The following is a 288,358-nucleotide window of genomic DNA, read 5'->3' as shown; positions in this document are numbered from 1 at the left end:
TGCAGATCGGGTGAAATGGGAGTTAACCCTTTCACCCGATCTGCAGGGACGCGATCTTTCCATGACGCCACATAGGCGTCATGGGTCGGATTGGCACCGACTTTCATGACGCCTACGTGGCGTCAAAGGTCGGGAAGGGGTTAAAGCAATATGTCTCCAAAACAGGAAATGCACAACAAAACAAATGAGGAATGAATGGGAGGAAACTGGAGTCAACGTCTGTGACCGAACTGTAAGAAACCGCCTAAAGGAAATGGGATTTACATACAGAAAAGCTAAGTGAAAGCCATCATTAACACCTAAACAGAAAAAACAAGGTTACAATGGGCTCAGGAAAAGCAATCGTGGACTGTGGATGACTGGATGAAAGTCATATTCAGTGATGAATCGCGAATCTGCATTGGGCAAGGTGATGATGCTGGAACTTTTGTTTGGTGCCGTTCCAATGAGATTCATACAGATGACTGCCTCAAGAGAACATGCAAATTTCCACAGTCATTGATGATATGGGGCTGCATGTCAGGTAAAGGCACTGGGGAGATGGCTGTCATTACATCTTAGTTTATGTTGATATTTTGGACACTTTTCTTATCCCATCAATTGAACGGATGTTTGGGGATGATGAAATTATTTTTCAAGATGATAATGCATCCTGCCATAGAGCAAAAACTGTGAAAACATTCCTTGAAAAAGACACATAAGGTCAATGTCATGGCTGCAAATAGTCCGGATCTCAATCCAACTGAAAATCTTTGAAGGAAGTTGAAGAAAATGGTCCATGAGAAGGCTCCAACCTGCAAAGCTGATCTGGCAACAGCAATCAGAGAAAGTTGGAGGCAGATTTATGAAGAGGACTGTCTACACTCATTAAGTCCAGGCCTCAGAGACTGCAAGCTGTTATAAAAACCATAGGTGGTGCAATAAAATACTAGTGATGTGTTGGAGGGTTTTTTGTTTGTTTTTCATGATTCCATAATTTTTTCCTCAGAATTAAGTGATTCCATAATTTTTTCCTCAGAATTAAGTGATTCCATAATTTTTCCCCCTATGCTTGGTTTAAAAAAAGTAACCATTACTGACTACCACATTTTTTGTTCTTGATTTCTTTTAGTGTTTCTTAAAGCCAGAAAGTTGCCATTTGAAATGACTTTAGATTTGTGCCATGTCTGTGATCGGCTTTTTTTCTACAAAATCAAGTAACTGAATGAACATCCTCCAAGTCCGGTGATTCCATCATTTTTGCCAGGGGTTGTATGTGTTGTATTGTCAAGTTCTGTTTAATGTCATGTATTGTCACAGCACGTTGTATTTCATCATGTTGTATTAGGTTATATTGTGTCGCATTATTACGCTGTGTTCTGTTTTAGGTCAGCTTGTACTGTAATATTGTAATAAGTAACACTCTGCTGATTTGTAAAGGTTCTATCTATCCTGTTATTGCCTCTACATATGTACAGTGAAAAAACTATGGTCCCTTCAAGGAAGAAACCACTATACACGTGTAAGAAGAAGCGGTCGATCCATTACAGAAAAATAAGTCTTCATATGTCGTCTTTTAGGTATTTCTTTTCTGAAAAAGGTGATTTTTCGTTCTGTTTTAGCATGTTGGCTCAGTGGATATAAATGTGATAAAATAGGTTTCATAGTGACCATCTCAATGAAGCTTATATGTCCTCCCAGTACTTAATTTAACCCTGATATGTGCGGCATTATGATTAGATTGTAATCTCCTGGGGAAGGAACTAATTAGATTAAATGTATTATGACCCCCTCATTTAACAGATGTACAGTTAGGTCCATATATATTTGGACAGAGACAACATTTTTCTAATTTTGGTTATAGACATTACCACAATGAATTTTAAACAAAACAATTCAGGTGCAGTTGAAGTTCAGACTTTCAGCTTTCATTTGAGGGTATCCACATTAAAATTGGATGAAGGGTTTAGGAGTTTCAGAACCTTAACATGTGCTACCCTGTTTTTTAAGGGACCAAAAGTAATTGGACAGATTCAATAATTTTAAAGAAAATGTTCATTTTTAGTGCTTGGTTGAAAACCCTTTGTTGGCAATGACTGCCTGAAGTCTTGAACTCATGGACATCACCAGACGCTGTGTTTCCTCCTTTTTGATGCTCGGTCAGGTCTTCACTGCGGTAGTTTTCAGTCGTTGTTTGTTTGTGGCCTTTATGTCTGAAGTTTAGTCTTTAACAAGTGAAATGCTGCTCAATTGGGTTGAGATCAGGTGACTGACTTGGCCATTCTAGAATATTCCACTTCTTTGCTTTAATAAACTCCTGGGTTGCTTTGGCTTTATGTTTTGGGTCCTTGTCCATCTGTAGTATGAAACGACGACCAATCAGTTTGGCTGCATTTGGCTGGATCTGAGCACACAGTATGGCGGCTCTGAAGACCTCAGAATTCATTCTTCTGTCCTGTGTCACATCATCAATAAACACTAGTGACCCAGTGCCACTGGCAGCCATGCATGCCCGCGCCATCACACTGCTTCTGCCATGTTTTACAGATAATGTGGTGCTTTGGATCATGAGCTGTACCGCGCCTTCACCATACTTTTCTCTTTCCATCATTCTGGTAGAGGTTGATCTTGGTTTCATCTGTCCATAGAATGTTCTTCCAGAACTGTGCGGCTTTTTTAGATGTTTTTTAGCCTTTTTATTCTTGATGCTTATGAGTGGCTTGCACCGTGCAGTGAACCCTCCGTAGTTACTTTCATGCAGTCTTCTCTTTATGGTAGATTTGGATATTGATACGCCGACCTCCTGGAGAGTGTTGGTCACTTGGTCGGCTGTTGTGAATGAGTTTCTCTTCACCATGGAGATTATTCTGCGATCATCCACCACTGTTGTCTTCCGTGGGCGCCCAGGTCTTTTTGCATTGATGAGTTCACCAGTGCTTTCTTTCTTTCTCAGGATGTACCAAACTGTAGATTTTGCCACTCCTAATATTGTAGCAATTTCTCGGATGGTTTTTTTCTGTTTTTGCAGCTTAAGGATGGCTTGTTTCACCTGCATAGAGAGCTCCTTTGACCGCATGTTTACTTCACAGCAAAACCTTCCAAATGCAGCACCACACCTCAAATCAACTCCAGGCCTTTTATCTGGTTAATTGAGAATGACGTAACGAAGGGATTGCCCACACCTGTCCATGAAATAGCCTTGCAGTCAATTGTCCAATTACTTTTGGTCCCTTTAAAAACAGGGTGGCACATGTTAAGGAGCTGAAACTCCTAAACCCTTCATCCAATTTTAATATGGAGACCCTCAAATGAAAGCTGAAAGTCTGAACTTCAACTGCATCTGAATTGTTTTGTTTAAAATTCATTGTGGTAATGTCTATAACCAAAATTAGAAAAATGTTGTCTCTGTCCAAATATATATGGACCTAACTGTATGGCTAACCCTATACTTTTGCAGACATTTATTCATTTCTATGCTGCAGCTGCTTTTTACTAAGTGTCTTCGTGCTGGATTCACAGCTGGTCTGCTCAGTAGTGCTGTGCATTATGAATATATTGTAATTTCCTGGGGAAGGGACTGAGACTGAATGTATTATGACCCCCTCATCTAGCAGTTGTATGGCCAGCTCTATACTTTGCAGTTATGTATTCAGTTCTATGCTGCAGCTGCTTTTTAGTAGGTGTTTTATCTCACTTCAGTGCTGGATTCACAGTTACTCTGCTCAGTAGTGCTGTACATTATGTTTAGATCATTATCTCCTGGGGAAGATACCAATGAGACTGAATGTGTTATTACCCCCTCATCCAGCAGTTGTATGGCCAACTCTATACTTTGCAGGCATTGATTCATTTCTATGCTGCAGTGGCTTTTTAGTAAGTGTTTAATCTCACCTCAGTGCTGGATTCACAGCTACTCTGCTCAGTAGTCCTGTGCATTATGATTAGATCATAATCTCCTGGGGAAGGGACTAATGAGATTAAATGTATTATGACCTCTTTACCTGACAGCTGTATAACAACTCTATACTTTTGCAGGCATTGAGTCATTTCTATGCTGCAGCTGCTTTTTAGTAAGTGTTTTATCTCACCTCAGTGCTGGATTCACAACTACTCTGCTCAGTAGTGCTGTGCATTATAATTAGATTGTAATCTCCTGGAGATGGGACTAATTAGGCTAAATGTATTATGACCACCTCATCTAGCAGTTGTATGGCCAAACTCTATACTTTGCAGTCATGTATTCAGTTCTATGCTGCAGCTGCTTTTTAGTAAGTGTTTTATCTCACCTCATTGCTGGATTCACAGTTACTCTGCTCAGTAGTGCTGTACATTATGTTTAGATCATTATCTCCTGGGGAAGATACTAATGAGACTTAATGTATTATTACCCCCTCATCTAGCAGTTGTATGGCCAACTCTATACTTTGCAGGCATTGATTCATTTCTATGCTGCAGCTGCTTTTTAGTAAGTGTTTAATCTCACCTCAGTGCTGGATTCACAGCTGCTCTGCTCAGTAGTCCTGTGCATTATGATTAGATCATAATCTCCTGGGGAAGGGACTAATGAGACTAAATGTATTATGACCTCCTTATCTGACAGCTGTATAACAACTCTATACTTTTGCAGGCATTGAGTCATTTCTATGCTGCAGCTGCTTTTTAGTAAGTGTTTTATCTCACTTCAGTGCTGGATTCACAACTACTCTGCTCAGTAGTGCTGTGCATTATAATTAGATTGTAATCTCCTGGAGATGGGACTAATTAGGCTGACTGTATTATGACCCCCTCATCTGCCAGCTGTATGGCCAACTCAATACTTTGCAGGCATTGATTCATTTATATGCTGCAGCTGCTTTTTAGTAAGTGTTTTTTTAATCTCGCTTCAGTGCTTGATTCACAGCTACTCTGCTCAGTAGTGCTGTATAATGTCCTCCATACTGCTGCCACTTCTGAACATGTCCCACATAGAGAGGAGAGCAGGAATCCCCTACGTTTTTGTGTTCTGAGTATTTGAAGCATCATAGTGGACATACTTTGTTCACTACCTCATAGACAACTGGAAATCAGAGATTAGAAAAAATTAGTTAAAAATATAGAAGAAAGGTCATATAATGGCCATAAATGGTTATCACTCATGTATACACAGCAGTGCACTATGAACGGTCACCTGAAATGACAGGTACACAGTAAATGTGAATGACCCCTGTGATTCCATATATACTATATCCTGAGCAGAGGTATATAGAGCCTGCAGTGTGGAAGGATCTGGCGTGTATATTTTTATGTTTGCCTGCTTTTTATATTCCTTTTTGTTGTGCCTGGTAAAGGGGGAAATGTTCTGAATTAATCATCATTGTAATAGTTTGAGACTCCTGTAGACTCGGGATATTAATATTCCAGCCCCTGGTGCATATATTTTCATATTTATCTGTACGTCGTCCTTGTTTACACGGAGAATGTGAGATTCCGATGATTTGCTGTTCTGCCAGCGACAGTTATTGTTGCTGCTATTTGCACCTCATTGACTGGAAGCTGCGCGGAGTCATCAGAAGACGCAGTTATTACTGATGCTCCACGATAAATCACTGCTCCCATCTTACATTACATCCCGAGGGCCGGTCAGGAGCAGATCCTCAGCGACTTCACAATCTCCATCAAGTGAGTGAAACAAGATGAACACGTTTCCCTGATCCTTCTCGTATGACAAAGGACGGGATCTCCAGAAACACTTATCCTTTGCGTAAGATGCCTGAAGAACCTCGCAGCAACGTTCAAATACGTCATTAGTGTATACAGCTCATAAAATATTCAGTCATTGCAGGACGCCGGAGAAAAATGACCTTTATAATCAGTTATGGCTCCAAAGTCTCAAAAACGGGTATATACACTGGTGTGAAAAAATGTTCACCCCCTTCCTGATTTCCTATTCTTTTCCATGTTTAGCACACTTAAATGTTTCCGATCAACAAACAAATATAAATATTACAGAAACATATAAATTAGACCTGGCCTATTCAAATGACTCTTCCCAAGATGAAAAAAACAAAAAAGAGCAGCGGAAGCAAGTGTCATAGGTATCCAAAAACAGCAAAATTTTATTAACCCCTTTACCCCCAAGGGTGGTTTGCACGTTAATGACCGGGCCAATTTTTACAATTCTGACCACTGTCCCTTTATGAGGTTATAACTCTGGAACGCTTCAACGGATCCCAGTGATTCTGATATTATTTTCTCGTGACATATTGTACTTCATGATAGTGGTAAAAGTTCTTTGATATTACCTGCGTTTATTTGTGAAAAAAACGGAAATTTGGCAAAAATTTTGAAAATTTTCCAACTTTGAATTTTTATGCAATTAAATCACAGAGATATGTCACACAAAATACTTAATAAGTAACATTTCCCACATGTCTACTTTACATCAGCACAATTTTGGAACCAAAATTTTTTTTTGTTAGGGAGTTATAAGGGTTAAAAGTTGACCAGCAATTTCTCATTTTTACAACACCATTTTTTTTAGGGACCACATCTCATTTGAAGTCATTTTGAGGGGTCTATATGATAGTAAATACCCAAGTGTGATACCATTCTAAAAACTGCACCCCTCAAGGTGCTCAAAACCATATTCAAGAAGTTTATTAACCCTTCTGGTGCTTCACAGGAATTTTTGGAATGTTTAAATAAAAATGAACATTTAACTTTTTTTCACAAAAAATTTATTTCAGCTCCAATTTGTTTTATTTTACCAAGGGTAACAGGAGAAAGTGGACCCCAAAAGTTGTTGTACAATTTGTCCTGAGTACACAGATACCCCATATGTGGGGATAAACCACTGTTTGGGCGCATGACAGAGCTCGGAAGCGAAGGATCGCCATTTGACTTTTTAATGCAAAATTGACTGGAATCGAGATGGGACACCATGTTGCGTTTGGAGAGCCCCTGATGTGCCCAAACATTGAAATCCCCCACAAGTGACACCATTTTGGAAAGTAGACCCCCTAAGGAAGTTATCTAGAGGTGTGGTGAGCACTTTGACCCACCAAGTGCTTTACAGAAGTTTATAATGCAGAACCGTAAAAATAAAAAATCATATTTTTTCACAAAAATTATCTTTTCGCCCCCAATTTTTTATTTTCCCAAGAGTAAGAGAAGAAATTGGACCCCAAAAGTTGTTGTACAATTTGTCCTGAGTACGCTGATACCCCATATGTGGGGGTAAAACACTGTTTGGGCGCATGGGAGAGCTCGGAAGGGAAGGAGCGCCGTTTGACTTTTCAATGCAAAATTGACAGGAATTGAGATGGGACGCCATGTTGCGTTTGGAGAGTCACTGATGTGCCTAAACATTGAAACCCCCCACAAATGACACCATTTTGGAAAGTAGACCCCCTAAGGAACTTATCTAGAGGTGTGGTGAGCACTTTGACCCACCAAGTGCTTCACAGAAGTTTATAATGCAGAACCGTAAAAATAAAAAATCATATTTTTTCACAAAAAATATCTTTTCGCCCCGAAATTTTTTATTTTCCCAAGGGTAAGAGAAGAAATTAGACCACAAAAGATGTTGTACAATTTGTCCTGAGTACGCTGATACCCCATATGTGGGGGTAAACCACTGTTTGGGCGCATGGGAGAGCTCGGAAGGGAAGGAGTGTCATTTGACTTTTCAATGCAAAATTGACAGGATTTGAGATGGGACGCCATGTTGCGTTTGCAGAGCCCCTAATGTACCTAAACAGTAGAAACCTCCCACAAGTGACACCATTTTGGAAAGTAGACCCCCTAAGGAACTTATCTAGATGTCTGGTGAGCGCTTTGGCCCACCAAGGGCTTCACAGAAGTATATAATGCAGAGCCGTAAAAATAAAACAAAAATTTTTTCCCACAAAAATTATTTTTTAGCCCCCAGTTTTGTATTTTCCCGAGGGTAACAGGAGAAATTGGACCACAAAATTTGTTGTCCAATTTGTCCTGAGTGCGCTGATACCCCATATGTGGGGGGAACCACTGTTTGGGCGCATAGGAGGGCTCGGAAGGGAAGGAGCGCCATTTGGAATGCAGACTTAGATGGAATGGTCTGCAGGCATCACATTGCGTTTGCAGAGCCCCTAATGTACCTAAACAGTAGAAACTCCCCACAAGTGACACCATTTTGGAAATTAGACCCCCTAAGGAACTGATCTAGATGTGTTGTGAGAGCTTTGAACCCCCAAGTGTTTCACTACAGTTTAAAACGCAGAGCCGTGAAAATAAAAAAAAAACTTCCCCCCCCCAATTTTTTTTTAACCCCCAGTTTTGTATTTTCCTGAGGGTAAGAGGAGAGATTCGACCCCAAAAGTTGTTGTCCAATTTGTCCTGAGTACGCTGATACCCCATATGTGGGGGGGAACCACCGTTTGGGTGCACGGGAGGGCTCGGAAGGGAAGGAGCGCCATTTGGAATGCAGACTTAGATGGAATGGTCTCCAGGCGTCACATTGCGTTTGCGTTCGCTAGGCCCTAATGTACCTAAACAGTAGAAACCCCCCACAAGTGACCCCATATTGGAAACTAGACCCCCCATGGAACTTATCTAGATGTGTTGTGAGAACTTTGAGCCCCCAAGTGTTTCACTACAGTTTATAACGCAGAGCCGTGAAAATAAAAAATCTTTTTTTCCCACAAAAATTATATTTTAGCCCCCAGTTTTGAATTTTCCCAAGGGTAACAGGAGAAATTGGACCCCAGAAGTTGTTGTCCTATTTGACCTTAGTACGCTGATACCCCATATGTTGGGGTAAACCCCTGTTTGGGCACACGGGAGAGCTCGGAAGGGAAGGAGCACTATTTTACTTTTTCAACGCAGAATTGGCTGGAATTGAGATCGGACGCCATGTCGGGTTTGGAGAGCCCCTGATGTGCCTAAACAGTGGAAACTCCCCAAATTATAACTGAAACCCTAATCCAAACACACCCCTAACCCTAATCCCAACAGTAACCCTAACCACACCTCTAACCCAGACACACCCCTAACCCTAATCCCAACCCTATTCCCAACCGTAAATGTAATCTAAACCCTAACCGTAATTTTAGCCCCAACCCGAACCCTAACTTTAGCCCCACCCTAACTGTAGCCTCAACCCTAGCCCCAACCCAAACTGTAGCCTTAACCCTAGCCCCAACCCAAACCCTAGCCCTAACCCGAGCCCTAACCCTAGCCCTAACCCTAGCCCTAACCCTAACCCTAGCCCTAACCCTAGCCCTAACCCTAGCCCTAGCCCTAACCCTAGCCCTAACCCTAGCCCTAACCCTAGCCCTAACCCTAGCCCTAACCCTAGCCCTAACCCTTACCCTAGCCCTAATGGGAAAATGGAAATAAATACATTTTTTTAATTTTTCCTTAACTAAGGGGGTGATGAAGGGGGGTTTGATTTACTTTTATAGCAGGTTTTTTTGCGGATTTTTATGATTGGCAGCCGTCACACACTGAAAGACGCTTTTTGTTGCAAAAAATATTTTTTGCATTACCACATTTTGAGAGCTATAATTTTTCCATATTTTGGTCTACAGAGTCATGTGAGGTCTTGTTTTTTGTGGGACGAGTTGACGTTTTTATTGGTAACATTTTCGGGCATGTGACATTTTTTGATCGCTTTTTATTCCGATTTTTGCGAGGCAGAATGACTAAAAACCAGCTATTTATGAATTTCTTTTGGGGGAGGCGTTTATACCATTCCGTGTTTGGTAAAATTGATAAAGCAGTTTTATTCTTCGGGTCAGTACGATTACAGCGACACCTCATTTATATCATTTTTTTATGGTTTGGCGCTTTTATACGATAAAAACTATTTTATAGAAAAAATAATTATTTTTGCATCGCTTTATTCTCAGGACTATAACTTTTCTATTTTTTTGCTGATGATGCTGTATGGCAGCTCGTTATTTGCGGGATAAGATGACGTTTTCAGCGGTATCATGGTTATTTATATCCGTCTTTTTGATCGCGTGTTATTCCACTTTTTGTTCGGCAGTATGATAATAAAGCGTTGTTTTTTGCCTCGTTTTATTTTTCTTACGGTGTTTACTGAAGGGGTTAACTAGTGGGCCAGTTTTATAGGTCGGGTCGTTACGGACGCAGCGATACTAAATATGTGTACTTTTATTGTTTTTTTTTTATTTAGATAAAGAAATGTATTTATGGGAATAATATATATATATTTTTTTTCATTATTTAGGATTTTTTTTTTATATTTTTTTACACACTTGGAAATTTTTTTTAAACTTTTTTACTTTGTCCCGGGGGGGGGGGGGGGGACATCACAGATCGATGATCTGACAGTTTGCATAGCGCTCTGTCAGATCACCGATCTGACTTAGAGCACTGCAACATTACCAAGTGTCAGCTCTGAGCAGGCTCTGTGAAGCCACCTCCCTCCCTGCAAGACCCGGATGCCGCAGCCATCTTGGATCCGGGCCTGGAGCAGGGAGGGAGGTGAGGAGACCCTCGCAGCAACGCGATCACATCGCATTGCTGCGGGGGGGGCTCAGGGAAGCACGCAGGGAGCCCCCTCCCTGCGCAATGCTTCCCTATACTGCCGGCACACCGCGATCATGTTTGATCGCGGTGTGCCAGGGGTTAATGTGCCGGGGGCGGTACGTGACCGCTCCTGGCTCATAGTGCCGGAAGTCAGCTGCGATAGGCAGCTGACACCCGGCCGCGATCGGCCGCGCTCCCCCCGTGACCGCGGCAGATCGTATATGACGTACTATCCCGTTGGTGGTCAAACGGGCACAACCCACCTCGACGGCATAGTACGTCTGTCAGAAAGGGGTTAAATACTAATAAAAATCAACTTTCTTTTTTATATATAAAACATATTCTATACCGTCCTCTGGGAGATACACATGCAATATATAACCGCAGGCGCAAGGCCATGTACAACAACCATACCATATGTTTAGAAAGTCAATATGCACAGACACAACTATTACACAGTAAATTAATGGGCAGAGTAATGTATATTCAAGATCAATCCAGACTAATTAGTATATGTCTCTTATTTGTGGGGGTCACTATCCCCTTATAATATGCATGGACCGATACCAGAAAAAAAGTAAACATTAATTAAAGTGCTTAGTGCTCTGTAAACCAGTTAACATTACTGCCACTAAATAGTTAATTGTAATCATAGAAATGCTGTGCATAAGGGGCTGGTAACCACACCATGCCCCATACTTAGCGCATATCAAAGATAAGGAACATGGATGCAATACATAACCTGCACGTGCAGTCCTGAAGGCCCCAACGCGCGTTTCGTGTCTTGCTTCTTCCGGGGGAATTGTATGATGGTATAGAATATGTTTTATATATCAAAAAAGAAAGTTGTTTTTTATTAGTATTTAATAAAATGTTGCTGTTTTTGGATACCTATGACACTTGCTTTCGCTGCTCTTTTTTGTTTTTTTTAAATATAAATATTAGGCAAAGATAATACAAGTAATCACAAAATGCAGTTTATAAATGAAGATCTTTACTATTAATGGAAAAAGAAATCCAAACCTACAGGGTCCTGTGTGAAAATGTGATTGTCCCCTAAACCTAATAACTGGTTGGACCACCCATAGCAGCAACAACGTTTAACGCGACCCCCTTTATATCACATTGCGTTAGCGCAATCCGCTAGCGCTAGGCGCTAAACGGATTGCACTAACACAATCTGAACCTAGCCTTACAGCGCTCTGGAGGGATTTTGGCTGCACATCTTTGCAAAATTGTTGTAATTCAGTCACATTGGAGGTTTCTGAGGTGAACCGCCTTTTTAAGGTCATTACAGCATCTCAATCGGATTAACTTTGACTAGGTATATGGATTCCATATACCTATACATCTATACATTCCTGAACATGGCCATATCCATAGTATATTCTAGTACATAGGGGCAGTATTATAGTAGTTATATTCTTGTACATAGGGGGCAGTATTATAGTAGTTATATTCTTGTATATAGGGGGCAGTATTATAGTAGTTATATTCTTGTACATAGGAGCAGTGTTATAGTAGTTATATTCTTATACATAGGAGCAGTATTATAGTAGTTATATTCTTGTACATAGGGGCAGTATTATAGTAGTTATATTCTGGTACATAGGAGCAGTATTATAGTAGTTATATCCTTGTACATAGGAGCAGAGTTATAGTAGTTATATTCTTGTACATAGGAGCAGTATTATAGTAGTTATATTCTTGTACATAGGGGCAGTATTATAGTAGTTATATTCTGGTACATAGGAGCAGTATTATAGTAGTTATATCCTTGTACATAGGAGCAGAGTTATAGTAGTTATATTCTTGTACATAGGAGCAGTATTATAGTAGTTATATTCTTGTACATAGGGGTAGTAGTATAGTAGTTATATTCTTGTACATAGGAGCAGTATTATAGTAGTTATATTCTTGTACATAGGGGCAGTATTATAGTAGTTATATTCTGGTACATAGGAGCAGTATTATAGTAGTTATATCCTTGTACATAGGAGCAGAGTTATAGTAGTTATATTCTTGTACATAGGAGCAGTATTATAGTAGTTATATTCTTGTACATAGGGACAGTATTATAGTAGTTATATTCTTGTACATAGGAGCAGTGTTATAGTAGTTATATTCTTGTACATAGGAGCAGTATTATAGTAGTTATATTCTTATACATAGGGGTAGTAGTATAGTAGTTATATTCTTGTACATAGGAGCAGTATTATAGTAGTTATATTCTTGTACATAGGGGCAGTATTATAGTAGTTATATTCTTGCACATAGGGGGCAGTATTATAGTATTATATTCTTGTACATAGGAGCAGTATTACAGTAGTTATATTCTTGTACATAGGAGCAGTATTATAGTAGTTATATTCTTGTACATAGGAGCAGTATTATAGTAGTTATATTCTTATACATAGGGGTAGTAGTATAGTAGTTATATTCTTGTACATAGGAGCAGTATTATAGTAGTTATATTCTTGCACATAGGGGGCAGTATTATAGTATTATATTCTTGTACATAGGAGCAGTATTACAGTAGTTATATTCTTGTACATAGGAGCAGTATTATAGTAGTTATATTCTTGTACATAGGAGCAGTATTATAGTAGTTATATTCTTATACATAGGGGTAGTAGTATAGTAGTTATATTCTTGTACATAGGAGCAGTATTATAGTAGTTATATTCTTGTACATAGGGGCAGTATTATAGTAGTTATATTCTGGTACATAGGAGCAGTATTATAGTAGTTATATCCTTGTACATAGGAGCAGAGTTATAGTAGTTATATTCTTGTACATAGGAGCAGTATTATAGTAGTTATATTCTTGTACATAGGGGTAGTAGTATAGTAGTTATATTCTTGTACATAGGAGCAGTATTATAGTAGTTATATTCTTGTACATAGGGGCAGTATTATAGTAGTTATATTCTGGTACATAGGAGCAGTATTATAGTAGTTATATCCTTGTACATAGGAGCAGAGTTATAGTAGTTATATTCTTGTACATAGGAGCAGTATTATAGTAGTTATATTCTTGTACATAGGGACAGTATTATAGTAGTTATATTCTTGTACATAGGAGCAGTGTTATAGTAGTTATATTCTTGCACATAGGGGGCAGTATTATAGTATTATATTCTTGTACATAGGAGCAGTATTATAGTAGTTATATTCTTGTACATAGGAGCAGTATTATAGTAGTTATATTCTTGTACATAGGAGCAGTATTATAGTAGTTATATTCTTGTACATAGGGGTAGTATTATAGTAGTTATATTCTTGTACATAGGAGCAGTATTATAGTAGTTATATTCTTGTACATAGGGGCAGTATTATAGTAGTTATATTCTGGTACATAGGGGCAGTATTATAGTAGTTATATTCTTGTACATAGGAGCAGTATTATAGTAGTTATATTCTTGTACATAGGGGCAGTATTATAGTAGTTATATTCTTGTACATAGGGGCAGTATTATAGTAGTTATATTCTTGAACATAGGAGCAGTATTATAGTAGTTATGTTCTTGTACATAGGGGCAGTATTATAGTAGTTATATTCTTGTACATAGGAGCAGTATTATAGTAGTTATATTCTTGTACATAGGGGCAGTATTATAGTAGTTATATTCTTGTACATAGGGAGCAGTACTATAGTAGTTATATTCTTGTACATAGGGGCAGTATTATAGTAGTTATATTCTTGTACATAGGAGCAGAGTTATAGTAGTTATATTCTTGTACATAGGAGCAGTATTATAGTAGTTATATTCTTGTACATAGGGGCAGTATTATAGTAGTTATATTCTGGTACATAGGGGCAGTATTATAGTAGTTATATTCTTGTACATAGGGGCAGTATTATAGTAGTTATATTCCTGTACATAGGGGCAGTATTATAGTAGTTATATTCTTGTACATAGGAGCAGTATTATAGTAGTTATATTCTTGTACATAGGAGCAGTATTATAGTAGTTATATTCTTGTACATAGGGGCAGTATTATAGTAGTTATATTCTTGTACATAGGGGCAGTATTATAGTAGTCATATTCTTGTACATAGGAGCAGTATTATAGTAGTTATATTCTTGTACATAGGGGCAGTATTATAGTAGTTATATTCTTGTACATAGGGGCAGTATTATAGTAGTTATATTCTTGTAGATATTGACAGTATTATAGTAGTTATATTCTTGTACATAGGGACAGTATTATACTTGTACATTGAGAGGGGGCTTCCCTGGCTCGTAGGTGAATGGACACTGCATCTCATTATGATTGTTTGTTAGCAGACTATTCTTGGAGTGACACCACCTTTATGCAGTCTGGAATGTGATATTATGGAGATTCTTTAGACTAACCTACCTGGCCGGAATCACAACACAATTCATCATTTTGCAACCACAACAAACACCGCAGCTGTAAGGCTATATTCACACTTAGCGGTTTTTACCGCGGAACCGCCGCGATTTTGATGCTGCGGGTCCGCAGCAGTTTCCATAGCGTTTACAGTAACATGTAAACCCTATGGAAACCGCAAACCGCTGTGCACATGCTGCGGGAAAAACCGCGCGGGAACGCAGCGGTTTACAACCCGCAGCATGTCACTTCTTTGTGCAGAATCGCTGCGATTCTGCACCCATAGGAATACATTGAACCGCTTACTTCCCGCATGGGGCTGTGCCCACGTTGCGGGAAGTAAGCGGATAATGTGCGGGTGGTACCCGGGGTGGAGGAGAGGAGACTCTCCTCCATGCCCTGGGAACCATATTTGGGGTTAAAAAATAAAAAATCTGGTTATACTCACCCTCTGATGTCCGGAGCTCCTGGGCGCTGCACGCGGCTGTCCGGTCAGAGTTGCTGTGCGACCAGGACCTTCGGTGACGTCGCGGTCACATGACCGTGACGTCACGAAGGGTCCTTCTCGCACAGCATCTCTGGAACCGGACCGCCGGGTGCAGCGCCGAGGGATCGGGACGTCAGAGGGTGAGTATAACCAATTTTTATTATTTTTAACATTACTATTGATGCTGCATATTGCTGCATATGCAGCATCAATAGTATAGGCGGAAACCCGCAGCGGAAACCGCGGAACAAACCGCGATAAATCTGCAGGGAGAACCGCAGTTGTTTTGCCCTGCAGATTTATCAAATCCGCTGCGGGAGAACCCGCAGAGGGACGCCGCAAGGTGTGAACATAGCCTAACTGTAACCAGTGACCTGATATAAAAGTTGTTTTTTCTTATGGTAACTGTGAACAGCAACCTTAAATCTTTTTTCTTATCTGATTTCATTACAATTTTGTGTGTGGATTAACTTTTTAATAACATGCCAGGTGTTGGCAATGATGCTCATGTTCGTTTCATGCAGATCTAGAAGACATAAATTCTTTTATATAAAAAAGAGGGCAATCACATAGAATACACGTAACAGACAAGATAATTAATAAAAAAGACTTAGGTAATAATGTGAGGAGTCAACACTTACATCTAGAGACACATAGAGTCGGTAAGATGCTATGTAAACGTGTATCTAAAAGAAATGGGGGCGGGACTTTGTGTATCTACAAGAAATGGGGGCGGGACTTTGTGTATTTACAAGAAGTGAGGGCGGGACTTTGTGTATCTAGAAGAAATGGGGGCGGGACTTTGTGTATTTACAAGAAGTGAGGGCGGGATTTTGTGCATCTACAAGAAGTGGGGGCAGGACTTTGTGCATCTACAAGAAGTGAGGGCAGGACTTTGTATATTTACAAGAAGTGGGGGCAGGACTTTGTATATTTACAAGAAGTGGGGGCGGGACTTTGTGTATCTACAAGAATTGGGTGCGGGACTTTGTGCATCTACAAGAAGTGGGGGCAGGACTTTGTGTATCTATAAGTAGTGAGGGCAGGACTTTGTGTATCCACAAGAATTGGGTGCGGGACTTTGTGCATCTACAAGAAGTGGGGGCGGGACTTTGTGTATCTACAAGATGTGGGGGCAGGACTTTGTGCATCCACAAGAAGTGGGGGCAGGACTTTGTATATTTACAAGAAGTGGGGGCAGGACTTTGTATATTTACAAGAAGTGGGGGCGGGACTTTGTGTATCTACAAGAAGTGGGGGCAGGACTTTGTGTATCTACAAGAAGTGGGGGCGGGACTTTGTGTATCTACAAGAAGTGAGGGCAGGACTTTCTGTATCTATAAGTAGTGAGGGCAGGACTTTGTGTATCCACAAGAAGTGGGGGCAGGACTTTGTGTATCTATAAGTAGTGAGGGCAGGACTTTGTGTATCCACAAGAAGTGGGGGCAGGACTTTGTGTATCTACAAGAAGTGGGGGCAGGACTTTGTGTATCTATAAGTAGTGAGGGCAGGACTTTGTGTATCCACAAGAAGTGGGGGCAGGACTTTGTGTATCTATAAGTAGTGAGGGCAGGACTTTGTGTATCCACAAGAAGTGGGGGCAGGACTTTGTGTATCTATAAGTAGTGAGGGCAGGACTTTGTGTATCCACAAGAAGTGGGGGCGGGACTTTGTGTATCCACAAGAAGTGGGGGCAGGACTTTGTGTATCTACAAGAAGTGGGGGCGGGACTTTGTGTATCTACAAGAAGTGGGGGCAGGACTTTGTGTATCTATAAGTAGTGAGGGCAGGACTTTGTGTATTTACAAGAAGTGGGGGCAGGACTTTGTGTATTTACAAGAAGCGGGGGCAGGACTTTGTGCATCTAGAAGAAGTGGGGGCAGGACTTTGTATATTTACAAGAAGTGGGGGCGGGACTTTGTGTATCTACAAGATGTGGGGGCGGGACTTTGTGTATTTACAAGAAGTGGGGGCAGGACTTTGTGTATTTACAAGAAGCGGGGGCAGGACTTTGTGTATTTACAAGAAGTGGGGGCAGGACTTTGTGTATTTACAAGAAGAGGGGGCAGGACTTTGTGTATCTACAAGAAGCGGGGGCAGGACTTTGTGTATTTACAAGAAGTGGGGGCAGGACTTTGTGTATTTACAAGAAGCGGGGGCAGGACTTTGTGCATCTAGAAGAAGTGGGGGCAGGACTTTGTGCATCTACAAGAAGTGGGGGCAGGACTTTGTGTATCTACAAGAAGTGGGGGCAGGACTTCGTGCATCCACAAGAAGTGGGGGCAGGACTTCGTGCATCCACAAGAAGTGGGGGCAGGACTTTGTATATTTACAAGAAGTGGGGGCGGGACTTTGTGTATCTACAAGAAGTGGGGGCAGGACTTTGTGCATCCACAAGAAGTGGGGGCAGGACTTTGTATATTTACAAGAAGTGGGGGCAGGACTTTGTGCATCTACAAGAAGTGGGGGCGGGACTTTGTGTATCTACAAGAAGTGGGGGCAGAACTTTGTGTATCTACAAGAAGTGGGGGCAGGACTTTGTGTATCTAGAAGAAGTGGGGGCAGGACTTTGTGCATCCACAAGAAGTGGGGGCAGGACTTTGTATATTTACAAGAAGTGGGGGCGGGACTTTGTGTATCTACAAGAAGTGGGGGCGGGACTTTGTGTATCTACAAGATGTGGGGGCGGGACTTTGTGTATTTACAAGAAGTGGGGGCAGGACTTTGTGTATTTACAAGAAGTGGGGGCAGGACTTTGTATATTTACAAGAAGTGGGGGCGGGACTTTGTGTATCTACAAGAAGTGGGGGCAGGACTTTGTGTATTTACAAGAAGTGGGGGCGGGACTTTGTGTATTTACAAGAAGTGGGGGCGGGATTTTGTGTATTTACAAGAAGTGGGGGCGGGACTTTGTATATTTACAAGAAGTGGGGGCGGGACTTTGTGTATCTACAAGAAGTGGGGGCAGGACTTTGTATATTTACAAGAAGTGGGGGCAGGACTTTGTGCATCTAGAAGAAATGGGGCAGGACTTTGTGTATCTACAAGAAGTGAGGGCAGGACTTTGTGTATCCACAAGAAGTGGGGGCAGGACTTTGTGCATCTACAAGAAGTGGGGGCAGGACTTTGTGTATGTACAAGAAGTGGGGGCAGGACTTTGTGCATCTACAAGAAGTGGGGGCAGGACTTTGTGCATCTACAAGAAGTGGGGGCGGGATTTTGTGCATCTACAAGAAGTGGGGGCAGGACTTTGTGCATCTACAAGAAGTGAGGGCAGGACTTTGTGTATCCACAAGAATTGGGTGCGGGACTTTGTGCATCTACAAGAAGTGGGGGCGGGACTTTGTGTATCTACAAGATGTGGGGGCAGGACTTTGTGTATCTACAAGAAGTGGGGGCAGGATTTTGTGTATCTACAAGAAGTGGGGGCAGGACTTTGTGCATCCACAAGAAGTGGGGGCAGGACTTTGTATATTTACAAGAAGTGGGGGCAGGACTTTGTATATTTACAAGAAGTGGGGGCGGGACTTTGTGTATCTACAAGAAGTGGGGGCAGGACTTTGTGTATCTACAAGAAGTGGGGGCGGGACTTTGTGTATCTACAAGAAGTGGGGGCAGGACTTTGTGTATCTATAAGTAGTGAGGGCAGGACTTTGTGTATCCACAAGAAGTGGGGGCAGGACTTTGTGCATCTACAAGAAGTGGGGGCAGGACTTTGTGTATCTATAAGTAGTGAGGGCAGGACTTTGTGTATCCACAAGAAGTGGGGGCAGGACTTTGTGTATTTACAAGAAGTGGGGGCAGGACTTTGTGTATGTACAAGAAGTGGGGGCAGGACTTTGTGTATCCACAAGAAGCGGGGGCAGGACTTTGTGTATTTACAAGAAGTGGGGGCAGGACTTTGTGTATTTACAAGAAGTGGGGGCAGGACTTTGTGTATTTACAAGAAGTGGGGGCAGGACTTTGTGCATCTACAAGAAGTGGGGGCAGGACTTTGTGTATCTATAAGTAGTAAGGGCAGGACTTTGTGTATCCACAAGAAGTGGGGGCAGGACTTTGTGTATGTACAAGAAGCGGGGGCAGGACTTTGTGTATCTGCAAGAAGCGGGGGCAGGACTTTGTGTATCCACAAGAAGTGGGGGCAGGACTTTGTGTATTTACAAGAAGTGGGGGCAGGACTTTGTGTATTTACAAGAAGCGGGGGCAGGACTTTGTGTATTTACAAGAAGTGGGGGCAGGACTTTGTGTATTTACAAGAAGCGGGGGCAGGACTTTGTGTATTTACAAGAAGCGGGGCAGGACTTTGTGTATTTACAAGAAGTGGGGGCAGGACTTTGTGTATCTACAAGAAGCGGGGGCAGGACTTTGTGTATTTACAAGAAGTGGGGGCAGGACTTTGTGTATTTACAAGAAGTGGGGGCAGGACTTTGTGTATTTACAAGAAGTGGGGGCAGGACTTTGTGTATTTACAAGAAGCGGGGGCAGGACTTTGTGTATTTACAAGAAGTGGGGGCAGGACTTTGTGTATTTACAAGAAGAGGGGGCAGGACTTTGTGTATCTACAAGAAGCGGGGGCAGGACTTTGTGTATTTACAAGAGGTGGGGGCAGGACTTTGTGTATTTACAAGAAGTGGGGGCAGGACTTTGTGTATCTACAAGAAGTGGGGGCAGGACTTTGTGTATTTACAAGAAGTGGGGGCAGGACTTTGTGCATCTACAAGAAGTGAGGGCACGACTTTGTGTATCTACAAGAAGTGGGGGCAGGACTTTGTGTATCTGCAAGAAGTGAGGGCAGGACTTTGTGTATCTATAAGAAGTGGGGGCAGGACTTTGTATATTTACAAGAAGTGGGGGCAGGACTTTGTGTATCTACAAGAAGTGGGGGCAGGACTTTGTGTATTTACAAGAAGTGGGGGCAGGACTTTGTGTATCTACAAGAAGTGGGGGCAGGACTTTGTGTATTTACAAGACGTGGGGGCGGGACTTTGTGTATCTGCAAGAAGTGGGGGCAGGACTTTGTGTATCTACAAGAAGTGGGGGCAGGACTTTGTGTATTTACAAGAAGTGGGGGCGGTACTTTGTGTATCTGCAAGAAGTGGGGGCAGGACTTTGTGTATCTACAAGAAGTGGGGGCAGGACTTTGTGTATCTGCAAGAAGTGGGGGCAGGACTTTGTGTATCTATAAGAAGTGGGGGCAGGACTTTGTATATTTACAAGAAGTGGGGGCAGGACTTTGTGTATTTACAAGAAGTGGGGGCGGTACTTTGTGTATCTACAAGAAGTGGGGGCGGGAGTTTGTGTATTTACAAGAAGTGGGGGCGGGACTTTGTGTATCTGCAAGAAGTGGGGGCGGGACTTTGTGTATCTACAAGAAGTGGGGGCAGGACTTTGTATATTTACAAGAAGTGGGGGCAGGACTTTGTGTATCTACAAGAAGTGGGGGCAGGACTTTGTGTATTTACAAGAAGTGGGGGCGGGACTTTGTGTATTTACAAGAAGTGGGGGCAGGACTTTGTGTATCTGCAAGAAGTGGGGGCGGGACTTTGTGTATCTATAAGAAGTGGGGGCAGGACTTTGTATATTTACAAGAAGTGGGGGCAGGACTTTGTGTATCTATAAGAAGTGGGGGCAGGACTTTGTATATTTATAAGAAGTGAGGGCAGGACTTTGTGTATCTACAAGAAGTGGGGGCAGGACTTTGTGTATTTACAAGAAGTGGGGGCAGGACTTTGTGTATCTACAAGAAGTGGGGGCAGGACTTTGTGTATCTACAAGAAGTGGGGGCAGGACTTTGTGTATTTACAAGAAGTGGGGGCAGGACTTTGTATATCTAGAAGAAGTGGGGGCAGGACTTTGTGTATCTGCAAGAAGTGAGGGCGGGACTTTGTGTATCTATAAGAAGTGGGGGCAGGACTTTGTATATTTACAAGAAGTGGGGGCAGGACTTTGTATATTTACAAGAAGTGAGGGCAGGACTTTGTGTATCTACAAGAAGTGGGGGCGGGACTTTGTGTATTTACAAGAAGTGGGGGCAGGACTTTGTATATTTACAAGAAGTGGGGGCAGGACTTTGTGCATCTACAAGAAGTGGGGGCGGGACTTTGTGTATTTACAAGAAGTGGGGGCGGGACTTTGTGTATCTGCAAGAAGTGGGGGCGGGACTTTGTGTATCTACAAGAAGTGGGGGCAGGACTTTGTATATTTACAAGAAGTGGGGGCAGGACTTTGTGTATCTATAAGAAGTGGGGGCAGGACTTTGTATATTTACAAGAAGTGAGGGCAGGACTTTGTGTATCTACAAGAAGTGGGGGCAGGACTTTGTGTATTTACAAGAAGTGGGGGCAGGACTTTGTGTATCTACAAGAAGTGGGGGCAGGACTTTGTGTATCTACAAGAAGTGGGGGCAGGACTTTGTGTATTTACAAGAAGTGGGGGCAGGACTTTGTGTATTTACAAGAAGTGGGGGCAGGACTTTGTGTATCTACAAGAAGTGGGGGCAGGACTTTGTGTATCTACAAGAAGTGGGGGCAGGACTTTGTGTATTTACAAGAAGTGGGGGCAGGACTTTGTATATCTAGAAGAAGTGGGGGCAGGACTTTGTGTATCTGCAAGAAGTGAGGGCAGGACTTTGTGTATTTACAAGAAGTGGGGGCAGGACTTTGTGTATTTACAAGAAGTGGGGGCAGGACTTTGTATATCTAGAAGAAGTGGGGGCAGGACTTTGTGTATCTGCAAGAAGTGGGGGCGGGACTTTGTGTATCTACAAGAAGTGGGGGCAGGACTTTGTATATTTACAAGAAGTGGGGGCAGGACTTTGTGTATCTATAAGAAGTGGGGGCAGGACTTTGTATATTTACAAGAAGTGGGGGCAGGACTTTGTGTATCTACAAGAAGTGGGGGCAGTACTTTGTGTATTTACAAGAAGTGGGGGCAGGACTTTGTGTATTTACAAGAAGTGAGGGCAGGACTTTGTGTATCTATAAGAAGTGGGGGCAGGACTTTGTGTATTTACAAGAAGTGGGGGCGGGACTTTGTGTATTTACAAGAAGTGAGGGCGGGACTTTGTGTATCTATAAGAAGTGGGGGCGGGACTTTGTATATTTACAAGAAGTGAGGGCAGGACTTTGTGTATCTGCAAGAAGTGGGGGCGGGACTTTGTGTATTTACAAGAAGTGGGGGCAGGACTTTGTATATTTACAAGAAGTGGGGGCAGGACTTTGTATATTTACAAGAAGTGAGGGCAGGACTTTGTGTATCTACAAGAAGTGGGGGCGGGACTTTGTGTATTTACAAGAAGTGGGGGCAGGACTTTGTATATTTACAAGAAGTGGGGGCAGGACTTTGTATATTTACAAGAAGTGAGGGCAGGACTTTGTGTATTTACAAGAAGTGGGGGCGGGACTTTGTGTATTTACAAGAAGTGGGGGCAGGACTTTGTATATCTAGAAGAAGTGGGGGCAGGACTTTGTATATTTACAAGAAGTGGGGGCAGGACTTTGTGTATCTACAAGAAGTGGGGGCATGACTTTGTGTATTTACAAGAAGTGGGGGCAGGACTTTGTGTATTTACAAGAAGTGAGGGCAGGACTTTGTGTATTTACAAGAAGTGGGGGCGGGACTTTGTGTATTTACAAGAAGTGGGGGCAGGACTTTGTATATCTAGAAGAAGTGGGGGCAGGACTTTGTATATTTACAAGAAGTGGGGGCAGGACTTTGTGTATCTACAAGAAGTGGGGGCAGGACTTTGTGTATTTACAAGAAGTGGGGGCAGGACTTTGTGTATTTACAAGAAGTGGGGGCAGGACTTTGTATATTTACAAGAAGTGGGGGCAGGACTTTGTATATCTACAAGAAGTGGGGGCAGGACTTTGTATATTTACAAGAAGTGGGGGCAGGACTTTGTGTATTTACAAGAAGTGGGGGCAGGACTTTGTATATCTAGAAGAAGTGGGGGCAGGACTTTGTATATTTACAAGAAGTGGGGGCAGGACTTTGTGTATCTACAAGAAGTGGGGGCAGGACTTTGTGTATTTACAAGAAGTGGGGGCAGGACTTTGTGTATTTACAAGAAGTGGGGGCAGGACTTTGTATATTTACAAGAATTGGGGGCAGGACTTTGTATATCTACAAGAAGTGGGGGCAGGACTTTGTATATTTACAAGAAGTGGGGGCAGGACTTTGTGTATCTACAAGAAGTGGGGGCAGGACTTTGTGTATTTACAAGAAGTGGGGGCAGGACTTTGTGTATTTACAAGAAGTGGGGGCAGGACTTTGTATATTTACAAGAATTGGGGGCAGGACTTTGTATATCTACAAGAAGTGGGGGCAGGACTTTGTATATTTACAAGAAGTGGGGGCAGGACTTTGTGTATTTACAAGAAGTGGGGGCAGGACTTTGTATATTTACAAGAAGTGAGGGCAGGACTTTGTGTATCTGCAAGAAGTGAGGGCGGGACTTTGTGTATTTACAAGAAGTGGGGGCAGGACTTTGTGTATCTACAAGAAGTGGGGGCAGGACTTTGTATATTTACAAGAAGTGGGGGCAGGACTTTGTGTATCTATAAGAAGTGGGGGCGGGACTTTGTATATTTACAAGAAGTGGGGGCGGGACTTTGTGTATCTGCAAGAAGTGGGGGCAGGACTTTGTGTATCTATAAGAAGTGGGGGCAGGACTTTGTATATTTACAAGAAGTGGGGGCGGGACTTTGTGTATTTACAAGAAGTGGGGGCAGGACTTTGTGTATCTACAAGAAGTGAGGGCAGGACTTTGTGTATCTGCAAGAAGTGGGGGCGGGACTCTGTGTATTTACAAGAAGTGGGGGCAGGACTTTGTATATCTAGAAGAAGCAGGGGCAGGACTTTGTGTATCTGCAAGAAGTGGGGGCAGGACTTTGTGTATCTATAAGAAGTGGGGGCAGGACTTTGTGTATCTGCAAGAAGTGGGGGCAGGACTTTGTATATTTACAAGAAGTGGGGGCAGGACTTTGTGTATCTATAAGAAGTGGGGGCAGGACTTTGTGTATCTATAAGAAGTGGGGGCGGGACTTTGTATATTTACAAGAAGTGGGGGCGGGACTTTGTGTATCTGCAAGAAGTGGGGGCAGGACTTTGTGTATCTATAAGAAGTGGGGGCAGGACTTTGTATATTTACAAGAAGTGAGGGCAGGACTTTGTGTATCTGCAAGAAGTGGGGGCGGGACTCTGTGTATTTACAAGAAGTGGGGGCAGGACTTTGTATATCTAGAAGAAGCAGGGGCAGGACTTTGTGTATCTGCAAGAAGTGGGGGCAGGACTTTGTGTATCTATAAGAAGTGGGGGCAGGACTTTGTGTATCTGCAAGAAGTGGGGGCAGGACTTTGTATATTTACAAGAAGTGGGGGCAGGACATTTTGTATCTACAATAAGTGGGGGCGGCACTTTGTGTATCCACTTTGAATGTCACACAATTAATATTTCCAACAAAATGTTTAGAAACTGAACATTTCATATAGAATTTCTTATATCAAATGACAGGTTGGTCAGAAGTTTACATACACCACGCTGACTGTGCCTTTAAATACTGGGGCTGATCTGCAGCAGCCACCAAACAGCTGAGCTGTGCGGTTCACCTATGAAATTATTTATATCCGGCCACCACGGGTGCGGAGAACAGCTGTTCGGTGGGGTTGCCAGGTGTCCGACCACCACTAATCTGATATTGATGACCTATCCTTGAGAAGGGTCATCAGTATCAATGTACTGAATTATCACTTTAATAACTTAGGGTTCCCTAGCCAGTCAGGGATATAACTGAAAGGGTTCCTTACAGTTAGAGCTGTAAGAGTTAAAAAAAAAGGAGAAGGTCTATTATGATTAGTGATGAGTGAATGTGCTGAGATAACGTCTTATTCGAGCACCCTTGGGTGTTCTCTGAGTATCTGGGCGTGCTCGTATATTATGTTCATGTCCCTGCTTCTGCATGATTCGTGGCTGTTAGACAGCAGCAACACATGTTTGTTAGACAATCCCCACTTGTGTTGCTGCTGTCTAACAGCCACAAAACATGCAGCCGCAGGGACTTGAACATAACATACGAGCACGCCCAAAAAACTCGGATGACACCCGAGGGTGCTTGGATAAGACGTTATCTCAGCACATTCGCTCATCACTAATTATGATGCAATGACTGATGTATTATTCATTCCGCAAATTATCTATTCTGCTAGAACTGAGAAAAAGCTACATTTTGAGGACACTTTTTGAGCCTATGTCTGGGGCTGTTTACATAGTTTGTTCCCCTCTTATAAAGCAATTGACATTTTAGAAGAGTTTGTGCGTCTACGTTTTTATTCCACAACCAAAGGCAAGATCCGAAAAGAATAATTTTTCAGAAATAGCTGGAAAATGATCGTCAGCCCTGTGACCCGACATCCTCCAAAGCACCTGATGCCCCAGTGGCTTATTGGACATAAATTCTCAAAGTCAAGACCCAAAATCTGGGGGAAATTTTTCCTAGAAGAGAGTTGTTATAACAGCCAAGAAAGGGGCTGGCGCCATCCTGAAATGTATTGTTCAACAAGCACAAATATGTTTGGGGTTCTCACACTTTTATAGGTAGGGACATTTTATTAATTTAAGGTTCCATCTTGGAAAAATATAATTTAGAGAAAAAAGTTATTAATTTAGCCTTTTAAAAAAAAAAATGTTAGACTATTTTTAACCTTTATGGTGGGATATTGAATGTTATGGGCTCAACTTGTCATGTGGATCCGCTAAGCCATAAGTTAAGGTGAGCAACACGGACCGGAGGAATTGATATAGCAGAGCTGGACTTGCCAGACAATACATGGAACAGTGGAATAATAGAGCTGGATATTCAAGCTAGTATGAAGAACAGCAGAGCTGGAAGTGCTAGTTGCAGCAGAGCCAAAAATGGAACAGCAGAGTTGTGTAGGCAATCTAGCATTTCATTGCAGGAGTGTAGTAACACACAGGAATAGCAGAGCTGGGTAAGCATTATGGTACTTTGTTACAGGAGTACGGTGGCACACAGGAATAGCAGAGTTGTGTAGGCAATCTAGCATTTCATTGCAGGAGTGTAGTAACACACAGGAATAGCAGAGCTGGGTAAGCGTTCTGGCACTTTGTTACAGGAGTACGGTGGCACACAGGAATAGCAGAGTTGGTTGGGCATTCTGGAACCAAGTTGCAGGAATGCCTTAGCACACAGGAACAGCAGAGCTGGGTAAGCATTCTGGTACTTCTATTGCAGGAGTGCGGTGGCACACAGGAATAGCACAGCTGGGTAGGCATTCTTCCACCAAGTTGTAGGAGTGCCTTAGCATACAGGGATAGCAGAGTTGGGTGGACATTCTGCCACCAAGTTGCAGGAGTGCCTTAGCACACGGGAATAGCAGAGTTGGGTGGACATTCTGCCACTAAATTGCAGGAATGCCTTAGAACACAGGAATAGCAGAACTGGATAAGCATTCTGGCACTTTGTTGCAGGAGTGAGGTGGCACACAGGAATAGCAGTGCTGGGTAAGCATTTTGGCACTTTGTTACAGGAGTGGCACACAGGAATAGCAGAGTTATGAGTGCAAACATCACCAGGATTGCAGAGATGAGATGGTTACCAGGTAACTTGGCGTAGCAGAGTAGAAAGTGCAGACTGCACCAGTAACAGTATGACTGAGTCTGGATGCTGGATGGCAGTCAGAAGCAGCTGAGAAGATTAGTAGCCACCTAGCTGGATCACAGCCAAGAGAAAGGTAAAACGTGACCCCTGGAAAGCACTGAGCACTACCACCTGAATACTCAGGCAGCACACAGCCGCCCGAGCAGGCCTTGGATGATGACATGAAAGGTGCATTACAGTAGTAACCCAGCACAGACTGAGGAGCACGGAGCTGACTGTAGGGGAAGGAAGCAGAGCCTGGATAGAAGAGAAACACTGGTGCTAGTAAAATAAACATATTATATGGGATTAGCACATGGGACACCCCACTATAGGGCAGGGATATGAGTAGTAGGGCCTCCTATGTGTCCATATCGCTACAGAAGCAAAAATGGTATTTCATTATTTTTACAGTAGAAAAAAAGTAGAAAACAAAAATAAAAGTAATTACACAACAGCCTCCAATCTTTATGCCGTGCTCTAAAATGTCAATTTTTGCAATGAATCCGGACCCCGGAAGTAGCCCATCACCCTTTGGCTTTCTACTTTCATTTTAAATAAAGGGAGCCCATACAGTACCGTCCATAGGTCGCCCTGACAGCAGGGCTACCCCTGAAGTATACTGCCAGGTACTGACGCTTTCAGGATGCCGCCTTTTGGCTCTACGTTCATCCCTGACTGTAAGGATATGTTCACACGATGCATAACTGCAGCATTTTTGGTGTATACCATATGCATCATTTTACGGTACCAGCAAAACAACTGAAACTTCACGCTCGTCCTGTTTTTTTTTTTAATTTCCTTGCAGATTTGACCCATCAATGCGTTTTCTCAAATCCGCACGTTTCGGCTGGAGGTGCAGCCAAAACGTGCGTAGGGGTGGTGGCACCACAGGTCAGAGGTAACTATCTACTACACTCATGTTCTTTTTGCCCTTAGATCTCTCCACTATCCTTCGGCTACGGTTACCAGTGGTTCTAGTTCTTTTTCATATAGATCTGATTCTCACCTGATACACGGACGATTTCATGTGATTACAAAGAGGCATTTTGAACTCACTCTTTCCTCTGACCTGCGGTCTCACTCTGGTTGATTTCATTGTCTAATCACCCTTTGTTTTGACTTTATTATGGTTGTATACTTTTTTATATATATTTTTTCAATAATATATTAGTTTTAGCTACTTTTGGTTCTTTTATGTGCAATGACAACATGTGTGAACACACCCACACAGCAGAATGTTCTTATTAACCCCTTCGCGACATGCGCCGTACTAGTACTGCGCTGCCGGCACTGCATTAGTGCCAGCAGCAGTACTAGTACGGCGCACCGATCACCGCGGTCTCGCGCTGAGCGCCGCGGTGATCGGGTGCGGGGGTCAGCTGTATATGACAGCTGACACCCCGCAGCAATGCCCACGATCGGCGCTATCACCGATCGCGGGCATTTAACCCCTATGATGCCGCTGTCAGTAGTGACAGCGGCATAGAGGGGGATCGCGCAGGGACGGGGGCTCCCTGCGCTCTCCCACCGGAGCAACGCAATGAGATCGCGTTGCTCCGGTGACCCGGAAGGAGTCCCCGGATCCAAGATGGCCGCCGGACTCCTTCCGGGTCATGAAGTGACCTGGCTAGCCGGCGCCTGCTGAGAGCAGGCGCTGGAGAGCCAGCTAAGCTGCCTGTCAGATCGTTGATCTGACAGTGTGCTATGCACAGTGTCAGATCAACGATCTGATCTAATACAGAGATGTCCCACCCTGGGACAATGTTAGAAAGTAAAAAAAAAAAAAAATAGAATGTGTAAAAAAAAATAAAAAAAAATCCCCAAATAAAAAAAAAAAACATTTCCCAATAAATCCATTTATTTATGTAAAAAAAAAAAAACAATAAATGTACACATATTTGGTATCGCCGCGTCCGTAACGACCCGCTCTATAAAACTATCCCACTAGTTAACCCCTTCAGTGAACACCGCAAAACAAACAAAAAAAAAAACAAGGCAAAAAACAACGCTTTATTATCATACAGGCGAACAAAAAGTGGAATAACACGCGATCAAAACGACGGATATAAATACCCATGGTACCGCTGAAAACGTCATCTTGTCCCGCAAAAAAAAAGCCGCCATACAGCATCATCAGCAGAAAAATAAAAAAGTTATAGCTCTCAGAATAATGCGATGCAAAAACAATTATTTTTTTATATAAAATAGTTTTTATTGTGTAAAAGCGCCAAAACATAAAAAAATTACATAAATGAGGTATCGCTGTAATCGTACTGACCCGAAGAATAAAACTGCTTTATCCATTTTACCACACGTGGAACGGTATAAACGCCCCCCCTAAAAGAAATTCAGGAATTGCTGGTTTTTGTTCATTCCGCCTCCCAAAAATCGGAATAAAAAGCGATCAAAAAATGTCATCTGCCCGAAAATGTTACCAATAAAAACGTCAACTCGTCCTGCAAAAAACAAGACCTCATATGACTCTGTGGGCCAAAATATGGATAAATTATAGCTCTCAAAATGTGGTGATGCAAAAACTATTTTTTGCAATAAAAAGCGTCTTTTAGTGTGTGACAGTTGCCAATCATAAAAATCCGCCAAAAAAACGCTATAAAAGTAAATCAAACCCCCCTTCATCACCCCCTTAGTTAGGGAAAAATAATAAAATGTAAAAAAATGTATTTATTTCCATTTTCCCATTAGTGCTAGGGTTAGGGCTAGGGTTAAGGTTAGGGCTAGGGCTAGGGTTAGGGCTAGGGCTAGGGTTAGGGCTAGGGCTAGGGTTAGGGCTAGGGTTAGGGCTAGGGTTAGGGCTAGGGTTAGGGCTAGGGTTAGGGTTAGGGCTAGGGTTAGGGTTGGGGTTAGGGTTTCAGTTATAATTGGGGGTTTCCACTGTTTAGGCACATCAGGGGCTCTCCAAACGCGACATGGCGTCCGATCTCAATTCCAGCCAATTCTGCTTTGAAAAAGTAAAACAGTGCTCCTTCCCTTCCGAGTTCTCCTGTGTGCCCAAACAGTGGTTCCCCCCAACATATGGGGTATCAGCGTTCTCAGGACAAGTTGGACAAAAACTTTTGGGGTCCAATTTGTCCTGTTACCCTTGGGAAAATAAAAACATAGGGGATAAAATATCATTTTCGTGGAAAAAAAAATATTTTTTATTTTCACGGCTCTGCGTTATAAACTGTAGTGAAACACTTGTTGGTTCAAAGCTCTCACAACACATCTAGATAAGTTCCTTGGGGGGTCTAGTTTCCAATATGGGGTCACTTGTGGTGGGTTTCTACTGTTTAGGTACATCAGGGGCTCTGCAAATGCAACATGACACCTGCAGTCCATTCCATCTAAGTCTGCATTTCAAACGGTGCTCCTTCCCTTCCGAGCTCTGCCATGCACTCAAACGGTGGTTCCCCCCCACATGTGGGGTATCAGCGTACTCAGGACAAATTGGACAATAACATTTGTGGTCCAATTTCTCTAGTTACCCTTGGGAAAAAAAAATTGCGGGCTAAAACATAATTTTGTGGAAAGAAATAATGATTTTTTAATTTTCACAATGCTACATTCTAAACTTTAGTGAAACAATTGGGGGTTAAAAGTGCTCACCACACATCTAGATAAGTTCCTTAGGGGGTCTTCTTTCCAAAATGGGGTCACTTGTGGGGGGTTTCCACTGTTAAGGCACGTCAGGGGCTCTCCAAATGCGACATGGCGTCCCATCTCAATTCCAGCCAATTTTGCATTGAAAAGTCAAATGGCGCTCCTTCCCTTCCGAGCTCTGCCATGCGCTCAAACAGTGGTTTATCCCCATATATGAAGTATCGACGTACTCAGGACAAATTGCACAACAACTTTTGGGGTCCAATTTATCCTTTTACCCTTGGGAAAATAAAAAATTTGGGCCAAAAAGATCATTTTTTGTGAAAATTAATAAAAATTTTTTTTTTACGGCTCTACATTATAAACTTCTGTGAAGCAATTGGAGGTTCAAAGTGCTCACCACACATCTAGATTAGTTCCTTAGGGGGTCTACTTTCCAAAATGGTGTCACTTGTGGGGGTTTCCACTGTTTAGGCACATCAGGGGCTCTCCAATCGTGACATGGGCTCCGATCTCAATTCCAGCAAATCTTGCATTGAAAAGTCAAATGGCGCTCCTTCCCTTCCGAGCTCTGCCATGTGCCCAAACAGTGGTTTACCCCCACATATGGGGTATCGGCGTACTCAGGACAAATTGTACAACGACTTTTGTGGTCCAATTTCTCCTGTTACCCTTGGTAAAATGAAACAAATTGGACCTGAAGTAAAAATTTTGTGAAAAAAAAGTTAAATGTTCAATTTTTTTAAACATTCAAAAAATTCCTGTGAAGCACCTGAAGGGTTAATAAACTTTTTGAATGTGGTTTTGAGTACCTTGAGGGGTGCAGTTTTTAGAATGGTGTCACTTTTGGGCATTTTCTGTCATATAGACCCCTCAAAGTCACTTCAAGTGTGAGGTGGTCCGTAAAAAAATGGTTTTGCAAATTTTGTTGCAAAAATGAGAAATCGCTGGTCAACTTTTAACCCTTATAACGTCCTAACAAAAAAAAGTTATGTTTCCAAAATTGTGCTGATGTAAAGCAGACATGTGGGAAATGTTGTTTATTAACTATATTATGTGATATAACTCTCTAATTTAAGGGCATAAAAACTAAGAGTTTGAAAATTGCTAAATTTTCATAATTTCCGACAAATTTTTGTTTTTTTCACAAATAAATGCAAGTCATATCGAAGAAGTTTTACCACTATCACGAAGTACAATATGTCACGAGAAAACAATGTCAGAATCACCATGATCCGTTGAAGCGTTTCAGAGTTATGACCTCATAAAGTGACAGTGGTCAGAATTGTAAAAATTGGCCCTGTCACTTAGGTGAAAACAGGCTTTGGGGTGAAGGGGTTAATTATTGAATTGTTTGTAAGCGATTGTTCACACAAGCAGGGGGCAGAAATAAGTCTAATCCTCCATCGTATCATTCCACGGGGTACAGTAGCCACAATTATGGCCTCAGTAGCCCGGATGGTGGCTGTTTCACAACATGCAGTGTGTGGATGTAACTTTGTATCAGAGTTAGTAAACACAAGAAACTTGTTACATATTTTTAGCCCAGAACAAGCAGGGGGTGACTGATGTCTGACAACAGAGTGACGGGCGTGGAGGTGAAGGACAGCTCCGCACTATCATTAAATGGCCGCTCAGCAGATTTCCTGCGGCACTCACTCATTACACCGTAAATATAACACAGACACCCACACACCGCACGATGGGCTCCGCAGGGTGTCCCGGCTCCAGCGCATGGATAAAAGAGAAAACGGCAAACGTTAGATATCAAGTCAACTAATCGGAGTCAGCGGAGGACGCCGTCACCCTGCCGCGCTTGTGGCACCCCCATCGTGTCATGTTATAAAGAAAAAGGAATAACAATATGTATCAGCTGTTTAAAATAAAATCAGCACACAAACCTGGACAGATAAGGAGCAGCTAGGCCACCAGGGATAATATTAACATACTGGGCACCAGATATTTGCCAGTCGCTCTTCTGCTATGTTGAGGAGGGTGCATTGGGAACTATTGTGCACCATAGCATACTTGGAAGATGGAGTGCCTACTGCCTGCAGAGATAAAACACCACTAGGCCACCAGGGATAATATTAGTAACATACTGAGCACCAGATATATTCTAGACCTTCCTTTCATAAGCTGATAAGTGACGGTAAGACTCAGTGTAATATAGTGGAGGATGGAGTTTCTGGTGTCTGCAGAGATAAGACACCACTAGGCCACCAGGGATAATATTATTAACATTCTGAGCACCAGATATTTGCCAGTCCCTCTGCTGCTAAGTTGAGGAGGGTGCAATGGGAAGAATTGGCATAGCACGGCCATTGCACACTTGGAGGATGGAGTTCCTAATGCCAGCAGAGATAAGAAACCACTAGGCCACCAGGGATAATATTATTAAAGGGAACCTGTCACCTGAATTTGGCGGGACTGGTTTTGGGTCATATGGGCGGAGTTTTCGGGTGTTTGATTCACCCTTTCCTTACCCGCTGGCTGCATGCTGGCTGCAATATTGGATTGAAGTTCATTCTCTGTCCTCTATAGTACACGCCTGCACAAGGCAAGATTGCTTTGCGCAGGCGTGTACTATGGAGGACAGAGAATGAACTTCAATCCAATATTGCAGCCAGCATGCAGCCAGCGGGTAAGGAAAGGGTGAATCAAACACCCGAAAACTCAGCCCATATGACCCAAAACCAGTCCCGCCAAATTCAGGTGACAGAGTCCCTTTAACATACTGAGCACCAGATATTTGCCAGTCGCTCTTTTGCTAAGTTGAGGAGGGTGCAATGGGAAGAATCGGCATAGCACGGCCATTGCAAATTTGGAAGATGGAGTGCCTACTGCCTGCAGAGATAAGACACCACTAGGCCACCAGGGATAATATTAGTAACATACTGAGCACCAGATACATTCCAGGCCTTACTTTTTTCCTGAGAAGGTGAAATGTCATGGTAAGACTCAGTGTAACGTAGCAGAGGAAGGAGTTCCCGATATCTAAAGAGATAAAGTGCCACGAGGCCACCAGGGATAATATTAACATACTGAGCACCAGATATTTGGCAGTCCCTCTTTTGACAAGTTGAGGAGGGTGCAATGGGAAGAATTGGTATAGTGCAGCCATTGCATACTTGGAAGATAAAGCTCCTACTGCCTGCAGAGATAAGACACCACTAGGCCACCAGGGATAATATTAACATACTGAGCACCAGAAATTTCACAGGCCCTCTTTTGACAAGTTGAGAGTGCAATGGGAAGAATTGGTATAGTGCAGCCATTGCATACTTGGAAGATGGAGTTCCTACTGCCTGCAGAGATAAGACACCACTAGGCCACCAGGGATAATACTAGTAACATACTGAATACCAGTTACATGCCAGGCCTTCCTTTCGTAAGGTGATAAGTGATGGTAAGACTCAGTGTAATATAGCGGAGGAAGGAATTTCTGGTGTCTGCAGAGATAAAGTGCCACTAGGCCACCAGGGATAATATTATTACATACTGAGCACCAGATATTTGTCACTCCCTCTTCTGCTAAGTTAAGAAGGGTGCAGTGGGAACTATCAGTATAGCACGGCCATGGCACACTTGGAGGATGGAGTTCCTAGTGCCTGCAGAGATACTGCACCACTAGGCCACCAGGGATAATATTAGTAACATACTGAGCACCAGTTAGATGCCAGGCCTTCCTTTCTGAAGAAGGTGAGATGTGATATAAAAAAGCAGCATAAAATAGCAGAAGAATGAGTTCCTGGTGCAGAGATAAGGAGCCACTAGGACGACATAGATAATATTTTTTAAAGATCATCAGTTATTTGACTTGCCATCCTTTGCTAAGATGGTGGTTTGCACTTGCAAGAATTAGTATAGCATAGCAAGGGCACACTATGGCAGAAGGGGTTTCTAATGCCCGGACAGATAAGGGACCTCTAGACCACCAGGGATCATATTATTAACATAGTGAGGTCCAGATATGTGACAGGTCCTCATTTGTTAAGATGCTGGAGTCTGATGGAACGAATCAGTACAATGGAGCAGTGGCCAACTCTGGGGAACACATTTCTAGTACCTGATATGCTACCACTAGGGGGAGCTCATTGTATATGGGTTTATTAGATTAAGCGCCCCCTAGTGGTGCACTGCAGGCGGACAGAATTTTAGCATTTTACTCTATGGCTGTATGATGGGAATCAGGAGATCTGAAGCTCTGTAGTCACAAAACAGAACACTGCTTAATGGCCTCCTCATGAATATTTAGTGTTAACCCAGGTTACCACACATCCATAAGATTCATAAAATGGGAATTCCAACGTTTTAGGATCCCCTTTAAAACCGTATAATTGCCTTTCCTATGGTGTGTCCCTCTTCTGTATACATATTATTATTATACATTTTTACATTTACATTTTTGTTATACATACATAGGTTGTAGCAGTTGCTATGTACTCTGGGCGCAGTAACCTGACGGCTTCTATGGTCAGAAGCATATAGTAATAATACCGTATATGTGCCATCCGTCATAATACTCATCAAGCTTTATTTGCTATTGAGGAGGGGCAGCGATGGGAAAGTAAATATCCCTCCCGAATATAAGTCAAAAACTTCTGACTTTCTGAGAACAGATTGGTTGATGCAATGCTACCTTATCCGGCCTTCATGTGGCCATACTTTGGGCCTCGTTATCAGCTGTCCATCCTGCCAACAGACAGGACCAAGGTAGGTGAAGACAGTGAACCCTCAGTGTTGTAATCAGATGAACTGAACGGCTCGTTTTTTATTCTTGTACCCCTCCCAGAGGCGATTGCCATCTCAGAGAGTGTGAGCATGACCAGTCCCTATTTCAACTGGATGTACGTCTAAGGACGCACATCCAGCTGAAATGTATTGCAGACCAGAGACCTGCCGCTTCCCTGCACTGCAATACACGCCTCCAGATAGAGGACATTATTACCGGAAGGGGCCAGGATGGGGGACATTATACTAGGAAGGGTCTTAGGATGGGGAAATTATTACTGGAAGGGGCCAGGATTAGGGACACTATACAAGGAAGGGTCTCAGGATGGGGACATTATTACCGGAAGGCGCCAAGATGAGCGACATTAAACTAGGAAGGGTCTTAGGATGGAGAAATTATTACTGGAAGGGGCCAGGATGAGGGACATTATACTAGGAAGGGGCACAGGATGAGGGACATTATTTCTCAAAGGGGCCAGGATGAGGGACATCATAGCAGGAAGCGGACCAGGATAGGGGACATTGTTATAGGATGGAGCCAGGATGTGGGACATTATACTAGGAAGGGTCTCAGGATGGGGACATTATTACCGGAAGGGGCCAAGATGAGGGACATTATACTAGGGAGGGTCTTAGGATGGGGAAATTATTACTGGAAGGGGCCAGGATGAGGGACATTATACTAGGAAGGGGCACAGGATGAGGGACATTATTTCTCAAAGGGGCCAGGATGAGGGACATCATAGCAGGAAGCAGACCAGGATAGGGGAAATTGTTATAAAATGGAGCCAGGATGAGGACATTATACTAGAAAGGGGCTCAGGATGAAGGACATTGGTATAGGAGGGAGCCCAAGATGGGGGACATTATTAAATAAAGGGGTCAGGATGAGGAGGGAGCCCAGAATGGGGGACATTATTTAAAAAAGCATCTAGGACACTATTATGAAAAGAGTCCAGGATGCAGAAAGTTAATATAGGAAAGGTCCCATGGTGGGGGACATTATTAAATAAAGGAGCTTTCATTGAGGACATTATTACATGAAGGGGCCCAGTATTGGAGACATTATTATAGGAAGTAACCCATGATGAGAGACATTATTAAAGGTCCCAGGCTGGGGGACATTAGTACAGGAAGGGGCAATGGATGGGGACATTATTCATCGGGGCGGGTCAGACCCTAGTTACACCACTGACTCCTTCCCATATGAGGGGGTCTTAAGCATGCAGAGTCCACTGTACAGTAAGACGACAAGTGAGCAGCAAAGCTAAGTTCATCTTTGGTTTTGCACCCTTTTTCTGGAATCAGACAGCTGTTGGCCATTTTTTCTCATTTTGACAGATTTTTTATTTCACTTTATTTAGTTTTATCCTGTTTTTTTTTTCCACATTATGATTGTGGTTTCAGACATCCAGATGTTTTAAGCTAATTCATCAATTGTTAAGTTTTTCAAATTTTGCTAAATTTTACATGTTGTGCCCAAGTAAAGTCCAAAATCTGGTTAAACGTCGTTTTTACTCTATTAAGAACCGATGTGCGCGATTTTACCCCCAAAAAACACAAAGCTATAAAAAAAAATGAAATGGACCGCACATCCAAAAATTACCCCAAACTTGTGCAAAGTGAGCAAAAGAGCAAAGGAAAGGTATCTCTGAAATTCTGCAAATGTTGACAAACAACAAGCGCCATTTTTGTCAATTTGGTGCAATCTACTAAGTGACTGGGCAATATACCACGTGACTGGGCAATATACTACGTGACTGGGCAATATACTACGTGACTGGGCAATATACTACGTGACTGGGCAATATACTACGTGACTGGGAAATATACTACGTGACTGGGCAATATACTACGTGACTGGGCAATATACTACGTGACTGGGCAATATACTACGTGACTGGGCAATATACTACGTGGCTGGGCAATATACTACGTGGCTGGGCAATATACTACGTGACTGGGCAATATACTACGTGGCTGGGCAATATACTACGTGACTGGGCAATATACTACGTGACTGGGCAATATACTACGGGGCTGGGCAATATACTACGTGACTGGGCAATATACTACGTGACTGGGCAATATACTACGTGACTGGGCAATATACTACGTGGCTGGGCAATATACTACGTGACTGGGCAATATACTACGTGGCTGGGCAATATACTACGTGACTGGGCAATATACTACGTGACTGGGCAATATACTACGGGGCTGGGCAATATACTACGTGACTGGGCAATATACTACGTGACTGGGCAATATACTACGTGGCTGGGCAATATACTACGTGACTGGGCAATATACTACGTGACTGGGCAATATACTACGTGACTGGGCAATATACTACGTGGCTGGGCAATATACTACGTGACTGGGCAATATACTACGTGACTGGGCAATATACTACGTGACTGGGCAATATACTACGGGGCTGGGCAATATACTACGTGACTGGGCAATATACCACGTGACTGGGCAATATACTACGTGACTGGGCAATATACTACGTGACTGGGCAATATACTACGTGACTGGGCAATATACTATGTGGCTGGGCAATATACTACGTGACTGGGCAATATACTATGTGGCTGGGCAATATACTACGTGACTGGGCAATATACTACGTGGCTGGGATATATACTACGTGGCTGGACAATATACTATGTGGCTGGGCAATATACTACGTGACTGGGCAATATACTATGTGGCTGGGCAATATACTATGTGGCTGGGCAATATAGTACGTGGCTGGACAATATACTACGTGACTGGGCAATATACTACGTGGCTGGGCAATATACTACGTCACTGGGCAATATACTATGTGGCTGGGCAATATACTACCTGACTGGGAAATATACTACGTGGCTCTGTGCTGTATACTACGTCACTGGGCAATATACTACGTGGCTGGCCAATATACTATGTGGCTGGCCAATATACTATGTGACTGGGCAATATACTACGTGACTGGGCAATATACTACGTGGCTCTGTACTGTATACTACGTGGCTGGACAATATACTATGTGGCTGGATAATATACTACGTGGCTGTGAAATATACGTGGCTCTGTGCTGTATACTACGTCACTGTGCAATATACTACGTGGCTGGCCAATATACTACCTCACTGAGCAATATACTACGTGACTGGGCAATATACTATGTGGCTGGCCAATATACTACGTGACTGGGCAATATACTACGTGGCTCTGTACTGTATACTACGTGACGGGGCAATATACTACGTGGCTGGGCAATATACTACGTGGCTGGGCAATATACTACGTCACTGGGCAATATACTATGTGGCTGGTCAATATACTACATGGCTGGCCAATATACTACGTGACTGGGCAATATACTACGTGACTGGGCAATATACTATGTGACTGGGCAATATACTACGTCACTGGTCAATACACTACGTGGCTGGGCAATATGCTACATGGCTGGGCAATATACTACGTGGCTGGCCAATATACTACGTGGCTGGACAATATACTACGTGGCTGCGCAATATACTACGTCACTGGGCAATATGCTACATGGCTGCGCATGGCTGCGCAATATACTACGTCACTGGGCAATATACAATACTAAGGAGAGTAAAACTAATCCCAAACTGTTCTTCAACTATATCAATAGTAAAAGAATAAAAACTGAAAATGTAGGCCCCTTAAAAAATAGTGAGGAAAGAATGGTTGTAGATGACGAGGAAAAAGCTAACATATTAAACACCTTCTTCTCCACGGTATTCACGGTGGAAAATGAAATGCTAGGTGAAATCCCAAGAAACAATGAAAACCCTATATTAAGGGTCACCAATCTAACCCAAGAAGAGGTGCGAAACCGGCTAAATAAGATTAAAATAGATAAATCTCCGGGTCCGGATGGCATACACCCACGAGTACTAAGAGAACTAAGTAATGTAATAGATAAACCATTATTTCTTATTTTTAGGGACTCTATAGCGACAGGGTCTGTTCCGCAGGACTGGCGCATAGCAAATGTGGTGCCAATATTCAAAAAGGGCTCTAAAAGTGAACCTGGAAATTATAGGCCAGTAAGTCTAACCTCTATTGTTGGTAAAATATTTGAAGGGTTTCTGAGGGATGTTATTCTGGATTATCTCAATGAGAATAACTGTTTAACTCCATATCAGCATGGGTTTATGAGAAATCGCTCCTGTCAAACCAATCTAATCAGTTTTTATGAAGAGGTAAGCTATAGGCTGGACCACGGTGAGTCATTGGACGTGGTATATCTCGATTTTTCCAAAGCGTTTGATACCGTGCCGCACAAGAGGTTGGTACACAAAATGAGAATGCTTGGTCTGGGGGAAAATGTGTGTAAATGGGTTAGTAACTGGCTTAGTGATAGAAAGCAGAGGGTGGTTATAAATGGTATAGTCTCTAACTGGGTCGCTGTGACCAGTGGGGTACCGTAGGGGTCAGTATTGGGACCTGTTCTCTTCAACATATTCATTAATGATCTGGTAGAAGGTTTACACAGTAAAATATCGATATTTGCAGATGATACAAAACTATGTAAAGCAGTTAATACAAGAGAAGATAGTATTCTGCTACAGATGGATCTGGATAAGTTGGAAACTTGGGCTGAAAGGTGGCAGATGAGGTTTAACAATGATAAATGTAAGGTTATACACATGGGAAGAAGGAATCAATATCACCATTACACACTGAACGGGAAACCACTGGGTAAATCTGACAGGGAGAAGGACTTGGGGATCCTAGTTAATGATAAACTTACCTGGAGCAGCCAGTGCCAGGCAGCAGCTGCCAAGGCAAACAGGATCATGGGGTGCATTAAAAGAGGTCTGGATACACATGATGAGAGCATTATACTGCCTCTGTACAAATCCCTAGTTAGACCGCACATGGAGTACTGTGTCCAGTTTTGGGCACCGGTGCTCAGGAAGGATATAATGGAACTAGAGAGAGTACAAAGGAGGGCAACAAAATTAATAAAGGGGATGGGAGAACTACAATACCCAGATAGATTAGCGAAATTAGGATTATTTAGTCTAGAAAAAAGACGACTGAGGGGCGATCTAATAACCATGTATAAGTATATAAGGGGACAATACAAATATCTCGCTGAGGATCTGTTTATACCAAGGAAGGTGACGGGCACAAGGGGGCATTCTTTGCGTCTGGAGGAGAGAAGGTTTTTCCACCAACATAGAAGAGGATTCTTTACTGTTAGGGCAGTGAGAATCTGGAATTGCTTGCCTGAGGAGGTGGTGATGGCGAACTCAGTCGAGGGGTTCAAGAGAGGCCTGGATGTCTTCCTGGAGCAGAACAATATTGTATCATACAATTATTAGGTTCTGTAGAAGGACGTAGATCTGGGTATTTATTATGATGGAATATAGGCTGAACTGGATGGACAAATGTCTTTTTTCGGCCTTACTAACTATGTTACTATGTTACTATGTAATATACCACGTGACTGGGCAATATACTACGTGACTGGGCAATATACTACGTGGCTGGGCAATATACTACGTCACTGGGCAATATGCTACATGGCTGCGCATGGCTGCGCAATATACTACGTCACTGGGCAATATACTACGTGACTGGGCAATATACCACGTGACTGGGCAATATACTACGTGGCTGGGCAATATACAACGTGACTGGGAAATATACTACGTGGCTCTGTGCTGCATACTACATGACTGGGAAATATACTACGTGACTGGGCAATATACTATGTGGCTGGGCAATATACTACGTGACTGGGCAATATACTATGTGGCTGGGCAATATACTACGTGGCTGGGCAATATACTATGTGGCTGGGCAATATACTATGTGGCTGGGCAATATACTACGTGACTGGGCAATATACTATGTGGCTGGGCAATATACTACGTGACTGGGCAATATACTATGTGGCTGGGCAATATACTACCTGAATGGGAAATATACTACGTGGCTCTGTGCTGTATACTACGTCACTGGGCAATATACTACGTGGCTGGCCAATATACTACCTCACTGGGCAATATACTACGTGACTGGGCAATATACTATGTGGCTGGCCAATATACTACGTGACGGGGCAATATACTACGTGGCTGGGCAATATACTACGTGGCTGGGCAATATACTACGTCACTGGGCAATATACTATGTGGCTGGTCAATATACTACATGGCTGGGCAATATACTACGTGGCTGGCCAATATACTACGTGACTGGGCAATATACTATGTAGCTGGGCAATATACTACTTGGCTGCACAATATACTACGTGACTGGGCAATATACTATGTGACTGGGCAATATACTACGTCACTGGTCAATATACTACGTGGCTGGGCAATATGCTACATGGCTGGACAATATACTACGTGGCTGGGCAATATACTACGTGGCTGGCCAATATACTACGTGGCTGGACAATATACTACGTGGCTGGGCAATATACTACTTGGTTGCGCAATATACTACGTCACTGGGCAATATACTACGTGGCTGGGCAATATACTACGTCACTGGGCAATATACTACTTGGCTGCGCAATATACTACGTCACTGGGCAATATGCTACGTGACTGGGCAATATACTACGTGGCTGGGCAATATACTACATGGCTGGGCAATATACTACGTGGCTGGGCAATATACTACATGGCTGCGCAATATACTACGTCACTGGGCAATATGCTACATGGCTGCGCAATATACTACGTCACTGGGCAATATACTACATGGCTGCACAATATACTACATGGCTGCGCAATATACTACGTCACTGGGCAATATGCTACATGGCTGCGCAATATACGCAACCTGAAAACTCATCTCTTCAGGAAAGCCTACAGCCTGCACTGACACCGCTGCTGCCTCATCACTATCGAAGCTACCGCCTCACCAACACCGGAGCTACCGCCTCACCAACACCGGAGCTCCTGCAACCCTCAACCTACTGTCTCCTTCCCCATAATCCTGTAGAATGTAAGCCCGCAAGGGCAGGGTCGTCACCCATCTGTATCAGTCTGTCATTGTTAGTTTGTTTACTGTATGTGATATTTGTAACTTGTATGTAACCCCTTCTCATGTACAGCACCATGGAATCAATGGTGCTATATAAATAAATAATAATAATAATAATATACTACGTCACTGGGCAATATGCTACGTGACTGGCCAATATACTACGTGGCTGGACAATATACTACGTGGCTGGACAATATACTACTTGGCTGCGCAATATACTACGTCACTGGGCAATATACTACGTGGCTGGGCAATATACTACGTGGCTGGGCAATATACTACATGGCTGGGCAATATACTACATGGCTGGGCAATATACTACGTGGCTGGACAATATACTACTTGGCTGCGCAATATACTACGTCACTGGGCAATATACTATGTGACTGGGCAATATACTACGTCCCTGGGCAATATACTACGTGGCTGGTCAATATACTACGTGGCTGGGCAATATACTACGTCACTGGGCAATATACTACGTGACTGGGCAATATACTACGTGGCTGGGCAATATACTACGTGGCTGGGCAATATACTACGTGGCTGGGCAATATACTATGTGACTGGGCAATATACTATGTGACTGGGCAATATACTACGTGGCTGGGCAATATACTATGTGACTGGGCAATATACTACGTGGCTGGGCAATATACTACGTGGCTGGGCAATATAGTACGTGGCTGGGCAATATACTACGTGGCTGGGCAATATACTATGTGGCTGGGCAACATACTACGTGGCTGGGCAATATACTATGTGACTGGGCAATATACTATGTGACTGGGCAATATACTACGTGGCTGGGCAATATACTATGTGACTGGGCAATATACTACGTGGCTGGGCAATATACTACGTGGCTGGGCAATATAGTACGTGGCTGGGCAATATACTACGTGGCTGGGCAATATACTACGTGGCTGGGCAATATACTACATGGCTGGGCAATATACTATGTGACTGGGCAATATACCACGTCACTGGGCAATATACTACGTGGCTGGGCAATATACTACGTGGCTGGGCAATATACTACGTGGCTGGGCAATATACTATGTGACTGGGCAATATACTACGTGACTGGGCAATATACTACGTGGCTGGGTAATATACTACGTGGCTGGGCAATATTCTACGTGGCTGGGCAATATACTACATGACTGGGCAATATACTACGTGGCTGGGCAATATACTACGTAGCTGGGCCATATACTACGTGGCTGGGCAATATTCTACGTGACTGGGCAATATACTACATGACTGGGCAATATACTACGTGGCTGGGCAATATACTATGTGACTGGGCAATATACTACGTGGCTGGGCAATATACTATGTGACTGGGCAATATACTACGTGGCTGGGCAATATACTACGTGGCTGGGCAATATACTACGTGGCTGGGCAATATACTACGTGGCTGGGCAATATACTATGTGACTGGGCAATATACTATGTGACTGGGCAATATACTATGTGGCTGGGCAATATACTACGTGGCAGGGAAATATACTACGTGGCTGGGCAATATACTACGTGGACATGCATATTCTAGAATACCCGATGCGTTAGAATCGGGCCACCATCTAGTTATACTATATTCTGTTACTTTAGATGTTAGGTTATATATCATTAGATGACGTTACATTTTATTATTATGTTATAATATCTGATACTTTTTTTGTTTTCACTTACGACATTTAAAGAACATCCTTTTTTCTCATGAATTACATCAATATTTATTTTTTTTATGTGTTACTAAATTAAAATCTGGAAGTTGTGCCGAACTTCTTGGACTGTTATTGATGTGTAGGAAACATTGAGCAGCTTCATTACAAGTCAATATCAGAAATTAACACCGAGGCGAGAAACGAAGCGTCTGAGTCAATGTCTGAGGTTTCTTCTCGCCAGCCATTGACTGCGGCTCCGCTTGTCTATGACCGCAGCTCGGATATTACTAGATGTCCGAAAGAGGATACCCCACCATCCCCTAGTGGGCTTTACTTCTAATCTCAATTCCACCCCCTCCCCCCAAAAAAAAAAAAATTGTAGATTTGATTTACCCTCTTCCAGACCATTCAATCTACCGCTTTGCGTTCTCATTTTTTTCCCTCCCTTCTTTCGTAACACTTTTTTTTTTGTTGTCCCATTGACCAAACCATATAAGAGTTTTGCTTGTGTGAGACAAGTTATAATTTTGTACAGAAGCAAATTCCAAGTGGGATGAAATAGTGAAAAATAAAATTCTATTCAGATTTTTATGGTGTTTGTAAAATGGCCCAGGAACACAACTCTCCGGATCGGAACCATATATATTAGTGGTTAAAAAAAAAAAAACGCTGAACTTCGGAAAAAAAATAATCATGTGTCACCATTTACTGAGACCTATAGCTTCTCTACTTTTCTGTCGATGGGGCTGTGTGAGGGCTTGTTGTTTGCAAGGTGAGCTGTTGTTTTTATTGATACCATTTTGGGGTATATACAATACATGTATATATATCTACACTGTGTGCAGAATTATTAGGCAGTGCGTATTTTCACCATATCATCTAAGCAAGACACAGAACAAAAGGGGGCTTCTACTCAATACTGAGCAAAGGGTCTGAATATGTATGACCATGTGATATTTCAGTTTTTCGTTTTTAATACATTTGCAAAAATGTCTACATTTCTTGGGGGGTTTCAGTCAAGTTGGGGTGCAGAGTGTACATTAATGAGAAAAAAATGAACTTTTTTAATTTACCAAATGGCTGCAATGAAACAAAGAGTGAAAAATTTAAAGGGGTCTGATTACTTTCTGAACCCACTGTGTATCACCAGAACCACCATCAGTACATGAATACAGTAACAGAACCACCATCAGTTCAGGAATAAGTAATCAGGACCACCATTAGTACAGGGATATTTCACCAAAAACACTGTCAGTACATGAACATGGCAGCAGAACCAACATCATTACAGGAATATACAGTATCAACAAAACCATCATCAGTACATAAATACAGCACCACAACACCATCAGTGGAATAATACATCACCAGCACCAACATAAGTACATGAATACATCCCTAGAACCACAATCTCTACATGAATACATCACCAGAATCACCATCAGTACATGAGTACTGATCCTCAAGCTTAGTACAGTGATCAATTGAAATGTCAGGTCAGCCCATATTTAATTGTATCGCATGAGCCTACAATTTCCACTGTGTCTTCAACATTGGTAAGGAGATACTGGGAGTTGTTAACAGCCATCACTAGACTGGGGACCATAAAGAAACCACAGTTCTGATTATATATAGTCAATATCACAAGTAAACATCCAGGTACCTCATAGATGACCTCTTCTTTGATTTGTTCTCTTTATTTTCTTCTTCATCTTGTTCAAATGCCATCATGACTTTTCACATTCACAGCTCGTTTCTGCGGTGGCTTCCATCTTCTACAGTCTCCAGCAGCACATCCTGATACGGTGCACATAAAAATAATTGTGTCATTATAATTGCCCCAGGTTAAAAATACTGTGCCGCTGAGTAAGTAATTGGTAATTGCCTTTCACTGTGTTCTGTACAGAAAATAGTTTTCCCTCCCACACTGTACCTCTTACTGTACATGGCCTCCACGCTGTCCTCTCCTATAAAATATTACCTCCACACTTTCTGCTTTTATGAACTGCCACACTTTATAAACGTACTGTCCACCATTTTTAACTACAACTGCCACACCATCCTCCCTTATAAAGTATAACTCCCACACCATCCTCCCTCATAAACTATAACTGCCACAGCATCTTCCCTTATAAACTATAACTGACACACTAACCTCCTTTATGAACTACTAGCTGAAGAGCCCGGCGTTGCCTGGGCATAGTAAATATCTGTGGTTAGTTATAGCACCTCACTTCTCTTATTTTCCCATCACGCCTCTCATTTTCCCAATCACATCTTTCATTTTCCCCCTCACATCTCTCATTTTCTCCCTCACACCTCTCATTTTCTCCCTCACTCCTCTCATTCCCCCCTAACACTTGTCATTTCAACCTCACATCTGTCATTTTCTGATCACTCCACTATTTTTCCTCACTCCTCTCATTTTGCACTCACACCTTTTCATTTTCACCTCACACCTCTCATTTTCACCTCATCACCTCAGTATATACATGTTTGTCATCTCCCTTATATATAGTATACATCTGTATGTCATCTCCTGTATATAGTATATACCTGTATGTCATCTCCCCTGTATATAGTATATACCTGCTGTGTGTCATCTCCCCTATATATAATATATACCTGAATGTCATCTCCTTCTATATATAGTATATACCTGTATGTCATCTCCTCCTGTATATAGTATATACCTGTGTGTCATCTCCCCTGTATATAGTATATATCTGAGTGTCATCTCCTCCTGCATATAGTATATACCTGCATGTCATCTTCTATATATAGCATATACCTGTATGTCATCTCCTCCTGTATATAGTATATAACTGTATGTCATCTCCTCCTGTATATATATGTACCTATATGTCATCTCCTCCTCTATATAGTATATACCTGTGTGTCATCTCTCCTGTATATAGTATATATCTGTGTGTCATCTCCTCCTGTATTAGACCTCGTTCACACGTTATTTTCTCAGTATTTTTACCTCAGTATTTGTAAGCTAAATTGGCAGCCTGATAAATCCCCAGCCAACAGGAAGCCCTCCCCCTGGCAGTATATATTAGCTCACACATAATATACAGGTCATGTGACTGACAGCTGCCGTATTTCCTATATGGTGCAATTGTTGTAGTTTGTCTGCTTATTAATCAGATTTTTATTTTTGAAGGATAATACCAGACTTGTGTGTGTTTTAGGGCGAGTTTCGTTTGTCAAGTTGTGTGTGTTGAGTTGCGTGTGGCGACATGCATGTAGCGACTTTTGTGAGATGAGTTTTGTGTAGCAACATGCGTGTAGCAACTTTTTGTGTGTCGAGTTGCATGTGACAGGTTAGTGTAGCAAGTTGTGTGCAGCAAGTTTTGCGCATGACGAGTTTTGCGCGTTGCGAGTATTATGTGTGGTACCTTTTGAGTATGTGCAAGTTTTGTGTGAGGCAACTTTTGCATGTGTTGCAACTTTTGTGCATGTGGCAATTTTTCCGCGTGTGCAAGTTTTGCGTGTGGCGAGTTTTTCATGAGGAGAATTTTGCACTTGTGGCGAGTTTTGCAAGAGCCTAGTTTTTGCATGTGGCGAGTTTTGCACGTGGCGAGTTTTGAGCGGCGACTTTTGTGTTTTGACTTTTATGTGGCGAGGTTGGTGTATTTGTGGTGAAATGTGTGCTGAGGGTAATATGTGTTCAAGCACGTGGTAGTGTGTGGCGCATTTTGTGTGTGTTCATATCCCCGTGTGTGGTGAGTATCCCATGTCGAGGCCCCACCTTAGCAACTGTACGGTATATACTCTTTGGTGCCATCGCTCTCATTCTTTAAGTCCCCCTTGTTCACATCTGGCAGCTGTCAATTTGCCTCCTACACTTTTCCTTTCATTTTTTCCCATTATGTAGATAGGGGCAAAATTGGTGAATTGGAAAGCGTGGGGTTAAAATTTCACCTCACAACGTAGCCTATGACGCTCTCAGGGTCCAGACGTGTGACTGTGCAAAATTTTGTTGCTGTAGCTGCGACGCCTCCAACACTTTTCCTTTCACTTTTTCCCCATTATGTAGATAGGGGCAAAATTGTTTGGTGAATTGGAAAGCGCGGGGTTAATATTTCACCTCACAACATAGCCTATGACGCTCTCGGGGTCCAGACGTGTGACTGTGCAAAATTTTGTTTCTGTAGCTGCGACGCCTCCAACACTTTTCCTTTCACTTTTTTCCCCATTATGTAGATAGGGGCAAAATTGTTTGGTGAATTGGAAAGCGTGGGGTTAATATTTCACCTCACAACGTAGCCTATGACGCTCTCAGGGTCCATGTAGAGAAAAAAAGAGGGGCTGACAGCACTCACACAAACGGGCGCTCGTTCCTTGTCCAGGGAACCAACCTGGATATATCAAATAGTCCAAAAGAAGGGATGAACAGCGCTCCAGCCGGGTGTCGTGGTAACAAAAAGGTCTTTATTAATCCATGTAAAAGCGACGTTTCGACCAGTATCCTGATCTTTTTCAAGCATGAAAAAGATCAGGATACTGGTCGAAACGTCGCTTTTACATGGATTAATAAAGACCTTTTTGTTACCACGACACCCGGCTGGAGCGCTCTTCATCCCTTCTTTTGCTCTCAGGGTCCAGACGTGTGACTGTGCAAAATTTTGTGGCTGTAGCTGCGACGCTTCCAACACTTTTCCTTTCACTTTTTCCCCATTATGTAGATAGGGGCAAAATTGTTTGGTGAATTGGAACGCGCGGGGTTAAAATTTCGCCTCACAATATAGCCTATGACGCTCTCGGGGTCCAGACGTGTGACTGTGCAAAATTTTGTGGCTGTAGCTGCGACGGTGCAGATGCCAATCCCGGACATACACACACACACACATACACACACACACACATTCAGCTTTATATAGTAGATAACTGCCACACCATCTTCCCTTATAAACTAAATCTGCCACACCATCCTTCCTTATAAACTAAATCTGCCACACCATCCTTCCTTATAAACTATAACTGCCACACTATCCTCCCTTATAAACTATAACTGCCACGACATCTTCCTTTAGAAACTAAAACTGCCACACCATCCTTCCTTAGAAACTAAAACTGCCACACCATCCTCCCTTAGAAACTAAAACTGCCACACCATCCTCCCTTATAAATTATAACTGCTACACCATGCTCCCTTATAAACTATAACTGCCACAGCATCTTCCCTTATAAACTATAACTGCCACACTATCCTCCTTTATTAACTATAACTGCCACACCATCCTCCCTCAGAAACTAAAACTGCCACATCATCCTCCCTTATAAAATATAACTGCCACCCCATCCTCCCTTATAAACTATAACTGCCACACTATCCTCCCTTATAAAATATAACTGTCACACCATCCTTCCTTATAAACTATAACTGCCACTCCATCCTCCCTTATAAACTATAACTGCCACACTATCCTCCCTTATAAACTATAGCTGCCACGCCATCCTCCCTTATAAAATATAACTGCCACACCATCCTTCCTTATAAACTATAACTGCCACGCCATCCTCCCTTATAAACTAAAACTGCCACACCATCCTCCCTTATAAACTATAACTGCCACACCATCCTCGCTTATAAACTATAACTGCCACACCATTCTCCTGTAGAAACTATAATTGCCACACTATCCTCCCTTATAAACTATAACTGCCACACTATCTTCCCTTATAAACTATAACTGCCACACTATCCTCCCTTATAAACTATAACTGCCACACTATCCTCCCTTATAAACTATACCTGCCACACTATCCTCCCGTATAAACTATAACTGCTTCACCATCCTCCCTTAGAAACTAAACCTGCCACACCATCCTTCCTTATAAACTATAACTGCCACACCATCCTCGCTTATAAACTATAACTGCCACACCATTCTCCCGTAGAAACTATGACTGCCACAATATCCTCCCTTATAAACTATAACTGCCACACTATCTTTCCTTATAAACTATAACTGCTACACCATCCTCCCTTAGAAACTAAAACTGCCACACCATCCTTCCTTATAAACTATAACTGCCACACTATCTACCCTTATAAACTATAACTGCCACACCATCCTCTCTTATAAACTACTAGATTGTGGCCCGATTCTAATGCATCGGGTATTCTAGAATATTCGTTGCCATGGCAACCATTATGATATCTACGTCGATACTGTGTCGCTGAATCAGAAACGTGAGATTTCTACGTCCTTTATGACATCATCGTCGCCATGGCAACCATTATGACATCATCGTCGCTGTGCCCGTTGCTGATTGGTCGAGGCCTGGCGGCCTCGACCAATCAGAGAGCCGGGATTTCCAGGACAGACAGACAGACAGAAAGACAGACAGACAGACGGAAAAACCCTTAGGCAATTATATATATAGATAACTGCCACACCATTCTCCCTTATAAAATATATCTGGTACACTATTCTCCCTTATGAACCATAATTGTCTCATTGACTTCCCTTATGAGCCAAAACCGTCACACTGTCTGCCCTTACGAATTACAAGTGCCACACTGTCTGCTCTTATGAACCATAACTGCCACACTGTCTGCTCTTATGAACCATAACTACCACAATGTCCTCCTTTATTAATTATAACTGTCACACTGTGGGAATAAAAGGACTAGAAATAGGAAAAACCCAATGTGGCTAAACAAAGAAGTAAGACAGGCAATTAACAGTAAAAAGAAAGCATTTGCACTACTAAAGCAGGATGGCACCATTGAAGCTCTAAAAAACTATAGGGAGAAAAATACTTTATCTAAAAAACTAATTAAAGCTGCCAAAAAGGAAACAGAGAAGCACATTGCTAAGGAGAGTAAAACTAATCCCAAACTGTTCTTCAACTATATCAATAGTAAAAGAATAAAAACTGAAAATGTAGGCCCCTTAAAAAATAGTGAGGAAAGAATGGTTGTAGATGACGAGGAAAAAGCTAACATATTAAACACCTTCTTCTCCACGGTATTCACGGTGGAAAATGAAATGCTAGGTGAAATCCCAAGAAACAATGAAAACCCTATATTAAGGGTCACCAATCTAACCCAAGAAGAGGTGCGAAACCGGCTAAATAAGATTAAAATAGATAAATCTCCGGGTCCGGATGGCATACACCCACGAGTACTAAGAGAACTAAGTAATGTAATAGATAAACCATTATTTCTTATTTTTAGTGACTCTATAGCGACAGGGTCTGTTCCGCAGGACTGGCGCATAGCAAATGTGGTGCCAATATTCAAAAAGGGCTCTAAAAGTGAACCTGGAAATTATAGGCCAGTAAGTCTAACCTCTATTGTTGGTAAAATATTTGAAGGGTTTCTGAGGGATGTTATTCTGGATTATCTCAATGAGAATAACTGTTTAACTCCATATCAGCATGGGTTTATGAGAAATCGCTCCTGTCAAACCAATCTAATCAGTTTTTATGAAGAGGTAAGCTATAGACTGGACCACGGTGAGTCATTGGACGTGGTATATCTCGATTTTTCCAAAGCGTTTGATACCGTGCCGCACAAGAGGTTGGTACACAAAATGAGAATGCTTGGTCTGGGGGAAAATGTGTGTAAATGGGTTAGTAACTGGCTTAGTGATAGAAAGCAGAGGGTGGTTATAAATGGTATAGTCTCTAACTGGGTCGCTGTGACCAGTGGGGTACCGCAGGGGTCAGTATTGGGACCTGTTCTCTTCAACATATTCATTAATGATCTGGTAGAAGGTTTACACAGTAAAATATCGATATTTGCAGATGATACAAAACTATGTAAAGCAGTTAATACAAGAGAAGATAGTATTCTGCTACAGATGGATCTGGATAAGTTGGAAACTTGGGCTGAAAGGTGGCAGATGAGGTTTAACAATGATAAATGTAAGGTTATACACATGGGAAGAAGGAATCAATATCACCATTACACACTGAACGGGAAACCACTGGGTAAATCTGACAGGGAGAAGGACTTGGGGATCCTAGTTAATGATAAACTTACCTGGAGCAGCCAGTGCCAGGCAGCAGCTGCCAAGGCAAACAGGATCATGGGGTGCATTAAAAGAGGTCTGGATACACATGATGAGAGCATTATACTGCCTCTGTACAAATCCCTAGTTAGACCGCACATGGAGTACTGTGTCCAGTTTTGGGCACCGGTGCTCAGGAAGGATATAATGGAACTAGAGAGAGTACAAAGGAGGGCAACAAAATTAATAAAGGGGATGGGAGAACTACAATACCCAGATAGATTAGCGAAATTAGGATTATTTAGTCTAGAAAAAAGACGACTGAGGGGCGATCTAATAACCATGTATAAGTATATAAGGGGACAATACAAATATCTCGCTGAGGATCTGTTTATACCAAGGAAGGTGACGGGCACAAGGGGGCATTCTTTGCGTCTGGAGGAGAGAAGGTTTTTCCACCAACATAGAAGAGGATTCTTTACTGTTAGGGCAGTGAGAATCTGGAATTGCTTGCCTGAGGAGGTGGTGATGGCGAACTCAGTCGAGGGGTTCAAGAGAGGCCTGGATGTCTTCCTGGAGCAGAACAATATTGTATCATACAATTATTAGGTTCTGTAGAAGGACGTAGATCTGGGTATTTATTATGATGGAATATAGGCTGAACTGGATGGACAAATGTCTTTTTTCGGCCTTACTAACTATGTTACTATGTTACTATGTTACTGTCCCCACTCCACTGTTCCCTCATGCTGTTCCCATATCCACACTGCACCTTCTTCACACTGTCCCCTCACATTCTACCCCTTATTTCACACTACCTCTCAATACTGTATCCCCTCAGATACTTCCCCCCTGCATAATATACCCATCATACTTTACCACGCTCACATCTCCTCATGGCAGAAGAGTCCCTTCCTGTATCAGTCAAGCTTGTGGTGCCCTTACATGTAAAAAAAACAAAAACATTTTTCTGTGTAAGCATCTTTGGGCTTTTATTATTTCTCCAAAGGAAGAAATTCAACCAGGATTCCGAAGAGTTGGAACCCGACCGATCAGACAGCGATTGCCTATCCTAGTGCGCCATTTTACACTAAATTCCACTCCATCTGCACAATACCCGGTTTTGATCCTTCCCGGAAGGAATACAGCTTATCACAAATTAATGACAGCAATTCATCTGCAGGTAGAAAGTTTACTTTAACCTTGGCAAACAAAGGTGAAGGAAGTTCTTTCATCTATTAATAAAGCGATAATGTTATTTGAGATTCTGGTCATTAAAATCTGCAGGGAGGACGCTATATTAGGCAGATAACTGCACTAGACACATTTACTTCCATTGTTTTTAATTAAAAGGGAGTTAATGGATTTTTTTCATAAATGGACCTCTTTCCCATTCCTTATATCTGAAGTTGTAGGGCATTTTGAAATTTAAAGGCACAGTAACTTAAAAAAAGAAAAAGTATTGGGAAAAAAAAACAGAGATTTAGGTTTTTAGCATGTAAAGTACAGAAACAAACTAGATATTTCATAGAAACGTGAGGGATCCAATCCTACTTAATGCTCTTCATCTTTCCTTGTAGACTTTATGGGGAGTTGAGATTATTTAAAGGAGTTGGACTTATGTTTTTTTTTCATTAAAGGGGAACCTAAAAATACTGATGTGAAACTCTGCTTGAAATAAGTGATACAATTTCTGCCTGTGTCCTCCTCCTGGCAAATTGTCAACAACATGGCCAGTTTGGGTCTTGAATATGGCACCACCTAGGCCTCATGTTTCCACAGCAAAAACAAAATGCTTAAAGAGTTAATCTCATTGTCATAAATGGGTATTATCTGATAGGGTTTGTAAATACAAGCACTTTTTCCTGAGGGCCCCTTCTTCACTACTCATATGAGTCCTGAGGACCCCGTCCTCCATCACTTATATAACTCCTGAGAGAATTCCTCCACTATCACTCCTGAGAGTCCCCTCCCTCACCAACCATTATATCTTTCCTGAGGGCCCCTTCCCCCACTAGTCATATAACTCCTGAGGTCCCCCTCCCAGACAACCCATATTACTCCTCAGGTTCCCCCTCCCACAACCCATATCACTCCTGAGATGACCCTCCCTCACAACCCATATCACTCCTGAGATGACCCTCCCTCACAACCCATATCACTCCTGAGAATACCCTCCCTCACAACTCACATCACTCCTGAGGTTCCTCTCCACCACAACCCATATTGCTCCTGAGGTCCCCCTCCACCACAACCCATATCACTCCTGAGGTTCCCCTACCCACAACTCATATCACTCCTGAGGTCCCCCTCCCTCACAACCGATATCACTCCTGAGGTTCCCCTCCCCACAACTCATATCACTCCTGAGGTTGCTCTCCACTACAACCCATATCACTCCTGAGGTTCTCCACTCCTCAACCCATATCACTCCTGAGGTTGCCCTCCCCACAACTCATATCACTCCTGAGGTTCCCCTCCCCACAACTCATATCACTCCTGAGGTCCCCCTCCCTCACAACCGATATCACTCCTGAGGTTCCCCTCCCCACAACTCATATCACTCCTGAGGTTCCCCTCCCTCACAACCCATATCACTCCTGAGGTTCCTCTCCACTACAAGCCATATGACTCCTGAGGCCCCCTCCTCCACAACCCATATCACTCCTGAGGCCCCCTCCCCACAACCCATATCACTCCTGAGATTACCCTCCCCCACAACCCATATCACTCCTGAGGTTCCTCTCCACCACAACCCATATCACTCCTGAGGCCCCCTCCCCACAACCCATATCACTCCTGAGGTTCCTCTCCACTACAAGCCATATCACTCCTGAGGCCCCCTCCCCACAACCCATATCACTCCTGAGGCCCCCTCACCACAACCCATATCACTCCTGAGGTTCCCCTCCCCACAACTCATATCACTCCTGAGGTTCCCCTCCACCACAACCCATATCACTCCTGAGGTTCCTCTCCACTACAAGCCATATGACTCCTGAGGCCCCCTCCTCCACAACCCATATCACTCCTGAGGCCCCCTCCCCACAACCCATATCACTCCTGAGGTTCCCCTCCCCACAACTCATATCACTCCTGAGGTTCCCCTCCACCACAACCCATATCACTCCTGAGGTTCCTCTCCACCACAACCCATATCACTCCTGAGGTTCCTCTCCACCACAACCCATATCACTCCTGAGGCCCCCTCCCCACAACCCATATCACTCCTGAGGTTCCTCTCCACTACAAGCCATATCACTCCTGAGGCCCCCTCCCCACAACCCATATCACTACTGAGGCCCCCTCCCCACAACCCATATCACTCCTGAGGCCCCCTCCCCACAACTGCTATCACTCCTGAGGCCCCCTCCCCACAACCCATATCACTCCTGAGGTCCCCCTTCCCCACAACCCATATCACTCCTGAGGTTCCCCTCCCCACAACTCATATCACTCCTGAGATTACCCTCCACCACAACCCATATCACTCCTGAGGTTCCTCTCCACTACAAGCCATATGACTCCTGAGGCCCCCTTCTCCACAACCCATATCACTCCTGAGGCCCCCTCCCCACAACCCATATCACTCCTGAGATTACCCTCCCCCACAACCCATATCACTCCTGAGGTTCCCCTCCACCACAACCCATATCACTCCTGAGGTTCCTCTCCACCACAACCCATATCACTCCTGAGGTTCCTCTCCACCACAACCCATATCACTCCTGAGGCCCCCTCCCCACAACCCATATCACTCCTGAGGTTCCTCTCCACTACAAGCCATATCACTCCTGAGGCCCCCTCCCCACAACCCATATCACTCCTGAGGCCCCCTCCCCACAACCCATATCACTCCTGAGGCCCCCTCCCCACAACCCATATCACTCCTGAGGCCCCCTCCCCACAACCCATATCACTCCTGAGGTCCCCCTTCCCCACAACCCATATCACTCCTGAGGTCCCCCTTCCTCACAACCCATATCACTCCTGAGGTTTCCCAACCCTACAACCCATATCATTCCTGAGGCCACCATCTCCTGTGACTGTTTAGGGCCCCTCTCCCTCAGCACCCATATCCCCCCTAACTGGCTGAGGTTCCACCAACATATACGATATGAGGGTGGTGGTCCCTCAGTCACCTTATACTCTGTGCCACTGCAGACATCCGCCTCACAATTTCTAACATGTCAGCGGACAGACGCTTCTCCATGTGTGAGGAGAAGCTAAGGAAGGGGGTTCTTCAGAGGTCCCAGGGAACTTTATTAAGCAAGCTCTAGAAGCACATAATGCAGATACTATACTAATGCCTCCATTAGATCCTGCAAGAGGATGCATTCTACAACTTTGCCACTGACTAGGGTCCACCCGAGAATTCTCCGGTCATCCGGTGGGCCAGTCTGACACTGATGGCTAGGGTACCCTAAAACAATAGTGCAATGTCTATGCAACATTAAACCGCCTAGCTCCAATAAATAATACTGCCATATTGTGCCATAGAGTTTATTGAAAGACTTCTGTCCACCAACAGCCACCACTAGAGGGAGCACACTACATACATACATGACATCTCCCATTAAAGTCAATAGGAGCAGCTGCCAGCATCCTTTTCCCTTCTATCCACAGTGGTATAGCCCTTTAAATGAACATGATATTATCATTCCGTCACCAAACAGACTTGCTAGACAAGCGATTTTTAATCCTTCGCCTGCGATCCGGTAACATGTAAGGAGCGCTGCTCTGGGAGACATTATACCGCACCCTTCATGCTAATGGATCCGCTCATTAAATTGATGTATTTTCTGAGCTGAAATTCAGACATAAATGCCGTCTATAGAGCTAAAGTGCCGTCTCTGGGGGGGGGGATTGTTTATTTGCTAACACCCCTGGCTCTGTAATTGGATTTCTATTTCAGTTCTCCATCACGAGTGTCACTTCAGAGACGATTCTCTATATTTCCTGCGCTCCGTGTTCTGTTTCGATCCTTTTTTTATGTGGAAGAATTATTTTTATACCGTATATAACGTGCAGTCATGGAGCACATAGCGCTATACTATAGGATGAATGGAATGAGAGGTCACTTCATTGGAGAACAGCGCCCTGTATTGGCCGCTTTCTCGTGAAAAATAAGCCACAAATTAAAGCTTTTTTTTTTGTCCATGTAAATGGTAACCCAAAAAATGATTTCTAATTCCATGTTTATGCCAAAGTGGTGCTTGGCCTGAGATCTGTGGTACCTGTTTAGGAGTCCTGGACATATGCTCTACCAAATCAAATGTTAGTATCCATTTTTTTTCTTTACACATTTTGCACCCAATGGACAACCCACCCTGTGCCTCTTTTCTTTTTTTTTTTTTTTTACCCGTGCTGTGTTAAAGGGAACCTGTCACCTGAATTTGGCGGGACCAGTTTTGGGTCATATGGGCGGAGTTTTCAGGTGTTTGATTCACCCTTTCCTTACCCGCTGGCTGCATGCTGGCCGCAATATTGGATTGAAGTTCATTCTCTGTCCTCCGTAGTACACGCCTGTGCAAGGTAATCTTGCTTTGCGCAGGCGTGTACTACGGAGGACAGAGAATGAACTTCAATCCAATATTCCGGCCAGCATGCAGCCAGCGGGTAAGGAAAGGGTGAATCAAACACCTGAAAACTCCGCCCATATGACCCAAAACTGGTCCCGCCAAATTCAGGTGACAGGTTCCCTTTAAAGGATCTGTCTATCACTGGCTTAAAATACTATTGGGGGCGCTGTTTCATTTGTGTCCAAGTCTGCGGAAAAGAATAACTGACACAGTGGTGAAAAGCGGTACTGCAAGTCACAGCAAATCCAATGTACTCATGATTTGTTCAATTATATTATTTGCATCTAAAACTATAATAAACGGAATAATAAAATTATCTATGTTGACAATATTCATCCTTCAGAAGTCTAACGTTGTTATTTTTTATTGTCCCTCTAATAGAATGAAGGTGCTCATATTTTTCTTACTTAAAGGGAATGTGTCATCAGAAAGTGGCCTATTGTTTAAATCAAGTTTTTCTATCATTTATTAAAAAATGGAGGTGTTTTTTTTTAGATCGCTATCTCTATTTAAAAAAACCTTACTAATCCTGCAATTTCCACAATAGACAAGGGGGCTATTTCAGACTCATATATCCTGTAATTTCAGGAAGAGTTTACAGGAGTTTTCGTATCATTTTCATATCATCAGAGACAGGATTAGAATGACTGATAACACCTCTATGCAAAGCTGATAAGACAGAATCCACTAATCACAATAGGTGATATCAGAGCTCACCTCCTCCTCCTCCTGTACAATGACTGATAACACCTCATTATACAGTAGATAACACAGGATTCACCATTCACAATAGGTGATGTCACAGCTCACCTCCTCCTCCTCCTGTACAATGACTGATGACACCTCTATATACAGTAGATAACACAGGATTCACAATTCACAATAGGTGATGTCACAGCTCACCTCCTCCTCCTCCTGTACAATGACTGATAACACCTCTATACACAGTAGATAACACAGGATCCACCATTCACAATAGGTGATGTCACAGCTCACCTCCTCCTCCTGTACAATGACTGATAACACCTCTATATACAGCAGATAACACAAGATCCACCATTGACAATAGGTGATGTCACAGCTCACCTCCTCCTCCTGTGCAATGACTGATAACACCTCTATATACAGTAGATAACACAAGATCCACCATTCACAATAGGTGATGTCACAGCCCACCTCCTCCTCCTGTACAATGACTGATAACACCTCTATATACAGTAGATAACACAGGATCCACCATTCACAATAGGTGATGTCACAGCTCACCTCCTCCTCCTGTATAATGACTAATAACACCTCTATATACAGTAGATAACACAGGACCCACCATTCACAATAGGTGATATCACAGCTCACCTCCTCCTCCTGTATAATGACTAATAACACCTCTATATACAGTAGATAACACAGGACCCACCATTCACAATAGGCGATGTCACAGCTCACCTCCTCCTCCTGTACAATGACTGATAACACCTCTATATACAGCAGATAACACAGAATCCACTAATCACAATAGGTGATGTCACAGCTCACCTCCTCCTCCTGTACAATGACTGATAACAACTCTCTATACAGTAGATAACACAGGATCCACCATTCACAATAGGTGATGTCACAGCTCACCTCCTCCTCTTGTACAATGACTGATAACACCTCTATATACAGTAGATAACACAGGACCCACCATTCACAATAGGTGATGTCACAGCTCACCTCCTCCTCCTCCTGTACAATGACTGATAACACCTCTATATACAGTAGATAACACAGGATCCACCATTCACAATAGGTGATAACACAGCTCACCTCCTCCTCCTGTACAATGACTGATAACACCTCTATATACAGTAGATAACACAGGATCCACCATTCACAATAGGTGATGTCACAGCTCACCTCCTCCTCCTGTACAATGACTGATAACACCTCTATATACAGTAGATAACACAGGACCCACCATTCACAATAGGTGATGTCACAGCTCGCCTCCTCCTCCTCCTGTACAATGACTGATAACACCTCTATATACAGTAGATAACACAGGATCCACCATTCACAATAGGTGATAACACAGCTCACCTCCTCCTCCTGTACAATGACTGATAACACCTCTATATACAGTAGATAACACAGGACCCACCATTCACAATAGGTGATGTCACAGCTCACCTCCTCCTCCTCCTGTACAATGACTGATAACACCTCTATATACAGTAGATAACACAGGATCCACCATTCACAATAAGTGATATCACAGCTCACCTCCTCCTCCTGTACAATGACTGATAACACCTCTGTATACAGTAGATAACACAGGATCCACCATTCACAATAGGTGATATCACAGCTCACCTCCTCCTCCTGTACAATGCCTGATAACACCTCTATATACAGTAGATAGCACAGGATCCACCATTCACAATAGGTGATGTCACAGTTATAAAAGTTGAAGGAAAGATGAATGCAGCACATTACCAGCAAACACTGGACGTAAATTTGCACTCATGAACCCGGAAGCTGTGCATGGGACGTACTTCTACATTCCAACATGACAATGATCCAAAACACAAGGCCAAGTCGGCCTGTCATTGGCTACCGCAGAACAAAGTGAAGGTTCTGGAGTGGCCATCTCAGTCTCCTGACCTCAATATCATTGAGCCACTCTGGGGAGATCTCAAGCGCGCAGTTCATTCTAGACAGCCCAGGAATTTACAGGAACTGGAGGCTTTTTGCCAAGAGGTGTGGGCAGCTTTACCATCTGAGAAAATAAAGAACCTCATCCACAACTACCACAAAAGACTTCAATCTGTCATTGATGTTAGAGGAGACAATACACGGTATTAAGAAATGGGGTGTGTGAACTTTTGATCAGGGTCATTTGGATGTTTTGGGTTGTCATTATTGAGTTAAAAAGAGAAAACACAGTAGATTGACAACAAATGGCTTCACCCAACCACAACCATGAGTGGAGAAAAAGTTTTGGTGTTATCATTTATATTCTCTGAAAAAAGGCTAAGAAAGCAAAGATTCCGCCGGGGTATGTGAACTTTTGAGCACAACTGTATACATATATATATATATATATATATATATATGTATATATATATATATATATATATATATATATTTGTATGTCTCTTCCAGTGTCTTATTAGAAATCAAGCTGTAATGAAGTTTAGTATTTTGAGTGATTGTTGGGGTTAGTGTGAAGGTATATCGAGATTCCTTGACGATGAAACAAGAAGGATCGACTACAGAGGTGAAGAGGATTATGGAATGGTGGCCTCTTTACAGTTATGTGTCATTCAGACACAAAGGGGCGTATGTTGAAAGCCAACATGGACATTTTATGTATTATAAGAGCAATGAACATTCCATGATCTCTACATAACAGCTAAAACCTACATCAAAAGTGACTGACCATGAGCTGTAAATTGTGATTGCACAGGGTGAGGCAAGAAGGCAATTATGTCCTGGGGTTGTGAAGTCCTTTGTTCTTTTAATGGAATAAAAAGAATCTACATTGTAGATGAACATTGTGACTCCAACCTCTTGGAGGGTCCATAACTCCTGTGGTGTTTTGAGCTGTAAGATATGGGAAAATTATATTGAATTGATATCATTTTGATATCTGATGGAATTCCCTATCAGATACAGTTTGGCCCAAAATACTTGCTCCAAAACTCATCCCCCCACCTGGCATTCCCCCAGGTCAAAAGGGAACTCAAATACACATCAAACAATGGGACCTCATTATCCAGCAAAGGCACTTCCTTGGACATGGCAGACCAATGGCTTTTTCTAATTAGCTCAAGCAAAAAGGCCTTTGAAACTCTCCCCAGGGTGGTCCAAAAGACATAGACCATGTGTTCCCCAGCACCAAGTCCAGCAATTATCACAGGGGTGTGAACACTTGTGCAGTTATCAGCCAACTGGCTTCCTTTGTTGGACTCAGGCTGACACGCAGATACAGTGGGGCAAAAAAGTATTTAGTCAGTCAGCAATAGTGCAAGTTCCACCACTTTAAAAGATGAGAGGCGTCTGTAATTTACATCATAGGTAGACCTCAACTATGGGAGACAAACTGAGAAAAAAAAATCCAGAAAATCACATTGTCTGTTTTTTTAACAATTTATTTGCATATTATGGTGGAAAATAAGTATTTGGTCAGAAACAAAATTTCATCTCAATACTTTGTAATATATCCTTTGTTGGCAATGACAGAGGTCAAACGTTTTCTGTAAGTCTTCACAAGGTTGCCACACACTGTTGTTGGTATGTTGGCCCATTCCTCCATGCAGATCTCCTCTAGAGCAGTGATGTTTTTGGCTTTTCGCTTGGCAACACGGACTTTCAACTCCCTCCAAAGGTTTTCTATAGGGTTGAGATCTGGAGACTGGCTAGGCCACTCCAGGACCTTGAAATGCTTCTTACGAAGCCACTCCTTCGTTGCCCTGGCGGTGTGCTTTGGATCATTGTCATGTTGAAAGACCCAGCAACGTTTCATCTTCAATGCCCTTGCTGATGGAAGGAGGTTTGCACTCAAAATCTCACGATACATGGCCCCATTCATTCTTTCATGTACCCGGATCAGTCGTCCTGGCCCCTTTGCAGAGAAACAGCCCCAAAGCATGATGTTTCCACCACCATGCTTTACAGTAGGTATGGTGTTTGATGGATGCAACTCAGTATTCTTTTTCCTCCAAACACGACAAGTTGTGTTTCTACCAAACAGTTCCAGTTTGGTTTCATCAGACCATAGGACATTCTCCCAAAACTCCTCTGGATCATCCAAATGCTCTCTAGCAAACTTCAGACGGGCCCGGACATGTACTGGCTTAAGCAGTGGGACACGTCTGGCACTGCAGGATCTGAGTCCATGGTGGCGTAGTGTGTTACTTATGGTAGGCCTTGTTACATTGGTCCCAGCTCTCTGCAGTTCATTCACTAGGTCCCCCCGCGTGGTTCTGGGATTTTTGCTCACCGTTCTTGTGATCATTCTGACCCCACGGGGTGGGATTTTGCGTGGAGCCCCAGATCGAGGGAGATTATCAGTGGTCTTGTATGTCTTCCATTTTCTAATTATTGCTCCCACTGTTGATTTCTTCACTCCAAGCTGGTTGGCTATTGCAGATTCAGTCTTCCCAGCCTGGTGCAGGGCTACAATTTTGTTTCTGGTGTCCTTTGACAGCTCTTTGGTCTTCACCATAGTGGAGTTTGGAGTCAGACTGTTTGAGGGGGTGCACAGGTGTCTTTTTATACCGATAACAAGTTTAAACAGGTGCCATTACTACAGGTAATGAGTGGAGGAAAGAGGAGACTCTTAAAGAAGAAGTTACAGGTCTCTGAGAGCCAGAAATCTTGATTGTTTGTTTCTGACCAAATACTTATTTTCCACCATAATATGCAAATAAATTGTTAAAAAAACAGACAATGTGATTTTCTGGATTTTTTTTCCTCAGTTTGTCTCCCATAGTTGAGGTCTACCTATGATGTAAATTACAGACGCCTCTCATCTTTTTAAGTGGTGGAACTTGCACTATTGCTGACTGACTAAATACTTTTTTGCCCCACTGTATATTGGAACTGCAGAACACCCAGGCTCAACAGCACAAGGGTCTGAAATACTGAATTTGGAAAATGACCTATAATAAAAGAATGCAATATCTCTGAACCTAGCCAACAACATAATCAGAATCTGCATTCCTTTCCCCACAAGCCCATACCATGCAGCCACCTCTAGAACTCTGCTTTATTGAGTTATAAAGCATAGCTACGAGAAATTAAATACGGTAACCAGGTACGGACGGGGAATGAAATTCAGCCCTGGCATTTGAAATCACACAGGCCCATGTTGTCCTCGTCCCCAAGTACCAGATGGGGATATATTACTACTATTACCCTGGATGGAGGAAAGGAAGATTTACTACAACACCAATATTTCTATTTATACCCACGGCCTGCTGGGGTAAGTGATGGAGTGACCGGCTTTGTGCTCCATCACAACTGTTAACAGTATGAGTGTCTTGAGAACATTGATTCTGTTATAGCACACAAGGCAGTCCACAACCAGACCTGCCCTTCTGGCATTTTCCAGAATCGCCAAATGGCCAGTCCGGCTCTGACAGTAAGCGTATTTGGTCTCCCTGCAAAGATAAAATCCAGCAGAACCCAGTGGCGCCGTCGCCGACCCATTTAGAGCTTCGGTCAGAAAATTATGGGCATCCACTGTTCTGGCCAGAAAACCATGCACTCAGATATGGGAGGAGAGAGGCTGCACAGCACAGGGGTAGGCAGAGCATGTGGGAGGGAGCAGCCTAGGGGATAATAGGCAGCTCCTCATTTTGGACTGAGTTTTTTCTACTGGCAGGAGGCCCGTTAGCTGACGCGGCCAGAGAATCACATAACAAAGATTTGGACCTGTGATTCATCAGTATCTCCCTGTGGTCACATGCTACATTATTATTATTATTATTTATTTATATAGCACCATTGATTCCATGGTGCCGTACATGAGAAGGGGTTACATACAAGTTACAAATATCACATACAGTAAACAAACTAACAATGGCTGACTGATACAGAGGGGCGAGGACCCTGCCCTTGCGGGCTTACATTCTACATAACACGGTAATTGTAATCTATCCGTATCCTACCCTTGTACTATACTCCTGTCTACTTGTATATTGTGGTTGTATATATACAGTACAGACCAAAAGTTTGGGCACACCTTTTCATTTAAAGATTTTTCTGTATTTTCATGACTATGAAAATTGTAAATTCACACTGAAGACATCAAAATTATGAATTAACACATGTGGAATTACATACTTAACAAAAAAGTGTGAAACAACTGAAAATATGTCTTATATTCTAGGTTCTTCAAAGTAGCCACCTTTTGCTTTGAAGACTGCTTTGCACACTCTTGGCATTCTCTTGATGAGCTTTTTATTATTATTATTATTATTATTTATTTATATAGCACCATTAATTCCATGATGCTGTACATGAGAAGAGGTTACATCAAAATACAAATATCACTTACAGTAAACAAAACTAACAATGACAGACTGGTACAGAGGGAAGAGGACCCTGCCCTTGCGGGCTTACATTCTACAGGATTATGGGGAAGGAGACAGTAGGTCGAGGGTTGCTGTAGCTCCAATGGTGTTGAGGTGGCCGTGTGGTCTTTACAGGCTGTAGGCTTTCCTGAGGAGGTGGGTTTTCAGATTTCTTTTGAAGGATCCAAAAGTAGTGGATAACCGGATGTGTTGGGGCACTGAATTCCAGAGGATGGGGGATATTCGGGAGTAGTCTTGGAGGCGATTGAGTGAGGAGCGAATAAGCGTGGAGCAGAGGAGGTATTGGGATGACCGGAGATTACGTGAGAGAAGATATTGAGAGATTAGTGTGGAAATATACGGAGGAGAAAGGTTATGGATGGCTTTGTAGGTCAGTGTTAGTAGTTTAAACTGAGTACGCTGGGAAATTGGGAGCCAGTGAAGGGATTTGCAAAGAGGTGAAGCAGGAGTGTAGCGAGGAGAGAGATGAATTAGTCGGGCAGCAGAGTTAAGGACAGACTGGAGGGGTGCGAGAGTGTTAGAAGGTAGGTCAGAGAGGAGTATGTTGCAGTAGTCGAGGCGGGAGATGAATAGGGCATGCACAAGCATTTTGGTAGAGTGTGGGTTGAGGAAAGAACGGATTCTGGAAATATTTTTGAGCTGGAGGCGACAGGAGGTGGCAAGAGCTTGGATGTGCGGTTTGAAGGACAGGGCAGAGTCAAGGGTTACTCCGAGGCAGCGGATTTTGGGGACAGGGGAAAGTGTGATTTCATTTATTTTGATAGATAAATCAGGTAGGGAAGATGTGCGAGATGGAGGAAAGATAATGAGTTCAGATTTGTTCACATTGAGCTTGAGGAAGCGAGAGGAGAAGAAGGAGGATATGGCTGATAGGCACTCTGGGATTCTGGAGAGCAGAGAGGTGACATCTGGGCCAGAGAGGTAGATCTGAGTGTCATCGGCATATAGATGGTACTGGAAGCCATAGACCTTATGAGTTGTCCCAGGCCGAGTGTATAGATTGAGAAGAGTAAAGGTACTGTCACACTAGACGATATCGCTAGCGATCCGTGACGTTGCAGCGTTCTCGCTAGCGATATCGTCCAGTGTGACAGGCAGCAGCGATCAGGCCCCTGCTGGGAGATCGCTGGTCGGGGAAGAAAGTCCAGAACTTTATTTCGTCGCTGGACTCCCCGTAGACATCGCTGAATCGGCGTGTGTGACACCGATTCAGCGATGTCTTCACTGGTAACCAGGGTAAACATCGGGTAACTAAGCGCAGGGCCGCGCTTAGTAACCCGATGTTTACCCTGGTTACCAGCGTAAAAAAACAAACAGTACATACTTACATTCAGCTGTCTGTCCCTTGCCGTCTGGTTCCTGCACTGACTGCTGGCCATAAAGTGAAAGCAGAGCACAGCCACAGCGGTGAGTCACCGCTGTGTGACTCACCGCTGTGCTGTGCTTTCACTTTCACTTTACGGCCAGCAGTCAGTGCAGGAACCAGACGGCAAGGGACAGACAGCTGAATGTAAGTATGTACTGTTTGTTTTTTTACGCTGGTAACCAGGGTAAACATCGGGTTACTAAGCGCGGCCCTGCGCTTAGTTACCCGATGTTTACCCTGGTTACCGGGGACCTCGGGATCGTTGGTCGCTGGAGAGCTGTCTGTGTGACAGCTCTCCAGCGACCAAACAGCGACGCTGCAGCGATCCGGATCGTTGTCGGTATCGCTGCAGCGTCGCTAAGTGTGACGGTACCTTTAGGGTCCTAGGACAGAGCCTTGGAGGACTCCAACAGAGAGGGGGAGAGATGAAGAGGTAGTATGGGAGTAGGAAATGCTAAATGTGCGGTTGGTGAGGTATGAGGAGATCCAAGATAGGGCGAGGTCTTTGACCCCAAAGGAAAAGAGGATAATAATAATAATAATAATTTGTATTTATATAGCGCCAACATATTCCGCAGCACTTTACAATTAAGCGGGGACATGTACAGACAATAAATTCAGTATAAGTTAAGACAATTTAAACAGTGACATTAGGGGTGAGGTCCCTGCTCGCAAGCTTACAATCTACAAGGAAATGAGGGGACACAATAGGTGAAAAGTGCTTGTTATTTCAGGTCTGGCAATTATAGTAAATAGGGATTTTCATATAAAGCTGCATGATCCGGTCATCAGCCCGTGTGTTTAAGTGCAATAGTCAAGTATCAAGTGCAGTTATCATGTGCATGGAGGGTGTGGAGACAGATGAATAGTAGGGTGCAGATTCACATGCAGATAATATTTGGAAGGAGAGAACAGGACAAAGTTAGTTTACTGAGTAGTAGATGTGGTAGGCTTGTTTGAAGAGATGGGTTTTTAAAGCGCGCTTGAATAGGTCGGGGCTAGGTATCAGTCTGATCGTCTGGGGAAGTGCATTCCAGAGAGCTGGCGCAGCACGAGAGAAGTCTTGGAGACGGAGGTGCGAGGTTCGGATTACGGGGGATGTTAGTCTTAGGTCATTTGTAGAATGGAGGGCACGTGTAGGGCGATAGACGGAGATGAGAGAGGAAATATAAGGCGGTGCAGAACAGGAGGATCTGTAGTAGGAGGCTGTGACAACGATGGAGACGCAAGAATGAACGAAGGGGTGGACCCACTGGACCGTGACAACGATCCTCCCACGGGCGAGCTGACCAGAAGGACCGCCCCCTATACAGGGAGCGTTAGGGGCAGACCCGTGAGAGACTATCGCCACGGCAGCTGGTAGACAGAGTGAGAGGGCTAGAAATAGGAACCGGGAAGGTATACAAGACAAAGAGGAATACGACAGGATAGAGAGGTGGTACAAGAGGGCAGCACGAACAAGTAGGTAACTGAGGTCAGACCGGCGAGTGGAGCAAGGACGGAGCAGTGGAAACGGACAAGCAGGCAGGACAACGTGGAGGTAGACTGGATGAGGATCTAGGACAGGACCTAGGGAAAAAATGAAAGAAGCACAAGGTCAGGTATACAAGACGCTGGACAATAGTGCGGCCAAAGTCACTTGCAAGCACAAATAAACACAAGGCAAGGTTAGGAGGAAGAGGCGGAATGATAAGGCCAGCGCTGGGAGAACTTCCGGGTTGGAGTTCTCCAGGGGATAGAGAGGAGAAGACAGAGCGGCAGGGACACTCTCAGAGATGTACGCGCGCAGCGCTGAACTGAGCGTGCGCGCGCAGCCTGTGAGAACCAGAGGGAGCAGGGAGCCGTGGTGGAAGCGAAGATGTGACAGAGGCAGTGGTCAACTGTGTCGAAGGCAGAGGACAGGTCTAGGAGGAGGAGTATAGAGAATTGTCTGTTAGCTTTGGCTATAAGTAAGTTGTTAGTAATTTTGGTCAGGGCAGTCTCGGTGGAATGGTGGGGACGGAACTTCAAGAGGTAGTCACCGGAAATGGTCTTCCAACAATCTTGAAGGAGTTCCCAGAGATGCATAGCACTTGTTGGCCCTTTTGCCTTCACTCTGTGGTCCAGCTCACCCCAAACCATCTCGATTGGGTTCAGGTCTGATGACTGTGGAGGCCAGGTCATCTGGCGTAGCACCCCATCACTCTCATTCTTGGTCAAATAGCCCTTACACAGCATGGAGGTGTGTTTGGGGTCATTGTCCTGTTGAAAAATAAATGATGGTCCAACTAAACGCAAACCAGATGGAATAGCATGCCGCTGCAAGATGCTGTGGTAGCCATGCTGGTTCAGTAAGCCTTCAATTTTGAATAAATCCCCAACAGTGTCACCAGCAAAGCACCCCCACACCATCACACCTTCTCCGCCATGCTTCACGGTGGGAACCAGGCATGTAGAGTCCATCCGTTCACCTTTTCTGCGTCGCACAAAGACATGGTGGTTGGAACCAAAGATCTCAAATTTGGACTCATCAGACCAAAGCACAGATTTCCACTGGTCTAATGTCCATTCCTTGTGTTCTTTAGCCCAAACAAGTCTCTTCTGCTTGTTGCCTGTCCTTAGCAGTGGTTTCCTAGTAGCTATTTTACCATGAAGGCCTGCTGCACAAAGTCTCCTCTTAACAGTTGTTGTAGAGATGTATCTGCCGCTAGAACTCTGTGTGGCATTGACCAGGTCTCTAATCTGAGCTGCTGTTAACCTGCGATTTCTGAGGCTGTTGACTCGGATATACTTATCCTCAGAAGCAGAGGTGACTCTTGGTCTTCCTTTCCTGGGGCTGTCCTCATGATGCTGTGAGTTTCTTTGTAGCACTTAATGGTTTTTACAACTGCAATTGAGGACACTTTCAAAGATTTCCCAATTTTTCGGACTGACTGACCTTCATTTCTTAATCATGGCCACTCGTTTTCCTTTACTTAGCTGCTTTTTTCTTGCCATAATACAAATTCTAACAGTCTATTCAATAGAACTATCAGCTGTGTATCCACCAGACTTCTGCTCAACACAATTGATGGTCCCAGCACCATTTATAAAGCAAGAAATCCCACTTATTAAACCTGACAGGACACACCTGTGAAGTGAAAACCATTCCCGGTGACCACCTCTTGAAGCTCATCAAACGAATGCCAAGAGTGTGCAAAGCAGTCATCAAAGCAAAAGGTGGCTACTTTGAAGATCCTAGAATATAAGACATAATTTCAGTTGTTTCACACTTTTTTGTTAAGTATATAATCCCACATGTGTTAATTCATAGTTTTGATGCCCTTAGTGTGAATATACAATTTTCATAGTCATGAAAATACAGAAAAATCTTTAAATGAGAAGGTGTGTTCAAACTTTTGATCTGTACTGTATATTTACTGACCCGATATAAGGCTGTGGTCGGACAGGCTTATATCTGACAGTGATGGCTGGGAGGGTTATATATATATATCCCCAGTCTGGACTGGTGATATATATCCCCCTTCACTGGGAGCACCTCAATAACTCATACCTATAAGGGAAGCCTCCCCAGGGACTAATTGCCCTCGATGCAGTTCCCTGACTGACCTGAGGTAAATGGGGGCGCCAGAGAGCCGATCCCTGCTGGGTCCTTCTCTCCCCTCCCCCGAGGTGAGCGAAGTCGACACACCCCTTCCCCTGTACGATCCGTCACAGGAGTATAAGCTATTGCTCCTAAATTGAACATCGTATCTTTGACCTACATCCCATGTGGAGGTGAGTTGCAAAACATTGTTCTTCAGAAGGACATCTAGTCTCCGGCCTAAATGGAATGCCTTCAGGCCCTTTGACACCAGGACATTGTCCTAAATCCAACGACGCCATCCAGGGGAAGATGATGACCTGACCACTACAATCATAATTTCTCATATTACCAGAAGATGATTGCACACTCTACTACAAAGGATACCGGAGCAAGGGTGGAGTCATGGCGTGTATGTGGATGTGTATTGGTTTAGTATATATGAAAAGATCAGATAAATCTCTCTCTGTTCTTGAAGACATCCTTGGTGGATAAGTATGCACATTGTTTAGATAGAAATTAGTACATGGACTTACTAATATTTGTATTTTCTCTAAGTATAGGATATTGAAGAAAGGTTTTGTTATCTACTTTCTTATCATTATCACCTTATTGTTATTTTATTAAATATTTTTTATTATTTTGAGTTTGGATAACTGATTATATAGGAGATATTTAGGATTGGAAAGCCGGCGGGAAATCGGAACCAAAATTTCATTTCTTTATTATAGTTTCCATTTTCTTTCATTCGTCATTTTCATTTCATCCTCTTCATTTGCTTTCATTTTATAGTTCATTTTCATTATTAACCTTCACTGTACCTTGCTATGACTTTTAATATTACCCACAGTGTGTCACCTTTTTCCCCGTTTGCTACTCTCTTACCCGTCCCATTCAAAGCCATACTAATTAATGTGTCTACATTTTCCTCCTATGCGCCACTACATTTACAACGCATGCGCCAGGTGTCCTGCTTTCCAGATCTCTTTTCCATTTGGTCAACTGCGCATGCGCCTGTATACCCGCGGTCCACATAGAACTGCGCATGTGCCCATATACCCACGGTCCACATAGAACTGCGCTTGTGCCAATATACCTGCGGTCCATATAGAACTGCACATGTGCCCGTATACCCACGGTCCACATAGAACTGCGCTTGTGTCAATATACCTGTGGTCCACATAGAACTGCGCATGTGCCCGTATACCCGCGGTCCACATAGAACTGCGCATGTGCCCGTATACCTACGGTCCACATAGACCTGCGCTTGTGCCAATATTCCCGTGGTCCATAGAACTGCGCATGCGCCCGTATACCCGCAGTGTCATGATCCCAATGGCAGGGGATCACAAAAGGACAAGCACAAAAACAAAACAAGCTCTAGGGTGATGGAACCTGAGCTGACCGCGATCCTGAACCTAAACACACAACTAGCAGTAGCCGGGGAACGTGCCTACGATGATTCCTAGACGTCTTGCGCCAGCCGAAGGATTAACTTCCCCTATTAGAAGAAACACAGACCTCACTTGCCTCCAGAGAAACACCCCACAGAAATAGCAGCCCCCCACATGTAATAACGGTGAAAAGAGAGGAAGCACATACGTAGTTATGAAAACAGAATCAGCAAAAATGAGGCCCGCTAAAGCTAGATAGCAGAGGATACAAAAGTGAACTGCGCGGTCAGCGAAAAACCCTTCAAAAAACCATCCTGAAATTACTTGAACTCATGTGCCAACTCATGGAACATGAGGAGTAATTTCAGCCCACTAGAGCAACCGGCAGCAAGGAATCACATATCTGCAAGCTGGACTAAGACAAAAATTAAGCAAAACGTGGAACAGGAAAATCAAAACTTAGCTTGTCCTGAAGATTACAGACGCAGGTAGCAGAGGTAAAAAGACACACTGATTACATTGATAGCCGGCGAGGAAATGACAAGAAAGCCAGGTTAAATAGGAAACTCCCATAACCTGATGGAACAGGTGGACACCAGAGACCGCAGAGAACACAAGTCACCCAGTACCATCAGTAACCACCAGAGGGAGCCCAAAAACAGAACTCACAACAGCACCCCCCCCTTGAGGAGGGGTCACCGAACCCTCACGAGAACCACCAGGGCGACCAGGATGAGCCCTATGAAAAGCGCGGACCAAATCAGCATGAACATCAGAGGCAACCACCCAAGAATTATCCTCCTGACCATAACCCTTCCACTTGACCAAATACTGGAGTTTCCGTCTGGAAAGACGAGAATCCAAGATCTTCTCCACAACATACTCCAATTCACCCTCCACCAGCACCGGAGCAGGAGGCTCAAGCGAAGGAACAACAGGTACCTCATACTTCCGCAACAACGACCGATGGAACACATTATGAATAGCAAACGATGACGGGAGATCCAAACGAAACGACACAGGGTTAAGAATTTCCAAGATCCTATAGGGACCGATGAACCGAGGCTTGAACTTAGGAGAAGAGACCTTCATAGGAACAAAACGAGAAGTGTTGTGAGTTCTGTTTTTGGGCTCCCTCTGGTGGTTACTGATGGTACTGGGTGATTTGTGTTCTGCTGTCTCTGGTGTCCACCTGTTCTATTAGCATTTGGGAGTTTCCTATTTAACTGGGCTTTCTTGTCATTTCCCCGCCGGCTATCAAGGTTATCAGAGTGTTTTGTTACCTCAGCTTCTGGCTTCAGTAATCTTCAGGGCAAGCTAAGTTTTTGATTTTCTTGTTCCACGTTTTGCTTTATTTTTGTCTTGTCCAGCTTGCATATAATTGTTTCTTTGCTGCTGGTTGCTCTAGTGGGCTGTAATTGCTCCTCATGTTCCATGAGTTGGAACATGAGTTCAAGTAATTACTGGATGGTTTTTTGAAGGGTTTTTTGCTGACCGCGCAGTTTACTTTTGTATCCTCTGCTATCTAGTTTTAGCGGGCCTCATTTTGCTGAATCTGTTTTCATACTGTGTATGTGCCTTCCTCTCATTTCACCGTCATTATATGTGGGGGGCTGCTATTTCTGTGGGGTATTTCTCTGGAGGCAAGAGAGGTCTGTGTTTCTTCTAATAGGGGAAGTTAGATCTTCGGCTGGTGCGAGACGTCTAGGATCAACGTAGGCACGTTCCCCGGCTATTGTTATTTGTGTGTTCAGGTTTAGGGTCGCGGTCAGCTCAGGTTCCATCACCCTAGAGCTCGTTGGTGCTTGTCCTTTTGTGATTCCCTGCCATTGGAATCATGACAGTATAGCCGGCCAGAATGTTTGGGCTGAAGTAGGAGGAAAAGTAGTCTGAGGAAGTTTTTTTTTTTTTTTCTCTCCTCTGAGGTTGCTGCCTAGCCTTAATTGCAGCCTGGCTGATTTTTTTTTTTCTCCTCCTCTTAATCCTTGAATGGCTCTGACCTTAGCTGTTTATCATGGACGTCCAGAGTTTAGCTTCCAGCTTGAATAATCTTGCTACTAAGGTTCAAAATATACAAGATTTTGTTGTACATGCTCCTATGTCTGAACCTAGAATTCCTATTCCAGAGTTCTTTGCTGGAGATAGATCTAGTTTTCTGAATTTTAGGAACAATTGCAAGCTGTTCCTTTCTTTGAAATCTCGCTCTTCTGGAGACCCTGCTCAGCAGGTTAAGATTATTATATCTTTCCTGCGGGGTGACCCTCAAAATTGGGCATTTGCATTGGCACCAGGGGATCCTGTGTTGCTTAATGTGGATGCGGTTTTTCTGGCATTGGGTTTGCTCTATGAGGAACCTAACCAGGAGATTCAGGCTGAAAAAGCTTTATTAGCTCTCTCTCAGGGGCAAGATGAAGCAGAAATATATTGTCAAAAATTTCGGAAATGGTCAGTGCTTACTCAGTGGAATGAGTGCGCCCTGGCTGCAAAATTCAGAGATGGCCTTTCTGAGGCCATTAAAGATGTTATGGTGGGGTTCCCTGCGCCTACGGGTCTGAATGAGTCTATGGCTATGGCTATTCAGATTGATCGGCGTTTACGGGAGCGCAAACCTGTGCACCATTTGGCGGTGTCTTCTGAACAGGCACTTGAGACAATGCAATGTGATAGAGTTCAGTCTAGAAGTGAACGGCAAAACTATAGGCGGAAAAATGGGTTGTGCTTTTATTGTGGTGATTCAGCTCATGTTATATCAGCATGCTCTAAACGCACAAAAAAGGTTGATAAGTCTGTTGCTATTAGTACGTTACAGTCTAAGTTCATTCTGTCTGTGACTCTGATTTGCTCATTATCATCCATTTCCGTCGATGCCTATGTAGATTCAGGCGCTGCCCTGAGTCTTATGGATTGGTCATTTGCCAAGCGATGTGGGTTTAGTCTTGAGCCTCTGGAAGTCCCTATTCCTTTGAAGGGAATTGAATCTACACCTTTGGCTATGAATAAACCTCAGTACTGGACACAAGTGACCATGCGTATGACTCCCGTTCATCAGGAGGTGATTCGCTTCCTGGTATTGTATAATTTACATGATGTTCTAGTACTTGGTCTGCCATGGTTACAAACTCATAATCCAGTCCTTGACTGGAAAACAATGTCTGTGTTAAGCTGAGGATGTCAGGGGGTTCATGATGATGCACCTCCGATTTCTATCGCTTCATCTACTCCTTCTGAGGTTCCTGTATTTTTGTCTGATTATCGGGATGTTTTTGAGGAGCCTAAGCTCAGTTCGCTTCCTCCTCACAGGAATTGCGATTGTGCTATAGATTTAATTCCTGGTAGTAAATTTCCTAAAGGTCGTTTGTTCAATCTGTCAGTGCCAGAGCATACTGCTATGCGGGATTATGTTAAGGAGTCCTTGGAAAAGGGACATATCCGTCCATCTTCGTCCCCTTTGGGAGCAGGTTTTTTTTTCGTGGCCAAAAAAGATGGGTCCTTGAGGCCTTGTATAGATTATCGTCTTTTGAATAAGATTACCGTAAAATATCAGTATCCTTTGCCTTTGTTGACTGATTTGTTTGCTCGCATTAAGGGGGCTAAATGGTTCACTAAGATTGATCTTCGGGGTGCGTATAATCTTATACGAATAAAGCAAGGTGATGAGTGGAAAACCGCATTTAATACGCCTGAGGGCCATTTTGAGTATTTGGTAATGCCTTTCGGACTTTCTAATGCTCCTTCAGTCTTCCAGTCGTTTATGCACGATATTTTCCGTGAATATCTGGATAAATTTATGATTGTGTATTTGGATGATATTTTGTTTTTTTCTGATGACTGGGAGTCTCATGTTCAGCAGGTCAGGAAGGTGTTTCAGGTCCTGCGGGCTAATTCCTTGTTTGTAAAGGGCTCAAAGTGTCTCTTTGGAGTCCAGAAGATTTCTTTCTTGGGGTATATTTTTTCCCCTTCTACTATTGAGATGGATCCCGTCAAGGTTCGGGCTATTTGTGACTGGACGCAGCCTGCATCTCTTAAGAGTCTGCAGAAGTTCTTGGGCTTTGCTAATTTCTATCGTCGTTTTATAACTAATTTTTCTAGTGTTGTTAAGCCTTTGACGGATTTGACTAAGAAGGGTGCTGATGTTGCTGATTGGTCTCCTGCGGCTGTGGAGGCCTTTCAGGAACTTAAACGCCGGTTTTCTTCTGCTCCTGTGTTGCGTCAGCCTGATGTTTCGCTTCCTTTCCAGGTTGAGGTTGATGCTTCCGAGATTGGAGCGGGGGCGGTTTTGTCGCAGAGAGGCTCCGATTGCTCGGTGATGAAGCCATGTGCGTTCTTTTCTAGGAAGTTTTCGCCCGCTGAGCGGAATTATGATGTGGGTAATCGGGAACTTTTGGCCATGAAGTGGGCATTTGAGGAGTGGCGTCATTGGCTGGAGGGTGCTAGACATCGTGTGGTGGTCTTGACTGATCACAAAAATCTGATTTACCTTGAGTCTGCCAGGCGTCTGAATCCTAGACAGGCTCGTTGGTCACTGTTTTTCTCTCGTTTCAATTTTGTGGTTTCATACCTGCCAGGTTCAAAGAATGTGAAGGCGGATGCTCTTTCTAGGAGTTTTGTGCCTGACTCCCCTGGAAATTCTGAGCCCACTGGTATCCTTAGGGATGGGGTGATTTTGTCGGCCGTCTTCCCAGACTTGCGACGTGCTTTGCAGGAGTTTCAGGCGGGTAAACCTGATCTTTGTCCACCTGAGAGACTGTTTGTTCCGGATAGTTGGACCAGTAGAGTCATCTCCGAGGTCCATTCTTCTGCGTTGGCAGGTCATCCTGGAATATTTGGTACTAGAGACTTGGTGGCCAGGTCTTTTTGGTGGCCTTCCTTGTCGAGGGATGTGCGTTCTTTTGTGCAGTCTTGTGAGGTTTGTGCTCGGGCTAAGCCTTGCTGTTCTCGAGCCAGCGGATTGTTGTCACCTTTGCCTATCCCGAAGAGGCCTTGGACGCACATTTCCATGGACTTTATTTCGGATCTCCCTGTCTCTCAAAAAATGTCCGTCATCTGGGTTGTGTGTGACCGCTTTTCTAAAATGGTTCATCTTGTACCCTTGCCTAAGTTGCCTTCCTCCTCTGAGTTGGTCCCTCTGTTTTTTCAAAACGTGGTCTGTTTGCATGGCATTCCGGAGAACATCGTTTCTGACAGGGGATCCCAGTTTGTGTCTAGATTTTGGCGGACGTTCTGTGCTAAGATGGGCATTGATTTGTCCTTTTCGTCTGCATTCCATCCCCAGACGAATGGCCAGACGGAACGAACTAATCAGACCTTGGAAACTTATTTGAGGTGTTTTGTTTCTGCTGATCAGGATGACTGGGTTACCTTTTTGCCGCTTGCCGAATTTGCCCTTAATAATCGGGCTAGTTCTGCTACCTTGGTTTCTCCTTTCTTTTGTAATTCGGGGTTTCATCCTCGTTTTTCCTCTGGTCAGGTGGAGCCTTCTGTTTGTCCTGGAGTGGACATGGTGGTGGATAGGTTGCATCAGATTTGGAGTCATGTGGTGGACAATTTGAAGTTGTCCCAGGAGAGGGCTTAGCAGTTTGCTAATCGCCGTCGCCGCGTGGGTCCTCGACTTCGTGTTGGGGACTTGGTGTGGTTGTCTTCTCGTTTTGTTCCTATGAAGGTCTCTTATCCTAAGTTCAAGCCTCGGTTCATCGGTCCTTATAGGATCTTGGAAATTCTTAACCCTGTGTCGTTTCGTTTGGATCTCCCGGCATCGTTTGCTATTCATAATGTGTTCCATCGGTCGTTGTTGCGGAGGTATGAGGTACCTGTTGTTCCTTCGCTTGAGCCTCCTGCTCCGGTGCTGGTGGAGGGAGAATTGGAGTATGTTGTGGAGAAGATCTTGGATTCTCGTGTTTCCAGACGGAAACTCCAATATTTGGTCAAGTGGAAGGGTTATGGTCAGGAGGATAATTCTTGGGTGGTTGCCTCTGATGTTCATGCTGATTTGGTCCGCGCTTTTCATAGGGCTCATCCTGGTCGCCCTGGTGGTTCTCGTGAGGGTTCGGTGACCCCTCCTCAAGGGGGGGGTACTGTTGTGAGTTCTGTTTTTGGGCTCCCTCTGGTGGTTACTGATGGTACTGGGTGATTTGTGTTCTGCTGTCTCTGGTGTCCACCTGTTCTATTAGCATTTGGGAGTTTCCTATTTAACTGGGCTTTCTTGTCATTTCCCCGCCGGCTATCAAGGTTATCAGAGTGTTTTGTTACCTCAGCTTCTGGCTTCAGTAATCTTCAGGACAAGCTAAGTTTTTGATTTTCTTGTTCCACGTTTTGCTTTATTTTTGTCTTGTCCAGCTTGCATATAATTGTTTCTTTGCTGCTGGTTGCTCTAGTGGGCAGTAATTGCTCCTCATGTTCCATGAGTTGGAACATGAGTTCAAGTAATTACAGGATGGTTTTTTGAAGGGTTTATTGCTGACCGCGCAATTTACTTTTGTATCCTCTGCTATCTAGTTTTAGCGGGCCTCATTTTGCTGAATCTGTTTTCATACTGTGTATGTGCCTTCCTCTCATTTCACCATCATTATATGTGGGGGGCTGCTATTTCTGTGGGGTATTTCTCTGGAGGCAAGAGAGGTCTGTGTTTCTTCTAATAGGGGAAGTTAGATCTTCGGCTGGTGCGAGACGTCTAGGATCAACGTAGGCACGTTCCCCGGCTATTGTTATTTGTGTGTTCAGGTTTAGGGTCGCGGTCAGCTCAGGTTCCATCACCCTAGAGCTCGTTGGTGCTTGTCCTTTTGTGATTCCCTGCCATTGGAATCATGACAGAGAAGACAACCACACCAAGTCCCCAACAAGAAGTCGAGGACCCACGCGGCGACGGCGATTAGCAAACTGCTGAGCCCTCTCCTGGGACAACTTCAAATTGTCCACCACATGACTCCAAATCTGATGCAACCTATCCACCACCATGTCCACTCCAGGACAATCAGAAGGCTCCACCTGACCAGAGGAAAAACGAGGATGAAACCCCGAATTACAAAAGAAAGGAGAAACCAAGGTAGCAGAACTAGCCCGATTATTAAGGGCAAATTCGGCAAGCGGCAAAAAGGTAACCCAGTCATCTTGATCAGCAGAAACAAAACACCTTAAATAAGTTTCTAAAGTCTGATTAGTTCGTTCCGTCTGGCCATTCGTCTGGGGATGGAATGCAGACGAAAAGGACAAATCAATGCCCATCTTAGCACAGAACGTCCGCCAAAATCTAGACACAAACTGGGATCCCCTGTCAGAAACGATGTTCTCCGGAATGCCATGCAAACGGACCACGTTTTGAAAAAACAGAGGGACCAACTCAGAGGAGGAAGGTAACTTAGGCAAGGGTACCAGATGAACCATCTTAGAAAAGCGGTCACACACAACCCAGATGACGGACATTTTTTGAGAGACAGGGAGATCCGAAATAAAGTCCATGGAAATGTGCGTCCAAGGCCTCTTCGGGATAGGCAAAGGTGACAACAATCCACTGGCCCGAGAACAGCAAGGCTTAGCCCGAGCGCAATCTCCACAAGACTGCACGAAAGAACGCACATCCCTCGACAAGGAAGGCCACCAAAAAGACCTGGCCACCAAGTCTCTAGTACCAAATATTCCAGGATGACCCGCCAACACAGAAGAATGTACCTCGGAGATGACTCTACTGGTCCAATTATCCGGAACAAACAGTCTTTCCGGCGGACAACGATCAGGTTTATCCGCCTGAAACTCCTGCAAAGCACGTCGCAAGTCTGGGGAGACAGCCGACAAAATCACCCCATCCCTAAGGATACCAGTGGGCTCAGAATTTCCAGGGGAGTCAGGCACAAAACTCCTAGAAAGAGCATCCGCCTTCACATTCTTTGAACCTGGCAGGTATGAAACCACAAAATTGAAACGGGAGAAAAACAGTGACCAACGAGCCTGTCTAGGATTCAGACGCTTGGCAGACTCAAGGTACATCAGATTTTTGTGATCAGTCAAGACCACCACACGATGTCTAGCACCCTCAAGCCAATGACGCCACTCCTCAAATGCCCACTTCATGGCCAAAAGCTCCCGATTACCAACATCATAATTCCGTTCAGCGGGCGAAAATTTTCTAGAAAAGAACGCACATGGCTTCATCACTGAGCCATCGGAGCTTCTCTGTGACAAAACCGCCCCCGCTCCGATCTCAGAAGCATCAACCTCAACCTGAAAAGGAAGCGACGTATCTGGCTGACGCAACACAGGAGCAGAAGAAAACCGGCGCTTAAGTTCCTGAAAGGCCTCCACAGCCGCAGGAGACCAATCAGCAACATCAGCACCCTTCTTAGTCAAATCCGTCAAAGGCTTAACAACACTAGAAAAATTATTTATGAAGCGACGATAAAAATTAGCAAAGCCCAAGAACTTCTGTAGACTCTTAAGAGATGTAGGCTGCGTCCAGTCACAAATAGCCTGAACCTTGACGGGATCCATCTCAATAGTAGAAGGGGAAAAAATATACCCCAAAAAAGAAATCTTCTGGACTCCAAAGAGACATTTAGAACCTTTTACAAACAAAGAATTGGCCCGCAGGACCTGAAACACCTTCCTGTCCTGCTGAACATGAGACTCCCAGTCATCAGAAAAAAACAAAACATCATCCAAATACACGATAATAAATTTATCCAGATATTCACGGAAAATATCGTGCATAAAAGACTGGAAGACAGAAGGAGCATTAGAAAGTCCAAAAGGCATCACCAAATACTCGAAATGGCCCTCAGGCGTATTAAATGCGGTTTTCCACTCATCACCCTGCCTTATCCGCACAAGATTATACGCACCCCGAAGATCAATCTTAGTGAACCATTTAGCCCCCTTAATGCGAGCGAACAAATCAGTCAACAATGGCAAAGGATACTGATATTTGACTGTAATCTTATTCAAAAGACGATAATCTATGCAAGGCCTCAAGGAACCATCTTTTTTGGCCACGAAAAAAAAACCTGCTCCCAAAGGGGACGAAGATGGACGGATATGTCCCTTTTCCAAGGACTCCTTAACATAATTCCGCATAGCAGTATGCTCTGGCACTGACAGATTGAACAAACAACCTTTAGGGAATTTACTGCCAGGAATCAAATCTATAGCACAATCGCAATCCCTGTGAGGAGGAAGCGAACTGAGCTTAGGCTCCTCAAAAACCTCCCGATAATCAGACAAAAATACCGGAACCTCAGAAGGAGTAGATGAAGCGATAGAAATCGGAGATGCATCATCATGAACCCCCTGACATCCCCAGCTTAACACAGACATTGTTTTCCAGTCCAGGACTGGGTTATGAGTTTGTAACCATGGCAGACCAAGCACTAAGACATCATGTAAATTATACAGTACCAGGAAGCGAATCCCCTCCTGATGAACGGGAGTCATACGCATGGTCACTTGTGTCCAGTACTGAGGTTTATTCATAGCCAAAGGTGTAGAGTCAATTCCTTTCAAAGGAATAGGAACTTCCAGAGGTTCCAGACTAAACCCACAGCGATTGGCAAATGACCAATCCATAAGACTCAGGGCAGCGCCTGAATCCACATAGGCATCGACGGAAATGGATGATAATGAACAAATCAGAGTCACAGACAGAATGAACTTAGACTGTAAAGTACCAATGGCAACAGACTTATCAACCTTTTTTGTGCGTTTAGAGCATGCTGATATAACATGAGCTGAATCACCACAATAAAAACACAATCCATTTTTCCGCCTATAATTTTGCCGTTCACTTCTGGACTGAATTCTATCACATTGCATTATCTCAGGTGCCTGTTCAGAAGACACCGCCAAATGGTGCACAGGTTTGCGCTCCCGTAAACGCCGATCAATCTGAATAGCCATAGTCATGGACTCATTCAGACCTGTAGGCGCCGGGAACCCCACCATAACATCTTTAATGGCCTCAGAAAGGCCATCTCTGAATTTTGCAGCCAGAGCGCACTCATTCCACTGAGTAAGCACCGACCATTTCCGAAATTTCTGACAATATATTTCTGCTTCATCTTGCCCGAGAGAGAGCCAATAAAGCTTTTTCAGCCTGAATCTCTAGGTTAGGTTCCTCATAGAGCAAACCCAATGCCAGAAAAAACGCATCCACATTGAGCAACGCAGGATCCCCTGGTGCCAATGCAAATGCCCAATTCTGAGGGTCACCCCGCAGGAAAGATATAACAATCTTGACCTGCTGAGCAGGGTCTCCAGAGGAGCGAGATTTCAAGGAAAGAAACAACTTGCAATTGTTCCTAAAATTCAGAAAACTAGATCTATCTCCAGAAAAAAACTCTGGGATAGGAATTCTAGGTTCAGATATAGGAGTATGTACAACAAAATCTTGTATATTTTGAACCTTAGCAGCAAGATTATTCAGGCTGGAAGCCAAACTCTGGACGTCCATGATAAACAGCTGAGGTCAGAGCCATTCAAGGATTAAGAGGAGGAAAGAATCAGCCAGGCTGCAAAAAAAAAAAAAAAAAAAACTTCCTCAGACTACTTTTCCTCCTACTTCAGCCAAAACGATGACCAATATTTTTCTGGCCGGCTATACTGTCATGATCCCAATGGCAGGGGATCACAAAAGGACAAGCACAAAAACAAAACAAGCTCTAGGGTGATGGAACCTGAGCTGACCGCGATCCTGAACCTAAACACACAACTAGCAGTAGCCTGGGAACGTGCCTACGATGATTCCTAGACGTCTCGCGCCAGCCGAAGGATTAACTTCCCCTATTAGAAGAAACACAGACCTCACTTGCCTCCAGAGAAACACCCCACAGAAATAGCAGCCCCCCACATGTAATAACGGTGAAATGAGAGGAAAGCACATACGTAGTTATGAAAACAGAATCAGCAAAAATGAGGCCCGCTAAAGCTAGATAGCAGAGGATACAAAAGTGAACTGCGCGGTCAGCGAAAAACCCTTCAAAAAACCATCCTGAAATTACTTGAACTCATGTGCCAACTCATGGAACATGAGGAGTAATTTCAGCCCACTAGAGCAACCGGCAGCAAGGAATCACATATCTGCAAGCTGGACTAAGACAAAAATTAAGCAAAACGTGGAACAGGAAAATCAAAACTTAGCTTGTCCTGAAGATTACAGACGCAGGTAGCAGAGGTAAAAAGACACACTGATTACATTGATAGCCGGCGAGGAAATGACAAGAAAGCCAGGTTAAATAGGAAACTCCCATAACCTGATGGAGCAGGTGGACACCAGAGACCGCAGAGAACACAAGTCACCCAGTACCATCAGTAACCACCAGAGGGAGCCCAAAAACAGAACTCACAACACCGCGGTCCACATAGAACTGCGCTGGTGTCAATATACCCGCGGTCCACATAGAACTGCGCATGCGCCCGTATACCTGCGGTCCACATAGAACTGCGCATGTGCCCGTATACCCACGGTCCACATAGAACTGCGCATGCGCCCATGTACCCGCGGTCCACATAGAACTGCGCATGCGCCCGTATACCCGCGGTCCACATAGAACTGCGCATGCGCCCGTATACCCACGGTCCACATATGACTGTGCATGCGTCGTATACCCGCGGACCACATAGAACTGCGCATGCACCTGTATACCTGCGGTCCACATAGAACTGTGCATGCACCGTATACCCCCGTTATTAGGTTCTCTACCCTTCATTCCCCTGCTGGATTACCTTCTACTGATAATATGTATTTCCTTCCCACAGCCCCAGCAGGGACACTACATTATTTCTATAGACCATACTTGCTATCTCTACCCCTCTACTACAGGTTAGTATGTAAAGATCCCCACTGCACCCTTTACTCTCCAGCATGTTCACACTGCTCACTATACCCTATGGGAACCACCCAGACCCTACTTTACCTATGTATAGACTTCTCTCCTGGTCCTCCATTTTCTTCATCTTGAGGGTAACTCCTACCTGACCAAGACATTTCTCAGGATGAATAAATACAGTTGTGCTCAAAAGTTTACATACCCCGGCAGAATTTTTGCTTTCTTGGCCTTTTTTCAGAGAACATCAAAACTTTTTCTCCACTCATGGTTAGTGGTTGGGTGAAGCCATTTACTGTCAAACTACTGTGTTTTCTCTTATTCACTCATAATGACAACCCAAAATATCCAAATGACCCAGATCAAAAGTTCACACACCCCATTTCTTAATCCCGTGTATTGCCCCCTCTAACATCAATGACCACTTGAAGTCTTTTGTGGTAGTTGTGGATGAGGTTCTTTATTTTCTCAGATGGTAAAGCTACCCACTCTTCTTGGCAAAAAGCCTCCAGTTCCTGTAAATTCCTTGGCTGTCTAGCATGAACTGTGCGCTTGAGATCTCCCCAGAGTGGCTCAATGATATTGAGGTCAGGAGACTGAGATGGCCACTCCAGAACCCTTCACTGTGTTCTGCAGTAGCCAATGACAGGTCGACTTGGCCTTGTGTTTTTTATCGTTGCCATGTTGGAACATCCAAGTACGTCCCATGCGCAGCTTCGGGGCTGATGAGTGCAAATTTGCCTCCAGTATTTGCTGGTAACGTGCTGCATTCATCTTTTCTTCAACCTTGACCAAGTTTCCTGTGCCTTTGTAGCTCACACCTCCCCAAAACATCAGTGATCCACCTCTGTGCTTTACAGTAGGAATGGTGTTCCTTTCATCATAGGCCTTGTTGACCTCTCTCCAAATGTAACGTTTATGGTTGTGGCCAAAAAGTAAAATTTTGGTGTTATTACTCCAAAGTACCTTGTTCCAGAAATTTTGAGGCTTGTCTCTGTGCTGTTTTGCGTATTGTAGGCGAGATACTTTGTGGCATATGCATAGTAATGATTTTCTTCTGGAGACTCGACCATGTAGCCCATTTTTCTTCAATTGCCTCCTTATTGTGCATCTTGAAACAGCCACACCGCTAGTTTTCAGAGAGTCCTGTATTTCAGCTGATGTTATTTGTGGGTTTTTCTTTACATCCCGAACAATTTTCCTGACAGTTGTGGATGACATTTTTGTTAGTCTACCTGACCGTGGTTTTGTTTTTACAGAGCGCCTGATTTTCGATTTATTAATCACAGTTTGAACCCTGCTGACTGGCATTATCAATTCCTTGGATATCTTTTCGTATCCCTTTCTTGTTTTATACAGTTCAACTACCTTTCCCCGTAGATCCGTTGACAATTCTTTTGCTTTCCCCATGACTCACAATCCAGAAACGTCAGTGGCTGGATGAAAGATGCAAGAGTCTGTCTGGATCCCAGAAACTCACTCAGCTTTTATGCACACACTGATTACAAGCAAACCGGTCACAGGTGAGGATGTTCCCTTTAGTAGCCATTCAACCCCATTTGTGTCAACTTCTGTGCATGTTATCAGGCCAAAAACACCAGGGTATGTGATCTTCTGATCAGGGTCATTATGATTTTAAAAAGAGAAAACACAGTAGTCTGACAATAAACGGCGTCACCCAACCACTATTCATGAGTGGGGAAAAAGTTTTGGTGTTATCATTCATATTCTCTGAGAAAAGGCCAAGAAAGCAAAAATTCTGCCGGGGTATGTAAACTTTTTGAGCACAATTGTAGTTTTTGATGTTTCGCTGTAATGATCTAACCTATAGTAATCACTGGGCCAATGATTAAGGACGTACTATTATGTTTTATTGTCACATGTTTATATGTACAGCGCATTAATTTTTACATTTGTCTTGCACTGAGGTTTAAAAAAAGACCCGGGTGAGGTCGTACCGTTACGACCGTTACCGTACGTTGCCTTCACTCGTTTCGATATTCTGAGGTGATTTTTTTTCAGTAATTGTAATAAATACACTTTTTTTTTAAGCGTTTATTGAGTGCGGCAGTTTCCGTCTTCAGTCACCAGACATGACAGGTATGCAATAAGTTTAACGGAGGCGATCGAGGGTGCTCCACCGTGATTAGGTGGCCCCAGAGTAAAAAAAAAATAAAAAGATGGTGTACCCCTGTAATAGAGCCATGCAGCCATGTCTTCACAGCACGAGCAGGGGGTGGCAAACAAACCCACCCAAAAAAGTCCACCACCTCCCCTCCCCCACACAGACTTCTATTGAAACTCTTTTTTCCTTCTTTGTGGAAAGGTTTCAAGCTGCAAGAAAAAAAAAATAATCAACTCTCTAAAAGAACACTACAACAACAAAAAAAAGTTGTAAGGAAAGAATGAAGAATGTGGGCCTGACTGGAGGCCGCGCACTCCCAGCAGTGACGCCGGTGCCTTGGCCAGAGGCTGTGTGCGCCTCCTCGCCGGCCCTGCTCTTTGCAGACGCTCCCTCATGTGCAGGCACAGTGTGCAGGCACAGTGTGCAGCGGGGGAATGCAGCGCTCACACTCCGGCACTGCTGCTCACCACATAAATGAAAGCAGCCTCTGCACAGTGGCAGGATGAGCCCGGATTGTGCCCCCTGATCACAAGCACCCTGCTTCTCCCTGGATCCGGCGCAGAGCAGGTAAGCAGCGGGGGGCTGGGGGGCTGCTGCCGCCTCTGGGACCCTCCACCTTCCAGGATTAGCTTTGCTGGAGGAGGACTACAAGCTTCAGCAACTTCAGTGCAAGCCTGGATGCATGACTTCACTAACTTCACCGAAAGCTTCCTAGACCTTGGATTAACCCCTGCAGAACTAGCCTGGCTCCTCTGAACTTTCCTGTAACCCCCCTCCTCCTCTATACATAGTATTAGCCCCACTTCCCATACATTGTGCCCCCCCAGTATAGCAGGGAGAGGGGTCTCTATCCATACATTGTGCCCCCCCAGTATAGCAGGGAGAGGGGTCTCTATCCATACATTGTGCCCCCCCCCAGTATAGCAGGGAGAGGGGTCTCTATCCATACATTGTGCCCCCCCCAGTATAGCAGGGAGAGGGGTCTCTATCCATACATTGTGCCCCCCCCCCAGTATAGCAGGGAGAGGGGTCTCTATCCATACATTGTGCCCCCCCCAGTATAGCAAGGAGAGGGGTCTCTATCCATACATTGTGCCCCCCCCCCCAGTATAACAGGGAGAGGGGTCTCTATCCATACATTGTGCCCCCCCCAGTATAGCAGGGAGAGGGGTCTCTATCCATACATTGTGCCCCCCCCCAGTATAGCAGGGAGAGGGGTCTCTATCCATACATTGTGCCCCCCCCCAGTATAGCAGGGAGAGGGGTCTCTATCCATACATTGTGCCCCCCCCCAGTATAGCAGGGAGAGGGGTCTCTATCCATACATTGTGCCCCCCCCCCCCAGTATAACAGGGAGAGGGGTCTCTATCCATACATTGTGCCCCCCCCCAGTATAGCAGGGAGAGGGGTCTCTATCCATACATTGTGCCCCCCCAGTATAACAGGGAGAGGGGTCTCTATCCATACATTGTGCCCCCCCCAGTATAGCAGGGAGAGGGGTCTCTATCCATACATTGTGCCCCCCCCAGTATAGCAGGGAGAGGGGTCTCTATCCATACATTGTGCCCCCCCAGTATAACAGGGAGAGGGGTCTCTATCCATACATTGTGCCCCCCCAGTATAGCAGGGAGAGGGGTCTCTATCCATACATTGTGCCCCCCCCCAGTATAGCAGGGAGAGGGGTCTCTATCCATACATTGTGCCCCCCCCAGTATAGCAGGGAGAGGGGTCTCTATCCATACATTGTGCCCCCCCAGTATAACAGGGAGAGGGGTCTCTATCCATACATTGTGCCCCCCCCCGTATAGCAGGGAGAGGGGTCTCTATCCATACATTGTGCCCCCCCAGTATAACAGGGAGAGGGGTCTCTATCCATACATTGTGCCCCCCCCCAGTATAGCAGGGAGAGGGGTCTCTATCCATACATTGTGCCCCCCCAGTATAACAGGGAGAGGGGTCTCTATCCATACATTGTGCCCCCCCCAGTATAACAGGGAGAGGGGTCTCTATCCATACATTGTGCCCCCCAGTATAGCAGGGAGAGGGGTCTCTATCCATACATTGTGCCCCCCAGTATAGCAGGGAGAGGGGTCTCTATCCATACATTGTGCCCCCCCCCCCAGTATAGCAGGGAGAGGGGTCTCTATCCATACATTGTGCCCCCCCCAGTATAGCAGGGAGAGGGGTCTCTATCCATACATTGTGCCCCCCAGTATAGCAGGGAGAGGGGTCTCTATCCATACATTGTGCCCCCCAGTATAGCAGGGAGAGGGGTCTCTATCCATACATTGTGCCCCCCAGTATAGCAGGGAGAGGGGTCTCTATCCATACATTGTGCCCCCCAGTATAGCAGGGAGAGGGGTCTCTATCCATACATTGTGCCCCCCCAGTATAGCAGTTAGAGGGGTCTCTATCAGATCTGACTTCTCTACACCCCAAATATCACTCACTTCTGTGCAAGAATGCCTTTATATTAACCCCTTCCACCCCCATACATGGCATCACAATAGATCTGCACCCTTCCCCAAAATCTTTAACTAATCCCTCTATTTTGGGAGGGTTACACTTTAACCCTTTCCATACTGGTATAGAAGCTTCCTATTACACGTGCACAGGGTTCACTTACTTTCATATAGAACTTCTGAACATTAGACTTTATCCCTAACTTTTATCGCAAACTTTTGGATGCATTGTGTTAACCCCTTATTACCACACTACTTTATTGCAGGCTTGGGTTCACTAACATTTTTTTATGCAAACTCCCCTTAAACATTTAACCCCTGTGGAACTTAATTAACATCACTCTCAATTTTTATTTTTTTTGCATTGCAATTAACCCCTTAAGACTTCATATGTTTCTGCTGTACCTACACATTTAACCCCTGCCTCTACTTCCATGCACACTGCATTTCACCCCCTCCATTATACTCCCACCATGCAGGTATCCCCTGCACAGAGGGCTGACTGGGACCCCTTCCCATGCTGTACCCCCTTCCCATGCTGTACCCCCTTCCCATGCTGTACCCCCTTCCCATGCTGTACCCCCTTCCCATGCTGTACCCCCTTCCCATGCTGTACCCCCTTCCCATGCTGTACCCCCTTCCCATGCTGTACCCCCTTCCCATGCTGTACCCCCTTCCCATGCTGTACCCTCCCCCTGCACACCAGATGTGACCAATGTATTTCCTTCTGTCTTGATTGTTAGTAAATATCACTTGCAACTTTGTTTCCAGTTTTACTAGTTTAAGCTTTGACTGATGAAAGGCTGGATTCACACCCAAAAAGTCTAGATATTTTTGTGTTTTGTTTTTTTTATCATTTTTTTGGGAACTCTGTTTTTTTCACAATTAGGCATGCTCTGTATTTTGTGTCTGGGGTTTCCTCCCATTGATTTTCTTTTATATGAGCAAAATCAGGATGAAAAACTCTTTAAATTGAGACCGCCCCTATCTTGTAGGAGGACTCTGACCCCATCGGATAATGACAACCCAGGGTCCCATAAATGATTAATTACTAATTGTTCAAGTGCAGGATCAGCAACCTCAACTTGTCTGGCAAAGCAGAGACAGGTAATCACTAATGACACTCCAAAAATGTATAATATTTTTTCCCCTTTCCAAAAGTGAATCGGATTTTAAGAAGTTACAATGTATACCAGACTATAGTCAACTTTTGATGGGATCGCTTGATAATATTTGAGGGGCTGGTGAATGTTCCCCCAAAAAAAAAATTGGGGTCCATCAAGCTGGAATTTGACTTATTGAAATAAATCTAAATGGTGGCCTCTTAGTGGCCACTAACCTCCATGGGAATGGTCTGTAAGTATTACTACGTTCCTGCACAGATTCTTTGAAATGTTGGTGACCATGTGGGATCATATGTCCCCGTTGCAATATTTTGTCGTCCATAGTTGACTCAACTATGGACCTCAAGTCAATATGCGCGTCTTGTAACGAGGAGCACTAGAGAGTAGTGACTCAAAACAATCCATAAAGTGAGAATTAAATGTACGGTATTTATATTTTTATGGAAGCCATCTTTAAGTAGATCTGTGTACTTGTTCCTTTTTTTTTTTTTGGAATATGTTTTGTTCCTCGTCATCATAGGCAACGTTCACATTAGCGTTTCCCGAAGCTGCGTCGGGAAACGCTGCGGCAACGCATGCGTCATGCGCCCCTATATTTAACATGGGGGGCGCATGGACATGCGTTGTGCTGCGTTGTGCGACGCATGCGTTTTTTTTTGCCGCAAGCGTTGGGCGCAGAAAATGCAACAAGTTGCATTTTTCTTGCGTCCAAATTTCGGCAAAAAAGGACGCATGCGTCGCAAAACGCAGCGTTTTTGCGTGCGTTTTGGTGCGTTTTTATTTGCGTTGTAATCTGAACGTAGCCATAGTCCTTCCCAATAACAATCCATGACTTATCAATTTTTGGAAAATCTGCCCATAAGGTAATACATAATTTTTCATTTTGGGCAATGCGGCCTGTGGTCAGATTTAGGCAGTCATGAATTTTCCCCCCAGTTGGGTGTTCTTTGAAATATATATATATATATATAAGTTTTTTTTTTTTTTTTTTTTTTCTTTATTTTTACATTTTTGTTAGTAAATGCAATGTGACACCAGATTCCAAAAACTGGAAACAATGAAATGTTTAGATGGGCCCAAGAGCTGTCAATTCGAGGTGGTGGTGTCTATAGGTGGGCTTTGGGTTGAGAGCACTGTTGGAGTTTAGGATTGAGGGAAGAACTATGTGGTCTAGGATATATCATCATATATTTATTTTTTTTTTTTCCCTATTTCTTGGGGAGTTGAAATTGCCACGGCTGCAAGTAATTTGATCAGCAGCTGCGCTGAACTGTTCCTCCTCCTTCTGCCCAGTGACTGCAAAACTGCAGGAGTCAAATTGTACCAAAACTTTGCCAAAACTCCAGTTCCCCTAATTTACAAGTTGGACGCCCTTCTGGGTATTGAGATAAATGCTCCAGATGTAGCAGAGCTGAAGCGCTGTGTGTTTTATCACTTTAAGTTATTTGATGGTAATCTTGGCTCTGCTGAATCTTTTTCTGATAAATGGAGTTATTTTTTTCCAAGAACTCACAATCTGATTTTTCATTTTTCTTTTTTTTTAATACACAAACCCCGCTGGTGGGGAAATGTGGGTGCTTGGATAAGCTGCCCTGGCGCTCACAACTGACTCGCCCCGCCATATATCTGCTGTATAGGGTTTGGTCCCTTCACACATTGCGTCTGCTGTACATTATTTCACTGCAACCGTAGCCAAAAAAAAAAACACACTTTTTTTTTTTTTTTTATGCCGAAAATCTTGGATATGTTAACTGATAAGGTTTTCTGTAACTTTTTGAAAAAAATCCCTGCAGCTTTTTAAGTTTGCAAAAGAAGCTGAAAAAAAAAAAGTACATTGTTACCAAGTCCATATCAGTGCAGATAAGAACAGCCCAGAACATAAGATTCTCTAAACTGACGACAATTGTAACAAACCCTCAGCAGTGAGAAGGATAAAATCTGTACAAGTGTTCAGTCCCTTTTCACTAGCAGCAATCGGATGATAAAAAAGTGTATTTGAAAGATGCAGATTTCAACACTAAACTCCCCCCTCCCCTGTAGAAGTCACGGGGTGATTATGCTCATCACAGCCCTTCCCCCACCCCCATTAGTTATGGCCCCTAAGTGGCTAATGTTTACACCTCTCATCCTCTGTGATGAACCTTTAATTCCCCCCCCCCTCCTTGCATAAATCAGTGCACTCCTAACTTTATATTTTCCAGACTCTCCTTCTCTCCCTCCATTGTTCCGTTCCCACAGCTGCGATCCCCTGAGCATATTTCTAGAATTACAATATTCCCCAAAAATCTGCTTTTCATCTGTTCCAGGCAGCATTGGCCACAAAAAGGGGGAGGAAGGGAATGGGGGATGGGACTACAGCTCTCACCATTTTCTCTTGTCTGGGGTTTGCTCTTTCTACATAAACCAAAGTTTCTGCTACATTTTTTTTTAAAGCGACGAAAAAAAAACCCCTTTCCCCATTATAAAATTAAATAACCAAGAAGAACTGTCTGACGACCCTTATGGTACCTTGTATACTGGTCATATTGTTGTCACCCAGCTTTCCCAGAACCTGATATAATTGTGCAATGTGAACCTTTTTTTTTTTTTTACATGACAGACAAAAGCAATTTTTGGCCCCAAATTCTGTGTAATGGTTGCCATTGCCCATAAAGGTTAACACCACCCCCCCAGCAGACCCTGAATAGTACTGAATTCATGCACCACGGACCCCACATAAGATGTTTCTCTCAAGCTGTGAAATGGTTTTGCTTTTGTTTGTACACTTTAAATTTTTCATTTTATTTTTTTAAAATCTGTAAATGATGTATCTGGATCCAAGGGCCTATTTGCACACAGCAAGCAGAGATCTTGAAAAATGGTGCTATCTGTAAAGTGACATCTGGGTCCCCCAGCAATCCTTAGAATAAAGGGGCCATCATGCTGTAGGCAGGAAGCCATAAATGGGACACAGGGACCCTTCAATCTCAGACATACTGGGGTCCCAGAAGTTATAACCCCACTGATAATGAAACACCTTCAGGCTATCTGGAATCCTTAAAGGAATTGTCCACTGCACACCCCTTCCTGGTGGGTGTCTCTCTAGGATCCTGACGCTATCGCCAGTACAACCTGTAAACTTCCCCTCCCCCCCCCCCACCCACCATACATTCCCATTTAGGCAGGGTCTTTGGGGTCTCATAAATGGATTTCCCTTATCTCCTTATTCTGCCCCCCCCCCCCCCCCCCCAGGGAGTAGAGACCCTCCATCATGTTGTAGGGGAGGTGACAGACTGGTTGTAAGCTCTGCCCATCTGACAGATATTGGATTGCACTGATGTGGTCACAGATTGTGAAAGTGTTTTTAGTCTTTGATTTGACTTTTTGCAAAAAAAAAAAAAAAAAAAACACAAAAAACCCACTGAGTGTATCTGTGCTTCCATTTATTATGGCGCTAGGTGGGGTCGTGAGGTAGGTTTGTAATAAAAGATGGGAAAGTTGTCCATATCCTCCCACAAACATGAGGTCAACGTCCGCCCAGTGTTTAGTTGGGGATCATGGCCAGATTTCCCATTAGGCCCTCTTTTATTAAAGGAAATCTGACCTTATTGCCAATGGCAACCAGAGCAGCTTCAGAAACTGCTGGTTGCTATGGGCAGTGAGGCCTTGCTTCCCCTTAGGCCCTATATTTTTTTTTTTTCCTTTTGATAACCTTGTTGTCCATAGCAACCATTAGTTGTGTTTTTTTTGTTTTTTTTGGAACTGGGCTGAAAAAAAATTGGTTGCTATGGACAACAAAGCCATATCTATATATATATATATATATATATATATATATATATATATATATATATATATAATTGTCTAAGGGTTTTTCCGTCTGTCTGTCTGTCTGTCTGTCTGTCCTGGAAATCCCAGCTCTCTGATTGGTCGAGGCCGCCAGGCCTCGACCAATCAGAGACCGGCACAGCATCGACGTAGAAATCCCGCGTCTCTGATTGGTCGAGGCCTGGCGGCCTCGACCAATCAATCAGCGACGGGCACAGCGACGATGTCATAAAGGTTGCCTCGACCAATCAGCAACGGGCACAGTCTGCCGCGAATTCTGGAATCATCAACGGGCACAGCGACGATGATGTCATAAAGGACGTAGATATCCCGCGTCTCTGATTGGTCGAGGCCGCCAGGCTTCGACCAATCGGCAACGGGCACAGCGACGATGATGTCATAAAGGACGACGGGCACAGTATCGACGTAAATGTCATAATGGTTGCCATGGCGACGATGATGTCATAAAGGTTGCCTCGACCATTCAGCAACAGGCACAGTCTGCCGCGAATTCTGGAATCATCATTGTCCATATATTGCAGGGACTTGCATATTCTAGAATACCCGATGCGTTAGAATCGGGCCACAATCTAGCCTATTATATAATTGTCTAAGGGCCACTTCTGTCTGTCTGTCACGGATATTCATTGGTCGTGGCCTCTTGTCTGTCATGGAGATCCAAGTCGCTGATTGGTCGTGGCTGTTTTGCCACGACCAATCAGTGACGGGCACAGTCTGGAAGAAAATGGCCGCTCCTTTCTCCCCGCAGTCAGTGCCCGGCGCCCGCATACTCCCCTCCGGTCAGCGCTCACACAAGGTTAATGGCAGTGTTGACCGCAGTGTAACACACTCTGTTACCGCTACTATTAACCCTGTGATCAACTTTTTACTATTCATGCTGCCTATGCACCATGTCCAGTTTTGGGCACCGGTGCTCAGGAAGGATATAATGGAACTAGAGAGAGTACAAAGGAGGGCAACAAAATTAATAAAGGGGATGGGAGAACTACAATACCCAGATAGATTAGCGAAATTAGGATTATTTAGTCTAGAAAAAAGACGATTGAGGGGCGATCTAATAACCGTGTATAAGTATATAAGGGGACAATACAAATATCTCGCTGAGGATCTGTTTATACCAAGGAAGGTGACGGGCACAAGGGGGCATTCTTTGCGTCTGGAGGAGAGAAGGTTTTTCCACCAACATAGAAGAGGATTCTTTACTGTTAGGGCAGTGAGAATCTGGAATTGCTTGCCTGAGGAGGTGGTGATGGCGAACTCAGTCGAGGGGTTCAAGAGAGGCCTGGATGTCTTCCTGGAGCAGAACAATATTGTATCATACAATTATTAGGTTCTGTAGAAGGACGTAGATCTGGGGATTTATTATGATGGAATATAGGCTGAACTGGATGGACAAATGTCTTTTTTCGGCCTTACTAACTATGTTACTATGTTACTATGTAATAGTAAAAAGATCTAATGTTAAAAATAATAAAAAATAGTTATATACTCACCCTCCGGTGGCCCCTCAGATCAGGAACCGGCCTTTCCCGTTCCTCGCGACGCCCCGGTGACCGCTCCATGCATTGTGGTCTCGCGTGACCGCTACGTCATCATCTTGCGAGACCGCAATGCACTCTTCAGACCGGAGCACGCGAGAAGCGTCGGTAACGCTTCGATCCGGGGGCCAACGGAGGGGGAGTATATAGCTATTTTTTATTTTAATTCTTTTTTTCTTTTTTTTTTAACAGGGATATGGTGCCCACATTGCTATAGACTGCGTGGGCTGCGCAATATACAACGTGGGCTGCGCTATACACTACGCATACATATTCTAGAATACCCGATGCGTTCGAATCGGGCCACCATCTAGTTTCTAATAATTGTGTCCCTAAGCTAAGACATGTGGCGTTATCTGACAGTCTATGTAGTTTTTATTAAGCGTTGTTGTTAAACTACAGGAACTGTGTGGTTAGTCAGGGGTTAAGAGGCTTCTCTCCGCCAAAGAGCCCACGATGGGGTGTGGTGAGCCCGCCACAATGGGCCCACTAGAATTTCCTCATTTTTGATTAGGTCTTTATGTAAAACCCACACAATTACTGATAAGGGATAAGCCAGATCTGTCTGGACTGATTAGATTACAACAAGTCTTGTGACCGTTTTGTTTTTTTCACATGGTGACATTTTAAAGTCATAATGACCTAAAGATCTGTCTCCGCATTGTTTGGTCGGACCCATTTATCATAGCTGTGGCCAGTCATCCTTGCCGGAGGGCGTCAGTCATGGTGAGATGTGATAATCCTCTAATAATTTGTTGACTGGGGTAGAACCATGGGTGATGTCATTATGGTAAGGAGTGATGTCATTATGGTAAGGAGTGATGTCACTGGATGTGGCAAAGGACAGGCAGGGTCCCGAAGAGGAAGCTTAAAATGCAGCAATCTTTCTTTCATATTTGTGCCTTATAAATGTAATAAAGCTAAAGGTACCGTCAGACTAGACGATATCGCTAGCGATCCGTGACGTTGCAGCGTCCTCGCTAGCGATATCGTCCAGTGTGACAGGCAGCAGCGATCAGGCCCCTGCTGTGCTGTCGCTGGTCGAGGAAGAAAGTCCAGAACTTTATTTGGTCGCTGGACTCCCCGCAGACATCGCTGAATCGGCGTGTGTGACACCGATTCAGCGATGTCTTCACTGGTAACCAGGGTAAACATCGGGTAACTAAGCGCAGGGCCGCGCTTAGTAACCCGATGTTTACCCTGGTTACCATCCTAAAAGTAAAAAAAACAAACACTACATACTTACCTACAGCCGTCTGTCCTCCAGCGCTGTGCTCTGCACTCCTCCTGTACTGGCTGTGAGCGTCGGTCAGCCGGAAAGCAGAGCGGTGACGTCACCGCTCTGCTTTCCGGCCGCTGTGCTAACAGCCAGTACAGGAGGAGTGCAGAGCACAGCGCTGGAGGACAGATGGCTGTAGGTAAGTATGTAGTGTTTGTTTTTTTTTACTTTTAGGATGGTAACCAGGGTAAACATCGGGTTACTAAGCGCGGCCCTGCGCTTAGTTACCCGATGTTTACCCTGGTTACCAGCATCGTTGGTCGCTGGAGAGCGGTCTGTGTGACAGCTCCCCAGCGACCAAACAGCGACGCTGCAGCGATCCGGATCGTTGTCGGTATCGTTGCAGCGTCGCTAAGTGTGACGGTACCTTAAGTCTCTTCGGAATTAACTTTATATGATCCTTGTGGCCCCCTCGAGAGAAGACTGTGCATGCAGCTGAATTTTTGGTGTCATGTTGAGTGGAACCGTAATGGGGTACCCACAAGGCCATATTTCCATGTAGCGCAAACATTGTATTTTTATTCTGTGTTATGCAGAAAATATACTCAAAGTGGATATGCCTTCATGAAACTCGTGCACAAACTCTGTGTTTTGTTTTTTGGGAGATTTTATCTTTTCTTCTTTTACAGGGAGCCTGGGGGGGGGGGGGCTGCAACAATCAGAGCAGACTTCTATTCTGTGGTCTGCAGAAAAGCACAGTGGGGTGGGAAAACAAAAGTGTTTTAACACTGGGAAACATGGCTTACTCTCTCTGTATGCCACCAAGTAAAAGTGATCCTCTAAGACCCAGTACACACTAATGAAAGTCTTGCTAGCTCTGAAATATTTTTCCCCTCCCCCCCCCCCCCCCCCAAAAAAAAAAAAAAAAAATCCCTCTCCTGTCTACCTGCTGTATATCAGAGTGCCACTGGACTCTCCCCGATAGATGTTCCAGGAGAGAAGGATTGGTTATGGGCAATTGGGATTCCCAATCTATTGTTATCAGGGGAGCTGACATGCCAGGCATTCATGGATATGGCTAGCCTTATTCTTTTTTAGATCACCAATAATTTCAGCCAAATATGGCACGTTCGATCAACTGGAGTCTATGGCCTTATGTAATGTCTCTTTTTCTAAGGATGGCTCTTGTAGGGGGCTGAGTGAGAATTTTTCTGACATCCATTTTTTTGGGGGGTGATCTTTACAAGATACACCTTTTAAAGATGGTGGGGATAAAATTAGAGGATGAAAAGTTCTTGGCAATAACTTCTAAAAAGATTTGTCCTCTGACCCCTTACAAGGCGAATTAACCATCGGTGGTGGTGTCTGTCTACCCCATGCCACCTAGTCTGGTTTCTCCTTCAATTGTGGTTGAGGTCTCTATGGAACATTACCTGCATCATGGCCTCACAATTTCTCTGGGGGCACAGTACATGTCCCCTTGGAGTAGAGCCAGAACATGGGGAGTGCAAAAGGGGGCAATGTCCTTCCACTTCTCCAATTTCATTTGGAGCTTCTTCCTAGTGGAGGGGCATTTTCGAGTGGATCTGCACCTGGGCATGACTGTAACCACTAGCCTCTGTGACAGTATAGCCACTTTAGGAAAATTCCTAATTGGTCTTTACCCAATTTTATTAATAATTCTAAATAATTGAGATTATACTGGAGTTCCGAAGTCTGGTGGATTTACAAACAAAAGGGGATTCTCCCTTCTGGACCGATTTGTAGCATTGATTATTAAAAATAATACAAGAAATAGGTAAATATTAGAAAAAAATCCATATAAAAAGTGATTCATAAATTTGAAGTTTTCTTCCTAGGAGTCAATTTCCGGACACTTTCGGCTCATGTTGAATCTTGTCCCGTTTTTGCACAGTCGTGAGCGTCTTGCTGCTTCCAGCCTTGGCTCCCAGTCCGTTCTTCTGCTGCTTGGAGAGTGTGGGCTGGAATACTAAGTGCCCCTGCTGTTTATGGCCCCTGTTCAGCATGTAAGATCTTGTTTTATGGTGGGCGACAACTTGTAAAACTGTTGCCAGTGTTCAGTAGACTATAGCGGAATCCTACTGAATATGTCTTGCATGTTGTGTACATGAAACAACCTTCTTCGAGTGGAGATCTCTGATTATTAGACCCCCAGGCACACCTCGGGTTTGTGCCCCATTCCAAAAATTTCCCCAATATAACTGTTGCATTACTACAAAACTCTAAGAGTAACTTTGTCCTAAAAGAATGTTTTCTCGTAACTCAAGTCTTATCGATTTTTTTTTTTTTTTTTTTTTTTTTTTTTTTTTTTTTTTTCCCCCCCCCCCCCGAAAAACTGGGTGACAATGTGCCTGCTCTTATATGGGTAGTCGCCCAGTTCTTCCCAGTCTACTGAATAGCATTTGTCTTGTTATGCTGAGTGGTGGTTTTGCTTTTGCTTTGTTGTGGTTTTTTTTTTTTTTCTCCCTCCCAACCCTAGGATGTTGTTTCTATCCCATCCTAAGTTTGACAACATAAATGTCTTGTTTTATAGCAAATATAAAGGGGGTTTTTGGGAATCCATCCGTTAGCTGGCTTGGCATACCTTTTGCAAAGAGCATCTCTCTGGAGGATTTGATGTGATTGTTTCATTGGGTACATTGGGTAAAAAAAAAAAAAAAAAAAATTAATTAACTGGTTCATGCAGCTTTACATGAACACCCAAGCCTTACACTATGGCTGGTCCGAATAACTATAGCAATTGTTACCATCCACCTCTCGTGTCTCCCCTTTTCCCCATAGTTTGTAAGCTTGCGAGCAGCAGGGTCCTCACTCCTCCTGGTATCTGTTTTGAACTGTATTTCTGTTATGCTGTAATGTCTATTGTATGTACAAGTCCCCTCTATAATTTGTAAAGCGCTGCGGAATATGTTGGCGCTATATAAATAAAAATTATTATTATATTATTATTATTGGGTGCCATGTAATGCTTCATTTTTCCTGTGGAGGCGCTGCGGGGAAATTGAACACTTTATACTGGATTCTTACAGAGTGATCACTGGAGCTCTGAGCAGTAGGATACTTACAAATCCCTTTATTAGAAGACCTTTATGAAAAGGAAAAAAAAAAACTAAAAGGGGGTCTCGACTTCGCACACTCCTATTTTTAATTTCTGTAGTGGTTCAATTGCATGACGTAATTTTTTTTTTTTTATATATATTATTTTTTTCACCCTTTCATTTCCCAGTAATTTTACTGCTAGTCATAATTTTGCCTGTCGCCCTGTACACCGCCCTGACAATTACACCCACTCATCCCTGTAAATCTGCGGCTTCTCCTTTCTAGTGCCAGTCTTGTAAATTCAATGGTGTAATGTGTTTGTGTGTATATATATATATATATATATATATATATATATATACATACATACATACATACATACATACATACATACATACATACATACATATTTTATTCTAATGTTGAGGGCTGAGAAAACAAATTAATTGTAAACATTTTTTCACTCGTATCAGAATTTTTCAATGTTCGGAACTTTTTGCTGTTCGTTGACCCAACAGTGATCGGAACTACTAATAATGACGTTGGATTTTGGCTTCTGACGCTTTACCCAGCTATTAACTGTAGGATATGTTTTATTCTTGCGTGCAAGTTGTGTATCTTATTTTCGGCATTAAATCTATCTGCTGCAATGAGTGATGGGCGGACAGAGTAGATGGAAGAAGAGATGATTTGTATTCTGCCCAGAGTCGGGAATTAAGGTCCTCACAACCCCCCTGCCTTTCAGTCATGGTTTCACACAAGGAGCTTTTGTCTTTCTTGCCTCAGACCTTAGTGACTCCTTCCACTTTCACAAGTTTGTGTCACTTTGCCTTTTGTTCCTGATCTGTAAAACAACAGGGTCTTGTTATCTCCCAGGCACTGAGCGGACTCTGCTCCTCCATAGAGGCGACATGAGCCAGTCACTGTCTGGGCTTTACCCACATGGAAGCGGATGGAGCAGAGCTGTGGTTTTACATAGGACTGCAGGTAAACTTCTCACATTCTCTTCACTCGTTAAAGGAAATTCCCCATTGGAACTAATCAATTGATTTCTTTAAGGGATCGTCCTCATTAGACAATCCTTTTTTTTTTTTTTAAATTTGCAAGCATTTCCTTATAATCTCACTGTTGGGAAACCCCATCGATCATCTGATCGGTGCAACAGCTGAACAGAAAGTGTCCACTCTGTCTACAGTGCCTCCACAGGGAAAAGGAGGTATTACATCGATCCCATGAATATCACTGAGTTTCCTGTGTAATGTACAGACACACCGGGTCCTCCAGAGTGAGTGGTCTATGTAGACACTAATCAATGGGGGGTCTTAATGGTGCATTTGAAAACGGATTCACAGAGAACCCTTCTGTTCTATGAATTTTTTTTTTTTTTTTTTTTTTTTGGGTGCTTGGATTAGGAAGAACTTTATCTTTCTAATGTCAACTTTGCTAATCTTTAAGGGCAGCACAGAGCACTTTTCTCATATCGCCCAATAAAAAGTAATTAATAATCGATAATAACCTAAAGGATATGCATTCTGATTATGGGAGATGGATAGATTATTATTTTTTTTTTTTTTTTTTAATCTATGTACACCCCTTTTACCAAACATGCATTGGATCTCATGGCTGCACCTCCAGGCAAGTTTTCAGTGGAAGTAGTGTCCTTTCTATGTTTTCCATCTGTGTGGGGTTTTTTTTTTTCTGTGCTGGGTCTGTATGTATATTCTAGAGCAGTGCTCCACCTGGTTCCATTGTTTTGCATGCGCCACGCTCTCTATTCGCGGTTGTGCAGTACGTGCGCTTGCTTGTACTCTGAGCCCCCATAGCGGTGTAAGGGCTGCAACCTCTCCGGTCACTATGGCCGCCGCACCGGTCACAACGAGGGATAGGTGGACCCTTCGTTCTGGCGGTAAAAGCCTCTTATACATCTGGGTCTTGCACTTATTGGACATTTATGCCCCGTGGTCTCCTGCATGGGAAACACTTGGGTAAAATGATCAGTTCCTAAATCTTCCAGTTTTAAGCCCCCTGTTCCAGCAGATTTTCTATTTTTCTTAAATATGTGCTCAGCGATGTCGCCTGGCTACAAGGTTTCCCCCGGAGGCTACCAGGCCATTGTAATCTAGAGATCACGTCGCTAATGAGCTATTTCCAGTGCGGCGCAGTCGGGATTTGTGCAGGGATTCAGCTGTTCTCACATCCCAGGGCCGCCGCTTCTTCTTAGAAACCAGCAATTTGCCAGTAAAGGCGGCAGCAGCCTGATATCAAACCGGCGAGAAAACCAGAGCATGTGCCGGTACTGCCGCCGGCTGTGTCCTAATTTCCTGCATGTGTTCTCCCATAAGGCCGTGCTGCAGGGGCGCGTTTGGTTAATTTAGAATTTGTAGGAATCGGAAGCTACGGGAAGAATGGCATACTTTGCATTTATTTATTTTCATTCCGTGTTGACCTTGCGTTTAGGGAACAATCTCAAAGTATTAGAGCTGAGATCTGCTGTGCTGGACCAGGCTCATCCCATGCTATGAGTGGTTGCCATGTAATCCTGCAAGAAAAGGGGGTGTTGGAGAAGGCAGAACTGCCTTCTGATGACGTGTCCCTTCTGAAGTGAGCAAAATAAAATTTGCCCCTAGATCCAATAAGCTGTATAGCTTTTAACTTTGCTGTGTAGACTGAGACAAGATAAGCAGAGTCATCTCAATATTACTAGCAGGTGGATAGGTTAATGCTGGAGACCTAGGATGGTAATACTGAACACACAGAGAGCGGTAATCTCTATATGCAGCTTCTCTCTCCCTGGATTTTGGGAGGTAGGTGATTGGGGTCGTGTGTTTGGCTAACATGGTGGCATCTACAATAATTGTAATCAGTCATTCATAGGGAGACGGATGGCAAATCTGCGGAGTCGTCTCCTTGTGCCAGGGAGGAGCTGCCTGTGAGTGACCCAAGTGGCGACTGATATTAGCCCCATGAAAGCCAATATGGCTGACATAGCTAGTTCCTGTCCCAGAAACTGCAGACAGGAGCAGTGATGGCTCGGGACAACTATGGGAACAGGAGCATTTTTTTTTTTTTTAGATGAGGGTGCACTTTAAGAGTAAGTGATTTAAAAAAAAACAAAAAAAAAAAAAACGGGTTTCTTTTACAGCAAAAGTTTGGCCTGCAGGAAGAGCGAGAAATGGGTTTATTGATTTCGCATGGTGCCATTTTATCAAACCTCCCTCCGGTGTGACAGGCCCTGTATTTTCAGTAGCCGCTGAGGACATAAGGAGAATATGTTCTATATAACGGATGATTTTGTTAGACTTTTATTTCTGATGAAAATCGTTAACTTTATTATTTCTTATGTTTCTGAATTATATATTTTTTTCTTGTAATTGGCCATTGTACATTCAGAGCTGTATTCATAATTCAGCTTGTTTTCTCTTGCTTCTCACTTAGAATTCATCAGACACCAAAGCAGTCTATTGGGAGAGTTGTGGTCTCTTGCACCATTTACTTCTCTAACCATTATCTGCGTGATCCCATTATATATTTTCATGTTCCTCATAAGAGACAGCTTGTTTGCACGTTTTTCCCATGGAACAATCGCAATTGGGCTCCATAACCTTTTTGCGCACCCTGGTATAACTGTATGGGTGGGCTCAGAAGACGATCCTGTTCCATAATGTGTCGGCTGTGTTGTACAGCCAGCACCTCCATATAGTAACATAGTTAGTAAGGCCGAAAAAAGACATTTGTCCATCCAGTTCAGCCTATATTCCATCATAATAAATCCCCAGATCTACGTCCTTCTACAGAACCTAATAATTGTATGATACAATATTGTTCTGCTCCAGGAAGACATCCAGGCCTCTCTTGAACCCCTCGACTGAGTTCGCCATCACCACCTCCTCAGGCAAGCAATTCCAGATTCTCACTGCCCTAACTGTAAAGAATCCTCTTCTATGTTGGTGGAAAAACCTTCTCTCCTCCAGACGCAAAGAATGCCCCCTTGTGCCCGTCACCTTCCTTGGTATAAACAGATCCTCAGCGAGATATTTGTATTGTCCCCTTATATACTTATACATGGTTATTAGATCGCCCCTCAGTCGTCTTTTTTCTAGACTAAATAATCCTAATTTCGCTAATCTATCTGGGTATTGTAGTTCTCCCATCCCCTTTATTAATTTTGTTGCCCTCTTTTGTACTCTCTCTAGTTCCATTATATCCTTCCTGAGCACCGGTGCCCAAAACTGGACACAGTACTCCATGTGCGGTCTAACTAGGGATTTGTACATATGTCAGCAGTGACTGGAGCTAGCCCTGATCGCTGCTGTTTTGCCATTTTTATGCCTCTTTTTATTATTTGGCTGCCGGTGGCCATCGCTGAGAGTTCTCCTCAGACTTGCCAGACACAAATTTCCTAACGATGTCCTTCCAACATGGTAGATAAATGGGCTACAGTTCTCCAGTTCCTGCTGACTGGAGGACACAATATATGGATGGCAGCACTTGTGGGTTCTTTCCGATGCCCCCTATGAAGAAGCCTTCTTACATCTTCCTTCGCTACTGGAGCTTCCAATATTCTACTTTTTGCCTCTATATGCTAGAAGACTTGTAGTGTCCCCTAGAATCTAGTTCCTCTTGGTGTTACCCTAACCTCTAATTTTTCACCTTTTTTAAATTCCAACCCTCTGAAGACATTCTTTAGGGTATTTGTCCCCCGGAATAGCCCAGGATGTCTTATGAAGTGGATGTGAATTCCTGTCTGGACCAGTTTCAAGATTAATTCCCATCGCCTGCCTTCCGGGGGTCTTATCTCTCCCAAATTGCTTCCCTCCAAGATCAGAACAAGATTTTCCCAGGTGGCAAGTGTCTCATGAGAGTAGAACATGAGCGATAAATTTTACACGCTTCATAATGACTAGACTACTTGAAGGTGTTTAATTCTTGGAAGACGCAGATCTATAGAAGCTGCAATAAAGTACAACTTGAGGGCTAATCTGGGTGGTCCATTATAAGGTAGATTGCAGCCATGGATGCTGTACTAATAATGATCCCACATTTGATTTAAAGGGTTAATTCTAGCTGTCCCCTATCCATGGATCCTGAAAACCAGGCCCTATTTTAATACTCTACCCCCTACTCCATTTATTGCCTATGGGAATTCTGGAAAAGGCAAAGTACTGCATCGGGGTGTCACCTTATTGGGATTTTGGCGTCCAGGCCCTCATCAATCAGTAAATTCTCCTTATCCTATTGATTTCTGAGACTGACCCTTTTTAACGTCTTGGCTACATGCAATGCTTGTGAGGAACTGGAGCTGATCTGTTCCTTATAGTAGACATGGTAGCTGAGTTGTCCAGTCAATTCCTATCAGAGCTCTGATCTCAATAGTACAACCTCTTGGGGTACGTGCACAAGTTGTGGTTCCCCCTCAATATCCTCTATTGGGAAAAGTCTGCTGGCCCCCATACATGCACATGGTCAGCCGATTTGGCTAAAATTGATTTATTTTCACCAACTTTCTAATAATGTGTATACGGACCTTCAGCAACCAGGAGGAACCGATATTAAGCCAATGCTAAGAAATGTTAAGCGTTCCCATCAAAGCTTTTATCCTCTTAATATATTGTAATCAAATTATATGTCAAGGGTATGCAGCCCGGGAAGTCACACAGATGCCACCAGTTTCTCAACGGACTCAATTTACCTGCCTCTAATCGTAAGGACCATTACACAATTGGCTGAGTGATGGACGAGTCCGTGGCTGCTTCCACTATTAGGCCGATTATTGAGGAACTCATTGAGCTTATGGTATATACACCTCTGATTCCAACGCATGGAACATGCATATACATACATACATACATACATACATACATACATACATACATACATACATACATACAACTACTAGCTGCCACCACCAATCGTTTATACAGGCCAGTTGGACACCCATTACAGGTGGAATATGGCTTCAGGGGTGCGGTTTACAGAGCAAGAGGAACACAGCTAATAAAAGTTATACATTTAAAACAGGCAGCATTTATATATAACAAATAAGATGAAAAATAGGAACAAAACAATACGTTACATACAATTGCATAATAGGAATAACAAAAGAAAACTACTAAACCTGATGTCACAGAAGTGGCTCACACCTTAGCAGAGGGAGGTACTACTTTAGGAAAATGGACAGCAATATGTACCTTCCAGGATTGACACATGACCAAACCCAAATTCTGCTTTTTTTATTAGATCAAGACTCTGCCCACATCTCCCCTTTCTTGTGGTATGTGCTGAGAATTTCAGAGTTTTGAGATTCCCCCAACTTACAGGATATCTTCGCCCCTGAATGTCCCAGGGGGTAGATATTGTCGTTTTATTTCCTATTACAATTTTACCTTTTTATAGAGATGAAGCATGGCATCATCCATCAGACCGTTATTAAGTTGGAGGGGTTAGAATGGCCTTACAGTGATGTAAGTGAATACGTTATGTTTGTCCCTTCGCTTTGACACCGAAAATGTATCTCCCGTAAATCTCGGATTAATGCAAAGCCCAATATTCATTACTGACCCCCTGGCTCCAACAGTTCTGCGATCAGTGCTTTGATAAGAGGAAGCTTATGCCTGGGAAGCGTACTTCCCTGACTTCATAAACTAATCCCAGACTAAGGGTACCGTCACACAGTGCAATTTTCATCGCTACGACGGTACGATCCGTGACGCTCCAGCGTCGTAACAATATCGCTCCAGCGTCGTAGACTGCTGTCACACTTTGCAATCTACGACGCTGGAGCGATAATTTCATGACGTATGTGCGATGTAGAAGCCGTTGGTTACTATGCGCACATCGTATACGATATATGTTACACCATGCAATCATGCCGCCACAGCGGGACACTAGACGACGAAAGAAAGTTTCAAACGATCTGCTACGACGTACGATTCTCAGCGGGGTCCCTGATCGCAGGAGCGTGTCAGACACTGCGATCTCGTAACTATATCGCTCGAACGTCACGAATCGTGCCGTCGTAGCGATCAAAATTGCACTGTGTGACGGTACCCTTAGTGGCTGGTTCTAAGAGCAGATACTTATGTAATTACTGGTCACTGCAGGGGGTCCATACCTCAATGGAAGTTGAAGTGTCATCTCTCCCTTCCTCAGTTGTAAGTCATTCTATATGTTCAATGTGAAGGTGATGTTTTCCCTCTCCAAAGATGTCTAGATGGATTTTATTTTCTCTACAACATTTTAGAACACCGTGTACTTTTGCCCTTATACCTAGATGATTGTTCTTTGCTCCATGTAGAAACTTAGTCTCTTTTCCCTGCACAAGTCATAACCACCCCCAAATTGGGACTTTGCAGTATTGACTCATGTAGGGAGCATTGTCCACATAGGATTCACATAGCCGGTTTTCCATCTTGTGAGGTCGTCAACCTAAAGGAAAAGAGAAGAATTTGCTGAGTAGAAAGGCAAAATGAGCAATTGTAAGTACACAGGACTGTATAATACGACTGCTATATATATATTAAGAGGATAATTTTGATGGGAGGAGGAAGAGTACTTCTTTAACAACCCCTTCTTCCACAGACAACATCGCCCTTTTAAAAAGAACCTTCAATTGAAAGGACAAGTACTGTCCTGTAGATTTACTTGGCACCGAAGGTGAAGGCTCCTGGGCTACCTGAGATTTCTTCTTAAAGAGTATTTGCCCCAAAAATCTAAGTCCTTTTGGTTGAAAGGTCTAATAATATCATGGTTGTCTTCTTGGAAGCCCTTGGTGGCAACTCTTATGTCAGATTAGCTGTTACGAAGGATAACTGATGAGTTTCTAAGCTTCTGTCCAGATGTGGAACATAAATAACATTTGCTCTATAGATGAAGGAGCTTCATTCGTAAGATACTGTCCAGGAAACCTTTTATTTTTGCTTCTGGGGGTTTGCTGGAATATAAAAGCTGCGGTTTCTACAGATAATAGGGCTCCATCCTTTTGTTCTCTAGCAATAATTGCTTAATATTTACACGTGGCGCAGAAGATGTCCATAAGAGACTGGTAATGTGGACGCATGCTGTGTCAGAGCTTGGTGCCATCATAAAATGTGGCCACTTTCTAGGACAAGGTATTATCAGGGAACAGATTACCACGAACTACAAACTGCGTCTCATGAAATGTTGTCAATTATGGAGGTTAAAAAAGGCTTTGTCATACTGCATGCTGTGCCCGCTCCCATATATGACAGCCGCTGTGATGGGAAAGTGTATATAACTCGTAAGATAGAAACGGGTAATGTCTTATGGCTTGGAGTAATCTAATTACATCAGCCTCCGGTACAGTGGAAAGCGCCTCTTATTACCACCACTGGTATATCCTGGGCATCTCGTTTTTATATAATTTTACTTGTAAAGTTGGTATAAGTTTATACATGATCATGTGACCTATTTCTTTGGGTAATTATTTTTGCTTTTTTCCTTCTAGGTATAACCATGGGGCTATCTCCCTGGTACAGTATATTGTTTCTCACCACCATCGTTACTACAAGTAAGACTTGTTTCCCGGGATGTTCCTGTGACGTTGAAACTTTCGGATTGTTCGATAGCTTCAGCCTGACCAAAGTGGATTGTAGTGGTGTTGGGTCCCACATTGTTCCGGTCTCTCTCCCACTGGACACAATGTACCTGGATATTTCCTCAAACAAACTGGAACATGTCAACGAGTCGGTGTTGTCTGGACCTGGGTACACAACTTTGATCAACCTAAATTTGAGTTACAACCAAATAGTAAAAATTACTTCTTCCACGTTCTCCAAATTAAGATACTTGGAGTCTTTGGATCTGAGCCACAACCGTTTGGAGGCTCTTCCGGAGCATAGCTTTTTTTACTCTCCTCTTGTCGAACTCGACTTAAGTTTTAACAAACTGGTGGAGATTAATATCGGTACATTTACCTCCCAAAATAATGGGAAAGCCATACATATCGACCTTTCCAACAACTTGATTAGCACTCTTTCGAGAGGATCGGATAATCCTCCTCCAAACATACGAAGCTTGAATTTGTCAGGAAATAATCTACGATCTGTCCAAGGCCTTCAAGGAATTCCTTTACAGTCTCTTAATCTGGATAAAAACCCAATTTCCAAAATCGAGGACCACAACTTTTTGGGACTTAAAAGTTTGACCTATTTATCGTTGAGTGACATGCCAAATTTAAGCAAGATTGATCCACAAAGCTTTCGAGAATTACCCGCTCTCCAAGTTCTTGACCTCTCGAATAATCCTAACCTGCTATCTCTAAGCGAGAAGGTCTTCTTTGGGTTGAGTTCCTTACATGAGTTGAACTTGTTAAATTCCGCGGTGGTGTCCTTACCCAAGGATACTCTTCGTCAACTACCAGCTATGAAAAGCATCACCTGGGGAAAGCATATTCGTTGTATAAAGACGATGAAAGAAGATCAATTCCATCTCCAAAACGGCCTGGTCCGGAGAGAAGTGCTGGTCTGCCATAACGATCGCGGTGCTGTATCAGCACAAGATGTTTTGTAAAAAAAAAAAAAAAAAGAGGAAAAAAAATCTTGAAGTTCCAAATTCTCATGTACAGGTTGTTGCCTTTTTTGGGAGATTATGTGCCTTTTTGGAAAAAGTTGATTTATTTATAAATTTTTACAAGCAATTTTACTTGACTTCTCGGAATAACGAATGCACATTTTTGTACAGATTTACAGTGTAACGAATTCATGCCAATCGACTCTCCATTTCTAATCAGTTCGAGTCTTTGCTTTTTGGTTTTTTTTTTACTTGCTATACTTAAATAAAAGTTTACAATTCAGTGATGTGTTGGATTATCTGTTGTAGAGGCTGCAATTTTACGTGTGTAAAATTAGCTTTTGTTGGATTGGGATTTCCATCATAAAGATAAATAATGCTGCCATATAGTATGCAGATGGGCCCATAGCATGTCCAATAGTGACCATTTGGATCCGGAGGCTCTTGACTCTCTCCCTGACACATTATGTAGACGCATTCTGCAAGTTGGCTTTCAGCCATTTATTCTTAGGGTGTGGGGCGGTAAACATCCAGAGGTGTCTGACAGCAACCTATTCCCTCTCCCTATTGATAAACACATGCATTCTCAGCCAAGTGTGCATATGCCTGGCTGCCTGGGGCATTCCCTTGGGAATACAGTGGCATGCATCACTACACATGCATTGGTCCCCATTCATTGGTCACATGCATTGTGGCCCGTGAAACAGATTTTCATAACTAGATGAAACCAGATCCTAAAGCCTCGTGCACAAGGCCCTATAGGAGGTGCATGTTGTACAAGTCTGTAATACTTCACCCTTTGACTGCAGTAGGTCCAAGGTACCAATTCAGTGCCCACCCATATGAAGAGGATTCATCTGGAAGCCAAGGGAGAAAGTGTCATCCTCCATTCTCATCGTACATACCAGTTAGGGATGACTTCTAGCACCTATAGCTGCACAGAGGTCCAGTTCGTCAGTACCAACGGGACATTGGGGAAGCCCTCCTCTCGGCATCGGACTCTGATCAGTAGATTCCGAAACATCATAAAATACATTGCTCACGTTATTTATGGCTGGTAATAAAATGACTATGTAAAGATTACGTACAACAGGTGAAATAAGTATTGAACCATGTCAGCAATTTTCTAAGTAAATATATTTTTAATTAGGTGCTGTTGATATGAAAGTTCTCACCAGATGTCTGTAACAACCCGTCAAACCATAGAAGTCAATAAATTACATGTAATAATGAGAAACGACACAGGAAAAGTTACTTACAACTCTAACTGAAATTTATTTAGTGCTGGTGAAGAAACTTCAAGACTACTACTGTATGGAGAAACTAGTCGCAGGCATTGCTCAGCTGGATTTTCTTAAAATTTTTTTTTTTTTTTTTTGCCCATTCTACCACACAAACACCCTTCCCATCCTGAAGCTTTTGTGTGCACCATCTATGAACTCTGAGCTTTAGTTCCTTCCATATATTTTCTGTTGGCTTCAGGTTCGGTGATCAGCTTTGCCATCTTAGCACATTTGTCTGTCTCTAAAATCAATTGATAGTTTCCTTGGCTGTGTGTTTGGGTCCTTATCTTGCTAAAGTGTCCGCCTTCATTTTATCTTCTTCATCCTGGTAGATGGTGGCAGATTTCTATCAAGAATGTCTTGGTAAATTTGTCGATTCACCCTCAATTATATGCAGTTTACCAGTGCCGTATGCTTAAAAAAAAAAATAAGTCTCAGACCATAATGTTACCACCTCCCAAACTTCACTGTTGGTATGGTGTTGTTGGGGTGACGTGCAGTGCCTTTTAGCTTCCAAACATGAAGTGTATTATGGCATCTAAAGAGTCCAATTTTGGTCTCATCTGACCAGACTATGTTCTAGTATCTCACAGCCTCGTCTAACTATTGAGCAAACTGTAAATGCACTTGAATATGCTTTTTGTTCAGCAATGGAGTCTTGCGTGGTGAGCGTGCATACAGGCCACAGAGGTTGTGTGGTGAGCGTGCATACAGGCCATGGGGGTTGAGTGCATTACTTGCGGTTGTTTTTGAAAAAACTGTACCTGATGATTCCAGGTTTTTCTGTGCCTCTCCACTTGGCTCTTAAACTCTTCTGATAATTTCACTCCCCTGTCTGAAATCTTGCAGGGAGCACCTGGTCATGGCCAGTTTATGGTGAATGGCCCCAACAGTGCACACTGGTACCTTCAATAGTTTAGAAATTCTTCTGTCAATGCTTTCCAACAATAAGGTTGCAAAGGTCTTGAGGTGACTCACTGATTTTTACCCACCATGAGATGTTTATTGTGTGACATCTTGGTAATGAGACACCTTTTTTTATTTTTAGGCCATCTGGTGAACTAGCTAATAAGGTTTTTCATTAAAGGGAACCTGTCACCTGAATTTGGCAATCTTGCCTTGCGCAGGCGTGTACTTCGGAGGACACAGCATGAACTTCAACCCAATATTGCGGCCAGCATGCAGCCAGCGGGTAAGGAAAGGGTGAATCAAACCCTGAAAACCCCGCCCATATGACCGCAAATGTTCCCTATAAGTGGCAGGGTTGCTTTCTAATTACTGACTTCATCTAGTGACAGGACTTTTCATTTCATTTTGCACCTCTTTCTTCATGTGTTCACTACTTATTTTTTTTCTCCTTGTCATTTTTCTTTGTTACTCATAATTTAGGGAGATTAGTACTTTTGACTTCTTTGTCTGTGTGGATTGGATGGGCTGTTACATCTGGTGTGAATTTTCAAGTCAATGGCACCTTTTAGAAATAGATTTACTTAGGAAATTGGTGACGTGTTTATTAATTTTTATTCACTTATATTATGCTGTTTAAATCCACAACACTTCACATACATTATCACCACTGTCCCCATTGGGGCTCACGATCTAGACTTCCTAAGTAGATGTCTTTGGAGTGTGAGAGGAAACTTCAGCAAACACGGGGAATGTTCTCCTCACAGATATTGTCCTTGGTGGGATTTGAACAAAGCAACAGTGCTAACCACTGAGCCAGTTGCTTATCTCAGCCGCTGTGTGTAGTACAGTAATGGCACGCGAAAAAAAGCATTTGGCAAATAAAATAAATATATATATATTAGTACAGACCAAAAGTTTGGACACATCTCATTTAAAGATTTTTCTGTATTTCATGACTATGAAAAATGTAAATTTACACTGAAGGCATCAAAGCTATGAATTAACACATGTGCAATTATATACTTAACAAAAAAAGTGTGAAACAACTGAAAATATGTCTTATATTCTAGGTTCTTCAAATAGCCACCTTTTGCTTTGCACACTCTTGACATTCTCTTGATGAGCTTCAAGAGGTAGTCACCGGGAATGGTCTTCTAACAATCTTGAAGGAGTTCCCAGAGATGCTTAGCACTTGTTGGCCCTTTTGCCTTCACTCTGCGGTCCAGCTCACCCCAAACCATCTCGATTGGGTTCAGGTCTGGTGACTGTGGAGGCCAGGTCATCTGGAGTAGCACCCCATCACTCTCCTTCTTGGTCAAATAGCCCTTACACAGCCTGGAGATGTGTTTGGGCTCATTGTCCTGTTGAAAAATAAATGATGGTCCAACTAAACGCAAACCGGATGGAATAGCATGCCGCTGCAAGATGCTGTGGTAGCCATGCTGGTTCAGTATGCCTTCAATTTTGAATAAATCCCCAACAGTGTCACCAGCAAAGCCCCCCCCCCCCCACACCATCACACCTCCTCCGCCATGCTTCACGGTGGGAACCAGGCATGTAGAGTCCATCCGTTCACCTTTTCTGCGTCGCACAAAGACACGGTGGTTGGAACCAAAGATCTCAAATTTGGACTCATCAGACCAAAGCACAGATTTCCACTGGTCTAATGTCCATTCCTTGTGTTCTTTAGCCCAAACAAGTCTCTTCTGCTTGTTGCCTGTCCTTAGCAGTGGTTTCCTAGCAGCTATTTTACCATGAAGGCCTGCTGCACAAAGTCTCCTCTTAACAGTTGTTGTAGAGATGTGTCTGCTACTAGAACTCTGTGTGGCATTGACCTGGTCTCTAATCTGAGCTGCTGTTAACCTGCGATTTCTGAGGCTGGTGACTCGGATAAACTTATCCTCAGAAGCAGAGGTAACTCTTGGTCTTCCTTTCCTGGGGCGGTCCTCATGTGAGCCAGTTTCTTCCCACTGCACTTGGGGACACTTTCAAAGTTTGCCCAATTTTTCGAACTGACTGACCTTCATTTCCTAAAGTAATGATGGCCACTCCTTTTTCTTTACTTAGCTGCTTTTTTCTTGCCATAATACAAATTTTAACAGTCTATTCAGTAGGACTATCAGCTGTGTATCCACCAGACTTCTGCACAACACAACTGATGGTCCCATCCCCATTTATAAGGCAAGAAATCCCACTTATTAAACCTGACAGGGCACACTTGTGAAGTGAAAACCATTCCCGGTGACTACCTCTTGAAGGTCATCAAGAGAATGCCAAGAGTGTGCAAAGCAGTCATCAAAGCAAAAGGTGGCTACTTTGAAGAACCTAGAATATAAGACATAATTTCAATTGTTCACACTTTTTTAAGTATATAATTCCACGTGTATTAATTCATAGTTTTGATGCCTTCAGTGTGAATTTACAATTTTCATAGTCATGAAAATACATAAAAATCTTTAAATGGGGTGTGTCCAAACTTTTGGACTCTAGTGTGTATGTGTATATATATCGTATATACTCGAGTATAAGCCGAGATTTTCAGCCTATTTTTTGGGGCTGAAAGTCCCCCTTATACTCGAGTCATACGCAGGGGTCGGCAGGGGAGGGGGGCGGGGGCTGTCTAATTATACTTACCTACTCCTGGTGTGGTCCCGGCACGTCCCTGCTTCTTCCAGCGCTGCAGCTTCTTCCTGTACTGAGCGGTCACATGGTACCGCTCATTACAGTAATGAATATGCGGCTCCACCTCCCAAAGAGGTAGAGCCGCATATTCATTACTGTAAATGAGAGGTAACTGTGACCGCTCAGTACAGGAAGAATATGCATTGCCGGGAGAAGCAGGGACTGCACGGCGCCAGGAGCAGGTAAGTATACGGGGAGGGGGAGCGCAGCTCTGCGTGATAATTACCTGCTCCTCGTTCGGGTGCGGCTCCGTCATCAGCGTCCTCTGGCAGTGACGCTCAGGTCAGAGGGCGCGGTGACGTGGTCAGTGCGCGCCCTCTGCTGAACGTCAGTACTGAGTACGGAGCCGCACCCGAACGAAGAGCAGGTAAAAGTGCCGGGGTCCTGTGCGATGGAGAGGTGTTGTGAATTCTGTGGCAGAGCTCCCTCCTGTGGTCACAAGTGGTACTGCGGCTTCTGAGTTTCCTTCCTCAGGTGATGTGGTGAAGTCGTTAGGTGCTGCTCTATTTAACTCCACCTAGTGCTTTGCTCCTGGACTCCAGTCAATGTTCTAGTATTGGTCTTGCTTCCTCCTGGATCGTTCCTGTGGCCTGTCTGCTCTGCATAAGCTAAGTTTTGCTTGTGTTATTTTTGTTTGCTACTTTTTCTGTCCAGCTTGCTTTATTGGTTTTTCTGGCTTGCTGGAAGCTCTGGGACGCAGAGGGAGCAACTCCGTACCGTTAGTCGGTGCGGAGGGTCTTTTTGCCCCTCTGCGTGGTTGTTTGTAGGGTTTTGTGTTGACCGCAAAGTTATCTTTCCTATCTTCGGTCTGCTCAGTAAGTCGGGCCTCACTTTGCTAAATCTATTTCATCTCTGTGTTTGTATTTTCATCTTACTCACAGTCATTATATGTGGGGGGCTGCCTTTTCCTTTGGGGTATTTCTCTGAGGCAAGGTAGGCTTATTTTTCTATCTTAGGCCTAGCTAGTTTCTCAGGCTGTGCCGAGTTGCATAGGCAGAGTTAGGCGCAATCCACGGCTGCCTCTAGTGTGGTTGGATAGGATTAGGGATTGCGGTCAGCAGAGTTCCCACGTCTCAGAGCTCGTCCTATGTCTTTTGGTTATTGTCAGGTCACTTTGTGTGCTCTGAACTTCAAGGTCCATTGTGGTTCTGAATTACCTATTCATAACAGAGAGGTGAGTATATGATTTTTTTTTTTTTTTTTATCGCAGCCACAGCATATGGGGCAAGTGACTGTACGGAGCATCTGTATGGGGCCATAACATTTGTGCAGCATTATATGGGGCACGTGACTGTACGGAGCATCTGTATGGGGCCCTTATTACCCTTTATGCAGGATTATATAGGGCATATTTTAATATGGAGCATTATATGGGGCTCCTGATTCAATATGGATATTCAAAAACACTTAACCCACTGATGTCTCGATTAATTTTACTTTTATTGGTATCTATTTTTACTTTTGACATTAACCAGTAGCTGCTGCATTTCCCACCCTAGGCTTATACTCGAGTCATTAAGTTTTCCCAGTTTTTTGTGGCAAAATTAGGGGTCTCGGCTTATACTCGGGTCGGCTTATACTCGAGTGTGTATATGTATATGTGTGTGTGTGTGTGTGTGTATGTATATGTATTTATGTGTGTGTGTGTGTGTGTGTGTGTATGTATATATGTATATGTATATGTATGTATGTATATATATATATATATATATATATATATATATATATATATATATATATATATATATATATATATATATTCTACTATATAAAGCTGAATGTGTGTGTATGTCCGGGATTGGCATCTGCACCGTCGCAGCTACAGCCACAACATTTTGCACAGTCACACGTCTGGACCCTGAGAGCGTCATAGGCTATGTTGTGAGGTGAAATTTTAACTCCGCGCTTTCCAATTCACCAAACTATTTTTCCCCTATCTACATAATGGGGAAAAGTGAAAGGAAAAGTGTTGGAGGCAAATTGACAGCTGCCAGATGTGAACAAGGGGGACTTAAAGAATGAGAGTGATGGCGCCAAAGAGTATATACCGTACAGTTGCTAAGGTGGGGCCCCGACATGAGATACTCACCACACATGGGGATATGAACACACACACAAAATGCGCCACAAACTACCACGTGCTTAAACACATATACCACCCTCAGCACACATTTCACCACACATACACCAACCTCGCCACATAAAAGTCGAAACACAAAAGTCGCCGCTCAAAACTCACCTCGCGCAAAACTCGCCACATGCAAAAACTAGGCTCACGCAAAACTCGCCACAAGTGCAAAACTCACCTCATGGAAAACTCGCCACACGCAAAACTTGCACACGCGGAAAAATTGCCACATGCACAAAATTTGCAACACATGCAAGAGTTGCCTCACACAAAACTTGCACATACTCAAAAGGCACCACACATAAAACTCGCCATGCGCAAAACTTGCTGCACACAACTTGCTACACTAACCTGTCACATGCAACTCGACACACAAAAAGTTGCTACATGCATGTTGCCACACAACTCATCTCACAAAAGTCGCTACATGCATGTCGCCACACGCAACTCAACACACACAACTTGACAAACGAAACTCGCCCTAAAACACACACAAGTCTGGTATTAGCCTTCAAAAATAAAAATCTGATTAATAAGCAGACAAACTACAACAATTGCACCATATAGGAAATACGGCAGCTGTCAGTCACATGACCTGTCTATTATGTGTATGTGTGAGCTAATATACAGGTCCTTCTCAAAAAATTAGCATATAGTGTTAAATTTCATTATTTACCATAATGTAATGATTACAATTAAACTTTCATATATTATAGATTCATTATCCACCAACTGAAATTTGTCAGGTCTTTTATTGTTTTAATACTGATGATTTTGGCATACAACTCCTGATAACCCAAAAAACCTGTCTCAATAAATTAGCATATTTCACCCATCCAATCAAATAAAAGTGTTTTTTAATAACAAACAAAAAAACCAACAAATAATAATGTTCAGTTATGCACTCAATACTTGGTCGGGAATCCTTTGGCAGAAATGACTGCTTCAATGCGGCGTGGCATGGAGGCAATCAGCCTGTGACACTGCTGAGATGTTATGGAGGCCCAGGATGCTTCAATAGCGGCCTTAAGCTCATCCAGAGTGTTGGGTCTTGCGTCTCTCAACTTTCTCTTCACAATATCCCACAGATTCTCTATGGGGTTCAGGTCAGGAGAGTTGGCAGGCCAATTGAGCACAGTAATACCATGGTCAGTAAACCATTTACCAGTGGTTTTGGCACTGTGAGCAGGTGCCAGGTTGTGTTGAAAAATGAAATCTTCATCTCCATAAAGCATTTCAGCCGATGGAAGCATGAAGTGCTCCAAAATCTCCTGATAGCTAGCTGCATTGACCCTGCCCTTGATGAAACACAGTGGACCAACACCAGCAGCTGACATGGCACCCCACACCATCACTGACTGTGGGTACTTGACACTGGACTTCAGGCATTTTGGCATTTCCTTCTCCCCAGTCTTCCTCCAGACTCTGGCACCTTGATCTCCGAATGACATGCAAAATTTGCTTTCATCAGAAAAAAGTACTTGGGACCACTTAGCAACAGTCCAGTGCTGCTTCTCTGTAGCCCAGGTCAGGCGCCTCTGCCGCTGTTTATGGTTCAAAAGTGGCTTTACCTGGGGAATGCGGCACCTGTAGCCCATTTCCTGCACACGCCTGTGCACGGTGGTTCTGGATGTTTCCACACCAGACTCAGTCCACTGCTTCCTCAGGTTCCCCAAGGTCTGGAATCGGTCCTTCTCCACAATCTTCCTCAGGGTCCGGTCTCCTCTTCTCGTTGTACAGCGTTTTCTGCCACATTGTTTCCTTCCAACAGACTTACCATTGAGGTGCCTTGATACAGCACTCTGGGAACAGCCTATTTGTTGAGAAATTTCTTTCTGGGTCTTACCCTCTTGCCTGAGGGTGTCAATGATGGCCTTCTTGACATCTGTCAGGTCGCTTACCCATGATGGGGGTTTTGAGTAATGAACCAGGCAGGGAGTTTATAAAAGCCTCAGGTATCTTTTGCATGTGTTTAGAGTTAATTAGTTGATTCAGAAGATTAGGGTAATAGGTCGTTTAGAGAACCTTTTCTTGATATGCTAATTTATTGAGACAGGTTTTTTGGGTTATCAGGAGTTGTATGCCAAAATCATCAGTATTAAAACAATAAAAGACCTGACAAATTTCAGTTGGTGGATAATGAATCTATAATATATGAAAGTTTAATTGTAATCATTGCATTATGGTAAATAATGAAATTTAACACTATATGCTAATTTTTTGAGAAGGACCTGTATACTGCCAGGGGGAGGGCTTCCTGCTGGCTGGGGATTTATCAGGCTGCCAATTTATCTTACAAATACTGAGGTAAAAATACTGGGCAAATAACGTGTGAACGAGGTCTAATACAGGAGATCACACAGGTATATACTATATACAGGGGAGATGACACACAGATATATACTATATACAGGAGAGATGACACACAGGTATATACTATATAGAGGAGGAGATGACATACAGGTACATACTATATACAGGAGGAGATGACATACAGGTATATACTATATACAGGAGGAGATGACACACGTATATACTATATACAGGAGCAGATTACCTACAGGTATATACTATATACAGGAGGAGATGACATACAGGTATTTGCTATATATAGAAGATGACATACAGGTATATACTATATACAGGAGGAGATGACACACCGATATATACTATATACAGGGGAGATGACACACAGGTATATACTATATACAGGAGGAGATGACATACAGGTATATACTATATATAGGAGGAGATGACATACAGGTATATACTATATATAGGAGGAGATGACATACAGGTATATACTATATACAGGGGAGATGATACAGCAGGTATATACTATATACAGGGGAGATGACATACAGGTATATACTATATACAGGAGATGACATACAGGTGTATACTATATACGGTGCCTACAAGTAGTATTCAACCCCCTGCAGATTTAGCAGGTTTACACATTTGGAATTAACTTGGCATTGTGACATTTGGACTGTAGATCAGCCTGGAAGTGTGAAATGCACTGCAGCAAAAAAGAATGTTATTTCGTTGTTTTGTTTTTTTTTAAATTGGGAAAAGTTTTTTCAGAGGGTCATTTATTATTCAACCCCTCAACCCACCAGAATTCTGTTTGGTTCCCCTAAAGTATTAAGAAGTAGTTCAGGCACAAAGAACAATGAGCTTCACATGTTTGGATTAATTATCTCTTTTTCCAGCCTTTTCTGACTATTTAAGACCCTCCCCAAACTTGTGAACAGCACTCAAACATGGTCAACATGGGAAAGACAAAGGAGTATTCCAAGGTCATCAGAGACAAGATCGTGGAGGGTCACAAGGCTGGCAAGGGGTACAAAACCCTTTCCAAGGAGTTGGGCCTACCTGTCTCCACTGTTGGGAGCATCATCCGAAAGTGGAAGGCTTATGGAACTACTGTTAGCCTTCCACGGCCTGGACAGCCTTTGAAAGTTTCCTCCCGTGCCGAGGCCAGGCTTGTCCGAAGAGTCAAGGCTAACCCAAGGACAACAAGGAAGGAGCTCCGGGAAGATCTCATGGCAGTGGGGACATTGGTTTCAGTCAATACCATAAGTAACGTACTCCACCGCAATGGTCTCCGTTCCAGACGAGCCCGTAAGGTACCTTTACTTTCAAAGCGTCATGTCAAGGCTCGTCTACAGTTTGCTCATGATCACTTGGAGGACTCTGAGACTGACTGGTTCAAGGTTCTCTGGTCTGATGAGACCAAGATCGAGATCTTTGGTGCCAACCACACACGTGACGTTTGGAGACTGGATGGCACTGCATACGACCCCAAGAATACCATCCCTACAGTCAAGCATGGTGGTGGCAGCATCATGCTGTGGGGCTGTTTCTCAGCCAAGGGGCCTGGCCATCTGGTCCGCATCCATGGGAAGATGGATAGCACGGCCTACCTGGAGATTTTGGCCAAGAACCTCTGCTCCTCCATCAAGGATCTTAAGATGAGTCGTCATTTCATCTTCCAACAAGACAACGACCCAAAGCACACAGCCAAGAAAACCAAGGCCTGGTTCAAGAGGCAAAAAATCAAGGTGTTGCAGTGACCTAGTCAGTCTCCTGACCTTAACCCAATTGAAAACTTGTGGAAGGAGCTCAAGATTAAAGTCTACATGAGACACCCAAAGAACCTAGATAACTTGGAGAAGATCTGCATGGAGGAGTGGGCCAAGATAACTCCAGAGACCTGTGCCGGCCTGATCAGGTCTTATCAGGTGGAAGCGCTTGGTATTAGCGCGAAACGATCGTCGTTGTCTTGCCTGTCGCACTCCTACTTTCACTCCCTCCCTTGAACCATGAAGATGATTTGCTGCATGTTCTAATAAAGGACGTTTGAATTGCCACTGATTGGTGAGTGCTATTGCGTTTTTTCTATTTTTTTTATTTACATGGACACTTTGTTTCACGCAAGCACCGCCTTTCATCTGATCGGACTATCTTTTGTTGGGAAACTCTCCACATTGAGTTTATAATCTCTGCAAAGTCGAGCTGTGCCGCTCACTTTTTTTCTTTTTCTGGCACAAACATGTATATACTGAGGTGAAAATGAGAGGTGTGAGGTGAAAATGAAAAGGTGTGAGTGTAAAATGAGAGGAGTGAGGGAAAATAGTGTAGTGATCGGAAAATGACAGATGTGAGGTCGAAATGACAAGTGTTAGGGGGGAATGAGAGGAGTGAGGGAGAAAATGAGAGGTGTGAGGGGGAAAATGAGAGATGTGAGGGGGAAAATGAGAGGCGTGATGGGAAAATAAGAGAAGTGAGGTGCTATAACTAACCACAGATATTTACTATGCCCAGGCAACGCCGGGCTCTTCAGCTAGTATATATATATATATAATTATCCATGGGCATCTGAACGAGTACATTGCAAAAAAAGAAAAGTTTGGTGTGTAGTGTACGTGAGGTATAAACATGTGTATGATGGGTGGAGGACCCCCAGTATGACCAGCACACGACCCCCGCACTGTCCATCCCTGTTCGATACTACAATGAAATACTGATATAAGACCTGCATGAACAATATGGCGATATTACAGTATTTGAAGCCTCGACACCCGGATTCTTTGTTTTGCATAAAAAGGACATTACATTTCAGCCATATGTCAGATATATTAGGTGTTCGCTTTTGTTAGTTTTAAAGAGGAAACCAACATCCCCTTTATAAAAAATAAATAAAAAAACAAACAACTTTGTTTTTAACCATTCCAACATTTAACCCTATAGGTGTATAATGCAGACTTGGCCTTTTGTGTTCAGTATACAGCGTTGTTGAATCACCGATCCCTCATTGTATTCTGCCATCTCAGTATATAAAACCTTGGTCAGGAAAGCATTTTTTTATTTATTTTTTTTAATTTTGCAGAGTAAATGCCCTGCAGGGCTCCGTTTACAGATCCCACACATTCTAAACTTCAAACACAAAGTCATTATTATCCCTGCTGGAGATTTGCAGTCAGTCAACATTTGCTTAAATGCAAGTTCAGCTGATAACTGTATTTGTAAAAGATAAACACTAATTCTGGAGGCTTTTGTTCCTCACTGTAAAGTAAAGGTACCGTCACACTAAGCAACGCTGCAGCAATACCGACAACGATCCGGATCGCTGCAGCGTCGCTGTTTGGTCGCTGGAGAGCTGTCACACAGACCGCTCTCCAGCGACCAACTATGCCGGTAACCAGGGTAAACATCGGGTTACCGATGCACTCCATGGCTCAGCACCACCCTACATCTCCTCTCTGGTCTCAGTCTACCAACCTACCCGTGCCCTCCGCTCCGCTAATGACCTCAGGTTAGCATCCTCAATAATCAGAACCTCCCATTCCCGTCTCCAAGACTTTACACGTGCTGCGCCGATTCTTTGGAATGCACTACCTAGGTTAATACGATTAATCCCCAATCCCCACAGTTTTAAGCGTGCCCTAAAAACTCATTAGACATCAGACTGGCCTACCGCCTCAATACATTAACCTAACGATCCCTGTGTGGCCTATTTAAAACAAACAAACAAACAAAAAAACATAACAATCAGGTTCCTCGCATCATGTTCTCATACACTTTATGCAGTTAATAGCCCTCTGTGTCTGTACTGCTACATACTTAGGCAGTTAACTGGTTCATGCAGCTTTACATGAACACCCGAGCCTTACACTATGGCCGGTCCGAATAACTAAAGCAATTGTTACCATCCACCTCTCGTGTCTCCCCTTTTCCTCATAGTTTGTAAGCTTGTGAGCAGCAGGGCCCTCACTCCTCCTGGTATCTGTTTTGAACTGTGATTTCTGTTATGCTGTAATGTCTATTGTATGTACAAGTCCCCTCTATAATTTGTAAAGCGCTGCGGAATATGTTGGCGCTATATAAATAAAAATTATTATTATTATTATTATTATTATTATTGTTACTAAGCACAGGGCCGCACTTAGTAACCCGATGTTTACCCTGGTTACCAGCGTAAAAGTAAAAAAAAAAAAAAAACACTACATACTTACCTTCCGCTGTCTGTCCCTCGGCGCTCTGCTTCTCTGCCCTGTGTAAGCACAGCAGCTAGAAAGCACAGCGGTGACGTCACCGCTCTGCTTTCCGGCCACTGTGCTTACACAGGGCAGAGAACCGCTCTGCTTTCCGGCCGCTGTGCTTACACAGGGCAGAGAAGCAGAGCGCCGAGGGACAGACAGCGGAAGGTAAGTATGTAGTGTTTTTTTTTTTTACTTTTACGCTGGTAACCAGGGTAAACATCGGGTTACTAAGCGCGGCCCTGCGCTTAGTAACCCGATGTTTACCCTGGTTACCAGCGAAGACATCGCTGAATCGGCGTCACACACGCCGATTCAGCGATGTCAGCGGGAGATCCAGCGACGAAATAAAGTGCTGGACTTTCTGCAGCGACCAATGACATCACAGCAGGATTCTGATCGCTGCTGTGTGTCAAACTGAACGATATCGCGAGCCAGGACGCTGCAACGTCACGAATCGCTAGCGATATCGTTCAGTGTGAAGGTACCTTTACACTACAGGTTGTGTCTCAGCACAGAGCCTGAGAGGGTGGAGTCTAACAGGGGGTCCCGCTGGGATTGTCAAGCTCCGCCCCCACAAGATTTCACCTAAGTAATTGCTTATATACCAAACCCAAAGCATCACTAAACCAATTGTATCCAACCACCATGATTCCTAAAGATTTACTGGAATTTAGTTGCTGATCGCTCTAAATTATGAGTTCTGTCAAGGATTTTCGCCTTCTTCCTGCTATAATACTGCCCCTATGTACAAGAATATAACTGCTATAATACTGCCCCTATGTGCAAGAATATAGCTGCTATAATACTGCCCCTATGTGCAAGAATATAGCTGCTATAGTACTGCCCCTATGTGCAAGAATATAGCTGCTATAATACTGCCCCTATGTGCAAGAATATAGCTGCTATAATACTGCCCCTACGTGCAAGAATATAGCTGCTATAATACTGCCCCTACGTGCAAGAATATAGCTGCTATAATACTGCCCCTACGTGCAAGAATATAGCTGCTATAATACTGCCCCTACGTGCAAGAATATAGCTGCTATAGTACTGCCCCTACGTGCAAGAATATAGCTGCTATAGTACTGCCCCTACGTGCAAGAATATAGCTGCTATAGTACTGCCCCTACGTGCAAGAATATAGCTGCTATAGTACTGCCCCTACGTGCAAGAATATAGCTGCTATAGTACTGCCCCTACGTGCAAGAATATAGCTGCTATAGTACTGCCCCTACGTGCAAGAATATAGCTGCTATAGTACTGCCCCTACGTGCAAGAATATAGCTGCTATAGTACTGCCCCTACGTGCAAGAATATAGCTGCTATAGTACTGCCCCTACGTGCAAGAATATAGCTGCTATAGTACTGCCCCTACGTGCAAGAATATAGCTGCTATAGTACTGCCCCTACGTGCAAGAATATAGCTGCTATAGTACTGCCCCTACGTGCAAGAATATAGCTGCTATAGTACTGCCCCTACGTGCAAGAATATAGCTGCTATAGTACTGCCCCTACGTGCAAGAATATAGCTGCTATAGTACTGCCCCTACGTGCAAGAATATAGCTGCTATAGTACTGCCCCTATGTGCAAGAATATAGCTGCTATAGTACTGCCCCTATGTGCAAGAATATAGCTGCTATAGTACTGCCCCTATGTGCAAGAATATAGCTGCTATAGTACTGCCCCTATGTGCAAGAATATAGCTGCTATAGTACTGCCCCTATGTGCAAGAATATAGCTGCTATAATACTGCCCCTATGTGCAAGAATATAGCTGCTATAATACTGCCCCTATGTGCAAGAATATAGCTGCTATAATACTGCCCCTATGTGCAAGAATATAACTGTAAATCTATAAAAACTTGCACGAGTCAACCTCAAGGTATAATATAGTAACAAATTTTATTAGCATAAAACATAACAAAACAAAGAAAGAGACAATAATGATGGTGATAAATACCAGTAAATAGTCACCATAGACCTAAGGCACATTAATAGTTACTCACTTCACTGCCACAAGGTTTAAATCTCCCGTGCATTCAGCAGTCTATTACGCCCAATGGCATTACAATCCTGTGTCCCATGCTTGAGATGTAACATAAATGGTATGTAAAAGCATTAGTAAAAAACGTTAGATTACCTTAGGTCTGATGGCGCCAGAGCCCCTACGCGCGTTTCGGCTGCGTGTGCATTCTTCCGGGTGCTATAATACTGCCCCCTATGTGCAAGAATATAACTGCTACAATACCGCCCCCTGTGTGCAAGAATATATCTGCTACAATACCGCCCCCTGTGTGCAAGAATATATCTGCTACAATACCGCCCCCTGTGTGCAAGAATATATCTGCTACAATACCGCCCCCTGTGTGCAAGAATATATCTGCTACAATACCGCCCCGTGTGCAAGAATATAACTGCTATAATACCGCCCCCTGTGTGCAAGAATACATCGGCTATCATACCGCCTCCTGTGTACAAGAATACATCAGCTATAATAATTTTGGTCACTTTTGTCATTGCTCTCACCTCTAGAGGTACTGTACAGTAGCATGAGGCAGTGTCTACAACCCACAGAAGGTGCTCAGGTAGTGCAGCTCATCCAGGATGACACCTCAATGCAAACTGTGGCAAGAAAGGTAGCTGTGTCTGTCAGCACAATGTCCAGAGCATGCCAGGAGATGTGGAGGGGTCCATAGGAGAGCAACAACGGATCAGCAGAACCGCTACCTCCTCAAACTGTCAGAAACGGACTCCATTAGGGTGGTATGAATACCCGACGTCCACAAGTGGGTGTTGTGCTTACAGCGTGCACCAATATGGCGATTGGCCTTTGCCAAAGAATGCCAAGATTGGCAGATTCGACATTGACACCCTGTGCTCTTCACGGATGAGAGTAGGTTCACAGTGAACATGTGACAGTCTGGAGATGCCATAGAGGACATTCTGCTGCCTGCAACATCCTCCAGCATGACCAGTTTGGCAGTGGGTCAATAATGGTGTGGGGTGGCATTTCTTTGGAGGGCCACACAGGCAGAGGTAGCCTGACTGCCATTAGGTACCGAGATGAGATCCTCAGACCCCTTGTGAGACCATATGCTGGTGCGGTTGGCCCTGGGTTCCTCCTAATGCAGGACAATGCCAAACCTCATGTGGCTGGAGTGTGTCAGCAGTTCCTGCCAGATGAAGGCATTGAAGATATGGACTGGCCCGCCCGTTCCCCAGACCTGAATCCGATTGAACACATCTGGGACATCATGTCTCGTTCCATTGACAGATGGACCACAAACTGTCCAGGAGTTGACCAATGATTAACCAGGTCTGGGAGGAGATCCCTCAGGAGACCATCTGCCGCCTCATCAGGAGCATGCCCAGGCTTTGTAGGGAGGTCATACAGGCACGTGGAGGCCACACACACTACTGAGCATCATTTCCTTGTATTGAGGCATTTCCACTGAAGTTGGATCAGCCTGTAACTTCATTTTCCACTTTGATTTTGAGCATCATTCCAACTCCAGACCTCCGTGGGATATCAGTTGTGATTTACGTTAATCAGTTTTAGGTTTTATTGTTCTCAACACATTCCACTATGTAAAGGAATAAAGATTTACAACTGAAATATTTGACTCAGTGATATCTAGGATGTGGGATTTTAGTGTTCCCTTTATTTTTTTGAGCAGTGTATATTTTGCACCTTGCAAATGCCCAGGAACCTTCATCTGCAGTAAAGGTTTTTCTACCTTTTCCACCTGTCACAGATTCTCCTATGAACTGATATGATTGCCCTACCTGTAGGAAAGTGATATTATTAAGTGGTGCAGCGCCACCTGCTGGACTTGCCCAAATACAACTATCATGTGGCAGTTAAGTTTCCTAACTGCACAGTTAATCATTTTTCTATACACCTGTATATACTCTGATGCCCCAATTCAGATTATGGGTGAGTGCCCAATTTCTTAGTTTCTATTCTTGACTGTTGTCTAGACCTCTACTTGCTGTCATGGAATTACATCCTTGTTTCCATTCATAATCAGTAGCCATGTACATATTTTGTCGTGCTCTCAGCTCACAATTGTATCCAGTGCTCTGTGAGCTAAACTGCTCGGACACAAGACTGATACATTGTAGCAAGTTATCAAAGATGTGTGTAAATACAGCTGACAAGTGGATACAATTGTTTCCAGTGTAGACAATGCTCTGTGAGCTAAACTGCCCGGACTCCAGACTGATGCATTGTAGCAAAGGATCAGAGATGTGTGGAAATACAGCTGAGAAGTGAATACAATTGTTTCCAGTGTAGACAATGCTCTGTGAGCTAAACTGCCCGGACTCCTCACTGATACATTGTAGTAAGCTATCGAAGAGTTCTATGCAGCAGCTGTTGGGCAGTTCAACTCACAGAGCATTGTCTAGACTTGATATATTTGTACTAGCTATTGAACCCGTTCTACACCCGGGTGGCGAGCATTTATATTGGTATATGGTCTCCATCCTGGTATGTGCTGCTCCATCCTGCGTCCCCATCCTGTCATGTGCTGCTCCCATCCTGCGTCCCCATCCTGTCATGTGCTGCTCCCATCCTGCGTCCCCATCCTGTCATGTGCTGCTGCCATCCTGCGCCCCCATTCTGACATTTGCTGCTCCATCCTGCGCCCCCATTCTGTCATGTGCTGTTCCCATCCTGCGCCCCCGTTCTGTCATGTGCTGCTCCCATCCTGCGCCTCCATTCTGTCATTTGCTGCTCCCATCCTGTCATGTGCTGCTCCCATCCTGCGCCCCGGTTAAATAAATAAATAAATAAAATAAATCTTTATTTTTATATAGCGCTAACATATTCCGCAGCGCTTTACAGTTTTGCACACATTATCATCACTGTCCCCGATGGGGCTCACAATCTAGATTCCCTATCAGTATGTCTTTGGAATGTGGGAGGAAACCGGAGTGCCCGGAGGAAACCCACGCAAACACGGAGAGAACATACAAACTCTTTGCAGATGTTGTCCTGGGTGGGATTCGAACCCAGGACCCCAGCGCTGCAAGGCTGCAGTGCTATCCACTAAGCCACCGTGCTGCCCACGGTTCTGTCATGTGCTGCTCCCATCCTGCGCCACCGTTCTGTCATGTGCTGTTCCCATCCTGCGCCCCCGTTCTGTCATGTGCTGCTTCCATCTTGCACCCCCGTTCTGTCATGTGCTGCTCCCGTCCTGCGCCACCGTTCTATCATGTGCTGCTCCCGTCCTGCGCCCCGTTCTGTCATGTGCTGCTTCATCCTGCGCCCCCGTTCTGTCATGTGCTGTTCCCATCCTGAGCCCCCATTCTGTCATGTGCTGTTTCCATCCTGCGCCCCCTTTCTGTCATGTGCTGCTCCCATCCTGCGCCCCGGTTCTGTCATGTGCTGCTCCCATCCTGCGCCACCGTTCTGTCATGTGCTGTTCCCATCCTGCGCCCCCGTTCTGTCATGTGCTGCTTCCATCTTGCACCCCCGTTCTGTCATGTGCTGCTCCCGTCCTGCGCCACCGTTCTATCATGTGCTGCTCCCATCCTGCGCCCCCGTTCTGTCATGTGCTGCTTCATCCTGCGCCCCCATTCTGTCATGTGCTGTTCCCATCCTGAGCCCCCATTCTGTCATGTGCTGTTTCCATCCTGCGCCCCCTTTCTGTCATGTGCTGCTCCCATCCTGCACCCCCGTTCTGTCATGTGCTGCTCCCATCCTGCGCACCGGTTCTGTGATGTGCTGCTCCCATCCTGCGCCCCCGTTCTGTCATGTGCTGCTCCCATCCTGCGCCCCCGTTCAGTCATGTGCTGCTGCCATCCTGCACCCCCGTTCTGTCATGTGCTGCCCTATTCTGTCATGTGCTGCTCCCATCCTGTGCCCCCGTTCTGTCATGTGCTGCTCCCATCCTGCGCCACCGTGCTTTAATTTGCTGCTCCCATCCAAATGCCCCATACACTGCTCCATAATATATGCCCCGTATCAGGTGGCGTAAGTAACAAATAGCTGTGGCATGAAGTGCCACAGCCTCATGTCACAGCAATTTGTTACTTGTGCCACCTGATTCCTTTCCGCCGCCATTTTCTTGGTCCTCCTGCTGGCGGAATCGGAGCCTGCGTAGTCCGCGCTTTCCAGCGCCATTTTCTTGAAGACACACTTCAGTGTGTCTTCAAGAAAATGGCGCCGGAAAGCGCGGACTGCGCAGGCGCCGATTCTGGCAGCAGGACCAAGAAAATGGCGGCGGAAAGGAATCATGTGGCGTAAGTAACAAATTGCTGTGGCATGAAGTGCCACAGCTTCATGCCACAGCAATTTGTTACTTACGCCATTCCTTTCCGTCCATTTTCTTCGTCCTCCTGCTGCCGGAATCGGCACCTGCGCAGTTGCGCTTTCCGGCGCCATTTTCTTGAAGACACACTGCAGTGTGTCTTCAAGAAGATGGCGCCGGAAAGCGTGGACTGCGCAGGCGCCGATCCCGGCAGCAGGAATCGGCGCCTGCGCAGTTGCGCTTTCCGGCGCCATTTTCTTGAAGACACACTGCAGGGCGCAGGCGCCGATTCCGGCAGCAGGACAAAGCAATCAGGCGGCGTAAGTAACAAATTGCTGTGGCATGAAGTGCCACAGCTTCATGCCACTGCAATTTGTTACTTACGCCATTCCTTTCTGCCCATTTTCTTCGTCCTCCTGCTGCCGGTATCGGCGCCTGCGCAGTCCGCGCTTTCCGGTGCCATTTTCTTGAAGACACACCTGCAGTGTCTTCAAGAAAATGGCGCCGGAAAGCGCGGACTGCGCAGGCACCGATTCCGGCAGCAGGAGGATGAAGAAAATGGGTGGGGCGGAAAGGAATGGCGTAAGTAACAAATTGCTGTGGCATGAAGTGCCACAGCATAATCAGGGCGCAAATATGTGCACGGTGTCCCCCTGCTCCCGACCCCCTGCTCCCGACCCCTGCTCCCGGCAGTCCGCGCCTTCCGGCGCCATTTTTTTTTCCTGACACTCTATAATGTAACGCTAGGAGCGTCGCGTCTGTGCAGTCTATAAAGGCTTTGGACAGAGTGACGCTCCCAGCGTTATATTATAGATCTGCGTCTCAGCTGAGAGCAGGAGCAGCTTGTACAGACTTGCTGCACTTGAATGGAAACAAGTAAGTTCTCATTACCTGACAGCAAGCAGAAAGTTCAAACAAAGTACATTAGATTTTTTTTTTATTTATGAATGAAAAAAGCTTTCTAAAAAAATAAACCTTTAATGCATCTACTAGTTTTGCCCATTACATAGGGAGGGGATCCAGATGAGGACATACCCTCCCCCTTGCTACTTCCTCAGTGTACCCTAACATGAGATGTCCGGTGTGACCCTGCCGCCGGTGTGACCCTGCCGCCATGAGCGCACCAGTGACCCTGTATTATCACCATAGATAAAAGCCCCTGACTGCGTAGAACGGAATTTACATAATGGACATGTTCATTCCTATAGATAAAAGGGTGTGTTCATTTTCCGCCCTGGTGGATAACGGATCCAGATTAAGCTGCAGACCCAACATCTCATGGCCGTACTATAGAAAGTATCCTGCCCACACTTCCTGTACCCACGCAGGAAATGACACTGCTGCTAAGATTCCTGGCGGCAGAAAAGTGCCCGAATACCGGCTGGGGTACATGGGATATACCAGGGCAAGGAGAGGTGGACGGCGTAAGATTACATGCAGCCAGACAAGAAGGAATGCCCCGGTCATAGTGTTGTAAAGCCTTTGCATAAAAATGTCACAAAGTATAAAAATAATACTGCCATATAGTGATACAGATTATACGTATAATAGTGCCATGATCCAGCCGAATAACACTGACCTATACAAATTGCAAAAGTTTGGAGATTTGTGTGTGTGATTTGTGTTCTTTAGTAAATGTTTATGTTTATATAATACTGCCTTAGAGTTCCCGAATAATGCATCCATACAGTTCCCAGTTAGTTCGGTGCATTCTCCATAAAATACAATCCTTAAACAGCCGTACTATAGTGTAACAGCCTCATACAATGTGCTATGGAGATGAGCCAATCGATTAGTTTATAATCAAATTTGTCACATTTTTTGGAATTTGCTGAATCCGGTGAGATTGAAGAATTTGTGTTTGGCAAAAATGCGAATGGCTGCTCTTACATTACACATTGCAGAAGATTGAATCAGCCAGAGAGGACTCATGTGACCTTGGTCGAACTTTGCCATAATACTTTAAAGGTATCACATCACATGGAAGAGCATAGCTAATCAGGAGTAACTATCATAGTAGCCTGTATAAAAGCAGGGGAAGGGAATTCAGCAGCCAGTTTCCAGTGAATATGGATAGTGAGAGGAAATCGCAGCTCATCCATAGTGATAAGGAAGAGAAAACCATAAAAGCACTGAAGAAATAGTTCAGATAGTGTGTGGTAGCCCAGCAGTGAATAAGATTAGTGTGTGAGGAAAAGAGAATACTGTCATAAGCAAAGGCAGGGAATGCAGCAGCAAGTTTGTGGTGAATCTGGATAGTAAGGGGACGTCACAATTCACAGCTGAGCCATAGGGCTAGGAAGAGAAAGCCATTAAACACACAAGAAATTATACAGATAGTGTGTGAAAGCGCAGCAGTGAAGAAGATTAGTGTGTGAGGAAAAAAGAATAATGTCACAAGCAGAGACAGGGAATGCAGCAGCAAGTTTCTGGTGAATCTGGATAGTAAGGGGATGTCACAATTCACAGCTGAGCCATAGAAATAGGAAGAGAAAGCCATTAAACACGACAGATAGTGTGTGAAAGCGCAGCAGTGAAGAAGATTAGTGTGTGAGGAAAAGAGAATAATGTCACAAGCAGAGGCAGGGAACACAGCAGCAAGTTTATGGTGAATCTGGATAGTAAAGGGACGTCACAATTCACAGCTGATCCATAGGGATAGGAAGAGAAAGCCATTAAACATGGAAGAAATTGTACAGATTGTCACGGATCCCACTCCGTGGTGTCACTAATTTGTCACGTACTCACTCTCTGCAGGTGACTTGGGGGTTGTGCCTGCAAGGGTGAATCTATCTTCCCTCTCAGTCCAGCATTCAACCTCTGTCCTATGCTGTAATGGGAGCATAAATCATACACCGACCCACGCCACATACCTGCTCATAGACGCTGCCACCACTCACCGAATACACAGGCAATGAGTCCCGGAAATTACTAATACTTTCTGCCGCTCATACGGATCATACAGTGTAAGGCTATGGATTCTTTTTGAACATTCAAGGTTCAACTTGTTAAAGTTTTATGCTTTAATACAAAAAGGTTCAGTGCTTACAGTAAAGAAAAAGGTATAAAAATATGATAATAAAAAGACATACAGGTGTGCAAAATAGTATAAAATAAACAGGATAAAACTTACAGAAACGTCTAAGGCTACTTTCACACTAGCGTCGGTACGGGTCCGTCACTATGCGTCGGGCCGACATACCGACGCACGTTGTGAAATTTATGCACGAGGTGGGCTGTGGATGCAGTTTTTCAACGCATCCGCTGCCCAGTCTAAAAGTCTGAGGATGAGGGGGCGGAGTTTCGTAGAAAATGGAAGACGCGACGGACAAAAAAACGTTCACTTGAACGTTTTTTCGTGCCGACGGTCCACCAAAACACGACGGATCCGTTGCACGATGGACACGACGTGTGGCCATCCGTCGCGATCCGTCACTAATACAAGTCTATGGGAAAAACGCATCCTGCGGGCACATTTGCAGGGTCCATTTTTTTCCCAAAACGACAGATTGCGACGTATTGCTAAAAACGCAAGTGTGAAAGTAGCCTAACTTTGTAGTCTGCTTTCTGCTCCCTGAGGGGGGAGGGTGAATATGGAGTTGGTGGAACACATCAGCTTCCCAGGGCTGCCCTCACATGTAAACACGATTCTATATATACAGACCTAATTTATAGCTTAACTCTGTAGGTCAGATTTCTAGACCAGCCCCTCAGGTTAATATCATAATTGCTTGTTTTTTGATTGGACCGTGGCCGTTCCCCAAATGAATATATTATTTGCTCTGAGATTCCCTGTGTAAAAGTTCTCACAAATAGTGTCAGGCTGTAATTGACATCTCTCTTCAAAGAGCTAGGAGGTGTCAAATGTTTCCCTTTTTTCTTGATTCCCAGCATGACCCCCTGGCGAGAGTGGAGACAGTAGTCTGCCTTCTCAAGATATGTATGCTGTGACCTTTGTGAGGCCTGCAGTTTCAGGACAGTTGTTCAACTACTGCTAGTTACACATACAGTATAACCCTAGACATATGTCACTACACACAAATAGATATATACATATTTCACCACACAGTGTGTGAAAGCGCGGCAGTGAAGAAGATTAGTGTGTGAGGAAAAGAGAATACTGTCACAAGCAGAGGCAGGGAACGCAGTAGCCAGTTTGTGGCGTATTTGGATAGTGAAACGACATCACATTTTACAGCTGAACCATAGATATAGCAATGAAGATTAGTGCGTGAGGAATAGAGAATAGTGTCATACACGTATGCGGAATACTTGGAGCCTTTGGAATACAAATTGAATCAAAATTCCTGGACGTGGTAAAATAGTAAATGCTACAATACAGTTATAACTACAAGGATCAGGTCCATACATTCTTCACACAGTAAAAGCCGTACTAATGCTTCTATATAAAGTCCAAAAGTAATAGTACCTTACATCCTACGTGTAATAATGGGAACTACTGTACTTCCGCACAGTTATCACCATTATTATACATTATTCTCATAATAGTGCCACAGAGTGCACAGGTAACATCCTGAAATAGTAGTGTCAAACTCTGCCGTCCGGCCAATGACTGACTGATCACTTCATCATTGCTGCCATTCTTTATACCTTTCGTGCGTCTTTGTCATTGGTGTCCATAGTGCCCATACAGCACGATACGTGCCAGATCCCAGCCATGTCAGCATCATTTCATAAAGTTCTGCAAAAAAAATGCAACTTACGTTGTGAAACGATTCAGTCTCCAGGACTGCAGCAGGTAGTAAGAAGTCCCATAAGGCAGGATGAGATTGCGCGTCTCTCACTTTTAATTGTTCAATTATTTCCATTGGCGTGCTGCCTAATTACAGAAGGTATCTAGCGCATAATGACTCCTCTTCTGACTGTCCTGGAACATCGGCAAAGCAGCGAGGAGCGGGAATGTTAATGTGTACAGGAACCTACAACTCCGCGCCAGACACTGATCGCATCCTAAAGGCTCATTAATAGGAAAGATCACAGTTCTCTAAGGACCAAGGAAGGTTCTCTCACCTATAGTTAAAGTGTTTTATGTTAATCTAATACTCTGCCACAGATCCCCCATAACAGTGCTTCATCCACAGATCCCCATAACAGTGCAGCATCTACAGATCCCCCATAACAGTGCAGCATCTACAGATCCGCATAACATTGCAGCATCCACAGATCCCCCATAACAGTGCAGCATCTACAGATCCCCCATAACAGTGCTTCATCCACAGATCCCCATAACAGTGCAGCATCTACAGATCCCCCATAACAGTGCAGCATCTACAGATCCGCATAACATTGCAGCATCCACAGATCCGCATAACAGTGCAGCATCTACAGATCCCCCATAACAGTACAGCATCTACAGATCCCCCATAACAGTGCAGCATCTACAGATCCCCATAACAGTGCTTCATCCACAGATCCTCATAACAGTGCAGCATCTACAGATCCCCATAACAGTACAGCATCTACAGATCCCCATAACAGTACAGCATCTACAGATCCCCCATAACAGTGCAGCATCTACAGATCCCCATAACAGTACAGCATCTACAGATCCCCATAACAGTGCAGCATCTACAGATCCCCCATAACAGTGCAGCATCTACAGATCCCCCATAACAGTGCAGCATCCACAGATCCCCATAACAGTGCAACATCCACAGATCCGCATAACATTGCACCATCCACAGATCCCCCATAACAGTGCAGCATCCACAGATCCCCATAATAGTGCATCAACAACAGATCACCATAACAGTGCGTCATCCACAGATCCCCATAATAGTGCATCAACAACAGATCCCCCATAACAGTGCTTCATCCACAGATCCCCATAACAGTGCGTCATCCACAGATCCCCCATAACAGTGCAGCATCTACAGATCCCCCATAACAGTGCTTCATCCACAGATCCTCCATAACAGTGCATCATCCACAGATCCCTCATAATAGTGCATCATCCACAGATCCCCATAACAGTGTATCATCCACAGATCCCCATAACAGTGTATCATCCACAGATCCGCATAACAGTGCAGCATCTACAGATCCCCATAACAGTGCGTCATCCACAGATCCCCCATAACAGTGCGTCATCCACAGATCCCCCATAATAGTGCGTCATCCACAGGTCCCCATAACAGTGCGTCATCCACAGATCCCCATAACAGTGCAGCATCCACAGATCCCCATAACAGTGCTTCATCCACAGATCCCCCATAACAGTGCGTCATCCACAGATCCATAACAGTGCATCATCCACAGATCCCCATAACAGTGTGTCATCCACAGATCCCCATAACAGTGCGTCATCCACAGATCCCCATAACAGTGCGTCATCCACAGATCCTCATAACAGTGCAGCATCCACAGATCCCCATAACAGTGCTTCATCCACAGATCCCCATAACAGTGCTTCATCCACAGATCCCCATAACAGTGCTTCATCCACAGATCCTCATAACAGTGCAGCATCTACAGATCCCCATAACAGTGCGTCATCCACAGATTCCCCATAACAGTGCGTCATCCACAGATCCCCATAACAGTGCAGCATCCACAGATCCCCATAACAGTGCAGCATCTACAGATCCCCATAACAGTGCTTCATCCACAGATCCCCATAACAGTGATTCATCCACAGATCCCCATAACAGTGCTTCATCCACAGATCCCCCATAACAGTGCTTCATCCACAGATCCTCATAACAGTGCTTCATCCACAGATCCCCATAACAGTGCTTCATCCACAGATCCCCCATAACAGTGCTTCATCCACAGATCCTCATAACAGTGCAGCATCCACAAATCCCCATAACAGTGCAGCATCTACAGATCCCCATAACAGTGCGTCATCCACAGATCCCCATAACAGTGCGTCATCCACAGATCCCCATAACAGTGCGTCATCCACAGATCCCCATAACAGTGCGTCATCCACAGATCCCCCATAACAGAGCGTCATCCACAGATCCCCATAACAGTGCAGCATCTACAGATCCCCATAACAGTGTATCATCCACAGATCCCCATAACAGTGTATCATCCACAGATCCCTCATAACAGTGCATCATCCACAGATCCGCATAACAGTGCGTCATCCACAGATCCCCCATAACAGTGCAGCATCTACAGATCCCCATAACAGTGCTTAATCCACAGATCCTCATAACAGTGCTTCATCCACAGATCCTCATAACAGTGCAGCATCCACAGATCCCCATAACAGTGCAGCATCTACAGATCCCCATAACTGTGCTTCATCCACAGATCCCCCATAACAGTGCTTCATCCTCAGATGTTCATAACAGTGCTTCATCCACAGATCCCCTATAACAGTGCTTCATCCACAGATCCCCATAACAGTGCTTCATCTACAGATCCCCCATAACAGTGCTTCATCCACAGATCCTCATAACAGTGCAGCATCCACAGATCCCCATAACAGTGCTTCATCCACAGATCCCCATAACAGTGCATCATCCACAGATCCCCATAAAAGGGCTTCATCCACAGATCCCCCATAACAGTGCTTCATCCACAGATCCCCCATAACAGTGCTTCATCCACAGATCCCCCATAACAGTGCTTCATCCACAGATCCCCATAACAGTGCTTCATCCACAGATCCCCATAACAGTGCGTCATCCAGATCCCCATAACAGTGCAGCATCCACAGATCCCCATAACAGTGTATCATCTACAGATCCCCATAACAGTTCTTCATCCACAGATCCTCATAACAGTGCAGCATCCACAGATCCCCATAACAGTGCTTCATCCACAGATCCCCATAACAGTGCTTCATCCACAGATCCCCATAACAGTGCAGCATCTACAGATCCCCATAACAGTGCGTCATCCACAGATCCCCCATAACAGTGCGTCATCCACAGATCCCCATAACAGTGCAGCATCCACAGATCCCCATAACAGTGCGTCATCCACAGATCCGCATAACAGTGCAGCATCCACAGATCCCCATAACAGTGCAGCATCCACAGATCCCCATAACAGTGCTTCATCCACAGATCCCCATAACAGTGCTTCATCCACAGATCCCCATAACAGTGCTTCATCCACAGATCCCCCATAACAGTGCTTCATCCACAGATCCCCATAACAGTGCTTCATCCACAGATCCCCATAACAGTGCTTCATCCACAGATCCCCCATAACAGTGCTTCATCCACAGATCCTCATAACAGTGCAGCATCCACAGATCCCCATAACAGTGCGTCATCCACAGATCCTCATAACAGTGCGTCATCCACAGATCCCCATAACAGTGCATCATCCACAGATCCCCATAACAGTGCAGCATCTACAGATCCCCATAACAGTGCGTCATCCACAGATCCCCATAACAGTGCGTCATCCACAGATCCCCATAACAGTGCATCATCCACAGATCCCCATAACAGTGCATCATCCACAGATCCCCATAACAGTGCAGCATCTACAGATCCCCATAACAGTGTATCATCCACAGATCCCCATAACAGTGTATCATCCACAGATCCCTCATAACAGTGCATCATCCACAGATCCGCATAACAGTGCAGCATCTACAGATCCCCCATAACAGTGCAGCATCCACAGATCCCCATAACAGTGCAACATCCACAGATCCGCATAACATTGCACCATCCACAGATCCCCCATAACAGTGCAGCATCCACAGATCACCATAAAAGTGCTTCATCCACAGATCCCCATAATAGTGCATCAACAACAGATCACCATAACAGTGCGTCATCCACAGATCCCCATAATAGTGCATCAACAACAGATCCCCCATAACAGTGCTTCATCCACAGATCCCCATAACAGTGCGTCATCCACAGATCCCCCATAACAGTGCAGCATCTACAGATCCCCCATAACAGTGCTTCATCCACAGATCCTCCATAACAGTGCATCATCCACAGATCCCTCATAATAGTGCATCATCCACAGATCCCCATAACAGTGCTTCATCCACAGATCCCCATAACAGTGCAGCATCCACATATCCCCATAACAGTGCTTCATCCATAGATCCTCATAACAGTGCTTCATCCACAGATCCCCATAACAGTGCAGCATCCACAGATCCCCATAACAGTGTATCATCCACAGATCCGCATAACAGTGCAGCATCTACAGATCCCCATAACAGTGCGTCATCCACAGATCCCCCATAACAGTGCGTCATCCACAGATCCCCATAACAGTGCGTCATCCACAGATCCTCATAACAGTGCAGCATCCACAGATCCCCATAACAGTGCTTCATCCACAGATCCCCATAACAGTGCTTCATCCACAGATCCTCATAACAGTGCAGCATCTACAGATCCCCATAACAGTGCGTCATCCACAGATTCCCCATAACAGTGCGTCATCCACAGATCCCCATAACAGTGCAGCATCCACAGATCCCCATAACAGTGCAGCATCTACAGATCCCCATAACAGTGCTTCATCCACAGATCCCCATAACAGTGATTCATCCACAGATCCCCATAACAGTGCTTCATCCACAGATCCCCCATAACAGTGCTTCATCCACAGATCCTCATAACAGTGCTTCATCCACAGATCCCCATAACAGTGCTTCATCCACAGATCCCCCATAACAGTGCTTCATCCACAGATCCTCATAACAGTGCAGCATCCACAAATCCCCATAACAGTGCAGCATCTACAGATCCCCATAACAGTGCGTCATCCACAGATCCCCATAACAGTGCGTCATCCACAGATCCCCATAACAGTGCGTCATCCACAGATCCCCCATAACAGAGCGTCATCCACAGATCCCCATAACAGTGCAGCATCCACAGATCCCCATAACAGTGCAGCATCTACAGATCCCCATAACAGTGCATCATCCACAGATCCCCATAACAGTGCAGCATCTACAGATCCCCATAACAGTGTATCATCCACAGATCCCTCATAACAGTGCATCATCCACAGATCCGCATAACAGTGCGTCATCCACAGATCCCCCATAACAGTGCAGCATCTACAGATCCTCATAACAGTGCTTCATCCACAGATCCTCATAACAGTGCAGCATCCACAGATCCCCATAACAGTGCAGCATCTACAGATCCCCATAACAGTGCTTAATCCACAGATCCTCATAACAGTGCTTCATCCACAGATCCTCATAACAGTGCAGCATCCACAGATCCCCATAACAGTGCAGCATCTACAGATCCCCATAACAGTGCTTCATCCACAGATCCTCATAACAGTGCTTCATCCACAGATCCCCATAACAGTGCGCCATCCACAGATCCCCCATAACAGTGCTTCATCCACAGATCCCCATAACAGTGCTTCATCCACAGATCCCCATAACAGTGCTTCATCCACAGATCCCCCATAACAGTGCTTCATCCACAGATGTTCATAACAGTGCTTCATCCACAGATCCCCATAACAGTGCTTCATCTACAGATCCCCCATAACAGTGCTTCATCCACAGATCCTCATAACAGTGCAGCATCCACAGATCCCCATAACAGTGCTTCATCCACAGATCCCCATAACAGTGCATCATCCACAGATCCCCATAAAAGGGCTTCATCCACAGATCCCCCATAACAGTGCTTCATCCACAGATCCCCATAAAAGGGCTTCATCCACAGATCCCCATAACAGTGCATCACCCACAGATCCGCATAACATTGCAGCATCCACAGATCCCCATAAAAGGGCTTCATCCACAGATCCCCCATAACAGTGCTTCATCCACAGATCCCCCATAAAAGTGCAGTATCCATAGATCCCCATAATAGTGCAGCAGCATCCACAGATCCTCCATAACAGTGCAACATCTACAGCTCCCCATAACAGTGCGTCATACACAGATTCCCCATAACAGTGTATCATGCACAGATCCCCTATAGCAGCAAAGCATCCACAGATCCTCATAACATTGCAGCATCCACAGATCCCCCATAACAGTGCTGTTTAATCTCCTCACATGTGTTTTATGGTTTGAGGCACCTGATTTTAAAGTTTTTTGTATGTATTTTTATGTGATCTGAATAAAATAAATAGTTTTTTATTATCTCTTATCTTACACTTTTTTTTTATCTAGATGTAGCTTACTGCTACAAGAACAGTATGTTTATATATATATATATATTTAAAAGTGTAGCTCACCTCATTTGTGAGGAGAAGTGAGCATGGGTAATGTGCTTATTACCTGTAATAAGCTGTCAGATCCCCATAGGCAGACCCTGTAATAAGGCAGTACCCCCATAGGCAGACTCTGTAGTATAAGGCAGCCCCCATAGGCAGACTCTGTAATAAGGCGGCAGATCCCCATAAGCAGACCCTGTAATAAGGCAGCCCCCATAGTCAGACCCTGTAATAAGGCAGCCCCGCCATAGTCAGACCCTGTAATAAGGCAGCAGCACCTATAAAAAATAAATACTCACCTTTCTTCTTCCTGGTTCCTGTGCTGCTCCCGCTGATCTCCTGACAGCGGGCGCCGGGCAGTGACGTCATCGCGCCTGCTGTCAGTGTCGGCAACGTCAGACACCGACACTGACAGGGGGATGATGGGAGAAGGAGCGCAGCGCTCCTTCTCCCATCAATGCAATCAGCTGTATCTGCTAAATCCCGGTACAGCTGATCTTCCGATGATGGCGGGGGGCCCACTGATGGCAGCGGGGCCCCCGCCTGCTCAGGGGCCCCATAGCGGAAGAGCAGGGAGATTGATTCTCCCTGCTCTGCTGCAGAAGGTAACTGTATCCCCCTCAGAGCACCTGGTCCGGGGCGCCCGCACCCTCTGCTCCCCGGTAGCTACGCTACTGCCCATAACAGTGCGTCATTCACAAATTCCCTATCGCAGTGCAGCATCCACAGATCCCCCATAACAGTGCAGAATCTACAGATCCCCCATAATAGTGCAGCATCCACAGATTCCAATAACAGTGCATCATCCAAACAACACTCATAACACTGCATCATCCATAGATCCTGTGATGGTGTGATATGCTATGTGGGTATCATTTTGTGTATATTTATATTTTACTGATTATCATGGTGTTCTCTTGTAGGATGAGTTGTTATTTGCCATCTGATATTCCCCCACAGTCCTGTACTGTTATCTCTCCACATCCTCAGTGAATAATGTTGTTTGCTAATATGCTAATGACATATTGAACTAGCTTGTTGAAACAATGACCCCTGTGACCCACTCCCCTAACTTGTGAATGGGGAGGGGGACTTGTAAATATCAGGGAGGGAGACACAGATCAGTCCTGTGTGGAATGATGATGTGAACACAGCACGTCAGAGAGAAAGAAGAGTATATGGACTATGCTGTCCTCTGTCTGCTGGATTGTTGGACTTTTATCCTGTTACTAAACTGCATTCATGTTCTGGACTATTTTATCCTTTGTGTGGTGGATCGTGTATGGACCTTTCGTATTTTTGCCTAAATAAAGTTCTTGGAATTGTTTACTATACTCTTGCTTTGTTGATTGTGTGGTACCGGAGAAGGACCCCATGACAACTGGTGGCAGCAGTGGGATCAACAGAGTGTAACCTAATGGAGAACCACCCACAGAGTGAGTACAGAAATTGGACTGTATCCAGTTTACAGGAGAGAGCCAGAGACCTGGGCCTGAACTACTAGGGACTGACTAAAGAGGCATTAATTGACCTACTGGTGGGTGCCAGCCCGGCCACCTCCTGTGGTTCGACCTGAGGCAATTCACCAGGGCCCGGGAATTCCCATTGTCCTGGCAGGGTGAGTCCGAAAATATATACAGCGACCGTTGGTACGTTTGGATTATGGTTTTGGAGAAAAACTGTGTTGGATTGGAGTTATGGGAGGACTTCCTGCAGATATCCTCCTTGGAAATGACATTGGGGAGTTACAAAGTCATTTTGTGGGAGCAGAAGGTCCGTGGGCCTCTCACTCTTCTGAAAGAACAATTGGAGGGAGATATGGCAGATACCGGAACGCCCATCATTCCCTACGTTCTAGAGTGCAGAGACTGTCTCGCCCAGTTAGCTACCTTGGCTAATGAACATCAGCAAATGGCCCAGTCCAGTCAAAAAGCCTGGTATGACCATAAAGCCAGGACCCGGGAATTTATGGACAAGTGCTCATGATTATTGCAACCCCTGCCACTGTACAAGGAACTATAAACTATTGAGCAATGTGGACTAAAGTGAGCAGGCCAGAGGTCTGTGTAGACCTCATAGCGTGCTCACCTATTATGAGGGGGGAGAGGTTGTGATATGCTATGTGGGTATCATTTTGTGTATATTTATATTTTACTGATTATCATGGTGTTCTCTTGTAACATGAGTTGTTATTTGCCATCTGATATTCCCCCACAGTACTGTACTGTTATCTCTCCACAGGGTCAGTGAATAATGTTGTTTGCTAATATGCTAATGACATATTGAACTAGCTTGTTGAAACAATGAGCTCCTGCGACCCACCCCACTAACCTGTGAATGAGGAGGGAGACTTGTACATATCAGGGAGGCGACACACAGATCAGACCTGTGTGGAATGATGATGTGTTCACAGCATATCAGAGAGAAAGAAGAGTATATGGACTATGATATCCTCTGTATTCTGGATTGTTGGACTTTTATCCGGTTACTGAACTGCATTCGGCTTCTGGACTATTTTATCCTTTGTGTGGTGGATCGTATATGGAACTTTCTTATTTTTGCCTAAATAAAGGTCTTGGAATTGTTTACTATACTCTTGTTCTGCTGATTGTGTGGTACCGGAGAAGGACCCCGTGACAGATCCCCCATAACAAGGTGTCATGCACTGTTCCTATTTCTCTTCTTCTTTATTTATGGAACACATCTCTAGATCTCTGACCACATTTCTGATGAAAGTCTACATGGCCGAAACGCGTTGTGTTTTTTTAATACGTTTTTGTTGTCTTTTATAAAACTTTGGATTCGCTGCACATAGCCAATAAAATTTTATCTGATACAACATCAGAGATAATTGAATCTTTGGCTATATAACCCTCTTATTCGAAATTGGATCAAGGATCCTCTGAAGGAACCGTCTTGAAACATCCTTATTCACATTTCTGTGTAAATTAGGATAAGTCACATTTTGGAAAATGCATTTTGACTTGATGAATTGTGGCTTTCCTATTAAGGAGGCTTCTCTCTTTAAACCGATGCCAAGTGGAAATCTATGGGGCTTTACACCTTCTTAGCCACCACCTGGCATTGTGTATCGTGAGCTGAGATATCATGCCCAGTCTCACATTAAAATCTTGAAATTGTTTTAACCCTGTTCTAAATTTAAACTAGAAGAAATAGTTACAGCAAAAAGGTGCAGAAGACGTGTCCGTACAATTCTATTAATTAGAGATCCTCCTTTCCAGGAACCTCACCAGCATGAAACATGTTCTAAGGGACCTGCAGCGACCGTCTCCTTCTAGGAGGAAAAACCATGTAATGATTGCACCTTGTACCTGTGATTCATCATCTCTTCTCAACCCGACACTTTCATATCTTCCAATCACAGTCCACAAAAGAGCAAGATGGAAAACATCATTAGAAGAGCCGGACCTTTACCTGACACCGTGATATTCCAATCCAAGGAAAAAAAACGTCTATTGTATTTTAAACGCTTTGCTGCGCGTCATACTTAGCTCTCAGCTTGTCCGGCGGTCAAAAGGATCTATAAATATTCACAGTCGACCCAAATACACAGCGCTGCGCAAAACGCATATAAAACAGAGCCAGAAATAGCTGACGTGATTAAAATATGCAGTATTATAGTAGTTATATTCTTTTACATAGGGGCAGTATTATAGTAGTTATACTCTTGTATATAGGAGCAGTATTATAGTAGTTATATTCTTGTACATAGGGGCAGTATTATAGTAGTTATACTCTTGTACATAGGGGGCAGTATTATAGTAGTTATAGTCTTGTATATAGGAGCAGTATTATAGTAGTTATATTCTTGTACATAGGAGCAGTATTATAGTAGTTATACTCTTGTACATAGGGGCAGTATTATAGTAGTTATATTCTTGTACATAGGAGCAGTATTATAGTAGTTATATTCTTATACATAGGGGTATTATTATAGTAGTTATATTCTTGTACATAGGAGCAGTATTATAGTAGTTATATTCTTGTACATAGGGACAGTATTATAGTAGTTATATTCTTGTACATAGGGGCAGTATTATAGTAGTTATATTCTTGTACATAGGGACAGTATTATAGTAGTTATATTCTTGTACATAGGGGCAGTATTATAGTAGTTATATTCTTGTACATAGGAGCAGTATTATAGTAGTTATATTCTTGTACATAGGGGCAGTATTATAGTAGTTATATTCTTGTACATAGGGGCAGTATTATAGTAGTTATATTCTTGTACATAGGAGCAGTATTATAGTAGTTATATTCTTGTACCTAGGGGCATTATTATAGTAGTTATATTCTTGTACATAGGAGCAGTATTATAGTAGTTATATTCTTGTACATAGGGGCAGTATTATAGTAGTTATATTCTTGTACATAGGGGCAGTATTATAGTAGTTATATTCTTGTACATAGGAGCAGTATTATAGTAGTTATATTCTTGTAGATAGGAGCAGTATTATAGTAGTTATATTCTTGTACATAGGGGCAGTATTATAGTAGTTATATTCTTGTACATAGGGGCAGTATTATAGTAGTTATATTCTTGTACATAGGGGCAGTATTATAGTAGTTATATTCTTGTACATAGGAGCAGTATTATAGTAGTTATATTCTTGTAGATAGGAGCAGTATTATAGTAGTTATATTCTTGTACATAGGGGCAGTATTATAGTAGTTATATTCTTGTACATAGGGGCAGTATTATAGTAGTTATATTCTTGTACATAGGAGCAGTATTATAGTAGTTATATTCTTGTACATAGGGGCAGTATTATAGTAGTTATATTCTTGTACATAGGGGCAGTATTATAGTAGTTATATTCTTGTACATAGGAGCAGTATTATAGTAGTTATATTCTTGTAGATAGGAGCAGTATTATAGTAGTTATATTCTTGTACATAGGGGCAGTATTATAGTAGTTATATTCATGTACATAGGAGCAGTATTATAGTAGTTATATTCTTGTACATAGGAGCAGTATTATAGTAGTTATATTCTTGTAGATAGGAGCAGTGTTATAGTAGTTATAGTCTTGTACATAGGGGCATTATTATAGTAGTTATATTCTTGTACATAGGAGCAGTATTATAGTAGTTATATTCTTGTACATAGGGGCAGTATTGTAGTAGTTATATTCTTGTACATAGGGGCAGTATTATAGTAGTTATATTCTTGTATATAGGAGCAGTATTATAGTAGTTATATTCTTGTACATAGGGGCAGTATTATAGTAGTTATATTCCTTTACATAGGAGCAGAATCATAGTAGTTATATTCTTGTACATAGGGGCAATTTTTATTATAAAAACCAAACATAAATACAATTATAATAAAAACAAAAATCACCCAGAATTACAAGAATTACAAAACACAATTCACTTTGGTCATATATACACAAGTACTAAATAATCAGATCATATTGATACATAAATTAAAGTGTCCACACCTGGAGGTAGAAGAAAATTAAACAAAAAAAAAAAAGTCATATCATATTTTCTAACTGAATTTTACATTCCTCCATAACTTAATATTTCTCGGACTCCTTCCAACTTCTAGCGATTTTATCCACCGGAGTTCTGACATAACCTGACCAGCCGCAGCAGTGTGATCGAACAGCTCATTGTGCAGTGACACCCGGGTTCTCGTGCCAATGATAGTATTTAATGACACATATTATAATGTACATCGTCTCTCTGTCGATGTTATTAACAGTGGAGGGGACACCATAGATTATGTCAGGATACTTTAGAGTCCGCAGTCTGGGGATTTTTAGATTATCTGACACTTCCTCCCAGATCTTCCTCCCTCCCCAGCAATCACATATAAAGTGCTCCATAGTCTCCTGCTGACAACCAAGGGGACAATTCCGATCGGAGACACTCAAGTGTTTCAGGTTCCCCCTGACAAAGAGCCGACTATGCAGTGAAAGCCAAGTGACATCAAACAGTTTAGGAGGAAGTCGTTTCCCGTTTAGGAACCTAAGGCTTTCCTGCAGGGTGGTGGTGACACAATCTCTCAGGGCCAGTGGAGAGTAGAAGAAAGTCCTACATACATGAGCATACAGGTCTCTTCTCGTACTGCTCTCAATGTAAGACTTCTCCAGTCCCCACCTCCTAACACACTTCAGACCATAGTCCAGATACTGGGGGAGGTGGTCACCTGTCCATCTCCTCCTCTTGAGACTGCCGCCTCGCACCCAAGATTCTGCAAAAGGCAATATCCAGTACCTGATACTATTTACCCACAGAGAGCTACTGTTTGAGTCCATGTTCCCAATACAGCAAAAAGGACTAATAAAACGTAACTTTTAATACTCAAAAAGTAACCTAAAAAAAAAAAAAAACACAAATCACCCATGTGAAAAATAAACCATAACAGGGGCTATGTCTCTACCATATAACGTGATGGTCCATAGAGACTAGTGAGCCCTCTATAGGATAAAACAGAACTCGACTGCAATAACAACAGCCAGAATCCTGATTGCTGAGGCAGTGAATATGACAAAGCTGTGCCACCAATGTTTATATGTGGACACAGCAAATCTACTGCATGAGTCCATGTTCCCAAAATTTACCTTTAGAAACAAGGAGTCAAAGAAAACCCTTGGATTCAACATATCCAGCCCACCCTCTCTCCGCCATAGGTAGGTTATTCCCCTCTTTATTAGGTTCAACCTATTCCCCCACAAGCGCTGGAAGAACAGGCTGAAGAGCCTCGCTGAGAAAGATTCTGGCAAAGGGAAAATGACAGAGACATACAAGAAAACAGGGACCAGGTAAGTCTTCAACATTGCGACCCTTTCTCTGTAGGTCAGCCTCCAGTTCTTCCATCGCTGAACCTTTGCATTTCCGGCTTCCAATTTCTCCTCCCAATTTAGCGTGGCATTATCATCCCTCCCAAATTTAACCCCAAGGATCTTAATATGGGTGGAGGCTTTGGCAAACTGCCGCAGATCATAGCTGGGATCAGTATCTAATGTCCACAGAGCTTGACGCTTCTCAAGGTTGACCAGAGACCCGGAGGCCTCTGAGTAACTTCTGATAGACGAAGATAACATCTGCACCTCTCGAGGATTAGAGATCACCAACGTCACATCATCCGCATAGGCAACAACATTCAGAGGCAGGCAATGGGGGACCGGCACCCCCTGAAAATCACACTCCTGCAGTGACCTCAGAAATGGGTCTAGGGCAAAAACGTACAGGAGGGGACTCAGTGGGCAACCCTGTCTCACCCCTGCCTCAACTCCAAAAGTGTCACCCTGCCAACCATTAATCAGAGGAAAGCTCACCGCCTCTCTGTACAATGTCTTCAGCCAATCCACAAATTGTCCCGGAATACCGTACTTTGACAAAGTGGCCCACAGATAGTCATGATCAACCCTGTCAAAGGCTTTAGCCTGGTCCAGACTAACAATATATTTCCCACACCGCAGGGCTTTACATCTCTCAAACATCTCCCGTATCGAGATGACTGCTCCAGAGATGTTCCGCCCTTTTACTGTGCCAAACTGAGAGCCTGCCAACAGTGCTGGGGACAAACAGACTAATCTAGAAAACAGGATCTTTGCTAGAATCTTCCTGTCCACATTCAAGAGGGCAATCGGCCTCCAGTTCTTGATGTCGCTCGGCTCTTTACCTTTAGACAGCAGAATCAACGAGGACACTCTCATGGATGGAGGCATCAGGTGATTTTCTAGACAACTTCTATACACATCCACGAGGATTGGAGCCAGGAGGTCTCTGAATTTCCTATAAAATTCTGCTGTTATGCCATCTGGACCTGGTGCCTTCTTCAGATGTAATTTATCAATAGCCTCCTTAACTTCCTCCACCGATAACTCTGCTGTCAAAGGAGAAAAGTCCAGATCATTAGTATCAGGCGCAGGAGTTGCCTCCAAGAATTGAGCCATCTTATCTTTATCCAAAACTTTCCTCTGAAACAAGTCAGCATAGTAAGATCTCACCACCTCCAGGATACCCTCCCGTGAATCCTGCAATACACCCTGGAAGTCAGTGAGACCCGTGACCATTTTTTTGACTACCCTCTCCCTGCAATTCTCAAAGGGATCAGGGGCCCCCAAGGACCCATAATCCCGTTCAAGAACCAGGGAGGTATACCTGCTGTACTGATACTGCCTTATCTCAGATTTCAGTCGGTCTATCTTCACTTTGTCATCCCCGCCCGCCGAATATAGTGACTCCAATTCTTTACGCAGCTTTAGGTACTGGCTGTACTTATTCCTCCCTTTATTAACTGACAGTCTCTTTAAGAGGGATCTGATATCCTCCTTGACGTCCTCCCACCAGTCGGTCATGTTGTCATAGAAGTCAACCCTATCTAGATGAAGCTGGATAAGGGAGTAGACACAACTCTGAACATAAGCATCATCCAGGAGACTGGAATTGAGCTTCCACAGCCCTCTACCGATGTCTGGACGGTTAGAGGTCCCCAGACAGAAACACAAGGCGAGGTGATCAGAGTAAGGGACAACCTTCTCACTCAGGGTGTCAACAGCCTCAGTAGGACTCACAAAAGCAAAATCTATCCTACTGCTCCTGTTGGAACATGAATATGTGAATTTTGGCTGTCGACCTCCCTGTGCGAAAACGTCAGTCAGTCCAGCCTGCATTATAATGTTATGTAGGACCTTACCGTCCCTGGTCACTGTCCTGCCCGAGGAACTGTCACCCGATGTCAGTATGGCATTAAAGTCCCCTGCCATCACCACCGGAAGAGAAGTGAAGAGGTAAGGCTTAACGTTATTAAAGAGCTGGATCCTGTCAGTCACTGTCTGTGGCTCATAGATGTTAATAAGCCGGAGTCGCCTCCCATGAATAGTGACTTCCAGGACCAAACATCTTCCCATGACCACCTCCGTCATCCTATGCACAGTCACATCATTGGTGTTAAACAGGACAGCGACTCCGGCGTAAGGCTCCACAGCCAGTGACCAGAAAGAAGGACCGCACCACCATTCCCTCTCAGCCTCTCTCATAAGCCCCTGAGATGTCAGTCGTGTCTCCTGCAGGAAAATGACATCGGTGTCCAGATGTGTGAGATGTTCATACACCACATGTCTCGTCCTCCTTGCCTTAATACTGTTAACATTACTTGAGGTTAGTGTTAATGAGCACCCCGCCATCACAACACAATAGAGGAGCACAGTAACTGCCATCATCATGAGTCAGGGATGTTTTGTCCACCACCGGTGTCCATGTCAGACTCTACCTGAGGGTCCACAGATAAAGGCTTCCGCTTTGATGGAGGGTGGTCCTCTACGTCCCTGTCACACTCTGCATCAACTTTCCTCAACTCTGTCTCATAATCATCATCATTAGACTCCGATAAAACTCCATACTTGTTGGACACAACCATCACTCCTGCAGAATTCTGAACCTTCTTAGTAGCACTCTGACCGGTGTCATATTCTGCCTCAGGTTTACGGGAGGACGTGCTCTTTTTCTTCCTTTTATTGTGATTAACGCTCCAGTCATCAGATTCAGACAGTGATGCTGAAGGGGGGGCTACCTGAGGCTGCTGGACCTGAGGCTGCTGGACCTCCATGTTCCCCTCTGCACCCTCTATACCCTGCTTCTCTGGTGTTACATGACTGGACTCCTGTTGGGCATCTGGGCTGGTCACCATCTCTCCTGAAATTAAATCCTCCCCCTCATGCGCCCCTGCCACCACATCCTCATCCTCCTGAGCCTCTGCCCCTGCCAGTACAGCCTCATCAGGGAAGACTCTGCAGATATTATGCCAGGCGTCTGGACAGTCCCTGTGAGGGTGGCCCATCTTACCGCAGAGGTTGCACCTAACATCCCGGCAATCCACAGCGACATGGCCGATATCCCCACACAGGCTGCACTTCACCACCGTACAGGCGTTGGCCAGATGACCTTTCTCACCACATTTGAAGCACTTTCTGGGCTGCCCGGGGTAATAACATCTTCCCTTCTCCCTCCCAATGAAGAAGGAGTTGGGTAAATGGGCAGTAATGTTATTGAGTTGCCGCAGTTTCACCACAGCTTTCCACCCCATTGTCCAGATACCATCCTCATCTCTGACCTTGGAGAGTCCAGAGGCGAGGTCACAGTGTCTCCGGAGCCACACCTCGATGTCCTGTGGGGGAACGGCCTCATTCCAGAAGGTGATATTTACCGTGACAGTGTCCGGCCTGGAGATAGGAACCAATATAAATTTATTGCAGCCTTCAGCATCTCTGAACCTGGGGTAATTGGCCCAGAACCTGTCCAGGTCACATTGCAGTTTGAAACTGACCTCATAGCCCTGTCTGTCCAGAAGATTGGACACCGCCAGTATCTCGTTTGCCACAAACCCCATCTGGCCGCATAGCAGCTCTCTCACCACATACCTGCGCTGTGGCAGATCCTCCTTGGCACCTATGTATTTAAACCGCACCACATTAATACGCTTAAATGTCTGGCCGGTATACCTGGCGCTGGAAGTGAAGGATGGGGCGCCGCGGCTCCAGGCATTCCTGGGGGGCACCTGCCGGGTCACACTGGGCCGACTGACAGGGAGAGGGTCTGCAGCAGGGAGAGGGTCTGCAGCAGGGAGAGGGTCTGCAGCAGGGGGGGCTGTCACACCTTGTGGACTAGATGGTAACGGGGGATAGTCACACATATCATGCATATTATTATTAGCAGCATCATTATCATCAGACAGTGCCACGTTCATGACAGAATGTGAAACCTCCCCAACCCCCGACCCCAAGGGCACAACATCACCAGCCCCAGTCTGTGCCTCAGCCTCAGCTTCAGCCTCATCAGCACAAACAGTCTCACAAATACTGTCCTGCTCCTGCATGGGGCATTCTGGGACCTGTGGTGCCTCTGCTGGAGTCTGACGTGCAAGCTCCTGTTCACACTCAGCTGCTTGCTGCTGCAGTTTTTTTCCTTCCTGGAAGCAGAAGCGGGCAGCCTGTAACACTGGCCGTGTCCGCTGCTGGGGGGTCCCAGTCTCTACAGTACAGTCCTGCTTATAGGAGGCGAACCGCTCCCGGTTCCTGTAGGTCTCCGCCAGGGGCCCCATGCCCTCCAGCACAGATTCAATGTCCTGCACCACACTTGCCAGCTGCACCCCCAGTGTGTTCAGTCTCAGGTCATACACATCATTACTGGCAGGATTAGTGGTCTTTAGGCTATAGATGAAGTCTACCTCCATTTGCAGCGCTTTTTTTTGCTGCTGTAACTCACCCAGCTTTCTGACAAGTCCCGGTATCTCGTCCGCTAGCTGCAGCTTGGGTGCACGCGCCGGCTGCACAGGTTTTGCCTTCACCACGGGTACAGGGGCTTTGAACACAGTCTTGTGCGGTTCCACCACAGATGGTTTTGTGGCTCCTCGGCTGGATGCCGGCTCCGCAGCAGGTTTATCGCTGCCACCTGACTGTAACCGGGTGCGTCCTGACAGCGCCACACTGCCATGTTGCTGCAAGTTCTCCTGTATAGTTTGTCTTTCCAAAGACGTCCGTCTCTGCCTGGATGCAGGAGAGGTGATCTGCACACCTGAGAGTGATCTCACCTGTGCCTCAGGCAGGGGCTGCTGACTGACCGGGGAGTTACAGGACTTCATACTGTGCTGTGGAACATCACTCACCAACACTTTACCTTCTGGCTTCTTTGCCGGACTTGGAGTAGATTTTCCTCCCAAAACTTTACTTGCTGGTTTTTCTTCCTTCACAGAACTGCTGCAGCTTTGGCCGCTGCATTCACCGGTCTCACAGTGGCTTTGGGATTAATATTCCCATTCAGAGAAGCCTGGGAGCCTTGTCCCAGTGTAGGCCGAGAAGCCTGGGCCTTGCCTGGGGAGCTTCCCCGCCCAGGGTGGCCCCTCCCTGGGCTTGCTCCAGACATCAGGAGAGCTACCAACACACAACCTCACAGCTAGGAGGCAGTATTCTAGTAGTTATATTCTTGTACATAGGGGCAGTATTATAGTAGTTATATTCTTGTACATAGGGGCAGTATTATAGTAGTTATATTCTTGTACATAGGGGCAGTATTATAGTAGTTATATTCTTGTACATAGGGGGCAGTATTATAGTAGTTATATTCTTGTACATAGGGAGCAGTATTATAGTAGTTATATTCTTGTACATAGGAGCAGTATTATAGTAGTTATATTCTTGTACATAGGGACAGTATTATAGTAGTTATATTCTTGTACATAGGGACAGTATTATAGTAGTTATATTCTTGTACATAGGGACAGTATTATAGTAGTTATATTCTTGTACATAGGAGCAGTATTATAGTAGTTATATTCTTGTACACAGGGGGCAGTATTATAGTAGTTATATTCTTGTACATAGGGACAGTATTATAGTAGTTATATTCTTGTACATAGGGGCAGTATTATAGTAGTTATATTCTTGTACATAGGGGCAGTATTATAGTAGTTATATTCTTGTACATAGAGCAGTATTATAGTAGTTATATTCTTGTACATAGGAGCAGTATTATAGTAGTTATATTCTTGTACATAGGGGGCCGTATTATAGTAGTTATATTCTTGTACATAGGGACAGTATTATAGTAGTTATATTCTTGTACATAGGGGGCAGTATTATAGTAGTTATATTCTTGTACATAGGGGCAGTATTATAGTAGTTATATTCTTGTACATAGGGGCAGTATTATAGTAGTTATATTCTTGTACATAGGAGCAGTATTATAGTAGTTATATTCTTGTACATAGGGGCAGTATTATAGTAGTTATATTCTTGTATATAGGAGCAGTATTATAGTATTTATATTCTTGTACATAGGAGCAGTATTATAGTAGTTATATTCTTGTACATAGGAGCAGTATTATAGTAGTTATATTCTTGTACATAGGGGCAGTATTATAGTAGTTATATTCTTGTACATAGGGGCAGTATTATAGTAGTTATATTCTTGTACATAGGAGCAGTATTATAGTAGTTATATTCCTTTACATAGGGGCAGTATTATAGTAGTTATATTCCTGTACATAGGAGCAGAATTATAGTAGTTATATTCTTGTACATAGGGGCAGTATTATAGTAGTTATATTCTTGTACATAGGGGCAGTATTATAGTAGTTATATTCTTGTACATAGGGGCAGTATTATAGTAGTTATATTCTTGTACATAGGGGCAGTATTATAGTAGTTATATTCTTGTACATAGGAGCAGTATTATAGTAGTTATAGCAGAGGTGGCACAAAAGCGCTGCAGCCAATCAGCAGCTGATAAACGGCTGGTGTTTGTTCGAGGCACTCCAAAAGATATGGAAGTGCTGCTGGCTTGTTACTATTGATGAAAACCTCAGTTGCTGCCATCTTGGTTAAAGAAAACAACCTATTAATCATTTCTTTAAAAAAACTGTTAAAGGATACAAAAATAAACCAATCTGGTCTTGAGGCATCAGTAGTATTCCGATGCATCAAAATATATCTACACATTAGGTAGATGATTGAAAGAAAAAAAAAATGCAAAGGTTCAACCTGCCATTTTTTAGTTATTGCACTTCTGCCAAAAATGCAATTAAAAAAAAAAACAATCAAAATGTTTTATGTGGCCAAAAATGGTACCAATATTAAAAATTGCAGATCATCCCAGTAAAAAAAAACAAGCCCTCACAAAGCTCCATTGACTGAAAAATTAAACAAAAAAAGTTACAGGTCTCAAAAAATGATGCCAAAAACAAAAAAAATTCAGAATTTTGTAAAACACTAAAATAGTAATAAAAAGAATTATACAAGTTTGTTATCATCGTAATTGCACAGACCAGAAAAATAATATTGTGGGGTTATTTTTGCCGCACAACGGACGTCGTTTAAATGAAACCTGAAAAAAAATGGGGAATTACTTTTTTTTTCATTTTGCTTGAATTTTTGTTTCTGTATTTCAGTATAATCCATGGAAAACCTAACCTGTCTGATAGACACCTCTGTATTACTAACCCCTGGGCTTGATGTCAGGGGACATAAAACAACTGACATCAACCCCAAAGCAATTAACCCACTTGCCAAGGCACTAAGGCAAGAGGGAAGAGACATTTCTGGGGTCGCTGAGAACTGGTATTGTTAGTCTGGGAGGGGGACAATATCCATGGCAACTTCCCAGCCTTTAAAAGTGTGATGCCCCAGGGTCCTGGTCGTCACAGTGACATTGCTTTCCTCACAGGGAGAGTGATGTCACGCTTGGAAGCGATGAAGGACAACTCTCACCAGATTACACAAACATGCAACATGTTCACACTCCTGGCCACAAGGGAGAGCTTTTGATCCTATTTCTAGGTGACTCCCCTGCATATAGAGATATATTGTGGTTTGGAGGGAAAGTTAGACAGATAGTGCCGTAGAACAGACTGGAGCAATCAGAGGCAGGAAGAACGTATGAGGGGCCGTGCAGCCACGAGAAAGTGCTGCAGCTCCTGGACAGAGATAATACCAAAAGCCGAACAGATTGTAGTGAGCGTGTGGGAGAGCAAAGCACAGGAAAAGGAACACCAGTGGAGCAGAGCAAAGAATTAGCTATCTCCCTGGCTGGCGCAGATTACCGGTAGCCGGAACACCGAGGTTGTCAGAGACTCTAAGACTAAAAGCAGAAATCGGCAGGACAGCTGGATTACATATCACCTGTCCGCTCTAATACCCAGGAGCAGGGGCGTAGCTAGAGCTTTTGCCGCCCGGGGCTGCTCCCGAGTTTGGCGCCCCCACCCCCCCTTCCCCCTCGGCTCAATACACACAAAGGTTACCAAAAATAGGACAACACACATGATCGGGTCTGCAAAAAAAAAAACAAGTTCTGCTTACCTGACCGCGCTCCTGCTCTCTCCACGCAGCTGAAGCGTGCACTCGCCGGCGACTGACAATGACGTCAGAAGCCGTCGACGTGTGCGCTGCGGCCAACTTCAGCTGCCAGCCTCCAAATGGCTGGTGGCTGTTGTTAACTATTGGCGCGGGCCCGCACGTCAATAGCGTTAAACAGCTGCAGCGCCGGCCGCGGTTTTAGAGGGCCCCGGGCGAAAGAGTCTCAGTGGGCCCCCCCTTTAACACATAGCATGATTCATGATGCAGATACAGCAGAGAAATATAGCATAGCCACATAGCATATAACACAGCCCACGTAGCATATAGCACAGCCACGTAGTGTATAACACAGCCCACGCAGTATATAGCACAGCCCACATAGCGTATAGCACAGCCACGTAGTATATAACACAGCCAAGTAGTATATTGCACAGCCCACATAGCATATAACACAGCCACGTAGTATATAACACAGCCATGTAGTATATTGCACAGCCCACGTAGCATATTGCCCAGCCACGTAGTATATAACACAGCCATGTAGTATATTGCACAGCCCACGTAGCATATTGCCCAGCCACGTAGTATATAACACAGCCATGTAGTATATTGCACAGCCCACGTAGCATATTGCCCAGCCACGTAGTATATTGCCCAGCCACGTAGTATATTGCCCAGCCACGTAGTATATTGCCCAGTCACGTAGTATATTGCCCAGCCACGTAGTATATTGCCCAGTGATGGAGTATACAGCACAGAGCCACGTAGTATACAGACTTAAAATAAAAAATTAACATATACTCACCCTCCGATGAATTCTGGCCCTGTATCGCACGAGGCAGCTTCCAGTCCCAGGGTTGGTATGAGCGCAGGACCTGTGATGACGTTGCGGTCACATGACCGTGACGTCATGGCAGGTCCTTCTCACATACCATCCTTGGCACCGGAAGCTGCCGCTTGCATGAAGCGGGCACTGGAGCGTTGCGAGGAGCGGGAAAGGCGATGGAGGGTGAGTATAGCAGGTTTTTTCATTTTTTTATTATTTTTAACATGACATATTTTTACTATTGATGCTGCATAGGCAGCATCAATAGTAAATAGTTGGGGACACACAGGGTTAATAGCAGCGGTAACGGAGTGCGTTACACCGCACTCTGTTACCGCTGTTATTAACCCTGTGTGAGTGGTGACTGGAGGGGATTATGGAGCGGGCGCTGATTGTGGGGAGTATAGAGCAGGCGCCGGGCACTGACTGCAGCGGAGGGACTAATCGGACTGTGCCCGTCGCTGATTGGTCGCGGCAGCCATGACAGGCAGCTGTCGAGACCAATCAGCGACGACAGACAGAGGCCGCGACCAATGAATATCCGTGAAAGAAAGAAAGACAGAAGGACAGACAGAAAGACGGAAGTGTGACCCTTAGACAATGATGTAATATATATATATATATATATATATATATATATATATATACTTCTCACCTGTGTTTTGTCGTGGCTCCGTCCCCGACATTTAGCCCCGCCCCTCCATGGCTCTTCACATTGTGAGAGCTGTGACGCTGCTGATGGGGCGGGATCGGAGCTTCTGCTGCTGACTGCAGGTGCGGGGGTGAGTCACAGCGTGTGTGACTGTGTGCCCCTGCTACACTGCAGCCAGCAACTCTGCACGGCCGCGCGCACTGCCAGCGCTCTGCTCCAGTCCTCACAATGCTGGGAGGAAGGAGCAGAGAATGAGTGCGCGCAGCCGTGCTGATACCCGCCCCCCGCAGTGTGCCGCCCGGGGCGGCCCGCACCCCCCTTCCTACGCCACTGCCCAGGAGGCACAGTGACACATAGAGCCTGGGTCATGATAGTGATCCTGTAAAAAGGCTCGACTCACCTGCCATACGGGTTTATGTCCCACCTTTATGGAGGACAGAGAAAACTGTGAGGACCTTATCTGAATCCATAGGCAGTAAGGGACTACAACACCACCGCGCCATGAGTAAGGCTTTTAACTCCACCAGGTAAAGGGGACTCTGAATTCACTTCCAAGCTGACCAGACCTTACCTGTGATCTGGTGCCCTGGACTGTGGATACCTGAAGTCTTCAGTAAACCTGGTAAAAAGACTGCAAACCTGTGTTCTCCTTCCTTACTGCGCCAATCACCATCTTCCATCTACACACCGGGAGCCCTGGGGACATACTTCACCTGTGGGAAGGTATACCATCTAGCTGCCATAACATCACCCCAGCGGACCCCTTAAAGCAGCGTCGGTCACCCTGACCGAATACCACAGGTGGCGTCACAAACATAAACTTTATTCAATTTCCCTTTTACATGGGCGCCCAGGGCCGCGGACCGGGTCGCCACTGTGACATCCCCCTGTGAGTACCGGACCCGATACCGAGTACCCCACGGCCCTGGTGGGCAACTCAAAAGCAACCTGCAAGTCTGTTTAGCCTTTTCTGTTTATTAAAAATAGTGGGCACCCCATATCAATTTTCTTTTAGGGCCCCTCCTTTTTAATAACCAGTCATTTTTGCCGCACAATGGACACTGTATTATTGAAAGCCGTAAAAAAAAAAAGAAAATTACTTTTTTTTTCACCTCGCTTGAATTTTTGTTTATGTCTTTCAGTATATTGTATGGAAAAGCGAACGGTGTCATCCAAAGCTACAACTCGTCCCATAAAAAAACAAGGCCTCATATGGCTATGGGGGCGGAAAAATAAAAAAGTGATGTCTCTTGGGAAAAGAGGAGAAAAAAAACACACAAAAAAAATGCAAAAATGAAAATTGGAAGTGTTGAAAAGGATGTCCAAGATTAGAAAACAGGAAGAATTCTGCATGGACCAGACACAGGTTGGCGAAAGATGGACAAAAAACCCAAGACTGGAATTCAGAACTTAAAAGGAAAATATACTTTATTCTGATACTTTAGTAGTTGTCAATCCAGTGAGTAAAAGATAAAAAAAAAAAATGAAAAACGAGTCATAGAAGAACGACAAAAGTTTTCTCCTCTCCGGGAGATTAAATAGAACTGAACAAAGTGAAAAAGAAAAAAAAGGAAATTTTTAGTGATTTTTTTTTTTTTTAATTCTATAGATGAAAAAAAACATATATATATAGTCGAAGTATAAAGAACAATTCAGTCGCCGTCGGTGCGCCGTGCCTTTAAGGATGGCGAAGACTATAAAGGAGTAGGTTGAAAGGAGTACGAGGAACTTTCTTTTCTTCCCCTTGAATAACACAGCCGGGCGCCCGACAGCAAAGCCTTGTGGGAGAACAACATGTGCAGATAATTAGGACACAGCTAACAGCAGGCGCGCACCAAATGCTCCTGTTTTATTCGAAGTCTTCTACTTGGCAGAATGTTGTCAGCAAACTGCTAAAACCAGCGTTTTATTAAGAAGAATAGATTATTCGCTCTGAACAGGGAAGAAATGCATGGTGAAAAAGCCTACAGCATTAGCACAATCGTGTTCTGAAATACTCTGTGCTGCTGGAAACAGGTTTTTCCCACTATGTAGCTACTTTCAGTCTCCATTTTGCTGCTCATATCATAACTTTGCCCCAGACACATGCAGTCCGGTCCTCACTAATATTATCACATCAGTAGACAGGTTACTATCACCCCACCAGGCCAGCACATTACTCTTTGAAATACTCTGTGCTGGTGGGGTGACAGATTCATAGCAGTGGCAACCGGGATTGGTGGGTCAGGGGTTCGCCGACGCCAGCAAAAGCTTCAACTGCATGTGCGTTTTCGGATCCACATCCAGGTGAAGTGCATTGCACCGCACAGAGTATATACAGAAGTCCTACGTATAATGTCACCAGTGATCACTGTATTACCTGTACACTATATACAGAGCTCCTGGGTATATTGTCACTGGTGATCACTGTATTACCTGTACACTATATACAGAGCTCCTGTGTATAATGTCACTGGTGATCACTGTATTGCCTGTATACTATATACAGAGATCCTGTGTATAATGTCACTGGTGATCACTGCATTACCTGTACACTATATACTATATACAGAGCTCCTGTGTATAATGTCACTCATGATCCTTGTATTACCTGTACACTGACACTATATACGGAGCTACTGTGTTAAGTTTCACTGATAATCACTGTATTACCTGTACTCTGACACCATATACAGAGGTCCTTCATATAACGTCACTGGTGATCACTGTATTACCTGTAAACTATACACAGAGCTCCTGTGTATAATTTCACTGGTGATCCCTGTATTACCTGTAAACTATATACTATATACAGAGCTACTGTGTATGATCTTAATGGTGATCCATATGTTACCTGTACGCTGACCCTATATACAGAACTACTGTGTATAATGTCACCGGTGATCACTGTTTTACCTGTACACTGACACTATATACAGGGTTCCTGTGTATAATGTCACTGGTGATCATGGTATTACCTGTACACTGACACTATATACAGAGCTCCTTTGTGTAATGTCATTGGTGATCACTGTATTACCTGTACACTGACACTATATACAGAGCTCCTTTGTGTAATATCATTGGTGATCCATATGTTACCTGTATGCTTACATGCTTCTGTGTTTAATGGTACTTATGGCAATGTCAGTATTGTGATTCTTTATTAATGATCAGTATTGTAGTATTTGGTAACTTTGTGGTGGTAATATGTGGTCTGGTCATGGTGTGGTATTTGTCCTTGTATGTAGTGTTATTTGGTCACAATGTGGTGGTAATATGTGGTCCAGTCATGATGTGGTAGTATTTGTCCCTTGTATGTGGTATTATTCAGTCACTAGGTGGTGGTAATATATAGTCCAGTCATGGTATGGTGGTATTTGTCCCTTGTATGTTGTATTATTTGGTCTCTATGTGGTGGTAATATTTGGTCCGGTGATGGAGTGGTGGTATTTGTTCCTTGTATGTGGTATTATTGGTCATTTTAAAAAATGTATGTATCACATTACCTTAAAGAAAAATAATTAAAAATATACCTAAAAAGAGTATTGGATAGTTTAAGAAATTTTTAATAGGTTAGAGTAAAGTAGGGCCCGGCCAAAAGAATCTACCTTGTCATGGTGGCAGGCTTAAAAAATCTTTCAGCCAAAATAAAAGCTGATGGCTATGTGTGTGATATGCTGTTTGATGGGAACTGTTAATGTGTAATTGATGAGGATGGGGTGAAGAAGTGGAGTTTTTCCAAGAATGGGCAGTGGGACTGTGGACGGTTCAAGGGGTGGAGGCGGAGCTGGGGTGGAGCCTGAGCAGAGTCTCAAGGGGGCCTGAAAATTTTGCCAGTGTGGGGCGCTTAAATTCTTGGTGGCAGTTCATGCATACATCATGCCTACATCTGTGAACATCTGGTTTTATTTTTATTGTGAAGCAAACAGCAAATAGGTCAAAATAACTGAAAACTTCTGTGTGCATAACTATTTACCCCCTAAAATCATTACTTTGTAGAGCCTCCTTTTGCGACAATCACAGCTGTAAGTTGCTATGGATAAGTCTCTAACTTTTCCACATCTGGCCACTGGGATTTTTCCCTATTTCTCAAGGCAAAACTGCTCCCGCTCCTTCAGGTTAGATGTTTCCTCTGATGAACAGTGATCTTCAAGTCTGACCACAGATTCTCCATTGGATTAAGGTCTGGGCTGTGACTCGGCCGCTCCAGAACATTTCTATGTTTTCCCTTACACCACTCTAGTGTTTCTTTAGCGTTGTGCTTTGGGTCATTGTCTTGTTGGAAGGTGAACCTCCATTCCAGTCTCACGTCACTGGCAACAAACCTACAAAGAAGGAAATACCACAGAATCAAAAATATCGTAAAAGCCTACAAACACACCAAAATATAACCCAACAGACTGAATTCAAAGCAATAGGCCATAAACTGTACCATTTAAAAAAACAAAACCATTTTATTAATATTAAAAATACAAGAAAACACACACAAAAAAACTAAAAGTTGGGGACTTTTATTAATTTTTTGGTTTTTTTCTTGTATTTTTAATGTTAATAAAATGACTTGTTTATTAATTACCGTATATACTCGAGTATAAGCCGACCCGAGTATAAGCCGACCCCCCTAATTTTGCCACAAAAAACTGGGAAAACTTATTGACTCGAGCATAAGCCTAGGGTGGAAATGCAGCATTTACCGGTGAATTTCAAAAATAAAAATAGATCATTATTTCTCCATAGCTGTGCCATATAGTGCTCTGCACCGTTCATTATTTCCCCATAGCTGTGCCATATAGTGCTCTGCACCGTTCATATTTCCCCATAGCTCTGCCATATAGTGCTCTGCACCGTTCATATTTCCCCATAGCTGTGTCCCATATAGTGCTCTGCACCGTTCATATTGCCCCATAGCTGTGCCATATAGTGCTCTGCACCGTTCATTATTTCCCCATAGCTGTGCCCCATATAGTGCCCTGCACCGTTCATATTTCCCCATAGCTGTGCCATATAGTGCTCTGCACCGTTCATTACTTCCCCATAGCTCTGCCATATAGTGCTCTGCACCGTTCATTATTTCCCCATAGCTCTGCCATATAGTGCTCTGCACTAGGGTTGAGCGAAACGGGTCGAACATTTTCAAAAGTCGCCGACTTTTGGCTAAGTCGGGGTTTCATGAAACCCGATCCGACCCCTGTGCGGGGTCGGCCATGCGGTACGCGACTTTCGCGCCAAAGTCGCGTTTCAATGACGCGAAAAGCGCCATTTCTCAGCCAATGAAGGTAAACGCAGAGTGTGGGCAGCGTGATGACATAGGTCCTGGTCCCCACCATCTTAGAGAAGGGCATTGCAGTGATTGGCTTGCTGTCTGCGACGTCACAGGGGCTATAAAGAGGCGTTCCCGCCGACCGCCATCTTACTGCTGCTGATCTGAGCTTAGGGAGAGGTTGCTGCCGCTTTGTCAGAAGCAGGGATAGCGTTAGGCAGGGTCCATTAACCACAAAACCGCTTGTGCTGCAGCGATTTGCACTGTCCAACACCACCTTCGGTGTGCAGGGACAGTGGAAGTTTTTTTTTTTTTTTTTTTCCCCTCAGCGCTGTAGCTCATTGGGCTGCCCTAGAAGGCTCCCTGATAGCTGCATTGCTGTGTGTACGCCGCTGTGCAAACCAACTGCTTTTTTCAAAGCACAAATCCTCTTGTTCCTTCCTTTCTGCACAGCTATCTTTTTTGTTTGTCCACACTTTTTATTTCATTTGTGCATCAGTCCACTCCTTATTGCTGCCTGCCATACCTGGCTGAGATTACTGCAGGCAGGGAGATAGTAGCTGCCTGCCATACCTGGCTGAGATTACTGCAGGCAGGGAGATAGTAATTGTAGGACATTCCCTGTTTTTTTTTTTTTTGGTGGGAGATTAAGATTGGCAATTTGGCATTTCTGCTAGAGTGCCATCCCTGTGTGTGCCATCTCTCTCACATAGTGGGCCATAGAAAGCCTTTTCATTTTTCTGTATTTTTTTTGTGGGGTGTATAAATTCTCCCTGATAAAAATACAGTGGGAGATTAATATTGGCCTTTGGGCTTGTGTGCCAGTCCTGAGTGTGCCATCTCTCTCACAAATAGTGGGCCATAGAAAGCCTATTTTATTTTTTTTTGGGTTTTATAAATTCTCCCTGAAAAAAAGGGAGATTAATATTGGCCTCTGGGCTTGTGTGCCAGTCCTGAGCGTGCCATCTGTGCCAGCCCTGAGCGTGCCATCTCTCTCACAAATAGTGGGCCATAGAAAGCCTATTTATTTTTTTTTTTGGTTTTATAAATTCTCCCTGAAAAAAAGGGAGATTAATATTGGCCTCTGGGCTTGTGTGCCAGTCCTGAGCGTGCCATCTGTGCCAGCCCTGAGCGTGCCATCTCTCTCACAAATAGTGGGCCATAGAAAGCCTATTTATTTTTTTTTTTGGTTTTATAAATTCTCCCTGAAAAAAAGGGAGATTAATATTGGCCTCTGGGCTTGTGTGCCAGTCCTGAGCGTGCCATCTGTGCCAGTCCTGAGCGTGCCATCTCTCTCACAAATAGTGGGCCATAGAAAGCCTATTTAATTTTTTTTTTGGTTTTATAAATTTTCCCTGAAAAAAGGGAGATTAATATTGGCCTCTGGGCTTGTGTGCCAGTTGTGAGCGTGCCATCTGTGCCAGTCCTGAGCGTGCCATCTCTCTCACAAATAGTGGGCCATAGAAAGCCTATTTAAATATTTTTTTGGTTTTATAAATTCTCCCAGAAAAAAAGGGAGATTAATATTGGCCTCTGGGCTTCTGTGCCAGTCCTGAGCGTGCCATCTGTGCCAGTCCTGAGCGTCCCATCTCTCTCACAAATAGTGGGCCATAGAAAGCCTATTTTTTTTTTTTTTTGGGTTTTAGAAATTCTCCCTGGAAAAAAAAGGGAGATTAATATTGCCCTTTGGGCTTGTGTGCCAGTACTAAGCGTTCCATCTCTCTCTCTCTCTCAGTCAGTGGGCCATAGAACGCCTATTTTTGGTTTTATTTGTTTTCTAAATTCTCCCTGAAAAAATCATTTTATTTTATTTGGTTTCTAAATTCTTCCTGATAAAATCATATTTTTTTTATTATTTTTTTTTCTAAAGTCTCCCTGAAAAAAAAAAAAAAAAACAGTGGGAGATTAATATTGGCCTTTCTGCTTGTGTGCCAGTCTTGACTCCTGGGTGCGTCATCTCTCAGTCAGTGGGCCATAGAACGCCTATTTTTGGTTTTATTTGTTTTCTAAATTCTCCCTGAAAAAATCATTTTATTTTATTTGGTTTCTAAATTCTTCCTGATAAAATCATATTTTTTTTATTATTTTTTTTTCTAAAGTCTCCCTGAAAAAAAAAAAAAAAAAACAACCAAAAAAAACAGTGGGAGATTAATATTGGCCTTTCTGCTTGTGTGCCAGTCTTGACTCCTGGGTGTGCCATCTCTCTCTCTCTCTCTCTCTCTCTCTCTCTCCAATTGTGGTCCATAGAAAGCCTATATTTTTTTTCCTTGATTTGGGTTCTAAAATCTACCAGAGAAAATAACTACATCAATCATTGGTAGAAAAATATTGGCCTCTGGGTTTGTGTGCCACTCCTGACTCCTGTGTGCGTCATCTCTCAGTCAGTGGGCCATAGAACGCCTATTTTTGTTTTTATTTGTTTTATAAATTCTCCCTGAAAAAATCATTTTATTTTATTTGGTTTCTAAATTCTTCCTGATAAAATCATATTTTTTTTATTATTTTTTTTCTAAAGTCTCCCTGAAAAAAAAAAAAAAAAAACAACCAAAAAAAACAGTGGGAGATTAATATTGGCCTTTCTGCTTGTGTGCCAGTCTTGACTCCTGGGTGTGCCATCTCTCTCTCTCTCTCTCTCTCTCTCTCTCTCTCTCTCCAATTGTGGTCCATAGAAAGCCTATATTTTTTTTCCTTGATTTGGGTTCTAAAATCTACCAGAGAAAATAACTACATCAATCATTGGTAGAAAAATATTGGCCTCTGGGTTTGTGTGCCACTCCTGACTCCTGTGTGCGTCATCTCTCAGTCAGTGGGCCATAGAACGCCTATTTTTGTTTTTATTTGTTTTATAAATTCTCCCTGAAAAAATCATTTTATTTTATTTGGTTTCTAAATTCTTCCTGATAAAATCATATTTTTTTTATTATTTTTTTTTCTAAAGTCTCCCTGAAAAAAAAAAAAAACAAACAAACAAAAAAAACAGTGGGAGATTAATATTGGCCTTTCTGCTTGTGTGCCAGTCTTGACTCCTGGGTGTGCCATCTCTCTCTCTCTCTCTCTCTCCAATTGTGGTCCATAGAAAGCCTATATTTTTTTTCCTTGATTTGGGTTCCAAAATCTACCAGAGAAAATAACTACATCAATCATTGGTAGAAAAATATTGGCCTCTGGGCTTGTGTGCCACTCCTGACTCCTGTGTGCGTCATCTCTCAGTCAGTGGGCCATAGAACGCCTATTTTTGTTTTTATTTGTTTTATAAATTCTCCCTGAAAAAATCATTTTATTTTATTTGGTTTCTAAATTCTTCCTGATAAAATCATATTTTTTTTATTATTTTTTTTTCTAAAGTCTCCCTGAAAAAAAAAAAAAAAAAACAAACAAAAAAAACAGTGGGAGATTAATATTGGCCTTTCTGCTTGTGTGCCAGTCTTGACTCCTGGGTGTGCCATCTCTCTCTCTCTCTCTCTCTCTCTCCAATTGTGGTCCATAGAAAGCCTATATTTTTTTTCCTTGATTTGGGTTCCAAAATCTACCAGAGAAAATAACTACATCAATCATTGGTAGAAAAATATTGGCCTCTGGGCTTGTGTGCCACTCCTGACTCCTGTGTGCGTCATCTCTCAGTCAGTGGGCCATAGAACGCCTATTTTTGTTTTTATTTGTTTTATAAATTCTCCCTGAAAAAATCATTTTATTTTATTTGGTTTCTAAATTCTTCCTGATAAAATCATATTTTTTTTATTATTTTTTTTTCTAAAGTCTCCCTGAAAAAAAAAAAAAACAAAAAAAAAAAACAAAACCCCCAAAAAAATGGGAGATTAATATTGGCCTTTCTGCTTGTGTGCCAGTCTTGACTCCTGGGTGTGCCATCTCTCTCTCTCTCTCTCTCTCTCTCCAATTGTGGTCCATAGAAAGCCTACATTTTTTTTCCTTGATTTGGGTTCCAAAATCTACCAGAGAAAATAACTCCATCAATCATTGGTAGAAAAATATTGGCCTCTGGGCTTGTGTGCCACTCCTGATTCCTGTGTGCGTCATCTCTCACTCAGTGGCCCATAGAAAGCATATAGTTTGTTACATTTGTTTTCTAAATTCTCCCTGCAAAAATCTATTTTTTTTTTTTGGGGGGGTTTCTAAAGTGTTCCTGAAAAAAATAAAAATAAAAAAAAAATAATAGTGTGACATTAATATTAACATTTGTGCTTCAGTGACAGTCCTGCGTGTGGGGCATCTCTCTAATTTGCAGCCACCAAAAAAAGAGTGTGTAACATTGGGCCTGATTTTCGCTGTGGTCTCACCAACCTGTAAAGGGGTAGCTAAATCATACTGAAGTTATAGCTCACCGTGTAAGTTGTGTGACTGCAACAAATAACGTTAGTTTGGTTACGTTTTTAAAACAATGAGGAAGTCTAGTGGAAGAGGTCGTGGCCGGGGGCGTTCATTGTCAGCTGGTAATGAGGGTAGTGGTAGTGGTGGAGCATCAGGTGGTCGTGGGGAAAAAAATATTGCACCTAAGTCTGGAGCTGTGGAGCCAGGTTCGTCGTCCGGCTACACAAGGCCTCGAACGCTCCCTTTTCTGGGATTAGGAAAACCGCTTTTAAAGCCGGAGCAGCAAGAGCAAGTTTTGGCTTATCTTGCTGACTCAGCCTCTAGCTCTTTTGCCTCATCTCGTGAAACTGGTAAAAGTAAAAGCAGCGCGTCGTTAGTGGATGTTCACGGTCAGGGACAAGTCACTTCCTTGTCCTCTTCAGCAAAAACAACAACAGAGAAGAATGCAGCAGGCGACACAACGGGTTACTCCATGGAGCTCTTTACACATACCGTCCCTGGCTTAGAAAGTGAAGCAGTTAACAGTCCATGCCCATTACAAATTGAATCTGACATGGAGTGCACTGACGCACAGCCACAGCCAGACTACTATGCTGGTCCTTTGACTCAGACCACAACATTGCCCTCGCAGGGTGCTGATCAAGAATCAGACCCTGATGAGACTATGTTGCCCCATCACGAACGCTATACCACCGAACGACACGGTGACACAGACGAAGTTGCGCAGGAGGTACAAGAAGAGTTATTAGATGACCCAGTTCTTGACCCCGATTGGCAGCCATTGGGGGAACAGGGTGCAGGCGGCAGCAGTTCTGAAGCAGAGGAGGAGGAGGGGCCGCAGCAGGCATCAACATCGCCACAGGTTCCATCTGCCGGGCCCGTATCTTGCCCAAAACGCGTGGCAAAGCCAAAACCTGGTGGAGGACAGCGTGGCCATCCGGTTAAAGCTCAGTCTGCAATGCCTGAAAAGGTATCCGATGCTAGAAAGAGTGCAGTCTGGCATTTTTTTAAACAACATCCAATTGATCAGCGCAAAGTCATCTGTCAAAAATGTTCTACTTCCTTAAGCAGAGGTCAGAATCTGAAAAGTCTCAATACTAGTTGCATGCATAGACATTTAACCACGATGCATTTGAAAGCTTGGACTAACTACCAAACGTCCCTTAAGGTTGTTGCACCCTCGGCCAATGAAGCTAGTCATCAACGCAACATCCCTTCCGGCAGTGTAGGACCACCATTTAGCGCACCACCTGCTGTATCTGTGCAGGTATCTTTGCCAGGCCAAAGCAGTCAGGGTCAGGGAATCACCAGTTTCGTAGTAGGAAACACTGCATCTAGGGCACCGGCGGCAACAATACCATCTCCCACCGTCTCTCAGTCTGCCATGTCCACCGGCACCCCCGCTAGTTCCACGATCTCCAGCTCTCCAGTCCAGCTCACCCTACATGAGACTATGGTTAGAAAAAGGAAGTACTTAGCCTCGCATCCGCGTACACAGGGTTTGAACGCCCACATAGCTAGACTAATCTCGTTAGAGATGATGCCCTACCGGTTAGTTGAAAGCGAAGCTTTCAAAGACCTGATGGACTACGCTGTACCACGCTACGAGCTACCCAGTCGACACTTTTTTTCCAGAAAAGCCATCCCAGCCCTCCACCAGCATGTTAAAGAGCGCATCGTCCATGCACTCAGGCAATCTGTGAGCACAAAGGTGCACCTGACAACAGATGCATGGACCAGTAGGCATGGCCAGGGACGTTACGTGTCCATCACGGCACACTGGGTAAATGTGGTGGATTCAGGGTCCACAGGGGACAGCAAGTTTGGGACAGTTCTGCCTAGCCCACGGTCTAGTAAACAGTTGTCTGTAGCCGTTCGCACCCCCTCCTCCTCCTCCTCCTCCTCCTCGTCCTCCTGCAGAAGCAAGAGCTCGTCCACAGACCGCAGTCGCACAAACACTCCATCCGCACCTGCCACTGTTGCACACCAGGTCTCCCATTATGGGGCAGCTACTGGCATACGTCAGCAGGCTGTATTGGCTATGAAGTGTTTGGGCGACAATAGACACACCGCGGAAGTTCTGTCCGAGTTCTTGCAGCAAGAAACGCAGTCGTGGCTGGGCACTGTAGATCTTGAGGCAGGCAAGGTAGTGAGTGATAACGGAAGGAATTTCATGGCTGCCATCTCCCTTTCCCAACTGAAACACATTCCTTGCCTGGCTCACACCTTAAACCTGGTGGTGCAGTGCTTCCTGAAAAGTTATCCGGGGTTATCCGACCTGCTCCTCAAAGTGCGTGGACTTTGCGCACATATCCGCCGTTCGCCTGTACACTCCAGCCGTATGCAGACCTATCAGCGTTCTTTGAACCTTCCCCAGCATCGCCTAATCATAGACGTTGCAACAAGGTGGAACTCAACACTGCACATGCTTCAGAGACTGTGCGAACAGAGGCGGGCTGTTATGTTTTTGTGGGAGGATACACATACACGGGCAGGCAGTAGGATGGCAGACATGGAGTTGTCAGGTGTGCAGTGGTCGAAGATTCAAGACATGTGTCAAGTCCTTCAGTGTTTTGAGGAATGCACACGGCTGGTTAGTGCAGACAACGCCATAATAAGCATGAGCATCCCCCTAATGCGTCTGCTGATGCAAAGTTTGACGCACATAAAGGATCAGGCGTCTGCACCAGAGGAAGAGGAAAGCCTTGATGACAGTCAGCGATTGTCTGGTCAGGGCAGTGTACATGACGAGGTACCGGGCGAAGAGGAGGTGGAGGATGAGGAGGATGATGGGGATGAGTATATTTTTAATGAGGAAGCTTTCCCGGGGGCACGGGAAATTGGTGGCGTGGCAAGGCCGGGTTCTGGTTTTTTGAGGGACACAAGTGACGTAGATTTGCCTGCAACTGCCCCTCAACCAAGCACAACCGCAGATTTGACAACGGGAACTTTGGCCCACATGGCGGATTATGCCTTGCGTATCCTCAAAAGGGACACACGCATTACAAAAATGATGAACGATGACGATTACTGGTTGGCCTGCCTCCTTGATCCTCGCTATAAAGGCAAATTGCAAAATATTATGCCACATGAGAACTTGGAACTAATATTAGCAACAAAACAATCAACTCTTGTTGACCGTTTGCTTCTGGCATTCCCTGCACACAGCGCCCGTGATCGTTCTCACACGAGCTCCAGGGGCCAGCAGACCAGAGGTGTTAGAGGGGCAGAAATCAGAAGTGGCGTTGGCCAGAGGGGTTTTCTGACCAGGTTGTGGAGTGATTTTTCTATGACCGCAGACAGGACAGGTACTGCAGCATCAATTCAAAGTGACAGGAGACAACATTTGTCCAGTATGGTTACAAACTATTTTTCATCCCTTATCGACGTTCTCCCTCAACCGTCATTCCCATTTGATTACTGGGCATCCAAATTAGACACCTGGCCAGAATTGGCAGAATATGCATTGCAGGAGCTTGCTTGCCCGGCAGCTAGTGTCCTATCAGAAAGAGTATTCAGTGCTGCAGGTTCAATACTAACAGAAAAAAGGACTCGTCTGGCTACCCAAAATGTAGATGATCTAACCTTCATTAAAATGAACCACAACTGGATTTCAAAATCTTTTGCCCCACCCTGCCCGGCTGACACCTAGCTTTCCTATGAAAAGGTCTTGCCTGTGGACTATTCTGAATGACTTTTCCAATCTCGTAATTTTCTTCACCTGATTGTCCAGCATACGACATGTTTCCACCTCACGAAATGGCCAAACTCCCCACACGGGGCCGTGCTATCGCCACTTTGCGCTTGGACCCTTGAGAGTGCTGTTTGTCTGAAGAGGTGGGTGTGGCCGCTTTTGGTCGACGGCACTGCCACTGGGTCCCTCATAGTACAATAAAGTGTCTCTGGCGGTGGTGGTGCGCACCCAACGTCAGACACACCGTTGTAATATGAGGGGCCCTGTGCCTGTACCGCCGGCCACAAGACAGTTCCCCCCCCCAGCTCAAACAGTGCTCTACCACTAGCAAAATTATCTCTCACAGCTTCACCAATGTGTAGTCTAGGCGCTGACATCCTTCAATGCCTGGCACTGACAATACCATTGTTTTGACATTTTTGTTATGTTAGGCCTTCGAAGCCTGTCTGCGGTCCCTTCTTTCTACAACTACTACACTGACCAGGCCACTGCTGGCCGTGTTACCCTGGAACCAATTTAAAAGTGCCTACAGTCAGCCCAATTTTGTTATGTTAGGCCTTCGAAGCCTGTCTGCGGTCACTCCTTCCACTAGACTTCCACTGACCAGACCACTGCTGCCCGTGTACCCCTGCAACCAATTTAAAAGTGCCTACAGCCAGCCCAAGTTTGTTATGTTAGGCCTTGGAAGCCTGTCTGCGGTCACTCCTTCCACTAGACTTCCACTGACCAGACCACTGCTGCCCGTGTACCCCTGGAACCAATTTAAAAGTGCCTACAGCCAGCCCAAGTTTGTTATGTTAGGCCTTGGAAGCCTGTCTGCGGTCACTCCTTCCACTAGACTTCCACTGACCAGACCACTGCTGCCCGTGTACCCCTGGAACCAATTTAAAAGTGCCTACAGCCAGCCCAAGTTTGTTATGTTAGGCCTTCGAAGCCTGTCTGCGGTCACTCCTTCCACTAGACTTCCACAGACCAGACCACTGCTGCCCGTGTACCCCTGGAACCAATTTAAAAGTGCCTACAGCCAGCCCAAGTTTGTTATGTTAGGCCTTGGAAGCCTGTCTGCGGTCACTCCTTCCACTAGACTTCCACTGACCAGACCACTGCTGCCCGTGTACCCCTGGAACCAATTTAAAAGTGCCTACAGCCAGCCCAAGTTTGTTATGTTAGGCCTTCGAAGCCTGTCTGCGGTCACTCCTTCCACTAGACTTCCACTGACCAGACCACTGCTGCCCGTGTACCCCTGCAACCAATTTAAAAGTGCCTACAGCCAGCCCAAGTTTGTTATGTTAGGCCTTGGAAGCCTGTCTGCGGTCACTCCTTCCACTAGACTTCCACTGACCAGACCACTGCTGCCCGTGTACCCCTGGAACCAATTTAAAAGTGCCTACAGCCAGCCCAAGTTTGTTATGTTAGGCCTTGGAAGCCTGTCTGCGGTCACTCCTTCCACTAGACTTCCACTGACCAGACCACTGCAGCCCGTGTACCCCTGGAACCAATTTAAAAGTGCCTACAGCCAGCCCAAGTTTGTTATGTTAGGCCTTCGAAGCCTGTCTGCGGTCACTCCTTCCACTAGACTTCCACAGACCAGACCACTGCTGCCCGTGTACCCCTGGAAGCAATTTAAAAGTGCCTACAGCCAGCCCAAGTTTGTTATGTTAGGCCTTGGAAGCCTGTCTGCGGTCACTCCTTCCACTAGACTTCCACTGACCAGACCACTGCTGCCCGTGTACCCCTGGAACCAATTTAAAAGTGCCTACAGCCAGCCCAAGTTTGTTATGTTAGGCCTTGGAAGCCTGTCTGCGGTCACTCCTTCCACTAGACTTCCACTGACCATACACTGCTGCCCATGTACCCCTGGAACAAATTTAAAAGTGCCTACAGCCAGCCCAAGTTTGTTATGTTAGGCCTTCGAAGCCTGTCTGCGTCCCGTTCTTTCAACTACAACTACACTGACCAGGCCACTGATGGCCGTGTTCCCCTGGAACCAATTTTAACTTGCCTACAGCCAGCCCAATGTTAGGCCTTTGATGCCTGTCTGCCGTCACTCCTTCCACTAGGCCTCCACTGACCTGTCTATTGCTGCCCGTGTACCCCTTGAACCAACATCATTAAATATAAAAAAAATTAATTTGATTATAAAAAATAAGATCGTGTTGAGATCTCAAATGCAGACATTTTAACAATCAAAACAAACACACAACAAATATCTGGAACTGTACTACAAAGGTCCAACAGCTACAATTTCTTTCTCCTGCAAGAAGTTAACTGAAAGTTTTTTGGAGTTGTTAACACAGATATGGCATCCACCGAGTGTTGTCCTGTCGCGTCTCCTTTAAATTATTTCCAATAAGATGTTAAACTATTAATTTAATAAAATCAATAATTAAAAAAATAATTGAGTAAGTCAAAAGCACATTGCAAATAAACATTAATTACAAATCAAGAAGCATGGCGCGTCCGAGGGTGAGTAGATACCGAATAAGAATATAATCACCCTCGGACGCGCAATGCTTATTTACAACAGCCTTCCTTCCTAAGAATCAGCCCTTCCGTGGTGTAGAGAGAGGTTGTGTTACACTCCAAGGTGTTCCCCAGGTTGCCTTTCCTGAGCTTCGATCTTCCGGCTCTCATTTAGTAGCTGTTGGAAACTACGCTGCATTAGGCCTACTAATTGTGTATGGGTGAAACAGTGGCGCATCTGCGGTCCCTCCTTCCACTAGGCCTCCACTGACCTGTCTACTGCGGCCCGTGTACCCCTTGAACCAACCTAATAAAATATTTAAAAAATTAATTTGATTAAAAAAAATAAGATCGTGTTGAGATCTCAAATGCAGACATTTTAACAATCAAAACAAACACACAACAAATATCTGGAACTGTACTACAAAGGTCCAACAGCTACAATTTCTTTCTCCTGCAAGAAGTTAACTGAAAGTTTTTTGGAGTTGTTAACACAGATATGGCATCCACCGAGTGTTGTCCTGTCGCGTCTCCTTTAAATTATTTCCAATAAGATGTTAAACTATTAATTTAATAAAATCAATAATTAAAAAAATAATTGAGTAAGTCAAAAGCACATTGGAAATAAACATTAATTACAAATCAAGAAGCATGGCGCGTCCGAGGGTGAGTAGATACCGAATAAGAATATAATCACCCTCGGACGCGCAATGCTTATTTACAACAGCCTTCCTTCCTAAGAATCAGCCCTTCCGTGGTGTAGAGAGAGGTTGTGTTACACTCCAAGGTGTTCCCCAGGTTGCCTTTCCTGAGCTTCGATCTTCCGGCTCTCGTTTAGTAGCTGTTGGAAACTACGCTGCATTAGGCCTACTAATTGTGTATGGGTGAAACAGTGGCGCATCTGCGGTCCCTCCTTCCACTAGGCCTCCACTGACCTGTCTACTGCGGCCCGTGTACCCCTTGAACCAACCTAATAAAATATTTAAAAAATTAATTTGATTATAAAAAATAAGATCGTGTTGAGATCTCAAATGCAGACATTTTAACAATCAAAACAAACACACAACAAATATCTGGAACTGTACTACAAAGGTCCAACAGCTACAATTTCTTTCTCCTGCAAGAAGTTAACTGAAAGTTTTTTGGAGTTGTTAACACAGATATGGCATCCACCGAGTGTTGTCCTGTCGCGTCTCCTTTAAATTATTTCCAATAAGATGTTAAACTATTAATTTAATAAAATCAATAATTAAAAAAATAATTGAGTAAGTCAAAAGCACATTGCAAATAAACATTAATTACAAATCAAGAAGCATGGCGCGTCCGAGGGTGAGTAGATACCGAATAAGAATATAATCACCCTCGGACGCGCAATGCTTATTTACAACAGCCTTCCTTCCTAAGAATCAGCCCTTTCGTGGTGTAGAGAGAGGTTGTGTTACACTCCAAGGTGTTCCCCGGGTTGCCTTTCATGAGCTTCGATCTTCCGGCTCTCGTTTAGTAGTTGGTGGAAAAGTACACAGCATTAGGCCTACAAAATGGGTATGGGGTGGAGAGAGATGGTGTGTTACACTCCAAGGTGTTCCCCAGGTTGCCTTTCCTGAGCTTCGATCTTCATGCTCTCGTTTAGTAGGTGTCGGAAAGTAGGCTGCATTAGGCCTACAAATTGGGTATGGGGTGGAGAGAGATGGTGTGTTACACTCCAAGGTGTTCCCCAGGTTTCCTTGCCATTGCTTCGGTCTTCCGACTCTCGTTTAGTAGTTGTAGAAAAGTACACAGCATTAGGCCTACAAAATGGGTATGGGGTGGAGAGAGATGGTGTGTTACACTCCAAGGTGTTCCCCAGGTTGCCTTTCCTGAGCTTCGATCTTCATGCTCTCGTTTAGTAGGTGTCGGAAAGTAGGCTGCATTAGGCCTAAAAAATGGGGAATGGGGTGGAGAGAGATGGTGTGTTACACTCCAAGGTGTTCCCCAGGTTTCCTTGCCATTGCTTCGGTCTTCCGACTCTCGTTTAGTAGTTGTAGAAAAGTACACTGCATTAGGCCTAAAAAATGGGTATGGGGTGGAGAGAGATGGTGTGTTACACTCCAAGGTGTTCCCCAGGTTGCCTTTCCTGAGCTTCGATCTTCATGCTCTCGTTTAGTAGGTGTCGGAAAGTAGGCTGCATTAGGCCTAAAAATTGGGTATGGGGTGGAGAGAGATGGTGTGTTACACTCCAAGGTGTTCCCCAGGTTTCCTTGCCATTGCTTCGGTCTTCCGACTCTCGTTTAGTAGTTGTAGAAAAGTACACAGCATTAGGCCTACAAAATGGGTATGGGGTGGAGAGAGATGGTGTGTTACACTCCAAGGTGTTCCCCAGGTTGCCTTTCCTGAGCTTCTATCTTCAGGCTCTCATTAAATTGTGGTTAAATGGAACAACTGCATTTGGCGTACTAGTTGGTTTGGGGCCTACTATCGGTGTCTGCCACTCCTTGCTGTTCTCCTGGTTTCCTGTCCTGAAATACCATTTTCAGCCTCTCGTTAAGTAGTTGTTAATGTTAGACTGCATTTGGCCTACTAGTTGGGTTGGGGCCTACTATCGGTGTCTGCCACTCCTTGCTGTTCTCCTCCACTGAACAAAGCTGTGCCGCCTGTTTACTACGGTTGCCAATTTTGAACTGCATTTCGACTACTTACTGATTTGGCCCTACTCTCTGTGTCAGCCTCTCATTCCAGTTGTCCTCCACTGCAATGCCCCCTGGTTATTCCTGTGTTACCAATTTTGAACTGCATTTAGCCCACTTTCTTCTTTGGGCCTATATCTGTGTTTCCACTTCATCGTGCCCATTGCCCAGCCAGTGATAGATGAGTCTGCTGGTACATTGACCCATAACGCAACATTCCCCGTGCACGCTACACAACAACATTGTGACCCTGCTGAAAGTCAGGTTGCTCTTCCCGCATACCATACCACCTTACACGGGGACAAAGAGGAAGGTGCAGATGAAAGTGCAGGTTCCTTCATCAGGTGGGGGGAGGAATACTAGTTGGCGACGTCACTGGCACAGGGCCTCTCATAGTACGCAAAAGTGTTGCTGCCGGTGGGAGGCGCCCCCGCCGTGCAAACACACCGCTGTACTTTGAGGGGCCCTGTGCCAGTGCCAATGCCAACGAGTGGGCCCCCCCTGCTTGCTCAGGTTCACAGCACTTGCAAAGTTGAAATACTTACCTCTCCCTGCTCCACTGCCGTGACGTGGTCCAGATTTCCTGGGCCCACTAATTACTTGAACCAGCCCTACCCCCCACAACTTTAGCCAAATGACCCCCAATTTCAAATGCCTTCCAATTATTATAAGGTAAATTACGCTTGACAAGCTTCATTAAGAAGAATGGATGGTTTTGACATTAAAATGGGCACTCTAGGTGTTTTCCTGGCCCCCACTCACTGCCGACTATGCTGCCCCATTGACTTGCATTGGGTTTCGTGTTTCGGTCGATCCCGACTTTACGTCATAATCGGCCGATTTCACTCGACCCGACTTTGGACATAGTCGGGTTTCGCAAAACCCGGCTCGACTCTAAAAAGGTCAAGGTCGCTCAACTCTACTCTGCACCATTCATATTTCCCCATAGCTCTGCCATATAGTGCTCTGCACCGTTCATATTTCCCCATAGCTCTGCCATATAGTGCTCTGCACCGTTCATATTTCCCCATAGCTGTGCCATATAGTGCTCTGCACCGTTCATATTTCCCCATAGCTGTGCCATATAGTGCTCTGCACCGTTCATATTTCCCCATAGCTGTGCCCCATATAGTGCTCTGCACCGTTCATATTTCCCCATAGCTGTGCCCCATATAGTGCTCTGCACCGTTCATATTTCCCCATAGCTGTGCCCCATATAGTGCTCTGCACCGTTCATATTTCCCCATAGCTGTGCCCCATATAGTGCTCTGCACCGTTCATATTTCCCCATATCTGTGCCCCGTATAGTGCTCTGCGCCGTTCATTATTTCCCCATATCTGTGCCCCGTATAGTGCTCTGCGCCGTTCATTATTTCCCCATAGCTGTGCCCCATATATGCTCTGCACCGTTCATATTTCCCCATATCTGTGCCCCATATATGCTCTGCACTGTTCATATTGCTCCATATCTGCCCCATATAGTGCTCTGCACCGTTCATATTTCCTCATAGATGCTCCACATAAATCTCTGCCATTGTTGCTGCTGCAATAAAAAAAAAAAGCCATACTCACCTCTCTTGCTGCAGCTCCCAGCGTCCGGTCCCGGCATCTCTCCGCACTGACTGATCAGGCAGAGGGCGCCGCGCACACTATATGCGTCATCGCGCCCTCTGACCTGAACAGTCAGAGCACAGAGACGCCGGGAAGACAGAGTGGCGCTGGGAAGATGGAGCGACGCCCGGTGGCTGGAACGTGGACAGGTAACTATGACATACTTACCTGGTCCTGGCGTCCGGCTCCTTCTCCCGGACAGCTGGTCTTCGGTGCCGCAGCCTCTTCCTCTATCAGCGGTCACCGGCACCACTGATTAGAGAAATGAATAGGCGGCTCCACCCCTATCGGAGGTGGAGCCGCATAGTCATTTCTCTAATGAGCGGTCCCACGTGACCGCTGAACAGTGGAAGAGCTGCAGCACCGAAGACCGTGGGACAGGCGGGGAGCGCCAGGATCGCTGGAAGCAGGTAAGTATGCCTCAGCGCCCTCACCCCCTCACCCGCCGACCCTGCCACCCACCTTGACTCGAGTATAAGCCGAGAGGGGCACTTTCAGCCCAAAAATTTGGGCTGAAAATCTCGGCTTATACTGGAGTATATACGGTATACAGTTTCTGACCTAATTTTTTGAATACAGTCAAGTAAGTTCAAATCACTGACAGACTAAAGCAGGTTTTGCTGAAGAATTCCCGTTTTTCATATCATCCATTATTTCCTCAACTCAAACCATTTTCCCTGTCCCTGTTGACGGAAATAAACCTACATTGTTGGCCAAAAAAGTTCAATTTTGGTCTCCTCTGACCACCGCACCTTCCTCGATACATCGGGGGAGTCTCCCGTCTCTTGTCAATTGGACTGCTCCTGTACTTTGTGCTATTTATTAGAATGCTCTTTTACTCAGTGCTAGTTTTAAGAATTCTCCTGCACTTAGTGATGGTAATTATAAAGCTCCTGGATTTTGCATTGATCATTAGGTTGCACTTGTACTTTGTTCTGTTCTTTAGAATGATTGCCTGCATTTTGCCGGTCATTAGTATGCTCTTATAAATTGTGTTGATCATTAGACTACTCTTATACTTTATTCTCATCGTTAGTATGTTTTTCCGTTATGTGCTGGTCAAGTGGAATGCTGTGATCCTTTGCGCTGGTCATTAGAATGCTCTTGTACTTTACATTGATCATTAAAACATTCTTTGCCTTTCTGCTGGATATGAGAAAGCTTTTGTACTTTGTGGTGGACATTAGAATGCTCTTCTGGTATGTAATGGTCACTAGAATGCTCCTGTACTTTGTGCTGGACATTAAACTGCTTTTATTATGTGCTGCTCAGTAGACTGCTCTTGGATTATGTGCTGGTCATTGGAATGTTATTGTACTTTGTGCTGGTCACTAGACTTCTTTTATTATGTGCCGTTCACTAGAAAGCTCTTGGATTATGTGTTGATGATTGGAATGTTTTTTGTACTTTGTGCTGGTCATTAGAATGATCTTGTACTTTGTATTGGTCATTAGACTCCTTTTATTATATGCTGAGAATGCTCTCGCAGTTTGAGTTAGTCATTAGACTGCTTTTATTATGTGCCGTTCACTAGAAAGCTCTTGGATTATGTGCTGGTTATTGGAATATTTTTTGTACTTTGTGCTGGCCATTAGAAAGCTTTTCTAATTTGTGTTGGTCAATAGAATGTACCTGTACTTTCTGCTGGTTAATAGATTGTTCTTTCGTGCTGGATATTAGAACCAGGTCTGACTTTGGAATTATGTTGGCCCTTGGGCAACACAGTTTCAGTTGGCTCCTCTTCACTTTCAACTTTCCTCCTCCACGAGCATTAACTTTTTTTATTTTATGCCTGCATTAGTTGTATAAGACCTTGTTTTCTTTTCAGTATATTGTTTAATTTTACCAGTTTGACAGTCCATGTAACTTTCCAATTTTTTTTTTGCTAATTTTTTGGGGAAGGCAAAGTAACTTAAAAAAACAGCAATTTTGCCAATTATTTTTTTGTTTCGTTGTTCACTGTATGGTATAAATATATTTTATTACTTTGGACAATTACGCATGTGGCAATATTACATTTTTTTTATTTATATTCTAGAAAATAAGGAAAAGCTGGGCTTCATAGGTATTCAAACAAGGCAGACATGTTGGCTTTCAGTACGCCATGTGGCCCTACCATTTGTAGAAGTTTAACTTGAGTGCCAGCTGTATAACACAATCAATCAACGCTAGTCATTACTTATGGGCACGTCGTTAGGCGGGGAAATCAGGGAGTCTGAGGTCAAAAGCTAGGAGGGTATGTCATAAACAGAGGGGTGAGGGAAAAGGTCTAGTCAGGTGGTCACAAACCGAGTTCAGAATTCCAAAAAGGTAGAAAATCAAGACAAAGGGGCTAGGCAAAAGGATGGTCAAAGGCAAATCCAACTTCGGTCACCAAATATCAAAATACTAGAACTCAAAGCCAAGAGCAAACAAAAAACAAACTGAGCAGAGCAACAAATAGAAGAGATAAGAGGCAGACAGACAGCTAAATAGCCTGGAAATCATTCTAAACAGGAGACACCTGTAGGAAACCCAGCATGCCCCGACTCTGATTGCACAATTGGATCGTCACTCACCAAACTGACAGCTCAGCATGATCAAGCCTCAGATTGGAGGACTGAACTGTCTGTCACAATACAGCTCAGCATGTCCCTGTCACACCGAGAAGAGGAATCGTGACAGTACCACCTCTCCTAGGGGAGCCATCAGACCCTCAGGTTTCCCAAGAAACCTAGCATGAAAGGCCCTGACCATGCGATGGGCCTTTACATCTCAAGCTGGAACCCAGATCTCTCCCCTCTCATCTGCATCCCTTCAAATGAATGAGATACTGGAGAGAATTATGGACCTTCCGAAAATCCACAATTTTTTGTACCTTGTATTTTAAATTGTCATTGACAGAAGAGGTGGAGATGAGGGATACAAAATCGAAGCAACAAACTCTTTTTACACAGATTTATGGAAGACGCTAGGGATGCGAAGAGACAGAGGAAGCTTCAACGTATCAACCACTGGGTTGACAACTTCCAGAATCTCAAAGTGACCGATGACCTTCGAGCTCAACTTTGCCATCTGTACTTTAAGATTAATATTTCTGTATGACAACCAAACATTATCACCTACTTTAAAGAAAGAACCCGCCAAACATTTTCTAACAGCTTTCCGTTTTTGGTGAATCTGAGCGCCACCCATATTCTTTTGAACCTCCCTCCAGATATCCACAAGTTTCTGTACAGGGATGTCTACTCCAGGATATTCAGAACTTATCACAGAAAACTCACCAAAATGGGGATGAAAACCATAATTACAGAAAAACGGCAAGATTATAGTGGACTGATTGACCCAACTGTTAAACGCAAGCTCAGTAAGAGGTAAAAATAAGGACGAGTCCTCTTGCTGAGCTTCAACAAAGCACCTAAAAAAATTGTTCCAAAGATTGGTTTGCCCTTTCTGTCTGACTGTTGGTTTCAGGGTGGTAAGGAGAGGAAAATGACAAGTCAATCCCCAGTTTCTTGCAAAAAGTTCTCCAGAATTTGGAGACAAATTGCACTTTCCTGTCAGACACAATGTTAAGAGGAATTCCGTGTAATCTCACAACGTGCCAAATAAACAACCTGGAGAATGTCTCAACATTAGGTAACCCTGATAAAGCAACAAAATGAGCTTGTTTACGGAATCAGCCAACCACCACCACCCAAATAACAGTTTTCCCACCAGACAGAGGCATATCCGTGATGAAATCCATGGACAGATAAGTCCACAATCTTTCTGGAATTGGCAGTGGAGCCAGCCGGTCATGATAGACTTTAGTGTGAACTGCAGACTTCACAGGCGAATACAAATTCTTTAACCCCTTTCCGACATCGGGCGTAATAGTACGCCGATGTCGGACACCCTCCCTTTGATGTTGGCTCCGGCACTGAGCCTACATCTTTCCTGTTTTGAACAGCTGACATGTGCCCGAAACAGCCGCGGGTGGAATCGCGATCCACCATCGGCTATTAACCTGTTAAATGCTTCTGTCAAACGCTGACAGCGGCATTTAACAAGTGCTTCCGGCAATCGTGCCAGAAATCCGCCCACCGGTGATCCATCACGTGATTGCAGGTCACCGATGGGTTGGCATGACAACCAGAGGTCTCCTGCAGACCTCTATAGTTGTCACTGCCGGATTGCTAGGAGTGCTGCCCGGTGGTCGGCACTCATAGCAAGTGAGGTATTCTACTACATGCAGGCGATCTGATCATCGCCTCTATGTAGCAGGGCCGATCGGGCTATGGCAGCTTCTAGTCTCCCATGGAGACTATTGAAGCATTCCAACAGTCAAAAAAATTGTTTTTAAAAATATAAAAAAAATTAAAAAATATATAATGGTTCAAATCACCCCCCTTTTGCTCCATTCAAAATAAAACAATTAAAAAAAAAAATCAAACATACACATATTTGGTATTGCCGTGTTCAGAATCACCCGATCTATAAAAAAAAAAAAAAAAGGATTAACCTGATCGCTAAACGACGTAGAGATAAAAAAAAGTCAAAACGGCAGAATTAAAAAAATTTTTGGCACCACGACAGTGCATTAAAATGCAATAACGGGTGATCAAAAGATCGTATCTGCACTAACATGGTATCATTAAAAACGTCAGCTCAACACGCATAAAATAATCTCTCACCAGAACTGAGATCACGAAAAATGGAGACGCTACAAGTATTGGAAAACGGCGCAATGTTTTTTTTTAAACAAAATTTAGAAGTTTTTTTCACCACTTAGATAAAAAAGAACCTAGACATGTTTGGTGTCTGTGAGCTCGCAATGACCTGGAGAATCATATTGGCAGGTCATAGTAACATAGTAACATAGTAAGTAAGGCCGAAAAAAGACATTTGTCCATCCAGTTCAGCCTATATTCCATCATAATAAATCCCCAGATCTACGTCCTTCTACAGAACCTAATTGTATGATACAATATTGTTCTGCTCCAGGAAGACATCCAGGCCTCTCTTGAACCCCTCGACTGAGTTCGCCATCACCACCTCCTCAGGCAAGCAATTCCAGATTCTCACTGCCCTAACAGTAAAGAATCCTCTTCTATGTTGGTGGAAAAACCTTCTCTCCTCCAGACGCAAAGAATGCCCCCTTGTGCCCGTCACCTTCCTTGGTATAAACAGATCCTCAGCGAGATATTTGTATTGTCCCCTTATATACTTATACATGGTTATTAGATCGCCCCTCAGGTCAGTTTTAGCATTTAGTGAAAATAGTGAAAATGCAAAAAAAAACTGTGGGATTGCACGGATTTTGCAATTTCACCGCACTTGGAATGATTTTCCTGTTTTCCAGTACATGATGTGTTAAAACCAATAGAGTCGTTCAAAAGTACAACTCGTCCTGCAAAAAAAAGCCCTCACATGGTCATATTGACCCAAAAATAACAAAAAGTTATGGCTCTGGGAAAAAGAGGAGCAAGAAACGAAAATGCAAAAACGAAAATACCGCCAGTCATAGTAACATAGTAACATAGTAACATAGTTAGTAAGGCCGAAAAAAGACATTTGTCCATCCAGTTCAGCCTATATTCCATCATAATAAATCCCCAGATCTACGTCCTTCTACAGAACCTAATAATTGTATGATACAATATTGTTCTGCTCCAGGAAGACATCCAGGCCTCTCTTGAACCCCTCGACTGAGTTCGCCATCACCACCTCCTCAGGCAAGCAATTCCAGATTCTCACTGCCCTAACAGTAAAGAATCCTCTTCTATGTTGGTGGAAAAACCTTCTCTCCTCCAGACGCAAAGAATGCCCCCTTGTGCCCGTCACCTTCCTTGGTATAAACAGATCCTCAGCGAGATATTTGTATTGTCCCCTTATATACTTATACATGGTTATTAGATCGCCCCTCAGTCGTCTTTTTTCTAGACTAAATAATCCTAATTTCGCTAATCTATCTGGGTATTGTAGTTCTCCCATCCCCTTTATTAATTTTGTTGCCCTCCTTTGTACTCTCTCTAGTTCCATTATATCCTTCCTGAGCACCGGTGCCCAAAACTGGACACAGTACTCCATGTGCGGTCTAACTAGGGATTTGTACAGAGGCAGTCATGAAGGGGTTAATATCATTATGCATGGATGGCCACCAAAAAAGTCTAGGAATGGCTTTCCACGTAGCTGTGACCCCAGGATGACCACTCGAGAAGGAATCATGAAACTCCTGCAACAGACGCAATCTTAGGTACACGGATGCAAATAATCCAGCATAGAGCTACTAGGTGAGCTGGAATCAAGTTTTATAAAAAATAATTATAACTGGGGAAGTGGGAGTGAGCTGACACTTCAACCTCCATTGAAGTAGGGACATCCTGCTGTGAGCAGGTAATTACAGCATGATCTGCTTTAACAGCCAGAAACTAAGACTGGGGATCCAGTTACACAGAGGCAGGGAAGTACACTTCCCAGGGATAGAGCTTCCTTTGATCAAAGCCTGGTTCTGAGACATTTTGGATCAAGCGGTCAGTGATGAATATTGGGGTTTACATTGTTCCAATATTTATAGGAGATATATTTTCAGCCTTCACAATAAAGGGACGAACATAATGCGTTCACTCACATGACAATAAGGTTGACAGAACCCCTCCAACTTTATATTGGTCCAATGGATGGTGTTATCCATTCCATGTTTCATCTCTATAGACAGGTAAAATTGTGCTACGAAACATGACAACAATATCATAAAAACTTGATTCCAGCTCACCTAGTAGCTCTATGCTCATCCACCTGGGGCTCAGAAACCGACCTCGCCCTGGCCTCACATCAAGAAAAATAGAAAAAATTGGAGTCAAGCTCAACAGGACTGGATTTTCCTTTTCTTTTTAAAAAGAAAATATAGTGCATACAAAAGAAAAATTTACATGGTCGATATGACCCGTCGACGCGTTTCGACTGCACTAATCAGTCTTACTCATGATGATTTTAGGTCACTTGGTGGGACCAAATCTATTATAGCTTGCACCTTCCCAGGATCCACCTTAAATCCATCAGTGTTATGATCAGGTGGCCTTGGAGCAGCATGAAAACTTTCTCTGGAGTAGGTAACTATACGGACCGCAAACCCTGATCTTAACACTGCAACTGGAAGTAGCCGTGGGGTGTGCCTAACAAAACCTAGACACCTCGACACAGCCGAAGAACTAAATACCCCTAAAGATGGAAATAGGAAAACTATCTTGCCTCAGAGTAGACCCCCAAAGGATAGGCAGCCCCCCACAAATAATGACTGAGTTGGAGAGGAAAAGACACACGCAGGCAGAAAACAGGCTTAGCAAAGGAGGCCACTTCTAGCTAAATAGAAAAGGACAGGACAGGATACTAAGCGGTCAGCATAAAAATACTACAAAAATATCCACAGCAGAAAATACAAAACTCCACAATCTAACTAAAGATGTGGAGAGTATATCTGCAACTCCAGAGAATCCAACCAGACTGAGAAAAGCAACTGACACAGTCAAAGCTGGAGCAAATAGAAACAAAAGATCAGCACTGAAAATAAGCACACAGCAAGTGTGCTCCAGAAAAAGAAATAAACACTTATCTTTGCTGAACTAGGCAGGTGAGGCCAGGCAGAGATCCAATACTTCTAAAGAAACATTGACAACTAGCAAGGGCTAATGAATACTGCACACTTAAATATCCCAGTCAGAACAGCAATTAGCAGATACACCTGGCCAGGACTGTGACTCGGAGACAACTGCATTCCCAGCTACAACCACTGGAGGGAACCCAAGAGCAGAATTCACAACACATCAGCCAATAAAATAAACTCTAGGAATTAAATAGAACAGAAAAAAAAATTCATTTTTCAATGTTACAAAACAAAGAATTCTCCCTCAACCTTTGTAATACTACACGGACATGTTCCCAGTGAGTATCCAAATCAGGAGAAAAAAATTAATTGTGATCCAGATAAATTACAACAAATCTCCCAAGGCAATCATAAAAATTAGAATTCATAAGGTTGTGAAATAATGCTGGTGCATTGGTTCACCCACATGGCATGAAAGGTTTTTGACAAACCCCCGAACGTTAAAAATGCCATTTTCCACTCATCACTCTTCCCGGATGCTTATCAAATTGTAAGCCCCTCTAACGTCAAGTTTAGAAAATCAATTAGCCCCAGTATGTTGACAATATAGGTCATGGATGAGTGAAAGTTGGTAAGTATTCTTAACCGTGATTTTGCTCTGTTCTCGGAAATTGAGGCAAGGACGGAGACCCCATCTTTCTTTTTTTACAAAGAGCAAGGATGGATATGACTCTTTGATAAACTTTCGTTCACATAGTTTTTCATGGCGGTCCGTTCAGGCCCAGACAATTTATACAGGCGAGCTTTAGGTAGTTTGGCACCAAGGACAAGATCAATAGCGCAGTCATGAGGACGATGGGATGGTAATGTCTCTGCCTCTCTTTCTGAGAACACATCTCTGAAGTCTTTCAGGTGCCATGGGACAAACTTTAGACTAGCGGATTATATTTATACAGAACTGGGACATTTCTTATCACGACTAAGGCTTCACTTAATCTCCTTCTGACACTAATCAATTACTGGATTGTGAAGAAGCAGACATGGAAGCCCCTGGACCACCCCAGCAGGTAAATCATCCAAGACCAAACAAGAGATGGATTCAGAGTGAAGCGTTCTCACTTGGAGTGTGAATTCCTACGTTACGCGTTTAACAAAGTTATGAAGTAGCGTTGTTTTGTCAATAGCAAAAATTTGAATGGATTTTGCCAAACCAGTCCCGAATCAATAAAGTTATCTTCAGACCCGCAGTCTATGAAAGCCAATGCTGGCAATACCTGGTTCTACAAGGACAAAACTGGAAGGTACCTGGAAGTCTGAGTGACCTCCTCGACTATCACACAGACTTAGGAGTTTACCCGATGGCTTGTATGCTTGAAGACAAGCTGGACAGTTCTTTAATAAATGTCCTGCAACACCACAGTATAGACAGAGTCCAAGACCTTACCTACTTCTTTTCTCCACAGCTCAAAAACTGGCAACTCCCAGCTCCAAAGACTCCACCTCAGGTAAATGGACCTGCTCCTAAGAAATATAACGAGCACCATGCTACAGTCTCTCCTGGATTTTACGGTCCATCCGTATGGCCCGAGTCAAGAAGAAGTGGACTCATGAGGAACCAGAGCATCTTTAAGAGTCTAGGAAAAGACCTTTGTGGAATTGACACCTATGAGCTGCATTATTCCACAGAACTTCAGTGGACTTGGAAATATAGTCCTCAGCGGTGCAGCCCGCTGTGTCAGGCACATGATCCTTGCCTCCATGACCTGTATCCTGTCGTGTTCATCGTAGATCAACCCTAAGGTGTCAAAAAAATTGTCAACAGAAGACTTTTCTGGGACACAGAAAATGTCCACGTTTCAGGCTCCTCTCACAGTAAGGACATGATTATTCCCACCTGCTCGAACTTATCCCCTGAAGACCTGGGTAGCAGGGTACAAAATAGCCTACAGCTCTCCCTGACAGCCTAAACTGTGGGGGCTTTTTACACCGAAAATTTGTCGCGATGGGCCACTACTGGTTTGGGAGAAACCAACTGCACGTCAGAAGGTACTGACGTCATAGCTACTGCCAGCAGTAAAGCTCTTGGAAGCACTCATCTCACTAGAAAAATGACCCTGCAGTTGGAACAGTGACAATTGGTCAGATCCTGAATCATCCGAGTCAGATTTGCCACATGATCGCAAAGTGTATGAATTGGATCCATATTGGTGAGAAAAAAGTAAAAGGCCAGTCATAATGTAACACTGAGTCACAAATGTTAGGCCGAGACACTACTCACAAACAAGTTGTGGGACAGGGTAGTCAAGAAGAGGCCCAGGGTCAGATGCCAAGAGTGCTCGTCAGTAGGGTAAGTCAGGTCACACTCTGAGATCAGAATGATCTTGCACAATGATATGGTATTTTGCTGGTCATTATAATACTGTTATATTTTGTGCTGGTCATTAGAATGCTCATCTAGATGTGCTCATAATTGAAGTGTGTCTTGATGTATGACACATAGATTATTGAAGACCAGGAAATCAGAGTATGCAATATGGCAGACAAACAAACAGAGCAGGTAGCACATGTAAAGCAGAACTAGGTGTGTGGATACAAATTGGAATAGTATAAATTTAGGAAAATTATATCCTCAGGCAAGGAATCACAGTTAATCACAGGAATACAGTCTGGAATTTTCCAGCAGGACAATGATTAATAGAAGCCATGTAATGGAGTAGTAAATGCAGTCCGGTAACTTCCATTAGGGATCAGAGCAATGGTTAATAGCAGCGATACAACAGAGAAGTAAATGCACTTTGTTAACTTCCAACAATGCAATGATTAATCACAGGAATTCAATGAAGGATAGGCAAATTGTAGATACGCTTGAAGAGATGCAAAGGCCAGATGTACACAATTGCAAGAAATTGGTAACTTGCTGAAAGTTTGGAGTGAACAACGCATCAGTAAACTGCACAAAGCTAGGAAATATCTTGGTTGTAGCATGGAAGTCATGAGTAGGTGGAGTAGACGATAAATGCCTGACTGGAGTTCAGCCCAAAGAAGTAGCAGCAAATTCTTAAAACTTGAGGCAAATATTGATAATAGTACTCAAGCAGGTAGACTCATAACTCGGCCTTAAAAAGGTCTAGGGTGTTTATGTCGGATGGGTTTGCTGGGTTATCTAATGAACCCAGCGTGCACTGCAACAAAGGGAGGTGACCAGAGGAGAAAGAAGCAGAACCCTTGTACTGTGCTGGTGATTAGAATGCTGTTGTACTTTGTGTTGGTCATTAGATTGGTCTTATATTTTACGCTTCTCTTTAGAATGCTATCATACTTTGTGCTGATCATTAGAATGCTCTTGTACTTTATGCTTCCCATTAGAATGTTATTGTCCTTTCTGCTCATCATTAGATTTTTCTTGTACTTTGTGCTGGTCATTAGAGTGCTCTTAAACTTTGCGATTTCATTAGAATGCTCTTGTACTTTGTGCTGGTCATTAGATTGCTCTTGTTCTTTATGCTACTCATTAGAATGTTATTGTCACGACTCTTTTGTTGGGTGTCCCGGGACTAGGGGCTCCTTCCTTCTCCCTAATGCTAGGGGCGCCTTATCTTGCCCTGTTTCCTGGATTACTTCTGATGATGAAGACACCAGGGCCACATACCTTCTCTTAGCTCCTGAATCTGACTGCAGTCTGTACCCTTCCCCCACCCAGCGAAGAGGGGAGTAGTATTATACTGTAGTACACCAACCAGATTAACAAGGTAATATGAACAGGGATAAAGGAAGATACAAATCATACAAATATACACACACAAACAACAGAGGTAAACAACAGGTAGTGGATGATAGAGAAAAACCAAAGTAGGAGAAGGGTGAGAATTACCATACACCCAAAACATAGCAACAGTCACAAACAATCCCACTAAATGCCTGTTGTGAATTCCGCTCTTGGGCTCCCTCCGGTGGTTGTAAGTGGCACTTTTGTGAGTTCTGCTCTTGGGCTCCCTCCGGTGGTTTTAAGTGGTATGGCTGCTCCTTGGATTTAGCAGTCTGCAGCTGCTTCCACTGATTGTCTTTCTGCTCGGCTATTTATGCCTGGCTCTCTCTTCAGCCAGTGCCACTTGTCAATGGTTCCTGGTTGGATTCACATCTCTTTGGATTTCCCTGTTATCCTGACCAGTTCAGCAAAGCTAAGTCCTTGCTTGCTCTTTTCTGTCCACAGGTTGTGGACTTATCCGTTCTTTGCTTTCTATGTTTGTCCAGCTTGTCAGTATGAATTAATTCTGTGTAGCTGGAAGCTCTGGGAAGCAGATTTACCCTCCACACCTTTAGTCAGGTGTGGAGATTTTTGTAAACTCTGTGTGGATTTTTTGTAGTGTTTTATACTGACCGCACAGTATTCCATCCTGTCCTATCTATCTAGCTAGACTGGCCTCCTGTGCTCATCCTGGTTTCATTCTGTGTATGTCTTTTCCCTCTCCACTCACAGTCATTACTTGTGGGAGGCTATCTATCCTTTGGGGGATTTTCTCTGAGGCAAGATAGTTTTCCTGTTTCTATCTTTAGGGGTAGTTAGTTCTCAGGCTGTGACGAGGTGCCTAGGGAGTGTCAGGAGCATCCCACGGCTACTTCTAGTGTTGTGTTTAGCTTAGGGACTGCGGTCAGTACAGGTACCACCTCCTTCAGAGCTCGTCCCATGTTGCTCCTAAACCACCAGATCATAACAATGCCTTCTCCAATAATAACCACTAACAGCCTCCAGCCATGAAGCATAAGCTACTCTGACAATGAGTGCTAGCCAGGACCCAGTTTATATAGGAGATGGGAGTGGCTAGTGCAGCGCCCCAGGGTCCTGGTCGTTGCAGTAATATCATTCTTCCACCAGGGGGAGTGATGTTACGTCTGAAGGCAATAAAGGAGATCACTTTACCAGATATCACAAACCATGCAACACACTTCACACTCCAGTCTACCAGGGGGAGCTATGCTCCTATTTATTAGGGCAATCTTCACAACTAGGTAAAACTGGTGGTCTGGATAGGAAGTTAGTCAGAAGCTGGCTGGGCTTCACCCAGTGAGCTGCTATCTGAGCTCCACTCAGGTAGTGGGTCCCTGATAGGGGTGGGATCCTGTCAGAAGTCTAGACAGAAGGCCACGGAGCTGCAACTGCCTACCGATGCGGCAGCATTCTAAGAAAAAGACAAGAACAGCAAATTGTATTGTAGAGGGTGAGAAACAAAGTCATAGCAAAAGGAGAGGAAACCAGAAGGAGTTTTGCCCTATACAGGCTGCCTCCTTCTGAGGTGCAGGATCCGGTAGCCGGAACACCGAGGGAGCAATCATCTCCATGCCTTGCTCCAGAGACCGGCAGGATAACTAATTCCATATTACCTGCCTGACCTATACACAGGAAGCATGGTGTCAACTTGTGGGGGCTGGGGCATGCTAGAGTCCCTGTAAAAAGCCTCAGGCCACCAGTCATATGGGTTTGTTCCTATCCATATGGGGAACAGAGAGAGACATAACATCTACAACAGTTGTGAGGACCTTATGAGAGGCTCAGCAGTAAGGCACTACAACACCCAGGCGCTAGAGGAAGGCTACTGATTTCCACCTGGATAAGGGACTCTGGATTTGCCTCTGAACCGGACAGACTCTGCCTGCCCTGTGATCTGGTGCTGGACTGTGGATGCTGAAGCCTTCAGTAAAGGGTTAAGAGACTGCAACCTTGTGTCCTCGTTCTTCACTGCACCTTACATCATCCACCATCAACACACTGGGAAGCCCTGGGGATATACTTCACCTGTGGGAAGGTATACCATCTAGCTGCCATAACATCACCCCAGCGGACCCCTAAGCAGCGTCGGTCACCCTCACCGAATACCACAGGTGGCGTGACAAACATATCCCTTTAAAGACATTTCCCCTTTTTACAACGGACCTCCCGAGGGCCACGGACCGGGTCAGCCACCGTGACATCCCCCTTGAGAACCGAAGGACCCGGTACCGAGTACCCCACTGCCCTACGGAGCGCTCCACTAACAGTGCCAATCTGAGAGCCTTAATGCTCCAGGAGCTCTCTCAACAGAGCAGATTAATCCCTGCACTGCTGAAAGAAACTTACACCATTTAATATGCAGGTGAAGTGCTTCTAAAGAGAGCAGGAGTAGGAAAAATCAGATGCTGCATCTTCTGGCTCCTCTCTGTCGCGGTAAACCTGTGACAGTTGTTGTACTTTGTGATCGTCATTAGAATTCTGGCCATTAGATTTCTCTTGTAATTTGTACGGGTCATTAGAATACTCTTGTACTTTGCGCTCTCATTAGAATGCTCTTGTTCTTTGTGCTCATCATTAGAATGCCCTTGTGCTTTACACTTGTCATTAGAATGTTCTTGTTCTTTGTGCTCATCATTAGAATGCTCTTGTACTTTACTCTCGTCATTACAATGCCCTTGTACTTTATGCTTGTCATTAGAACGCTCTTGTACTTTGTTCTGGTAGTTAGAATGCTCTTGTACTTTGTGCTGGTCATTAGAATGCTATTGTAATGTATGCTTGTCATTAGAATGCTCTTGTACTTTACACTTGTCATTAAAATGGTCGTATACTTTGTTCTGGTTGTTAGAATGCTCCTGTACTTTACACTTGTCATTAGAATGCTCTTGTACCTTGTGCTGGTCATTAGAATGCTCTTGTACTTTACACTTTCCATTAGAATGCTCTTGTACTTTGTGCTGGTCGTTAGAGTGTTCTTGTACTTTACACTGGTTGTTAGAATGCTCTTGTACTTTGTTCTGGTCATTAGAATGCTCTTGTACTTTGTGCTGGTTAGAATGCTCTTGTACTTTGTGCTTTTCATTAGAGCATACTGGGAACTAAAGTGTTTCCGAAGACAACTGATTTAAAGGGAACCACTATCACAGAGAGAAGACAAAGGGAAGGTTAACCCCAAAAGTGGACCCTCTGGGTTGCGGCCCCAGAGCCGCCGAGGACGAACAAACCTGATGAATGCACCCCCTATACAGGGAGTGTTAGGCCCAAAGGGGATGGAACCGCAACTGCCGGAGCCAAAGGGACGACTGGGTCAAGAAGCGGATAGGCGAAAATGCTGGAAAACAAGGAAGACTCTGGGACTGGAGATGACTGAAGGCAGAAAGCTGAAAAAGAAACAAAACAGTAAATGGAGGTAATACTAAAAGACAACAGGGACACAGGTAAAACGATAAGACAGGGTAAGGATGAAGCAAAGGAAAGGTGGACAATACACAAAGGAGGAAAGGAAAACGGCTAGGCAGAATGGGTAAGGCACTGGCTAGCGAGTGGGCAAGAAGAAACGTGACCTGCGGACGGCGAGGAACACCTAGAACGAAGCAGGCGTCACAGCGATGAAGATACGCAGGCGTCTTACCCGGGTAAACGTCGACCAGAAATACCAGGTGGGCGCCGCCATGTTGGGGCGGAGCCATCGGGTCACAACCTCCCACAATCCCTGGCGGCGGAAGAAGTGCTACGGTGCATGTGCGAACCGCTGAAAGCCGGAGAAGCTGGGCGAAATGCAGCGAGGAGAAACATCGGGAGCGCGCCGGCCGGACAGGTAAGTGTCGCGAGACCGCTACGTCATCATCTCGCGAGACCGCAATGCACTCTTGGGACCGGAGCGTCGTGAGGAGCATCGGTAAACACCTCGGCTGGATCTGGGGGCCGACGGAGGGTGAGTATATACCTATTTTTTATTTTATTTCTTTTTTTAACAGGGATATGGTGCCCACATTGCTATATACTATGTGGGCTGTGTTAGATACTGCGTGGGCTGTTATATACTACATCTCTGTGCTATATACTATGTGGTCTGTGCTATATACTACATGGCTGTGGTATATATTACATGGCTGGGCAATATACTACATTGCTGTGCTATATACTACGTGGCCTGTGTTATATACTACATCTCTGTGCTATATACTACATGGCTGTGCTATATACTACGTGTCTGTGCAATATATTACGTGGCTGTGCAATATATTACGTGGCTGGGCAATATACTACGTTTCTGTGCTTTATACTACGTGTCTGTGCTATATACTACGTGGCTGGTCAATATACTACGTGGCTGTGCTATATACTACGTGGCTGTGCTATATACTACATGGCTGGGCAATATACTACGTCGCTGGGCAATATACTACATGGCTGTGCTATATACTACGTGTCTGTACTTTACACTACGTGTCTGTGCTATATACTATGTGGCTGTGCTATATACTACGTGTCTGTGCAATATATTATGTGGCTGTGCAATATATTACGTGGCTGGGCAATATACTATGTGTCTGTGCTTTATACTACGTGTCTGTGCTATATACTACGTGGCTAGGCAATATACTACGTGGCTGTGCTATATATATGCCTGTGCTATATACTACATGGCTGTGCTATATACTACGTGTCTGTGCAATATACTACGTGTCTGTGCAATATACTATGTGGCTGGGCAATATACTACGTGTCTGTGCTTTATACTACGTGTCTGTTCTATATACTACATGGCTGGGCAATATACTACGTGGCTGTGCTATATACTACGTGTCTGTGCTATATACTATGTGGCTTGGCAATATACTACGTCGCTGTGCAATATACTACGTGGCTGTGCTATATACTACGTGTCTGTGCAATATACTACGTGTCTGTGCAATATACTATGTGGCTGGGCAATATACTGCGTGGCTGGGCAATATTCTACGTGTCTGTGCTTTATACTACGTGTCTGTTCTATATACTACATGGCTGGGCAATATACTACGTGGCTGTGCTATATACTACGTGTCTGTGCTATATACTACGTGGCTTGGCAATATACTACGTCGCTGTGCAATATACTACGTGGCTGTGCTATATACTACGTGTCTGTGCTTTATACTATGTGTCTGTGCTTTATATTGCACAGACACGTAGTATATAGCACAGCCACGTAGTATATAGCACAGCCACGTAGTATGAACCACGCTTCGCTAATTGGTCGTGCCCGGCCGGCCGAATCCTGTGTAAATTGCATTATTCTGAAAACTTCATAAATAAACTACATACAGATTCTAGAATACCTGATGGGTTAGAATCGGGCCACCATCTAGTATAGCATAAGTGGCCAATGACACTGAAATGGGACATAGACATTTTCTGTAGTGTATCTGTGAGGCCCTCAGAATATTTTCTTCTGTTGAGTCTATGATATTTTTGCTTGACATTATTGATGGTGGAGGAGAGGGAGTAGTGATAAAAGAGGGTCTGCATACCCCCAAAGTTTATAGACATTCACTCCAGGTGGTTTTATTGTGGAGCACTCGGGGCCATTCCTCGCCCAGCTGACTGTAATGTAATTTTTTGGAAAGAACCCAGGACTGTCTGAGTGAAGAATGTGTTCTGCTTATCGAAACTTGAGCCGTAACTAATATCCTCAGATCTCACGTCCTCAGGCTGCAGATTTTTCCATTTTCCTAAAGTTTACAACAAGCTCAAACAGTTTCCTCTAGCTGATAAATTCAGATTTTGCCAGCAGCTCCCACACACTGCTCCCTGCGGTACACGGCTGGTACAGGCAAAGCGGGGAAGAAATCTAACAATGCTCAGCAATAGTCAACAGGCATGGCAGCAGGCTCCTAAACCCCGATGCGAAAGTTATCGCGCCCACCACAAATTATCTATCTTCTCATGGTAAAGACTGAACCCTACAAAAAAAGCGGAATAATAGTAATCGTGTCTCCAGCTCTGACTGCACATCTGCTGGTAGAGTTATATTTCTCCGTAGAGTCTTATAATGGCGCTCTGTCTTCAGCGCGGCTCCGGCGCACGGCATTAACAATCTGGGCTATGGTTGCGCTGAATCCGGCATCCTCGTTCTAAACCTTCCCCACAAACGTGAGAAGACTGCAATACCAAACACAAAAAGGAATAGAAATATATATATACAGTGGGGCAAAAAAGTATTTAGTCAGTCAGCAATAGTGCAAGTTCCACCACTTAAAAAGATGAGAGGCGTCTGTAATTTACATCATAGGTAGACCTCAACTATGGGAGACAAACTGAGAAAAAAAAATCCAGAAAATCACATTGTCTGTTTTTTTAACATTTTTTTTGCATATTATGGTGGAAAATAAGTATTTGGTCAGAAACAAACAATCAAGATTTCTGGCTCTCACAGACCTGTAACTTCTTCTTTAAGAGTCTCCTCTTTCCTCCACTCATTACTTGTAGTAATGGCACCTGTTTAAACTTGTTATCAGTATAAAAAGACACCTGTGCACACCCTCAAACAGTCTGACTCCAAACTCCACTATGGTGAAGACCAAAGAGCTGTCAAAGGACACCAGAAACAAAATTGTAGCCCTGCACCAGGCTGGGAAGACTGAATCTGCAATAGCCAACCAGCTTGGAGTGAAGAAATCAACAGTGGGAGCAATAATTAGAAAATGGAAGACATACAAGACCACTGATAATCTCCCTCGATCTGGGGCTCCACGCAAAATCCCACCCCGTGGGGTCAGAATGATCACAAGAACGGTGAGCAAAAATCCCAGAACCATGCGGGGGGACCTAGTGAATGAACTGCAGAGAGCTGGGACCAATGTAACAAGGCCTACCATAAGTAACACACTACGCCACCATGGACTCAGATCCTGCAGTGCCAGACGTGTCCCACTGCTTAAGCCAGTACATGTCCGGGCCCGTCTGAAGTTTGCTAGAGAGCATTTGGATGATCCAGAGGAGTTTTGGGAGAATGTCCTATGGTCTGATGAAACCAAACTGGAACTGTTTGGTAGAAACACAACTTGTCGTGTTTGGAGGAAAAAGAATACTGAGTTGCATCCATCAAACACCATACCTACTGTAAAGCATGGTGGTGGAAACATCATGCTTTGGGGCTGTTTCTCTGCAAAGGGGCCAGGACGAATGATCCGGGTACATGAAAGAATGAATGGGGCCATGTATCGTGAGATTTTGAGTGCAAACCTCCTTCCATCAGCAAGGGCATTGAAGATGAAACGTGGCTGGGTCTTTCAACATGACAATGATCCAAAGCACACCGCCAGGGCAACAAAGGAGTGGCTTCGTAAGAAGCATTTCAAGGTCCTGGAGTGGCCTAGCCAGTCTCCAGATCTCAACCCTATAGAAAACCTTTGGAGGGAGTTGAAAGTCCGTGTTGCCAAGCGAAAAGCCAAAAACATCACTGCTCTAGAGGAGATCTGCATGGAGGAATGGGCCAACATACCAACAACAGTGTGTGGCAACCTTGTGAAGACTTACAGAAAACGTTTGACCTCTGTCATTGCCAACAAAGGATATATTACAAAGTATTGAGATGAAATTTTGTTTCTGACCAAATACTTATTTTCCACCATAATATGCAAAAAAAATGTTAAAAAAACAGACAATGTGATTTTCTGGATTTTTTTTTCTCAGTTTGTCTTCCATAGTTGAGGTCTACCTATGATGTAAATTACAGACGCCTCTCATCTTTTTAAGTGGTGGAACTTGCACTATTGCTGACTGACTAAATACTTTTTTGCCCCACTGTATATATTTTCAATAAATAAAACTATTTGGTCATGAAATCAGAAGTCGTCTGTATTCTAAACCCTTGTATTATGTATCCTCTGTAGATTTCTGGATGCAGCCTGCGGTGTAAACCATTACGAATTTGTCTAGGATGTTGTCTATATTTATAAATTTAAGTTTTTCCTCTTTATAAGAGGTATCGTCGATTTCTCATAAAATAAATGTAAATAAGAACGCAATGGCAAAACCTCAAGGGCAGACACGGCAACTCCACAGTCATCATGCTTTACACTGCAGGCTGTCTTCAGAAATCTGGGAAATTCTACAAAATAAAAGAAAAGTTTTATATCTAGGTGGTGCCTTATACTTTGGCTTATTCGAAAACAAATTGCTCCTCCATTGGTGATGTCAAATATTGTGATTGTAGTACGGGTATCGCAACTCACAGGCTCCAATTGTCAGGGTAACTTAGTAGAAACTTGCAGCTCTCTGGCGCCCCCTTACCCTACTCACCAATATGGGTATTGACAGAGGATAAGAAAATGAACACACCTGCTCTAATTTATGTCAAATTTTGCGTGATGTGACGGGATGTATATATACCACCGATTCCCGGTAGCAATATATATAAATATATATATATATATATATATACAGTATATATACCTCGATCTAGTCACAATCAAGTCCCCAACACCACATAAATACGAAAACTATGCTTCCACCACTGACCTCTTATAGGTGGATCGGACACCGATTTAGTAGCGTGAATTTGCATGGAGTACGTGGTGGATCGCTCATAGAGCAAGAAGAACGAAGCTAGCATATTTATAATTTTACTCCAGAAGAATCGGCAGTGTTTACAAAAGATAAAAATGAGATTACAAAAGAGACAAAATATAAATATGTGTAAACAGTTATTATTATTATTATTTATTGTTATAGCACCATTTATTCCATGGTGCTTTACATGTAAGGAGGGGTATACATAATAAAAACAAGTACAGTAATCTTAAACAATACAAGTCATAACTGGTACAGGAGGAGAGAGGACCCTGCCGGCGAAGGCTCACAATCTACAAGATATGAAATAAAATGGGATAAAAAATTACGAAACTTACTAAATCTCAGTCACAGGTATGACGTGTCGATAAAGGGGTGGATAGATCCCAAAGAAATGATCCAGTACCACAGCATGGTGTTAGCTGTCTCTCCTGGCTCTGAATGCCTGCCAAAGATGGACATTCCTGTTTTATGCTTCGGCCATAAAACTAAGAACTCCCACTTTGCTGACCTCACATATGGGCTGTTTTCTGGGAGGACACATATCTTTGAAAGTTATCGATAACTCTTTTTTCTCCTTTCTTAGGCCTGGAAGCTCACTGGCCAATGATATTGGCATTATTTTTTCCCTTGTGATTTTACCATTTTTTAGAGTCCACACACGGTATGTCTGGGATTTGCAGGTGGGCAGAAATTAATTTCCCAGGTATCTGTTGGCCCTAAATGCCGCAAAACGCTGCCATGCATAACCCTAAGTGCCCAGATCCTGGAAATCTAATTTTCCTATTTCAGGGATTATTGTGTATTATTGAATTTGACTTTGAGTGTTTTGATTAGAAGACAAAGAGTTTTTTGGAAGGAAAAAACGCATTCAGCTCTGCTAGTCTTGGCAGGCAATAAAACTCAGCATTCCCAGCAGACCATTTGTTTGAAGGGAGGGGGTGGAAATTCACAGAGAGGGGCTGTATGTAGGATTCGGGCCTACAGAAACCAATGGTGGGAAGAGTAGTAGGCCAGCTCTGGTTGTGTTCCCAGAACAATGAAAAATAATTCATATTTTCCTGACACCAATAAAAAAAACATCTTTAGGCCCCAGCCTAATAATCCAGGGCTCCTGTCCCATAGATTCCAGGCTCCAGTGTAGACTGTCAGCACTTATTATATATAGCACCATTGATTCCATGGTGCTGTACCTGAGAAGGGGTTACATCAAAATACAAATATCACTTCTCTCTCCTGTAGAGTGTCAGCTCTTATGTGCAGGGTCCTATCTCCTGTAGAGTGTCAGCTCTTATGTGCAGGGTCCTCTCTCCTGTACAGTGTCAGCTCTTATGTGCAGGGTCTTCTCTCCTGTAGAGTGTCAGCTCTTATGTGCAGGGTCCTCTCTCCTGTAGAGTGTCAGCTCTTATGTGCAGGGTCCTCTCTCCTGTAGAGTGTCAGCTCTTATGTGCAGGGTCCTCTCTCCTGTAGAGTGTCAGCTCTTATGTGCAGGGTCCTCTCTCCTGTAGAGTGTCAGCTCTTATGTGCAGGGTCCTCTCTCCTGTAGAGTGTCAGCTCTTATGTGCAGGGTCCTCTCTCCTGTAGAGTGTCAGCTCTTACGTGCAGGGTCCTCTCTCCTATAGAGTGTCAGCTCTTATATGCAGGGTCCTCTCTCCTGTAGAGTGTCAGCTCTTACGTGCAGGGTCCTCTCTCCTGTAGAGTGTCAGCTCTTATGTGCAGGGTCCTCTCTCCTATAGAGTGTCAGCTCTTATATGCAGGGTCCTCTCTCCTGTAGAGTGTCAGCTCTTACGTGCAGGCAGGGTGGATTTGATTTAAATCTAACTGATTTAAATCACGATTTAAATCACTAGTCAGTAAGGCCTGATTTAAATCAGTGATTTAAATCAAAGTTTCTACCTAAACTAGTTCTTGCTACTTTAATATGCAAGTAGATGAAGATTTTTAGAATCACTTTTTATATTACTTTTTTCTCCCCAGTTTAATGGGTTAATCATTCATATTTGGACACCACTGTTCTGTTGTACTTAGGAAGGAGAAAAATAATCCTGACCTTAATAACAATTTAAATAGATTTATTCAACTGAAACAATAACAACATTACAGCATAAGTTATTTGCTTAAACAAACATCCATGTTTGTTAACTAATTTGGCTAAACAAAATATATATATATATTATAAGAAACTTAGACTGTCAGCCCAGCCGACACATGAAAAACTTAAATACTACTGTCCCTGCTGTCCTCTGTAGCTCACTTGTCGTCATCTTCATCATCATCATCATCTTCTTCTTTGTTCCTATTCATAATCTGGAAAAGAAAAACAAGCTTTCCTGCTTTATTGGGTCCCAACCGATTTCTCAATTTAGAATGAATGAGTCCAAAGGAAGAGAATATTCTTTCAACGCCTGCAGAAGAAGCTACTGCTGTTAAAAGTGAAATCATTACTTGAACAGTCTCTAAATCCAAGCGCTTAAGTGACTTCCACCAGTTTACTGGTGTGACCTTCCTTAAAATATCTTCAGCAAACATATATTTCTTGAATGATTCCCCCTTAGCTCTGAAGTTTATTATAGTTGGCATTAAAGATGGATGATTGCTGGATACCCATGTCATAGCTAACTCCTCTTTCTCAGCACTTAGGTTTTGACCCTGATATTGGATAGACAATATTTGCCAAAAAATGAGCTGGAGTCCGTGCTTGTCCCATTCGTTTGTTTACTGCTTGTAATTTAATTCTGTCCATGTGTAGTTCTGTTTTTAAGTGTTCACTCAGTTCCTTCGAAATTTCAACAGCGTCCGCAATAAAACAGCTATTTTTCTGTATTTTGTTTAAAGCTTGAGAGATGGGTTTCAGGAAGCTCAGCATATGTTCAACATTTTTCTTAAGCCCAATGTTGAGGATTTTTGCCGTGACTGTGCCATCTATTTTATCTCGATTTTCTTCACAAAGTGTCATCAGAATAGGCCAGTTTTTGATATACTGCCCAAAACAGTCCACCACAGAGTTCCATCTAACATCTTGTGGGAGGGTTAGCTTGGTTCCACCCATCCTTTTCAGAGCTGCTGCAGCAAAATGATTATTACGGAAGTTAAGATAAAGCCGAACTGAAGAAATATGACACCCGCACTGCCGTAATTAGTTAGACCCTTGTGACTCAGGGGTATATGTAATGTACCGTATATGCCTTTTGTCAAAAGAAAACATCAATCGCCATGAGCATTCCACCTGGGTGCTGCTTCAGAGAAAAAACAGTTCATATAGAAGTATCCAAAAGGAAAAAAGTGAGAGCGCACTCACCGGTGGTGAACTTCAGCGATTTATTTACACATAGTTACGTGATGCAGGGAGGGTTGTGAACACGCGCAGGACAGCTGTTTCGTGCTATACAGCACTTCGACAGGTCCAAAACCTGTCGAAGTGCTGTATAGCACGAAACAGCTGTCGTTCTGCGCGTGTTCACTACCCTCCCTGCATCACGTAACTATGTGTAAATAAATCGCTGAAGTTCACCACCGGTGAGTGCGCTCTCACTTTTTTCCTTTTGGATTATTACGGAAGTATTTAGCAATTTCAACAACATTAGCCTTTATTTCTGGAACACTTAAGTCTTTGGCTAAGAGGTGCAGCAAATGAGCACTGCAACCATATGTTATTAGCAGCTTTGTATTCCCTCCCTGCTTTTCTAAATCTCTTCTCATCTTGGATACGTTTGCAGCATTGTCAGCGACCAAACTGCGTACTAGACATTTGAATTTTTGTTCACATGTCGTTAGCTTTTACTGCCACTTTTTGTAAGTATTCTGCTGTGTGTGCATTTCCTGACGTATCAGTTGTTTGTGCAAGGAAGACTTTACCTTCTTCTGTTGTTATACAAGCACATACAATAGGATCATTGTGGACATTACTCCACCCATCAATACTTAGGTTAACAATTTTACCCTCCAGAGCTGTTGCACATTGCTCCATTTCTCTGTCATACACTTGATCCAGCAGTTTCCCTGCAACATCAGCTCTGCTGGGTGGACTGTATCCTGGTCTCAGTGACTGAACCATATTAATGAAATGTGGGTTCTCAGTCAGACGGAAAAAAGAGTTCGTTGCATAAATAAACTGGGCAATTTTTTCATCAATCAACTCTTTTTCTAATCTGCTAGTTCTTATCACAAACCTATCTATGGTGGTTCCAGGAGGTAAAGGTTTTTTCTTCCTTTTGGGTGATGGTGATATGTGGCTGTGTGTGTCTGATGATGATGCTGCTGCTAATGAAGCACTATCCTGGATGGATAACTCTGAAAAAAAAGTCAATGCTGTTATTTTATTGTTTATACAATTTCTGCTTATTGTACACAACACATCACTGCCCCTGCCCCAAAAGGAATATTTGTTTTTCTTCATAACTGTACCAAATGATAGTAACATGCAGTAATAATAAGAAATATAATTTTTCTCACACGACAGTTCAGTCTTTAGAAATAGGATTCAATAAAAATGTTTACCAACCTGAAGATCCTGCCTGTTCAGAAGTGTTTCTTTGGTCATCTTCATCACCGCACTTCTCATGATGTTGCCTCATTCGCGCCACCAGGCCTTGCATCTCTTTGTTGCATCATTTGCATTTTGCACGCATGCCTGCCTTACCGATAGGCGAAGGAGCTTCATTAAAATATTCCCAAACTGGGTCTCTTTTACGGCCTGCTGCCATTATAAGGAAAGAATGTAATAAACCTCAGATCGTACACACAAACAGATCCAGACTTGTCTGTCTGTGGCTATGCTGCAGTATTGTGCTCAAAGTTTCACTTTCATTTTCTTGTCTGCTTGCCCTTCCTCCTCCTCACACTTAGATTCACATTCTTCTTGTGTTGTGCAGATCTATTCCACTCCAAACAATCAGAAACATATTGTCTAACTTCTTGGACTTGGCACTGAAGGGGTTGATTCTGTATTCATAATTTTGTAGAACAATAGGATTAAGGTCTTTTTCTCAACTCTGTTCATGTTGTAACATTTTTGCCGTGAAGAAGAGGCTGGGACCTCAGCGGAGTCAAATTCAGTTTTGAGAACTGCGTAAGTAAAGCAAGCGTCTGTGATAATATAGGAGAGAAACTGCCCACTAATCCTACAGAAACCTCTGGAAGAGCATGGCATTGTGAATGTTACACATATACAGCCTTTATTCTACTGAGTTAAACTCAGCTTTATCTCATGATGGAAGAACCTTTGGATGGTAAAATATTTTCCTCAAAAAGCAGTTTATTGAAAAAAATCCGATTTAAATCAAAAAAATCCGATTTAAATTAAAAAAAATCCGATTTTTTTTTATTTTTTTAAAAAAAAACATTGATTTTTATCCACCCTGCGTGCAGGGTCTTCTCTCCTGTAGAGTGTCAGCTCTTATGTGCAGGGTCCTCTCTCCTGTAGAGTGTCAGCTCTTATGTGCAGGGTCCTCTCTCCTGTAGTGTCAGCTCTTATGTGCAGGGTCCTCTCTCCTGTAGAGTGTCAGCTCTTATGTGCAGGGTCCTCTCTCCTGTAGTGTCAGCTCTTATGTGCAGGGTCCTCTCTCCTGTAGTGTCAGCTCTTATGTGCAGGGTCCTCTCTCCTGTAGTGTCAGCTCTTATGTGCAGGGTCTCTCTCCTGTAGAGTGTCAGCTCTTATGTGCAGGATCCTCTCTCCTGTAGAGTGTCAGCTCTTATGTGCAGGGTCCTCTCTCCTGTAGTGTCAGCTCTTATGTTCCAGGGTCCTCTCTCCTGTAGAGTGTCAGCTCTTATGTGCAGGGTCCTCTCTCCTGTAGAGTGTCAGCTCTTAAGTGCAGGGTCCTCTCTCCTGTAGAGTGTCAGCTCTTATGTGCAGGGTCCTCTCTCCTGTAGAGTGTCAGCTCTTATGTGCAGGGTCCTCTCTCCTGTAGTGTCAGCTCTTATGTGCAGGATCCTCTCTCCTGTAGAGTGTCAGCTCTTATGGGCAGAGTCCTCTCTCCTGTAGAGTGTCAGCTCTTATGTGCAGGGTCCTCTCTCCTGTAGTGTCAGCGCTTATGTGTAGGGTCCTCTCTCCTGTAGAGTGTCAGCTCTTATGTGCAGGGTCCTCTCTCCTGTAGAGTGTCAGCTCTTATGTGCAGGATCCTCTCTCCTGTAGTGTCAGCTCTTATGTGCAGGATCCTCTCTCCTGTAGAGTGTCAGCTCTTATGGGCAGGGTCCTCTCTCCAGTAGTGTCAGCTCTTATGGGCAGGGTCCTCTCTCCTGTAGAGTGTCAGCTCTTATGGGCAGGGTCCTCTCTCCTGTATAGTGTCAGCTCTTATGTGCAGAGTCCTCTCTCCTGTAGTGTCAGCTCTTATGTGCAGGGTCCTCTCTCCTGTAGAGTGTCAGCTCTTATGTGCAGGGTCCTCTCTCCTGTAGAGTGTCAGCTCTTATGTGCAGGATCCTCTTTCCTGTAGTGTCAGCTCTTATGTGCAGGATCCTCTCTCCTGTAGAGTGTCAGCTCTTATGGGCAGGGTCCTCTCTCCTGTAGTGTCAGCTCTTATGGGCAGGGTCCTCTCTCCTGTAGAGTGTCAGCTCTTATGGGCAGGGTCCTCTCTCCTGTACAGTGTCAGCTCTTATGGGCAGGGTCCTCTCTCCTGTACAGTGTCAGCTCTTATGTGCAGGATCCTCTCTCCTGTAGAGTGTCAGCTCTTATGTGCAGGGTCCTCTCTCCTGTAGTGTCAGCTCTTATGGGCAGGGTCCTCTCTCCTGTAGAGTGTCAGCTCTTATGGGCAGGGTCCTCTCTCCTGTACAGTGTCAGCTCTTATGTGCAGGGTCCTCTCTCCTGTACAGTGTCAGCTCTTATGTGCAGGGTCCTCTCCCCTGTAGGGTGTCAGCTCTTATGTGCAGGGTCCTCTCTCCTGTAGAGTGTCAGCTCTTATGTGCAGGGTCCTCTCTCCTGTAGAGTGTCAGCTCTTATGTGCAGGGTCCTCTCTCCTGTAGAGTGTCAGCTCTTATGTGCAGGGTCCTCTCCCCTGTAGGGTGTCAGCTCTTATGTGCAGGGTCCTCTCTCCTGTAGAGTGTCAGCTCTTATGTGCAGGGTCCTCTCTCCTGTACAGTGTCAGCTCTTATGTGCAGGGTCCTCTCTCCTGTACAGTGTCAGCTCTTATGTGCAGGGTCCTCTCTCCTGTAGAGTGTCAGCTCTTATGTGCAGGGTCATCTCTCCTGTAGAGTGTCAGCTCTTATGTGCAGGATCCTCTCTCCTGTGGAGTGTCAGCTCTTATGTGCAGGGTCCTCTCTCCTGTAGTGTCAGCTCTTATGTTCCAGGGTCCTCTCTCCTGTAGAGTGTCAGCTCTTATGTGCAGGGTCCTCTCTCCTGTAGAGTGTCAGCTCTTATATGCAGGGTCCTCTCTCCTGTAGAGTGTCAGCTCTTATGTGCAGGGTCCTCTCTCCTGTACAGTGTCAGCTCTTATGTGCAGGGTCCTCTCTCTCCTGTACAGTGTCAGCTCTTATGGGCAGGGTCCTCTCTCTCCTGTAGAGTGTCAGCTCTTATGGGCAGGGTCCTCTCTCCTGTAGAGTGTCAGCTCTTATGTGCAGGGTCCTCTCTCCTGTAGAGTGTCAGCTCTTATGTGCAGGGTCCTCTCTCCTGTAGAGTGTCAGCTCTTATGTGCAGGGTCCTATCTCCTGTACAGTGTCAGCTCTTATGTGCAGGGTCCTATCTCCTGTAGAGTATCAGCTCTTATGTGCAGGGTCCTCTCTCCTGTGGAGTGTCAGCTCTTATGGGCAGGGTCCTCTCTCCTGTAGAGTGTCAGCTCTTATATGCAGGGTCCTCTCTCCTGTAGAGTGTCAGCTCTTATGTGCAGGGTCCTCTCTCCTGTACAGTGTCAGCTCTTATGTGCAGGGTCCTCTCTCTCTCCTGTACAGTGTCAGCTCTTATGTGCAGGGTCCTCTCTCTCCAGTAGTGTCAGCTCTTATGTGCAGGGTCCTCTCTCCTGTAGAGTGTCAGCTCTTATGTGCAGGGTCCTCTCTCTCTCCTGTAGAGTGTCAGCTCTTATGTGCAGGGTCCTCTCTCCTGTAGAGTGTCAGCTCTTATGTGCAGGGTCCTCTCTCTCTCCTGTAGAGTGTCAGCTCTTATGTGCAGGGTCCTCTCTCCTGTACAGTGTCAGCTCTTATGTGCAGGGTCCTCTCTCTCTCCTGTACAGTGTCAGCTTTTATGTGCAGGGTCCTCTCTCTCCAGTAGTGTCAGCTCTTATGTGCAGGGTCCTCTCTCCTGTAGAGTGTCAGCTCTTATGTGCAGGGTCCTCTCTCCTGTAGAGTGTCAGCTCTTATGTGCAGGGTCCTCTCTCCTGTAGAGTGTCAGCTCTTATGTGCAGGGTCCTCTCTCCTGTGGAGTGTCAGCTCTTATGGGCAGGGTCCTCTCTCCTGTAGAGTGTCAGCTCTTATGTGCAGGGTCCTCTCTCCTGTAGAGTGTCAGCTCTTATGTGCAGGGTCCTCTCTCCTGTACAGTGTCAGCTCTTATGTGCAGGGTCCTCTCTCTCCTGTACAGTGTCAGCTCTTATGGGCAGGGTCCTCTCTCTCCTGTAGAGTGTCAGCTCTTATGGGCAGGGTCCTCTCTCCTGTAGAGTGTCAGCTCTTATGTGCAGGGTCCTCTCTCCTGTAGAGTGTCAGCTCTTATGTGCAGGGTCCTCTCTCCTGTAGAGTGTCAGCTCTTATGTGCAGGGTCCTATCTCCTGTACAGTGTCAGCTCTTATGTGCAGGGTCCTATCTCCTGTAGAGTATCAGCTCTTATGTGCAGGGTCCTCTCTCCTGTGGAGTGTCAGCTCTTATGGGCAGGGTCCTCTCTCCTGTAGAGTGTCAGCTCTTATATGCAGGGTCCTCTCTCCTGTAGAGTGTCAGCTCTTATGTGCAGGGTCCTCTCTCCTGTACAGTGTCAGCTCTTATGTGCAGGGTCCTCTCTCTCTCCTGTACAGTGTCAGCTCTTATGTGCAGGGTCCTCTCTCTCCAGTAGTGTCAGCTCTTATGTGCAGGGTCCTCTCTCCTGTAGAGTGTCAGCTCTTATGTGCAGGGTCCTCTCTCTCTCCTGTAGAGTGTCAGCTCTTATGTGCAGGGTCCTCTCTCCTGTAGAGTGTCAGCTCTTATGTGCAGGGTCCTCTCTCTCTCCTGTAGAGTGTCAGCTCTTATGTGCAGGGTCCTCTCTCCTGTACAGTGTCAGCTCTTATGTGCAGGGTCCTCTCTCTCTCCTGTACAGTGTCAGCTTTTATGTGCAGGGTCCTCTCTCTCCAGTAGTGTCAGCTCTTATGTGCAGGGTCCTCTCTCCTGTAGAGTGTCAGCTCTTATGTGCAGGGTCCTCTCTCCTGTAGAGTGTCAGCTCTTATGTGCAGGGTCCTCTCTCCTGTAGAGTGTCAGCTCTTATGTGCAGGGTCCTCTCTCCTGTGGAGTGTCAGCTCTTATGGGCAGGGTCCTCTCTCCTGTAGAGTGTCAGCTCTTATGTGCAGGGTCCTCTCTCCTGTAGAGTGTCAGCTCTTATGTGCAGGGTCCTCTCTCCTGTGGAGTGTCAGCTCTTATGGGCAGGGTCCTCTCTCCTGTAGAGTGTCAGCTCTTATGTGCAGGGTCCTCTCTCCTGTAGAGTGTCAGCTCTTATGTGCAGGGTCCTCTCTCCTGTAGAGTGTCAGCTCTTATGTGCAGGGTCCTCTCTCCTGTAGAGTGTCAGCTCTTATGTGCAGGGTCCTCTCTCCCTTAGTGTCAGTTTATGGGCAGGAGCGAAGCCTCTTGCTCTTGGATGCTTTAAAAAGTTCAAAGGGAAGTGTTCGGACCCCGCAGAGCGGACTTCAGTGTTATAAGGAAGGTCACATAACATGATTTCCCAGCAGATCCTCCTCCTACATTCTGCATGGGGTTCAGTAACATTGTCTGCACCTCACATATCTCTCATCCTCAGCCGCACGTTTCGTTTCACAGATTTTAATTTTCTTCGCTCGGCCCCTTTGATTTTTATTAACAATGTGTGATGGAAAACTTCTAAAAACTTTTTCTTTATCCCATGTTCCACAGACCTTCTATAGGGTCGAAAACCGTAATCTGAGACAGTGGTTTCCAACCTGTGGTTCTTTATCTGCGAGGCTACAACTCCTAGCATACCCTGACACAGAGCTGTAACCGTCTTGCTACCTACCATCACATACTTCTTACATGAGAAAGGGGCATTTAGGACCCTCAGGCACCAGGGCTTGGGTGCGACTACAATTTATGGTTCCACTATCCACCTGTATCAACCAGCGGCTTTTGTAAACCTGATCTGACGATTTATAGCTGTAATGCTACTTGTGGACTGTAGTGGCCGCTGCAGTGAATATGAACCGCCGGTGGCCACTCACCCCCATACTTTACACTGCAGCTTTGCCTGAACCGAATACTCTCACAGCAAAGAAAGGATGATTGCTAACTAAAAGTATAAGAAATAAACCATCAACGGGAAATGTCTGCAACCCATAGACGATGGGGGCGCAATAAAAGGGGCGCTGGGAGTTCTGCCTTAAAATCCTCTCCCCAGGGTTTTTTTTTAAGGATACTTGTTCTTGCTGAATATGAGGATGATTGAGTCCCATTAACAGAGAATATTACAGCCGTATCCCATCTATACCGAGATTCTAGGGCTCTTGATTGATACAAGTGCCGCTGACTTTAAATAAGATCCATTTTGCATGTTAAGTAAGTTAATTACAGAAACAAAATGCATCCCAGTCCATCTTGTAATGAGGAGTAACAAGCACGTAATCACCCGAGGCGACGAATTTATCCTAATTGGAGAGAACTCATTTATTTTTGTAAAAGATGTGTCTCATTAGGCGCTGGCGATGGAGCGGGAAAAGCTCGGCTCCAGATCTGATGCTTCATCCTTTGGAAAAAATACGTCTTTGATGCATCATGGACGGTTGTACAAAAAAAACATTGTATGTCGGTAAATTCCTGGTGTACAACAGGTATATTGTCATAGAATAGATAAAATGAGAGCGATATTTTACCTGAAGGTGACAGGGCGCTACGGAAACATCAAAATGTGTGCTGCAATAAGGTACACATAACTAAAGTGCCTATACAGTAACAGAAATACTTCTGCCATGCTACTACATATGTTACTAGTGTCACCACACAGTACTGTATAAATCACTAAAAGCACCATGCAACATAAATCATGCTGCCATACTGTACACATAAATACTATCACTATACAGTAGCATAAATCATGCTGCCATACTGTACACATATATACTATCACTATACTGTAACATAAATAATGCTGCCATACTGTAAGCGTAAATACTATCACTATACAGTAACAAATAATGCTGCCATGATGTACACATATATAATATCACTATACAGTAGCATAAATAATGCTGCCATACTGTACATATAAAAACTATAGATGAAAGCTATGACTGGGCAGTTAACTTACAGGGTTACAGTCTGTTTAGAAAGGATCGTAAAAATCAGAGAGGAGGAGGGGTTTGTCTCTATGTAAAGTCTTGTCTAAAGTCCACTTTAAGGGAGGATATTAGCGAAAGGAATGAGGATGTCGAGTCCATATGGGTCGAAATTCACGGAGGGAAAAATGGTAACAAAATTCTCATTGGGGTCTGTTACAAACCCCCAAATATAACAGAAAGCATGGAAAGTCTACTTCTAAAGCAGATAGATGAAGCTGCAACCCATAATGAGGTCCTGGTTATGGGGGACTTTAACTACCCGGATATTAACTGGGAAACAGAAACCTGTGAAACCCATAAAGGCAACAGGTTTCTGCTAATAACCAAGAAAAATTATCTTTCACAATTGGTGCAGAATCCAACCAGAGGAGCAGCACTTTTAGACCTAATACTATCTAATAGACCTGACAGAATAACAAATCTGCAGGTGGTCGGGCATCTAGGAAATAGCGACCACAATATTGTGCAGTTTCACCTGTCTTTCACTAGGGGGACTTGTCAGGGAGTCACAAAAACATTGAACTTTAGGAAGGCAAAGTTTGACCAGCTTAGAGATGCCCTTAATCTGGTAGACTGGGACAATATCCTCAGAAATAAGAATACAGATAATAAATGGGAAATGTTTAAGAACATCCTAAATAGGCAGTGTAAGCGGTTTATACCTTGTGGGAATAAAAGGACTAGAAATAGGAAAAACCCAATGTGGCTAAACAAAGAAGTAAGACAGGCAATTAACAGTAAAAAGAAAGCATTTGCACTACTAAAGCAGGATGGCACCATTGAAGCTCTAAAAAACTATAGGGAGAAAAATACTTTATCTAAAAAACTAATTAAAGCTGCCAAAAAGGAAACAGAGAAGCACATTGCTAAGGAGAGTAAAACTAATCCCAAACTGTTCTTCAACTATATCAATAGTAAAAGAATAAAAACTGAAAATGTAGGCCCGTTAAAAAATAGTGAGGAAAGAATGGTTGTAGATGACGAGGAAAAAGCTAACATATTAAACACCTTCTTCTCCACGGTATTCACGGTGGAAAATGAAATGCTAGGTGAAATCCCAAGAAACAATGAAAACCCTATATTAAGGGTCACCAATCTAACCCAAGAAGAGGTGCGAAACCGGCTAAATAAGATTAAAATAGATAAATCTCCGGGTCCGGATGGCATACACCCACGAGTACTAAGAGAACTAAGTAATGTAATAGATAAACCATTATTTCTTATTTTTAGTGACTCTATAGCGACAGGGTCTGTTCCGCAGGACTGGCGCATAGCAAATGTGGTGCCAATATTCAAAAAGGGCTCTAAAAGTGAACCTGGAAATTATAGGCCAGTAAGTCTAACCTCTATTGTTGGTAAAATATTTGAAGGGTTTCTGAGGGATGTTATTCTGGATTATCTCAATGAGAATAACTGTTTAACTCCATATCAGCATGGGTTTATGAGAAATCGCTCCTGTCAAACCAATCTAATCAGTTTTTATGAAGAGGTAAGCTATAGGCTGGACCACGGTGAGTCATTGGACGTGGTATATCTCGATTTTTCCAAAGCGTTTGATACCGTGCCGCACAAGAGGTTGGTACACAAAATGAGAATGCTTGGTCTGGGGGAAAATGTGTGTAAATGGGTTAGTAACTGGCTTAGTGATAGAAAGCAGAGGGTGGTTATAAATGGTATAGTCTCTAACTGGGTCGCTGTGACCAGTGGGGTACCGCAGGGGTCAGTATTGGGACCTGTTCTCTTCAACATATTCATTAATGATCTGGTAGAAGGTTTACACAGTAAAATATCGATATTTGCAGATGATACAAAACTATGTAAAGCAGTTAATACAAGAGAAGATAGTATTCTGCTACAGATGGATCTGGATAAGTTGGAAACTTGGGCTGAAAGGTGGCAGATGAGGTTTAACAATGATAAATGTAAGGTTATACACATGGGAAGAGGGAATCAATATCACCATTACACACTGAACGGGAAACCACTGGGTAAATCTGACAGGGAGAAGGACTTGGGGATCCTAGTTAATGATAAACTTACCTGGAGCAGCCAGTGCCAGGCAGCAGCTGCCAAGACAAACAGGATCATGGGGTGCATTAAAAGAGGTCTGGATACACATGATGAGAGCATTATACTGCCTCTGTACAAATCCCTAGTTAGACCGCACATGGAGTACTGTGTCCAGTTTTGGGCACCGGTGCTCAGGAAGGATATAATGGAACTAGAGAGAGTACAAAGGAGGGCAACAAAATTAATAAAGGGGATGGGAGAACTACAATACCCAGATAGATTAGCGAAATTAGGATTATTTAGTCTAGAAAAAAGACGACTGAGGGGCGATCTAATAACCATGTATAAGTATATAAGGGGACAATACAAATATCTCGCTGAGGATCTGTTTATACCAAGGAAGGTGACGGGCACAAGGGGGCATTCTTTGCGTCTGGAGGAGAGAAGGTTTTTCCACCAACATAGAAGAGGATTCTTTACTGTTAGGGCAGTGAGAATCTGGAATTGCTTGCCTGAGGAGGTGGTGATGGCGAACTCAGTCGAGGGGTTCAAGAGAGGCCTGGATGTCTTCCTGGAGCAGAACAATATTGTATCATACAATTATTAGGTTCTGTAGAAGGACGTAAATCTGGGGATTTATTATGATGGAATATAGGCTGAACTGGATGGACAAATGTCTTTTTTCGGCCTTACTAACTATGTTACTATGTTACTATCACTATACAGTAACAAATAATGCTGCCATACTGTACACAAATACTATCACGTTACAGTAACATAATGCTGCCATACTGTACGCATAAATACTATCACTATACAGTAACAAATAATGCTGCCATGATGTACACAAAAATACTATCACTATACAGTAACAAATAATGCTGCCATGTACATATAACTACTATATAGTAACATAAATAATGCTGCCATACTGTATACATAACTATTATCATTATGCAGTAACATAAATAATGCTGCCATACTGTACACATAACTACTACCACTATACATTAACAATGCTACCATACTAAACACATAACTACTATCACTATACAGCATCATAAATAATGCTACCATACTGTACACAACTACTATCACTATACAGTAACAAATAATGCTGCCATACTGTACACATAACTACTATCACTATACAGTAAAATAATGCTGCCATACTGTACACATATCTACTATCACTATACAGTAACAAATAATGCTGCCATACTGTACACATACTATAACTACTATCACTATACAGTAACAAATAATGCTGCCATACTGTACACAACTACTATCACTAAACAGCATCATAAATAATGCTGCCATACCATACACAACTACTGTCACTATACAGTAACATAAATAATGCTGCCATACTGTACACATAAATACTATCACTATACAGCATCACATATAATACTGCCATACAGTACACATAACTATTATCACTATTTAGTAACAAATAATGCTGCCATACTGTACAGTACTATCACCATACAATAACATAATGCTGCTGTACACATCACTAGTATCACTGTACATAACACCTAAATAACAGTCATACTGTAGACATAAATAATGCTGCCATGCAGAGCACCAAATCACAGTCAGAAACCACACAATAATCAAAGATACAATAATCGGAATATCTTCCTTAGCAATGCTGGCGTAGCCGGTAGAGTGTGCCTTATAAACATTGTCGCCCCCCTGGAGAAAGCGGTGTAATCTGTGCAGAACTCCAGCAGGACAGCGCACATCCCTGGTGGTCTAGGACGGTGAGGTGGTTGGTGCCACTATCATCAGGGCAAATGCTCTATAAGTTCCCATAGCTGCCACTAGGGGGGGCTCACTGCACATAAATACAGAGTGACACATGTGCTTCCCTCCCCCTGGTGGTGGCCACCTGCATAACACTGTAAAATTATTCAGGAAAAACAAGGGAGTTGTAAAGTTTCTGTGCGCCATTAACAGTAAATATCTTGGAAAGTGCAAACTTTTCGGATGTTTTATGCTGTTTGCCGCAGCTCATAAAAAGTAAAGTCATTTCCATTGAGTCTAGTATGTAGCAATGGTACAACAGTGCAAAAGCCTTAATACAACAGTGCCACCTGCTGGACATAACTATAAATGCAGATAACTGAGCAGCACATTGTGTTACTCAGACACAATGTACCCCTGGAGACAATGCAAACTTCTGTGCAAGACTTAGCTCAGTTTTCTGCTCTGTGTGAACCTGTCCCAATGCTCCTCATATCAGGCAACAGCTATCCAGATGACATCTTCTTGCCGTACAGCAATTTCTTGGAGCACAGGCGGATCATTTAGCCACCACTGGTATTCGTCTTAAGGATATTATAGACACCTTTAGGTGCTTTTTTTTTACTTATTTGTATGGATTTTTCACCAAATCATTTTTACAATTGAGTTTTATGAAATATTTTGGAGCATTTGGTTTCTACAGCCTTTATGCATCACGGTACATAGTAGACTGCAGAATGAGGTAGTCTGTATGTACAGTGAAACATAGAAGCTGTAGAAACCAATATTTTGAGACAAAGTTATCAACTTCTGCTCATGCTTATTTCTTCTACACCTTTGTTCTAAAACTGTATCCACCTCTGTCTGTTTTATCCATTTAGAGCACTTCATAAATGGGGTGTACCAGGTAGGTATGCTATCCCCTATTGATAGGATAAGACTTAACTCCTTGATTGCTGGGGCTCCAAGCACTGGGAACATCACCAATTCCCGTGCACGGTATGAATGGAGCAGGGGTAACGCATGCGCACCTTCGCTCTATTCATTGTCTAAGGCACTGTGGGAGAAAGCTGATGACTGCGCTTCGCAATTTCCATCAGTCCCATAGACAATAACAGTTAAAAAAAATGGAATGAAAGTTGAAGAGTTAAAAACACAAAACAAAATTATCCAAAAAGTGTGTGCTTAAAGGTAGTGTTAAAGGGGTTGTACTATAAACAACATTTCTTACATATCCAGAAAAAGATCATAAATGTAAGATCTTTGGGGATCGGACCATGAGGGCTTGAGTCCGAACGTCTCCTAATGTGAATGGAGCGGTAACGAGCACGTGCGACCACTGACCTAGTCATAGTAACATAGTAACATAGTTAGTAAGGCCGAAAAAAGACATTTGTCCATCCAGTTCAGCCTATATTCCATCATAATAAATCCCCAGATCTACGTCCTTCTACAGAACCTAATTGTATGATACAATATTTTTCTGCTCCAGGAAGACATCCAGGCCTCTCTTGAACCCCTCGACTGAGTTCGCCATCACCACTTCCTCAGGCAAGCAATTCCAGATTCTCACTGCCCTAACAGTAAAGAATCCTCTTCTATGTTGGTGGAAAAACCTTCTCTCCTCCAGACGCAAAGAATGCCCCCTTGTGCCCGTCACCTTCCTTGGTATAAACAGATCCTCAGCGAGATATTTGTATTGTCCCCTTATATACTTATACATGGTTATTAGATCGCCCCTCAGTCGTCTTTTTTTCTAGACTAAATAATCCTAATTTCGTTAATCTATCTGGGTATTGTAGTTCTCCCATCCCCTTTATTAATTTTGTTGCCCTCCTTTGTACTCTCTCTAGTTCCATTATATCCTTCCTGAGCACCGGTGCCCAAAACTGGACACAGTACTCCATGTGCGGTCTAACTAGGGATTTGTACAGAGGCAGTATAATGCTCTCATCATGTGAATCCAGACCTCTTTTAATGCACCCCATGATCCCGTTTGCCTTGGCAGCTGCTGCCTGGCACTGGCTGCTCCAGGTAAGTTTATCATTAACTAGGATCCCCAAGTCCTTCTCCCTGTCAGATTTACCCAGTGGTTTCCCATTCAGTGTGTAATGGTGACATTGATTCCTTCTTCCCATGTGTATAACCTTACATTTATCATTGTTAACCCCTTAGCGACCGCCGATACGCCTTTTAACGGCGGCCGCTAAGGGTACTTAAACCACAGCGCCGTTAATTAACGGCGCTGTGGAAAAAGTCCATAGCGCCCCCCAGAGGCCAATTTTCTCCGGGGTCTCGGCTGCCGAGGGTAGCCGAGACCCCACAGAACATGATTCGGGGGTTTTTTAACCCACCCCGCATTTGCGATCGCCGGTAATGAACCGTTTACCGGCGATCGCAAAAAAAAAAAAAAAAAAAGCGATCTCTTTTTAATTTCTCTGTCCTCCGATGTGATCGCACATCGGAGGACAGAGAAAAGGGGTCCCAGGTGGCCCCCCAATACTCACCTAGCTCCCCCGATGCTCCTCGTGTCTCCCGGTGGGCGCCGCCATCTTCAAAATGGCGGGCGCATGCGCAGTGCGCCCGCCGGCCGGCACCGGGAGAATCTTTGGGGTCTCGGCTGCCGGGGGTAGCCGAGACCCCAAAGAGCACGATCGGGGTCGGTATTACCGACCCGTTTTGCGATCGCCGGTAATTAACTGTTTACCGGCGACCGCAAAAAAAAAAAAAAAGTAAAGTGTAATTCTCTGTCCTCTGATGTGATCGCACATCAGAGGACAGAGAAATAGGGGGATTCGGGGACCCTAGCATACTCACCTAGGTCCCTGGATCCTCTTGCTGCTCCTCCTGGCCGCCGGCAGAAGAACATGGCGGACGCATGCCCAGTATCCCGCCATCTGTCTCCATCTGCCGGCCGGCAGGAGAACAGCAGTTGGAGCTAAAATTAGGGTTAGGGGTAGGGTTAGGGTTAGGTTAGGGGTAGGGTTAGGTTAGGGGTAGGGTTAGGTTAGGGGTAGGGCTAGGGTTGGGGCTAAATTTAGGGTTAGGGTTGGGGCTAAATTTAGGGTTAGGGTTGGGGCTAAATTTAGGGTTAGGGTTGGGGCTAAACTTAGGGTTAGGCTTCTTTCACACTTACGTCGGTACGGGGCCGTCGCAATGCGTCGGCCCGACATACCGACGCACGTTGTGAAAATTGTGCACAACATGGGCAGCAGCTGTAGTTTTTCAACACATCCGCTGCCCAATCTATGTCCTGGGGAGGAGGGGGCGGAGTTACGGCCACGCATGCGCGGTCAGAAATGGCGGATGCGACGTACAAAAAAACGTTTCATTGAACTTTTTTTGTGCCGACGCTCCGCCAAAACACAACTGATCCAGTGCACGACGGACGCGACGTGTGGCCATCCGTCACGATCCGTCGGCAATACAAGTCTATGGGCAAAAAACGCATCCTGCGGGCACATTTGCAGGATCCGTTTCTTGTCCAAAACGACGGAATGCCAAACGACGCAAGTGTGAAAGTAGCCCTAGGGCTAGGGTTAGGGTTGGGGCTAAAGTTAGGGCTAGGGTTGGGGCTAAAGTTAGGGTTAGAGCTGGGATTAGGGTTAGGGTTTGGATTAGGGTTCGTATTAGGGTTAGGGTTGGCATTAGGGTTACGCTTGGGATTAGGGTTAGGTTTGGGATTAGGGTTAAGGTTAGGGTTGTGATTAGGGGTGCATTGGGATTAGGGTTAGGTTTGAGGTTTGGGTTGAGATTAGGATTAGGGGTGTGTTGGATTTAGGGTTTTGATTAGGGTTATGGTTAGGGTTGACATTAGGGTTGTTTTGGGGTAAGGGTTGTGATTATGGTTAGGGTTAGTGATTAGGATTATGGATGAGGTTGGGATTAGGGTTAGGGGTGTGTTGGGGTTAGGGTTGGAGCTAGAATTGGGGGGTTTCCACTGTTTAGGTACATCAGGGGGTCTCCAAATACGACAGCCAATTTTGCGCTCAAAAAGTCAAATGGTGCTCCCTCCCTTCTGAGCTCTGCCGTGCGCCCAAACAGTGGGTTACCCCCACATATGGGGCATCAGCGTACTCGGGATAAATTGGACAACAACTTCTGGGGTCCAATTTCTCTTGTTACCCTTGTGAAAATAAAAACTTGGGGGCTACAAAATCTTTTTTGTGAAAAAAATAATATTTTTTATTTTCACGACTCTGCATTCTAAACTTCTGTGAAGCACTTGGGCATTCAAAGTTCTCACCACACATCTAGATAAGTTCCTTGGGGGGTCTAGTTTCCAAAATGGGGTCACTTGTGGGGGGTTACTACAGTTTAGGTACATCAGGGGCTCTGCAATCGCAACATAATGCCCACAGACCATTCTATCAAAGTCTGCATTCCAAAAAGGCGCTCCTTCCCTTCCGAGCTCTGCCGTGCGCCCAAACAGTGGTTTACCCCCACATATGGCGCATCAGCGTACTCGGGATAAATTGGACAACAACTATTGCAGTCCAATTTCTCCTGTTACCCTTGTGAAAATAAAAACTTGGTGGCTAAAAAATCTTTTTTGTGGAAAAAAAAATATTTTTTATTTTCACGGCTCTGCATTATAAACTTCTGTGAAGCACTTGGGTATTCAAGGTTCTCACCACACATCTAGATAAGTTCCATGGGGGGTCTAGTTTCCAAAATGGTGTCACTTGTGGGGGGTTTCCACTGTTTAGGCACATCAGGGGCTCTCCAAACGCGACATGGCGTCCGATCTCAATTCCAGCCAATTCTACATTGAAAAAGTAAAACGGCACTCTTTCTCTTCCAAGCTCTGCGGTGCGCCCAAACAGTGGTTTACCCCCACATATTGGGTATCGACGTACTCAGGAGAAATTGCACAACAACTTTAGTGGTCTAATTTCTCCTGTTACCCTTGTGAAAATAAAAATTTGTGGGCAAAAAGATCATTTTTGTAGAAAAAATGCAAATTTTTTTTTCACGGCTCTACGTTATAAACTTCTGTGAAGCACATGGGGGTTCAAAGTGCTCGCCACACATCTAGATAAGTTCCTTAAGGGGTCTAGTTTCCAAAATGGTGTCACTTGTGGGGGGTTTCCACTGTTTAGGCACATCAGGGGCTCTCCAAACGCGACATGGCGTCCAATCTCAATTCCAGCCAATTCTACATTGAAAAAGTAAAACGGCGCTCCTTCACTTCCAAGCTCTGCGGTGCGCCCTAACAGTTGTTTACCCCCACATATTGGGTATCAGCGTACTCAGGAGAAATTGCTCAACAACTTTTGTGGTCTAATTTCTCCTGTTACCCTTGTGAAAATAAGAATTTGTGGGCGAAAAGATCATTTTTGTGTAAACAAAAGCGATTTTTTATTTTCACGGCTCTACGTTATAAACTTCTGTGAAGCACTTGGGGGTTCAAAGTGCTCACCACACATCTAGATAAGTTCCTTAAGGGGTCTAGTTTCCAAAATGGTGTCACTTGTGGGGAGTTTCCACTGTTTAGGCACATCAGGGGCTCTCTAAACGTGACATGGCGTCCGATCTCAATTTCCACCCAATTCTGCATTGAAAAAGTCAAACGGCGCTCCTTCACTTCTAAGTTCTGCGGTGCGCCCAAAAAGTGGGTTACCCCCACATATGGGGTATTGGCGTATTCAGGAGAAATTGCATAACAAAATTTATGGTTCCATTTCTGTTTTTACACTTGTGAAAATAAAAAAAATGGTTCTGAATTAAGATGTTTGCAAAAAAAAGTTAAATGTTCATTTTTTCCTTCCACATTGTTTCAGTTCCTGTGAAGCACGTAAAGGGTTAATAAACTTCTTGAATGTGGTTTTGAGAACCTTGAGGGGTGTAGTTTTTAGAATGGTGTCACACTTCATTATTTTCTATCATATAGACCCCTCAAAATGACTTCAAATGTGATGTAGTCCCTAAAAAAAAATGGTGTTGTAAAAATGAGAAATTGCTGGTCAACTTTTAACCCTTATAACTTCCTAACAAAAAAAAATTTTGTTTCCAAAATTGTGCTGATGTAAAGTAGACATGTGGGAAATGTTATTTATTAACTATTTTTCATGACATATCTCTCTGATTTAAGGGCATAAAAATACAAAGTTTGAAAATTGCAAAATTTTTCGCCATATTTCCGTTTTTTTCATAAATAATCGCAAGTAATATCGAAGAAATGTTACCACTAACATGAAGTACAATATGTCACGAAAAAACAATCTCAGAATCAGCGGGATCCGTTGAAGCGTTCCAGAGTTATAACCTCATAAAGTGACAGTGGTCAGAATTGCAAAAATTGGCTCGGTCATTAAGTACCAAATTGGCTCTGTCACTAAGGGGTTAAACCTCATCTGCCACCTTTCAGCCCAAGTTTCCAACTTATCCAGATCCATCTGTAGCAGAATACTATCTTCTCTTGTATTAACTGCTTTACATAGTTTTGTATCATCTGCAAATATCGATATTTTACTGTGTAAACCTTCTACCAGATCATTAATGAATATGTTGAAGAGAACAGGTCCCAATACTGACCCCTGCGGTACCCCACTGGTCACAGCGACCCAGTTAGAGACTATACCATTTATAACCACCCTCTGCTTTCTATCACTAAGCCAGTTACTAACCCATTTACACACATTTTCCCCCAGACCAAGCATTCTCATTTTGTGTACCAACCTCTTGTGCGGCACGGTATCAAACGCTTTGGAAAAATCGAGATATACCACGTCCAATGACTCACCGTGGTCCAGCCTATAGCTTACCTCTTCATAAAAACTGATTAGATTGGTTTGACAGGAGCGATTTCTCATAAACCCATGCTGATATGGAGTTAAACAGTTATTCTCATTGAGATAATCCAGAATAACATCCCTCAGAAACCCTTCAAATATTTTACCAACAATAGAGGTTAGACTTACTGGCCTATAATTTCCAGGTTCACTTTTAGAGCCCTTTTTGAATATTGGCACCACATTTGCTATGCGCCAGTCCTGCGGAACAGACCTTGTCGCTATAGAGTCCCTAAAAATAAGAAATAATGGTTTATCTATTACATTACTTAGTTCTCTTAGTACTCGTGGGTGTATGCCATCCGGACCCGGAGATTTATCTATTTTAATCTTATTTAGCCGGTTTCGCACCTCTTCTTGGGTTAGATTGGTGACCCTTAATATAGGGTTTTCATTGTTTCTTGGGATTTCACCTAGCATTTCATTTTCCACCGTGAATACCGTGGAGAAGAAGGTGTTTAATATGTTAGCTTTTTCCTCGTCATCTACAACCATTCTTTCCTCACTATTTTTTAAGGGGCCTACATTTTCAGTTTTTATTCTTTTACTATTGATATAGTTGAAGAACAGTTTGGGATTAGTTTTACTCTCCTTAGCAATGTGCTTCTCTGTTTTCTTTTTGGCAGCTTTAATTAGTTTTTTAGATAAAGTATTTTTCTCCCTATAGTTTTTTAGAGCTTCAATGGTGCCATCCTGCTTTAATAGTGCAAATGCTTTCTTTTTACTGTTAATTGCCTGTCTTACTTCTTTGTTTAGCCACATTGGGTTTTTCCTATTTCTAGTCCTTGGTCCTTTCTAGTCATGGTCTATAGAAGCAGTGGTCGCACATGCTCGCTACAGCTCCATTCACACAGGGGAGTTCTCGTCATATTTGGAGGCCACAGTGGTCTTAAAGGGGTTGTCCAGTCCAAATTCATAAGTCTGCAGTTACACGGAGTGCTGAGCGTCGGATGGAGTGGTGTAAAGCCGCCACCACTGTACACTGGAGGAGTGGTGTTCTGTGCACTGACGGATCACACTGCTCTATCTGCGTCTGATGGAGGAGGCTGGGTTTGGAGGACGTTACCCCCTGACTGCATTGTGCCCCGTTTGGTAGAAATCGGCGTGGGCCATTACATCTCCATATTAATGTCTATGGATGTAGAATGGGATGTCAACAAAAGCTCCAGGCGAGGAATGCGGAGGGTGCACATACTTCTTTCCATGTTTTCCCATTGATAGTTTCCCCTCCCAGACATCACATCATTCCCTCATTCCTCCATCCAGGACTATTACCATAAACCATCAGTTCGAGGCTTCGGGCGTCCATGACTCACGTCGGGGCGCGGGCTCCATATCACCGGCGACATGTAGGCAAACACATCCTTTGTTTCCTTGTCTGTGGACATGACTCATGGGTAGAGGAAGCTTCTCATACAGACCAGGGCTCTTGAAATATTTTGCTCAGTTTTTCATATAGTAGCGGTCTGTATGACACAATATGGCGGTATGTGGCGGGCTCCACCAGGACTGTATACATTTAGTATTAAGGGCGAGTGCACAGGGTTAATTCACAGTCGGTAGTATACTGCTTGTCCATGGCAGCTACAGTCAGCAATATGTACAGTGGGGAAAGAAATTATTTGATACGCTGCCGATTTTGCAAGTTTTCCCACCTACACAGAATGGCGGGTCTGTAATTTTTATCGTAGGTACACTTCACCTGTGAGAGATAGTATAAAAATAAAAAACAGAAAATCACATGGTAGGATATTTACATAATTCATTTGCATTTTATTGCATGAAATAAGTATTTGATCACCGACCAAACAGCAAGAATTCTGGCTCTCACAGACCTGGTAGTTTTTCTGTAAGAAGCCTCCTACTCTGCACTCATTACCTGTATAAAAGACACCTGTCCACACACTCAATCACACTCCAACCTCTCCACCATGGCCAAGACCAAAGAGCTGTCTAAGGACGCCAGGGACAAAATTGTAGACCTGCACAAGGCTGGGATGGGCTACAGGACAATAGGCAAGCAGCTTGGTGAGAAGACAACAACTGTTGGCGCAATTATTAGAAAATGGAAGAAACACAAGATGGCTGTCAATCTTCCTCGGTCTGGGGCTCCATGCAAGATTTCGCCTCATGGGGTAAGGATGATTCAGCAAAAGGTCAGGAATCAGCTCAGAACTACATGGGAGGAACTGGTCAATGACCTGAAGAGAGCTGGGACCAGTCTCAAACTTCACCATTAGTAACACACTATGCCGTCATTGATTAAACTCCTGCAGGGCACACAAGGTCCCACTGCTCACACCAGCACATGTCCAGGCCCGTTTGTACAGTAGTTTGCCAATGACCATCTGGATGATCCAGTGGAGGCATGGGAGAAGGCCATGTGGTCAGATGAGACCAAAATGGAACACTTTGGTATCAACTCCGCTCGAAGTGTTTGGAGGAAGAAGAAGGATGAGTACAACCCCAAGAACACCGTCCCAACTGTGAAGCATGGTGGGGGAAATATCATAGTTAGGGGGTGCTTTTCTGCAAAGGGGACAGGATGACTGCACCATATTGAAGGGAGGATGTATGGGGTCATGAATCACGAGACTTTGGCCAACAACCTCCTTCCCTCAGTAAGAGCATTGAATATGGGTCGTGGCTGGATCTTTCAGCACAACAATGACCCGTAACACACAGCCAGGGAAACTAAGGAGTGGCTCCGTAAGAAGCATTTCATGGTCCTGGAGTGGCCTAGTGTTACAACACCGCTGTCGGGTGACCCGGGACCAGGGGCTCCTTCCCTATCCCTAACACTAGGGAGTGCCCTAGTATGCCCTACTCCCTTGGATACTTCTGAAGTTATGATGTCTATTCTCTTCCCCCACCCAGGGAAGAGGGGCGCTACTGTGCACCATAGTACACCAACCCAACAAGGCAATACAAACAAAGGTTAACAGAAAACTCCATACAAAATATTCACTCACATGTAACAGATGAATGCACCAGGCATGGAGGTAGGGAAATAAACCAAAATAGAGAAGGATAGGGAATTACCACACATACAAACCAAGCAACAGTAACGGATAACTCCTCCAACTCTCCTTCTCATATGAACTCCTCTCCCTCCTGAAGCCATGCAGCAAATGCTAGCTCTGACAAGGATTTGTAACAGAGCTCAGATTATAAAGGGAAAGGGAGTGGCTAATCGATCACAGCGATTTCCAAGGTAGATGATTAACCAATGTTCTGCCAGAATAAACACATTCAAAATGAAAAAGTGCTCCTTCTCAGCGCCAGAGTAGGAGCAATCAGACGCTACGGTCTTCTGGCTCCGCGCTGTCACCCCGTGACAGTACCCCATTTTCTACGAGGGACCCCCGGAACCTCAAGACCAGGCCTATGGGGGTGTGCCACGTGAAAAACCTGGACCAGTCTGGCCACATGAACATCAGATTCTGGTACCCACATCCTCTCCTCAAGACCATACTTCCCCCCCAATGCACCAGATACTGAAGCGACCGACGAACAACACAAAAATCCCAAATCTTTGCAATCTGAAACTCCAAGTTTCCATCGACAATGACAGGAGACGGTGGTAGAGGTGATGGTCCTGAAGATGCAATGTACAATGCTCAAAAAATAAAGGGAACACTTAAACAACAGAATATAACTCCAAGTAAATCAAACTTCTGTGAAATCAAACTGTCCACTTAGGAAGCAACACTGATTGACAATCAATCTCACATGCTGTTGTGCAAATGGAATAGAAAAGAGATGGAAATTATTGGCAATTATCAAGACTCCCTCAATAAAGGAGTGGTTCTGCAGGGGGGGGGGACCACAGACCACATCTCAGTACCAATGCTTTCTGGCTGATGTTTTGGTCACTTTTGAATGTTGGTTGTGCTTTCACACTCGTGGTAGCATGAGACGGACTCTACAACCCACACAAGTGGCTCAGGTAGTGCAGCTCATCCAGGATGGCACACCAATGCGAGCTGTTGCAAGGTTTGCTGTGACTGTCAGCATAGTGTCCAGAGGCTGGAGGCGCTACCAGGAGACAGGTCAGTACACCAGGAGACGTGGAGGGGGCCATAGGAGGACAACCCAGCAGCAGGACCGCTACCTCAGCTTTTGTGCAAGGAGGAACAGAGGAGCACTGCCAGAGCCCTGCAAAATGACCTTCAGCAGACAACAAATGTGCATGTGTCTGCACAAATGGTTAGAAACCGACTCCATGAGGATGGTCTGAGTGCCTGATGTCCACAGATGGGGGTTGTGCTCACAGCCCAACACCGTGCAGGACGCTTGGCATTTGCCACAGAACACCAGGATTGGCAAATTCACCACTGGCGCCCTGTGCTCTTCACAGATGAAAGCAGGTTCACACTGAGCACATGTGACAGACATGACAGAGTCTGGAGACGGTGTGGAGCGCGATCTGCTGCCTGCAACATCCTTCAGCATGACCGGTTTGGCAGTGGGTCATGTTATGGACCTGGTGGTTAGGAGCACCCGGAACGACCTGATGGTTAAAGTCACACAGGACAAGCTCTGGGAAGTGGAAGCTCTGCTGACCGCAACCCCTAATCCTATCACACAACTAGAAATAGCCGTGGAGCGTACCTAACACGACCTAGACGCCTCTTCACAGCCTAAGAGCTAACTAGCCCTAAAGATAGAAAATAAAGCCTACCTTGCCTCAGAGAAATTCCCCAAAGGAATAGGCAGTCCCCCACATATATTGACTGTGAGTTAAGATGAAAGTCACAAACACAGAAATGAAACAGGTTTCAGCAAAGGGAGGCCAGACTTACTAAACAGACTGAGGATAGGAAAGGTATCTTTGCGGTCAGCACAAAAAACTACAAAAAGACCACGCAGAGTGTGCAAAAAGACCTCCGCACCGACTCACGGTGCGGAGATGCCACTCTGCATCCCAGAGCTTCCAGCGAGCAAGGAAAAATCATGATAGCCAGCTGGACAAGGAAACAATGAACAAATAAATGACTAGCAGGGACTTAGCTTCTGCTGGAGTAGACAGGTCACCAGAAAGATCCAAGAGCGAACTGAACCAGTACAAGAACATTGACAGCTGGCATGGAGTAACGATCTGAGTGGAGTTAAATAGAGCAGCCAGCCAAAGAATAACCTACGTCACCTGTGGAAGGAACCTCAGAAGCAGCAGCTCCACTCACAGCCACCAGAGGGAGTCCATGGACAGAACTCACCGCAGTACCATTCACGACCACAGGAGGGAGTTCGATAACAGAATTCACAACAGGGTCAGTAATGGTGTGGGGTGGCATTTCTTTGGAGGGCCGCACAGCCCTCCATGTGCTCACCAGAGGTAGCCTGACTGCTATTAGGTACCAAGATGAGATCCTCGGACCCCTTGTGAGACCATATGCTGGTGCGGTTGGCCTGGGTTCCTCCTGATGCAGGACAATGCCAGACCTCATGTGGCTGGAGTGTGTCAGCAGTTCCTGCAAGATGAAGGCATTGAAGCTATGGACTGGCTGCCCGTTCCCCAGACCTGAATCCGACTGAACACATCTGGGACATCATGTCTCGCACCATCCACCGTCGTCACATTGCAACAGACTGTCCAGGAGTTGGCTGATGCTTTAGTCTTATAAGGACCGATAAACCTGAGACCCAGTTTCCAAGATGGAACCTGTTCCGAGAGGACAATCACATCAAGTCAGCAACACACAACACCCACCAACGTCTCCGATCAGCCACACTCTTACATTTGGATCCCATCTTACTCAAATTATTCATAACCCCCTGCCATATGGTAGTAATGGAAAATGACAACCGTTCTTCCCCCGATAATCCAGAAGGGCGAATACTATTAAAAGAACTAAACTGAGGATGGAAAAACGGGGACTTACTGGACGATTCCTGACATTTACGGGGAATTCGGCAAATGGTAAGTAGCTAACCCAGTCCTCCTCATTTTCAGATACAGAACACCTGAGGTACGTCTCCAGATTCCCATTAAACCATTCAGTGTGCCCAAATTGATAAGACGGCTTTATTCTTCGGCTCAGTATGATTACTGTGAAACCTCATTTATGTCATTTTTTTACATTTTGGCGCTTTTACACAATAAAAACTTTTCTAGAAAATTGAACTATATTTGCATCGCTTTATTCTGAGAGCTATAACTTTTTAATTTTTCCGCTGATGGAGCTGTGGGCGACTTGTTTTATTGTGCGACAAGATGACGGTTTTCAACTGTACCATTTTTATTCACATTCAACTTTTTGATTGAGTTTTATTCCACTTTTATTTCCAGCGGTACTTGGTTTTTTTTGTGGCATTCATTGAAGGGGTTAACTAGTGTGATATAAGAAAAAAATGACCCAGCTCACCACCAATCCTGGTGTCCTGTAGTTTGTTGGTGTAATTCCAATTTCTGCCACAGGAGGGCAACAATGAGAACACGAAAAACCTCTGAGTGAAAAATATATAAAACTAGATGGTGGCCAGATTCTAACGCATCGGGTATTCTAGAATATGTATGTCCACGTAGTATACAGGTCCTTCTCAAAAAATTAGCATATAGTGTTAAATTTCATTATTTACCATAATGTAATGATTACAATTAAACTTTCATATATTATAGATTCATTATCCACCAACTGAAATTTGGCAGGTCTTTTATTGTTTTAATACTGATGATTTTGGCATACAACTCCTGATAACCCAAAAAACCTGTCTCAATAAATTAGCATATCAAGAAAAGGTTCTCTAAACGACCTATTACCCTAATCTTCTGAATCAACTAATTAACTCTAAACACATGCAAAAGATACCTGAGGCTTTTATAAACTCCCTGCCTGGTTCATTACTCAAAACCCCCATCATGGGTAAGACTAGCGACCTGACAGATGTCAAGAAGGCCATCATTGACACCCTCAAGCAAGAGGGTAAGACCCAGAAAGAAATTTCTCAACAAATAGGCTGTTCCCAGAGTGCTGTATCAAGGCACCTCAATGGTAAGTCTGTTGGAAGGAAACAATGTGGCAGAAAACGCTGTACAACGAGAAGAGGAGACCGGACCCTGAGGAAGATTGTGGAGAAGGACCGATTCCAGACCTTGGGGAACCTGAGGAAGCAGTGGACTGAGTCTGGTGTGGAAACATCCAGAGCCACCGTGCACAGGCGTGTGCAGGAAATGGGCTACAGGTGCCGCATTCCCCAGGTAAAGCCACTTTTGAACCATAAACAGCGGCAGAGGCGCCTGACCTGGGCTACAGAGAAGCAGCACTGGACTGTTGCTAAGTGGTCCCAAGTACTTTTTTCTGATGAAAGCAAATTTTGCATGTCATTCGGAAATCAAGGTGCCAGAGTCTGGAGGAAGACTGGGGAGAAGGAAATGCCAAAATGCCTGAAGTCCAGTGTCAAGTACCCACAGTCAGTGATGGTGTGGGGTGCCATGTCAGCTGCTGGTGTTGGTCCACTGTGTTTCATCAAGGGCAGGGTCAATGCAGCTAGCTATCAGGAGATTTTGGAGCACTTCATGCTTCCATCGGCTGAAATGCTTTATGGAGATGAAGATTTCATTTTTCAGCACGACCTGGCACCTGCTCACAGTGCCAAAACCACTGGTAAATGGTTTACTGACCATGGTATTACTGTGCTCAATTGGCCTGCCAACTCTCCTGACCTGAACCCCATAGAGAATCTGTGGGATATTGTGAAGAGAAAGTTGAGAGACGCAAGACCCAACACTCTGGATGAGCTTAAGGCCGCTATTGAAGCATCCTGGGCCTCCATAACATCTCAGCAGTGTCACAGGCTGATTGCCTCCATGCCACGCCGCATTGAAGCAGTCATTTCTGCCAAAGGATTCCCCACCAAGTATTGAGTGCATAACTGAACATTATTATTTGTTGGTTTTTTTGTTTGTTATTAAAAAACACTTTTATTTGATTGGATGGGTGAAATATGCTAATTTATTGAGACAGGTTTTTTGGGTTATCAGGAGTTGTATGCCAAAATCATCAGTATTAAAACAATAAAAGACCTGACAAATTTCAGTTGGTGGATAATGAATCTATAATATATGAAAGTTTAATTGTAATCATTACATTATGGGAAATAATGAAATTTAACACTATATGCTAATTTTTTGAGAAGGACCTGTATTGCACAGCCACGTAGTATATTGCCCAGCCACGTAGTATATTGCCCAGCCACGTAGTATATTGCCCAGCCACGGAGTATATTGCCCAGTCACGTAGTATATTGCACAGCCACGTAGTATATTGCACAGCCACGTAGTATATTGGCCAGCCACGTAGTATATTGCACAGCCACGTAGTATATTGCACAGCCACGTAGTATATTGCCCAGTCACGTAGTATATTGCACAGCCACGTAGTATATTGCCCAGCCACGTAGTATATTGCCCAGTCACGTAGTATATTGCCCAGCCACGTAGTATATTGCCCAGCCACGTAGAATATTGCCCAGCCACGTAGTATATTGCCCAGTCACGTAGTATATTGCCCAGTCACGTAGTATATTGCCCAGTCACGTGGTATATTGCCCAGCCACGTAGTATATTGCCCAGTCACGTAGTATATTGCCCAGCCACGTAGTATATTGCCCAGCCACGTAGTATATTGCCCAGCCACGTAGTATATTGCATAGCCACGTAGTATATTGCCCAGCGACGTAGTATATTGCCCAGTCACGTAGTATATTGGCCAGCACAGAGCCACGTAGTATAGAAACTTAAAAAAATAAAATAAACATATACTCACCTATAGCCCGTTGAAGTCCTGCTATACTCACCCTCCGCCGCCTTTCTCGCTCCTCTCCACGCTCCCGGGATCGCTCCATTGCAAGCGGCAGCTTCCGCTCCCAGGGCTGGTGTGAGCAGGACCTATGATGACGTCACGGCAGGTCCTTGTCGCACACCAGCCCTGGGACGGGAGCGGAAGCTGCCGCTTGCAATGGAGCGTGGCGAGGAGCGGGAAAGGCGGTGGAGGGTGAGTATAGCAGGTTTTTTGGTTTTTTTATTATTATTTTTAACATGACATATTGCATAGGCAGCATCAATAGTAAATAGTTGGGGACACACAGGGTTAATAGCAGCGGTAACGGAGTGCGTTACACCGCGGGCCGTTACCGCTGCCATTAACCCTGTGTGAGGATTACGGAGCGGGCGCCGGGCAGTGAGTGCAGGGGAGTAGGGGAGGGACTAATCGGACTGTGGCCGTTGCTGATTGGTCGCGGCAGCCATGACAGGCAGCTGCCGAGACCAATCAGCGAACGAATAACTGTGACAGAAGGACAGACAGACGGAAGTACCCCTTAGACAATTATGTATATAGATGATCGTTGCCTCTTAAGAAAAAAAAAATAAACAATGAAAATTATTTTCTTAAAAAATACCATTACCTTATAACCAGCAATGGATCACTAAATCATTGACGTTCATATGAAAAGTGACCATACGTGCCCTTTAAATGACCTCTGGTATATAGGGAATGACCCCCGCCACATACAGTGCAGCTATAATTACACCACGTGGGCGGACTGCCAGCCGGCATCTGGCGTTATTACTAATGGAGGAAGTGATGAGAAAGTGGCGTGATGGTGCAAGAGCGGGGACTCCACAGTCATGATCTTATGGTCAAATCACATTCTGGAGGTTTGATACTATTGAGCAAGAAGGAAATGCATCAGTCAGAGGCATGGAAGAATCACGGGAGGGCTGATGGCGGAATAATGAATGCAGCAGGCTTTCCAGGGAGCATATGCCAGAACGTGATGGCAGTGGGCAAGGACGAGTGTAGTGAAATGTGTGATGTATGACCAGCAGTAAATTAACATCTGTCCTGAGACCTATGTTATCCTGAGAAAGGCAGTTTCCTGGCTCCAGTCACCCCAGGGGGCCTTGCTGAGAACACACAGAATTGGAAACATTTCACACCTTCTGACTCCTTTGAACAGACAGGCCAGGTGCAGCATGACACCATTTACTATAAGAAAGGTCACGCAAATAGTGTTCAAAGAAAAATAATGAATTCATTGGTAAAATAGCCGGGATCCAGTCACAAACCAAGGATTAGAATATTAACCGGAGAGGCTGCTCTAGAAATTTGACCTCCAGGTTGAATCTATAAATTACACCTTTACACAGAGAAAGATGTTCACAGTGATGTGATCCATTCCATAGTTCCCCCTCCCTCAGGGGCAGAATACAAGACTGCAAGATTCGATATTTCTGTAAGTTTTATCCCTTTGAATTTAGAACTGTTTTGCATATTTGTATGTCACTTTTTATTCCCATATTTTTATACCCTTTTTACTGTAGGCACTGTACCTTTTCTATTAAAGCTTAAAACTTTAATAAGTCTGAACCTTGTATGCTCTAAAGAATCCATAGCCTTACCCTGCTGATTGGCAGATAGTAGTAGTAATGTTTCCGGGAATCATCGCCTGTGTGTTCGGTGACTGGTGGCAGCGTGTATGAGCGGGTGTGTGATTTATGCTCCCATTATAGCATAGGACAAAGGGTAAATGCTGGACTGAGAGAGGGGAGATAGATTAACCCTTGCAGGCGCAACCCCAAGTCACATGCTGAGAAGCGGGTACGTGACAATGAGATTTTAGCAGCCATATGCAGTGCCTGTAAAAAGTATTCATACCTCATAAGCAAATGAGCAAGAAGGTACAAATACTGATGATATACCTCATGACTATAAACGGTCACTGACAGCTGAGCGGCACAGGAAGAGGAGCGGGGACCTATGTCATCGCTCGCGCACAGAGCGCAGTGATCGGTCAGTCATTCTGACCTACTGATCACAGCAAGATCTGGCAGGAGGCGCCAAAATATCAGCACCTGCCACCTGATCACAGCAGGAGCTCACAGAAAGCGCCAAACTATCAGCACCTGCCACCTGATCACAGCAAGATCTGGCAGGAGGCGCCAAACTATCAGCACCTGCCACCTGATCACAGCAGGAGCTCACAGAAAGCGCCAAACTATCAGCACCTGCCACCTGATCACAGCAGAAGCTCACAGAAAGCGCCAAACTATCAGCACCTGCCACCTGATCACAGCAAGATCTGGCAGGAGGCGCCAAACTATCAGCACCTGCCACCTGATCACAGCAGGAGCTCACAGAAAGCGCCAAACTATCAGCACCTGCCACCTGATCACAGCAGGATCTCACAGAAAGCGCCAAACTATCAGCACCTGCCACCTGATCACAGCAAGATCTGGCAGGAGGCGCCAAACTATCAGCACCTGCCACCTAATCACAGCAGGATCTCACAGAAAGCGCCAAACTATCAGCACCTGCCACCTGATCACAGCAGGAGCTCACAGAAAGCGCCAAACTATCAGCACCTGCCATCTGATCACAGCAGGATCTCACAGAAAGCGCCAAACTATCAGCACCTGCCACCTAATCACAGCAAGAACTCTCAGAAAGCGCCAAACTATCAGCACCTGCCACCTGATCACAGCAGGATCTCACAGAAAGCGCCAAACTATCAGCACCTGCCACCTGATCACAGCAAGATCTGGCAGGAGGCGCCAAACTATCAGCACCTGCCACCTGATCACAGCAGGAGCTCACAGAAAGTGCCAAACTATCAGCACCTGCCACCTGATCACAGCAGGATCTCACAGAAAGCGCCAAACTATCAGCACCTGCCACCTGATCACAGCAGGATCTCACAGAAAGTGCCAAACTATCAGCACCTGCCACCTGATCACAGCAAGATCTGGCAGGAGGCGCCAAACTATCAGCACCTGCCACCTGATCACAGCAGGAGCTGACACAAAGCGCCAAACTATCAGCACCTGCCTCCTGATCACAGCAAGATATCACAGAAAGCGCCAAACTATCAGCACCTGCCACCTGATCACAGCAGGATCTCACAGAAAGCGCCAAACTAGCAGCACCTGCCACCTGATCACAGCAGGATCTCACAGAAAGCGCCAAACTATCAGCACCTGCCACCTAATCACAGCAGGATCTCACAGAAAGTGCCAAAATATCAGCACCTGCCTCCTGATCACAGCAGGATCTCACAGAAAGTGCCAAAATATCAGCACCTGCCTCCTGATCACAGCAGGATCTCACAGAAGGCGCCAAACTATCAGCACCTGCCACCTGATCACAGTAGGATCTCACAGAAAGTGTCAAACTATCAGCACCTGCCACCTGATCACAGCAGGATCTCACAGAAAGCGCCAAAATATCAGCACCTGCCTCCTGATCACAGCAGGATCTAACAGAAAGTGCCAAAATATCAGCACCTGCCACCTGATCACAGCAGGATCTCACAGAAAGTGCCAAACTATCAGCACCTGCCTCCTGATCACAGCAGGATCTCACAGAAAGCGCCAAAATATCAGCACCTGCCTCCTGATCACAGCAGGATCTAACAGAAAGTGCCAAAATATCAGCACCTGCCACCTGATCACAGCAGGATCTCACAGAAAGCGCCAAACTATCAGCACCTGCCACCTGATCACAGCAGGATCTCACAGAAAGCGCCAAACTATCATCACCTGCCACCTGATCACAGCAGGATCTCACAGAAAGCGCCAAACTATCAGCACCTGCCACCTGATCACAGCAGGATCTCACAGAAAGCGCCAAAATATCAGCACCTGCCACCTGATCACAGCAGGATCTCACAGAAAGCGCCAAACTATCAGCACCTGCCACCTGATCACAGCAGGAGCTCACAGAAAGCGCCAAACTATCAGCACCTGCCACCTGATCACAGCAGGATCTCACAGAAAGCGCCAAACTATCATCACCTGCCACCTGATCACAGCAGGATCTCACAGAAAGCGCCAAACTATCAGCACCTGCCACCTGATCACAGCAGGATCTCACAGAAAGCGCCAAACTATCAGCACCTGCCACCTGATCACAGCAGGATCTCACAGAAAGCGCCAAACTATCAGCACCTGCCACCTGATCACAGCAGGAGCTCACAGAAAGCGCCAAACTATCAGCACCTGCCTCCTGATCACAGCAGGATCTCACAGAAAGCGCCAAACTATCAGCACCTGCCTCCTGATCACAGCAGGATCTCACAGAAAGCGCCAAACTATCAGCACCTGCCACCTGATCACAGCAGGATCTCACAGAAAGCGCCAAACTATCAGCACCTGCCACCTGATCACAGCAGGATCTCACAGAAAGCGCCAAACTATCAGCACCTGCCACCTGATCACAGCAGGATCTCACAGAAAGCGCCAAACTATCAGCACCTGCCACCTGATCACAGCAGGATCTCACAGAAAGCGCCAAACTATCAGCACCTGCCACCTGATCACAGCAGGATCTCACAGAAAGCGCCAAACTATCAGCACCTGCCACCTGATCACAGCAGGATCTCACAGAAAGCGCCAAACTATCAGCACCTGCCACCTGATCACAGCAGGAGCTCACAGAAAGCGCCAAACTATCAGCACCTGCCTCCTGATCACAGCAGGATCTCACAGAAAGCGCCAAACTATCAGCACCTGCCACCTGATCACAGCAGGATCTCACAGAAAGCGCCAAACTATCAGCACCTGCCACCTGATCACAGCAGGATCTCACAGAAAGCGCCAAACTATCAGCACCTGCCACCTGATCACAGCAGGATCTCACAGAAAGCGCCAAACTATCAGCACCTGCCACCTGATCACAGCAGGAGCTCACAGAAAGCGCCAAACTATCAGCACCTGCCACCTGATCACAGCAGGATCTCACAGAAAGCGCCAAAATATCAGCACCTGCCACCTGATCACAGCAGGATCTCACAGAAAGCGCCAAACTATCAGCACCTGCCACCTGATCACAGCAGGATCTCACAGAAAGCGCCAAACTATCAGCACCTGCCACCTGATCACAGCAGGATCTCACAGAAAGCGCCAAACTATCAGCACCTGCCACCTGATCACAGCAGGATCTCACAGAAAGCGCCAAACTATCAGCACCTGCCACCTGATCACAGCAGGAGCTCACAGAAAGCGCCAAACTATCAGCACCTGCCACCTGATCACAGCAGGATCTCACAGAAAGCGCCAAAATATCAGCACCTGCCACCTGATCACAGCAGGATCTCACAGAAAGCGCCAAACTATCATCACCTGCCACCTGATCACAGCAGGATCTCACAGAAAGCGCCAAACTATCAGCACCTGCCACCTGATCACAGCAGGATCTCACAGAAAGCGCCAAACTATCATCACCTGCCACCTGATCACAGCAGGATCTCACAGAAAGCGCCAAACTATCAGCACCTGCCACCTGATCACAGCAGGATCTCACAGAAAGCGCCAAACTATCAGCACCTGCCACCTGATCACAGCAGGATCTCACAGAAAGCGCCAAACTATCAGCACCTGCCACCTGATCACAGCAGGATCTCACAGAAAGTGCCAAACTATCAGCACCTGCCTCCTGATCACAGCAGGATCTCACAGAAAGCGCCAAACTATCAGCACCTGTTACCTGATCACAGCAGGATCTCACAGAAAGCGCCAAACTATCAGCACCTGCCACCTGATCACAGCAGGATCTCACAGAAAGCGCCAAACTATCAGCACCTGCCACCTGATCACAGCAGGAGCTCACAGAAAGCGCCAAACTATCAGCACCTGCCTCCTGATCACAGCAGGATCTCACAGAAAGCGCCAAACTATCAGCACCTGCCACCTGATCACAGCAGGATCTCACAGAAAGTGTCAAACTATCAGCACCTGCCACCTGATCACAGCAGGAGCTCACAGAAAGCGCCAAACTATCAGCACCTGCCTCCTGATCACAGCAGGATCTCACAGAAAGCGCCAAACTATCAGCACCTGCCTCCTGATCACAGCAGGATCTAACAGAAAGCGCCAAACTATCAGCACCTGCCACCTGATCACAGCAGGATCTCACAGAAAGCGCCAAACTATCATCACCTGCCACCTGATCACAGCAGGATCTCACAGAAAGCGCCAAACTATCAGCACCTGCCACCTGATCACAGCAGGATCTCACAGAAAGCGCCAAACTATCAGCACCTGCCACCTGATCACAGCAGGATCTCGGCGCTGCTAGTGGCCGAGCTCCTGCAGTAACAGCCCCCAGCTGTTTAACCCCCTAAATGCTGCAGCTTCTTCCTTCAGACAGAAAGGATCCCATCCTGAGGAGGAAACTCTACAGTCCCTTCAGAGGAGGCTCCGCCGCTGACTGCTCGCTGGATCCCGCACACACCGGTCAGAACACATCATCACCTACAAACCTCCCGCGCGCACAGCTCCGCCAAGCCCCGCCCGGTTCCCGACACGTGACTGAAACTTTCAGCGTTTGCTCCGCCCTCATCTGGTTTGGCCACGCCCCTATTTGTATCACGCGACTGACCGATTACCGAGATATCGCCCCGCTCCGCAGTGTCATAGCTGACAGGGGGCGGGGCCCGGTATAAGTCCTGCCTCCTCCTTCCCGGCCGGCGGTGACTGGCAGCAGCAGGGCTCAGCATGGCTCCGGCGCTGGACAGGCCCGGCTACTGGGGGCCGCCGACCTCCACCCTGGACTGGTGCGAGGAGAACTACGCCGTGTCCGCCTACATCGCCGAGTTCTGTGAGTGACTGTGCTGTGTGTGCAGCGGTGTGCGGAGTGTAGCTGTGTGTGCCTGGCTAGTGTGTGTGCACCTGTGTACTGTCCATACAGTATATACTGTCCATAGAGTATATACTGCCCTGTGTACCGTCCATACAGTATATACTGCCCTGTGTACTGTCCATACAGTATTTACTGCCCTGTGTACCGTCCATAGAGTATATACTGCCCTGTGTACCGTCCATAGAGTATATACTGCCCTGTGTACCGTCCATAGAGTATATACTGCCCTGTGTACCGTCCATAGAGTATATACTGCCCTGTGTACCGTCCATAGAGTATATACTGCCCTGTGTACCGTCCATAGAGTATATTCTGCCCTGTGTACTGTCCATACAGTATATACTGCCCTGTGTACCGTCCATAGAGTATATACTGCCCTGTGTACCGTCCATAGAGTATATTCTGCCCTGTGTACTGTCCATACAGTATATACTGCCCTGTGTACTGTCCATACAGTATATACTGCCCTGTGTACCGTCCATAGAGTATATACTGCCCTGTGTACCGTCCATAGAGTATATTCTGCCCTGTGTACCGTCCATAGAGTATATACTGCCCTGTGTACCGTCCATAGAGTATATACTGCCCTGTGTACTGTCCATACAGTATATACTGCCCTGTGTACCGTCCATAGAGTATATACTGCCCTGTGTACCGTCCATAGAGTATATACTGCCCTGTGTACCGTCCATAGAGTATATACTGCCCTGTGTACCGTCCATAGAGTATATACTGCCCTGTGTACCGTCCATAGAGTATATACTGCCCTGTGTACCGTCCATAGAGTATATTCTGCCCTGTGTACTGTCCATACAGTATATACTGCCCTGTGTACCGTCCATAGAGTATATACTGCCCTGTGTACCGTCCATAGAGTATATACTGCCCTGTGTACCGTCCATAGAGTATATACTGCCCTGTGTACTGTCCATACAGTATATACTGCCCTGTGTACCGTCCATACAGTATATACTGCCCTGTGTACCGTCCATAGAGTATATTCTGCCCTGTGTACTGTCCATACAGTATATACTGCCCTGTGTACCGTCCATAGAGTATATACTGCCCTGTGTACCGTCCATAGAGTATATTCTGCCCTGTGTACCGTCCATAGAGTATATACTGCCCTGTGTACCGTCCATAGAGTATATTCTGCCCTGTGTACTGTCCATACAGTATATACTGCCCTGTGTACCGTCCATACAGTATATACTGCCCTGTGTACTGTCCATACAGTATATACTGCCCTGTGTACCGTCCATACAGTATATACTGCCCTGTGTACTGTCCATACAGTATATACTGCCCTGTGTACCGTCCATAGAGTATATACTGCCCTGTGTACTGTCCATACAGTATATACTGCCCTGTGTACCGTCCATACAGTATATACTGCCCTGTGTACCGTCCATAGAGTATATACTGCCCTGTGTACCGTCCATAGAGTATATACTGCCCTGTGTACCGTCCATAGAGTATATACTGCCCTGTGTACCGTCCATAGAGTATATTCTGCCCTGTGTACTGTCCATACAGTATATACTGCCCTGTGTACCGTCCATACAGTATATACTGCCCTGTGTACCGTCCATAGAGTATATTCTGCCCTGTGTACTGTCCATACAGTATATACTGCCCTGTGTACCGTCCATAGAGTATATACTGCCCTGTGTACCGTCCATAGAGTATATTCTGCCCTGTGTACCGTCCATAGAGTATATACTGCCCTGTGTACCGTCCATAGAGTATATTCTGCCCTGTGTACTGTCCATACAGTATATACTGCCCTGTGTACCGTCCATACAGTATATACTGCCCTGTGTACTGTCCATACAGTATATACTGCCCTGTGTACCGTCCATACAGTATATACTGCCCTGTGTACTGTCCATACAGTATATACTGCCCTGTGTACCGTCCATAGAGTATATACTGCCCTGTGTACTGTCCATACAGTATATACTGCCCTGTGTACCGTCCATACAGTATATACTGCCCTGTGTACTGTCCATACAGTATATACTGCCCTGTGTACTGTCCATACAGTATATACTGCCCTGTGTACCGTCCATAGAGTATATACTGCCCTGTGTACCGTCCATAGAGTATATTCTGTATACACACAGCCTGTGTACTGTCCATAGAGTATATACTGCCCTGTGTACCGTCCATAGAGTATATTCTGCCCTGTGTACTGTCCATACAGTATATACTGCCCTGTGTACCGTCCATAGAGTATATTCTGTATACACACAGCCTGTGTACTGTCCATAGAGTATATACTGCCCTGTGTACCGTCCATAGAGTATATACTGCCCTGTGTACCGTCCATAGAGTATATTCTGCCCTGTGTACCGTCCATAGAGTATATTCTGTATACACACAGCCTGTGTACCGTCCATAGAGTATATACTGCCCTGTGTACCGTCCATAGAGTATATACTGCCCTGAGTACCGTCCATAGAGTATATACTGCCCTGTGTACCGTCCATAGAGTATATACTGCCCTGTGTACCGTCCATAGAGTATATACTGCCCTGTGTACTGTCCATACAGTATATTCTGTCCATAGAGTATATACTGCCCTGTGTACCGTCCATAGAGTATATACTGCCCTGTGTACCGGCCATACAGTATATACTGCCCTGTGTACCGTCCATAGAGTATATACTGCCCTGTGTACCGTCCATACAGTATATACTGTCCATATACTGTATACACACAGCCTGTGTACCGTCCATACAGTATATAATGCCCTGTGTACCGTCCATACAGTATATACTGCCCTGTGTACCGTCCATACAGTATATACTGCCCTGTGTACCGTCCATAGAGTATATACTGCCCTGTGTACCGTCCATACAGTATATTCTGTCCATAGAGTATATACTGCCCTGTGTACCGTCCATAGAGTATATACTGCCCTGTGTACTGTCCATAGAGTATATACTGCCCTGTGTACCGGCCATACAGTATATTCTGCCCTGTGTACCGTCCATAGAGTATATACTGCCCTGTGTACCGTCCATACAGTATATACTGTCCATATACTGTATACACACAGCCTGTGTACCGTCCATACAGTATATACTGTCCATATACTGTATACACACAGCCTGTGTACCGTCCATACAGTATATAATGCCCTGTGTACCGTCCATACAGTATATACTGCCCTGTGTACCGTCCATAGAGTATATACTGCCCTGTGTACCGTCCATACAGTATATTCTGTCCATAGAGTATATACTGCCCTGTGTACCGTCCATAGAGTATATACTGCCCTGTGTACCGTCCATAGAGTATATACTGCCCTGTGTACCGTCCATAGAGTATATACTGCCCTGTGTACCGTCCATAGAGTATATACTGCCCTGTGTACCGTCCATAGAGTATATACTGCCCTGTGTACCGTCCATACAGTATATACTGCCCTGTGTACTGTCCATACAGTATATTCTGCCCTGTGTACCGTCCATAGAGTATATACTGCCCTGTGTACCGTCCATACAGTATATACTGCCCTGTGTACTGTCCATACAGTATATACTGCCCTGTGTACCGTCCATAGAGTATATACTGCCCTGTGTACCGTCCATACAGTATATACTGTCCAGTGTACCGTCCATACAGTATATACTGTCCAGTGTACCGTCCATACAGTATATACTGTCCTGTGTACCGTCCATACAGTATATACTGCCCTGTGTACTGTCCATACAGTATATACTGCCCTGTGTACCGTCCATAGAGTATATACTGCCCTGTGTACCGTCCATAGAGTATATACTGCCCTGTGTACCGTCCATAGAGTATATACTGCCCTGTGTATCGTCCATACAGTATATACTGTCCATATACTGTATACACACACCCTGTGTACCGTCCATACAGTATATACTGCCCTGTGTACTGTCCATACAGTATATTCTGTCCATAGAGTATATACTGCCCTGTGTACCGTCCATACAGTATATACTGCCCTGTGTACTGTCCATACAGTATATACTGCCCTGTGTACTGTCCATACAGTATATACTGCCCTGTGTACCGTCCATAGAGTATATACTGCCCTGTGTACTGTCCATACAGTATATTCTGTCCATAGAGTATATACTGCCCTGTGTACCGTCCATACAGTATATACTGTCCATATACTGTATACACACAGCCTGTGTACCGTCCATACAGTATATACTGCCCTGTGTACTGTCCATACAGTATATACTGTCCATATACTGTATACTGTCCATATACTGTATACACACAGCCTGTGTACCGTCCATACAGTATATTCTGTCCATAGAGTATATACTGCCCTGTGTACCGTCCATACAGTATATACTGTCCATATACTGTATACTGTCCATATACTGTATACACACAGCCTGTGTACCGTCCATACAGTATATACTGCCCTGTGTACCGTCCATACAGTATATACTGCCCTGTGTACCGTCCATACAGTATATACTGTTCATATACTGTATACACAGACTGTGTACTGTCCATAGAGTATATACTGCCCTGTGTACCGTCCATACAGTATATACTGCCCTGTGTACCGTCCATACAGTATATACTGCCCTGTGTACCGTCCATACAGTATATACTGTCCTGTGTACCGTCCATAGAGTGTATATACTGTCCTGTGTACTGTCCATAGAGTGTATATACTGTCCTGAGTATTGTCCATAGAGTATATAATGCCCTGTGTACCGTCCATACAGTATATACTGCCCTGTGTACCGTCCATACAGTATATACTGTCCATATACTGTATACACACAGCCTGTGTACCGTCCATACAGTATATACTGTCCTGTGTACCGTCCATACAGTATATACTGTCCATATACTGTATACACACAGCCTGTGTACCGTCCATACAGTGTATATACTGCCCTGTGTACCGGCCATAGAGTGTATATACTGCCCTGTGTACCGGCCATACAGTGTATATACTGCCCTGTGTACCGGCCATACAGTGTATATACTGCCCTGTGTACCGGCCATACAGTGTATATACTGCCCTGTGTACCGGCCATACAGTGTATATACTGCCCTGTGTACCGGCCATACAGTGTATATACTGCCCTGTGTACCGGCCATACAGTGTATATACTGCCCTGTGTACCGGCCATACAGTGTATATACTGCCCTGTGTACCGGCCATACAGTGTATATACTGCCCTGTGTACCGGCCATACAGTGTATATACTGCCCTGTGTACCGGCCATACAGTGTATATACTGCCCTGTGTACCGGCCATAGAGTGTATATACTGCCCTGTGTACCGGCCATAGAGTGTATATACTGCCCTGTGTACCGGCCATAGAGTGTATATACTGCCCTGTGTACCGGCCATAGAGTGTATATACTGCCCTGTGTACCGGCCATAGAGTGTATATACTGCCCTGTGTACCGGCCATAGAGTGTATATACTGCCCTGTGTACCGGCCATAGAGTGTATATACTGCCCTGTGTACCGGCCATAGAGTGTATATACTGCCCTGTGTACCGGCCATAGAGTGTATATACTGCCCTGTGTACCGGCCATAGAGTGTATATACTGCCCTGTGTACCGGCCATAGAGTGTATATACTGCCCTGTGTACCGGCCATAGAGTGTATATACTGCCCTGTGTACCGGCCATAGAGTGTATATACTGCCCTGTGTACCGGCCATAGAGTGTATATACTGTCCATATAGCGCAGTTATGGCCAAAGTTTTGAGACTGACGCAAATTTTGGTTTTCACAAATTTGCAGCTTTTGTGTTTTTAGATATTTTGCTCAGTTATTTTTATCGTTACTGATGTACAGTTTGGAGTGACCGCCCGTCGCCGCCATCATCAGTATCTGGTGACCGCCCGTCGCCGCCATCATCAGTATCTGGTGACCGCCCGTCGCCGCCATCATCAGTATCTGGTGACCGCCCGTCTCCTCCATCATCAGTATCTGGTGACCGCCCGTCTCCTCCATCATCAGTATCTGGTGACCGCCCGTCTCCTCCATCATCAGTATCTGGTGACCGCCCGTCTCCTCCATCATCAGTATCTGGTGACCGCCCGTCTCCTCCATCATCAGTATCTGGTGACCGCCCGTCTCCTCCATCATCAGTATCTGGTGACCGCCCGTCTCCTCCATCATCAGTATCTGGTGACCGCCCGTCTCCTCCATCATCAGTATCTGGTGACCGCCCGTCTCCTCCATCATCAGTATCTGGTGACCGCCCGTCTCCTCCATCATCAGTATCTGGTGACCGCCCGTCTCCTCCATCATCAGTATCTGGTGACCGCCCGTCTCCTCCATCATCAGTATCTGGTGACCGCCCGTCTCCTCCATCATCAGTATCTGGTGACCGCCCGTCTCCTCCATCATCAGTATCTGGTGACCGCCCGTCTCCTCCATCATCAGTATCTGGTGACCGCCCGTCTCCTCCATCATCAGTATCTGGTGACCGCCCGTCTCCTCCATCATCAGTATCTGGTGACCGCCCGTCTCCTCCATCATCAGTATCTGGTGACCGCCCGTCTCCTCCATCATCAGTATCTGGTGACCGCCCGTCTCCTCCATCATCAGTATCTGGTGACCGCCCGTCTCCTCCATCATCAGTATCTGGTGACCGCCCGTCTCCTCCATCATCAGTATCTGGTGACCGCCCGTCTCCTCCATCATCAGTATCTGGTGACCGCCCGTCTCCTCCATCATCAGTATCTGGTGACCGCCCGTCTCCTCCATCATCAGTATCTGGTGACCGCCCGTCTCCTCCATCATCAGTATCTGGTGACCGCCCGTCTCCTCCATCATCAGTATCTGGTGACCGCCCGTCTCCTCCATCATCAGTATCTGGTGACCGCCCGTCTCCTCCATCATCAGTATCTGGTGACCGCCCGTCTCCTCCATCATCAGTATCTGGTGACCGCCCGTCTCCTCCATCATCAGTATCTGGTGACCGCCCGTCTCCTCCATCATCAGTATCTGGTGACCGCCCGTCTCCTCCATCATCAGTATCTGGTGACCGCCCGTCTCCTCCATCATCAGTATCTGGTGACCGCCCGTCTCCTCCATCATCAGTATCTGGTGACCGCCCGTCTCCTCCATCATCAGTATCTGGTGACCGCCCGTCTCCTCCATCATCAGTATCTGGTGACCGCCCGTCTCCTCCATCATCAGTATCTGGTGACCGCCCGTCTCCTCCATCATCAGTATCTGGTGACCGCCCGTCTCCTCCATCATCAGTATCTGGTGACCGCCCGTCTCCTCCATCATCAGTATCTGGTGACCGCCCGTCTCCTCCATCATCAGTATCTGGTGACCGCCCGTCTCCTCCATCATCAGTATCTGGTGACCGCCCGTCTCCTCCATCATCAGTATCTGGTGACCGCCCGTCTCCTCCATCATCAGTATCTGGTGACCGCCCGTCTCCTCCATCATCAGTATCTGGTGACCGCCCGTCTCCTCCATCATCAGTATCTGGTGACCGCCCGTCTCCTCCATCATCAGTATCTGGTGACCGCCCGTCTCCTCCATCATCAGTATCTGGTGACCGCCCGTCTCCTCCATCATCAGTATCTGGTGACCGCCCGTCTCCTCCATCATCAGTATCTGGTGACCGCCCGTCTCCTCCATCATCAGTATCTGGTGACCGCCCGTCTCCTCCATCATCAGTATCTGGTGACCGCCCGTCTCCTCCATCATCAGTATCTGGTGACCGCCCGTCTCCTCCATCATCAGTATCTGGTGACCGCCCGTCTCCTCCATCATCAGTATGGGTATGTGCACACGTTGCTGATTCTCTGCGGATCCGCAGCGTTTTTGAGGTGCAGTACAATGTAAATCAATGAGAAAAAAAAATGCTGTGCACACTTTGCGGAAAATCCGCTGCGGAAACGCTGCGGTTTAAAAGAAGTAGCATGTCACTTCTCTTTTGTGAATCTGCAGCGTTTTTGTACCCATTCCATTAGGGACCGCAGGGGTAAAAAACGCAGCAAATCCACAAGAAAACCGCCGCAAAAACGCACAAAAAACGCTGCGGAACCGTAGGTGCATCTTCTGCCAGGAGAGGCAGAATCCACACCAGAAATTCCTTGGCCTAATCCGCAGCGTGTGCACGTAGCCTATCTCGTGACTGCCCGTTGCTGCCATCATCAGTAATTCTTGACTGCCCGTCACCTCCATCATCAGTATCTGGTGATCGCCCGTCACCTCCATCATCAGTATCTGGTGACCGCCCGTCTCCTCCATCATCAGTGTCTGGTGACCGCCCGTCTCCTCCATCATCAGTATCTGGTGACTGCCCGTCACCTCCATCATCAGTATCTGGTGACTGCCCGTCACCTCCATCATCAGTATCTGGTGACCGCCCGTCACCTCCATCATCAGTATCTGGTGACCGCCCGTCACCTCCATCATCAGTATCTGGTGACCGCCCGTCACCTCCATCATCGGTATCTGGTGACGGCCCGTCGTTTCCGTCATCAGTATCTGGTGACTGCCCGTCGCCTCCATCATCAGTATCTGGTGACTGCCCGTCGCTTCCATCATCAGTATCTGGTGACTGCCCGTCGCCTCCATCATCAGTATCTGGTGACTGCCCGTCGCCTCCATCATCAGTATCTGGTGATGGCCCGTCGCCTCCGTCATCAGTATCTGGTGATGGCCCGTCGCCTCCGTCATCAGTATCTGGTGAAGGCCCGTCGCCTCCACCACTTCTCGTCACTTGTACACAGGTTATGGAGGATCTCTGCAGGAGATTGTGCCAAACATGTTGGAGACCTGACCCCCGATCTTCAGTGTTTCCAAATGATCCCAGACAGACTGGATGATGTCAGATTAGGACTCAGTGGGGCCGGATCATCGCCCCCAGGACTCCTCTTTCTTAATTACATTGGCTGGATGTTGGGGGTCGTTGTCCGGCTGCTGAATAAATTTTGAGCCTTAAGATAATGCCTCCTGATGGCATTATCTTAATTGTGATTTCCTCTTGATGCCACATGAAATTTTTACTGCCCCAGGATGAAACCTGAAAGTGGTGATCGGGGTTGTACCTGGGTGTGTATAAAGCCAGGAGCACTGCTCTAAAAACAATCATGTTCTTGAGGAGTGGAATGTGGTTGTACCTGGGCACAGACATTGCCTACAGCCACCACTGTGCTACAATGTATCTATAGGAACCTTGTAGAACACTGGTCGTCATGGTGACAATGTATCCAGAAGCTATGGCTACTGTCCTGGTGCTGGGGGGGTTTCTGCTGTCTCCAGATCCTGTGAGGATACCATGCAGTCGATTTCAGCATAGACTTGTGCTTGCGACTGGCAGGGCATGCTGGGAGTTGTAGTTCTGTAACCACTAATGAGCCAAACATGGGGGAATTGCCGCTGCTGGCGATATCTCTACCGTACAGACGTGTCCACCGGGCTTTACACCTGCAGGAAGGTCTGTAAATCATTACAGTAAGCGGAAGAGTCGGCGCCTGTGATGCAGCCGCTGGTATTACCCCTGAGATAACGGGGCCGTCACTGGATTCAAGGGTCAGAAAAAAAGTTTCAAAAAATTGCCACGTCTGTAAAAGTTCAGTTTTTCTAATTAGTATTTTTAGGTCATGCATACTGTAAACGTCATTCAGATGAAAAAAATAAATCCATCTTTTATTCTTTTTTTTATAACATTAATTTTTGTAAAAGGGGACATTTTAAGTATTTTTACATTCTTGTAAGTATTTATTTTCCCTTATTTTTTTTTTTTAATTTCATGTTTGGTCACAGCAACTTCCCCCCACAAACATCAAAAAGTTTTGTACGTCAATATGGTACCAATAAAAATTTCTGCTCGCCACAAAAAAAATTCCTCCTCACCCTCCAAACCCAGCTCCATTGATGGTAAAAATTAAATGGTTGTGTGAGTCTGAAGTTTGTCCCCAATACATTTTTTTTTTTTTTTTTTTAAAGCAAAATAGTAATAAAAAAAAAAAAAAAAAAAAAAATGTAATCGTACTGGCTTTCAAAAGTTTTCCATGCTGTAAAAATAAATCTCAAAAAAACATTGTGGAATTAACAGTACGTCATTTTTTTATTTTTTTTTGTTGTTCACCTTTCATCTCATTTTTAATTTTTCTTTTTCCGTTATATTATACGGTAAAATGAATGGTGTCATTCTAAACTACGAGCTGTTCTGATAAAAAAACAAAAAATAACAAACAAGCCCTCATACGGGAAATGGGGTAAAGAATGGAATGTTTGGCATTTAAATGGCTAGTCTCAGCTGACAACCCCCAGGAAATGAGTTTGGTGGAAGTGGGTCGTTCAGTTGTCGCTGCCAATACAGGTCCGTTCAGATGTAATAGTGGTCGCCATTGCCTGTAAGAGGAAGCCCCCTCCGGTTGGGAGCCCCCTCGCAGTATTGGTCTGAGAGATGAGTCCTGTGAAGCGCTGCTCTGGAGCACCAGTTTGGTCTCCATTTCCCTGTTCTGAGTTTTCGGTATTTGACGGCTCCTCGATTCACAGAACTGAAATACTTTGCGTTCTTTCGTCATATCTACAATACTTACTAAGTGGCCTCGTGATCGGATAAAGTTGCGCTTTTGCCTTAATTGCCTACATATTTTTTTATTATTTATTTATATAGCACCATTGATTCCATGGTGTTTTACATGAGAAAGGGTTACATACAAGTTACAGATATCACTTACAGTAAACAAACCAACAATGACAGACTGATACAGAGGGGCGAGGACCCTGCCCTTGCGGGAAGGAGACAGTAGGTCGAGGGTTGCTGTAGCTCCGATGGTGTTGAGGTGGCCGTGTGGTCTTTACAGGCTGTAAGCTTTCCTGAAGAGGTGGGTTTCAGGTTTCTTTGGAAGGGTTCAAATGTGGTGGATAACCGGACGTGTTGGGGCACTGAATTCCAGAGGATGGGGGATATTCGGGAGTAGTCTTGGAGGCGATTGGGTGAGGAGCAAATAAGTGTGGAGGAGAGGAGGAGGTCTAGGGAGGACCGGAGATTACGTGTGAGAAGCTATTCAGAGATTAGTTTGGAAACATACGTAGGAGAAAGGTTATGGATGGCTTTGTAGGTCAGTGTTAGTAATTTAAACTGGATTTGCTGGTAAATTGGGAGGCAGTGAAGGGATTTGCAAAGAGGTGAAGCAGGAGAGTCGCGAGGATAGAGATTAATTAGTCCAGCAGCAGAGTTAAGGACGGACTGGAGGGGTGCTAGAGTGTTAGAAGGTAGGCCACAAAGGAGGATGTTGCGGTAGTCGAGGCGGGAGATGATTAGGGCATGCACAAGCATTTTGGTAGAGTGTGGGTTGAGGAAAGGACGGATTTTGGAGATATTTTTGAGCTGGAGGTGGCGAGAGCTTGGATGTGCGGTTTGCAGGACAGGGCAGAGTCAAGGGTTACTCCGAGGCAGCGGATTTTGGGGACAGGGGAAAGTGTGATTTCATTTATTGTGATAGATAGATCAGGTAGGGAAGATGTGCGAGATGGAGGAAAGATAATTAATTCTGATTTTTCCACATTGAGCTTGAGGAAGCGAGAGGAGAAGGAGGATATGGCTGATAGACACTCTGGGATTCTGGAGAGCAGAGAGGTGACATCTGGGCCAGAGAGGTAGATCTGAGTGTCATTGGCATATAGATGGTACTGGAAGCCATAGGACTTTGAGTTGTCCCAGGCCAAGTATATAGATTGAGAAGAGTAAGGGTCCTAGGACAGAGCCTTGAGGGACACCAACAGAGAGGGGGCGAGATGAAGAAATAGTATGGGAGTGGGAGACGCTGAATGTGCGGTTGGAAAGGTACGAGGAGATCCAAGATGGGGCAAGGTCTTTTACACCAAAGGAAGAGACGATCTGTAGTAGGAGGCAGTGGTCAACTGTGTCGAAGGCAGAGGACAGGTCTATGAGGAGGAGGAGTATAGAGAATTGGCTGTTAGCTTTGGCTGTAAGTCGTTAGTAATTTTGGTCAGGGCAGTCTCAGTGGAATGGTGGGGACGGAAGCCAGATTATAAGCTGTCGGAGAGCAAGTTAGATGCAAAGTGAGAGGAAAGTTGAGCATGAACGTGCTGCTCAAGGAGTATGGGAGCAAAGATATGGGGCGATAGCTGGACATAGCGCTTGGGTCAAGGGATGGCTTTTTGAGGATAGGTGTGATTGTGGCATGTTTGAAAGCAGAGGGGAAGGTCCCAGAAGTTAGTGAAAGGTTGAAGAGATGGGTTAGGGATGGGATTAGTGTGGTGGTGAGGTTGGGGAGGAGGTGGGATGGGGTCAAGTGCACAAGTGGTGAGCTGTGATTTGGAGAGAAGATGAGTAAGCTGTCCTTCAGTGATATTGGATAGGGAAGTTATGGGGGTAGGACATTGGTCTGGCATACAAAGACTTGCCTTGTTTGGTCGATCTTATTTTTGAAGTGTGTGGCAAAGTCCTCAGCAGAGATGAGGGAGGTTGGAGGGGGCAGTGGTGGGCAGAGGAGGGAGTTAAAGATGTTGAACAACTGTTTGGGGTTGTGGGATAAGGAAGATACGAGGGTTGTGAAGTAGGCCTGTTTAGCAGAGGTGAGAGCTGATTTGAGTGTTGCTTGTTTGAGTGCAGTGAAATCATCTTGCGAATGCGTTATCTTCCAACGCTGTTCTGCAATTCTGGACACTTGCTGAAGCTTTTTGGTGATGTTATTGTGCCAGGGTTGTCTATTGAATTGTCGCACTCTGCTATGCATGACAGGGGCGACCGAGTCGATGGCTGAAGAGAGGGTGGCATTGTAGAAACTAGTGGCACTTTCTGTGTCGTGGAGTGGGGATATGGAGGACAGTGGCTGAATAGCCAGTGTGTGTGTGTGAGGGTCTAGGTGTGCGAGGTTCCTGCGTGGGTGCGCATGTTGCTGGACATGGGTGACCAGTGAGGAGAACTTGAGCAGATGGTTGTCGGGAGAGGGGAGGTTGTGAAGTTAGATAGGAAGCATAAACGGGTGAAGACCAGGTCTAATGTGTGGGTGGCTGAGGAGGACCACTGAGTAAGTCCAAAGATAAAGTAAGTGACAGGAGTTTGGAGGCTGCTGACTGGTGGGTGTCAATGGGGATGTTGAAGTCGCCCATGATGATGGTGGGAATGTCAGCAGACAGAAAGTGAAGAAGCCAGGTGGAGAATTGGTCAATAAAGGCAGTGGTCGGGCCTGGAGGTCTTTATATGATGGCCATTTGGAGGTTGTAGGGGGAGTAGATGTGGACATAGTGGACTTCGAAAGAAGGGAGGGTAGAGGTGGGATTGGGTTAAAGGTACAATTGGAAGAAAGGAGAAGGCCCACTCCTCCACCGTGTCTGTTGCCAGGGCTAGGAGTGTGGGTGAAGTGGAGGCCTAGGTAACATAGCACAGCAGGGGAGGGTGTCAGCCATGTTTCGGTGAGGCACAGGAAGGAAAGATTACAAGAGGTAAAGAGGTCGTGAATCATGTGGAGTTTATTGTGTCAAATTGTCAAACGTGAACTTTGCCTTTTAAAGAGCATTTCCTTAATGTTACATTTCCATATGGTAATGATGAGTCAGAAGTTGGTCGCAGCCAGAGAATCTCTTCTTGCTTGAGAAGCCTTTTGTGCCCTGCTAATAGGATATCACTTTTAAAGGGTTCCCCAGGCTTGGTCGTCACCGTCCTATCCCCATAATTAAAGGGGTTGTCCAGGACTTGACTTCAGTCACTGTATATGATTGGAGGGGGGGGGGGGGGGGGCAGTCATGTTTCTCGACAGGTTGAGAGTCATATTGTAATCCAGCATTTTCACCTCCATGGAGCCGACCTGCAGCACCAGACAGAATCTATGGGCAGGTGTGGCGCTGTTTCTGTTTAGAATCTTAGACAGCCCCTTTAATTAACTAGAGTGGAGAGGCACTTTAAGGGAGAACTACTTTCCTGCCATAGGTGATTCATACAAGTGATACTTGTGAAGTTATTCAGGAGTTCCTCCCATATCTCCTTTCTTCCTCCCATGTGCAGATTAATATCCTTCCTTATCTTTTTCTCTCTGATCTTCTCTCTGTGACCTCTTGCTTCACAATCTTTCACGATCCACCTGGTTTCTGGATCTGGGCTGCTGCTCTTAGGCTGTGAAGAGCACGTTATCTCCTCCATCTCCAATAATGTACATGAAAAGTGCAGTCACTACTGATCCTGAGCTACATCCTGTATTATACTACAGAGCTGCACTCACTATTCTGCTGGTGCAGTCACTGTGTACATACATTACATTACTGATCCTGAGCTACATCCTGTATTATACTACAGAGCTGCACTCACTATTCTGCTGGTGCAGTCACTGTGTACATACATTACTGATCCTGAGTTACATCCTGTATTATACCCCAGAGCTGCACTCACTATTCTGCTGGTGCAGTCACTGTGTACATACATTACATTACTGATCCTGAGTTACATCCTGTATTATACTCCAGAGCTGCACTCACTATTCTGCTGGTGCAGTCACTGTGTACATACATTACTGATCCTGAGTTACATCCTGTATTATACCCCAGAGCTGCACTCACTATTCTGCTGGTGCAGTCACTGTGTACATACATTACATTACTGATCCTGAGTTACATCCTGTATTATACCCCAGAGCTGCACTCACTATTCTGCTGGTGCAGTCACTGTATACATACATTACTGATCCTGAGTTACATCCTGTATTATACTCCAGAGCTGCACTCACTATTCTGCTGGTGCAATCACTGTGTACATACATTACATTACTGATCTTGAGTTACATCCTGTATTATACCCCAGAGCTGCACTCACTATTCTGCTGGTGCAGTCACTGTGTACATACATTACATTACTGATCCTGAGTTACATCCTGTATTATACCCCAGAGCTGCACTCACTATTCTGCTGGTGCAGTCACTGTGTACATACATTACATTACTGATCCTGAGTTACATCCTGTATTATACTCCAGAGCTGCACTCACTATTCTGCTGGTGCCGTCACTGTGTACATACATTGCATTACTGATCCTGAGTTACATCCTGTATTATACTCCAGAGCTGCACTCACTATTCTGCTGGTGCAGTCACTGTGTACATACATTACATTACTGATCCTGAGTTACATCCTGTATTATACCCCAGAGCTGCACTCACTATTCTGCTGGTGCAGTCACTGTGTACATACATTACATTACTGATCCTGAGTTACATCCTGTATTATACCCCAGAGCTGCACTCACTATTCTGCTGGTGCAGTCACTGTAATAATAATAATAATAATAATTTTTATTTATATAGCGCCAACATATTCCGCAGCGCTTTACAAATTATAGAGGGGACTTGTACATACAATAGACATTACAGCATAACAGAAATACAGTTCAAAACAGATACCAAGAGGAGTGAGGGCCCTGCTCGTAAGCTTACATACTATGAGGAAAAGGGGAGACACGAGAGGTGGATGGTAACAATTGCTATAGTTATTCGGACCAGCCATAGTGTAAGGCTTGGGTGTTCATGTAAAGCTGCATGAACCAGTTAATTAATTTTTTTTTTTTTTTTTAATATAGGCCACACAGGGATCGTTAGGTTAATGCATTGAGGCGGTAGGCCAGTCTGAACAAATGAGTTTTTATGTATACTGATCCTGAGTTACATCCTGTATTATACTCCAGAGCTGCACTCACTATTCTGCTGGTGCCGTCACTGTGTACATACATTGCATTACTGATCCTGAGTTACATCCTGTATTATACTCCAGAGCTGCACTCACTATTCTGCTGGTGCCGTCACTGTGTACATACATTGCATTACTGATCCTGAGTTACATCCTGTATTATACTCCAGAGCTGCACTCACTATTCTGCTGGTGCAGTCACTGTGTACATACATTACATTACTGATCCTGAGTTACATCCTGTATTATACTCCAGAGCTGCACTCACTATTCTGCTGGTGCAGTCACTGTGTACATACATTACATTACTGATCCTGAGTTACATCCTGTATTATACCCCAGAGCTGCACTCACTATTCTGCTGGTGCAGTCACTGTGTACATACATTACATTACTGATCCTGAGTTACATCCTGTATTATACCCCAGAGCTGCACTCACTATTCTGCAGGTGCAGTCACTGTGTACATACATTACATTACTGATCCTGAGTTACATCCTGTATTATACTCCAGAGCTGCACTCACTATTCTGCTGGTGCAGTCACTGTGTACATACATTACATTACTGATCCTGAGTTACATCCTGTATTATACTCCAGAGCTGCACTCACTATTCTGCTGGTGCAGTCACTGTGTACATACATTACATTACTGATCCTGAGTTACATCCTGTATTATACTCCAGAGCTGCGCTCACTATTCTGCTGGTGCAGTCACTGTGTACATACATTACTGATCCTCAGTTACATCCTGTATTATACCCCAGAGCTGCACTCACTATTCTGCTGGTGCAGTCACTGTGTACATACATTACATTACTGATCCTGAGTTACCTCCTGTATTATACCCCAGAGCTGCACTCACTATTCTTGTGCAGTCCCTGCATACATTATGGTCTGTTCTGCAGGTTGCACCTTGCGGCTCTGTGTGAGCAGAGTTGGTGCCGTCTATAGGACCACCCAGCCATCCCCTGTGTGCTGTGGGGTAACCATGCTGTGGCCCCCTACGCCCGGCTTGGCTGGGGGTGCTGTGCCTTGTGGTTCCTCCATTGTGCTCTGTGCACACCCCGGGGTGGCTCGGTGCAGCACTTCTCCTCCGGAGCGCTGTCGTTCCGGCCTCTTTACCTCGCTGACTGATGCAGGGGAAACTCTCATGTTGGGTAAACACTTTTTTTTTTATGCAGATCCAAAGCGATTTGTTACCTTTTTTTATTTGTGCAAATCCCTGCTAATCCTCCGGTTGTTTGTCCACCACGGCTTTTTGCATGCGCTCTAAAATTTAAAACAAATAAATAAATAAAATATATTTATAGTCTGTCCTACCGTTTTGTGTATGCAGCTCCTTTGCAGAACTATGTCTTTTTTTTTTTTCTTCTATTAGCATGCCCTTGACTTGTTTGTTTGCGGTATATTTGTCCTCCGTTCCCGACTTATGATGCATGTATGGTGCGGAGGTGCGTATGGGATTAATTGTGCGAGGTAATGGGTGACACGTGAGAAATGTGCAGATGGAAGCGCGCTCATGTGTGTAATGACCGACGCCATGGCTCCTGCTGGCTACATAGGGGGCCGCTGCTGGCCACAGAGGGGGCCGCTGCTGGGAGGGGCTGTGCTTTTGCTACAGAGCAAGGACATACATCAATGAAAATGAGTCCTATGGCAAACGGTAGCCCCCCATTGTAGTGCTGGGTAACACCAGCTATGACCAAGATGTCCTTCTTTGTTTGCCCACCTTGATCTTTGTGCTGATTGCTTCCCCTCTAAGAATCTTGATCAAGCATAACTGCAGTGTAAAGCACGGTGGAGGGGTATGGGTTGCACTGAGAAGCAGTTGGCCCTATTTCGGGGCACACCAAAACTTCCCTGTAGTCACTGCTCATGGCTGAGTAGTAATAGAGCAAAGCTGGAGTATAAAGCATGAGGGTGAGGCCAGATCCCTGGCTTCTGATAGGACAGCCTATTATAGACTATGAATGATTTCTATAGAGAAACGAACCAGTTGTAGTTTAAGGACACAGCTGCATTTACTATTAACATTGCCCCGGTGCCAGTCAGGGTATGTTCGTTCCCCAGATAGAATTAACTGCTGTTTTCCCCATTATTTTTGCACTTTCTCTATAAGAATCTGTTTTGCAGCAAGCCGTAAAGTGAGCTGGTGTCCCACGATCTTGTAACCCTGACATCTAGTGGCCAATGTGAAAACTGCAGTATTTTGCCATCCCTGGTGCTAACACAATGGCTGGTCTGCACTAAGGCCCCCCCGACTTCTGAGACTACAGACCCTTTATCTCTGGAGCACCCTTTTTTTTGGTGATGCATTGTGGGATTGCACAATATCCCGTACACCATAGGTAAATTCTGTGCGCCCGGGGACGGATATGGAAATATGTCCCGGCCTCTTGGTATCGAGTGCCGGCTAAATCCAGGGATTGCACGTTTTCATATCGAACCCGTAAGCAAATTTATGATCCTGATTGTGCGCCGCGGGAGATGATGCGGGGGGAGGGGGGGCAGGATTAAAGGGCACCACACCCTGAAATGCATCACTACATTGTCACTGCAGAATGGTTGCTCAGGACATCGGGAAAGCTGGGTGACCTCGTATGTCTGCCCTTAACATTTCAACTGGGAAGTCACCGTCTTTCCAAGGCTGATGAATAGTTCATTGTATTCAGTTATTGACCGCCCCCTGCTTGTTCAGTGACTGCACCGTATTTATGTGTCGCCCATCCTCTCCATGTAGGGAACACGGTGAGCAACCTGATCATGATCCTCCCTCCCATCTGCGGAGCTATACAGACGGTTAATGACAAGCTGGAGACCAGGTACCTGATGGCCTTCCTGGGTTTAGCAGGTGAGTAGCCCGGAATGCTGTAGGACTACAGCTCCCAGCATAGCCTTCAATTTTCATACGCAAGATCATACACATTCACTTCTTGACTGCACCTCCCTACATCAAGAGTGGGGATCAAGAGACCACCATGCACCGCTTATCTCAGGCCAATGTTTATGAAGATTGTGCACCAGACTTATAATTGTTGCTTTCCTCTGTGTTATGCAGCGGTTGGGATGGGATCCTGGTTCTTCCACATGACGCTGCAGTACGAGATGCAGGTAAGAAAGATCTACTGCTGTAAAAGATGCCATCCCATAATACAGGGGCAAGATACACTATAGAGAGAGCCAACCCCACCTGACATATGCCTTGTGGATAAGGGCAGCATTATAGTAGTTATATTCTTGTAGATAGGAGCAGTATTATAGTAGTTCTATTCTTGTACATAGGGGCAGTATTATAGTAGTTATATTCTTGTACATAGGGGCAGTATTATAGTAGTTATATTCTTGTAGATAGGAGCAGTATTATAGTAGTTATATTCTTGTACATAGAGGCAGTATTATAGTAGTTATATTCTTGTAGATAGGAGCAGTATTATAGTAGTTATATTCCTGTACATAGGAGCAGTATTATAGTAGTTATATTCTTGTACATAGGGAGCAGTATTATAGTAGCTATATTCTTGTACATAGGGGCAGTATTATAGTAGTTATATTCTTGTACATAGGAGCAGTATTATAGTAGTTATATTCTTGTACATAGGGGGCAGTATTATAGTAGTTATATTCTTGTACATAGGGGGCAGTATTATAGTAGTTATATTCTTGTACATAGGGGGCAGTATTATAGTAGTTATATTCTTGTACATAGGGGGCAGTATTATAGTAGTTATATTCTTGTACATAGGAGCAGTATTATAGTAGTTATATTCTTGTACATAGGGGGCAGTATTATAGTAGTTATATTCTTGTACATAGGGGGCAGTATTATAGTAGTTATATTCTTGTACATAGGGGGCAGTATTATAGTAGTTATATTCTTGTACATAGGGGCAGTATTATAGTAGTTATATTCTTGTACATAGGAGCAGTATTATAGTAGTTATATTCTTGTACATAGGGGCAGTATTATAGTAGTTATATTCTTGTACATAGGGGGCAGTATTATAGTAGTTATATTCTTGTACATAGGGGGCAGTATTATAGTAGTTATATTCTTGTACATAGGGGGCAGTATTATAGTAGTTATATTCTTGTACATAGGGGGCAGTATTATAGTAGTTATATTCTTGTACATAGGAGTAGTATTATAGGAGTTATATTCTTGTATATAGGGTCAGTATTATAGGAGTTATATTCTTGTACATAGGGGGCAGTATTATAGTAGTTATATTCTTGCACATAGGGGGCAGTATTATAGTAGTTATATTCTTGTACATAGGAGCAGTATTATAGTAGTTATATTCTTGTACATAGGGGGCAGTATTATAGTAGTTATATTCTTGTACATAGGGGGCAGTATTATAGTAGTTATATTCTTGTACATAGGGGGCAGTATTATAGTAGTTATATTCTTGTACATAGGAGCAGTATTATAGGAGTTATATTCTTGTACATAGGGGGCAGTATTATAGTAGTTATATTCTTGTACATAGGGGGCAGTATTATAGTAGTTATATTCTTGTACATAGGGGGCAGTATTATAGTAGTTATATTCTTGTACATAGGAGCAGTATTATAGTAGTTATATTCTTGTACATAGGGGGCAGTATTATAGTAGTTATATTCTTGCACATAGGGGGCAGTATTATAGTAGTTATATTCTTGCACATAGGGGGCAGTATTATAGTAGTTATAACTACTATAATACTGCCCCTATGTACAAGAATATATTTCTCCTTCGCCTCATTGGGGGACACAGACCGTGGGTGTATGCTGCTGCCAATAGGAGGCTGACACTAAGTGATACAAAAAAAAGTTCTCTCCTCCCCTGCAGTATACACCCTCCTGCTGGCTCTCGGCTCCTCCCCTGCAGTATACACCCTCCTGCTGGCTCTCGGCTCCTCCCCTGCAGTATACACCCTCCTGCTGGCTCTCGGCTCCTCCCCTGCAGTACACACCCTCCTGCTGGCTCTCAGCTCCTCCCCTGCAGTATACACCCTCCTGCCGGCTCTCAGCTCCTCCCCTGCAGTATACACCCTCCTGCTGGCTCTCAGCTCCTCCCCTGCAGTATACACCTCCTGCTGGCTCTCGGCTCCTCCCCTGCAGTATACACCCTCCTGCTGGCTCTCGGCTCCTCCCCTGCAGTATACACCCTCCTGCTGGCTCTCGGCTCCTCCCCTGCAGTACACACCCTCCTGCTGGCTCTCGGCTCCTCCCCTGCAGTATACACCCTCCTGCTGGCTCTCGGCTCCTCCCCTGCAGTATACACCCTCCTGCTGGCTCTCGGCTCCTCCCCTGCAGTATACACCCTCCTGCTGGCTCTCGGCTCCTCCCCTGCAGTATACACCCTCCTGCTGGCTCTCGGCTCCTCCCCTGCAGTATACACCCTCCTGCTGGCTCTCGGCTCCTCCCCTGCAGTATACACCCTCCTGCTGGCTCTCGGCTCCTCCCCTGCAGTATACACCCTCCTGCTGGCTCTCGGCTCCTCCCCTGCAGTATACACCCTCCTGCTGGCTCCCGGCTCCTCCCCTGCAGTATACACCCTCCTGCTGGCTCTCGGCTCCTCTCCTGCAGTATACACCTCCTGCTGGCTCTCGGCTCCTCCCCTGCAGTATACACCCTCCTGTTGGCTCTCGGCTCCTCCCCTGCAGTATACACCCTCCTGCTGGCTCTCGGCTCCTCCCCTGCAGTATACACCCTCCTGCTGGCTCTCGGCTCCTCCCCTGCAGTATACACCCTCCTGCTGGCTCTCGGCTCCTCCCCTGCAGTATACACCCTCCTGCTGGCTCTCGGCTCCTCCCCTGCAGTATACACCCTCCTGCTGGCTCCCGGCTCCTCCCCTGCAGTATACACCCTCCTGCTGGCTCTCGGCTCCTCTCCTGCAGTATACACCTCCTGCTGGCTCTCGGCTCCTCCCCTGCAGTATACACCCTCCTGTTGGCTCCCGGCTCCTCCCCTGCAGTATACACCCTCCTGCTGGCTCTCGGCTCCTCCCCTGCAGTATACACCCTCCTGCTGGCTCTCGGCTCCTCCCCTGCAGTATACACCCTCCTGCTGGCTCTCGGCTCCTCTCCTGCAGTATACACCCTCCTGCTGGCTCTCGGCTCCTCCCCTGCAGTATACACCCTCCTGCTGGCTCTCGGCTCCTCTCCTGCAGTATACACCCTCCTGCTGGCTCTCGGCTCCTCTCCTGCAGTATACACCCTCCTGCTGGCTCCCGGCTCCTCCCCTGCAGTATACACCTCCTGCTGGCTCTCGGCTCCTCTCCTGCAGTATACACCCTCCTGCTGGCTCTCGGCTCCTCCCCTGCAGTATACACCCTCCTGCTGGCTCCCGGCTCCTCCCCTGCAGTATACACCCTCCTGCTGGCTCTCGGCTCCTCCCCTGCAGTATACACCCTCCTGCTGGCTCTCGGCTCCTCCCCTGCAGTATACACCCTCCTGCTGGCTCTCGGCTCCTCCCCTGCAGTATACACCTCCTGCTGGCTCTCGGCTCCTCCCCTGCAGTATACACCCTCCTGCTGGCTCTCGGCTCCTCCCCTGCAGTATACACCCTCCTGCTGGCTCTCAGCTCCTCCCCTGCAGTATACACCCTCCTGCTGGCTCTCGGCTCCTCCCCTGCAGTATACACCCTCCCCTGCAGTATACACCCTCCTGCTGGCTCTCGGCTCCTCCCCTGCAGTATACGCCCTCCTGCTGGCTCTCAGCTCCTCCCCTGCAGTATACACCCTCCTGCTGGCTCTCGGCTCCTCCCCTGCAGTATACACCCTCCTGCTGGCTCTCAGCTAACCAGTTCTTGCTTAGTGTCTGTAGGAGGCACATGGGTCTGGTTCAGACCCCAACGTTTTTATTTTATCGTTTTAATTTTCTGTAAATTTTTATTTTTTAATTAACGGAGTGAAGGGGGCGACGGTTCCTTTCAAGGTTCCGATCTCCCTCGAACCATCAACAGGCGAGCACAGCGAGTATACCTCCCCGTACCTCTCCTGCGACGTGGGACGCCATGCCTGAGCTCACTTCAGGGGCGACGGTTCCTTCGAGTCCCGATCTCCCCACACCAGCAGCAGGCGACCACATGGAGTGTCACCCCCATGTATCCTCTCCTGGAGCCAGGCCTAATGCCGGACAACTGGCCCTGTCCACCCGGACTGAGCTCCGTGGCTGTACAGAGGCCCCTCTCTATGGCGTCCGAGCAGCCCCCACTGTCCCACCACTGTGAAGGCGGATGGCACAAGGAGGCGGACGGATCCTCTCCACCTCCCTAACAAACGGATGATGGATTGAGGCTTATCCCTGCACCGTCCACGCTGCACAGAACAGCGCTGAAACCCACATCCGCGGCGGCTCCATGCCGGGACGCGCACCAATGGTGAGTGGATCCATCTTCAGTGGGATATCCACATGCTGACAGGCAGCCTCAGCCACTTCCCTGTGGCCCACCTCTCTGAGGTAACGCTCTGGATGGCTGCAAAAATTTAGCCCCCGGCTTCGGCCGATTTGTAGGCCGCATCCTGGAAGTCTTGCCTTGAACGACCCACTGGTGACTTCCGCCGGCTACAGAAATTTAGGCCCCGGCTTAGGCCTATTCAACATCGTGTCTGTGGCTCCGCCCCCCAAATTGGCGCTTCTCGCTCTCTGCGAGGTTTTATCAACTCTGCAGCTCCCGGTGGCCATCTTGGTCCACCCGGCCAGCTCACACTGGGGTGACAGTATTTTTGCATTAAAGGGGCACATCGACTCTATAAAGGTGCATGTCTCAGTACCCGGGTAAGGAAGTACCTGGTCTTAAAGGCACATGACCAGTATTTCCTGGTCTTAAAGGCATATGGCCAGGATTCCCTGGTCTTAAAGGCGCATGACCAGTATTCCCTGGTCTTAAAGGCACATGACCAGTATTTCCTGGTCTTAAAGGCACGTGACCAGTATTCCCAGTATTCCCAGTCTTAAAGGCGCGTGACCAGTATTCCTTGGTATTAAAGGTGCATGACCAGTATTCCCAGTCTTAAAGGCGCGTGACCAGTATTCTCTGGTCTTAAAGGTGCATGACCAGTATTCCCTGGTCTTAAAGGTGCATGACCAGTATTCCCTGGTCTTAAAGGTGCATGACCAGTATTCCCTGGTCTTAAAGGTGCATGACCAGTATTCCCTGGTCTTAAAGGCGCATGGCCAGTATTCCCTGGTCTTAAAGGCGCATGGCCAGTATTCCCTGGTCTTAAAGGCGCATGGCCAGTATTCCCTGGTCTTAAAGGCGCATGGCCAGTATTCCCTGGTCTTAAAGGCGCATGGCCAGTATTCCCTGGTCTTAAAGGCGCATGGCCAGTATTCCCTGGTCTTAAAGGCGCATGGCCAGTATTCCCTGGTCTTAAAGGCGCATAACCAGTATTCTCTGGTCTTAAAGGCGCATGGCCAGTATTCTCTGGTCTTAAAGGCGCATGGCCAGTATTCTCTGGTCTTAAAGGCGCATGGCCAGTATTCTCTGGTCTTAAAGGCGCATGGCCAGTATTCTCTGGTCTTAAAGGCGTATGGCCAGTATTCTCTGGTCTTAAAGGCGTATGGCCAGTATTCTCTGGTCTTAAAGGGGCATGGCCAGTATTTCCTGGTCCTAAAGGCGTATGACCAGTATTTCCTGGTCTTAAAGGCGCTTGATCAGTCCGAGGAGCCCTCCGCCGCCGACCCCAGCTTTATCCTCTAGTTCCCCTCAGTGGACTTCTTCACTGACCAATCCATGGTTCTCTGATCAAGAGATTGAATCCCTCTGTGTACCCTCTGTGTTTGGAGTGCTCGTAGGACCAATATACATGGTCCCTATCCTACATGGGAGCCGTCGGCTAGCAGGGGCCGCAAGTATTCTAGAAACGTGCAGGCATCTAGAAACATACAGGCATCTAGAAAACGGAAGTTTTTCGTTTCCTGCTCCCTCACCAATGATTTGATGACAACAAGGCTCTGAATATGGCTTGGATATTGCCTGAGCTTGCCAGAGCTTCAGAGACTAAACTCCCTCGAGAGCATTTGCCATTCAATTCGGATAAGCGATTCACTGGACAGAAGCCTCTACGTGGGATGCCATGCCTGGCCTGTTTTTTAAGGGCGACGGGTCCTTTAAAGGGCACCGATCTCCCCACACCATCAACAGACGAGCACACGGAGTGTCGTCTCCATGTTTCCTCTTCTGCATCCAGGCCTAACGCCAGACAACCTGTCCTGTCCACCTGGAGACCTGAACTCTGTGGACATATAGAGGCACCCTTTTTGGCGTACGAGCTCCCCCCTCTGCATCACCACTATTTAGTGGATGATGCAAGAAGGCGGACAATTCCTCTCCACTTCCCTGTTAAGAGGTTGATGGATCGAGGGTGCCTAATTTTTATCTCTGCACCGTGAAAAGAGGAGATGGCAAGAGACTATGACCTGCTGGATGCAGCCGCACATTCTGCCATGGGGCAGATTAACCGGGTAGAATCTCCTGTGGTATTCCTACCAGTATCCCTACCTGATGGGTCATCAATTAAAAATACCACGGACTGTCAGATAGCAAATCTGGTTCGTTCCGTATTGCGGCTTCGAGTCCAGCGCTCTATCCTCCCTAGCGGCCGCATGGATTGCTAGAGCAACGGTCTCCTGGCTGGAGACCTTAACTACCTTGATTCACACCAGTAACAACTGGCCAATCAAATCCTTTGAGCGGGAGTCTGACAAAGGATTGTATAAGGATTGTCCAGCACAGTCTAGATCTAAGGGATCTTGGTTCCAAACAGGGGAACGAAAAGTAAGATCGACCCTGGACCTCAAACTTCTAACAACCTTTGACATGGTCCTCCTTCTTTGGATGGAGTCCCTCCGCTCAGCCATTACTTCAACAGAAAAAGGTGCAGTTTCCGGCATCCATCGATATTCGGGTTGCTTACCCTCTGCAAAAATTCCTTCGCCTTTCCATTCGTCAACAGCATTTTCAAGTCACAACCTTGTCCTTCGGCCTTGCTTCCGCACCCAGAGTGTTCGCCCGGGTCATGGCGGATGTCATGTTTCTCTTGCACTCTAGAGGCGTGCTCATCCTGCCCTGTTTGGTCTGTCTAGCCGCCCTTCCAGGACTACGCTGAGTCGTCTATATCTCTTGCGATACCTTCTCTCCTGGGCTGGCAGCTACACTTAGACAAGTTCTTCTCATTTCCAGCCCAGCAGATATCCTTTTTGAGGATGATCCTGCACACTTCTAGAAGGATGGTAATTCTTCCTCGAGACAAGGTCATGGCCCTTCAACAGGGAGCTCGCGCAAGGAGAGTTCTGAGGGCTTGATTACTCACCCCCTCATTTCATTCGATTTGCTAAGAGAGTTCTGAGGAAAAATGGTGACGACAATGGAAGCGGTTTCCTTCGCTCCGCTCGTTTTCAGCAAGTCAAACAGACTTTCAGACAATAGTCTCTGAGCTCCTTCTTCATCCAGGGCCTTTCTCCCGGTTCAATGGTTATTAGTAACTTCCAATGCCAGTCTTCTTCTCCCCATCATTGTTCTGGAGATCCAAACGGTAGTCTTACAGCAGGTCCACTGCCTTCTGGCGGGTCTCCCTATCCGAATTCAATTGGATAATGCCACGGCGGTGCCTTACGTCAGTCATCTAGCAGGTACCCACGGTCAGGCGCCATGACCGAGGTACATCACTTTCTCTGATGGGCCGAAGTCTATTATTCGGTGATCTCGGCAGTATTTATCCCAGAAGTAGAACTCTGAACGGCAAACAAATTCAGCCATCAGGGTTCCGCCTCAAGTCAGTGGGAACTTCTCCCCGAAGTCTTCCATCAGATCTGTCCTTACTGGAGCTCTCCAGTTGTAGGTGGGATGACATCCAGACTGAAGGCCAATGTACTCGAGTTCGTGGTTCGGCCTCGAGATCCAAGAGCCATCGCTCTCCATGCTCTGGTTCTGCCGTGGTACCAGTTTCCATAACTCCCCTTCCACTACTTCCGAAAGCCTTTCGGAAGCAGAAAGGGGCCCCAGTGATCCTCAGAGATCCGCACTGACCACGTCCGTTTTGTTTGCGGAGCTAGTATCTTCTCGCCTTATCGCAGCACAACCGCAAGTAGGGACTTTCTCACAGGGAGTTTTCACACGTAGTTCTTCCTTATCGCATACCGTTAGATCATTGGGACCTTATTATTCCTAGGAGCCTTACAGTAGGCTCCTTTTTCAGCTGGGCAGACTTTACTATCAAGGAAAGTCGTCCCGTTCTCCTCTGCGATATTCTCACTCTGACGAGTCTTCGGAGCTAGCTTCTCTGCTCTTTCAGACTTTTTTCCCTTATTACCTTCGAGGCAAGGTTGTCCTCAGGCCATCCCCATCCCTTGTTACCAAGGTGGTACTGTATTACCACTGTTATGAGGGCATAGTTCTTCCCTCATCTCTTTTGGCTCCAGTCCACAAAATGGAATAAGATCCCCCATATTCTGGACGAAGTGAGTGCTCTGAGTAGGTACGTCTTTAGGACGGCGTCCTTCTGAAGGTTGGACGTTTTATTTGGGCTTCCTGACGGTAGAGGAAGGCTTCCTGACATTTTCAGGAAGGGTTTAGCGGTTTCATCGACCATGATAACATGTTGAATTCTTTTCACCATCCAGGAGTCCTTCCGTGCTAGATGTCAGCCTATCTCCCTGTCTATCAAGGGTTCTAGGTACCAGGCGTCAGCAAGGCACGCCTGCAAGCTTTCGGATTCGTCCAGTCCGCATGCATTCTTGAAGCACTATAATTCCCACACTTCCACAGATGTGAGTCTGGGCAGGCGGACTCTGGAGGCCGCGGTGGCGCACTTGTAAGTAGCGGTTACACAGGGCCTGATCTATTGTTGTCCCCACCCAGGGACTGCTTTGGGACGTCCCACGGTCTGTGTCCCCCAATGAGGCGAAGGAGAAATAGGGATTTTTGTGTACTCACCGTAAAATCCTTTTCTCCGAGCCATTCATTGGGGGACACAGCTCCCACCCTGTTATTAGCTTATGATTGTTTTTTATAATCTGACATGCTATACTCTCATATATAATATGACATGCTATACGCTCATATATTGTTATTGATCTCCTACTGCTTTTGCACCGAACTGGTTAGCTGAGAGCCAGCAGGAGGGTGTATACTGCAGGGGAGGAGCTAACTTTTTTTGTATCACTTAGTGTCAGCCTCCTATTGGCAGCAGCATACACCACGGTCTGTGTCCCCCAATGAATGGCTCGGAGAAAAGGATTTTACGGTGAGTACACAAAAATCCCTATTTTTGTACATAGAGGCAGTATTATAGTAGTTATATTCTTGTACAGAGGAGCAGTATTATAGCAGTTATATTCTTGTGCATAGGGGCAGTATTATAGTAGTTATATTCTTGTGCATAGGAGCAGTATTATAGTAGTTATATTCTTGTGCATAGGAGCAGTATTATAGTAGTTATATTCTTGTGCATAGGAGCAGTATTATAGTAGTTATATTCTTGTGCATAGGAGCAGTATTATAGTAGTTATATTCTTGTGCATAGGGGCAGTATTATAGTAGTTATATTCTTGTGCATAGGGGCAGTATTATAGTAGTTATATTCTTGTACATAGGGGCAGTATTATAGTAGTTATATTCTTGTGCATAGGAGCAGTATTATAGTAGTTATATTCTTGTGCATAGGAGCAGTATTATAGTAGTTATATTCTTGTGCATAGGGGCAGTATTATAGTAGTTATATTCTTGTGCATAGGGGCAGTATTATAGTAGTTATATTCTTGTACATAGGGGCAGTATTATAGTAGTTATATTCTTGTGCGTAGGGGCAGTATTATAGTAGTTATATTCTTGTGCATAGGAGCAGTATTATAGTAGTTATATTCTTGTGCATAGGGGCAGTATTATAGTAGTTATATTCTTGTGCATAGGAGCAGTATTATAGTAGTTATATTCTTGTACATAGGGGCAGTATTATAGTAGTTATATTCTTGTGCATAGGAGCAGTATTATAGTAGTTACATTGTTGCACATTGTTACGGATTTTACATAAGATACAGGTAACTTGACATCTAACACTCTGGATAAATAAACCTCTATAACAGATGTATTGCTGGTTTGTAGTTTGCGGTGTTCACTCTTTCTGGCAGGGAATGGGCAGATTATCAGTATTGTGTCGGTGTTGTCACAGAAGTGGAATCTGGAAGCCGACAGTCTGGAGCTCTGACGCCCTGTAGCAGAGGACTTTACTGGTGGATGGTGGCCCCCTGTATAGTATCTGCTTCCTTCTATTAAGTTACTCCTATATCTATGGAGAGGTTGTGATAGTGACACATTTACCCCTAGAACAGGCGGTATTGTTGTTCGGAACCCAGGTGTCCGGTGGGTCGTTATTAATTACCCCTGGTGTCCCTTTTGTTAATTATGGTTCCTATTTGCTAATATCAAATGGAGGTTGTGAAAATGAGGATCTGTGTAGTTACACATCACAATAGTTTTTGGGGGCCTTTTAAGTAGGGTGTGAACTTCATAACATTACAAGTGTCCATTTTAACCCTTTCTCGGTTGTTTTTTCTGGGGTTTTTTTTTTCTTCGCAGCTCCTGGATGAGCTGCCCATGATCTACAGCTGCAGCGTGTTCGTCTACTGTCTGTAAGTTACACATCATGTATTATAGGGGTGTATTTTTGAAAAGTAGATCAGTGCTGGTGTAATTACACTTTAACCCCTGTAGATGCTGCAGTCTACCCCAACCTCGGCATCTAAGCGATTAGACGGATCGGGATACTAGAGAAGTTGCTGAAAGTTTTGTCAACAGGCGGCCTGTCTGGCAGGACTTTTAATAGCAGTTTAAGATGACAATACAGAAGTATATAGCAGGTGAAATAAGTATTGAAGACGTCACCAATTTTCTAAGTAAATGTATTTCTAAAGGTGCTGGTGACATGAAATTCTCCCCAAAATTCGGTAACAACACGTCCAATCCACGCAGGCAAAGAAATCACCATAGATGTCCATAAATTGTGTGATAATGAGAGATGACACAGTAAAAAAAAAAAGTATTGAAAACCTGCAGAAAGAGCAGAGCAAAAAGCCATGGAAAATCTTAACACCAGCTGAAATCTACCAGGAATTAGTAAGCAATCCTGCCACTTAGTGACAAATATATTATCAACTGGTTCATCTGATGGGCTATAGAAAGGTGTCTCATTACCAAGATGCCACACAAGAAACATCTCATGATGGGTAACAGCAGTAAGCTGTCTCAAGACCTTTACAACCTTATTGTTGCAAAACATACTGATGTCATTGGTTACAGAAGGATTTCTAAGCTACTGAAGGTTCCAGTGAGCACTGCTAAGGCCATAGCCAGGTGCTCCCTGAAAGATTTGACAGAAGTGAACAGAATTATCAGAAGAGTTATCCAAGAACCACAGACCGCCTGTGGAGAGCTACCGAAAGACATGTAATCAGCAGGTACAGTTGTTTCAAAGAAAAAAAATAAGTTGTGCATGGGCTGTATGCACGCTCACCATGCAAGCTTGATTGCTGAGCAAAAAGCATGTTGAAGCTCACTTAGTTTGCAGAATATTTAGGCAAGCCTGTGAAATACTGGGAGAATAAGACTGATCAGATGAGATAAAAATTGAACTCTTTGGATGCCATAATACACACCATGTTTGAAGGCCAAAAGGCACCGCATATCACCCCAAAAATACCATACCCACAGTGAAGTTTGTAGAAGGGAACATCAGGGAGGTGGGCTGTTTTTCAGCATACAGCACTAGCAAACGTCATATAATTGAAGGAAGGATGAATGGACAAATGTACTAAGAGATTCTTGATAAAAATCTGCTGCCATCTACCAGGATGATGGCGATTTCAGCAAGATCATGATCCTAAACAAACAGCCAATTGATTTTAGAGAGAGAGTGAGAAAATAAAGCTGCTAGAATGGCTGAGCCGATCACTGGCCTTGAATCCGATAGAAAATCTATGGAACGAACTAAAGCTCAGAGTTCAAAGAAAAGGAGCCCATGGAAGCTGCAGGAAGGTGTGTGGAAGAATAGCCCCAAATCGCACCTGAGCAATGCCTGCGACTAGTTTCTCCATTTAGGAGGAGTCTCTAAACTTCATCACTTACAAAGACTTTTGTACGACGTATTTAAAAATTTTCAGTAACAGTGTTCAATACTTTTTCCTGAGTCATTTCTTATTATTGAGCATACACTACCGTTCCAAAGTTTAGGGTCACCCAGACAGTTTTGTGTTTTCCACGAAAACTCATACTTTTATGAATCCAATGAGTTGCCAAATGCATTGAAAATTTAGTCCAGACATTGACAAGGTTCGAAAAAAAGATTATTTTAAATAATAATTTTCTCCTTCAATCTTTGCTCCCTCTGCAGCAATTCCAGCATTCCAGACCTTTAGCATTCTAGCAGTTAATTTGCTGAGGTAATCTGGAGAAATTTCCCCCCATGCTTCCAGAAGCCCCTCCTACAAGTTGGTTTGGCTCGATGGGCACTTTTTGGCACCATACGGTCAAGCTGCTCAATGGGGTTGAGATCTGGTGACTGCGCTGGCCACTCCATTACAGATAGATACCAGCTGCCTGCTTCTTCCCTAAATAGTTCTTGCATAATTTGGAGGTGTGCTTTGGGTCATTGTCCTGTTGTAGGATGAAATTGGCTCCAATCAAGCGCTGTCCGCAGGGTATGGCATGGCGAGTGATAGCCTTCCTTATTCAAAATCCCTTTTACCTTGTACAAATCTCCCACTTTACCAGCACCAAAGCAACCCCAGACCATCACATTACCTCCACCATGCTTGACAGAAGGCGTCACACTCTTCCAGCATCTTTTCAGTTGTTTTGCGTCTTACAAATGTTCTTCTGTGTGATCCAAACACCTCAAACTTGGATTTGTCTGTCCATAACACTTTTTTTCCAATCTTCCTCTGACCAATGTCTGTGTTCTTTTGCCCATATTAATCTTTTCCTTTTATTAGCCAGTCTCAGCTATGGCTTTTTCTTTGCCACTCTGCCCTGAAGGCCAGCATCCCAAAGTCGCCTCTTCACTGTAGACGTTGACACTGGCGTTTTGCATGTTCTATTTAATGAAGCTGCCAGTTGAGGACCTGTGAGGCATCGATTTCTCAAACTACAGACTCTAATGTACTTGTCTTGTTGCTCAGTTGTGCAGCGGGGCCTCCCACTTCTCTTTCTACTCTGGTTAGAGCCTGTTTGTGCTCTCCTCTGAAGGGAGTAGTACACACAGTTGTAGGAAATCTTCAGCTTTTTTGCACTTTCTCACATGGAATAGCCTTCATTTCTAAGAACAAGAATAAACTGTCGAATTTCACATGAAAGTTTTTTTTTTTTTTTTCTGGCCGTTTTGAGAGTTTAATGGAACCAACAAATGTAATGCTCCAGATTCTCAACTAGCTCAAAGGAAGGTCAGGCTTATAGGTTCTCTAATCAGCCAAACTGTTTTCAGCTGTGCTAACATACTTGCACAAGGGTTTTCAAGGGTATTCTAACCATCCATTGACCTTCTTACAGAGTTAGCAAACACAAAATACCATAAGAACACTTGAGTGATGGTTACTGGAAATGGGCCTCTATACACCTCTGAAGATATTGTATTAGAAACCAGACACTTGCAGCTACAATAGTCATTTAGCACATTAACAATGTATAGAGTGTAACAGGTATATGAGTGCGATTAAGCTTCCTAGACTAGGTGAGGAGGATAGAGAATGGATGGATAGGCCGATGGCGGCGGAGGAACTGAGGGTGGCACTGGCGGATATGGCGGGTAATAAGGCCCCGGGGGCGGATGGCATTCCGGTAGAGGTGTACAAAACTTTTAATGAAGAAATAATAACTAAATTGGAGAAGGTATTTAATGAGTCGTTGGAGAGGGGAATATTACCTACATCTATGAGAGAGGCCATTGTTGTGGTCATTCCTAAAGCTGATAAGGATCCGCTGAATCCGGAGTCCTACAGACCAATCTCACTCCTTACAGCGGATATAAAGATTTTGGCGAAGGCCTTGGCCAACAGACTAACCCATGTGATTGATAAAGTAATTCACCCAGATCAATCTGGATTTATGCCCAACAAATCTACAGCAATCAATTTAAGGACACTGTATTTAAATATGCAAATTCCAGCCGAAAATGCTGGAAAGAGAGTGGTGGTGTCTTTGGATGCCCATAAGGCCTTTGATTGTGTAGAATGGAATTACTTGTGGTCGGTTCTGTTGTGCCTTGGGTTCGGGCCGAAGTTTATATCTTGGGTGGGGTTGCTATACTCCTCTCCAATGGCAAAAATTAGAGTAAATAATAAATTATCTGATAGTTTCTCATTGCATAGGGGTACAAGGCAGGGGTGCCCATTGTCTCCGTTGCTGTTTGCCCTGGCTGTGGAACCCTTGGCCGCTAAAATAAGGGAGGCACGAGAGATAAAAGGATTTGTCTATGGAATGAAGGAGGAGAAGGTGTCTCTGTATGCCGACGATATTTTGTTATTTTTGGGGGACTCGGGGGAGAATCTGGATAACGCGGTGGCATTAATTGAGGAATTTGGGGAATTCTGTGGACTCAAAATAAATTGGGACAAATCGTGCATTATGCCCATTGATGAGGTAGAAAGGGGTACTGAGGAGGTGGAAATGTCAGCAAAATTGAAGGTAGTTTCGAAATTTAAATATTTCGGGATACAAATCACCCTTCCTCTGACGAGGTTTGAAGAACTTAATCTAAGCCCTCTGCTACAAAAAACACGTACCAAAATTTCAGCGTGGCACAAACTCCATCTCTCTGTAATTTGTAAGAGTGAACCTTTTGAAGATGATTGTGATGCCGCAGCTGTTATATGTGCTGCATAATTCTCCAATTCGGATTCCGCAGAGTAGGTTCCATAAAATCAAATCGCTGTTTGACGAACTAATATGGGGGGGTGGGGAAACCCAAGGTTTAAACAAGAAACTTTGCAGAGGCCAAAGGCGGAAGGGGGCTTGGCGCTCCCTAACCCTTGGGTATATTTTTTTATCAGCACAATGCCAGCATATTGGAGGATGGGGGGAGGAGATGGGAAAGGGGCAATCGCCCAGTAGTTTGAGATATTTGATGGGAAAATGGCCTCTGGGTGAGAGTTTGGAAGGGGGGCAATTTTTGAAACTGGGTTCTCGGTTTCCTACTGTTCTCCTAATTCATAAGGTATGGGAAAAAGTTAAACAGATTAGGGGTGTCACAGGCCTTGCCAAATACTCACCTATATGGGATAATATGAATTTACAAGAATTTAAGCAAATGGAAGGATTTGGGCCATGGAGAGAGGCAGGAATTAGAAAGATGGGTCAAGGGGGACTTAAGTCATTTGTGGAGTTACAAACAGAATTCCAGTTATCACATTTAAATTTATATCATTATAAAAGAATTCGGCATGCCTATCGGTTCTGGATCAGGGAGGATCCTCCGACTAGACGAGACTTTCTAACGCAGGCGGATCATATAAATTTTATTGGAAAAAAGTATCTATACTAAGAGAAATAAACTCAATGTATTTCAAAAGATTTGGCAGCCATGGATAGAATGGGATTAGAATTGTGGGGAGGATGCATAATGTTATAGGTGAGGTTCATACTATACAATTGTATTTGAATTGGGGAAGGAATATCGGATGGGAAATGAGAAAGGCATTAAGGGGTCTCGAAGGGGGGGGGGGGGAGTTATGTTCATAAAATATATGATTATCTGTGAATAACAGCTTGATGTCATTTGTTATTGATTTTCCTTAATAAAAATTTATCTGATTAAAAAAAAAAAAACAATGTATAGAGTGTATTTCTGAATCGTTTAATGTTGGCTTCATTGGAAAAAAACTGAGACATTTTCTTATTTTGGAAAGAAAAGCAAAGTGACCCTAAACTTTAGAACAGTAGTGTAGTTATGGTCATCTATGGTTTGATTGCTTTGCTTGTGTGGATTGGATGGGTTGATTCTGACATCTGGCGAGGATTTCAGGTCTTTAGAAATAGATTTACTTAGAAAATTGACGTGTTCAATACTTATTTCACCCTTGGGGATTTGTGTGCTTAGATAACTTTGACCAAGATTTCAGACCCTAATAAGTCTGTTGTAGATTGTTCACCACCATCGTTAGGAAAGGCCAGGTGATGCAAATTTTGCAGCTTCATAAAAACCCAGCCTTCTGTAACCTTGTGCCGAAAAACAGCAGCCATGTGTTCTCCTAAGCAGCTGCCTATGTCTCTGAAAATGGAGGCCCACAAAGCAGGAGCAGGCTGTAAGAAGATGGCAAAGCTTTCTCAAGTTGCCCTTTCCTTTGTTCCAAATGTAATTAAGAAATTGCAGTTACCAGGAACAGTGGAGGTCAAGATAAGATCTGGAAGACCAAGACAAATTTCAGTGAGAGCTGCTCGTAGGTTTGCTAGAGAAGCAAATTAGAACCATCTGCTAAAGATTGATCAGACTCTGGAGTTGTGGTACATTGTTCTACTGTTCAATACACCTGCACAAATATGGCCTTCATGGAAGAGTCATCAGAAGAAAACCTCTCCTGTGTCCTCACAATAATATTCAGCGTCAGAAGTATGCAAAAAAAACATCTAAAAAAACCTTATGCATTTTGGAAACGAGTCCTGTGGACCAATGAGGTTAGAATAGAACTCTTTGGCCACAATGATCACCGGTATGTTTGGAGAAAAAGAGCACAGAATTTCAGGAAAAGAACATCTCGCCTACCATTAAGCATGGGGGTGGATCAATCATGCTTTGGGGTTGTGTTGCAGCCAGAGGCACCGGGAATATTTAATGGATAGAGGGAAGAATGGATTCAATGACATTTCAACAAATTCTTGATGCAAACATAACACCAAAAAAAAAAAAGCTGAATGTTAAGAGGAAGAGGATGGCTTCCACAAATGGATAATGATCCTAAACGCACGTCAAAATCCACAATAGATGACCTCAAAAGGCGCAAGCTGAAGGTTGTATAATGGCCCTCACAGTCCCCTGATCTGAACATTTATTGTAAATCTGTGACTAGACCTCAAAATAGCAGAGGATGGGAGACGACCGAGGAATTATCCAAGGAAGAATGGCGGAAAATCCCTCAAACCAAAACTGAAGGACACTTGTCTGGCTGAAAAAGGTGGAAATGTGTCCCCTTTAGCTTTAGGCCTTTCACAATAATATGCGTAATTTGGACCAGGCAATGCCCAAACTATTACATGGTTGCCAATGTGTTATATATTAAGTTGAGTAGTGCTATTAAATAATTCAACTTATCCTATAAAGTGTTCGGCAGGGAGAAAGCCGAGAATCTGTAATGCTGGTCCCATTTCTGACCCCATAAGAGCTGGTCCCATTTCTTCTGTGCTTTGCTGCCATCTAGTGGTCAAATTATGTAAGTGTTCATCTGCAATTGCAAGTTTTCATCAAGTCGCTCCTCGGTCATCCGTGGTCCGTTGTGGTGATCCGGACTCTTGCAGTATTACTTTTTATCATCAGGGGGCAGTATCTGCCCCTCCACTCCCTTCGGAACAGTCTGTATCTTGCATTCTGTGACTTTCTGCTTTGTTTTCTCTTTTTCAGATATGAATGTTTCAAGTTCAGAAACTCGTATAATTATTTGCTGCTCGTCCTCTTAATACTTTTCAGTGTAATAGTAACTACGGTAAGTGTGGGGATTGTTGTACACCCATGGGGGAGGGTGAAAGGGGTGTGGATTGTTACAGGCCATGTTATAGAAGGCCAATGCATAGTCAGTAATTGCCTATGTTGTGTTCGTGCTGTGTATAATATGTTGTAACTCCATGTAATGCATCACTCATCTTGTCCTTGTGCACCATTCACCTCAAGAGCTGCATTCCTATTCTGTTCTCTGCAGTAACATACCGTACACGTGAATGATGCAGTGTGCAGATGGCGCCCTCTAGTGGTGATGCAGTGTGTGCAGATGGCGCCCTCTAGTGGTGATGCAGTGTGTACAGATGGCGCCCTCTAGTGGTGATGCAGTGTGCAGATGGCGCCCTCTAGTGGTGATGCAGTGTGCAGATGGCGCCCTCTAGTGGCACATGGCATGAACTGCACTGATTAAAGCAGAGGTAGTCGGGATAAAGGGTTTTCATTGGGTCCTCATACAGTTACATTAATGTGCTGCTATGTGTAGCTGACCTGAGCTCTGCTACATGTGTGTAGTATAATCCTGGGATGACATCTAATGCCTGACCCTTCAGCAATAATGTCCGTTTTTTTTTTTGTTTTTTTTTCTTTCTATGTCAGGTTTACTTACTATGGAAGGAGCCAGTGTTCCATCAGGTAGGATTTCTGATCATATCTGTAAAAAAATAATAATAAAAACCGGCATTTCATGCAGTGGTGAACTTGTACTGATGCATGGCAGCCAATCTGGGTAAGCAGAGCTGCAGTATAAAGCATGGCGGGGGAGACTGCAGTAGCCACAGCCTCTGATGAGACTAGGTAGGTTACCGACTATCCCTGACTTCAGTTGCTATTACTTCTGAGAGGCATGCCATGATTGTGCCCTAATGGAGTAGAACTGTAGTGTAAAGCATGGTGGAGAGTGAGTAGTAGCCTGTGCCCATGATAAGACAAGATGTCTGTTTCCTAATACCACAAACGTCAATAGAGAATTCGGCTAAGAAGCTGTCACTGATCCTGACCGCACCCTAATGGAGCAGAACTGTAGTGTAAAGCATGGTGGAGAGACAGCGTCAAGCTCCGATGGAGCCGCTTGTCATATGTTTGCCTGATAAGAACAGCAAACCCTGGAGGAAATGACTGCCGGATATAGATTATTCCGCATTACAAAGACCTATACAAAAAAGGCTAAAACCCCCAGCGACCTCTTAGTTCTCACAGCTGAGTGTTTGCAGCAATGCATCTCATTCACTGACAGCAAGCAGACCTCCTGAAAATGGTAAGGGACTTTCAAAAAGAAAAAAAAAATTGACCAAAAACTCCAGATCAGACCTATCTCTGGCTGCAGCAGGAGCCTCCCCCCACTACTGGTATGCCAAGTCCATCCCCTCCCTGTTATTGTGATGTCGTGGGATCGGCCGCATGAAATGACTTCCTTTTTGTCTTCTCCCTCCGCAGGTGATGTACGGAGTGCTGGTGGGCTTCCTTGTCCTCCGGTCTGTGTATATAGTTACATGGTGAGGCCTGACCCCCGATCTGACACTTTATATGTTGTTGTGTTTTCTTTTTTTTTTTTATCTCCTTAATCATACTGACCTGGATAATCAACTCACTAGGTCACTTCTGCCACACCATACACATGTGATAATCACACTTCACCCCCTCCAAAAAATAAAATTAAAAAAAGGCAGATATATATCTATAATATGACGCTGGGAGCGTCACTCTGTCCAAAGCCTTTATAGACTGCGCAAGCGACGATAGGTGAGTATGGCATTTTTTTTTTTTTTTTTTTTATATACCGCAGCAGAATACGGGCCATGTACAATGGAGCATCTTATGGGGGCCATAAACCATAATGGAGCAGCGTATGGGGCATATGGATGGGAGAAGCAAATTAAAGAATGGTGGCGCAGGATGGGAGCAGCACATGACAGAACGGGGGCGCAGGATGGGAGCAGCACATGACAGAACGGGGCGCAGGATGGGAGCAGCACATGACAGAACGGGGGCGCAGGATGGGAGCAGCACATGACAGAACGGGGGCGCAGGATGGGAGCAGCACATGACAGAACGGGGCGCAGGATGGGAGCAGCACATGACAGAACGGGGGCGCAGGATGGGAGCAGCACATGACAGAACGGGGGCGCAGGATGGGAGCAGCACATGACAGAACGGGGCGCAGGATGGGAGCAGCACATGACAGAACGGGGGCGCAGGATGGGAGCAGCACATGACAGAACGGGGGCGCAGGATGGGAGCAGCACATGACAGAACGGGGGCGCAGGATGGGAGCAGCACATGACAGAACGGGGGCGCAGGATGGGAGCAGCACATGACAGAACGGGGCGCAGGATGGGAGCAGCACATGACAGAACGGGGGCGCAGGATGGGAGCAGCACATGACAGAACGGGGCGCAGGATGGGAGCAGCACATGACAGAACGGGGGCGCAGGATGGGAGCAGCACATGACAGAACGGGGCGCAGGATGGGAGCAGCACATGGCAGAACGGGGGCGCAGGATGGGAGCAGCACATGACAGAATGGGGGCGCAGGATGGGAGCAGCACATGACAGAACGGGGGCGCAGGATGGGAGCAGCACATGACAGAACGGGGGCGCAGGATGGGAGCAGCACATGACAGAACGGGGGCACAGAATGGAGGCGCAGGATGGGTGCAGCACATGTCAGAATGGGGGCGCAGAAAATAAGAAAAAAAAATATGTATGTCGACTTTTGGGACAAGTGGAGGAAACAAATCAATAAAATTTGCAAAAAAACATTAAAATTGATCATCAGGAAGGGATTAATGGAGCGACCCATTTGCATAACCTGTCACCAATAAAGGACCTATGGTGGTGGGGGATGGGGTGTTGTTGTAGGGGGGAATTGTAGTCCAATCCAATAACAACTGGCCATACTCATTTATTTATTTGTTTTCACATAAAGAAAAGCTTAAAACTTACTTTAATTTACTTTTTTTTTTTTTTTTTTTAAGCCTTCCACACAGCCATAATAACTTAAAGAATGAATTTTAACAGGTTTTTCAGTGTTAACCGTGAGACAAAGTCTATAAACCTCAGTGTAATGTATATGGTAACCCCCCCAAAAAAAGGATATGTTTGTGAAAATGTTTGCCCCCCCTTCCTGATTTCCTATTGTTTTGCGTGTTTGTCACACTTAAATGTTTCCAATCACCAAACAAATGTAGGATAATAAAAAAAAAAAAATTGGAGTCCGGCTCAACAGGACTGGATTTTCCTTTTTTTCTTTTTCAAAAGAAATTACAGTGCATACAAAAGAAAATTGTACATGATTGACATGACCCAGTCAACGTGTTTTGACTGCACCAGCAAGTCCACCTCTGAATGGCTTACGAAAAACAAAATTAAGACTTTGGAGTGGCCTAGTCCATTTCCTGGCCTTAATCCGACTGAGATTCTGTGGCATGACCTTAAAAAGGCGGCTCATGCTCAAAAACCGGAAACCTCCAATGTGGCTGAATTACAACAATTCGGCAAAGATGAGTGGCAAAAATCCTCCAGAGATTTGTAAGAGACTCACTGCCAGTTATCATAAACGCCTGATTGCAGTTGTTGCTGCTAAGGATGGTCCAACCAGTTATTAGGTTTAGGGGGGAATCACATTCTCACACAGGGCCCTGTAGGTTTGGATCTCTTTTTCCCTGAATAATAAAGGCCTTCATTTATAAACTGAAATTTGTTTGTCTAGTATTTAAGTTTGTTTGATGAAAAATATATATATTATATTATATTTTTTAAGGGTTTCAAACTTATTATACTAGAGGGGGGCACAAAAACAAAAACCCCGCAGCAGGACCCTGGCTTAGATGCCACATCAGTAGTCCATGGCCAGTGCACCAGTGTCCTGCAGCCTGCCTCCTACCTGCCGGCGCCTCTTCTGATGTAGAAAGCACGGTGTGACATTATGTGAAGTCAGGACTGTCTATGGAAAGGGGTGCCGAGTATGGCGGTAGGTAGGTGGAAGATCTGGTCTGACGGCCACTGACTAACAATGTGGCCACTGTATCCGTGTCCTGTGACTTTTTGTTTGCCTCTACATTATACCTTTTGCTATGATTGACATATCACTCACATAATGGCAGACAAAGGGTGAAATAAAAATGTAAACTTCAGTGTTCTTTTTCTCTGCGGCTATGCTTGCTTGTCTGTGCTCTCGCTGTTTTTTTTTTTTTTTTTTCCTTCCTTCTTGCCCTTTGCTGACCTCCCCGTGTCTTTTTGCAGGGTGTACCCGTGGCTGAGGGGCCTGGCTTACACCTCGTTAGGAGTGTTTTTAATTGGATTTTTGCTGTGGAACGTGGACAATATTTTCTGCGATACCTGGAGGTAAGGATTTTGTAGGTGGTTGCACAGGATGACGCCTCGCATCGGTCACAAAACGTTTAGCTGACGCGTTTCAACCATTTTCTTGGTCGTCATTATGAATGTGAAGTGTTTCGAGGCTTCTCATCTGGGACAGTACAAACCTGTTCGATGGTTTTTGCTGCAATCAGAAAAGTTTCATGAAGAAAAACATAAAATTTTCCTTTTAATTATTTGTTTTGAAATGATTGCGGAAAAGACAAGGAGGCAGTACTATCTGTGCCTACATCCTTTCCAAGGAGAGTACTGCCTCCCTGTCTCTATCATGTCTCCCTTCTTTACATTGCACTCAGCATGTTCTCCCAGTCTCCCTTTGTGTTTAACGGAGACCTATGATAAACAGGGAGGCAGTACTCTCCTTGTAAATTATGTGGACAGATAGTACTGCTTCTTTCCTTTTACATATGTCACGTAGGCTCAGATAATAATGCTTCCCTGTCTCTCCGTAAATATTGTAGAAATAGATTTTACTGGAAAGTACTCATCTTAGTAAAGTATCTAGACAGAGTACTGCTTCCTTGTCTCTAAATGATATAGGCACAGATAGTACTGCTTCACTATTTATGAGCGATATAGATAATTCTGCCTCTTTCTCTATGATTACTGTAGAGACAGACAAGGAGGCAGTACCATCTGTGCATATATCATTTACATTGGAAGCCAAGGAGGCAGTATTACGTAAATGATCTATGCACAGCTAGTGCTGTCTCCTTGTCTTCTGTAAATTATGAATGTAGAGTTAGTATGGTCTTTGTTTCCCCTTGTAAGATATGAAGGTACAGACAGTATTGTCTTCCTCTGTAAATGTAGAGATGGTGCTTAGTACGGTGTCTTCCATCTACATAAATGATATAGACAAAAATATTACAGCATAGCGGACGTTCTATGTACCGGTAAATGGGGGGGGGGGAAAGTGCTATCTGCCTACATAATCTTCAGGAAGAGAAACGGAGGCAGCATGATCTGTGCTTCCATTATTTTCTGGGTAAAGACTAGGAAACATTCTTATCTGTGCCTACAGGATTTCTGGATAGAGACAGGGAGGCAGTACTATCTGTGTGTAACTGCAGTCCACTACTGCTTCATTGTTATGATGGAGGCACAGATAGTGCTGCTTCCTATCTTTCCGTTCACAGTACATGTGTTCCTAGCTGTGAATGATTTAGTACCACATGCTCTGTCTTTCTGACAGCAGTGTAAGCACAGATAGTACTGCCTCTTCTTTCCTGATCTAGGCGTTCAGTAACGTCTCTTTAGTCTCTGGCATCTGTGTAACTGCTGATCACCCAGATATCACAACGGCGGCGGCTGTTACAGGCGCCGCGCTGCCCGGGTACGTATAGAAGCTGCTTGGGACTGACGTTTCATGCGTGTCCATTGCAGGGATGTCAGACAGAAGATGCCGCCTGTCCTAGGGGCAGTGACGCAGTTTCATGCCTGGTGGCATATACTGACCGGACTGGGCTCCTACCTGCACATCTTGTTTAGGTAATTTATGAGCTTTTTTTTTTTCCTTTAGTTTGTTGGTGATTTTTTTCCTTTTTTCATATGTATCCTTTGTCTATTTTGTGTGTGAGATGTTGTTTTTTTTGTTTTGTTTTTTTATTTTGCCATAACAATGTTTAAATTTCTTGCTTCAATATCTCCTGATTTTTTTTTTTTTTTTTTTGTGTGTGTGTGTATGCACAGCAGTTATGCATGCCAATTCGTCTCCTCGCTTTCACACGGCGGTATTTGAGCACATTCACTCGCTGATGAATTGATGCAGGTTTTTTGTTCACTTTCTGCACCGATAATTAAAGCGCAATATACAATACAGACCAAAAGTTTGGACACACCTTCTCATTTTAAAGATTTTTCTGTATTTTCATGACTATGACAATTGTACATTCACACTGAAGGCATCAAAACTATGAATTAACACATGTGGAATTATATACTTAACAAAAAAGTGTGAAACAACTGAAAATATGTCTTAAATTCTAGGTTCTTCAAAGTAGCCACCTTTTGCTTTGATGACTGCCTTTCACCCTCTTGGCATTCTCTTGATGAGCGTCAAGAGGTAGTCACCGGGAATGGTTTTCACTTCACTGGTGTGCCCTGTCAGGTTTAATAATTGGGATTTCTTGCCTTCTAAATGTTGTTGGGACCATCAGTTGTGTTGTGCAGAAGTCTGGTGGATACACAGATAATAGTTCTACTGAATAGACTGTTAGAATTTGTATTATGGCAAGAAAAAAGCAGCTAAGAAAAGGAAAACAAGTGGCCATGATTACTTTAAGAAATGAAGGTCAGTCAGTCCGAAAAATTGGGCAAACTTTGAAAGCGTCCCCAAGTGCAGTGGCAAAAACCATCAAGCGCTACAAAGAAACTGGCTCACATGAGGACCGCCCCAGGAAAGGAAGACCAAGAGTCACCTCTGCTTCTGAGGATAAGTTTATCCGAGTCACCAGCCTCAGAAATCGCAGGTTAACAGCAGCTCAGATTAGAGACCAGGTCAATGCCACACAGAGTTCTAGCAGCAGACACATCTCTACAACAACTGTTAAGAGGAGACTTTGTGCAGCAGGCCTTCATGGTAAAATAGGTGCTAGGAAACCACTGCTAAGGACAGGGAACAAACAGAAGAGACTTGTTTGGGCTAAAGAACACAAGGAATGGACATTAGACCAGTGGAAATCTGTGCTTTGGTCTGATGAGTCCAAATTTGAGATCTTTGATTCCAACCACCGTGTCTTTGTGCGACGCAGAAAAGGTGAACGGATGGACTCTACATGCCTGGTTCCCACCGTGAAGCATGGAGGAGGAGGTGTGATGGTGTGGGGGGGCTTTGCTGGTGACACTGTTGGGGATTTATTCAAAATTGAAGGCATACTGAACCAGCATGGCTACCACAGCATCTTGCAGCGGCATGCTATTCCATCTCGTTTGCGTTTAGTTGGACCATCATTTATTTTTCAACAGGACAATGACCCCAAACACACCTCCAGGCTGTGTAAGGGCTATTTGACCAAGAAGGTGAGTGATGGGGTGCTATGCCAGACAGACCTGAACCCAATCGAGATGGTTTGGGGTGAGCTGGACCGCAGAGTGAAGGCAAAAGGGCCAACAAGTGCTAAGCATCTCTGGGAACTCCTTCAAGATTGTTGGAAGACCATTCCCGGTGACTACCTAGAAGTCTAAACTAGAAGAAGAGGGGACGGGAAGAAAAACATTAGACTTGAACAAAGAAGATCCAGGAAAACATACTCAGAAGGGAGGTAAGAACATTTCTAAAACAATCCACAGCGAGGAGATTGGAACAAAACAAAATCCTCTAAACTGCATGCTCGCAAACGCCAGAAGCCTGACAAACAAGATGGAAGAACTAGAAGCAGAAATATCTACAGGTAACTTTGACATAGTGGGAATAACCGAGACATGGTTAGATGAAAGCTATGACTGGGCAGTTAACTTACAGGGTTACAGTCTGTTTAGAAAGGATCGTAAAAATCGGAGAGGAGGAGGGGTTTGTCTCTATGTAAAGTCTTGTCTAAAGTCCACTTTAAGGGAGGATATTAGCGAAGGAAATGAGGATGTCGAGTCCATATGGGTCGAAATTCATGGAGGGAAAAATGGTAACAAAATTCTCATTGGGGTCTGTTACAAACCCCCAAATATAACAGAAACCATGGAAAGTCTACTTCTAAAGCAGATAGATGAAGCTGCAACCCATAATGAGGTCCTGGTTATGGGAGACTTTAACTACCCGGATATTAACTGGGAAACAGAAACCTGTGAAACCCATAAAGGCAACAGGTTTCTGCTAATAACCAAGAAAAATTATCTTTCACAATTGGTGCAGAATCCAACCAGAGGAGCAGCACTTTTAGACCTAATACTATCTAATAGACCTGACAGAATAACAAATCTGCAGGTGGTCGGGCATCTAGGAAATAGCGACCACAATATTGTACAGTTTCACCTGTCTTTCACTAGGGGGACTTGTCAGGGAGTCACAAAAACACTGAACTTTAGGAAGGCAAAGTTTGAACAGCTTAGAGATGCCCTTAATCTGGTAGACTGGGACAATATCCTCAGAAATAAGAATACAGATAATAAATGGGAAATGTTTAAGAACATCCTAAATAGGCAGTGTAAGCGGTTTATACCTTGTGGGAATAAAAGGACTAGAAATAGGAAAAACCCAATGTGGCTAAACAAAGAAGTAAGACAGGCAATTAACAGTAAAAAGAAAGCATTTGCACTACTAAAGCAGGATGGCACCATTGAAGCTCTAAAATACTATAGGGAGAAAAATACTTTATCTAAAAAACTAATTAAAGCTGCCAAAAAGGAAACAGAGAAGCACATTGCTAAGGAGAGTAAAACTAATCCCAAACTGTTCTTCAACTATATCAATAGTAAAAGAATAAAAACTGAAAATGTAGGCCCCTTAAAAAATAGTGAGGAAAGAATGGTTGTAGATGACGAGGAAAAAGCTAACATATTAAACACCTTCTTCTCCACGGTATTCACGGTGGAAAATGAAATGCTAGGTGAAATCCCAAGAAACAATGAAAACCCTATATTAAGGGTCACCAATCTAACCCAAGAAGAGGTGCGAAACCGGCTAAATAAGATTAAAATAGATAAATCTCCGGGTCCGGATGGCATACACCCACGAGTACTAAGAGAACTAAGTAATGTAATAGATAAACCATTATTTCTTATTTTTAGGGACTCTATAGCGACAGGGTCTGTTCCGCAGGATTGGCGCATAGCAAATGTGGTGCCAATATTCAAAAAGGGCTCTAAAAGTGAACCTGGAAATTATAGGCCAGTAAGTCTAACCTCTATTGTTGGTAAAATATTTGAAGGGTTTCTGAGGGATGTTATTCTGGATTATCTCAATGAGAATAACTGTTTAACTCCATATCAGCATGGGTTTATGAGAAATCGCTCCTGTCAAACCAATCTAATCAGTTTTTATGAAGAGGTAAGCTATAGGCTGGACCACGGTGAGTCATTGGACGTGGTATATCTCGATTTTTCCAAAGCGTTTGATACCGTGCCGCACAAGAGGTTGGTACACAAAATGAGAATGCTTGGTCTGGGGGAAAATGTGTGTAAATGGGTTAGTAACTGGCTTAGTGATAGAAAGCAGAGGGTGGTTATAAATGGTATAGTCTCTAACTGGGTCGCTGTGACCAGTGGGGTACCGCAGGGGTCAGTATTGGGACCTGTTCTCTTCAACATATTCATTAATGATCTGGTAGAAGGTTTACACAGTAAAATATCGATATTTGCAGATGATACAAAACTATGTAAAGCAGTTAATACAAGAGAAGATAGTATTCTGCTACAGATGGATCTGGATAAGTTGGAAACTTGGGCTGAAAGGTGGCAGATGAGGTTTAACAATGATAAATGTAAGGTTATACACATGGGAAGAGGGAATCAATATCACCATTACACACTGAACGGGAAACCACTGGGTAAATCTGACAGGGAGAAGGACTTGGGGATCCTAGTTAATGATAAACTTACCTGGAGCAGCCAGTGCCAGGCAGCAGCTGCCAAGGCAAACAGGATCATGGGGTGCATTAAAAGAGGTCTGGATACACATGATGAGAGCATTATACTGCCTCTGTACAAATCCCTAGTTAGACCGCACATGGAGTACTGTGTCCAGTTTTGGGCACCGGTGCTCAGGAAGGATATAATGGAACTAGAGAGAGTACAAAGGAGGGCAACAAAATTAATAAAGGGGATGGGAGAACTACAATACCCAGATAGATTAGCGAAATTAGGATTATTTAGTCTAGAAAAAAGACGACTGAGGGGCGATCTAATAACCATGTATAAGTATATAAGGGGACAATACAAATATCTCGCTGAGGATCTGTTTATACCAAGGAAGGTGACGGGCACAAGGGGGCATTCTTTGCGTCTGGAGGAGAGAAGGTTTTTCCACCAACATAGAAGAGGATTCTTTACTGTTAGGGCAGTGAGAATCTGGAATTGCTTGCCTGAGGAGGTGGTGATGGCGAACTCAGTCGAGGAATTCAAGAGAGGCCTGGATGTCTTCCTGGAGCAGAACAATATTGTATCATACAATTATTAGGTTCTGTAGAAGGACGTAGATCTGGGGATTTATTATGATGGAATATAGGCTGAACTGGATGGACAAATGTCTTTTTTCGGCCTTACTAACTATGTTACTATGTTACCTCTTGAAGCTCATCAAGAGAATGCCAAGAGTGTGCAATGCAGTCATCAAAGCAAAAGGTGGCTACTTTGAAGAACCTAGAATATAAGACATAAATTCAGTTGTTTCACACTTTTTTGTTAAGTATATAATTCCACATGTGTTAATCCATAGTTTTGATGACTTCAGTGTGAATGTACAATTTTCATAGTCATGAAAATACAGAAAAATCTTTAAGGCTAGGTTCACATTGCGTTAGTGGGTGTCCGCTAACGGACTCCGTTACATGGCGCAATTGTCGCAATTAACGCTATGTAATGGACCCGTTAGCGCACCCATTGACTGCAATGTGCTAACGCATCGCAAGCGTATGCCATTTTTGGCATGCGTCTGCGATGTGCCGTTAGTTTTGGATGGACCTCGAACGCTGCTTGCAGCGTTCAGGGCAGCGTTCAGGGTCCGTTCCTCGCTAGCGCAGTTCGGGCATCTGCGCTAGCGGGATTGCCGAACGCAATCCCTTTTTGGACATTGCGTTAGCGCAATCCGTTAGCGTATCCGCTAACCGGATTGCACCAACGCAATGTGAACCTAGCCTTAACGAGAAAGTGTCCAAGCATTTGGTTATATATACACACACACACACACACACACACACACACACACACACACACACACACACACACACACACACACACACACACACACATACTCTCTTCCATTTTCCAAGTCCTGTAATGTTTTTATTTGTCCATCGAGACCCTTGGTATTTTTGTGTGCGTTTTTTTGTTTGCCAAGCTTCGTTTTTTACTGACACCATTAGGGGTTACATATGGCTTTAAAAGTCCCATCGTATGTCAGGAAGGGGTTAAAAATTGTTCATTGTGTGGGAACTCTGCAAATTTTCTAATCTGGAGTCTGTAAATTCATCTTGAAAATCTGCAACAAATCCAAAACAGAATGAATACAAAGTTGGAATTTATGAAATAAAATCAGCAACATAATCTGCTGCGGATTTATTGCAGGTTTTGCCACAGATTTATTGCAAATTCCACTGTGGATAAGTGTTTAGTTTTAGAATGAGACAAATGTATCTAATGCTCCGGGTGTGTGACGTGGATCTGCTCTAACTGGATTTTGCATGGTCTCTTTTAGCTTGTATACACGGACTCTTTACCTTAAATATCGGCCCAAGGTGAAGGTAAGTACCTCCTTAATACAGCTAGGCCTGACCACTGATGAGAGTTGTAGTTCTGTTTTACGACAAGCACTGTTTTCAAGGAGCAGTTGATGCCCCTTGGGTGTAAGACATGCCCCGGCTTGGTAAACTTCCACCTAATTATTAGCTAAAGGTGCAGAACGTTTCCTAAAGAGGGATAGAACTTCTAACAAAGTGGTCACATGTTTAGTTAAAGAGCTTGTACAAGATGATTAGAAATAAATAGTGGCCGGGGTTGACCTGCAGTACCACAAACAACCTGCTGGCAGGTGTGGTGCTGGTCATCTGGTAATTCAGTGCTATTGATTCCCGTTTCTGGTCTTCTTCTGAGCAGTTCCTGTACGGGATGTGGCCGGTGATTATGGTGGAATCTTCCAAGAGGCAATGACCGAACGCTAGGAGACGGAAGGACCAAACATTCCAAGGACTCCCGACAGTCTACGCAGCATCTCGGACTACAACTCGACTTATTTCTATATTCCAAGTACCCGCTGAGGGTTCCTGTGCGTGACGGCGCTCCCTATCTACAGAGCCGTGGAATGTGTAACTGCCAACGGAACACGGTTGTCACATCGCCCCATTGGCGACTTAACGGGTGGAGTGACCAACAACTCCCATCATCCTTCCTATTAAACGTGACACTTGAGTAACTTTTACTATATTATTGCCTTGCACTCGCAGAGCATAAGCCTTCTGGGATCAAGTATTACCGCCTCCTCTTCTGACGCGGGAATATTCTTAGCGCACAATCTGTATTATTGGGTCGTCGTGGCGTCCGGGCGACCGCAAAAAACGCGAGGGGTGTGTGGAGGGTCGTCCCGTGAAAAGTAGCACAGGATATAATCTATAGGGGCTCACTGATCATGAAAATAACAGTGTAGCAAGCAAGAGGCGGTAGACTACTGGAGATGAAATTGTTCTGGTGGATTCGGTACCTCTAAAAAGTATTCACTCCCAGGCCATCATCGAATCAGTGTTTTTTAGTCCAGTGCTGAAAAATCCAATCTCAAATTAGTGAGTTGCCAGTTAACGCAAGAATAGGCCAGAGCATAAGTATTCACCCCCCTCCCAGCTTTGAATGTGTTCAGATTGGCCTCCCATTGTCTTTGCAGGTGTAGAAATTTTAGAGTTTCTTTAAGTTCCTGTTTACGGTCGATCCCTTGTGGACTGCAGCAGGTTTTCTACACCCATTTGCTTTTCCTGTCTTGAATCCTTCTGCCTACAAATGATGAAGCTCATCGCCACCATTGCTATTTTTTTATAGCTTTTCATTTATTTTATGCCAAACTTTAATTTTGTAATTTTTTTTTTTTTTTTTTTCTCTCCCCAAAAATTTTTTCCATCCCTTAGTCGCTGCTATGTGCACAGTCTCTCATATCTGTCATGAAGCCTCTCCTCCTGAGGTGTCGGACCCATTGTCTGCCTCTCGCTAGTTTCTTCCTTTAAAAAAATAAAAAATAAAAATCATGCCATTACATGCACTGTGGTTTTCTGTTTTTACATGTACAATACACTAAAAAAAAAAATGGTTGGGGGGCGCTAATACTTTTTATAGGCACATTATATGCAATGTATACCTTGAAACAGTGCCTAACTTATTTTCTTAATAAATTTTGTGCCTATCCTGTTGTTTGTGTGTTTCTTTGTTGTGTTAAGGTTTTTAGGTTGTTTATACTGCTGTATGAAGCTGTTATTACCACAAGAGGGCAGCATCACATTTTCCTCTTAAGTTTTATCTGTTGCCTTTCAATGGTGTGAGCGATAGATAGATAAATAGATAGATATTGAGTGAGATACCGTATGTAATATGTAAATGAGCTGTTAAGATCTCTGGGCCGGACATAGATCTCCCTGAGAATCTGAGAGTCACTGAGAAGAGGAGGCATGAAAAAAGCTATTACGGAGGGAGGCTTTTTGGATTTGTGCTCTCTGGACCCTAGCAGCACCCAAGGGGTTAAGCAAACAGTATGATATTGCTCCCATAACGTGAAACCTCAAATTTAGAGGTAGATACAATTTGGAAATGTTTTACTATACATCTCATAGAATTATATAAATAGGAGAAAAACTGGAGTAACCAATAAATAAGTAAGAAAGTACAAAATTTATTTAAAAAAAAAAAAATGAAAGAAAAACACATAATAAATCAGGACAAGGACATGGAAGTACATACAGTAGTGGGGCACATGGGAGTTCAGAGGTGGTACATCTATCTGATTTACATTTGAATGCTTGTCCATGTGCTAGGTAAGTAGAGCCAAAAATAAGGCACAATAAATAAAGCCCAAGTATTGTATAACAATGCGGGGATCCACAGAAGCAGCAGGAGCTCTATAGCAAGGTGTAAGGCCAAAAAAAAAAAAAAGTCAGGGTAAATCAACATAGATCAAGCCCAGCTGGAGATCCGCAGAGTAAAGGGACTGTATCATAAATTAAGGGCAAAACTTACCAGGCCCAGTGCGCAACACTACTCAGATGGTAATGAGCCCCAAATGATGGCGGCTGACCCCGACGTACGTTTCGTGTCTATACCAGACACTTCCTCAGGGGGTGATGTAAGTGTGAATAGAAGGACCTTATATTGCCATGACAATGGGCCACAGGGTGTATCACATGGTTGTGATCACCCTATGAGAAGCGACGCTGTCGGCGCGTGTGCAGTGCGTCCCCGCAGGTCCTAGCATCCAGACAGAGCGTCAAGCATCACTGAGCATGCGCCGGTGAAAAATTCACCTAGGTCACACACAGGAGGCTGATAAAGACGCCCGACTGAATGCCGGAAGCGGGAGAACAACATCGCGCACGGCCGCATATAAACAAAGGGGAGGTATCTGAACTTACAAAATGTGCCAGAATATTAAATCATGTTGGTACACATAAAATCCATACATATTATCAATATAACAAGGTGGCATATAAATTCTGATATAAAGAGAGGACAGTATACTATATAAATATAATAAAATGATGGCACAATATATTTCTCCGCTTGTTTTTCAGCGCTGGGTTGCACGGCAGAATGTTCATAATAGGGTCCAAAAAAGAGACGAATAACCACATAAAAATAGAACTAAAAATAAAGAGAATACATAGAAAGAGTTCAAACAATAATAACACACAAAAGAACAATCAATGGGGGAATATATGAGCATAAATCAGGAAAAGAAGAGAGACTAATTATTCATAGAAATGAAGCAAAGCTCAAAGACTCATTAAGGCCCTTGGGGGCCACAGTATCCAGCTTAACAATCCACTTTGCCTCTCTTTGGGCCAGGATTGTCTTGTAATTACCCCCTCTAATACCTAGATGAATAATGTCTATCCCCCTGATTTTCAACGTTTTGGCATCAGAATTGTGTTTTGCCCTAAAGTGGCGGGGGATAGTTTTTAATTGGAGGGGGTCGACCACTGTCCCATCCCACAACAACAGTACATCATCCATTGATGGTTCTTTTGTGTGTGGTTTTATTATTATTGTTTTAACTCTTTCTATGTATTCTCTTTATTTTTAGTTCTATTTTTATGTGGTTATTCGTCTCTTTTTTGGACCCTATTATGAACATTCTGCCGTGCAACCCAGCACTGAAAAACAAGCGGAGAAATATATTGTGCCATCATTTTATTATATTTACAGTGGGGCAAAAAAGTATTTAGTCAGTCAGCAATAGTGCAAGTTCCACCACTTAAAAAGATGAGAGGCGTCTGTAATTTACATCATAGGTAGACCTCAACTATGGGAGACAAACTGAGAAAAAAAAATCCAGAAAATCACATTGTCTGTTTTTTTATCATTTTATTTGCATATTATGGTGGAAAATAAGTATTTGGTCAGAAACAAACAAACAAGATTTCTGGCTCTCACAGACCTGTAACTTCTTCTTTAAGAGTCTCCTCTTTCCTCCACTCATTACCTGTAGTAATGGCACCTGTTTAAACTTGTTATCAGTATAAAAAGACACCTGTGCACACCCTCAAACAGTCTGACTCCAAACTCCACTATGGTGAAGACCAAAGAGCTGTCAAAGGACACCAGAAACAAAATTGTAGCCCTGCACCAGGCTGGGAAGACTGAATCTGCAATAGCCAACCAGCTTGGAGTGAAGAAATCAACAGTGGGAGCAATAATTAGAAAATGGAAGACATACAAGACCACTGATAATCTCCCTCGATCTGCGGCTCCACGCAAAATCCCACCCCGTGGGGTCAGAATGATCACAAGAACGGTGAGCAAAAATCCCAGAACCACGCGGGGGGACCTAGTGAATGAACTGCAGAGAGCTGGGACCAATGTAACAAGGCCTACCATAAGTAACACACTACGCCACCATGGACTCAGATCCTGCAGTGCCAGACGTGTCCCACTGCTTAAGCCAGTACATGTCCGGGCCCGTCTGAAGTTTGCTAGAGAGCATTTGGATGGTCCAGAGGAGTTTTGGGAGAATGTCCTATGGTCTGATGAAGCCAAACTGGAACTGTTTGGTAGAAACACAACTTGTCGTGTTTGGAGGCAAAAAAGAATACTGAGTTGCATCCATCAAACACCATACCTACTGTAAAGCATGGTGGTGGAAACATCATGCTTTGGGGCTGTTTCTCTGCAAAGGGGCCAGGACGACTGATCCGGGTACATGAAAGAATGAATGGGGCCATGTATCGTGAGATTTTGAGTGCAAACCTCCTTCCATCAGCAAGGGCATTGAAGATGAAACGTGGCTGGGTCTTTCAACATGACAATGATCCAAAGCACACCGCCAGGGCAACGAAGGAGTGGCTTCGTAAGACGCATTTCAAGGTCCTGGAGTGGCCTAGCCAGTCTCCAGATCTCAACCCTATAGGAAACCTTTGGAGGGAGTTGAAAGTCCGTGTTGCCAAGCGAAAAGCCAAAAACATCACTGCTCTAGAGGAGATCTGCATGGAGGAATGGGCCAACATACCAACAACAGTGTGTGGCAACCTTGTGAAGACTTACAGAAAACGTTTGACCTCTGTCATTGCCAACAAAGGATATATTACAAAGTATTGAGATGAAATTTTGTTTCTGACCAAATACTTATTTTCCACCATAATATGCAAATAAAATGTTAAAAAAACAGACAATGTGATTTTCTGGATTTTTTTTTTCTCAGTTTGTCTCCCATAGTTGAGGTCTACCTATGATGTAAATTACAGACGCCTCTCATCTTTTTAAGTGGTGGAACTTGCACTATTGCTGACTGACTAAATACTTTTTTGCCCCACTGTATATAGTATACTGTCCTCTCTTTATATCAGAATTTGTATGCCACCTTATTATATTGATAATATGTATGGATTTTATGTGTACCAACATGATTTGACATTCTGGCACATTTTGTAAGTTCAGATACCTCCCCTTTGTTTATATGCGGCCGTGCGCGCTGTTGTCCCCCGCTTCCGGCATTCAGTCAGGCGTCTTTATCAGCCTCCTGTGTGTGACCTAGGTGAATTTTTCACCGGCGCATGCGCATTGATGCCTGACAATCTGTCTGGATGCTAGGACCTGCGGGGGCGCACTGCACACGCGCCGACAGCGTCGCTTCTCATAGGGTGATCACAACCATGTGATACACCCTGTACCCTGTGACCCATTGTCATGGCAATATAAGGTCCTTCTATTCACACTTACATCACACCACCTGAGGAAGTGTCTGGTATAGACACGAAACGTATAGATCCAGGAAAACATACTCAGAAGGGAGGTAAGAACATTTCTAAAACAATCCACAGCGAGGAGATTGGAACAAAACAAAATCCTCTAAACTGCATGCTCGCAAACGCCAGAAGCCTGACAAACAAGATGGAAGAACTAGAAGCAGAAATATCTACAGGTAACTTTGACATAGTGGGAATAACCGAGACATGGTTAGATGAAAGCTATGACTGGGCAGTTAACTTACAGGGTTACAGTCTGTTTAGAAAGGATCGTAAAAATCGGAGAGGAGGAGGGGTTTGTCTCTATGTAAAGTCTTGTCTAAAGTCCACTTTAAGGGAGGATATTAGCGAAGGAAATGAGGATGTCGAGTCCATATGGGTCGAAATTCATGGAGGGAAAAATGGCAACAAAATTCTCATTGGGGTCTGTTACAAACCCCCAAATATAACAGAAACCATGGAAAGTCTACTTCTAAAGCAGATAGATGAAGCTGCAACCCATAATGAGGTCCTGGTTATGGGGGACTTTAACTACCCGGATATTAACTGGGAAACAGAAACCTGTGAAACCCATAAAGGCAACAGGTTTCTGCTAATAACCAAGAAAAATTATCTTTCACAATTGGTGCAGAATCCAACCAGAGGAGCAGCACTTTTAGACCTAATACTATCTAATAGACCTGACAGAATAACAAATCTGCAGGTGGTCGGGCATCTAGGAAATAGCGACCACAATATTGTACAGTTTCACCTGTCTTTCACTAGGGGACTTGTCAGGGAGTCACAAAAACACTGAACTTTAGGAAGGCAAAGTTTGAACAGCTTAGAGATGCCCTTAATCTGGTAGACTGGGACAATATCCTCAGAAATAAGAATACAGATAATAAATGGGAAATGTTTAAGAACATCCTAAATAGGCAGTGTAAGCGGTTTATACCTTGTGGGAATAAAAGGACCAGAAATAGGAAAAACCCAATGTGGCTAAACAAAGAAGTAAGACAGGCAATTAACAGTAAAAAGAAAGCATTTGCACTACTAAAGAAGGATGGCACCCATTGAAGCTCTAAAAAACTATAGGGAGAAAAATACTTTATCTAAAAAACTAATTAAAGCTGCCAAAAAGGAAACAGAGAAGCACATTGCTAAGGAGAGTAAAACTAATCCCAAACTGTTCTTCAACTATATCAATAGTAAAAGAATAAAAACTGAAAATGTAGGCCCCTTAAAAAATAGTGAGGAAAGAATGGTTGTAGATGACGAGGAAAAAGCTAACATATTAAACACCTTCTTCTCCACGGTATTCACGGTGGAAAATGAAATGCTAGGTGAAATCCCAAGAAACAATGAAAACCCTATATTAAGGGTCACCAATCTAACCCAAGAAGAGGTGCGAAACCGGCTAAATAAGATTAAAATAGATAAATCTCCGGGTCCGGATGGCATACACCCACGAGTACTAAGGGAACTAAGTAATGTAATAGATAAACCATTATTTCTTATTTTTAGGGACTCTATAGCGACAGGGTCTGTTCCGCAGGACTGGCGCATAGCAAATGTGGTGCCAATATTCAAAAAGGGCTCTAAAAGTGAACCTGGAAATTATAGGCCAGTAAGTCTAACCTCTATTGTTGGTAAAATATTTGAAGGGTTTCTGAGGGATGTTATTCTGGATTATCTCAATGAGAATAACTGTTTAACTCCATATCAGCATGGGTTTATGAGAAATCGCTCCTGTCAAACCAATCTAATCAGTTTTTATGAAGATGTAAGCTATAGGCTGGACCACGGTGAGTCATTGGATGTGGTATATCTCGATTTTTCCAAAGCGTTTGATACCGTGCCGCACAAGAGGTTGGTACACAAAATGAGAATGCTTGGTCTGGGGGAAAATGTGTGTAAATGGGTTAGTAACTGGCTTAGTGATAGAAAGCAGAGGGTGGTTATAAATGGTATAGTCTCTAACTGGGTCGCTGTGACCAGTGGGGTACCGCAGGGTCGGTATTGGGACCTGTTCTCTTCAACATATTCATTAATGATCTGGTAGAAGGTTTACACAGTAAAATA

At 44.5% G+C, this 288,358-nt stretch overlaps 2 protein-coding genes across 5 annotated transcripts; both read left to right on the top strand.

Moving 5' to 3' along the window:
• Nucleotides 1-85,377: 85,377 nt before the first annotated feature.
• Nucleotides 85,378-107,989, top strand: TSKU (tsukushi, small leucine rich proteoglycan). Of its 3 annotated transcripts, none has more exons than XM_069759372.1 (2): nucleotides 85,378-85,514; nucleotides 106,643-107,852. In XM_069759372.1, exon 2 carries the CDS (start codon nucleotides 106,651-106,653, stop codon nucleotides 107,704-107,706), a length of 1,056 nt encoding a protein of 351 aa, XP_069615473.1. In that variant the 5' UTR covers nucleotides 85,378-85,514; nucleotides 106,643-106,650; the 3' UTR covers nucleotides 107,707-107,852. The 3 variants fall into 3 exon arrangements, with proteins under 3 accessions (XP_069615473.1, XP_069615474.1, XP_069615475.1); XM_069759373.1 differs by lacking the exon at nucleotides 85,378-85,514 and adding an exon at nucleotides 88,405-88,516 and having other exon boundaries at nucleotides 106,643-107,989; XM_069759374.1 differs by lacking the exon at nucleotides 85,378-85,514 and adding an exon at nucleotides 99,033-99,165 and having other exon boundaries at nucleotides 106,643-107,989.
• ACER3 (alkaline ceramidase 3) lies at nucleotides 88,403-282,246 on the top strand. 2 transcript variants are annotated; one of them, XM_069759376.1, is made up of 11 exons: nucleotides 88,403-88,516; nucleotides 250,899-251,009; nucleotides 251,217-251,269; nucleotides 261,722-261,774; nucleotides 268,746-268,827; nucleotides 269,436-269,471; nucleotides 270,273-270,331; nucleotides 273,081-273,182; nucleotides 274,602-274,706; nucleotides 280,561-280,606; nucleotides 280,959-282,246. In XM_069759376.1, the coding sequence occupies exons 2-11, from the start codon at nucleotides 250,922-250,924 to the stop codon at nucleotides 281,010-281,012; spliced, it is 678 nt and encodes a 225-aa protein (XP_069615477.1). In that variant the 5' UTR covers nucleotides 88,403-88,516; nucleotides 250,899-250,921; the 3' UTR covers nucleotides 281,013-282,246. The 2 variants fall into 2 exon arrangements, with proteins under 2 accessions (XP_069615477.1, XP_069615476.1); XM_069759375.1 differs by lacking the exon at nucleotides 88,403-88,516 and adding an exon at nucleotides 232,210-232,460.
• Nucleotides 282,247-288,358: the final 6,112 nt, after the last annotated feature.

This window comes from Ranitomeya imitator, chromosome 3, assembly GCF_032444005.1.
Source record: "Ranitomeya imitator isolate aRanImi1 chromosome 3, aRanImi1.pri, whole genome shotgun sequence".
Lineage (NCBI taxonomy): Eukaryota > Metazoa > Chordata > Amphibia > Anura > Dendrobatidae > Ranitomeya > Ranitomeya imitator.
Note: the sequence above shows the minus strand (reverse complement) of the source record. Positions and strands in the feature narration are given on the sequence as shown.

Coding starts and splice junctions, on each gene's coding strand:
- TSKU (XM_069759374.1), top strand. CDS start 99,090: ATGAGCCAGTCACTGTCTGGGCTTTACCCACATGGAAGCGGATGGAGC. Junction 99,166..106,642: donor GGTTTTACATAGGACTGCAG/GTAAACTTCTCA, acceptor TTTTCCTTCTAG/GTATAACCATGGGGCTATCT.
- ACER3 (XM_069759375.1), top strand. CDS start 232,358: ATGGCTCCGGCGCTGGACAGGCCCGGCTACTGGGGGCCGCCGACCTCC. Junction 268,828..269,435: donor TCAGTGTAATAGTAACTACG/GTAAGTGTGGGG, acceptor TTTCTATGTCAG/GTTTACTTACTATGGAAGGA. Junction 270,332..273,080: donor TCTGTGTATATAGTTACATG/GTGAGGCCTGAC, acceptor GTCTTTTTGCAG/GGTGTACCCGTGGCTGAGGG.